This window comes from Ipomoea nil, unplaced genomic scaffold (genome assembly GCF_001879475.1).
Source record: "Ipomoea nil cultivar Tokyo-kokei standard unplaced genomic scaffold, Asagao_1.1 scaffold3069, whole genome shotgun sequence".
NCBI classification, from domain to species: Eukaryota; Viridiplantae; Streptophyta; class Magnoliopsida; order Solanales; family Convolvulaceae; genus Ipomoea; species Ipomoea nil.
In genome coordinates, this window is record NW_017619497.1 from 10,045,759 (window position 1) to 10,318,520 (window position 272,762).

At 36.4% G+C, this 272,762-nt stretch overlaps 43 protein-coding genes, 3 long non-coding RNA genes and 3 other non-coding genes across 66 annotated transcripts; 26 read left to right on the forward strand and 23 right to left on the reverse strand.

Moving 5' to 3' along the window:
* Positions 1-8,409: 8,409 nt before the first annotated feature.
* Positions 8,410-18,229, forward strand: LOC109165224. Its single transcript, XR_002051505.1, has 3 exons — positions 8,410-8,419; positions 8,764-8,767; positions 18,097-18,229. It is a non-coding gene; the product is annotated as an uncharacterized LOC109165224 (long non-coding RNA).
* LOC109165219 (allene oxide synthase 3-like) lies at positions 9,631-12,267 on the forward strand. The gene is made up of 2 exons (XM_019313892.1): positions 9,631-10,185; positions 11,094-12,267. Exons 1-2 carry the CDS (start codon positions 9,682-9,684, stop codon positions 12,066-12,068), a joined length of 1,479 nt encoding a protein of 492 aa, XP_019169437.1. The 5' UTR covers positions 9,631-9,681; the 3' UTR covers positions 12,069-12,267.
* Positions 13,881-16,248, forward strand: LOC109165221 (proteasome assembly chaperone 2). Of its 2 annotated transcripts, XM_019313895.1 has the most exons (8): positions 13,881-13,992; positions 14,075-14,240; positions 14,354-14,412; positions 14,657-14,775; positions 15,012-15,246; positions 15,481-15,604; positions 15,804-15,894; positions 16,038-16,248. In XM_019313895.1, the coding sequence occupies exons 1-7, from the start codon at positions 13,933-13,935 to the stop codon at positions 15,881-15,883; spliced, it is 843 nt and encodes a 280-aa protein (XP_019169440.1). In that variant the 5' UTR covers positions 13,881-13,932; the 3' UTR covers positions 15,884-15,894; positions 16,038-16,248. The 2 variants fall into 2 exon arrangements, with proteins under 2 accessions (XP_019169440.1, XP_019169439.1); XM_019313894.1 differs by lacking the exon at positions 16,038-16,248 and having other exon boundaries at positions 15,804-15,977.
* A 1,891-nt stretch (positions 18,230-20,120) lies between the features above and the next one.
* On the forward strand, positions 20,121-35,003 carry LOC109165218 (allene oxide synthase 3-like). 2 transcript variants are annotated; one of them, XM_019313891.1, is made up of 2 exons: positions 20,121-21,680; positions 34,920-34,975. In XM_019313891.1, the coding sequence occupies exons 1-2, from the start codon at positions 20,231-20,233 to the stop codon at positions 34,958-34,960; spliced, it is 1,491 nt and encodes a 496-aa protein (XP_019169436.1). In that variant the 5' UTR covers positions 20,121-20,230; the 3' UTR covers positions 34,961-34,975. The 2 variants fall into 2 exon arrangements, with proteins under 2 accessions (XP_019169436.1, XP_019169435.1); XM_019313890.1 differs by lacking the exon at positions 20,121-21,680 and having other exon boundaries at positions 33,430-35,003.
* A 5,411-nt stretch (positions 35,004-40,414) lies between these two features.
* Positions 40,415-42,224, forward strand: LOC109165536 (cold-regulated 413 plasma membrane protein 1-like). Its single transcript, XM_019314342.1, has 4 exons — positions 40,415-40,787; positions 40,859-40,966; positions 41,584-41,654; positions 41,765-42,224. The coding sequence occupies exons 1-4, from the start codon at positions 40,603-40,605 to the stop codon at positions 42,016-42,018; spliced, it is 618 nt and encodes a 205-aa protein (XP_019169887.1). The 5' UTR covers positions 40,415-40,602; the 3' UTR covers positions 42,019-42,224.
* Positions 42,216-46,967, reverse strand: LOC109165534 (long chain acyl-CoA synthetase 2). The gene is made up of 19 exons (XM_019314340.1): positions 46,752-46,967; positions 46,232-46,295; positions 46,007-46,096; positions 45,845-45,901; positions 45,710-45,758; positions 45,504-45,580; positions 45,385-45,424; positions 45,204-45,298; positions 44,924-45,088; positions 44,550-44,660; positions 44,151-44,238; positions 43,993-44,059; positions 43,839-43,914; positions 43,648-43,765; positions 43,279-43,524; positions 43,060-43,199; positions 42,776-42,958; positions 42,573-42,692; positions 42,216-42,465 (listed from the first exon to the last, which is right to left on the reverse strand). The coding sequence occupies exons 1-19, from the start codon at positions 46,895-46,897 to the stop codon at positions 42,418-42,420; spliced, it is 1,980 nt and encodes a 659-aa protein (XP_019169885.1). The 5' UTR covers positions 46,898-46,967; the 3' UTR covers positions 42,216-42,417.
* A 2,072-nt stretch (positions 46,968-49,039) lies between these two features.
* LOC109165535 (RING-H2 finger protein ATL65) lies at positions 49,040-51,406 on the reverse strand. The gene is made up of 2 exons (XM_019314341.1): positions 49,466-51,406; positions 49,040-49,323 (listed from the first exon to the last, which is right to left on the reverse strand). Exon 1 carries the CDS (start codon positions 50,949-50,951, stop codon positions 49,713-49,715), a length of 1,239 nt encoding a protein of 412 aa, XP_019169886.1. The 5' UTR covers positions 50,952-51,406; the 3' UTR covers positions 49,040-49,323; positions 49,466-49,712.
* Positions 51,407-53,978: 2,572 nt separating this feature from the next.
* Positions 53,979-55,803, reverse strand: LOC109165783 (pentatricopeptide repeat-containing protein At2g15980). Its single transcript, XM_019314712.1, has one exon. The coding sequence runs from the start codon at positions 55,673-55,675 to the stop codon at positions 54,224-54,226; it is 1,452 nt and encodes a 483-aa protein (XP_019170257.1). The 5' UTR covers positions 55,676-55,803; the 3' UTR covers positions 53,979-54,223.
* Positions 55,804-56,899: 1,096 nt separating this feature from the next.
* Positions 56,900-72,853, forward strand: LOC109164574. The gene is made up of 2 exons (XM_019313077.1): positions 56,900-57,735; positions 72,773-72,853. Exon 1 carries the CDS (start codon positions 57,137-57,139, stop codon positions 57,683-57,685), a length of 549 nt encoding a protein of 182 aa, XP_019168622.1. The 5' UTR covers positions 56,900-57,136; the 3' UTR covers positions 57,686-57,735; positions 72,773-72,853.
* LOC109164859 lies at positions 57,837-61,958 on the reverse strand. Its single transcript, XM_019313404.1, has 4 exons — positions 61,933-61,958; positions 60,904-61,829; positions 59,587-60,804; positions 57,837-59,497 (listed from the first exon to the last, which is right to left on the reverse strand). Exons 1-4 carry the CDS (start codon positions 61,956-61,958, stop codon positions 57,837-57,839), a joined length of 3,831 nt encoding a protein of 1,276 aa, XP_019168949.1.
* On the reverse strand, positions 67,220-69,068 carry LOC109164573. Its single transcript, XM_019313076.1, has 6 exons — positions 69,059-69,068; positions 68,896-68,980; positions 68,352-68,484; positions 67,974-68,261; positions 67,652-67,885; positions 67,220-67,577 (listed from the first exon to the last, which is right to left on the reverse strand). The coding sequence occupies exons 3-6, from the start codon at positions 68,460-68,462 to the stop codon at positions 67,401-67,403; spliced, it is 810 nt and encodes a 269-aa protein (XP_019168621.1). The 5' UTR covers positions 68,463-68,484; positions 68,896-68,980; positions 69,059-69,068; the 3' UTR covers positions 67,220-67,400.
* LOC109164571 lies at positions 69,221-71,815 on the reverse strand. Its single transcript, XM_019313075.1, has 9 exons — positions 71,622-71,815; positions 71,272-71,542; positions 71,098-71,194; positions 70,901-71,025; positions 70,737-70,821; positions 70,191-70,323; positions 69,812-70,099; positions 69,490-69,723; positions 69,221-69,414 (listed from the first exon to the last, which is right to left on the reverse strand). The coding sequence occupies exons 1-9, from the start codon at positions 71,769-71,771 to the stop codon at positions 69,238-69,240; spliced, it is 1,560 nt and encodes a 519-aa protein (XP_019168620.1). The 5' UTR covers positions 71,772-71,815; the 3' UTR covers positions 69,221-69,237.
* Positions 72,854-75,125: 2,272 nt separating the features above from the next.
* Positions 75,126-75,587, forward strand: LOC109164860. Its single transcript, XM_019313405.1, has one exon. It carries the CDS (start codon positions 75,126-75,128, stop codon positions 75,585-75,587), a length of 462 nt encoding a protein of 153 aa, XP_019168950.1.
* A 1,186-nt stretch (positions 75,588-76,773) lies between these two features.
* LOC109165248 (non-symbiotic hemoglobin 1) lies at positions 76,774-77,851 on the reverse strand. 2 transcript variants are annotated; one of them, XM_019313934.1, is made up of 4 exons: positions 77,480-77,851; positions 77,168-77,284; positions 76,896-77,039; positions 76,774-76,850 (listed from the first exon to the last, which is right to left on the reverse strand). In XM_019313934.1, exons 1-3 carry the CDS (start codon positions 77,693-77,695, stop codon positions 76,908-76,910), a joined length of 465 nt encoding a protein of 154 aa, XP_019169479.1. In that variant the 5' UTR covers positions 77,696-77,851; the 3' UTR covers positions 76,774-76,850; positions 76,896-76,907. The 2 variants fall into 2 exon arrangements, with proteins under 2 accessions (XP_019169479.1, XP_019169478.1); XM_019313933.1 differs by lacking the exon at positions 76,774-76,850 and having other exon boundaries at positions 76,877-77,039.
* Positions 77,852-79,469: 1,618 nt separating this feature from the next.
* Positions 79,470-81,936, reverse strand: LOC109165243. 2 transcript variants are annotated; one of them, XM_019313923.1, is made up of 8 exons: positions 81,754-81,936; positions 81,367-81,478; positions 80,639-81,270; positions 80,466-80,565; positions 80,312-80,371; positions 80,135-80,221; positions 79,916-80,044; positions 79,470-79,834 (listed from the first exon to the last, which is right to left on the reverse strand). In XM_019313923.1, exons 2-8 carry the CDS (start codon positions 81,445-81,447, stop codon positions 79,517-79,519), a joined length of 1,407 nt encoding a protein of 468 aa, XP_019169468.1. In that variant the 5' UTR covers positions 81,448-81,478; positions 81,754-81,936; the 3' UTR covers positions 79,470-79,516. The 2 variants fall into 2 exon arrangements, with proteins under 2 accessions (XP_019169468.1, XP_019169467.1); XM_019313922.1 differs by having other exon boundaries at positions 81,367-81,530.
* A 1,333-nt stretch (positions 81,937-83,269) lies between these two features.
* On the reverse strand, positions 83,270-85,035 carry LOC109165244 (fasciclin-like arabinogalactan protein 21). The gene has a single exon (XM_019313925.1). It carries the CDS (start codon positions 84,739-84,741, stop codon positions 83,530-83,532), a length of 1,212 nt encoding a protein of 403 aa, XP_019169470.1. The 5' UTR covers positions 84,742-85,035; the 3' UTR covers positions 83,270-83,529.
* A 2,064-nt stretch (positions 85,036-87,099) lies between these two features.
* Positions 87,100-90,767, forward strand: LOC109165241 (protein TIC 62, chloroplastic). Its single transcript, XM_019313920.1, has 14 exons — positions 87,100-87,430; positions 87,887-87,998; positions 88,081-88,153; positions 88,282-88,330; positions 88,464-88,637; positions 88,818-88,899; positions 88,997-89,069; positions 89,142-89,252; positions 89,342-89,491; positions 89,571-89,698; positions 89,795-89,947; positions 90,029-90,157; positions 90,240-90,368; positions 90,452-90,767. Exons 1-14 carry the CDS (start codon positions 87,259-87,261, stop codon positions 90,504-90,506), a joined length of 1,590 nt encoding a protein of 529 aa, XP_019169465.1. The 5' UTR covers positions 87,100-87,258; the 3' UTR covers positions 90,507-90,767.
* Positions 90,768-91,624: 857 nt separating this feature from the next.
* Positions 91,625-93,345, forward strand: LOC109165246 (methyltransferase-like protein 13). The gene is made up of 7 exons (XM_019313929.1): positions 91,625-91,760; positions 91,877-91,973; positions 92,119-92,257; positions 92,423-92,505; positions 92,596-92,730; positions 92,812-92,916; positions 93,066-93,345. Exons 1-7 carry the CDS (start codon positions 91,675-91,677, stop codon positions 93,186-93,188), a joined length of 768 nt encoding a protein of 255 aa, XP_019169474.1. The 5' UTR covers positions 91,625-91,674; the 3' UTR covers positions 93,189-93,345.
* Positions 93,346-93,411: 66 nt separating this feature from the next.
* Positions 93,412-93,485, reverse strand: TRNAN-GUU. The gene has a single exon. It is a non-coding gene; the product is annotated as a tRNA-Asn (tRNA).
* A 298-nt stretch (positions 93,486-93,783) lies between these two features.
* Positions 93,784-96,589, reverse strand: LOC109165242 (protein DETOXIFICATION 33-like). The gene is made up of 7 exons (XM_019313921.1): positions 96,075-96,589; positions 95,338-95,879; positions 95,171-95,257; positions 94,920-94,976; positions 94,564-94,802; positions 94,272-94,477; positions 93,784-94,106 (listed from the first exon to the last, which is right to left on the reverse strand). The coding sequence occupies exons 1-7, from the start codon at positions 96,339-96,341 to the stop codon at positions 94,002-94,004; spliced, it is 1,503 nt and encodes a 500-aa protein (XP_019169466.1). The 5' UTR covers positions 96,342-96,589; the 3' UTR covers positions 93,784-94,001.
* Positions 96,590-98,071: 1,482 nt separating this feature from the next.
* LOC109165247 lies at positions 98,072-100,243 on the reverse strand. 3 transcript variants are annotated; one of them, XM_019313931.1, is made up of 2 exons: positions 99,895-100,243; positions 98,072-98,984 (listed from the first exon to the last, which is right to left on the reverse strand). In XM_019313931.1, exon 2 carries the CDS (start codon positions 98,963-98,965, stop codon positions 98,303-98,305), a length of 663 nt encoding a protein of 220 aa, XP_019169476.1. In that variant the 5' UTR covers positions 98,966-98,984; positions 99,895-100,243; the 3' UTR covers positions 98,072-98,302. The 3 variants fall into 3 exon arrangements, with proteins under 3 accessions (XP_019169476.1, XP_019169475.1, XP_019169477.1); XM_019313930.1 differs by having other exon boundaries at positions 99,962-100,231; XM_019313932.1 differs by lacking the exon at positions 99,895-100,243 and adding an exon at positions 99,765-99,888.
* A 218-nt stretch (positions 100,244-100,461) lies between these two features.
* Positions 100,462-108,060, reverse strand: LOC109165239 (phospholipase A-2-activating protein). Its single transcript, XM_019313919.1, has 23 exons — positions 107,912-108,060; positions 107,716-107,781; positions 106,786-107,117; positions 106,483-106,586; positions 106,172-106,240; positions 105,963-106,023; positions 105,273-105,412; positions 104,954-105,143; positions 104,369-104,430; positions 104,169-104,257; positions 104,002-104,074; positions 103,756-103,815; positions 103,438-103,584; positions 103,275-103,313; positions 103,134-103,171; positions 102,954-103,040; positions 102,683-102,848; positions 102,292-102,366; positions 102,050-102,186; positions 101,551-101,627; positions 101,346-101,415; positions 101,150-101,215; positions 100,462-100,962 (listed from the first exon to the last, which is right to left on the reverse strand). The coding sequence occupies exons 2-23, from the start codon at positions 107,776-107,778 to the stop codon at positions 100,828-100,830; spliced, it is 2,280 nt and encodes a 759-aa protein (XP_019169464.1). The 5' UTR covers positions 107,779-107,781; positions 107,912-108,060; the 3' UTR covers positions 100,462-100,827.
* A 1,555-nt stretch (positions 108,061-109,615) lies between these two features.
* Positions 109,616-114,625, forward strand: LOC109165245 (dehydrodolichyl diphosphate synthase complex subunit nus1). 4 transcript variants are annotated; one of them, XM_019313927.1, is made up of 9 exons: positions 109,616-110,129; positions 110,234-110,369; positions 110,790-110,841; positions 111,950-112,220; positions 112,315-112,376; positions 112,908-113,091; positions 113,207-113,303; positions 113,486-113,568; positions 114,295-114,625. In XM_019313927.1, the coding sequence occupies exons 3-9, from the start codon at positions 110,794-110,796 to the stop codon at positions 114,300-114,302; spliced, it is 753 nt and encodes a 250-aa protein (XP_019169472.1). In that variant the 5' UTR covers positions 109,616-110,129; positions 110,234-110,369; positions 110,790-110,793; the 3' UTR covers positions 114,303-114,625. The 4 variants fall into 4 exon arrangements, 3 of the variants coding, with proteins under 3 accessions (XP_019169472.1, XP_019169473.1, XP_019169471.1); XM_019313928.1 differs by lacking the exon at positions 110,234-110,369; XM_019313926.1 differs by lacking the exons at positions 109,616-110,129; positions 110,234-110,369 and adding an exon at positions 110,434-110,689.
* Positions 114,626-114,924: 299 nt separating this feature from the next.
* Positions 114,925-115,833, forward strand: LOC109165249. The gene is made up of 2 exons (XM_019313935.1): positions 114,925-115,106; positions 115,279-115,833. The coding sequence occupies exons 1-2, from the start codon at positions 115,062-115,064 to the stop codon at positions 115,537-115,539; spliced, it is 306 nt and encodes a 101-aa protein (XP_019169480.1). The 5' UTR covers positions 114,925-115,061; the 3' UTR covers positions 115,540-115,833.
* A 3,546-nt stretch (positions 115,834-119,379) lies between these two features.
* On the forward strand, positions 119,380-125,279 carry LOC109165469 (coatomer subunit gamma-2). Its single transcript, XM_019314248.1, has 18 exons — positions 119,380-119,631; positions 120,104-120,201; positions 120,306-120,356; positions 120,650-120,763; positions 120,864-121,064; positions 121,153-121,254; positions 121,356-121,463; positions 121,583-121,813; positions 121,918-122,168; positions 122,327-122,498; positions 122,605-122,760; positions 122,840-122,890; positions 123,127-123,267; positions 123,349-123,546; positions 123,629-123,760; positions 123,841-124,014; positions 124,263-124,502; positions 124,784-125,279. Exons 1-18 carry the CDS (start codon positions 119,586-119,588, stop codon positions 124,976-124,978), a joined length of 2,661 nt encoding a protein of 886 aa, XP_019169793.1. The 5' UTR covers positions 119,380-119,585; the 3' UTR covers positions 124,979-125,279.
* Positions 125,280-125,466: 187 nt separating this feature from the next.
* On the reverse strand, positions 125,467-126,360 carry LOC109164861 (transcription termination factor MTEF1, chloroplastic). The gene has a single exon (XM_019313406.1). The coding sequence runs from the start codon at positions 126,358-126,360 to the stop codon at positions 125,467-125,469; it is 894 nt and encodes a 297-aa protein (XP_019168951.1).
* Positions 126,361-126,738: 378 nt separating this feature from the next.
* Positions 126,739-129,446, reverse strand: LOC109165470 (glucan endo-1,3-beta-glucosidase 7-like). Its single transcript, XM_019314249.1, has 7 exons — positions 129,360-129,446; positions 128,916-129,287; positions 128,379-128,671; positions 127,647-128,211; positions 127,485-127,549; positions 127,234-127,327; positions 126,739-127,083 (listed from the first exon to the last, which is right to left on the reverse strand). Exons 1-6 carry the CDS (start codon positions 129,430-129,432, stop codon positions 127,265-127,267), a joined length of 1,431 nt encoding a protein of 476 aa, XP_019169794.1. The 5' UTR covers positions 129,433-129,446; the 3' UTR covers positions 126,739-127,083; positions 127,234-127,264.
* Positions 129,447-130,044: 598 nt separating this feature from the next.
* Positions 130,045-133,629, reverse strand: LOC109165471 (glucan endo-1,3-beta-D-glucosidase-like). The gene is made up of 7 exons (XM_019314250.1): positions 133,269-133,629; positions 132,798-133,172; positions 131,924-132,213; positions 131,513-131,845; positions 131,152-131,287; positions 130,945-131,009; positions 130,045-130,312 (listed from the first exon to the last, which is right to left on the reverse strand). Exons 1-7 carry the CDS (start codon positions 133,342-133,344, stop codon positions 130,277-130,279), a joined length of 1,311 nt encoding a protein of 436 aa, XP_019169795.1. The 5' UTR covers positions 133,345-133,629; the 3' UTR covers positions 130,045-130,276.
* Positions 133,630-138,125: 4,496 nt separating this feature from the next.
* On the reverse strand, positions 138,126-141,720 carry LOC109164643 (probable receptor-like serine/threonine-protein kinase At4g34500). 2 transcript variants are annotated; one of them, XM_019313165.1, is made up of 8 exons: positions 140,904-141,720; positions 139,939-139,970; positions 139,833-139,865; positions 139,634-139,787; positions 139,387-139,557; positions 139,151-139,280; positions 138,810-139,019; positions 138,126-138,564 (listed from the first exon to the last, which is right to left on the reverse strand). In XM_019313165.1, exons 1-8 carry the CDS (start codon positions 141,485-141,487, stop codon positions 138,445-138,447), a joined length of 1,434 nt encoding a protein of 477 aa, XP_019168710.1. In that variant the 5' UTR covers positions 141,488-141,720; the 3' UTR covers positions 138,126-138,444. The 2 variants fall into 2 exon arrangements, with proteins under 2 accessions (XP_019168710.1, XP_019168709.1); XM_019313164.1 differs by lacking the exon at positions 139,833-139,865 and having other exon boundaries at positions 139,634-139,756; positions 139,866-139,970.
* A 2,154-nt stretch (positions 141,721-143,874) lies between these two features.
* Positions 143,875-144,921, forward strand: LOC109164862. Its single transcript, XM_019313408.1, has one exon. It carries the CDS (start codon positions 143,875-143,877, stop codon positions 144,919-144,921), a length of 1,047 nt encoding a protein of 348 aa, XP_019168953.1.
* A 5,396-nt stretch (positions 144,922-150,317) lies between these two features.
* LOC109165756 (BTB/POZ domain-containing protein At3g05675-like) lies at positions 150,318-152,747 on the forward strand. The gene is made up of 2 exons (XM_019314673.1): positions 150,318-151,642; positions 152,228-152,747. The coding sequence occupies exons 1-2, from the start codon at positions 150,416-150,418 to the stop codon at positions 152,531-152,533; spliced, it is 1,533 nt and encodes a 510-aa protein (XP_019170218.1). The 5' UTR covers positions 150,318-150,415; the 3' UTR covers positions 152,534-152,747.
* A 677-nt stretch (positions 152,748-153,424) lies between these two features.
* Positions 153,425-153,496, forward strand: TRNAQ-CUG. The gene has a single exon. It is a non-coding gene; the product is annotated as a tRNA-Gln (tRNA).
* Positions 153,497-153,631: 135 nt separating this feature from the next.
* On the forward strand, positions 153,632-153,703 carry TRNAQ-CUG. Its single transcript has one exon. It is a non-coding gene; the product is annotated as a tRNA-Gln (tRNA).
* A 10,249-nt stretch (positions 153,704-163,952) lies between these two features.
* On the forward strand, positions 163,953-165,055 carry LOC109165804 (glycine-rich RNA-binding protein-like). The gene is made up of 2 exons (XM_019314744.1): positions 163,953-164,179; positions 164,491-165,055. Exons 1-2 carry the CDS (start codon positions 164,072-164,074, stop codon positions 164,848-164,850), a joined length of 468 nt encoding a protein of 155 aa, XP_019170289.1. The 5' UTR covers positions 163,953-164,071; the 3' UTR covers positions 164,851-165,055.
* A 5,446-nt stretch (positions 165,056-170,501) lies between these two features.
* On the forward strand, positions 170,502-170,740 carry LOC109164930. Its single transcript, XR_002051447.1, has 2 exons — positions 170,502-170,567; positions 170,637-170,740. It is a non-coding gene; the product is annotated as an uncharacterized LOC109164930 (long non-coding RNA).
* Positions 170,741-179,790: 9,050 nt separating this feature from the next.
* LOC109165860 (putative pectinesterase 11) lies at positions 179,791-181,522 on the forward strand. The gene is made up of 5 exons (XM_019314818.1): positions 179,791-180,065; positions 180,152-180,311; positions 180,451-180,639; positions 180,890-181,125; positions 181,209-181,522. Exons 1-5 carry the CDS (start codon positions 179,803-179,805, stop codon positions 181,402-181,404), a joined length of 1,044 nt encoding a protein of 347 aa, XP_019170363.1. The 5' UTR covers positions 179,791-179,802; the 3' UTR covers positions 181,405-181,522.
* A 198-nt stretch (positions 181,523-181,720) lies between these two features.
* Positions 181,721-184,114, reverse strand: LOC109165861 (protein RER1B-like). Of its 2 annotated transcripts, XM_019314820.1 has the most exons (4): positions 183,939-184,114; positions 182,798-183,167; positions 182,203-182,383; positions 181,721-182,060 (listed from the first exon to the last, which is right to left on the reverse strand). In XM_019314820.1, the coding sequence occupies exons 2-4, from the start codon at positions 183,148-183,150 to the stop codon at positions 182,004-182,006; spliced, it is 591 nt and encodes a 196-aa protein (XP_019170365.1). In that variant the 5' UTR covers positions 183,151-183,167; positions 183,939-184,114; the 3' UTR covers positions 181,721-182,003. The 2 variants fall into 2 exon arrangements, with proteins under 2 accessions (XP_019170365.1, XP_019170364.1); XM_019314819.1 differs by lacking the exon at positions 183,939-184,114 and having other exon boundaries at positions 182,798-183,195.
* A 4,746-nt stretch (positions 184,115-188,860) lies between these two features.
* Positions 188,861-192,639, forward strand: LOC109165645. 3 transcript variants are annotated; one of them, XR_002051578.1, is made up of 5 exons: positions 188,861-189,119; positions 189,438-190,840; positions 191,067-191,092; positions 191,237-192,118; positions 192,273-192,639. XR_002051578.1 is itself a non-coding variant. In XM_019314494.1 (5 exons), exons 2-5 carry the CDS (start codon positions 189,520-189,522, stop codon positions 191,993-191,995), a joined length of 1,851 nt encoding a protein of 616 aa, XP_019170039.1. In that variant the 5' UTR covers positions 188,861-189,119; positions 189,438-189,519; the 3' UTR covers positions 191,996-192,631. The 3 variants fall into 3 exon arrangements, 2 of the variants coding, with proteins under 2 accessions (XP_019170039.1, XP_019170038.1); XM_019314494.1 differs by having other exon boundaries at positions 189,438-190,419; positions 190,675-190,840; positions 191,237-192,631; XM_019314493.1 differs by having other exon boundaries at positions 191,237-192,631.
* A 5,657-nt stretch (positions 192,640-198,296) lies between these two features.
* LOC109165211 (glucose-1-phosphate adenylyltransferase large subunit 1-like) lies at positions 198,297-202,197 on the reverse strand. The gene is made up of 16 exons (XM_019313883.1): positions 201,960-202,197; positions 201,696-201,701; positions 201,393-201,648; positions 201,190-201,312; positions 200,661-200,831; positions 200,479-200,571; positions 200,309-200,392; positions 200,163-200,218; positions 199,949-200,042; positions 199,649-199,834; positions 199,495-199,575; positions 199,261-199,347; positions 199,065-199,169; positions 198,846-198,952; positions 198,702-198,762; positions 198,297-198,626 (listed from the first exon to the last, which is right to left on the reverse strand). The coding sequence occupies exons 3-16, from the start codon at positions 201,588-201,590 to the stop codon at positions 198,525-198,527; spliced, it is 1,548 nt and encodes a 515-aa protein (XP_019169428.1). The 5' UTR covers positions 201,591-201,648; positions 201,696-201,701; positions 201,960-202,197; the 3' UTR covers positions 198,297-198,524.
* An 876-nt stretch (positions 202,198-203,073) lies between these two features.
* LOC109165215 (40S ribosomal protein S25) lies at positions 203,074-204,840 on the reverse strand. The gene is made up of 4 exons (XM_019313886.1): positions 204,703-204,840; positions 204,532-204,606; positions 204,259-204,393; positions 203,074-203,369 (listed from the first exon to the last, which is right to left on the reverse strand). The coding sequence occupies exons 1-4, from the start codon at positions 204,703-204,705 to the stop codon at positions 203,256-203,258; spliced, it is 327 nt and encodes a 108-aa protein (XP_019169431.1). The 5' UTR covers positions 204,706-204,840; the 3' UTR covers positions 203,074-203,255.
* Positions 203,376-203,942, forward strand: LOC109165216. The gene is made up of 2 exons (XR_002051504.1): positions 203,376-203,484; positions 203,600-203,942. It is a non-coding gene; the product is annotated as an uncharacterized LOC109165216 (long non-coding RNA).
* A 7,956-nt stretch (positions 204,841-212,796) lies between the features above and the next one.
* On the forward strand, positions 212,797-213,471 carry LOC109164863. Its single transcript, XM_019313409.1, has one exon. The coding sequence runs from the start codon at positions 212,797-212,799 to the stop codon at positions 213,469-213,471; it is 675 nt and encodes a 224-aa protein (XP_019168954.1).
* A 688-nt stretch (positions 213,472-214,159) lies between these two features.
* Positions 214,160-216,237, forward strand: LOC109165212 (AAA-ATPase At3g50940-like). 2 transcript variants are annotated; one of them, XR_002051503.1, is made up of 3 exons: positions 214,160-215,528; positions 215,608-216,111; positions 216,148-216,237. XR_002051503.1 is itself a non-coding variant. In XM_019313884.1 (2 exons), exons 1-2 carry the CDS (start codon positions 214,443-214,445, stop codon positions 216,046-216,048), a joined length of 1,527 nt encoding a protein of 508 aa, XP_019169429.1. In that variant the 5' UTR covers positions 214,160-214,442; the 3' UTR covers positions 216,049-216,237. The 2 variants fall into 2 exon arrangements, 1 of the variants encoding a protein (XP_019169429.1); XM_019313884.1 differs by having other exon boundaries at positions 215,608-216,237.
* On the reverse strand, positions 214,644-221,122 carry LOC109165210 (bifunctional dihydrofolate reductase-thymidylate synthase-like). 2 transcript variants are annotated; one of them, XM_019313882.1, is made up of 12 exons: positions 220,862-221,122; positions 219,645-220,159; positions 219,122-219,521; positions 218,948-218,992; positions 218,783-218,848; positions 218,586-218,647; positions 218,399-218,473; positions 218,150-218,315; positions 217,947-218,070; positions 217,632-217,738; positions 217,282-217,466; positions 214,644-214,752 (listed from the first exon to the last, which is right to left on the reverse strand). In XM_019313882.1, the coding sequence occupies exons 2-11, from the start codon at positions 220,070-220,072 to the stop codon at positions 217,356-217,358; spliced, it is 1,584 nt and encodes a 527-aa protein (XP_019169427.1). In that variant the 5' UTR covers positions 220,073-220,159; positions 220,862-221,122; the 3' UTR covers positions 214,644-214,752; positions 217,282-217,355. The 2 variants fall into 2 exon arrangements, with proteins under 2 accessions (XP_019169427.1, XP_019169426.1); XM_019313881.1 differs by lacking the exon at positions 214,644-214,752 and adding an exon at positions 216,822-217,106.
* Positions 221,123-222,570: 1,448 nt separating this feature from the next.
* Positions 222,571-226,097, reverse strand: LOC109165214 (diaminopimelate decarboxylase 1, chloroplastic-like). The gene is made up of 9 exons (XM_019313885.1): positions 225,546-226,097; positions 225,041-225,215; positions 224,807-224,956; positions 224,529-224,690; positions 224,100-224,285; positions 223,683-223,805; positions 223,523-223,612; positions 222,751-222,855; positions 222,571-222,712 (listed from the first exon to the last, which is right to left on the reverse strand). Exons 1-8 carry the CDS (start codon positions 226,019-226,021, stop codon positions 222,775-222,777), a joined length of 1,443 nt encoding a protein of 480 aa, XP_019169430.1. The 5' UTR covers positions 226,022-226,097; the 3' UTR covers positions 222,571-222,712; positions 222,751-222,774.
* A 2,066-nt stretch (positions 226,098-228,163) lies between these two features.
* On the forward strand, positions 228,164-231,930 carry LOC109165209 (phosphatidylinositol/phosphatidylcholine transfer protein SFH12-like). Its single transcript, XM_019313880.1, has 12 exons — positions 228,164-228,179; positions 228,260-228,334; positions 228,545-228,897; positions 229,142-229,408; positions 229,558-229,635; positions 229,731-229,832; positions 229,914-229,963; positions 230,075-230,174; positions 230,300-230,476; positions 230,591-230,693; positions 230,790-231,184; positions 231,570-231,930. Exons 2-12 carry the CDS (start codon positions 228,301-228,303, stop codon positions 231,654-231,656), a joined length of 1,746 nt encoding a protein of 581 aa, XP_019169425.1. The 5' UTR covers positions 228,164-228,179; positions 228,260-228,300; the 3' UTR covers positions 231,657-231,930.
* Positions 231,931-232,651: 721 nt separating this feature from the next.
* On the reverse strand, positions 232,652-236,691 carry LOC109165708 (phosphatidylinositol/phosphatidylcholine transfer protein SFH8-like). Its single transcript, XM_019314593.1, has 14 exons — positions 236,329-236,691; positions 235,871-236,174; positions 235,452-235,551; positions 235,111-235,377; positions 234,927-235,004; positions 234,743-234,844; positions 234,584-234,633; positions 234,375-234,474; positions 234,193-234,282; positions 233,986-234,099; positions 233,754-233,886; positions 233,244-233,644; positions 233,057-233,131; positions 232,652-232,927 (listed from the first exon to the last, which is right to left on the reverse strand). The coding sequence occupies exons 1-14, from the start codon at positions 236,360-236,362 to the stop codon at positions 232,907-232,909; spliced, it is 1,869 nt and encodes a 622-aa protein (XP_019170138.1). The 5' UTR covers positions 236,363-236,691; the 3' UTR covers positions 232,652-232,906.
* A 536-nt stretch (positions 236,692-237,227) lies between these two features.
* Positions 237,228-242,957, forward strand: LOC109164864. The gene is made up of 2 exons (XM_019313410.1): positions 237,228-238,407; positions 239,053-242,957. Exons 1-2 carry the CDS (start codon positions 237,228-237,230, stop codon positions 242,955-242,957), a joined length of 5,085 nt encoding a protein of 1,694 aa, XP_019168955.1.
* Positions 242,958-263,350: 20,393 nt separating this feature from the next.
* Positions 263,351-267,238, forward strand: LOC109165101 (chaperone protein dnaJ 10-like). 3 transcript variants are annotated; one of them, XM_019313720.1, is made up of 10 exons: positions 263,351-263,465; positions 264,028-264,173; positions 264,329-264,388; positions 264,713-264,795; positions 265,197-265,362; positions 265,450-265,579; positions 265,875-266,033; positions 266,122-266,294; positions 266,509-266,589; positions 266,935-267,238. In XM_019313720.1, the coding sequence occupies exons 2-10, from the start codon at positions 264,087-264,089 to the stop codon at positions 267,022-267,024; spliced, it is 1,029 nt and encodes a 342-aa protein (XP_019169265.1). In that variant the 5' UTR covers positions 263,351-263,465; positions 264,028-264,086; the 3' UTR covers positions 267,025-267,238. The 3 variants fall into 3 exon arrangements, with proteins under 3 accessions (XP_019169265.1, XP_019169266.1, XP_019169264.1); XM_019313721.1 differs by having other exon boundaries at positions 263,354-263,465; positions 264,025-264,173; positions 266,509-266,593; XM_019313719.1 differs by having other exon boundaries at positions 263,355-263,465; positions 264,025-264,173.
* Positions 267,239-272,762: the final 5,524 nt, after the last annotated feature.

A 272,762-nucleotide genomic window follows, 5' to 3' on the forward strand; every position in this document is an offset into this window, starting at 1 on the left:
ACATTAACCCAATCAGCTAACAGTTAGTATTTACCAAACACTCTCAAACTCGACTGATGAAAAACAAGAATTATGTTTCACCACTCAATCACGTCTTTATGGACTCCAGGACTATATGTATAGTGTTATTGCATCTATCTATAGTACCAATAACATCAGCTTGATATGATTGTATTGATCTTCAAGACATAATGCAAGGACTGAAGAAGAGATGACAGAACCAAATACATACAACAACCACTGCAGACATGAAACAGTACGTGCGTGGCTCCTTTTGTATACCTGAAAAGACACGAAAGTTTGCCAACTTGCCATTTGCCATGCATGCATGCATATAAAATACCCTTATATTAAGATATATATTATATAAATATAATAAAGTTGGTGCCATCATTCATAGATTCTTAAACATATATGTAGAAACCACAATTTCAGTACACTACAAATAGATATTTCTATTCCAATAATGTGGTCGGACCCCCTGGGGCTTTGTCGTGTTGCAAAACGGATTCCATGCACAAATATAATAGTAGTAATTAAGACACTCTAGAACACTGTTTTACTACAATCATTCAATTTCTGGTCTCAATTTTTTCGTATTTATAATTCAAGTTTCTAAATTTGTCAAATTATATCATGAACCGTAACTTCAAGACTTAATATAAAACTATACACTTATGTGCATTGAACCGTCACCCTATTGTTGGTCTCAAATTTAGATGCTATATTGATGTTGCTCATACATATCAACCTTGAAATGATTTGTCACTACCATCAAAGTACTTGAACAGTTGAACCAATCCCAAAATCAGTCTGACACTATTAGAAATTTGTCCCAAAAGTTGTTTAGTCTATGTCAAACTATGTACACACACATTTTGGGGTACAAGGTTTTCATGGTTACTTTGCTCCAACTGAATGTGTGACAAGTACTATATCATCGTTACCCAAATTACACCACACACTTTGGTATCTGTTCAAAAACTCGAATCTGATTTTCAACTAGATACCAGAATTCATTTTATTATTGATAGGGAGTATTCTCTGAATATATATATAATACCTCCATCTACTTTCTTTCTGTACACCTGCTCGGTATCTAGCCACAAAGAGGAATCATACTCGACCTTCCCCAACCACAGGCATGATATTGCCCACCTAAAAGTGACAACCGAACTAATTAAAGATTGCACAGGGAACGGTCGAGCCTGGCCAGTTCAGGTCGGGACGATCATTCAGGGCTACTTGAAGATTTGGACCTAGATTCCTGGCCTTCACCCAACCCCATCCCAATGGGAAATCAGGAATCTAGGCACACGTGGCGCTGTTCCAGAGCCCTCCAGATGCATGTGTGACACGTGGCAAGCTTATCGGATGCTCGGCATGTGCTACTTTTCTTCCACTACAAATACCGCATTAAATGCATTTAGGAGGACTTTTGGCCTCTCTTTCACTTAGTGCACTACAGCTCGGGACTCCACCTTGCAGGTGTTACTATCCGAGCTCAGGATTTAAACCAACAAGCAGACCAGTTTTGGATTTCCTTACAATCTGACCCTAATACTCATACATATATGTGAATACCTCCGTATTTACTACATCATATCAATCACTATACAAGAGGTTCAATTTAGTCCAACCGCATTATCATTCCTAGTTACACCATTCTTGTCATTATCTCTTTGTTTTCATGTTTAGTCAGCACCTGAAGTAAAAGGATTGAAGGTAAACAAACAATCAATATCATCATTTATCAACTACGTGGTATAATGCACAACTCAATTGTGTTATGGTCAAGTTGGTGAGTGGTGGTGGGGCTATACAAATGGCTGCAGTCCTTCTCGCACAACTGTACTGCACTGCACTACAATGGCGGCCATAGCATATTGTAGTGGATGGGGCCTTATTCCCCTTTCCACAATGCAAGGAAGAATGGGAATTCAATGTAACCTAGGATGAATGACCCGACAGTGATTACACTGTTTGATTTCGACTGTTAACTTTACTATAATATGACTGTCGTGCATTTTTAAGAATCACTTATTCTTATGGTGTACATATGAAGTCCTAGATTGTTTAATACAAAATCTTATAATGGTGTTGGGCACTAATGTAAAGTGTTTGGGATCGGAGTTTGGTGACGAGTTAAAGTACTATCATGCGGCTAATCTTCTATAGGAATTCTTTAAAACAGAACCACTCGAGTCTTAACATGTTTAGAATTCTCAAAATATTCTAGTCCTTTAATCGGATTGAACAGTTGATCTAGTTGGATAAGCTAAGCCCCTGACCATGTGATAAGGTTTAGTTGGAATGATTGCGGCGGGCCACTGCTTTATAAACAGTGAAACAGATACTTGTGATTTGTGTGGCCACAGGAACAACCACAATAATGATTTTTGCTCAATTTTTGAAGAATTAGGAATTAATTTTTATCTAATAGATCGGAACGGTAGTTTTTTAATTACTAGATTTTTCTCTTTAGGGCATCCTCAATAATAATGATTTTTTTTGTGGTTTTTTCTCTCAAATGTTGAATCCCCAACCTTAGGGCCCCACACTCCGACCTGATAGAGCATGTGAGAGGATGTAAATCACGGTGACTCAATGATTTAGTAGAAAAAAAAAAAGGAAAGAAAAAAAAAAGATATGTGACAAAAAAAAATTAAACAAAAAATAAAAAAAGCTTATACTTAAGCGCCCAGTAGGCGCGTGCATACTAGGTGCCAATATTTGCAACACACGCGCGAAGCTCAGCCTCCATTTTTCCTTTTCTATTTTCACCTGGCCCCACAAAAATATCATATTTCCCTAAAACAAACTCACAAAAAAAACCCCACCCCACATTAGTTAAAAACTAGCACACAAGTTTTTTCCTAGTCTAAAAACTAAGAAAAAATCTCTAATGTAAATGCCGTCAAATATGATTTTTAGGTGGGGCCCACTTTGAGAGGAAAGGGAAAAACTTGCGCAGATTGACGCGCGTGTGCAGTAATTTGCGCGCCCAGAAAGCGCATGCAATGCACTACACGTGCCTGGGCGCGTAATGCCTTTAGTTTTTTTTTTCTTTTTTCTTTGTCAGAATTTATTGTTTTCTTCCCCCCTTCCTTTTTCCTCTTCTCACTTGCTTTTCTCTCGTACATGACCTGCAAAAATTCACAAAAATCTACAACTATTGCGGTTGCTCTAAGCATTCGCCTACATCAGTGATACTCTAAAGAACAATCTAGAATTTTCATTTTTGGTAATATATATAATTACTCTTATTTATTTATTGTAAATATAAATTAACGAACCTTGAAAAAAAAGTACACTTTTTACCCTTTTTTGTTACACTTGTGTGAGATCGTCGTCCATGAGATGGGTCAGATCAGGTTAATATGCAAATGTAATACTAATTAGGAATAAGAGAAAATGTAATACTTTTACATTTTGATATAAACGTATTAGTTTTTTCATCAAAAGTATTATATTTCCCCTTATAAACGCTATAATATCCTTAATGTGCGGTCTAACTCTGCATTTTCTAATATCCATGAGGATGGTTCCTGGAGACAAAGAAATATAATGCATATCCCTTAGTGTTTTACTTGTAAAATTAGCTTTAATACTATCGTGACAATTGCAAGTGTTGAAAAAGTTTGTTTTTTGTTTTTGTTTTTTTTTTTTTTTTTTAAGTAATGAAGATAGTGAATAATAGATTGCCCAATCGAATGAGAGATGTGTTTGAAAACATTATATTGTTGATAAACAACAAATTATACAACTAACGTTTTCAAAGTATGAAAATGCGTCGTGGACAATTGTAAAATGAAGACATTTATTTATGAATATAATTTATATTTATATTTATATATTATCAAGAGTAATATTAAATTTAGTATATTGACCCCACCGAATTTAAATTCGGGCTCCGCCACTGTCTTTGCACACTATTGAGTATTTGATACCTAATGTGTACAACTCCTACGTAAATATAGTACTATATAAGACTTTCTCATATAGTTTATACTTTCCCTAATAACACAAACACCTTGGACGTAGATTGGTTCAACATAAGCTTATAAATTGTTGAGTATGCAAGACAGAGGGATATGCACAGCTCAGTTGTGAGAGAGATGGGTCTCTATAGTACTTGATCATTTTTGTTCCTTCTTCCTTTATGATTGGTCTCATATTCCTTGTTTAATTGATTCTGACTTTTGAATCCTAGTAATTATGGGATTTAGGCCCTGTTTGGTAAAATATTTAGCATATTAGTCAAGTTTAGACTTGTTTCATCATTATTATTTATTTGACTTGATTAAACAACCAATATGAATATTTCATTAATTAGTTTTTTTGTAACAGTTTATTGCTCCAAAACATTAAAATTCAAAAAACTGTTCAAAACAGCTTTTTCGGATAAACTTTTCAAGGAAGTCATTTTGTATGTAATCAGCTATCAGCAATTTTCCAAACATCTTTCTAGAATAAACTAATGTTATCAACAGTCAAACTCACTAACTCAATTAGTTAACAACTAGCTAACAATTATTTACCAAAGTTTTTGCTAATAATTAGGACAATAGTATTTTCTAGGTCAACAGGATGTATTCGAAGAAGCATATGGATTACCATTTACCAGTTTGGGATGTAGGGAGTGTGTGTGTGTGTGTGTGTATACATATAGATCATATCAAAAGAAGTGGTTAACCTAGAACAAATTAAACTCAATCTCTAATGCATGAGATAGTACGAGGTTGCTTGAGGAAAACCAAAAATATTATCGAATGAAGACCAGAGCGTATGTTAAAGTGACAACATATCCTGTAACCCCAGCCACTCTGAACCAAGCCTCTCAACTAAGCCAGTTAATTGGCAATTGTTATACAGTGAATCCATGGTCCAATTGTTAAATGAAATTGTAATAGAGTTAAAATAATATATTTTAGTGTTGTTAAATAAAACTAAAAAACAGAGCTCATGCAATAACGTATAATGTTAAATGAAACTGCAGTAGAATTAAAATGATACTTTAGTGTTGCTATAATGAAACTAGTGATGTGTGAAAAATAAAACTAAAAATAAAGTAATATTGTCAAATAAAGGTGAAATGTAATTAAAATGATACGACGTCATTTTGCTTTATTGTCCATAGGCTACATGGACCATGGTCCATAATAAAATTTGCCGCTAGTTGAAAACCCTTTAAAACCTAATATATATAACTATATATATCTCATGGGCCGGTATGGTTCGATTCATGGGCCAGATTATTCAAATTTGAGTTGGTCCAAACATAAGGTCAAAAGAACACTATTGCCAAGAAATAAGCTCAATCGTTTCAATTGGGCTTAATTGGACTCTGTAAGATATTTAGGCATGTCATTTGTGAACTATTGGTTAACTTAGCCCAATAGAATATTTATCCAAACTTAAAAATCAGTCCACACCCTCAAAAGTCAAAATCCCTTACCTTTACGAAAGAAGTGTCAAATGGACAGGTTAGCCCGAAGTCCAGTCCAAACCCGATTTAATACGGTCCATTTACTATAATGGACGGACTACGGCTAACCTGTTTTATTAAAAAAGATATATCAACTAGTCATTTTTCCTATAAAAATACCTAAAATGGAGTAGAAAAATACCGTTGCAGTCTAACAAGAGACCATGTGTGGATCATGGTCTAAAATGATGTCGTTGAATTTTATGAGTTATAATAATGTATTTTATGTGTTAGATTAATGTATATTATGTGTTAAAATAATGTACATTATATGTTAGAATAATAAAATTTTCGGGGTAAAATAATGTATTCTATGAGTTAGAATAAATGTATATTATGTTTTAGACTAATGTACATTATGGGTTATAAAAACGTATGTTGTAATGGGTACGTGAAAAAAATACGCAAAACGACGTCGTTTCTGAATTGTGATCTATGCAGTTGTGTGGACGACGATCCACCCAATAACTATTGATAGAGTAACGAGTTGTATTCATATACTAGTTTTTTACGCGCTTTGCGCGAATGGGATAATGCCCAATGATTATTTTTAAATAAGTATTTCAAAGTATATCAATACAATATTATATCGGAGATGTTCATGCATATGTAAATAAATATTGAATTTGTTTATTTAAATCGGTAATTCAAAATATATAAATGCAAGATAATATTTATTGAATTTTCTAATAGATATTTGGTAGTGGTAGTTTTCCACTACATGTTTCATGCATTGTGAGATGTGTGTGTAGGTTATCATGTGAAAGTATTGAACAAAATATTAATATTTATTATATTTGTATAAAATACTTAATTGGTAAATAAATATATATAATGTATTTTGTATTATAACTTTGATATTTAATTACAAGATAATGTAAAAAGAAGACAATGGACAATGCAGTGAATATAATAAATTGATAAATTTGAAGGTAATGAATCTTTGAATTGTAGAAAATAAAGATAATATAACTAATGAAATTATATCTATTTTTAAATTTTTTATAATGAATAATTTTTTTTAAATAAATGCATTATAGACATCTAATTCTAAATTAAATATGTATTACTTTTTGTTGTAGCTACTACTTTATTTAGTTTAATAAGAGTAATAAAGTGGCGTATATACTTTTCATCAACAATAATGCAATCATTGATTTTTTTTTTAAAAAAAATACATACAAAAAATATTAATGCAAAAGTATAATTGAAATATTAATTTTTTTTTTGTGATCTAAATAATCAAAAGAATATTAAGCTTTTTAATGATCAAATGATTTTTAAATTTCTTGATTTATAATCTTTGATGCTTAACTTTGAATGTTATGTATTTAGTCATACTAATTATTTGAACAAAGTTTATGTTAAATTTTATATTATATATATTTTATATTTTAAATATATTTTAACATATTCGTAGTATATATGTTTAACAATTATGCCAACTCTAATTGGGATGTGGTTCGAAACTAAGACTTTTCTTATAGAAATTAATGTATAAGTTAAAATAATAAATACTTAACGGAATATTCCGTTACTAAAGTTTATACTAACGGAATTTGGGTTATTTAAGGGAAGAAAATAATATAATAGAGGGTAAATAAGGAAAATCAATAAAAAATACTAAAATAAAAATAATATGAACCATTCATTTTAAGAAACAATAGTATGATATGAACCATTCATTTTAAGAAACAATAGGACCGACATTTTTTTTGTTCCAGTTAAGAACCTAACATTATTGACTCTTATTAAAATTGTAGATATTTGTTTTATCGTTAAAGAAAAAAAAAATCCTAACTCGAAAAGAAGTTAATGAAAACATTATTGCATAAAATAAAATAACGGATTAGGTACGATAAAATTAGAATTCCAATATTGCACTCAGATCTTTTTAAGAATATAAAATCAATGGGAAAAGGGGATTTTCAAAGGGAAAGGACAAATGTAACGTTTTAAAAATCAAACCTAGCTAATCTCTATATGTTTGGAGCCCACCAATTGTTCAATATAATTAGTATCCATACAGATAATATCATTTTATATATATAAAAAAAATTATATATACAATATTCTCATGCAAACTATCAAAATTAAAAATTAAAATTTAATAACATCAAATCATCTGATGCCATCTACTGAAACCAACATATGCACAACATGTATTTGGTTGAAGTATTTTATATTTGTATACTAAAAACTTTATTTTTTTTTTACGTGATAAGAAAAATTTTCAATCACTATTTAAATGTGTACACAATATAAATCTTACTTTTGTATAATAGTCTGCAAACTTCAAAAGAAATGTAAACGAAACTGAAAGAATTCATGTGCATACTATACGCTTATAAGAGTTATGCTCCATCCACTCAACTATAATTTTTTACTCTAAAAAACATTTTTAATTATATAATTAGACTCTTAAAATGCATTTCGTTTTATGACTTTTTAATTAAAAGGGATCGTGTATGAAATACGAAAACGATCTTTAGAGGGTTTCCGTGAAAGGATGATATTATCTAGATGAAAGACAGTGATTTATCCATATTTCTTACCCTTTTTTTTAACAGTTCAACAAATATATCATTGTACAGTCAAGGTTTTGAATAATATTGACTTGGCAAAAACTTGTGTGTGACGCTGTGAGTCGAGCTGGGTCGGTTCATGGTGAAAATATAATACTTATATGCATAAATGTAATAATAATTAAGAATAAAGTTTTTATTATTTATATAGAAAAATGTAAAAGTACGTATTACATTTTAAATCTTATAAGTAATGAACATTTTATTTCTGATTAATATAACATTTGAACATATAATTTGTAAGTTCCGACCCTGTCTCACGTATCACCCTATGGAATTTCGGTTTTCATATAATTCATTTTTTTTTGACCAGTTTTTCATATAATTCTTTTAATTTGTTTGACTTGTATACGAGAAAAGCAAATACGGAAACATAATGGTTCAAAGACGTACAACTTGCTTATTTTGAATTTTCTTTTTCCAGAATGGGTAAAAATAGTATTTAAAAACGCAGCAGCATTGTGTTAAATTAGCAGCATAAACACTTTTGTAAATAAAATTTGACATTATACAATATAAAAATATATATAATATTTATTTATTTGATTTTAGTATAACTAAGGTTGTTTGGTTCATTATTCTAATTAAATATAGTCTATAATATTGACACGTATATATACAATAAAAAACTTCATGCACTTCTAATTTACCACTTTATAAGTAATACACCTCTTCTGTGTGACAGGTTAGTTGAGTTTAAATAGTAGAAATAAAACTTCATGTACTTCTACCACTTCATGGGTAATACACATCTCATGTATGACGAGTTTAACAAAGAGGTAGTTAACAATAAATTAACTCGTAACTTTTTTATACGAAAATCATATATCAGTCACTCATTTACCTATTTGACATGTATTTAATTATACTTGGTTCAATCGATTGATGGATCCTTTGATTATTAATCTAAAAAATCTTATAATATTCTTTAAATAAAATAAATTAAAGCACTAATTTGCAGCGTGGAGTGGGTGTAATGTTTCTTTCAATTTAATGGCACCATTATGACAAAGTGGGCTAGCCTCCTAATAGTGACCCCATGCTCACATTTAGCTCGTGGAAAAATGTTATTGATGATGGTAGATGTTGGAACAATAAAATGGCTTTTCAAAAAAAGCGGATAATTATATATATTCATTGACTTATATATTGATAGGGATATAGTTAATCGTAATTGTAAGTAAAGCTGTCAAAACAGTTGAGATTCTTGACACAAGTCGACTAAGCATGGACTGTCGGGCTAAACAGATCAGCCTGCCAGCCCGTTTTATTATTAATGTGGATGTTATTTGGAATTCAACCTTTTGGAGAATAAAAAAAATATACATTATTTTATTGGTGGATAATATATACGGAGCATAGTTTGGCTGCCAACTCTAAATCTCCAATAACATTGCCAGGAAATCATAAATGTGGATTGTACAAATTAAAAGTCCTAAAATAGTTTCTCCGCGTGCCGCGCGAGGGCTATTAACACATTGCATGATATTTATTTATCAACATTTTTTTAACGTCACTTTGAATTATTTATTTATTCTATAAATACACCAGACAATCCTCTTTCTGATCAAAATTAAACCAACGTTGTAAAGTCAAGAAAACATAAAAATGTCTTCAGCTCCATTGATGTCTTCTTCCTCTCTCGATCCGGATCTCGCCGACAACATTCCGGTGGTCGATATCCCCGGCAGCTATGGCCTCCCCTTCCTGGGTCCCATCTTAGACCGCTACGATTACTTCTATAACCAAGGCGAGGTTGAGTTCTTCCAGAGCCGGAAAGATAAGTACCAGTCGACGGTGTTCCGGAGCAACATGCCGCCGGGACCGTTCATGGCGAAGAACTCCAAAGTCATCGTACTCCTCGACAACACCAGCTTCCCCATTCTCTTCGACGTGTCCAAGGTGGAGAAGAAAGATCTGTTTGAAGGGACGTACATGGCTTCCACCAAGTTCACCGGCGGCTACCGCATGTGCGCTTTTCTTGACCCGTCGGAGCCCAAACACGCCACCTTGAAAGGGTTTTTTCTGGCCACTCTGGCGAAGCTCAAGGATAAGGTTATTCCCCAGTTCACCACCGTCTACTCCGATCTGTTCACCACCTTGGAAGAGCAGGTGAGATTAGATACAGATATACTGACATAAACTGCGTGACCTCGTAATAGTTAATATTATCATCGGTGTTTTCTTTGGAATGGTAGATCTACATAAAAACATTAGTTGTTTTGTTTACCACATTTTTTAGAATAGTCAAAATTCGACAAATGCTGACTAGGAGATTGTTAAGTTAAGTCTAAAAGATCAAATTTAGTATCATGTCATCTCAAATATTTAGGGTATAAATCAGTATGGTTGACATATATAAGTGACCGTGCACTCCCATCTCTTAAAAAAAGTCGGGAGTTCGAACCTCTCTTGTATGGAAAAACCAATCTGATGACCATCACTTTGCCTTAATTGGGCCGCCCGGTGCCAATGGAGATTAGTCTGAATATAGTACGAGTCTAAAAGTGCCTACTACAATTTGGCAATAGTTATGCTGTGGAACCTTGTTCACCATATGCATGGTGAATACGTGATAGATCCATAATTTCTAAGCTGTAGATTCATAACATCTATAAAGTAGATTCATGATTTCTGTACTATAGATTCATAATATCTGTACTGCGAAGACGAAATAATGCGATTGCAATGAGAGAAACGTCGTTAACCACAAATGAAAAACAAAATTATAAATCTACTGCATAGAAATTATGGATCTACCCTTGTGTTCAATATGCGCATGGTGAACACATTTCCACGGCATAATTTGCGACAATTTGGGGTATAACATAGTCAAGTCAGGTAAAATGCCAAATCCAACATATTATCTCTGAAAACTGTTATAGATTTTGATATAAACACTTGATCCTAACAATGAATTGAGAGGACTCCTGGGATAAGTTACTCTTTAACTAAACCACTTATTAACTTAGTTATCACCACAAACAATTAAATAATTTTTATATGTAAAATTGTTGCAGGTGAAGCTGAATGGTAAGTCCAGTTTTAACGATCTGAATGATAATAAGGCGATGGAGTTTATATTCCGGCTGTACTGTAACAACAAGAATCCGGCGGACACCAAGCTGGGCGCCACCGCTAGCAAGACGTTCGATTTCTGGCTGGTTCCTCAGCTCGCGCCGCTCATTACTCTAGGACTCACAATGCTGCCCAATTTCATCGAGGATTTGGCCCTCCACACGTTCCCCATCCCCTTCTGTATCGTCAAATCGGCTTACAACAAAATCTACGACTCCTTCTACGACAACCTGGGATCCATCCTCGACGACGCCGAGAGCGCCGGGCTCCAGAGAGACGAGGCCTGCCACAACATCATTTTCCTCAACGGCTTCAACTCCTACGGCGGCTTCAAGGTCTTCTTCCCCGCTCTGTTCAAGTGGATCGGCGCGGCGGGGCCCAGCCTGCACAGCCAGCTGGCGAGCGAGATCCGCGGCGCCGTCGCCGCGGAAGGCGACCTCACCGCGGCGGCGATTGAGAAAATGCCGCTGACGAAGTCCGTCGTCTGGGAGGCTCTGCGAATCGAGCCGCCGGTGGCGTTCCAGTACGCCAAGGCGAAGGAGGATCTCCTCGTCCGCAGCAGCGACAATAAATTCTATTTGATTAAGAAAGGCGAGATGATCTTCGGATACCAGCCGTTCGCCACGAAAGACGAGCTGGTTTTCGCCGACGCCGGGAAGTTCGTGCCGGACCGGTTCGTGGGGACGGAAGGCCAGAAGCTGGTGAAGAACGTGTACTGGTCGAACGGCCGGGAGACCGACAGCCCGACGGCGAACGACAAGCAGTGTCCGGGGAAAGATCTGGTGGTGTTGCTGTCGCGGCTGGTGGTGGCGCAGTTCTTCCTCCGCTACGATACGTTCACCTGCGAGGCGGAGAAGTTCTTGCTTGGGTCAAAGACGACTTTCACGTCGTTGACCAAAGCCACGTCGGCAAAGTGAAACTTGGGTTTTGGTGAGCTGTTTTTGGTGGACCATTCAATGTTTTTTGTGTTTGGTATATAAACAACCTTAAAAATCTTCATATTTTTATTTCGTTGTTCCTATAAGTCTATGATAAGGTTGTGCAATAATTGAGCTTGTTGGCATGGCCACCACTTTTGTAACACATCTTGAATAAATACTCACATTTTCATATGTTTTGGATTTTTAGATCTAGATGGTATTTATTGTTCAACAGCTTGTGACAACTCTTAAGTAGACAATTAATAAGAATAAAGATCAAATAAGTCACTCAACGCCGAATTAAAAAACTATGCAATTAGGTCACTGAAGCTCAATTGCAATGACCTAATTGCAGTTTGGTGTACAATTGAATGACTTATTTGACCTTTATTTCTCGCGTTACAAATATCTTAAAACGAGATCTCATGCAAGTATTTTTTAAAAGTCAAACTAACCGTAGATTAGTTAATCAAATAAATAATACAATTAGGGGGTGAATGTCCTATAAATAAGAATCAATCTGAGAGCCAACAGCTCTAACTAATACATGAATAACTTGATTCGTTGATCTGCAGATGTAATGAAACATAAAATTTTCAGATAATCATTAATAATAGAACCAATATAAAAATGATTTCGATATCCCGATGTATGAACCGTATTCAAGCAATCAATCTACACGTGGACTTCATGCATATAGTATATTAAATATTCAACTACTACCAAGAGTAGATAGTGGATAATAATGACAAGGGGCATACCTATTATGTGTGTACACATAGTTTATTTAATACAAAACATATAGGGAAAGTAACATATGACCCAACTAACAAAATTTTAAAGGAATATGACCTGCCCCGAAAAGGGGTAGTTGAGATGATGGGGCAGGACTTTTGTACTTGAAGATCACAAATTCAATTTTAATTAATATTTTTTTGGGAATAAGGGTCAAATAGGCCATTGAATTGCACACCAAACTATAATTAAGCTATTGAACTTAAAAAATATGCAATTAGGTCATTGAACTACACAAATTCATGCAATTAAGTTTAAAATGACATGCTTACCTGCTATGTAAGTTGTAAATTTTTAAAATAATTTTAAACAAAATTAAAAAAGAAAAAAAAAAAAAAAACAGAACGGCGGGAGGCAAAATCGTCTTCGGTCGTCCTTCGTCTCCATGGCAAGAGACGAAGGTCTTCCCCTTCGTCTTTTGCCATGGAGCCAAAGGGCGAAATCGTCTCTGGCCGTTTTTTTTTTTTAAATATTTTTAATGAATTTTTTGTTTAAAATTATTTTTAAAATTCACAACCTTCACGTCATCAAAGTATAAGGTAAACATGTCATTTTAGACCTAATTGCATGAATTTGTGTAGTTCAGGCACCTAATTACATTTTTTTGAGTTCGATGACCTAATTGCAACTTGATGTGCAGTTCAGTGGCCTATTTAACCCTTATTCGTATTTTTTTCATTCGAACCCGTTGCACAGAGTCTTCTTAGTAGGATTGTTTCAGGATAAAAGCAGTTTTGTATTGTACAATATAAAAGCAGTTTTGTATTGTACAATATAAAATGTAAACAAATTTTTGTACAAATTGGTTGAGCTAATTCTTCGTGCAGTTTATTAATGTTTAATTTGGATTAAGGTCCATGATATAATTTGCGCAAAATTTGTATGCAAATAAAAATTTAAAACCCATCCATCATATTGGGTCAATATGCAATTATCTTTATCGGCCCAATTTAAAGCCCGAACTGTAATCGTCTCAAATCGGGCTTTCTTGCTGCCCAAGAAGTAAGAACGTCTGCTCCTAAGGACAAGTATTCAGCAGCATCGCGCACAGAAAAGGTTCAGAAAGATGGAGTTTTATGTTGAAGAAGGAAAGCAATTCAGTGATAAATGGCAGAATTTGGTTCTGGTGAGTTTTTAGGGTGGAATTCCTCTCAAATTTTGCCTCACTTTCTTTCTTTCTCTGATGAATTCATCCGTGTTTCATGTAGCCGGCGCTTTCGATTGGGAACGTTGGGCAGCTTGCGGTGGATTTGCTAATATCGTCGTTGAGAGCTGATCGAATCGGGTTCCTAGACGACCCGAATGTTCTTCCTTGCGTCGGCAATGACGCTTATTCAGCTTCTCCTCCTGGCCAGCTTGCTCTTCCTCTTGAAGGTATCTTTCTACCCTAATGCCATTTGTTTATGCCGATGATTGTAATGCGTAGTGAGTGGCTGACTGGTTTTGTGTATAAAGATGAAAAGATTCAATTTTTATGTCTTTGGCAGTTTATGGAACCTCTTCTAGTCAGTTGAGCATCGTGCAACAGAGGTCTCCGGTTGTTAAGGTACAATCTTAATTTGTTGGCAATTAGGTTTATCTGGACAATTGTTATTTGCAATTCAACAAGATGTGGGAATGGGATGCATTTTGTACACAGCATAATTTGATTGCTCATAAGCTTGATTTCCTTTAGGAATGGAACAACCTTTCTAATGGTTTAGGAAATGCTCAAGTGTTGTTCAGTTGTCTGGATATCTTTTATCTATACATGGCTTATCGCTTATCAGTGCTGATCGATTTTCAAACAGGGTATGGTGGTTCAATTTGCGAGGAATTTGGCAAACTTTGCTGCTGCCAGTGGAATAAAGCATGTTGTTTTGCTATCTAGCTTGGATTTTGGGCGGTGGCAAAGCATTGATATGTCAAGGTATTGATGACAATTTGCGTGTGTTTTCTATGCTATTCTTCATATGAACAATGAATTGATTCAATTGAATATGGATGGAAGTTTATTTATATTTATGTTAAGTTTCCGGTGAATGCTTTTTGAGGTTTCCTTGTTACTACTTCTTGCTAGTGCCTAGGTTATCAATTGACTAGTTTGAGTTGGAATATTTGAAAAAGGAAAAACACTAAATTGCTGACCAATTTTTGGTGTCTCAGTGGTTTGCAGACATATTATCTCTCTAGTTCCAGCATGGATGGAAAGGACGATGAGTGTGATAGACTTGGTTTCAAGAGACTGCAGGAATATAATCCATCTCAGCGGACGTGGAAGTACCTATGCGATTTAGCTGAAGCTAATAACCTCGAGGAACAAGATTTTCCTTTTGAAGAGCTGGGAGATGAAGATTACCTTGCAAGTTTACCCTTTGCTGCACTTTTCTCTTGTTTTAAGGTAAGTTAAAAAAAATTGTTAGTACTTTTTGTGTGTGTATCCCGTCCATAGTTGTTGAAATGGAAATGCTTTCTATTCATTGCGTAAGCTTTAGATAGAACAGTAGTCTGCAGACTTTTTAAAAACAAAATGAAAATTTTGTTAAATTTCCCAGCACTTTGCTTCCTCACCTTATATCACTCTTTTCTTGACAAACTAAGTTTCTCACATATGGTGGTTGGTTTATTGGACTAGGCCAAAGGTTTGAAGGTTACTTGCCTATTCTGCTATTGTTCAGAGGGAGACAACATACCCGAAGCTTTTCATTTGGCTGACGCAGCATCACAAATTCTAGGGCTCACAACTAATAGTTTCCGAGGTGAGTTTCCATCTTTCATCTTCTTTAAAACAGGGCAAAGGATAAACTCTGTTGCATAGATTTACCGTCCACATGATTTTTTTTAAAGAAATTCGTCCGTTATTTTGCAATGCGTGCATTGAATTAGACCAAGTACTCGGTGTGTTTCTTTGTCGATGTTCTTTTCCAGCTTTTTAAACAGTCTATTGGTTTTCTTTAGGCAATGAAGCTGGCAAATGGATCGTCCCATTTTCTTGGAAGAGTGTGTACGGACCTCCCCCCGATATGTCCCTTTTTTAGGCTCGTATCCTGTAAGTTGTATTGTTCAACCTTGACAGATTTGAGCTTACGTTTGTTGTCAGCTTTTGTTATCCAATACAGCCTTCTTTTTATACTCTTCTGCAATTCTGTGTGAGCATTTGCATTCGGACCATGACATGCCAAATGGCGACAGGTTTTTGTTTAGACACAACATTGAGCTCTTCGTTTTCTCTGGCGCTTTTTGGAGAAAGGTGAATTGCAACAAAGACCAATAGCACGACAGGTTCTCACTATTAGCCCTTTTCGAAATAGCTCTCATTTATACTAATTTTTGTGTGTTATGGTCATATGGTGTTCTATTGTGTGAACAGTCTGGGCAGTAGAACTAGTTGAGAGCACTGCCACCCACCATTGATTCTTGTCCATTTGGTTTCCAGTTTATGATTAGATTCACTGTTGCAAAAACCGGCCTTGGCGATTTCTCTCCTAGGCGGTCGGCCGACTCGGCCTTGCTAATTTTTTTCATTATATATATATATATATATATATGTGTGTGTGTGTGTGTGTGTGTGTGTGTGTGTGTGTGTGTGTGTGTGTGTGTGTGTAATATGACATACTCCCACACATATGTACTGTTTATTTTTTAGTTAGCTGCCTAGGCGTCGTCTAGGCGCTAGGCGCGACTCTACCGCCCGCCTAGTGCCTATTGCAACCATGATTAGATTTGGTTTGAATGGTTGCATATTGACCAATCAAACTTGCCAAAATTTGGCTTATCAGCTATTTATCAAACACTACCTTTTATCTGTTTCCCATATAAGTTAGACTTCATCCTCAAATTTCTAAAATTTTGAAGCGGGAAGAGCTTCTTGGTGATGAAGATTGATTTAAGTAACTAATTGATATAAAAAGATGTGATATAGAGTATTAATTACAAGTATCATCATTTTAAGATTATATAATCTCATACGAGATGTTTCATTTATTGAATCATTTTGGGTGGACCACTCCTTTCATTAAAGCTTGATGTTGTGTTTGAGGAAACAATGTCTTCTAAACTTATATAAATTAGGCAAAATTTCTTATTTGAATTAGGTAAGGTTTGACAAATGATAAGAAAATCGCAACATATTTTGTTTCATCAGATCACAGCACTGAGGGTATACATTAGCCATTAGGTAAATTCTCTCTCATTCTCTTGTGTAATAGCTCAGAAATCACACAAAAAATAAATTGTATTAGAAAGATCTTATGTGACAGAGTATACTAATAAGGTGTTAACAATAGTCAAATTTGTGATCTTTTAATACGAGAATTATGTTTCATTATATTCGACCATTTTGAGTGAATCACTCCTTTCATTAAAGCTCAATGTCGTGTTAAGGAAATTGTGACTTCTAAAGTTATATGAATTAGTCAAGATTTTTAAAGTTATCCAAATTAAGCAAGGATAGACAAATGGGGCGACATATTTTGTTTCATCGGATTACATCGTTACTCTTTGGTCAATTGTCCTTAACAAATTGACAACTTTAATAAAAATCAATAATATGCTCCACTCTCTGGTCAATTGTCTTTAACAAATTGATGACTTCTAAAGTTATACGAATTGGACAAGATTTTTAAAGTTATCAAAATTAAACAAGAATAGAACATGGGGCGACATATTTTGTTTCACCGGATTACGTCACTATTAGCCCTTTACGAAATAGCTCTCTTTTATACTAATTTTCTGTGTTATGGTGTTCTATTGTGTGAACAGTCTGGGCAGTATACACCCATGGAAAGGTGCTTTGAATGTGACTCTTTTTCCCTTGATATGAATCAATATTTCTAAAATTTTGAAACAAGAAGAGCTTCTTAGTGATGAAGATTGATTAAGTAACTAATGAATATGAAAAGATGTAATATAGAGTATTAGTTACAAGTATCATCATTTTAAGATTATATAATATCTTATCAGAATTATATTTCATCCACTCAATCACTTTAAGTAGACCACTCATTTCATTAAAGTTTGATGTCGTGTCTAAGGAAACAATATCTTCTAAAGTTATATAGATTAGGCAAGTTTTGACAAATGATAAGAAAATGGCAATATATTTTGTTTCACGGGACTATATCACTAGGTCAATTGCCCTGTACAAATAGATGACTTTAATAAACAATCAATAATATACTCCACTCTTTCGTCAATTGATGACTTTTTCTTTAAAGCAACAAATTGATGTGCTGAATTATTTTGCTTGTAGAAATTTGGTCGATGTAAGTTAATTTAAACAAATTTAATCCCTTAATTGTTTATAATGTTGCACTTTAAGCCTCTAGTGTTATATAATTGTCAAATTTCATTAACATATGATTTTATTTTTATCATTTAGAATTAATATTCATTATTAAAAATGGCGCTCACATGGAGAGAATGAAATTTTTAATCATGGATATTGATTTTAAGTGACAAAATTGAACTCATGAAAAATAATTTGCTAATGAAGTTTGACAATTATATATTATTAAGGACTAAAAGTGCAACATTATGAATATTTAAGAGGCTACATTTGTTTAAATTAATTTACATTGATTAAATTTTCAAAAATGAAACAATTGAAGGGTCAAAAATGATATTTTCTCTAATATGCTCATATTTATAAGATGATAATTACATTCGAGCATTGAGAGATTATTGGGCATAGGTTGTCGAGCAAATTATTATATGGACCCAGAGTTGTGTGGACCATGATTTAAAATGACATCATTGAATTTTATAATTTAGAATAATGTACATTATGCGTTAGAATAATAAAATTTCTTCGATAAGATGATGTACTTTATGAGTTAGAATAATGAACATTATGTTTAAGAATAATAAAATTTGAGGGTGGAACATTATAAAAATGTATGTTACAATGGGTCGCGTGACAAAATTTTACACAAAACAATGTCATATTTGTGAACATCAGTCCATGCAATAACTATTGAGGTTGTCCAATATAACTTTGCATTTATTTGTTTCCTTCTATTCGTACACTGCATGCACTATTGAGGTTGTTATTTGTCTCCTTCTATTCGTACACTGCATGCAGTTACCAATTGGACCACACGCCACACATGATCTATCACGGGACATAATATTATAGTTTCATTATAAAAATCTGTCCTAATAATTTTAGTATTACACGGGGCATAATAATTCCAATATAATGCTGCCCGCCCATTTTGCTTCGTTTCGTGTAGTTATTATTCCACCCTCAAACTACTGTAAAACATAGTCACAATGGTTACTTCCATCGAAACTGATCGATTATATTTGAAGAGCATAAAAACTATCTAGATTGAAACGAATATTCTGTTTATTCTGCTAAGAACTATTTACAGAAATAAAAGAAAACCTTTACATAATACGATAAGAAAAGAAATTTCCTCATTACATTATTACAAAGTAGAGATAGATGACACCACTACATACATACTATGATCCACTTATCTTATTACAAGTGCAACAATATAATATATACTAAGCAAAAATATTAAGTGCGCATAGTATTATCATTAGGTGCACCAATGTGAAAGGTAAATTACTTGTACTTTTAAGTTATTTAACTTATTTAACTTACACACTTGCACCCGTTGTTACTCTAAAATCCTATAATTCAAAAGGCTGATTTAAAAAAAAAATCATTTTGCATGTAATCAATTATTAACTAACCAAACATTTTTTTACAATCAGCTAATGCTATCAACTAGTCAAACTCACTAACTCAATCAGCTAATAACTATCAACTAACAACTATTTACTAAATACTCCCATTGTCAATGACTTATTCGTAGATTATTGTTAGTGTCTAATTACTTAGTGTCTTTTATACATTTTGCCTAAAGGGTTGTATACTTGTATTAGCTAGCCAATAATGACCAGTTTTAGGGCGTAAAACCAGCAACATACAATAACTCCATTTAAAACGATATTACATGCACGAAAAATATTTAGTGGACTCTCATTTTTTATGTAAACACTTTTCTGTTCTCTTATATGAGAAAAAAAAAAAAAATCGTCTGTATTTAACACATCAACGAGTAAAAATAAAATAGTAAAATTTGAAAGTATGCATAGTGAAACTCTATTACACATGTAAACACTCGATCTCCATCTAAGTAAATTTCCTTCCTTGTTTCCTCCTATTCGTACACTGATTGTCAATCATCATTGAAAACGTTTTTTTAATTTTAAAAAATATTATTATGTCTTATTGTTTAACCTTTAAGCAACGTTACCTACAGTACAAGTGTACAACTCCTTTAAGCATACTCCAAACTATATTTATAATACACATTCAGCACTTCTATTCTCCCACCAGCCATAGCCATATTAAGTATTGAACAAAAACAATGTCTTCTTCTTCTTCTGCTATTCCCTTCCAATCTTCTCCTGATTCTAACCTTCCAATTCGAGAAATCCCAGGAAGCTATAGCTATGGCGGATCTTCCTTCTTTGGCGCCATAAGAGACAGATATGATTACTTCTACAACGAAGGACAAGACAACTTCTTCCTCAACAAAATGCACAAGTACAACTCCACTGTCTTCCGAACAAACATGCCGCCGGGACCGTTCATCTCCAAGGATTCCAGGGTCGTCGTCCTCCTCGACGCCGTCAGCTTTCCCGTTCTTTTCGACACCTCCAAGGTCGAGAAAAAGAACGTTCTTGACGGCACTTTCATGCCCTCCACCGCCTTCTTCGGCGGCCACCGCCCCTGCGCGTTTCTCGACACTTCCGAGCCCGGCCATGAAACGCTGAAAGCGTTTTTCTTGTCGCTCTTGGCCAGGCTTCATACTAGGTTTATCCCATTGTTTCGGAGCTCTCTATGTAGCCTCTTCGACAACCTGGAAAACCAAGTTTCCCAGAATGGGAAAGCGGGTTTCAATCCGGCCAGCGACGAGGTGTCGTTTGAGTTCGTTTTCCGGTTGTTTTGCAACAAGAGTCCGTCGGAGACGGAGCTCGGAGACGGCGGAGCAAAACTGATGGATTCATGGATAGCCTTTCAGCTTTCTCCCTTGATATCTCTGGGGTTGAAGTTCCTCCCCAACTTTCTAGAAGATTTGCTTCTCCACACATTTTCTTGGCCGTTCTTCGCCGTGAAACCGGGCTATGAAAAGCTCCGCCGGGTTTTCGGCGAGTCGGCGACGTCTGTTCTGGACGAAGCTGAGAAGAACGGGGTGAAGAGAGACGAAGCCGTCCATAACTTGGTTTTCCTCGCCGGGTTCAACGCCTACGGCGGCATGAAAGCCTTGTTTCCCTCCCTGATAAAGTGGGTCGGCGCCGCCGGCGAGAATTTACACCGCCGTCTTGCCAACGAAATCAGAACCATTGTCAATGAAGACGGCGGCGGCGTAACCTTAACAGCACTGGAGAAAATGAAGCTAACTAAGTCGGTGGTTTACGAGGTTCTCCGGATTGAACCTCCGGTTCCGTACCAGTACGGCAAGGCCAGAGACGACATCATAGTCCGGAGCCATGAATCATCGTTCTTGATCAAAAAGGGAGAAATGATCTTTGGGTATCAGCCTTTCGCTACAAAGGATCCGAAAGTGTTCACAGATCCCGAGAAATTCATCCCGGATAGGTTTTTACACGACGGGGAGAAGCTAATCCATTACATCTACTGGTCCAATGACCGGGAAACCAAGAATCCGGCGGCCGGCGACAAACAGTGCCCGGCGAAAGAACTGGTGGTGCTCATGGCTAGGCTAATGCTGGTGGAGCTTTTTCTCCGGTATGATTCCTACGAAATACAATGGGAAAAACTTCCACTGGGTTCATCAGTGACAATCACAGCATTTACAAAACATATATAATGTTCACTAGAATATTGGATAATTCTAAGGTATTAGGTGCCTATTATACACTAAATGCAATTCAAAAAATTTGGAATAAAAGTCAAATATATCACTAAACTGCACACCAAACTGCAATTACGTTATGGAACTCAAAAAAAAATACAGTTGAGGATCAAGCCCCTCTACCCACCCATGTACTTCTGCACCTAATTATACCATGTTTTAACCATGAAACTTACATGCATGCACTTTGAGTTATACCCAATGCAAGGGCATAGGACTTTCCTCTAAAATATGTTATATTATCTCTAGTAAAGTCAATATGTTGGAGGGATAGTACTCTAGTGGTCCAAACCCTCTTTTACATACTTTTATGTTCACTTTATTCTGTATTCCGCTCATCCTGTTTGGGGGAGCTAAGTGGTTGTACTGTTATGTTTCTTAGATGGCTTTCTTGTCATTCATTCTATTTGGTTATATATATTTTTTATCTATGCATGTAATTGGTTCATTCCAAATACTACACAATATAGATGGCTTTCTTGTCATTCATTCTATTTGGTTATATATATATTTTTATCTATGCATGTAATTGGTTCATTCCAAATACTACACAATATATAGGGTGTGTTTGGTTCGCACATGGTAATCGGAATCGGAATGAGTATCAAATACTTGGTAATGGTAATGAGTTTTGGTGAAAGTATTTAACATGTTTGGTAGTAGGGTGGAATGGGAATGATTACTAATAGTAGTGCTTGAGAATAAATAAGGTAATGAAACTCATATTTTGTTTGGGTGTGAGTTTTTCAATTTATGGGGTATTCGAAAATCATATTTGTGTTCTAAAAACCTATCAACCAAACAATAACAATCACTTTCATACCTATTCCTATGAGCAAAACCCATCAACCAAACACACCCATAGTCTTACCTATGCCTGTAATTGATGATTCATATATTCCAAATATACTACACACATGAATAATACATTTGCTCTTCTTCTTCTTTCCTTTCATCGTGAATGCTTCAATAGTTCATTAGTTTACCCATTGTTATCATTCAAAAACAATAAAATGCAAATGTGTACCTAATATTTTTGTATGTTATGCATGAATAATCTATGGTGGTCTATAATACTGCGATGTTACCCACATATATATGACTTGTGCATATATATGTTGCCCTTTAATATGATATCAACGATAAAAGTAGTTAAAACTTAAAAAGGAAAGCATAAATGGTAGTCGGAAGACTATGTTACATAAGTTTAATTAGGTTTACACTCAAATGTCATTGAAATATCAATAAGTGATATTACCCATGGGTGTTCGACTAGGGACGGGTTCAATCAAGAAGCTCCAGTAAGAATCGAACTTAATGTTATCCAAATCTGTTTGGTTAGAGACATGTTCAACCAAGAAAGTCGAGTAAGAACGAATTGAACACATGACTTTAAAGTATGAGAATTATATTTCACTCGATTGATCAATCCTTTTGAAATTTGTTTAATTTTCTAGCAAACATCAACACTAATCGGGTATCCATGTTGCTTATAAAAGGAGATTAAAGATTTATAGAAGAGTGAGTACAGTTAAATGATCTAATTTTGTTCCATTAAACAAAATACACATTTGAATAATAACTACAAATTATCTTTTAAAAAATTAATAATTTAATTTCATTAGCAACCCCAAAATATAGATACTAATTTACAAATACTTTGAAATATATCTTACAATTTACACTCTCTATCAAAATTTGATAGAAACGACAATAAAATCTCAAATACTGTGACGCAATCCTTTAAAAATCAAGAATCTCAATCCGACAAGGCACCCTGCCTACGTCGTCTCACCAACCATCGTTAACTTATTATATTGCCTCCACGTGGCCTTCATTTTCATGGACCAACTTCATTTTCAATTTTATTTGTGCCTATCTAATCCTTGATCATACGATAAGCAATATACATTTTTATATGAGATTTAAAAATGGATAACTTTTATAATACCCTAACTCCCTAAGTACAAGTTTTCATATTCTTTTAATTTAATAATAAAAGATAATATATGTCTAATCACTTAAACATCTTCTGAAAATAATTAATGTTAGTGTCTTTTTACGTACTATCTCTTTGTAAAATTCTCAAGTTCCATACCTTACACACGTATGAACTGCAAATACAATGCACACACGTTATGCACTGCATCCTAAGTTGACTTTTTTCCGTGTACCATGTTCTGGGCCGTTAGATGATGCAACACCAAGGGTGTGCACAGGTTCTCAGGTTTACACAATAAGGTAGGTTCCCACCCGAACATAAACATATAGGTCCAAAATTAGGTGAGAACCATGCTCCACGTGAGAACTGTGACAAATCCAAAACATTGATCTAGTAGATCTAACGGTTGGAAATAAACAAAATTTGTAATATTTATAAAAATGACTCCGCTCCTATGAAACCAACTGAACATAAGTAGTTAAAGTTTGGAACCCTGCAACTATGATTCAAAGCCGTTTGCTTGTTTTGTTGCCAACCCCTTCGCCTTTCTTATTGATAAGTGTTTATTTGTCTATATTTTCCTCCCTTTCACTAAGCCATTTTGCTTATAGATCATTCCAAATTTTATGAGATTATGATTAAATTGTGTTATTTTGCTAAGAGTTTTGTTGTGAAACAAAGATGAGTATTTTCAGGCATTTTGGTGGACATTGGAGTCAAATGGAGCATTTTGGATGCATTAGGAGTCCATGGGAGCCAATGAGAAGTTAAGAGGATGGACAAAAAATACTTCCAAGGGAGCCTAAGAGTGGTGTATTCAATGGTCTTAGTCATTTGGCAAACCAAAACAAAAGAGGAGCAAAAGATCAAGACATTGTAATTTTCGCTCATTTCGGACACTGTTCGGGTTTTTGACTATATCTCGCCCTAGGAATGTCCAAATGGAGTGATTCTTGCACTATTGGAAAGCCAACTTAAAGGGCTACAACTTTTTTGAAGACCATAAGTGCCAATAAAATGGTTTTAGAGGAGGAAAATAGCCTAGAACTCAAGACAAGTGCACAGAATTCTGTTTTCAGGAGCCTCGTACGCCCTGTCGTACGCCCGTACGCATGCCAGTACTCATCTCTTCTCCCTGATCCAGTTTTCACTGGAAATGCACCAAAAATCGTACACCCTGGCATACGCCCATCCAAGAGGCCGTCCCAACCTGCTCTACCTCTTTTTAACCCCGTTTTCTCTCATTTCTACATGGTTTTGGACCTTGTTCCAACCCTAGACATTTCCTTTCACTTCCTTTCATATTTTAGTGTTAGATTAGGCTTAGATTTAGGTTCTTTAACACATTTCAAGCTTGTAATCAAGGATTCAACACTTGGATTCTAAGATTTACCATCCATTTCTTAGTGAAGTTTTCTTCTCCATTTTATCTCATTATCTTGCAATGTTTATGCTTTACATTTATGTTTTTGTGTTCTTTATGCTATTGAATCATGAGTAGTTAGTTTATGGACTTGAGTTAGGGTTGTATTATCTATCTTGATGCTTGATTTGTTATTATTGTATAAAAGGGGATTTTTGCCTACCTAGGGTTCTTGAGTTTATGAAGGATTTGTGTTTGTATATTGTTAATGCTTGGTGTACACATTCATTAGCATGTTTTGGAGGATTCTTGGCTCAATGAGAGTTGGGTCAAGATTCTAAGCCACTCCTTGCATAAACCCGATTTTTCTTATGAAAATGGGGGAAATTGGGGGTTTTTAGATGCTTTGTGTTCTTGAAGAACTTGGAGTTGATTCACCACGAGAGTGGGGCAATTTCTTGTTCTAATTCTTGTTAATTTTCTCACGTGAGTGACGTATAGACTACGATTCTTACGTGCATCCCCTCTATTCCTTGGTTGTGTGATTTTCCCCAATCCTTAGGTTGTGCTATGCATCTAGAAGATAATGCTCCCTAGCTTGAGTCTTATTTCTTTATTTCGTGTTTACATCTTGTTAATATGTGTTTGTGTTACTTTGTTTAGTTTCTGAAGCTTCAATCTTGTTATGATTTACTTAGCTTCTTGTTGATTTCCTTATGCTAGTGCCTAGTTTGTTGCTATTGCATATTGCGTGCCATAACCCCCAATCCCCTGAGGACGACATAACACACCCGAGCTAACATCTTATTTTTGCTACATCACTTATGAATCAAAGTAGGTCACGACTGTTGTATTTTAGTCGGTCGAGGGAAGCTACTGCTTCTACGACAGCTTCGCTCCTCTCGCGCTTGCTTGCTGAAGGCTTAGAGTCCTTTTCGCTAGGTCTAAAAGCTTTCCAAAAGATCTTATCCAACAGTCCTATCATGGTTTGAATTTATCCCATAACAATATATAACTACGTTTATGATTTCCTGTTATGGTACATTGCAGGGCTGAATTTTGGACTGTGCAAGTTGGACTACCGCACAGGGCCTCAAATTTTAGAGAGACCTTAATTTTAGAGGCCAAATATTTCATTTTTACCTAGCTAGTTTAGAAAAAAAAAAAAAAAAAAACTAAAAAAATTCAATTAAATCTAAAAGGGTCCATGAAGAAATAGTAGGAACATTGTTTATTGTTTTTCAACTTGGAGGTCTAAGGTTCAAAACTTGCATGTTGCTCTAGCTTTGGACATCTCCTTATTTAATTTTTTCCATTCAATTACATCTAAACATGCATGTTGCTCCAAACAGGGTCACAAAAATCTAAAAACTGATCCTGGTACATTGTTTTACAATGCATGTTACTATCCTACAAAGAAGCAATAACAAACTCAAGAAGCAACAACTAACTATTTTAAGGAAAACGTGTCAAATAGGCCACTGAACTTTTACACATTGTACAATTGAGCCATCAAACAAAAAAGGTACAATTGGATCATTAAAAAGTCAAAAATTGTGCAAATAACATTTTTTTTACAGGTTACAAGTTTCAATTAAATATGATGTCATAATATCAATAGGAAGACCACATTACAAGAATCCTTAGGGGTCGTTTACTAACTGGAAATTTCTGGAAATTTTCAGAAACTGAAAAATAGAAAACAAAAAACATGTTTACTAACACAGTTTTCTGTTTTGAAAACTGAAAATATTTCTGGAAATTTCTGAAAAACTGAAACACACTTAAAAACTGTTTTTGAAATGGAAAATAGAATCATCTATCATCTATTTAGTTATATGTCACTATAACCACATTACTATGATTACATTCATTATCATCTTATTTTACTTATCACTATCTTCTATCTTTTCTACTTACTTTACTTATTTAAACATAATTTATTTGCTTACACTTTAAAGTTAGACATTATTTACATTATCAAAATTAAGAATTAAACTCTATATAATGTTTTAGATTTTGATTGAACTCAATAGATTATTAGTTTGAATATTTTTAATTATGTTACATTATAATACAAGTTCGATCTAGATATCCAATATTGAAATCTCACATATATTAGAATTCAAAGTAAAAGTTATATATTCATATACATGTCATTCAAATGAATACATCCAAAAAAAAATTTAAATATTAGCTCAAAAAATATTAATATTATCTCAACTAAATTATAGGTGAAAACTGAAAAATAGAAAACAGAAAACAGAGAACAGAGAACAGAGAACAGAGAACAGAGAACATTTTTTTTGTTAGTAAACAAGTTTTTTAAACAGAAAACAAAGAATGAAAAACAGAGAACGAAAATTGAAAATTAGAAAACAAAAAAAAAAACAGAAAACAGTTCTCTGTTAGTAGACGGATCCTTATTTTTTACTTCTCCGAATCACACAAAAACATGACAGACAGATAGAAAGACTTGCAGAACTATTGCAGGTAGAACTTACGGGTTAAGAAAATGCTCGAAAAAACCACCATCTCAAGATGTTAACAGACCGCTCCGGCAACCCTCTTTGCGGCCTCCATGGCACGTACCGATCTTCAACCTGTGTTTTTTTCATTGTTTTAATTAGCATCATCATTGGTTTAATGTAAAGCTAGCGAAGTGATTAATGAGTTTTTTCATAGTAGTGGTGGTAATGATTCATGCTTTTGATTAAACAAATGTTGGGATATGTTAAACATAATTGGAAAGACTCATTGTCCCCCACTGAAGATGATGAAAGTGATGAGATTTATGCAGGAGATTATCATAGTTTAATATTAATCCACTACGGATGAATGTTTGATGATTCCACCTTCTTCTGATTTTTTTTTCTTTCAATTTTTAAAAATAATAATTAAATTTTTTTATATATTGGAGAAAGGCGAACGGAAACAAAGACCAATAGCACGACGTATTCTCACTATTAGACCTTTACTAAATAGCTCTCATTTATACTAACTTTTTTGTGTTATGGTGTTCTATTATGGGAACAGTACAGTCTGGGCAGTAGAACTAGTTGAGAGCACTGCCACCCACCATTGATTCTTGTCCTTTTGGTTTCTTAGATGCTTTATAACCCAGATACACCCATGGAAAGGTGCTTTGAATGTGACTCTTTATCCCTTGATATGAATGAATAATAATCCCGCAATTCTAGTTTATGATTAGATTTCATATTGCAAAAACCAGACTAGGGGTAGCGATTTCCCTCCTAAGCAGTCGGCCGCTTAGACACCTAATTCAGCCGACTTGGCCTGACTAATTTTTTTCAATATATATATATATATATATATATATATATATATATATATATATGTGTGTGTGTGTGTGTGTGTGAGATATGACATACTCTCACATACATGTACTGTTTACTTTTTTTTTTTTTTTTTTTTTTTTTTTCTTTTAGTTAGCTGCCTAGACTTTTGGGAGAACAAGATGGTGACACGTGGCAGCATCTCTCAGTCCAAGACCGTTTTTTCTATTAGCTTTCTTTTCTTTTTTTTTTTTTTTGTTTTCTTTCCTTTCTCTTGTTTCTTGTATAAAACCCCTTCGGTTAAGTGTTGTGAGACTTCCCTCTTCTTTCAACTTCTTTCATCTCTGTTTCCTTGCTTCTCCGCACACAAAGTGAGAAACAGATTCTAGCCAACCTCTAATGGCGACTGCGTGGCCCTCGATTGGAAATCGCTCGGATCCAGTCAACAATTCAGCAGGAGCTCCTCCGCAGACAACGAATCCAGCGAATGAAACCACGGCGCCGTCTATCTCTACGGCAGCAACCGGAGCAACTACGACTGAGGTAACTTTTGATCCACAGACTCAGTCTAATCCATACTACTTGCATATGAGTGAGAATCCATCCTTGGAGCTGGTCTCCTTTCCCTTAGATGGATCGAATTACCACACCTGGGCTAGGGCTATGACAATGGCCCTATCTTGTAAGAACAAGATCCCTTTTATCAATGGAGTTATTAAGAAACCTTCCATGGTTGATGTAGAGGAGTATATGGCTTGGGAAAGGTGTAATAACATCGTTTCCTCCTGGATTGTTCGATCCGTATCTCCAACCATTGGGCGTAGTGTTCTATGGATAGACACAGCCTATGGAATATGGAATGATTTAAAAAGAAGATTCAGTAAGCAGGACCTATTTAGGATTGCTGAAATAAAGTGTGAGATATATCAAACCAAACAACAAGATGATTCGTTGAATGAGTACTTCACCAGGCAGAAGCTCTTGTGGGATGAACTGAGTCCTTAGGCCATTGATGTACTGCACTTGTGCTGTTAAATGTGAGTGTGGGAATAGGATTGACAAACTGAATGAACAATCAGAGATGGATAAACTGTCCATCTTCTTGATTGGTCTCCATGAGAGATATACAGGGGCTAGAAACCAAATTATGCTGATGAGGCCCTTACCAGATGTCAATGAAGCCTATTCAATGATCGCACAGCAAGAAAGGCAGTTTGGTTTAGCCAATACTGGATTTGGAAGTCAAGCAGGTGAAAGTAATGCCACAGGAAGTGTGTTCATGGCAAGAACAGACAATAATTCCCAATCAAGTTTCAAGAAGTATCAAACCAACAAGAAACCTGTGTGTACGTATTGTGGGTACACAGGTCACACACATGATAAGTGCTACAAGAAACATGATTATCCACCAGGGTGGAAACCAAAATCAAGAAACCAAGGATCTGCAAATCAGACACAGGGTCCTCCAATGTTGCAGCAATCCAGTGTTGATGGGGCTTCTTTTACTCAAGATGGTAGACCATCTAGGGCCTACTGCAACCATGATTAGATTTGGTTTGAATGGTCGCATATTGACCAATCAAACTAGCCATTTATATATCAAACACTACATTTTATCTGTTTTCTATATCAGTTGGACTTCATCTTCAAATTTCTAAAATTCTGAAGCGAGAAGATCAGAGCTTCTTGGTGATGAAGATTGATTAAGTAACTAATGAATATAAAAAGATGTGATATAGATTATTTATTACAAGTATCATCATTTTAAGATTATATAATCTCATATACAAAAATTATGTTTCATTTATTGAATTACTTTGGGTGGACCACTCCTTTCATTAAAGCTTGATGTCATGTCTAAGGAAACAATGTCTTCTAAATTTACACGGAGTATAAATTAGGCAAGATTTTTAAAGTTATTCGAATTAGGCAAGGTTTGACAAATGATAAGAAAATGGCAACATATTTTGTTTCATCAGATCACATCATTGAGGGGTAACGAGGGAAACATGTTGTCACTACTTGAGGTAGCTCATAAATCACACAAAAAAAGATAAGTTACACTAGAAAGACCCTATGTGATGGATTAGACTAATAAGGTGTTGGCAATAGTCTAACTTGTGATCTTCTGATTTAATACTTGACCATTTTCAGTGAACCACTCCTTTCATTAAAGTTCAATGTCTAACTTGTACCTTCTAAAGTTATACGAATTAGACAAGATTTTTAAAGTTATCAGATTAGACAAGTATGGACAAACAGAGTGACATATTTTGTTTCATCGGATTACATCCTACTCTTTGGTAAATTGTCCTTGACAAATCGATGACTTTAATAACAATCAATAATATGCTCCACTCTTTAGTCAATTATTGTCCTTACAAATTGATGACTTTAATAACAATCAATAATATTCTTCCAAAAGGCTGAACTCCAATCCTAAGAGCCCCCACACCCCGGCCCGAAAGAGCATTTGGGAGGATGTAAATCATGGTGATTCAACTGAACATGAACCACAGAGGCTAGACCGGTGCTCACTGCGCACAAGGAGCCCCCCTCACTTTGAGAGGTTGCTCCCACACTGCCGCTGGTGAGACTCGATCCCTGCTTATATATATTGTAAGGTTCCTGTGTGGTTGAATGCTTCCTGTGCGGTTGTGCTGTTGATTAATGTGCGTGCGGTTTGTACTCAATGTGCGTGAGTATTGTGCTTTTTTTTTTTTTTTTGAAAATGAGTATTGTGCTTAATGTGCCTGAGATTTATACTTAATGTGCGTGGTGTGTAATGTTAAGCACAAACTTCACGCACATTAAGCACAATAGTCAGACACATTAAGTACAAAACTCACGCATATTAACATTACACACTCATGCACATTAAGTACAAATCTCAGGCACATTAAGCACAAATCTCAGGCGCATTAAGCACGCGACTCACGCACATTAAGTATATAACTCACGCACATTAATCTACTGCACGGAAAGCTACAAATGCACCTGATCCCTTCCCTATATATATTGATTATATGGTACATTGTTTGTGCACGTTACTATCCTACAAAGAAGCAATAACAAACTCAAGAAGCAACAACTAACTGTTTTAAATATACTCCATAATCCATATATACGTATATGGCGTCTTTATGCAGATTGAGATTGACATAGAGTGAATATATATATTCATAATTTCATATAAACAACTTTATAATAAAACGGCATAATTATAACTCTTTCAAATTAGAAGTCACAAGTTTGAACCATAATGTGGACATACAATAACATAATTGATTTTCATCCAACCCTCAGTGTGTTACATTACATTTCCCTATATAAATAATAAATATTTTATTTCAAATTAAATTAGTATTATATTTTCCAGTATAATATTATATTTCATTTTGGTCCTACCTGTCTCACTGATAAAGATCCCTAGGACAAGTTTACAAAAGTTTTTGCCTATTTCTTTTTATTTTGTGTCATTCATTCTCTTATTAATTTGCGTTTATTTTTTCTTGTTTAATTATTATTGTCTATGACTTATCGGTAGATTGTTAGTGCCTAATTACTTACTGTCTTTTATACATTTTGCCTAAAGGCTTGTACTGGCTAGCCAATAACCAGTTTCCGGTCGTAATATCACTCTTATCTAAAATGATATTATACCTATACACTCTCCATCTAGGTAAATTTCCTTGTTTCCTCCTATTCGTGTTGGGTAATATGGTTGAAAATTCCCAAAAATAATAATCCTACGAAAAGATTAAAATTATATGGGAAAACAGAAAGAATTGGGAAGGAAAAGGTTGAGTGTTTGGGTAGGGATTTAGCACGAGTTCGAACAGAAGGTTCTTTTCCTTAAAGCCTTATTTGCTACCTCCCACAAGTGCTAGGAGCGTTGTAGCCTAGGTTTCCCAGGATAAAACGTGCTACGATTCCTTGTTTAAGCACCTAAACAAGGAACCCGGCAAACAAAGCAAAGTAGAGAACAGTAGTTGGTAAAGAAGAGAGTAGAAGCAGAGTTTTGGGAAGCTGAAAGCTACTGGAATTCCTTTCGTTTTTTTTTTGTCCTGTGTAAAATGCTACTGCTTCTACCTCTCTTTATATAGGGATGTTGGAGTGATAGCATTCAACATGGCCATTAAATTGGTGTTAAAACCAATTGTGTAACACCTGTAACGGTCACCACTAAGTAGGATTAAACTCAGAATTTAAAAATCCGGACGACATTCGTGCCCGCAGGTGCCGGCGCACGCGAGCTCGGGCTTGATTTCAAGCCTTTTTGATGTCCGCAGGTGCCGGCGCACGCGAGAGAGCCTCTATGCTATACAATTCTACAAGCTTGAAAAGAGCTCATGTATATAAGGGGGGCAAATCTTGTTTCCAAACCAATGTGGGACAAAGTCCTACATTTTCCCTTCATTTCCCAACTTAAATGGGTCTACTTTGAGAATCAATATCTTATTCACCCATTATCCGTTTTGAGCGTACAATATATCAATCTCTTCGTCTTACTACGAAGAATCCGAATCCACTTTGACCCGACCCAAATCAGAAGTAGACCCCATTGATAATTGTACCACAAAATAGCCACTTAATATGCCATTTTAAGCTAATTTTTCCAACAATTCGTACACTGCAACTTCCAACTTGACCACATGCATGAATGATGGACTATCATCATTGAAAACGTTTTTTTTTTTAATTTAAAAAATATTACTTCAACCTTTAAGCAACTTTACCTACAGTACAACTCCTTTAAGCAGGCAAATCGGTCCACACACAGCTGTGCCTTTAAATTGTATGAGTTAGAATAATGTACATTATGTGTTAGAATAATAAAATTTTTAAAATAAAATAATATATTTTATGAGTTAGAATAATGTACATTATTATGCTTTCGAATAATCTACATTATGAGTTATAAAATGTATGTTAACGTGTGTTGTGTAATTTTTTATTTATTTTTTTTTACACAAAACAACATCGTTTTTGCCCATGATCCATTGGGTCATTGCTTCAAGCATACTCCAAACTATATTTGTATTATACAATATATATATACATTCAGCATTTCTATATATTCTCCCACGAGCCATAGCCATATTAAGTATTGAACAAAAACAATGTCGTCTTCTTCTTCTTCTGCTATTCCCTTCCAATCTTCTCCTGATTCTAACCTTCCACTTCGAGAAATCCCAGGAAGCTATAGCTATGGCGGATCTTCCTTCTTTGGCGCCATAAGAGACAGATGTGATTACTTCTACAACGAAGGACAAGACAACTTCTTCCTCAACAAAATGCACAAGTACAACTCCACTGTCTTCCGAACAAACATGCCGCCGGGACCGTTCATCTCCAAGGATTCCAGGGTCGTCGTCCTCCTCGACGCCGTCAGCTTTCCCGTTCTTTTCGACACCTCCAAGGTCGAGAAAAAGAACGTTCTTGACGGCACTTTCATGCCCTCCACCGCCTTCTTCGGCGGCCACCGCCCCTGCGCGTTTCTCGACACTTCCGAGCCCGGCCATGAAACGCTGAAAGCGTTTTTCTTGTCGCTCTTGGCCAGGCTTCATACTAGGTTTATCCCATTGTTTCGGAGCTCTCTATGTAGCCTCTTCGACAACCTGGAAAACCAAGTTTCCCAGAATGGGAAAGCGGGTTTCAATCCGGCCAGCGACGAGGTGTCGTTTGAGTTCGTTTTCCGGTTGTTTTGCAACAAGAGTCCGTCGGAGACGGAGCTCGGAGACGGCGGAGCAAAACTGATGGATTCATGGATAGCCTTTCAGCTTTCTCCCTTGATATCTCTGGGGTTGAAGTTCCTCCCCAACTTTCTAGAAGATTTGCTTCTCCACACATTTTCTTGGCCGTTCTTCGCCGTGAAACCGGGCTATGAAAAGCTCCGCCGGGTTTTCGGCGAGTCGGCGACGTCTGTTCTGGACGAAGCTGAGAAGAACGGGGTGAAGAGAGACGAAGCCGTCCATAACTTGGTTTTCCTCGCCGGGTTCAACGCCTACGGCGGCATGAAAGCCTTGTTTCCCTCCCTGATAAAGTGGGTCGGCGCCGCCGGCGAGAATTTACACCGCCGTCTTGCCAACGAAATCAGAACCATTGTCAATGAAGACGGCGGCGGCGTAACCTTAACAGCACTGGAGAAAATGAAGCTAACTAAGTCGGTGGTTTACGAGGTTCTCCGGATTGAACCTCCGGTTCCGTACCAGTACGGCAAGGCCAGAGACGACATCATAGTCCGGAGCCATGAATCATCGTTCTTGATCAAAAAGGGAGAAATGATCTTTGGGTATCAGCCTTTCGCTACAAAGGATCCGAAAGTGTTCACAGATCCCGAGAAATTCATCCCGGATAGGTTTTTACACGACGGGGAGAAGCTAATCCATTACATCTACTGGTCCAACGACCGGGAAACCAAGAATCCGGCGGCCGGCGACAAACAGTGCCCGGCGAAAGAACTGGTGGTGCTCATGGCTAGGCTAATGCTGGTGGAGCTTTTTCTCCGGTACGATTCCTACGAAATACAATGGGAAAAACTTCCGCTGGGTTCATCAGTTACAATCAAAGCATTTACAAAACATAATGTTCACAAGAATATCGGAGAATTCTAATTTATCAATTCACTCCGGTTACACTTAGGGCTCGTTTGGTTCGCTGGAAAATATTTGAAGGGAAATGAAATTGAAATTCCATGAAAAATAAATTCCAAGAAAATAGATTTCATATTTTTTTTAAGGGAAATGAAATTGAAATTCCATGAAAAATAAATTCCAAGAAAATAGATTTCATATTTTTTTTTTTGAAAGTTACTGGGAATATTTTTTTACATTGTAGTATCTGTTCATATACTTTCTCAACCTACTGAAACACAAAGAACCAACAACGCCTCCACTGAGGCTTGAACTCATAATCTTCCAATTGGAAGTCCAACCCGGATACCATTAGACCACGTAGTCCTGGTAAATTACTGGGAATATGAATTCCATTGTTTGATTGAGTTTGGAATGGTAAGGAATAATGAGTATAATGACAAATATAACCCTACACAACAATAATAATATAATAATAATAATAAGAGTAATTAATAAAGAATGTTGAGGGTAAAATTGTCATGTTAGTTTTCCATGGAAAACAAAATACCTAGCATGAGCTATGAATTTGTTTTCCTCATCCTTAAGGAAAACTTTTTCCTATGGAAAATATTTTCCATCCAACCAAACAACATAAAACATCATTTTCCTTCACTTTTAGGAAAACATTTTCCATGGAAAATGTTTTCCATCCAACCAAACACCCCCTTAATGCAACTCAAAAGATTTTGAGAATTAAAGGCTAGAAGTCTATATTGCCGTACTGTTATGCTTTAAAACGACATATTAAGGAATATCTTTAATCATGCATACTTTAGCTAGAGCGGCTTCCCAAGTTGGTCCTCATTCTTGGTTTTCTTATTATTTTGATTGTATTCAGCATTTACTATACGTTTGAATGATTAATGAATCTTGTTTTCCTTAATTTTCACCAAAAAAAAAAAAAAAAAAAAGTCTAAAACTCGTGATCATTTATATGGGAGTCACATGCTTCTAGACTATGAGGTCTTGATACTTTATTTAACTATTAGCATTGATGTTAATCTACACTTTATGATTTTCCCTATAACAGAAAATATATAATAACAATTTTAATTTTCTTGTCACTCTTTTATCAAATAAATATTACTACGTATCAATTATTTTGTTGGCAACATTTTTTTTTTTTACATAATTGGCTGATATTCATTTTACTAATTAACTTAATATTTCAAAATTTAAAGAGTGAGGATGAAACTTAAACTCACAAATTAAAGAACCAATATTAACATTACTTCTTTTAAAAAAAAAAATCAAAACTAATCTTTTGAATTAGAAAATTAAATTTACAACCTAAAAATGTAAACAAATAATAAAAATACATAATAATTAACTAATTAATTAATTGATTTATTTCTATTTATTTGGTGAATTTATACTTCAATATATGTTTAGGGCTTATTTTTTATATATATATATATATATATATATATATATATATATATATATATATAGCAAAATTAGAATAAAAATTAAGGTGAAGAGAATTTTTATTTTTAATATAATAATATATACATAAACATTTATTAAAGGCAAAAGGGTCAAATAGACCTATGTACTAACCATGATTGTTCATTCACCACCATGAATTAAAATATGGTCCATCTAGGTTATTATATGAAAATACGTTAAAAAAATTATAAAAAAAGTTACAAAAATAACAAGTTAAATGAAGAAATAACATGTCAGCATTTTGTTTTATTTTATTTTTCTATGTCAACAAATTAGATGGGTTTTTTTTTTTTGAATGCAACAAATTTAGATGGGTTACTTGTTAGAAAATGACTAAAAATGCTAGATAAACAATAATTGGGAATATAATAATCTAGGTGGACCATATTTTAATTCATAGTTCTAGATGACCCACCGTGTTAGTATATGGATCTATTTCACCTTTTTACCTTTATTAAAGTTTTTGGAGTGGAGTGGGGTGGGTGGGGGACCAAGGCCCCCTACCCACTCACACACCTAATTATACCACTCGAACGCCCCTGACTATACCATGTTTTATGCATGAAACTTACATGCACGCACTTTGAGTTATACCCAATGCAAAGGCATAGGACTTTCCTCTAAAATAATGTGTTATTATCTCTATTAAAGTGAATATGTTGGTGGAACAGTATTCAATCCTTTAAAAATCAAGAATCTCAATCCGACGAGGCATGACAATTGACAAGGCAGCCTGCCCACGTCAGTACGTCGTCTCGCCCACCATTGTTAACTTGCCTCCACGTGGCCTTCATTTTCATGGACTCATTTCATTTTCAATTTTGTGCATATCTAATCCTTGACCATACAATAAATGTTGGTGATAATGAACCACAATCGATTTAATATCCGTAAAATAATATTTATATATATACACACGAAATATATATAAAATATTATTGGATATATATCCGAAATATATATATACACACAAATATATATAAAATGGACCCAACAGTTATATATACATGTATACCTACGAAAAAGATATACCAATATATATCAACCAAAAAGAAAATATAATCCTCAGATTATAATTCCAAAACAACAAGAAAGAACGGATTTTTGCTTAGAGCATAATCCAAAACAAGAAAGAAGAAGAAGGAAGAGAGAAATGTACGAGTTAGGCGAGTGCCTTTCTTTCCTTAAAACCTTATTTGCCACCTCCCAAAAGTGCTAGGAGCGTTGTGGCCTAGGTCTCCCAGGATAAAACGTACAACGGTTCGACGTTTGAGCACCCAAACGAACGAACCCGGCGAACTAGAGCACGGGCAAAACACAGCTTCAAGAATGGAATAGGAGCAAAATTTTGAGAGGAAAAGAGAATTTCTTTGTGTGTTGTGTACTCTCGTGTTCTTCCCTCACTAGTTGTCTCTCACTATGCATGTGAAAAGCCTCTACTCCCACTACACTCTTATATAGGAGGTTGGTACTTAATAGCATTATTATGACACATTAACCAACATAAATTCAATTTAAAAATTGAATTATAACATTTGAAACGGTCGTACTTATTATCGAAATAATATCAACGGTCACGAACTTAATATTCGATTAATTCGTACCGACCATAACGTCCCATTTCAAATATCTGAGTGACCGAGAAGTCCGTACAAACCCGAAAGGTTAACGAATTGGGACCGAAAACCACACCCGAATGGTCCGCAAAGTACCGAAACGGTGTTGCACGAATCAATGCACATAGCATTGACTCGTGCAGCACGAAAGATAGCTCACACGAAAGGAGCTTAATTCACTAATTAAACTTGCTTAATTACATGTAGCATCTTTCGTCCATGCATAACATTCGTCCATGCAAACTTTCGTCCCAATTCCTATTTCACTATTTTAAGCTTTCCAAAGCTTAATCACAAGCTTGACAACTCATGTTGTCACACTAATTAAGCTTAATTTTAAGCTTTAAGCTTTCTAAGCTTAATTTGACTTCTCTCAAATAGGTTCACTTTGAGAATCAATTTCTCATTCACCTATTACCCATTTTGAGCGTACATTATATCAAATTCTTCGTCTCACTACGAAGAACCCGAATCCACCTTGACCCGACCCAAATCGGAAGTGGATCCCACATATATTTGTACCACAAAATAATCACTCAAAATATCATTTTAATGCTATTTTTTTCCAACAATAAACAATATACAGTTTTTATATGAGATTTAAGAATGGATAACTTTTATACACTACTAGAAATTATGGAATTTTCGACCACCTGAAAGTGATCTTAAATCAAGTCGAAAGTCTTGTTCCGACCACTTTTGATATCCGGAAAAATCTTTGTTGCTATTTCCGACCACTTTTTGGTATCAATTTGATTCAAGATCATTTTCAGGTGGTCGGAAATTTCATAATTTCCAGTAGTGATAATTGTAGGAACCGTTGGTAGGAAAATAAATAATAATCAAATAAAATTGACTATTATTTTTTGAAAAGAAGGGAAGAAAATATGAAGAAATTTGGCTAGTGTGTTGGGTTTTTGCAAGAGTTAAGTGAGCACTCTTTCCTTAAAACCTTATTTGCCACCTCCCAAAGATGCTAGGAGCGTTGTGGCCTAGGCTTTCCATGCCAGGATAAAACTTGCTAGTGATTCAATGTTTGAGCACTCAAACAAGGAATCCGGCGAGCAAGACAAAGCTATGAACACAGGAGGCTAAAGAAGGAGTAGAAGCAGAGAGGTTTTGAGGCTAAAAAGAAGAACTTTCGTGTTCTATTTCTGTGTAAAACTCTACTGCCTCTACCTTCTCTTATACAAGGCTGAAGGATTAAATAGCTTGAGCAGAGAGGTTTTGAGGCTAAAAAGAAGAACTTTCGTGTTCTATTTCTGTGTGTAAAACTCTACTGCCTCTACCCTCTCTTATATTAGGCTGAAGGATTAAATAGCTTGAGCAGAGAGGTTTTGAGGCTAAAAAGAAGAACTTTCATGTTCTATTTCTGTGTGTAAAACTCTACTGCCTCTACCCTCTCTTATATAGGATTGAAGGATTAAATAGCTTTAATAGGACAATTTAAGGCACCCCACTACACCTGGTAACAGTAGAATTGAACACCCAACGGTCTTTCAGTTTCGACAGCTGAAAGTTTCGGCCTGCCGAAACATGGTGCCCACATGGCCAATGTTTCGGCCATGATGGCCACGTATTAATGAAACGAAATCATCAACTTATTAAAAAGTATTTGTACGAAATTTTAAAGTTTCATGCCTTATTAATGAAACGAAATCATCATTTATTAGCGGGCAGGTTTCATACCTAGATTTATGTAGATTATTGTGATGTCTTATTTCTTTATATTATAAAATATATAAAAATGTCATTTTTGAACTTGATTTGCTTTATTACAGTACATAACTTTCTATGACTACGGAAACTCATACTACTTAAATGTGGCATTAGATAAACTCCGATTCAGTGTAATAGCTCACAAAGCATACATAAGCATATCATACCAAAATGACTTTGACCATATTTGATAACATAGTTAGCTTATTAGTCAATTTTAATTTGTTTGACCACTATTAGCTGTTTAACTTGGTTATAGTCAATATGAGTGTTTGATTAATTAGCTTTTTGTAACAACTTATTGCTCTAAAACGTTAAAATTCAAAAAATTGCTTAAAGCAACTTTTTCGATCAACATTTTGAGAATGTCATTTTACATGTAATCAGCTATCCGCTAACACCTAATTTATCAAACATCTCTATACAATCAACTATTGTTATTAACTAGTCAAACTCACTAACCCAATCAGCTAACAGCATTTACCAAACACTACCTTTATGTGATTGAAACTCGATCCAGAAAGTATTAATAAAAATTAAATGGTTGACCTTTAAATACAAAAATTATAGTTACCTAAATTTCACCATGCTCCAAATTACTTGGCTTCAACACTGTTCCAGAACGTGGTTTCGATCTGATACTATTTTTAAAGCATATTTCCCCTTCAGGCCGGCAGAAGGATTGATACTCGATCCATTTAGGAAGCTTGTTGTGTTTATATTCTACTACTGCCACGTTCCTGGACTTACGTGAAGGTTCAAAACTTCAAAGGGTCGTTTTCTTGTTTCATTATTAGTTTGACTTTATCTTGTGGTTGCTAAATTATTGAAGCAAAGATGGGGAAGAAGAGCTTCTTGGCCATGGAGATTGATTCATCATCAGTGGCGAGTGATCTGATAGGTTCAGATTTGAAGGAGCTTGGAATGGCAGCCAAGAAGCTGGCAAATCATGCCATCATGCTTGGTGGTGGGCTTGGCTTTGGGACATCATTCCTTTCCTGGGTTGCTTCCTTTGCTGCAATGTAAGTGATTTCTTGAATTTCTGTTTGTGTTTTTTTTTTCTTGAATTTATGATGTTGTTTTGGTGTTGTAGTTACCTGTTGATTCTGGATCGAACCAACTGGAGGACCAACATGCTCACAACTCTATTGATTCCTTACATCTTCTTCTCTCTTCCTTCATTGATTTTCAGCTTCTTGAGGTACTCATAACAGTTTCTTCAAATGTTCTCTTCTTTGCCCACAAAAGACAAAATGGTGTTTGATAAATAGTTGTTAGCTGATTGAGTTAGTGTGTTTGATTAGTTGATAACATTAGCTTATTGGAGAAAAGTGTTTAGTAAATTAGTTGTTAACTGATTACATACAAAATGACTTTCTCAAAAAGCTGATCGAAAAAGTTATTTTGAACAGCTTTTTGAATTTTAGCATTTTGGAGCAATAAGTTGTTACAAAAAAGCTAATTAGTCAAACACTCATATCAATTGTTTAATCAAGCTAAACAGCTAATAATGGTCAAATAAGCCAAAATTGATTGATAAGCTAACTATGTTATCAAACAAGGTCAAAATATCTCGCCCCAAGGGCACCACCTCCCAGTCGGACAGGATTGTGGAGGATAAACCACAGTAACTTAGTGACTCATTAGGTGGGAAAAAATAAGTGTTTGGTGCCCACAAGAAGTTGAAACCATTACAGGCTCAATCCTACCCACAATCAGCCACCCAGAAACCAACTCAGCTATCCGTCTGGGCATATGTTTTTTCTTCTGTTTTTTGGTTGGCCGCTGTAACATTTATGTATGTTCTTGATTGCGCAGGGGAGATGTGGGCAAATGGATCTGTTTGATTGCTGTTATCATTCGCCTTTTCTTCCCCAGACATTTTCCAGGTCTGATAATAGAAGCCTACTATACATGCTTCAGTTACTAAACTATGAAACGATGATACGTTTTGTTTTAACTAAAAGTTTAAACTGATAGTAAGACAACACACGTGCAGATTGGTTAGAAGCCCCTGCAGCTCTGATCCTTCTGATCGTGGTCGCTCCCGGGGTGTTTGCAGGCACACTGAGGGGAATGTGGGTTGGTGTGGCAATTTGCCTGATTATTGGGTGCTATTTGCTGCAAGAACACATCAGAGCCTCTGGTGGGTTCAGAAACTCCTTCACCAAAGCCCATGGCATCTCAAACACTGTTGGAATTGTCCTCCTTTTAGTATATCCTGTCTGGGCTTTGGTTCTTGACATTCTGTGAGTCAAAAAAAACACCAAATCAGAACCATTTGCGATTGCCATTCGTGTCGTTTGCAGTGTGCCTTTCAGAAATTTGCTCATTTCCACCATTAATGGCTAAACCTGCAAAGTTCTTGCAGGTCATGTATTAGTGTCTGGTTGTTGTGTGTGCATAAAGATACTGGAAATTTATATAGTAAAAAGTATTATATTGTCTGGTTTTGGAAATCTGAATCTTATTTCAAGCTTCAATCTTTATCTTATTCCCAGAAAGGTTTCAGAATATAAATAATAACAGCGCAGAAGTTTATATAGACATAGGAAGATAATCATCATCTTCTTCACTGGATGTATGAAACAATACTAATATCTGCTTGTTATCAACACTACATTAACAAGCAGGCTCATGTCTTGACGGGTTTTAGGCCGAGACGTTCTTTGCTTCTTTATACAGTTGATCGATGCAATCCTGCAAGTTTTGCAGAAACGCGTTAAGATGGATAGAGATAAAAAAAAAAAAAAAAAAATCGAGAATATATATATAGAATATAGATCAACAGAAAAAGCATGAAATACCTTGTAATAGTTGAGGAGCTGTGGCCTTTTGAGCTTGAATGTGGGGGTAACTAGATCCCTCTCGATGTCGAAAGGCGTTGGCTCCAAGTGGACTGCTCGTAACATTTCAAAACCTCGTAGCTAACAGATGGTGTTTGTTTGGGTCAGACTAGGTACTAGGTTGAAACATTGAATCGAGAAAAGGGAATCAGATATGTATATACCTGGTGTTTTTTACCGGTGTTGTTTAACTCATCAAGAATGTACTTCCTCGCCTTTTGATTCTTGCACAGGGATACGAAGTCTCCGGTTTCCCGATTGTTTTGAGCCCAATCTTCGAGCGCCTTTCTCTCGGGAATCACCACGGCCACCAGGAACGATTCGAAGCTGTTTCCATACACCCAAACCTGTGCACCAGATGAGAGAGCTCAAGGAAATTTGCAGTTTTTTTCGAATAAATTTGCAGTTTTTTCGGGTTTGATGTTGCAAAACGAAATGGTTAACTTACTGCTGCGACGAGGGGGCATCTAGAATAAGTGCTTTCCAGGCTTTCAACAGCGACGTATTCCCCTTGAGACAACTTGAATATGTTCTTTTTCCTGTCGATGATTTTCATTGCTCCATCGGGCTGCCATTCCCCGATATCACCTGCAAAACTTTTCACTCTCAGAGATCGATTCCCAAAGGTTCAGTCAAGAACAGAAGGGAGTAAAAGTATGAACTTCACCTGTATGAAACCATCCATCCACTACTACGTCTCTCGTGAGATCTTCCCGCTTATGATACCCTGAAAACAATGTCTTTCCCCGAAGACAAATTTCACCACGGGGTACACTACCAAGTGCATCGTATCCCATCTCGGGCACCGACTCAAGTCTCGCCTCAATTGTAGTCATCGGGACACCAACAGTCCCCGTCATCGGGAACACATTGGCAATGGACGTGAAGCATCCCCCACAGCTTTCAGTAAGGCCTGAAAGCGAAAGAACATTAGTGGAAGATTTACCAACAACCTTATGTTTTCAGAGCAATTACGAGATTTCACAAAAAACATTCTGAATCTGTGTTTTTGTTCTCTCTGACCGAGGAAACACACCATATCCTTGCGACAAAACACAGCAACACGTCACCCTCAGAAACTCCTCCACGTGCCTAGGCAAGGGAGCGGCTCCAGATAGCATAAGCCGAACTCGACCACCAAATGCTAGTTTAATCTGAAACGAACGGTCAACTTATTAACGACACTTGAATTATCGTATGAAGCCGAAAGAACGAAAAAACACCGACCTTGTCAAACACCAGCCTGTCGAAGAAAGGGGCCGCTTCATCGTGCCTTAGCCCTTTTTCCATATTCTTCAACTTGCTGTCAAGACATTCCGCATTAGTTGCTTTCTACTCCATAGAAATTAAAAGAAATGGAAAGGTCGATAATAATACATACTAGTTATAGGCATAGTCGAAAAGTAGCTTCTTCACCGTGCCACCAGCCAATATTTTATCCATTGTGCCTTCACGCAACGAAAAGAAGCGGGCGAATTCTTATCATTCAAGTATCAAAATTCACAATACTTCATTATATAACGATTCATTAATCTTTACCTGTGTATATGCGGTCATAAACTCTTGGTACTCCACAGAATATAGTCGGCTTTAATTCCACAAGATCCTCAAGTAAGTATCTTATATCCTGCGAGTAAGAAAGCGGGATTACTTTCAAATTCGAACAACTTGTGTTGGATCTCAACGCTGCACTATGCTTAGAACGCTTAACCACAGAGTTCTTTGGCAATCTTGTTGCCAACTTGCCATATCTTACTTAAAACCAATTGGTGATAAGTAGGTGGACATTAACCATTTAACCACATCCCTCCATAGTAAGTCACAGCGCCACGTCTCGAATCGAACAGAGACTGAATTCGGCCAATGCCCAACAACTTGGCATTGTAGGGCCTAGAAGTTCATAGGACATTAACAAAATGAAGGAGGTGTGTATCTTACGCCTTGCCAGAATCCTATCGAGGCACCGCTGAGTATGCAATACGTCTCAATTATCTGATCGAATATATGAGCCAATGGAAGGAACGAAAAATATACATCTTCTGTTGTTCCCTGAAGCAAACAAAGACTCGGCATTACTCGCTAAAATCCAAGGTGGTAAAACTAAATATTCGGTAGCTATATAAGCTGATGACCATGAGAAACGGTAGTATGGGAGAAATGAAGAAAACTATTAAGAGTCACACATTGATAAAATAAGAGAGAATATATAGATTTATAAGGCCATGGTTAGACTAGCTAATTGGTTGGATTCAATCTTTTTAGTGTGGTTTGGCCCATGTGCATTATAGCCCAATCGCTAAGATAAATCTTACTGCTTTGTCTGTTTCCACGAGTAGTTGATCCACAGATAAAACTTCGGACATGAATGCCCCGTTACTTAGAATGACACCTTTAGGTTCTCCAGTCGTTCCACTGGTATACATAATCGTGCAGATATCAGTCTTACTTTTAGGTGGAAGTTCATCATCCAAATTTCCCTGGGCAAGTGATTAAACGGTAGAATTTCAGTGATAGCAAACGTAGTTTATCGGGAAAGTGTTTAAGGTATCCACGGTATGCAGTTAATCTTTATAACCGAGAAGTTTGTTTTACCATTTGACTGAATTCTTCCCAAGAAAAGCAAGCTACACCGAGTTCTTCAGCTTCCTTTCTCTTCTCGGTGGAAATATTTCCAAAGCTTACAATAGCTTAACAAAGGAATAATATAACATTGTTACTCCAATATGCGTTTGCAAAAATCTGCTCGTTTAACAAACGTTAATGATTAACCTACTTTTCAGATGTGAAATACATCTCGGCAAGCACGTTAATATCTGCAAAGAAATAGAAAATCCAAAAGAGAAACTGAAATCTGTTTTATTTCATCGAATATGCACACTTAAAAGAACATACAGCCGGTATCTTGTTCTCTTGAACAAACGCTATTGACAGCTCAGCATGGTTTATGATGAACTCCACTGCATTTGCGCCTGCAATTCAAGCAAAAATCAAGAAACAATCCTTATCCCACTTGACCTTCTAAAATTACCCACGGTGGGTATTCCAAAAACATTATCCTATGAACTATCCTATGATTAACGTGAATAAGGAAAGCATACCAAGTGTATCATATAATGGTACATAGGAAATGGCTTGGCTGTTGCAAGCCTGTGGAAGAATCAAACAAATAGAAGAACGTTAAAAGAGTTAACAAATATTTAACGTGAAGGTTAGAACCAAAGTGGCCAATATACCTCCATTGCCATTATCCATTCCGGAGAGTTAGTACCATATATGCCACACTTATCACCCTAGATAGATACAAATCATTCATACAATTAGTTTAAAATAAGCTCACGGAGTCACGGATGTATAACTGAGTGTATATATAGATTTTCCTAGTAGAGCTGCCTTACAGGGTTGACACCGCATTTTCGGATAGCAGAGCCAATTTTTTTGGCAGTATTGTAAGACTCTTCATATGTCATCCAGACATAGGAACCTGCCTGTAACACGAGCTTGAAATGAGCATTCTACGTAGAACATAATCAAACAAGCTTGTGACTTTGAAATACTTTGATGACAGAAAGCAAATGTTTTTGATTACAACATATGCAAGACAAACTGTGTATTAAGAATACCTTCTTGTCAGTAATCTGACGGCGACCAAGCATCGGGTTTTTTGGGTATTTCTTGACAGAGTTACTGTGACCATAACACCATTATAAATAGTTAATGAAGCAAAAGTAGAACTACAACGCTGGATGAGCACACATGTGAATACACAATTGCAGTTATTTAGTAAATAACAGTATAATTGCAGTAAAATTTTCAACTTTATATCTCTTTCTATATCTTCAAGGATAGAAACTTTCCTCCTAAGGGCTTAAGTCATAGCTCGAAACCGACAATCGTTTTTTAGTAAACAACAGTTTAATTGCAGTAAAATTTTCAACTTTATATCTCTTTCTATCTTCAAAGATAGAAACTTTCCTCCTAAGGGGTTAGATCATAACTCAAAAGTCAAAACCCCAGCAACTGACAGAACATACATTCCTCGAAAAACAATATATTCCTTAGCAAAGAACCCAATTCTCTGATATTCTAATCAAATTTAACATGAAAACCAAACCTAGTTCTTTGGGCAACCTCAAAAATTACCTGAAGAAGTCCCAGGGAGACTCCAATCCAGCAGGCATTTCCATGAGAGCATCTTTAGCATAAATGCACCTATACACAGGTCCTGCAGACGGCTTCCCATCCCCAGCAGGCTTACCTTCTTCAACTTTCACCACATAATCTGCCATTTCAGCCTCAAAATCAGAAAACCAGAAAACTGGGTTCTACCAAAAGTCCACAGAACAAAAAAAGAAATGATTTTTGCAGCATTTGAGTACTCACAGAAAAAGAGGGCAGGGTTAGTTGGGGAAATAGAGCTGCAATAAATTCCAGGATTACTTCTTCGGTGAAAGACATCTCATCTAACCTTTATCGGCGGCCTTTATTGAGCTGCAGTAACTGCCGGTCGTCTTGCACATGAAACACTCACAAATTCACAAAATCATTAAAAAATTAAAAAAATAAGAATGGGTTGTTGAAATTTCGATCAGATTACGATTAACACAGCCCTGATTTCACGTACTCGCGCAATCAAGAGCCCTGTCCCTAATACGCTATCGGACAGGGATCACCATAATTGCTTTGTACTACATTAATGAGATTGCTCAGGTTGGGTGGACCATAGGTGGATGTTGGTGGGTGGATGCTCTTAAAATCTTCAACTAAATCTGCTAAACCACCGACTAATTTAGGCCATCAAAAGACAGTACTATGCGTAACTAATGATGTTTTGAAAACCGTAGTTTAAGATGTCAAACTCTGCATTCACAAGGAGATCTTTGGACTACTGCAGCTTCAAGACTTCAGTCGTTCAGTTTTGTTTCCTGAAAGTCACCACTGTCTCATAGTATATTTCTGAGCATTCAAATTTCCCATATCTACCCAATGACTTTGTGGTCCACTGGTATCGAGTTGCTCCCCAAAGTGGAAGGTGAAAGGTTTTGAACCTCAATTGAGGTAAATAGTGTGTATATGTAGCGTATCCCTTCCTTATAATAATAAATTTCCCATATCTAAATTGCATTAACAATTTGCTTATTAAATTGCGGTATTCTTCCAAATGCGGAACCCCAACCCTAAAGACTATTAAATTGCGGCATTATTTTGATATATGGTAGACCTTATTATAATATAGTTCCATACTTAGACTTGTCAAAACGGACTTAGCTCGCCGGGCTAACCTATAAACGAAGTGAGCTTTAAATTTTATGGCCTTGTATTTTGGTAGGGGTCTGCCAAACCGCTTATTATTTATATATTATTAATATTATTAATATTAGTGTGTGTATATATACATCATTTTATATATATATATATATATATATATATATATGTTAATTTATTTATTTATATTGACAAAATGTATTAGTAAATAGTACATTGTATATATTATATTATTACCTTTTAAATTCACATTTTAAATTTGGCGGAGGCCCACGGGCCTATGACGGGGCGGGGTGACATATTTTAGGCCCGTATTTGACAGGCTTTTTAGCCCCCTGGGTATATAGCGGGCTTTGACAAGTCCCGCTCTATCGACCCGTTTCGATAACTCTATCCATACGGGATAGGGGCTTCGGTTATTATACACAATTCGTTTAAATAAATGATGAATCTAATGGTAAAATTTTCATTACTTGTTATAGTATTTTGGACCAATGTCATAACTAGACGGATGGTGATTGAACACCTTAATTTATGCTAACATATGTCAAAAAAATCTGTAACAAATCAAAAATAAATATATATATATTATGAGCATGAATCAAATTTGTAACATCTAAAGACGTTACACACCCTTTTGAATTCTAAGAAATGTAGTAATAGTAGATACATAATAATAATAATAAAGTTCTGATTGCCCAAAACATTTGCACATGTTTGACGATGCAATTTTAAACCTAAACTCGAAACGGGAAAACATCCTAAAAGCAATTGTACCACAATTATTGCCTTTACCTCAATAAACAACAACCATAAGACACACAATAATCAAAGATTAGCTAATAATGGGAACTCCTGTGATAGCCCATCCAACACAGTTTTTGGTCGCTTTTTAACATAAAACCACTAGCTGCCAAACTCTACGAAACCAACTCCAACATACAACAATCAAAACTTATATCATATCATTACACTAAATTAACCATTATTAATTGTTATAATACAAATTTTTATGGATAAATTACATTTTTAACCAATTTAATTAGCGCGAGTGGTCATGCACTCTCATTTCAATATTTTGTCTCATAATTGGACCGACTAAGTGCGAATATGGGATACCCTAATCAGGCAAAACTAAAATGTAAAACTTTAATAATACAAATCTACACTATAATCATAACTAAAAAAAAAAAAAAAAAGTGTACTTATGGTAGCTGTTAAATCATCACTAACAATTGTCTGGGTTGCTATTGGGTGATCCACACCATATTCCCACGAACCAAAACCAAACAAAGTACACATTCAAATCGGTCACACCATAATCTTGGTGCCCCAAAAAGCTAAAAAGAATGCCCACATAAATCCAACAAAAAAATGACCAATGCAGCTTTGATCACCTTAATCATCACTTCCCCCACTATATATCCCTTTATGCAATTCGATACATCATCTACATAAGAATCAAACGTTCATATCAGAAAGTATAATTTAATGGTAAAAAACGATCATCTTTTTTTAATCTTTGAGCATGTAAAAATAAAAAATAAAGTTGGAATTTATGAAAAAATATAATTGTTGGATGTGAACTAGACCTGAGGCTAATGGCATCAGTAGTCAATTCCCCATTAAATGCCATAACTGCATTTCCTTTTCTTACACCATTTTCTCCGGCCTGCCATTTAATGAGCGCCAGAATGACCCATAGGTGTAGCCAGGCAACTCATTAATTTTCGCCATTAATATCACCCGAATATGTCCCCACCCGACCCGCTCAAGCTCCGTGGATCACCCAGTACTGTGCGCTTCCCGATGATCATTTAATTTTCATGTCCCACGTGCTCACCGCCGGTTGAATCTGTCCGGTGATAGTAGGGCTTCGGGGTCGCCGCTTCTTAGCCGGCTGGATGAGAAGAAGCCGTTTGGCGCGCCTGATGATCGCATGAACATCGGGCTAGCGAATGACTTGGTGCGTCTGGACGAGGAGCCGCCGCCGCCGCCAGCTGAGCCGCCGAATCTCGCGCTGGACTCTGATAGCGGGAAAAAGCCGCCGCCGCTTCTGCGGCGGAAGAAAGGGGACTTCATTCCTCCTCTGTAGTAGCGGAAGGAGAAGACTCTAGGCTTCGACAGCGAGCTGAACGGGGACGGACGTTTGCTCCAGAAGCTCCCGCCGCCTCCTCTGCGGTAGCGCCACGGAGACGCGGTGGTTGCTTCCAAAACTAGCCTCTCCGATCCTATGCTCCTCTCGAATCCGAACGAATACGATCGTTTTAGCAGAAAATCCGGACCGTTGAATCTGTCCTCTGATTGGTTATTCCGTCTCGGTGACGGTTCCTGCGTGATCTCCCCGATTGTTGCCACATCCGATTCTGGCGGAATTTCCGCCAACGGCTCCAGTATCGTGCTCTCCATTATCATATCATCCAAGCTTGGCCGTATTCTCGCCGCCATCAATGGAGTGAACGGCGACTCCGGCCGGAATATTCCCGCGCGGCACAACGGACAGTTCGCGTGCGACCGGAGCCATATATCAATACATTCCACGTGGAACGCGTGCGAGCACACCGGAAGCGTGCGGACGTAGTCGTCGTCTTCGAATTCCAGCAAACAAACCGCGCAGTCGTGAACGCTGCTCTTCCGGCTATAGATAGACAGCGGAATAGTTTTGATCACCGACTCGTCAAGCCCGTAAGGAGACAGCACATGGAAACCGTCAGTAGGATCAAACGAGTACGGAGGAGACTCGATGTCGCCGGCCGAAGACGAAGGCACATAACGCCTTCTCCTGCGCCGCCACCGCCGGTAGCGCCGGTGGAGGTGGATGAGGTGGCGCGAAATGAGCCTCGAGTAGGTGATGAGGACGAAAGCCGCGGCGATTATCACCACCATAGCAATCAACGGTGGACTGAACTCCACTCGCAACTTCGACGGCGGCGACGACGACGAATTCGAATTCGACATCATCGATGATGTCTCCGGCGACGAAAAGGACCGATTAACAGCAGTCGCGGAGGGCGACGGTGCTCGCCGAGAAACGTTCCGGTGGTGCGGCGCCGGCGCCGGAGCAATATGCTTGATCATTGTTGGTGAGGGTATTGGGAGTGACGGTGGAAAGAGCTAAAGGTTTAATGAGAAAAGAAACGCAAAAGAGTTGACTGGCGACTATGGAAGGAGGGAGGAATTTTGTGGTGCATCGCGTCGTTGGTTACGATTTGTCTACGGACTTTGTGGAAAGACACGTCAACGTTACTGAATTTAATGCAAAGGAGTATTTATCCTGTGCCTTCGAGACTAGATAATCTATGATGGGCAAGTCAACATCATCGTATAGTTTGACTACTGTTGTCCATGTGGCGTAACACTAGTGGCTCTTATAGTCAAAGCTTCGGTGCGGCGTATGAACATCTGATTGGAAGAGACTTTGACTCAGATGCATCCGTAACTATCCCATTGAATGGAATAGTGGATTAGTAGGAAAATTATGTAAATAACTCTTTTTTATGAAATGGATTACTAAACTTTAATTAATTTTTAAGTTTGATCTAAAATGAATCTGCACCTATTAAATATGAATAGTCTCATCCCTCGTTCCCGTCTCCGTCCCCGCCGGGAAGAAAAAAATCCCCTCATCTTCACGGGGATTATTCAGGGACGGGGAATTCTCACCCATTAATAAGTTATAAAAAAAAAACTAAAAATAAAAATTAAAAAATATTTAAATAAATAATGCATATATATTCTAAAGTAACATTCAATATTTTAGAGTTACATGTTATTTAAATATGCATTTCATAAGCATGGCATACAATGACAAGAATGCTTCTAAATTATATATATATATATATATATATATATATATATATATATATATATATATATATATCGGGGACAGGGAGAGTACTCCCCATCCGGGAAATTTAAAATTGCCCCCATCCCCTATTTCTGTCCTCGTCCCCGTCCCCGTCCCCATAGGGGTGTGAAATCGGGTTTCCCATCAAGTGCAGGTACAATTGACATTCCTAACCTTAATCCTTACTACTCAATCAACAATTGTGATTAGTATTTAATACTAAATTTTGTTTGTTTATTTATTTATTATATATATTTTTTCTAATAAGGTTGTCAGGGGTCCCAGTTCCACACAATATTTTAATAAAAATATTTTTCAATCATACGGAGTATATAATATGATGATTAAGAAAAGAAAGTTGAATAATCAGAGGTTAAAATGTAGTAATCAGTCAATTAGAGTAGTTTGCATTTAGCTTCAAAAAAAAAAAGAGTAGTTTGCATTTTATAATTGGGCCTTTTGAATAGAGCTTATAGGGCATCGATTATTTAGCCCAAATCCAATTGGGCCGAGTATAAGTACTAACCCTTCGTCGCGCACCAGAAGTTGGTTAATTTCTGAGCTATCGGAATCTATTTCGCGACGACGGCGAGAAACCTCTAAGGAAGAAGGGAGAAGAAGCAGAAGCAATGTTTCCGGGACTGTTCATGCGAAAGCCGGACAAAGCTGCGGCTTTAAAGCAGCTCAAGACGCACGCGGCCATGTTCGGAGCTTGGGTCGTCGTGATTCGGGTCGCCCCTTACATTCTCCACTATATCTCAGATCAGAAGGAGGAGCTCAAGCTTGACCTCTAGAGCCTAGACGCCTTTCCTCTTCACCTCACAGTCTCCTTTTTCTCCGGTAATTTTTTTTTTTTTTGTTTGTTTGTTTGTTATCTTCTCCAAAGGTTTAACGCCATTACAGAAAAGCATTTGCGTTTGTGTGTGTATTTTGGAAGGTTATTCAATTATTCATGTGGTTTATGTGTATGCCAATATTCAATTAGAGTTCAATATATTTATATTAATATTAGGTAGCTTAAATCATCGGTTGTGCATTTGTGTTGAATCGGTTTCCCTGATTAGTCTATTATTGTAAGAATTTGTGTGCTAGACGTTCCTAGGCTGATGGCGATTTGATATTATGTACTTGAGCATATTCTTCCTGCTGAAAGATAGCATAGGTCAAAATGTATATGCCAAGAAATATGTTAGTTCTATATGCTTAGTGGAAAGAGACTTGAAGTGGGAACTGTTTGATCAAAAGAACTCTCTAATGGCAACTAATTGATCAAAACAACTCTCCAATGTTTATAAGGGGCTGGATGTTCCTAGGTTGATGCGTTCTGGTATCATGCTGAGCGGGTGAAATTGATTTACTTCCAGAACTGTCAGTAACCACAACATATTCTATCAGATGATGAGTGGGTTCATATTATAGTTTAATTGACTTTCTAAAGAGGCTGACAGCAATGAGGTGTAGTGAGGTTTTTGTCTATGGGGGTAATATGACAGGATACAAAACCAATAAACTCTGGTTGCACTTCTAAACAAATGCATCCAACTATGGCGTAGCATTTAATATCAAAATCCTCTTCTGATTTGATTGAAAATACGGTGGAACCTCCAATGAAATGGAGTAGTGATTGTGCATGGGAAGGAATTGGGTGTTAGCATGGCCAAAAAACATTTGCACCCTTTCTATTCCACAGTGAGGGTGCGTATGAGACGTAAGCATTTGCAGTCTCATTAAGATAAAACTATCATATGATGAGCATGTCTGTGTTTACATTTGCAACGTGATATTGCAGTACTTAAGAGGCTTCCTCCTTAGTAATGTGTGTCCACACTCCACTAGTATAATGTTTCCCTATTATTAGTTTCATGTTTCTTTATTGTCATATTGCTGGTATAATAATTTTGTCAAAATCTAATCCACTGAACTTAGCTGCTTACATAAAATGATATGTTTTTTTTTTTTTTTTTTTGGTCATAACTTAAACTATCACTGAGTTCACTTTTTGCTGTCTTATTCTTGTGCAGTTAGCCTGGACTAGGCAATGGAGCTGAAGAATGTCTGCAAAAGAAAACACTTGTTGAATACCATTTTTTGGAGTTTTTCTTTTTTTCCAACTCTGATTCTCTATCTTCTCATCTCCATGATCCTATGGCTTCTAAAGTTTGTCAAATTTACATTTAACTAGTTTTGGATAATGGTTGCCTAGTTGGCCTCAGATGAATCTTCGTTTCATTCACAATTGAGTAATTGAAGTTTACTTGTGAGTTTCTCAAGTATTTGTGATTGTGCTATTAATCTCATTGTTGAAAAATCTTACATTATAACCATAGCCAAACAAAAATTCTACTTTCCTCTAAGAGGACACACTAACTTTGAGCTAGGCTTTCTCTGAATAAGAGTCAAATTCTATGGATATGACTCGAACTGAATTAAATAAAAACATCTTTAAATTTTTTCGCATACATGTGAGATTGATACGGTCTCGATCTGAATTGTGAAAAGAGCTTTAAGAATCATGCGTCATTTGAGTTGTAAGCATTTCCTTCCTTAACCTCTCAGCCATTTCCTCATTCCCTTGTTTCATGAATCCATTGATGAAAGCACTATATATCTCAAGGTTAGCTTGATATCCCTTCCCCACCATCTCTACCTGAAGTTTAAGAGCTTCTTCCATCTCCCCTTCTTCACACAAACTGCTTATCAGAGTTTCATATGTCTTCTCCCTTGGAACAACATCATGCATCTTCACCGCGCTTCTTACAAACTCCACTGCCTCAAAGACTCTACCTTTACTACAAAACACCCTAACCAGAGCATCCATTGTTGCAGCCCCGAGCTTAAAACCTTTTCGACACAAATCCTTGTACAACAGCAATGCAGAATCAAGATTCTCAACCTTACAGTACCCGATAATCAGATGTTCAAGAGTGGCACAGGTGCTCTCCACCCCACTCATCACCATCTCCCTGAAAACCTCTTCTGCCCTCTCGACCTCGCCAACTCCACACAACGCCCCAATGGCAGTATTGTAAGACACAATGTCACGCTTCACGCCCTTTTCACCCATCTCCTCGCTTATCCTCATCGCGTCATCCACCCTCCCTGCCTCAGACAATGCTGCCATCAATATGCTATAACTATATGCATTTGGCTCACAGTTCATTGCTGCAATTTCGCTCCAAACCTCCTCGACCTTTTCCACCAGCCCCTCTCTGTAAAACCCAACCATTAGAACATTGAATGTATCTGCATTTGGAACAAGAGGTTTAGCCCCTTTCACATTCCCATCCCCACACCTGAAAATCTCCCTGTACATATCATAACCTGCAAAACACCCCTGAGTTTTGGAGACCAGCTCCACCAGAGAATTACAAGTGGCAACCTTTGGAGAGAGATTCTTGGACTTTAAGATTCTGAGAATCTCAATGGACTGATCAACTCTTTTTGATTCCAAGTATGCACTGATCAGCAAATCGAACACAAATGGAGCTGAATCACAAGCTCTGTAAGTTTTCACCAGGGTTTCGAACACCGGAGGCGGGTTTGATGAATGCGTGTCGGGGAATTTGCGAATTGCAGATTTGATCAGCGTTAATGCCTCCGACTTGAGGCGCGAGCGGGAGAGGACATGAATGATGGTGGCGTAAGAGGCGAGGGAATGAGAACAGAGAGAGTGGCGGATGGTGAAGAGGAAGAAGGTATGGGCGAGGTGGGGTTTGTTGCGGATTTGAAGAACGATTTGGGAGACTTGGGACGGTGTGAAGCCGGTGGCGGGAGTGGGAACAGAGCGGAGGTGACTCCACCGGGACTTCGAGCGGCGGTGCTTGAGAATTGACACGGCGGCGGAGACTATGCTCTGATCGGAGTGCGGCGAAGAAGAGAAGGCGAAATATGAGTGGCGATTCAGGTTTGGGATTGAGAGGATAACTCGCTTCGCAAGAATTGAAAACAGCGACATCAACAATCATCCAATGTCGCTCCACTCTGCAATTTCTGTTTCAGTAATTTCATCGAACATCTGGTGTCCGTGTACTGACTACTGAACTACAGTTCAACAGTATCCAGCCCCACCACCAATATGCCGCTGATTTTCCTAAAATGGTTCGCAAATAATATTTGAAGAATAATTAAATTAAAATCCTATAAAAATAAAAATAAATTCTCCCCTAGGATTCAATATCCTCGCAGTCACATACGCCAATTTTAACTCTTACTCTATAGAGAAGATGCAACATTATAGATATATTAGCCGTCTTCTTATCAACTGCTTCGAGATATTAGGTTAAACTAGATTTGAGCTAATATAAGTTAAAATAGATTTTAAAAAATTAAACAAAACAATATCTATAGAACTAAAATAAGTACTGACAGTAAATATACTACCGAAATATTTATAGAAAGTAATAATAAAAGGAGTTGTATTATAATTGTATTGTTGATCAAGTGTTTTTAGTACAAGAATCAGAGTGTCTTCCTAAATATAAAGAGTCTCCTATTTATGCTAATACTTCAACGTTTTTCTGTCTCAATAACGGTCCTCTAGTAATGAGGAGCCAAGCTGAGTCAAGTCGATCTAACGGTCCCTTAGTAATGAGGAGCCAAGTCGAGTCAAGTCCACATTTATATATTCACCATATTAATGAAGGGTCGATTGTTCATTATCCATTATCTTGAGTTTGACCGTTGGCATTATGACTCCGATTATGACTGTTGGATTGTGGTTCCGGGTCAGGTGCTTGTTGGCCTTGGTGGTCCCAGGTCGGGTGTTTGCCTCATTAATCTGCCAAGTACATATTTGATTATCAATAATGTTCTGTTTTGGTCAAGGTTGTGAGAATAAACAGAATCTTCAAACTTCAAAAGTCTGGTTATAGAATCGATTCGATGTTCTTCATCCAGCAAAGAGTTTATGAATATGTACTATAAGAGTCTGGTTATTATTTTTTAACGTGACAATAAATTATTAATGATAAAAGATAAAACTTATTTTTAATTAATTCAATTAACCAGCACATCATTATTAAGACGCGTTCCAATGTTGCACACACATAGTGTAGTGTGGGCGCGTTATGTTACACCCAGACATTGCATATTGTACGTTACCATAGAACTTTTCGTACAAACCCATCATTATTAACGTTAGCAAACATTGGTCAACGGTAATATTAAATTTCAATTTGAAAACCAATATAATTAATGTTCCGTTATTCACAAGCGATGCCAGCATGCACATAGTTTGGTCCTAATGAAAACGAATGCAAAGGAGGACGGCAACTACGACGACGTTCTTAGAGATTAGTACAAATCCCATCATGTCGTGGAAGGATAATATCCATTTCACTTTGGTCAAGAATGATTAAATTCATTAATCTCCACGAAATTACGACATAAGAATCTTTTGGTCGTCGCCTCGATCGGGATGGGAAATTGGAGCTGTTTCCGACCAAGGGCCGTTACGGTAACGGCCAAGCTCATCCACTGGGACGGCGAGCTCGAGGAGTTTTGTTTTCCGGTGAGAGTCTCGAATCTGCGGCTGCCGGAGAACGAGAATCCCGGTGAGGTTTTCATCTGCGACGCGGACGAGATGGGGTTGGGGGAGTTTGTGTCGGCGGTTGAGGACTTGGTGCCGGGTAAGCTCTACTTCGAGCTGCCGGTGAGTTGGGTGTCGCGGAGGCTCCGGGCGGAGGCCATGGCTGCCTTGGCCGTGAAGGCGAGCACGGCTCTGGCGGCGAGCGGCGGCGGCGGCGGGGAGAGCTTATTCCGGTGGTGTTGCTTCATCAGGGGTGCAGGTAGGAAGGTTGAGCCGTTGGTGATGCTTGACGACGATGATGAGATGAGGCGATTTGGTGGTGGATCGACGGCAGTATCCGCCGTCGTAGAAGGTGGCGGCCGGCGAGTTGTGGGTAATGCTGTTGCATGTAAGAAAGGCAAATTTACCCCTCAAATGAGCATGATCATTGAAGAATAAATTAAAATTCTCCATAGCACTGATATAATTAGTTGCATTATTTGCATGTTACTAGTAGTTGCACCCGTGCGATGCACGGCCATATATATAAATAATAGAATATATAGTATTATATAAAAAACAAATAGGGTAGAGACAAATTTCCAATTTATTAGACATTATTGAAAACTTCTTTATATACGACATTTGTAGTCGTATTTTTAGATTTTACATTTTCATCACAGATAAGTATTTTTAAACCCTTTGGACTACTAACTCTTGACACTGCTACATACATTTGACCATGATTGAAAACCGGCCTCTTCAAAAACAAACCGACGTTTGAGAGTGTTTGACCCTGACTTTTATTTATTGTCATGGCATATGACAACATTAGTGGGAATTGCTTTCTTTGGAATTTAAAAGGCAATCTGGGATCAGACGGTGTTAAGGACATCCTTGGAATTAAGACCTTTGAACCAGCACTTGCTCCGCACAGTATTTGAGCTTCTAAAACATGATCAGCCAACTTTGAAATTATCATTCTTGTACCATTGCACAACCCCAATGAGTGATCAATATTTCTCAAAAGCATAACTGGTGAGCCGACTTTTAGAGTCAATGAGTGATTTGGAACTCCAGAACAGCGTAATCCATTTAAAAATTCCGGTGTGTGCAGATCAGCAAGCATGTCAACATTAGAATCCGATTTGCAAATTGAATCACAACTGAGATACGTCCTTCCTTCAGCATTATTATATTCATTCATGTATTCATTGACTGTATCAACAATATCCAAAGTTGGGGCCAAAATTGCACGATCTTTTAGATATTTCAGATCTCGGTTACCACTGCGAAACATAGGAAATGTGCTATCAACAATTGTAGCAATAGGATCCTCAACACACGTCAGTAAAAATTCCTGAGGAATCTTGATCTCACATTCTCCATCCCTTGAATCACCAATTTTTCCATCACCTATATTGGCAATCCATTTAGCAAATTCTTCAATCTCTTGAGCTTCAGTATTTGATTGCAATGTCCTGAGTCTAAGATTCTTTGTTAGCCTAAATACTCTACAACTTCTCCAAAGATAGGATGAATTTATGCTGGCTCCCACAATATCTTGTCTCGATCCCTTTGGAATTACTGGTAGTATTTGTCTAAAATCTCCACCTAACACCACTGTTTTTCCACCAAAAGTCATATCCCAGCTGTTTGGATTTTTGACACGCATTATATCTCTCATAGTTCGGTCCAAAGCTTCAAAGCAAAATTTATGCATCATTGGTGCCTCATCCCAAATGATCAACCTACTTTGCATGATCAACTGTGCCAGCGGACTACTTTGGCTTATATTGCAAGTTGAATCTTCATTAACAGCTATTGGTATTGCAAACCTTGAATGTGCAGTTCTTCCCCCAGGTAATAGAAGTGAAGCTATGCCACTTGATGCAACGTTTAAAACTATCTCACCCTTTGATCTAATAGCATAAGACAATGCTCTCCACAAGAATGTTTTTCCCGTTCCACCGTATCCATAAACAAAAAAAAGTCCTCCAACATTATTCTGAGCATCTTGCAATACGTTGTCATATATCGCCCTTTGTTCTTCAGTCAGTTGTTCCACCATGCTATCATTCTCTTCCTTCATGACATTAACATCATATGCTAATTCCTCCTGTATCAACCGATTGGTGGTTCTAGCATGATTCTCTAAATCCGGTACCGGCATCGATTGAAAGTCTTTCAAACTCTTTCCCATAGTCGAAAGCATTAGTTCTATCTCAGCAAGTGCAAAATTCTTCTTCTCGTCTTCCGATAAGATAAAATCTGTGATAATATTTATAATAATAGATTATAATTGTGTTTAACAAAAATAATGTTGTAAAACATGAAAATAAAAAGAAAATTCAAATTACCTGGAATCCTCATGTCTTCTCTAATCTTGAATTGTGCATCATCAGACAAATAAGTCCACGCAGCTTCCCAGACAACTTCAGGTTTCGCCATTGAGTTTGACATCAAGAGAGTGACAAACAATCTTCTCAAATTCACACCTGTGGCCCATTGACTTGCTTCTTCGATAGCCTGAATATATTCTTTGTCGTCATCTACTAAGCCTCTCGCAGAACACGCATCCCTAAAAGAATCGTATTGCACACCATTTACTTGTTTTATATCTAAGTAACTTGTGGGTCCTTTGACTTTATTCAAAAGACATCTCAAATAAAAGATCTCCCCTGTACCAGGAGGCACATAGAATACTCTACCTATTGCAAATCCTCTTTTCCTTGGCTGCCATTTTCTAATATCTTTCTTCCAGACAAATTTCGTTGGCATTTCAGCATATGTCAATTTCCTCGCTTCCGGGTAGATTTTATTGGCCTCAAACCATTCTAGGAACATGCTTTGTAAGATTGTTGGCCGGCTAAGTATGTTATCAACTGGATCATCATCGGCAAATACTACACTTTGTTGATTCGGCAGGTGAAAGCTTAATCGTTCAACTGATGGTGTCCTTAACTGTATATCAAATCCAAACAACCGCCAACATGCTTCACAAGGAGATATGTACCTACAATCATAGTACATACTGATTTCATTAATAACTTTCGGCCCATCATCATCAGTGTTTGTTCTGTAGAATTCTGCTGTGACCCTGTCGTGACCCTTGTTCACGTACTTAAATAGATACTTTATTGACCGGGACTGGTTACACCATTCCACATTAATATGAGCCCGGTACTTTAACAACAAATGCCTATTGTGTGGAACCACGTACCTATTATCCAAGTTAATCCCATTGCGCATCACCGAGCGACCATTGTCTCTTCTCCGATAGATAGGATAACCATCCTCGTCAAAAGTTGAGAAATTAACAAACTTTTTGGGAAAGTGTTTAGTACATTTACCATTCGCCATACATGGAGAATTCAACCGTGCTCTACCGCAAGGACCATGCATCATAAACTCCTCTACTACTTTGAAGTATTCGGTATCATCTTCTTTATCAGGTAACTCAGCTGAAATGATGTTGTCCAAATTTATCCCGCTTTGGTTCCCATTGGTCTTTTCCAGAAATAACAGTATATGAGCATGCGGTAGACCTCTCTTTTGAAACTCGATTGTATAGATCACTGTTAAGCGTGCAAAATTTTTAAAATTGTAAAAGATAGCAAAATATATTAATTAAACTCACAACAATTGCTGTTAATAATTAAGTTTTATCTAAGTACCTCCAATTACTGGTCCAAAAAGCTTGTTCTTCCTGCAGTCTGCAATGAGAGCGTCCAATTTCATTTTGAATACTCTACATACTATGTCAGGACGATCTTCTGGTTTTAATTTTCGATCGTTCAAGAATCGTTGCACCTCAGGCCACTTGGGGTTGCAGGTGAACGTGATAAACAAATCTGGATATCCAACCCATCTACATATCGCCATTGCGTCCTGGTAATTTTGTATCATGTATCTAGCACCACCTGTAAAACTTGAAGGCAATATTATTCTCTTTCCTTGAGTAGTTGGGTCGACTTCACCGCGTGTTAAAGCATCATTCAAGCAGTTATATGATTCGCATCTCAAACTTTTTTGGTGTGTCCTTATGTAAATTAACCTTCCAGACTCCACCATTGTATAGGCGTCCACCACAAATTGTTGTAATAACCTTTTTGCATGCAATAAAGTTGATACCTCTGCGATTCGCGATTGGATACGGTATGAAAAATATTCTCGAGGACTTATCCGTTGGCGTCCACCGGCTATGTTTCCTTTTAATGTTGAGAAGGGGATGTCTTCCCTGTAACCGTCCTCACCGTATGGAAACAATAGAGGGTATTGCATGGGCAAGTAAGCTGGATTTAATTCAGTAATTCTTTGCAAGAGGCCGCTCTTTGTTTCCACCAAAATGTCACGTTCTCCAATATTTGTATCAATATCACCAACAATTAAGGCAGCAACTTCTGACACTTGCGGCAAGTTGTATGTTCTGGCATCCTTTGATCGCTTACCAAGCAATTTAATCTTAACCTCAGCCAGTGGATTCTTTTGTATTTCTGCTCTTGCCATGCGAAATGATTTTACCAAGACATTGTTCTGGTCCAAGTCTTGTTGAATATCATTAACAATTTCGCTATGGATATCCTGTTGCTCACCATCTTTCCTATAAATATACGAAAAAAACTTATCAAATTGCATAAACAAATCTTGATAACTGTTTAATAAAACAAATTTCATATACATATAATGACTAAACACGTTCTTACCTTACAGAATTGATACGATTGCACATTTCATTATTAGTATCATATATATATAACTGTGCGAATTGTGGTTTTCTCCCGTCTACCGGCAATAGACTACCAATGTAGTGAAAATTTTGTCCACTTATCCTGAAAGTTGGTGGACCTCCTGAGTTGTTGAAGGTTCTATCTATTTTCCCACCCATTGACGTGAAGCAAAACATACTATTGTACGACCTTATGTTTTGCAAGAATTGCTTGCTTTTTTCTCCTTCTCCAAAAAAAAGTTCATATATCGCTTTTGGTGGCATGATTGGTGGTGGCAATTGAACCTTACCATTGTTGCAACACAAGGAATATCTTGGGCTGCCGCGATTATCGGTCTTGTGTGTCCTCTCTTCGTACCAAAAAAGCGCTCCGCAGTATTGACATGTGTTACTTGCATCACCAAGGTCGTTGTATTCCACTAATTTGACAATTAAATACTAATTAGTCTCCTACCAAAAAAGTAAGTTAAGGATTTTATATTTTACATACCAGTAATGTAATTAGTAGTTTCTAAAACGTGCATCATATTTCTTTCTTCGGCACCCACTTGGTTCAAATTCGAATCCACGAGTATAGAGGTCACGCGTAATGTCCCCAGGTCTGTGATTGTTGTTTGATTGCATTGGGTGGTAACTAAAAGTCATAAAAAAAAAAAATAATCATTCTCGAATCCACATTTCGTCTCCAAATTGTAATTAAACTAACATTGAAAAGAAAAATCACTTACCATTTGTACTATCAAGTATCGGTTGTTGCGTAAATCCCTCATCAACTAATTTATATTGATGCATTAATTAAATGTAATAAAAGGTGATAATAATGATTAGTAGACATTAAACTTACCACCATTGACCATTGTACTTGATATGCGCTTATTATTGGAAACTTCTTCAAAATCTTGAAACAAATCACGATTGACAACATTATACTGGATAACGTCTTTACCCCTATCCATGCATCTACTTCTTTTGCATTGTTCGGTACCTAATAATTTCATATTATTCAAATTACTTAAAAAAAAAAAAACAGAACTTAACTAAGAACGTAAACAATGCTATTTACTTTAAAAAATATTTACCATTCGATATATCCTGTAAAGGTTGTCGTTGGCTCTCAGACATACTACCGGTACCTTCATCGGACATAAATAACTTTTTTATTTCTACATGCGATTAACTATGAAATCGAAATAACAAATATTTTGTAATTTGAAAATTTCAAATAACTAACCGGTAAATATAGCGCTTGTTCCATTGGATAAATATGTAGTTCGTTCTCCTAACACAAACTTTCTGGATTTGTTCTGGGTTAACATATATTCCTTGCTACGTGTACTAATATTTATATTCAACGTTTCTTTATTGACTGCAACAAAAATATACGACTGTTAAATTTTATAAACGTTTAATTTAGTAAACGACATTTTAATAAAGTTTTATTTCAAAATCATAAACAGTTTACCTGTTGTAAGCGAACTTCTCGGTGTTTCATTTGAATGAGAGTATGGTTGTGGTGTGTATTCCGTCAATGAATTAGAACCATTTTCTTGACACCCGGGATTGTGTTTGCTTAGAATTCGATAATTGTGTCCATTTTCTGCCAACACAAGAAACAAAATAAAATAATAGAAAGCAATTATACATTGGTTCCAGTCCTAATTACATGCAATGTGGTCCACAAAATGTCGTGGACCATAATAAAATCTAATTTTTAAATTCCAAAATAATCAACTTTATAATATCTAAATAATGAACATAATTGAACATGACACCTTACATTATACCAACGATTTTTAAAAGAATATAAATACGAACAATTTTGAATAGACACGTGTAAATAAATTTTATCTAATATACCTTCATTATCCAAATTTTGTAGGTTTAGCAACAAAATAATCTATCATTAAAATATTATTAAAATGTAAATAATTTAACAGGGGGCACATTTTTATAATAAACTTTATAATGATAGTTGATAGATTGTAGACTTATTATATATGAGACCTAATTTAATAACTATGATGAGTTTTTTCAGGCCCAATATTAAACTGTTTATTTTCCATTGATCGTCACAATATTTTACAAAAATATTATTAAACATTGTATTATTGAATACCACACTGAATTAGAAAATTTTGAATTTAAATAATTCAAATCTAATTACAATATAAACATAATTATGCAAATTACATATATATAAAATATTAATGTAACAATGTATGTATAAATATTCATTGTTGAAGTTTATTAAATGTTCTTTGGTTAGTATTTTTTATTCACATTTTTATATGAAAAAAAGGAGTAGTTAATTAGGAATATATGTACCACTAATTATTATAAACAGTAAGGCATCATAAATCATAATATAATCTTATTCCAAAAAAAAAAAAAACTTAATATAATATGAGCGTAAATTACAAACTATTAAAATTAATATTACAAATTATTAAAATTTGTAATATTGCAATATTTTTAAATTTGGCATTTGGAATATTTGAATTTCATATTGAAATTCTATTTCACAATTAAAGTACAATATAAGATACTAATCAAAACTAATAGCTTAGTTTCCAGAATCATCTTCACTCTTCACTCACTGTACCTCTGCATCTCGCCTCTCTTAACCTCACAAACTAAGAATTCTCTAGACACTCCTCACTATACTTAAACCAAGTTTAGTGATTTACACTACGAATTTTCCTTTGGAGATCTACCTCTACTGCTTTATTTTAAAAAAAAAATGAGGGTTCTTTCCTAGCTAATCTCTGAGAAGCAATCCAGAAATTCCAACTGTCTGAGTTGTTTTGTCAGGTATATTAGATTGAAGAAGATGAATATGCCCTACCAGATCTGGAAAATCCAAGACGCAGGTTTGTTTGATATATGGGTCTGATCTGAAGGTCCTAAAATTGATAATTTTTTTCTCAAATTAAAAAATTAAAAGATTTAAGGGGATAATGGCATGCATTCGAATCTGGATAGTCCACTGTAAACTCCTTCATCTCATCTTGAATCTATAGATTTTTTTAATAGATTTAGTTTAGTTCACTTCAGATAAGTAACCGAACACTCAATTCGTGTTTTGGGTGATGTATTCTTTATCGCAATTTGTATTTTATTTTTCAGATTCATTTTTATTTTTCCGATTTTAGCAGTTGATTTTCTTAACTAATCGGTTAGCTTTTTAATTTCAGGGATGAAGTTTTTCAAACTGTACCCAGAATACAACGCAAATACACTTCGCCTGGACACTTAAAGGTATACTAAACCCACAATTTTTGAATCAATTGTCTAATTAGGCAAACGAAATTGTGTATTGTTCATCGTAAAAGTAGTTAGCGTACAACATATGTTTGATATCTATTTGCATAATAACTATTAGTGTTTTTCCCTTTAAGCTAATAGGGTTTACACTGATTTCTTACATGTTCAGTTTCGTTTTTCTGTTGTTATGAGCGTATGTATATCACAAAAACTTGTAGCTAAGCATGCATCAGTGCAGGTAAAGAACTAAAAATGTGTTTATTGAAGTACAAAACTGAGGTGAACTTAAAAGTACAGTATGGAATATGTTTTCAATACCTTGATTGTCGATTAACTGCTTCCTTTTGCTGCCTATGACTGTAGAAGTAAGTATTTTCCTCATCTGTGATATGTGGTTTTAGGGCTAACTCATTTAGAGTGTGTTGGGATTGTATTTTGAGTATGTCTTATGCCAAATTTGAAGTATTTATAACCAGGTCATGATTATGACTCTTCATTTTTTTGTGGAAAACAGCAATGAAATCTACTTTTTGTCTAATTGAATACACATGTTCCCTGTTAATTTATTTTCTTACTTATTTTTAAAGATGTGACTAACACACATTTTCAGAATTTGACAAATGAAGAATTTATTTTTCTGATGTCATTAGTGTACACAGAGAATTTATTTTCTGATGCCATTAATGGCAAATGATGATATGATAAATCTGTTGCCAGATAATCATTTTTTGGGACAGTCTGAATAGCTGTAAGTTCATTTTGATGTGGATTGAAATGGTGTGACTTAAAAAAATTAAAACAGTCACAGTTTAAAAGAGTTATTTTTAGTGAATCCAAACTGTTTGAAATCTGAACTGGTATGTTTATTTGAGTGTTTTTAGTAAGATTAGTAACTGCTGGAAAATGATGATATGACCATTTTACTGAATGGAAAATGATGATATGACCATTCTTATGCCAGTTTCTCAATAAATTGTTACATTCTTAATACTTTCAGTTGATTAAGATGGAGATTCAAATGCTGTATCTTAATTTGAATCACAATTTTACAGTCTAAATGAGTTATTTTTAGTGAATCGGAAGTTGTCTTACATTTGAAGTTGTATTTTTTTTTTGTCTGTTATAAGTTTTAGTAAATGATGGCAAATGATTTTACTGAATTGCAAGATCATATATAAATGAAGTTTTCTTTCTGATGCCATTAGTGTCCACAATATTTTGCTAAATGGCAAATGATGATCTGACCATTCTGTTGGCAGTTTGTGATTTATTTATGACATTATTAATACTTTTAAGTTCACACCTTACAACTGAGTCTAATAATTGTAATGAGAAATTCGAATGTGTTGCTTCAAGCTTCAAAAAGTGATTTTGCTTGTAATTTTAAAACAGTTTGATTCTGCGTATTTTTTTTTAGTCCTATAGTGTGTTTATTAGTTATGAAGACTTCAAAGAATTTTATTTTTTCAGTTTAAATATTTTTTCTACTTGTAATATAGTTCTAATTGACTAATGATTTGCTTGACTGTGGAGATTAAAGATATTTTGCGAAAGTACAACTTTTTTTTTTGCTGATTTATTAAGTACTATATGGGTAATAGTTAAATGTGTTATTAAAAGATGTGAAATGAATGATATTTTGTGGGTTTGGTGTTTTCAAATGCATGTTTCCTTGGCCAATTTTTTTTTCTGCAATATCTCAGAATGTGTTATTCATATACACTATAAATATTTTACAGTATTGAGACACACTTAGCATAATATAGTCTAATCTAGAATGCAAATCATAGAAGATGGAATTCCTTGAACATTTTTTGTAATCCTGGTATTGATCTTGCTTGTATCAGTGAATTTGGAATTCCTTGAAGATTCTTTCTTGCTTGTATTTGTGAGTCAATATGTTTGCTTCAGGCTGATTCCATTTTTAATCTGCAAAAAGTTAGAGAGCAATAAAATAGTACAAATATAGTAAATACTATAACAGTGAATACTTAGCAATAAAATATAATAGTGAATACTTAGACAAATTCAAAATAGATAAAGAGTAACAGTCAATTCAAATAGTTTAGCACTATTATAGTGCTATTACTGATAGATGGTTCCCCAAAAAAACATCCAAAAATTAAAACAACCACACAATGGTGGACAATTGTCTGCTGAAATATATCAAATATTAGGAACTTAGGAACCATTTCCCTGAGCAGTCACAGCCTTGGCCTTCTTAAGCTTGTTGGAAGAAGAAAACTGGTCCAACAGGGATCTCTTCACACCAGAAGCTTCTTCAGTTTCACTCTCAACCATTTGGGGCTGCTGGACACTGTTAGGGCTGTTAACTTCATTTTCCCCATTTGAAGCTTCCTATAAATATAAAAAAATGATTAAAATTTAAAATCTCACATAAAGACTAAAAATAGTGAAGTAAATAAAATTACCTGATCAGGTTCATCTTCTTCCTCTTCATCCTCATCAATCATTATCGAGATTAAATCTTTTTCTTGGTTGTCCTTAATTTTGGAACAGTAGGTAGATATTAATATCTCATCCCTTAAAATCCTAGTCACAGCATATGCTGGATTGGCTCCTTTCATTTGGCTCATTTTCAGTGATATCTTAAATATCATTGGCATTCCAATTAATGAATCCAATTCCGTTGGAATGTCAGAAACCTACAACAAAGATAAAATAAGTATTACACAAATTAACAGTATAATAAATTTTTTATGGCTCTATAACATAGCTATAGAGGTTACTGACCTGGTTATACTTCTTGTACAGAAGGTTGGCAGGTATACCAACTAAGTCTGAACATTCCTTATCCCATAAAAGGAAGGGAGCATCTGATAAACCTATATCCATCACCCTAACAATCAGCTTATACCTAGCAATGCCTTCTTTGAATTTTTTATCACATGTGGAACAAACCAAATCCTCTCCTGCTTTCCGGAGCTTTCTGTTGCATGATGGTGACATGCAAGAGATGTACATCCACCCAAAAGAACTTTCAATTCCTACAATCTCTGCTGGAACATAAAACTCTCCATCCTGCAGTTCCAGATTAAGCCAATTTGTAAATAAATAAAAGAATCTGGCTAATGTATTCAACCGGAAAAAATCAGTGTTTAGGAATCTCACCTCTTTAATTTTCAATAGACCACCTACTGAAGTCACAGAAACAGCACCACTGGTGAATTCTGAAATACCTATGGACTGGGAAAGAACTGTGGCAGTACTCAAACTTTTCATAGGACTATGAACATCACTAATCCTACAGTAAAAAAGATTATGTAAGGATTGAGCTCAATTCATGAAATTCAAATTAAAGTGGTTTTTAAAACATATTCTGGATAAAACACACAAATTCTGGATAAAACATATTGTATTATATTTCTTTCCATACTGACATAGTTTTTAAATCATTGTGATTAAAAACTAAATTAAGTAAACAATCCTAATTTACAAAACAGAGAGGTAAATGACACATTCAGATTTATATATTTGTAACCTTGATAAATAAAATATAGTACTAAAATTGAACTAAGACAATCACAATTATTAAACCACATTACATGATTAATAGTAAAGGATATCAATCCTATAGCATACTTTTATATTAAAACAGTTTGAATACTATAGATAATCAATACAACCTATAAAAGCAGAAATTATATAAACATACTTTGACCTGAAATCATCAACTTCCTGATAAGAGGCATTCAAATACAGTTTCGTAGCATCATATGAGCTTGTGATCCTGACTTCACCTAATAGGAGAACAAAAAGGTTATTTAAAATGGGAAAAATATAAATAGAGTTTAAAACACAATAGGAGAATAACTTACCATTGATAACTTTAGCCTACATAGCTGAATAACCACAATTAGTGGTTCTTTAAGATCTGCATTATAGTATGGAATCATGGCAGCTACATGATTGTCCCAAACAGTACATTTTAATGTATTTCCCCTATATTCAAATGTGTTAAGAAATTAGAAATAGAAATATATCAAATATTAGGAACTTAGGAACCATTTCCCTGAGCAGTCACAGCCTTGGCCTTCTTAAGCTTGTTGGAAGAAGAAAACTGGTCCAACAGGGATCTCTTCACACCAGAAGCTTCTTCAGTTTCACTCTCAACCATTTGGGGCTGCTGGACACTGTTAGGGCTGTTAACTTCATTTTCCCCATTTGAAGCTTCCTATAAATATAAAAAAATGATTAAAATTTAAAATCTCACATAAAGACTAAAAAATAGTGAAGTAAATAAAATTACCTGATCAGGTTCATCTTCTTCCTCTTCATCCTCATCAATCATTATCGAGATTAAATCTTTTTCTTGGTTGTCCTTAATTTTGGAACAGTAGGTAGATATTAATATCTCATCCCTTAAAATCCTAGTCACAGCATATGCTGGATTGGCTCCTTTCATTTGGCTCATTTTCAGTGATATCTTAAATATCATTGGCATTCCAATTAATGAATCCAATTCCGTTGGAATGTCAGAAACCTACAACAAAGATAAAATAAGTATTACACAAATTAACAGTATAATAAATTTTTTATGGCTCTATAACATAGCTATAGAGGTTACTGACCTGGTTATACTTCTTGTACAGAAGGTTGGCAGGTATACCAACTAAGTCTGAACATTCCTTATCCCATAAAAGGAAGGGAGCATCTGATAAACCTATATCCATCACCCTAACAATCAGCTTATACCTAGCAATGCCTTCTTTGAATTTTTTATCACATGTGGAACAAACCAAATCCTCTCCTGCTTTCCGGAGCTTTCTGTTGCATGATGGTGACATGCAAGAGATGTACATCCACCCAAAAGAACTTTCAATTCCTACAATCTCTGCTGGAACATAAAACTCTCCATCCTGCAGTTCCAGATTAAGCCAATTTGTAAATAAATAAAAGAATCTGGCTAATGTATTCAACCGGAAAAAAATCAGTGTTTAGGAATCTCACCTCTTTAATTTTCAATAGACCACCTACTGAAGTCACAGAAACAGCACCACTGGTGAATTCTGAAATACCTATGGACTGGGAAAGAACTGTGGCAGTACTCAAACTTTTCATAGGACTATGAACATCACTAATCCTACAGTAAAAAAGATTATGTAAGGATTGAGCTCAATTCATGAAATTCAAATTAAAGTGGTTTTTAAAACATATTCTGGATAAAACACACAAATTCTGGATAAAACATATTGTATTATATTTCTTTCCATACTGACATAGTTTTTAAATCATTGTGATTAAAAACTAAATTAAGTAAACAATCCTAATTTACAAAAACAGAGAGGTAAATGACACATTCAGATTTATATATTTGTAACCTTGATAAATAAAATATAGTACTAAAATTGAACTAAGACAATCACAATTATTAAAACCACATTACATGATTAATAGTAAAGGATATCAATCCTATAGCATACTTTTATATTAAAACAGTTTGAATACTATAGATAATCAATACAACCTATAAAAGCAGAAATTATATAAACATACTTTGACCTGAAATCATCAACTTCCTGATAAGAGGCATTCAAATACAGTTTCGTAGCATCATATGAGCTTGTGATCCTGACTTCACCTAATAGGAGAACAAAAAGGTTATTTAAAATGGGAAAAAATATAAATAGAGTTTAAAACACAATAGGAGAATAACTTACCATTGATAACTTTAGCCCTACATAGCTGAATAACCACAATTAGTGGTTCTTTAAGATCTGCATTATAGTATGGAATCATGGCAGCTACATGATTGTCCCAAACAGTACATTTTAATGTATTTCCCCTATATTCAAATGTGTTAAGAAATTAGAAATACATTTGAATGAAAAAAATATTGTATGTAAAGCCAACTTACTCATTGTCAGCAATTTTAAAATCAATTAGCTTTGCTGGTTTTCCACCTATGATCTTGTCCACAGGAGCATGAATTTCTATAAGTCGGCCTATTACATCTGTAAAAATAGAAATGACATTGAGATGTTACAGTATAATATAATGAAAAATATTATACAATGAACACATGTCTTACCAAACATCAGCTTCTCATTCACTAAAGTAGGATCTTTGAGACATTGATAGGGTTTTAGCTGAAACATGTTTGTAGGAAAACCTTTGCATTTTATTGCCTTCACCTGAGTCTTGTTGTTCAGTCTTATCATATACTTGTGATCACAGGTTTTATACATATAGTACTGGGTGAAGACCAGGAAATTTTTTAGAGAATAAATCTTCCCTTCCTTGAACAAATTGTTGTACTTCTCTACCTCCTTGTTTTGCATATTCACATGGATGAAAGTTCCCTACATATAATGTGAATAGAAATTACATAAATTTATGCTAAACATAACAGTGAACATAAATCATATGAAATTAGTTTACCTCTTCGTCGCATACCAAGCATTCTCGACTCTTGATTTGTTTAGAGCATCTACTTTCTAGTATTTCATACACTCTTACACACCTAACACGGATTGCCCTCTCAGTATGGATAGGGGCAATATCTTTAACTTTGATGTACATACTTGGCATGGTTAAATTCTTTAGAGATTTTCGACTGGAAGGTTTAATACTGTGCTTAGAACTGCAGGGCTGGAGATTTTGGGAGTGCAGATGAGATATCTCATAGATTTATATAGACTGTAATAGTCCATTTAGAAATTTGAATAATATCTTGGAAAAAGAAGGCTGCTGGAGACGTTTCACTTCCCAATTAAACAATCAAGAACTGTTCTATCGAAAAACTGAATATATTATACACAGCTGTAAAATATGCATGTTTCTACATTGATGTCTGTAGGTATATTTATGTAAATTATTTATCAAGGTTGCAGTAGGCGCTAGGCGCTAGTCGGGCGGCCGGGCAGCGCCTAGCGCCTAGGCGGCGCCTAGGCGGATTCTAGGCGGGGCTAGGCGGGCACCAAAAAAATTAAAAAAAATAGTGACAGACTTGTAGTTCGACAATTATAATGAGGTTGTTTTCAACGTTCACTCAAATAACACATCTAAATAAATGAAATAATGATAATTTATAAGTCATAATGTCATAATAATATTAAAATCAATAATTAATGAAAGACGACATCGGTCAAAATCGGTCAAAATCAGACAAAATCGGTCAAAATCAGACAAAATCGGTCAAAATCGGACGAAATCGGTCGACTCGGCCGAGTTTGACCGCCTAGGCCGCCTAGCGGCCGCCTAGGCGGCCGACCGAGTTTTGGCCGCCTATAGGCCAAAACTCCAAGGTAAGTGGCCGCCTAGCGCCTAGGCGGGCGCCTAGGCGGCTAGGCGGCCGAGTTTTACATCACTGTTATTTATTCATGGCACAGATTCTAATTAGAACTCTTCAATGAGTAAAAGTCTATTCAATTTTTCATGAGAGCATAGTAGCCGGATAAGATCATCGGAAACCCAAAGGTCATTTACAAACAATCAATTCGTCACTTTTAATCACTATCGCAAAACGACGCAGTATGCTTTGAGCGGGAAAATGAATAGGGTAGAAACTTACTGCTTTATTATAATGATAGATTAGTCCACCGCAGCATATTTCTTGGGCTAATTTTATGTTTATTTGGAGTATTTTGTTGTAAAATTTGTTTATTGTATGATTTTTTTTTTTTTTGAAAAGGAAAAGCAATCACCATTAGATCGATAATCAAATGTTTAATATAAATAGGAATAACAGAAAATCAAATAGAAGGACCTGTCTGAGAATTAGTAGCTCTAATTAAAGTATGAACGAGCTTGTTTGCTTATTGTATAAATTAAACTAGATATGATCGTGGTTATAATTAATTTATGGGCATATATGTGTGTGTATGTTTGTTCAGTCCAATGGATCCATGCAATGGGAGATTAAATTTATCATATTATTTACTTGTGGAGCCCTATAAAAGTCTAATTTGGCAAGTAATTAATTAAGAGATAAACTCATACAAGTATATAACAAAATAGCCTTGCATTCGACGTCTATTGTTGTACTAATTAAAAGAACACTCAACACATTCATTATTCAAGAAAGTGGAGTATGTAGTAAGCCTATATGGACAGTTGCACTCAATTGATTTTTGGGTGATAAATTGTGAACACAATACATAATCAAGTTCTGACAATTACAATGTGGGCCTACATCAAACACTGGTCTTTCCATCTAATGAGCTATATTGTCTGATCCAGAATTAACTTAAAGTCAAATCATTTGTCCCGTGATATGAACACAAACTCTCAATTGACTGATTAGCTTAGGTGGGGCATGTTTATCTATTATATCAAAAGATCACGTATAAGTTCAATTCTTACTAATATCTTTTAAGTCTAGTCCATCCCAACCAAAATTTCAGCACCCAATTATATATATATATATATATATATATATATATATATATATATATATATATATATATATATATACACACACACACACTACTACTCTATTATATTGTTTCTTATCTCATGAATGAATTGAATGGACTCATGAACTCATCAATAATGTAATTAGTCTCTCAACCCATCATTATCGATCACGTTACGTGCATGGCTAGCGCAGGGTCAAGTCTGCATGGCTAAAACTGCGGACAAGGGAACGGCATCTACATCAACGAAAGACGACAAAATTAAAAGCTTTCGATTTCGATCCGAAACCGAGGAAGGTGCGGGCGGTCGGAGAATCCATGGAAGCTAGCAAGGGACGAGGTTGGGTAATCCAAGAACAGGAAGATGCAGAAACGTGCAAATGCATGTATGGGAAAAGGAAGAAGCGACGTGAGTGTAGTGGCGCTACTGGACATACAAGGAAGCTACCAAACACCAAATGGGATCCATCTCTATATATATCATATCATCATCATATATGTATTCTCCATATAAAAACAACCTCAATTATTATTGTCTATCTTTTTGCATTCCGACCACTTTTCAGGTTAGCTTCCTGGAAAATGTTTGTGTGCTCACGTGAACTATTTAATTTTATTATATGTGACATTGTGACTATTATCTTTTTGATCCATAATCTATATGATCATCCCACATGGAAAAATACATAGCCATATATTTTTGTTCCTTCAAAAATGAAAACCGTCACAATCTTATAAAATTATTAAAAGTATGATTAACTGTCTATGAAAATATGTTAGACCTTATATTTTTGTTGGTAAAAAGTATAAAAACTGTCACAATCTTAGAAAACTACAGGTATGATATATAGTTTTTAATAATCCAGTGGCCAGAAAACTAAAATGACTAATGGCTAAAAGATGAACTATCCCAAAGATGATTTTTTTTTTTTTTTCACTTAGTTTTTAGAAAATTTACAAGACTGCTCAATACTAGTTGGATGCACTACAAGAAAAATGCACGATTAAAAATTATTATTTTGAGGTAAAATTTATGTTGGTGTAAGTCTCGAGCAAAGACAATCGTTTTTAAGGGAGGTTTTAGGTTTATATCTCTAATATAGTTTACTAACTATATTATATAAAAACGAGATTTATATACTACACATTATCCAAAAGTGATCAGGAGTTTCTCTCGTTACTATTTTTTTTTTAATTTTTTATTATGATTCACATTTATTATATATATAATAAAGTTTTTTTCCCAGTACCATGCATCCAAATAAAAGAGTATCCAAAGAAAAAGGATTTTGCGTAGTCCATACACCACCAATATGCATGTACAAAAGTTATAATATTTTATTATTTTATTTCTTTCAATCATTAAATTATTTATAAAAAAATAAAATTATAGATATAAAAAAAAAAAAAAAGTGCATAATCTAACCAATATATAAGCCCATATAAGGCCTTCATAAACTCATCATCACTTGCATTCAATTCACTCAAACAATACACAATTCTCTATCCCCCCTCCGAGAATCGGAAAATGGGCATTTGCGCATCCGCTCACGCGACGGAGAGCCGGCGAGGCGGGAGATTAATAATGAGCACGCCGGCGGCGGCCATGGTGGTGAATATGAACGACGGTGCGCTGCAGGAGTTCCGGCGGCCGGTGAAGGCCGCCGACGTTCTCTCCGACAACCCGGACTGCTTCCTTTCCAACTCCGAAGCGATGAACGTCGACTCTGCAATGCCGCAGGTTGCCGAAGACGAAGACTTGCAGCTCGGACAGCTTTACTTTCTCCTCCCGGTTTCTATGTCGCACGCGCCGCTTTCACTTCAGGATATGTGTGCGCTGGCCATCAAAGCTAGCGCCGCCCTCAATGATTACTACTCTCCGGCGGCCGGAGCGATTCTCCGGCGACGTTCTTTCGATGAGAGAGTTTCCGGTGGCTGTGGTAACATTAACCGAGTGGACTTTTACTGTAACAAAAGAGTTGAGCTTTAATATTGATAAATTATAAATGAATTAATTTTAATTTTAATTTTCAACTATTTTTTTTTTCATTAAGAAGAAGATGTAGTGAAAAGATAATAATAAATAAATAAATCAGATTTCTATAAAATAAAACTATTTTTGGTTATAATTATTTTTAAATATATTATTATCCAGGTCGATTATAATAATAATAATAATATAATAAATAAATAAAAATAAACATTTTGCAATTCAGTCAGCAAAAACATAGAATTAACATTTTAAAAGTGTTAATTGCTCGTTTTTTTTTTCATGTTTAATTTAGTAGTTTATTGGGAGTTATTTGAGTTTGATGACTTTTGTTATTCCCCAAATAATTTAGTAATTACTCCGTATTTGTATTTTATCCTTATTTGTAATTATTTTGTTTGTTTCTTATGACATTGTATTAAAAAAAAAAATAAAACAATTATTAGTAATAAAAAAAATTATATTGTTTAGTGAATGGATGAATCTAGAGTAGTCAAAGATTGCATGCATTATAATATATTTAATTTTCCTTTTTTTTTAATGTATTGAGACATTTGGAAGCAAGCTTGGGGACAACTAGAACAGCTCATATTGCTGGAAAAAACATGTGCTATGTTTCCAAGAAGCAACTATAAAAGGTAATGGAACTCCTTTACTTTGTAATGTGATGGTGTGATGGCACAAAATGGTTGAAGACAAAGTTAAGTAAGTTTTAAATATTTTGACCGCTAGTGATCTACTAATAAAGGTGTCTATAATTCAGAGAGATAATTAGTCACTGTGTCTGATGGTGAAAACTCTGAACTATACCCAACAAAATCAGTGTTATTAACCACTTTCGCTCAATTAGTGATTGATAATAATGATAGACATTTTTTTTGAATCTGCAAGATGGTGGGAAATTAAACTTGATTTTTTGGTTGCAAATTCAAAGTTTTTTTAATTACTTTTTTATTGTAAAAAAGTTATTACAATCTCGATAAAAAATTAAAATAATATAAATTTTTAACACTTCTATAAATATTCAATGTATGACATATATAATTTTGACGTGCATGTGGTAAAACCCACATTGTGACTCTACAAAAAAAAAAAAAAAAAAAAAAAAAAAAAAGGTAAATTAACTTAAAGAACAACTCGGTTGAGTTGCCATACAACATGTGTAATTATATTATAAAAGGAAACAATATTGATACTATTCATAATAGAATAAAATAAAATAAAAAGACACCAAGTACATAGTTTATTTAGTGATATTTTTTTTTTGAAGGATTATTTAGTGATATTTAATTTAATTAATGATTTAATAATGGGATTAAGTTAAGGCTTCATCTCAGTCTTGATTGCAGCAACCAACTGGTCATAGGCCACTCCCCATGCATCCTTCATTTCAACTGACCACATTTCTGGTACTGCTTCTTTCATGGTCTCCAATAATGCATACTTCGTCACCTGCCATTTGGTATATATGTATTATAATTATAACAATTTCTCAATTAGTGCCATAGTACATAATACAATTATATCAAATATTATTCATATCGATACCAATTAATACTATAAAAGATATGCAACAATACCTCAAAATGCTCATCCACAACCCCATATTTGAAGTGCGTTGCACCCAACCTTTTTAAACTCGACTCTCGCACCACAACTTTTCCGGCTTTCCTCAGCTGCACCGCAGCTTCACATGTCTAAAAAATGGTAAAACGTGACAAAAAAAAAAACATGTAAGAATGTGATATTCGAACAATTAGTACCACTTCTATTATTTAAAACTGATATATTCCTCGCGATCTCGTTAAATTAGAAATTAAATTCAAAAACTTAATGTCTTTACGGACTTAACTCATTAGTTCAGTAGACAGTATTTAGTGTAACTGGCTTACCATAACAAAGACCGACTTGGCGTGGGTCTTGAGCTTTGCGTTTTGGCGCAACGGAGTACCGGAATCGTCGTCCCTGAGAAAAGGGAAGAGTTTCTTCGCCGACGGTGCGATTTCGAATATCCTGAGAAAGAATTTGAGGCCCCATTCTCCGGCGTCCTTCTTCATTGATTCCCAGGACTTCACCACCAGAGCTTCCTGTTCTTCTGTGAAACTCATTTCTATATATATTTCAGGCTTTAATTTTAGGACGCAGCAGACAAGATTGATATGATATTTGCAGTTTTTGATGAAACGAGGTGTAACAGGATCTGCATGTTTTATAGTGGAGGAAAAGGTTGTATGGTTAACCTTTCATGAACTTGGAGAGCCATCAAAATAACTTGCTAAATGCTAAAATATCTTGGGATCATAGTAAAGATCGAATTTGCTTGCACTATCTATATATTAGTCAAATTAATCTGTTAACATTGATTACTTAACACAATTTGTTATTCACTATTTATTAACTCTTTATATTTAAGTAGACTGAGAAAGTAAGTATGAACAGATAGTAGTACTTTAAAAAAAAAATAGAAGGAGAAAGGACTTGGGCACAATGGCACATATAATTAATTACAATACAAATACCATACATTGACTTGTAAGCAAACCAGTGGCTGAACATAGTTTTTGGATCTGTTGGCTGCGGTAATTGATGACGTTATGAAGCACGATGTGGACCATCTTTGACCAACCAAATTGCACCCATTCATTCCCCAATTTAAATTGTCATGCAAATTAGATAACCAGTCAATTTAATCAGATAGTTAACTTGATAATTATAAACTTTTAATTTTTTTTTAAAAAAATTTGACTCTCATATGATTATGTGAGTTGTGTATTAATTTTTTTTTTCAATTATAAATAATCTAAATTGGTTCAACTCCTTATAATCTTTTGTCTGCTAAGATCACAAAACGGACTTTACCGATAATACATTAATGCATCTTCAAGTATGATTAGAGATTATCATCAAGGATCGATTCAAGATTAGACTAATTTTGAACAGGTTCAGAGTTAACCAAATTTGAATTTGAAATTTTTTATACCCAAATAAAGATTGTTTTGAAACTCCTTATATAGTATTATCAAACACGGGCTTAAAATTAGTAGCAATTAATCAATTAATTGACCGAAATGTGTAGAGGGGCAAGAGAAATTTCAAAAATGTGTGGTGACTTTTTTTTTGACAAAAATATGCAAAACTCCTTTGGGACTTGCGTTTTTGGTTGTGTCCCGGCCTATTTTTTTTTTCGTTATTTTCGTAAAACGCAAGAGCGAAATGCGTTTTGCGTATTGTATACGTAAAACGCATCTACCAAATGCGTTTTCATGTGACGTATGGAATATGTAAAAACCCATTTCGCTCTTGCGTTTTACGTATAATCCAAAAAAATACGTAAAACGCAACTCCGAAATGCGGACTATTTACCGGCGCTACTCCCGGAATTGTGTGAAAAACGCAAGACTGAATTGCGTTTTTCGAATTATTCAAAAAACACTTAGAAAACGCAATTACAGTTTGCGTTTTACCTAATGAAACCAAAAACGCATGTGCTAATTGTGTTTTTGTGCTTCTTCGCGATCGCCGGAAACTGCCGGTACAAAAACTCCAAAAAACGCAACTAACTTTTGCGTTTTCGGTATAATACGTAAAACGCAAGAGTAAGTTGCGTTTTTGCCTATACCGTATACCCTAGAAAACGCAATTACATAATGCGTTTTACGTATACAAATATGTAAACGCAAGTCCCTCTTGCGTTTTACGAAAATAACGAAAAAAAAATATGACGGGACACAACCAAAAACACAACTCCCAAAGGAGTTTTGCATATTATTGTCAAAAAAAAAAAAGTCGACACACTTTTGGAATTTGCCTTGTTTGACCACACATTTCGATCAATTATCCATCAATTATACTAGAGCACAAGAATTCTTGGTGGGCCCAATATTGGAGAAACAGCTTGGGATTTAAGACCGTGTTTGTGAAAATAAGGACTACACAGACAGGACTCCCTCCGCTAATTCATTTGAAATCAGGTAACGGAAACTGAAGCTGTGAGGAACCCACTCAATCTTCTTCCACAACTTTCCGGCGTCCGTCTGCCGGAATTTCTTCCTGAATTTCTCCGGCAGAGACTGATCTATCATTTCCGGCAACCCAGACGAGCACAGACCAACTTCCTTAACGAAACATTCGATGTTCCTAGGCATAATCAGCTTCTGTTCCTTGTGCACTCTAATGTTCATCTGCAGGTACTCTTCTTTCGCCACTTCAAGATCCTGGAACACTCTCTTTGGAGTGTATAATCGAACCTGTAGATCATAACACTGTCAAAATCTATGGTCAAATTCCGACTAACGATCAAATATGGTCCGACGGGTGACTAATAATACCACGGGATCAGAATGGCATCCCGAGCAAAGGGCAAAGCGAAGACGAGGCTCTTCGTGTTGTATCGCGTACGCCCTCCGTGGATCTCTGGGCTTGAACTTCTGCTTGGGGAAGAACAACAACTGCAGCCACTGCAAACACAATGAAGCATCATTCAGCACCATCAAGACAACATTGTTGTACTGTACCTTTGTGACAACATTAATAAGTGTGACATATACTTGTCCAGGCCGTGCCAATTGACACCTTAGAATACAGCTCTGTATCATTTCTACACTCACAGCTTTTCCTCCGATGTTGTAAGCAGCCTAGACAATTCTCAAGCCTGTTAGTTATAAAGAATGCGTCTCGTCTCAATTAATAGTAAGACTGTACATTTATATTGTATAGGTGTTAACCTTAAGGAGCAGGGAGGCCCTTTTGAGATTACTTCGTGGGATCCCAAAAACCAAGAAGGCCTACAAAGTATGTATATGGGAATCACAGTCTTACAATTACTTTAACCTTTTAGTTAAAACTGAACGTATCTATCAATAGTTACAGAAATATTACGTGCATAACTAATGCATTGTGGACGTTGATCCAGAACGCTAGCTTCTCCTCGTGTTTCATTTTCCTTGGATCAATTTGCTCCATCCGTGAGACTAAAGATCTGCAGCAACATTCAAGAATTCTTAAGGTGACCGTCTGACACAAGTTTTTGTGCACAATGTAATTAAGCTCACCTGAAACGTTGCAGCACGTGGTGTACACGGTTCAAGCTTTGTCCACGGCGACAGAGCCCTCGCAGCTCAACTGCAGTGACAGAAGGCTCTTCCAAGTGAAAAGAATTATGAGACCATGAATGGAAGGATGAATGTTCTCCGGTCTGCAACCCGAGCTCTGATGAAGGGCTAGCAAGCTTGCAGTAAATGGCTGAAATGCATTTGATCATCTCTTCTGAGAGCCAGTTTGGTGATTCATGAACTCGACGGCGAGAAACAAATGAGCAGAGTTCATCAACATTGTTTGCAGTGGATTCTTGAGCACAGTGTTGAAGTGAGTCAGGCAAAGAATGGCAAGAATCTAGAGCTTCAGCAATGGGAGGAGAGATTCTGAAGGAAGAAGCAGTGTGAGATAAAGATGATTGGCATCTGAGAATACTAGGATCATCTAGCTCTGCAGCTGAATGTTTCTTTTGCATTTCTCTGCTGTCTTTCTTGTTGAACATTATCCAATCATGTCTGCCTGAATCTCCATGTCCAATGCTTGCCAACCATTCTGAAAACCTTTGGCGATACATGGCAAGTAGATAATTCTCCAAATACTCAACTTCCAGCTCCAAAACAGCTATTTCTCTGATCAAATCTTCAGCAGGCTGAACACAGGCACAAAATTAAAACAAACATCAACATTAACATCTTCCAACAATCTGGGAGCCTACTATACAAGGATTTCAAGAATCTTGTTTTACCTTGTTCAAAGAATACACAACTTGGCAGCTGTCAGGTAGTTGTGTTCCATTAGCCCCAACAGAACTTCTCAGTTTCTCCATTTCCTGCTAAGGGTGGAAGAGGACTGAACATCTGTCTCTAAAAAAACATCCTAAATGGTCATAGAAACTTTGTGCAGATGGTTCTTGAGAAATAACACAGCAGAAAACAGTGAGAATAAGGAAGACAACTGAAGGCTGAACCAAAGAGAGCACCAAACACTGGTGAATTCAAACCAAAAACGTTCGTACACAGCAGCAAAGCATGGCGCATTGGCGCAACATGCTGATTATTATATGCGCATCCAGTGCAGTCAAGAATGGTTGTTAAATTGGATTTAAAAGTGTGGGATATTTTTGACTAGTCACCTGTCTTTGGAAAGCGATACCACCTTTGCCCTGCCTTTTCCTTTTGCAAACGGTGCTTTTTTTTTTTTTCCCCTGCATTAAAAGAAGCAAATTAGTTGGGGCCTTTTCATTGATGAAAGTTGCACAGTAGAGAGTTTGTAAGCATTGACTCCCAGCTCAGACTTGCAACTTCTTCCCAGGCACTAGACAGTGATAGACACCACTGCCGTGCGGTAAAAGCTTTTCTAGTGAAAATTAAGTATAGAAAAATGCTGTAAAATATGAAAATGAAGAATGTGTCCTTTTTCCTTTACTGAATAATGCAGATAACCACTAAAAGGATATGCAGATAAGCACTAAAGGATAAAAGATTAGCTAGATTATACTGGTGGACACAACCAAAAGGGGAGCAAATTGCGAGTCACAGCTCACCCCCAATAAGTTTGCCCAGAAGGCTACAGAAGAACTTTATACACTCAAACCTTTTTTCTGGGATTGTGTGCAGTTGTGCGCATCAACAAGATTGAAAGAGAATTGAAAGACAGCACTCGTCGTCTCGTCCTGATTGTGAACATGTATTCCATGTAAAGGTCCAACACTTTTCTGGGTAAAAGCAAGGAAGCAATTAAGTAACACGTGTTGCCGAATGACTCAGATCAGCCCCCCGTCAATTGAGTTTCTGCAGATTTGGATCAGATGAACAGGAAGATCATTACCATTCTTGGCAAAGAATAAGAGGATGAGAAAAGTCACCTTTTTTTAAATGGCTAAGATAATCATGATTAACTACAATCCATCCTTTGATTTAGGAAAATGACCCCAACTCTTACCTGAATGTTGGGTGAAGTCTGTCTTGTGATCTTAGTTGTCAAATGATTAAAAGGAAAGAAATGAATTTAGGTTCTCACCGGCACAAACTGAGACTAATAGAGAACTCTTTCATGAAGTCAAATTTAAAATCTTGTAATTATCAAAACGATCGGGATCAACTCAATTGAAGTTGTCTTAACCAGCCTAACAAGTAATTTAATAGGGTTAAAAGGACAATCCATCCTAATTAAGAGTTTATGCATTTAGATATGGATGGAAATTAAATTCTCATTATATACAAATTGGTGTATTAAGTGTGTTTAATGAAAATTATTAAATTGACATGGATTCTTACTATAGTGAATTAAAGAAGGAAAATGCTAATTTTTTTTTTTTACATATTAGATGTAGGAGAATCAAGCTTAAATTATCCAGGCCCGAATTGCCCTCTGTTTTCACTTTTCATATTCTTTTTCACAGTATGTAGCCTCATGAGTTCAAATAAAGCATGAGTATTACTCTTCAAATAATGCTATTGCATTTTCAGGCTTGGCAGAACACAGGGGATTGACACTGTAATCTTGTTAAAGTTATTGATCCAGTAAGAATAGAGATAGAAGCTGGCTACAAGGCCGGAAAGCAAGCAGAGCAGCAAATACAAACACACTTCCAGAGCTAAAAGAATTCATTATATCATTGATTGTTCAAAGTTTGGATATGCATCAAATTTGCAACTGAATTCTATTTCCATCAAAGTTCTAAATAAAGCCAGAATTTCTTTGATCCACGGTAATGTTGGCCGAAACAGTGAAACGTGAATTTCACGGAACTAATCTAATACTGAGAAAAGAACTCTGAAGTTTTGTGAATATTTGAAAGCGTATTATTCAAATCAATCCTGGAAGCTTTCCGTTCATAACTGTGGACGTGAAGGTACAATCACAGAAAGTTAGAGTGACTCACAGGTATTCTAAACGTATGTAAAGTTCAGAGACCATAATGGCGTTCAGAATCCGCCGGAAACAAAGGAGCATTCACAGCATGATCGATGTTGCACGTCCCATCAGTCGAATTAAAATCACATTGTGATTTATCAGTATGCAGAATGCTGTCCTGAGCCGTCTGATCAATCATATGGGGGAATGGCGCAGACACTTGATGGACGACGATCCTGCTGTTGTGCAGCAGATTAAGAGACGTGATCTTGACATAGTTTATCCTCAACGGAGACAGTGCCCCTCCGCCGCCTGTAGTGGTCACCACTAGCTTGTGCTCACCATCCATGGTAGGCAACACGGTCTTAGCCGGCAAACTCACCAGCTCCGGTGCAAGGATCCTCTTGTTCGGAACAACATGAAAATGAAAATTAGAGAGATACAACAAACCGTTACCGGCGAGGAGGTTGGCATCATCAATAGCGAACACAGTCATGGTCTTGAGCTTGGAAATCTCGGCGTACTTCACTTTCATCGCCAATGCGACGATTCTGTAACCGATGCTCTCCAGCCGGAGGATGGCGTCATTTTGCATAAGGCGCATGATAGATATCATCATTGTTCCTGTTGTAGAACCAAGCGGTTGAGGCGGGAACGACATAGTAGTCATCTCCTCCATGTTGCACGACTTCGTCGAGAGGTGAGTGAGAAAGCCTTCGACGCCGTGAATCACCATGACGGAGTTGTGGAAGATGTCCGGCTGAACGATCTCGGCACCGTTGACGAACACCTTCCCCGGATCCTGATCCCGCGCCACTCCGACGGTGGTCGTGACAGTGAGGCAGCGATTTTTGGCTAGCGTTGGGATTTTAGTGGCGGAGGCTAACTTGCGCAGGAAGTGGAGCGGATACAGTCCTGGAACAGAGTGCTCCTGTAGGAGCAGTGAGAGAGAGCACGTAGGACAAGTAGCAAGCGATGAATCCGCAGGAGCAAATATAGTGATCGGACTTGTAGCGGAGATATTCGCACTGACGGCGGCCGTAGACAGCTCGTGGAAGCCTAGAGTGAAGAGAACGGTGGCGACCAGAGGAGGCGTGTAAGCCTCATCAGTGCGATTAGGAGACTGCACTACCGGCGGCGGAAACGACGGAGGCAAGCCAGAGACGGAGGCCGTGGTGGCCGTGGTTAAGGTAGTTGCAGAGGTGAAACGGAAGACGAGAAGGAGGAGGAGGATGATCTCCTCCACTTGCAGAGCGGTGGCCATGGCGGTTTCTTAGAATATTCAGCTGTAGAGAGAGGAAACGAGAGAGTGCGTGAAGTGAACGTGAGAATAGAAAGACTGATATAGTTGCGAGCAGTTACTCTGACAAATATGGAACCATCTCTGTAACCAATTCAGCGCGGGAAAGAAACGAATTCCAGATGGCGATTCTGTTATGAGACTCAACACGATTCGACAATTTTGCCCCTCATCATTTACGATATATCACTTTTGCCCTTTCCCTCAACTCACAAACAAGCTTGGCGTCCACGCAAATAAACATGTACTCAGTATATAAAATGCTTCTTATACAGTTATTCATAAATAATAATAATAATAATAATAATAATAATAATAATAATAATAATAATAATAAATCGCGTTATTATGATTTTATACATTTATTAATTATTGGAGAATATATTAAACATTTATATTACGTATTAATAAGATATTATGATCATAAATTTTTACATTACATTCATTTATAAGGTAATACTCCAGAAGTCACAAAGTGCTCATTAAGCCAATAGGTCCAATAAAGTGTCAAGTATATCTAGTGTTAAATAATACCCAAAATCGTCGACTATAGTGGTTTTTTTCAATTTCGTCCTAAACGACTTTGGTGACCTAATATCGTTCCAGACTTTTGTGTTTTGCTCAATTTAGTCCTCCATTTGTTATTCCGTCAAATTGGTGTTAAATAAAGGGACAATTCAGTAATGTCAATATTGATCTCTCTTTACTTTCAACTTGTGAAGTGCGAAATTCCTCTTTCTTGTACGAATTACACCCAGAATTACTCCGGGATCTGCAAATCAAATTTTATATTCGCAGTTTTAGGAGTAATTCTGGGAGTAATTCGTAAAAAAAAATGGATTTCGCAGTTCACATGTCTATGAGTAAAGAAATGTCAATATTAAAATTACTGAATTGTCTATTTATTTAACACAAAATGGACAGAATAACAAATGAAGGATTAAATTGAGCAAAAACACAAAAGTCTGGGACTAAATTGAGCGAAACACAAAAGTCTGGGACGATATTAGGTCACCAAAGTCGTTTAGGACGAAATTGAGAAAAACCACTATAGTCGAGGACGATTTTGGGTATTAACTCTATAATGAATTATGTCAAGCCCCATCTAAGAGCCCTAAGAGTGGTTGCGTTCGTCCCTAAGAGCCTTTCAGACGTCGTGCGAATCATGGGGCGTGGGGTTGAGGCAATGAATTCACAAGGTCCGATGGAGTGGATGATTATGAACTACTGTTGCAATGTTGCATGGTTGGCGTTGTTTAATAGGGAAGAGGAAGAAAGCTCGTAGAATGACAATTTTGTTCTCAATTTTAACGTTCAACAAACAGAAAATTTAACCAAGGACTAAATTGGATAAATTTTACATAGCTGAGGACTAAATCGTGTAAGAATGATAGTCGAGTACCAAATTAGTAAACGACATAGTCGAGGGACCATTTTGATTATTAACTCAACTGTTCGGATGGTGCAAAATTTGTGATGAGAAATTAACTTTTTGATAATTCTCATGTTTCAAGTTAAACATGTCTGACGATGTCAAATAATGATCTAATTTTGTTCCATTATTTTTTCTATATTTTTTATTGTATCTAAAAAAAATATTACAAAATACAAGCATTTTTTTCCAACAATAATTTCAATCTAGTCAATCTAACTCCACCACTAAAATCGACATTTGACATTTCAAATAGCGTCGTTGTCGGGGAGTGGGTTAGGTAGTTGAGTTAGGGAGAATGAACTTGGTCAAACGGCAAACTCGCACCGACCCACTAGCTCCTGCGCACAAAGATGGAACCCCTATTGTTGAAAACTTGAAATGAAGTTTAAAGTGAGACTTATCATCCACTAGACCAATGCCTTGGGGAGCGTGTTGACATACTTTTTTGTTGCCCATTCCAATCGAAGAGAGCAACTCTGATAAGTTTTTAGGGATCCATGAAAAAATAACTATGAGAAAATAAAAAAATCTATTGTTAATTAATGAAAAATTGCTATATTAGCATGTATTTCGTGGTACAAAACTTACATATGGAATAACTCCAACTAAGTCGATGCGACAATTGAATTGATAACGACAATGTTCCAAATTCAATTCTCAATGAAAACGCAATTACCTGCTCGTTTACCTCCATGTGATAAAAAAAAAATAAATTACACTCCAATATTATTTGTGTTCTATTTTATTTTTTTAATATCACTTTAAATTGATTTTATTAGTTCAATTGGCGCGACACTGTCATAGTTTCATTCATTGCCATAAGCCACACAGAAATATTGATTATTTTTTATAACAAAAAAAATATCATTGGCTATTTTGACTCTGCCGGTGGTGCTACGTGTACACAGCAGATATGCTGTCTGTGGATACCATCTTTCTTCCTCCACTCTTGTCTGCCAGCCCAACAGCTAAAATCAGAAAATCAAAATCCTATTCATTTTCCCCACTGATCATTCCTTCACTTCTCGCCTCGATCAATAACGTGAATGGAACTCTACAGCCTGCAGTCAATCGCGGTAACTAAAATCCCTCGGAGAGGGTTCGCCGAGAAGCCATTCTTGTGTGGCCAAACCGTGAAGCCACTGCCCTGCAACAGCGTTAAGAGATGCTCAGATTCCAGAAAGCTTAAATTTCTTGATTTCAGAGCTCAGGCTTCAGGTATTATTTCACAATGCAAATGCCGTAAAGGAATTTCATTCATGTAAATGATACAACTCAGCTCCTATGTATTTCGGGATGTTTTTATGCAATGCTAAGGTAATAGGCAAGATCATGACTGGTTTGTGAATAATGATCATGATGTTAACTACGGGGGTGTTTGGTAAATAGCTGTTAGTTGATTGGGTTAGTGTGTTAGACTAGTTGATAACATTAACTGTTAAAAAAATGTTGGTAAATTAGCTATTGATAGCTGAATACATGCAAAATGATTTTGCCTTTTGAATTTTAGTATTTTGGAGTTGTTACAAAAAGCTAATTAATCAAACACTCGTATTGATTGTTTAACCAAGCCAAACAGCTAATAATGGTCAAATAAGCCAAACACTCAAACAGGGCCTATATCTTCTTAATTGTGTTGCCTCGGAAATCTTACATTGTTGTTATGCATGAAAGGAACCACAAAGTTCAGCTCAGTGGCACCTGAATCCAAAGATGTCAACTTGAAAGATGGGAATGTTGTTTTTGTTGCTGGGGCGACTGGTAGGGTTGGCTCAAGAACGGTGAGGTTGAACATTACTCGATGCTAGCTTCAGTCTAAGTTTTTTTGTCATAATTATAAGCTTCTGACAAGTTTTAGTTTCCTTCAGGGAGCTTCTGAAGTTAGGCTTCCAAGTTAGAGCTGGTGTTAGGAGTGCCCAAAGAGCTGAGCCTCTTGTGAAAGTAAAGATTTCCTACCACCGGTGACATTTAGAGCTCGTTTACTAACTGGAAAATTTCTCCACTGGTGAACAATTTTGTAGGGCTCGTTTACTAACGGGAAACTGTTTTCTGTTTTATGTTTTTTACAGAGTGTGAAGCAAATGAAGCTTGATAATGCGGCTGATGGAGGGGCTTCACGTAAGAGAACTTAAATAGTTCATGTTTTCAACACAAAGCTGTTACAATTGCTGGCTATAAATAATTATAGGGATTAGGAGAATATATGCGTCTATAGAAATCACATGTATGTTACATTTGATCTTTAGCCCAGCTATAGAGAGGCTTGAAATTGTGGAGTGTGACTTGGAGAAAAGCAACATTGTGCCTGCTTTGGGCAATGCATCAACTGTTATATGCTGCATCGGTGCCAGTGAGAAGGAGGTATTTGACATTACTGGACCGTATCGAATTGACTATCAGGCCACAAAGAACCTTATTGATGCAGGTAAAAGAGTACTGGCCGGGCTTTAGAAGCAAGATTTGTTTTTTGATGTATTACAGAGATCTTTCATTTGTTGTGGATTTCTCAAATCAAATTTATGAGTGACCAAGATGAATTACTCGATTGGAGTAGCTAAAACCAGACTATATATAGTTTTGAAAGTGGCTTCTTCTTTACTTGCAGCAACCACTGCAAAAGTCGGGCACTTCATTTTGCTCACGTCTTTGGGAACAAACAAGTTTGGGTTTCCTGCAGCTATTCTGAAGTATTTCTTGGAGTTTTTTTTTTTTACCGTGATGTGTAATTATCGTTTGCTTCCTGATTATATTGTCTTTAAACGCTCTTTGTTTTCGGTGTGGAAGTTTGTTTTGGGGAGTCCTGTGTTGGAAAAGGAGAGCAGAAGAAGCACTTCTTGCCAGTGGCCTTCCTCATACTGTGAGTTCTTTGGGTTTTGCTTGTAAACTGGAAACATATTGACTATTGATAACGCTTTTCCTGTTATTTCAGATCGTGAGACCTGGAGGAATGGAGCGACCGACTGATACATACAAGGAAACTCACAATATCACTCTTTCTCGGGAAGACACTTTGTTTGGTGGGCAAGTGTCAAACCTTCAGGTTTTCTCCAAATTCCTATTTGCAGTCTAGATGGAATAGGCTATTGTTTAATGGTTGATAACTGGAATAGCTCTAACTGATGAAACCAGGTCGCGGAGCTCATGGCGTTTATGGTGAAAAATCCAACCGTGTCGTACTACAAAGTGGTGGAAGTAATTGCAGAGACGACAGCGCCATTAACCCCGTTGGGCGACCTTCTCACAAGGATACCATCCAAACAAAAGGTTTCCCCAGCCAAGGTATATGAGATTGGCATAAAGCTATGAAAGTGATCATTTCACTCTGACTTATAGCACTATTTTCTCGAGCTGTTTCTAGGATCCAGGTAGCGCAACTCAGCCCGCTGTTTCAGCTGTCACGATCCCTAAAATCACAAGCACCCCCACGGAGAAAGAATCTACCCCGGCAACTGCAATAGAAGCAAAACCTCTCTCTCCATATACAGCGTGAGCACCACTAATATTGTGTTTCACAAACCAGATGGCAACTATGACACCTGCATATTAACCCCCTTTTTTTTTTTTTCGTGTTTATTATTGCAGTTATGCTGATCTTAAACCGCCCACGTCCCCAACTCCGAGTCCTCCAAGTGGTGGTAAAATTGTTGATAAGGTCTCATTGCCTGCTGAAGCTATTGATCCCAATTTGGCCAAAGTAGAAGTGCAGAAAACAAGCCCGTTGTCTCCCTACACTGCGTTAAGTCATTTCCTCGTGCTAACTTAATTTTCTTTAATCGTAACGTCTTTACCAGCTTCTTATCGAATGTATACTTGCAGCTATGAAGATTTGAAGCCTCCTACCTCCCCGACTCCAACTCAGAGTCGTTCCAAAGCTGAAGTGCAACTTAATGTGCCAACGAATGGTCCTCCCACTATTGCTCCTTCTCGCCATTCCCCCTACCTCGTGTAAGTTAACGGATGGCCTAATTCTTATCTTCCTCTGAACTTCGCTTCTTTCTGCTTATCTCACTAATCCACTCATTATCAGATACGATGACCTCAAGCCTCCTACTTCACCTTCACCGAGCACACCAACAGTGTCTCCAGTTGCAGAAAAACCCGAGGGGACATTACATGTCAATACATCGAAAGAAAGACCCCTCTCACCTTATACTGCGTACGTTCTCTCTATGAATCCACTTTACCGAATCGTCTTCTTTTTCCAGTTCCATGAAATCTCGTTGCATTTCTGATGAGCAGGTACGAGGACTTGAAGCCTCCAACTTCTCCTTCGCCATCATCTCCGAAGCTATGAAGCTGAAGACATTTCAATGGTTTTCACCATAAGACTTGAGAGTTTTCAGAGGCTGAGGCCATGAACTTCCTGTAATTGTTTCATATAATTACCATAGCAGAGCAAGTAAATGTAGTCAATGCATCGGCTCATGCACAACTGGAGTGTATATTTCTGCATTTTTATGTATTCCCATTTTTTGGATGTAATATAATTCAGTTGTTGTAATGTACTAATGTGGATCCTCATGTCATTCTTGATTAAACCCACAGATTTGCAGCAGTGTTGCTATGTGATAACAGTAAAAAAATTAAAAATTATTAGTCTATTAACTCCAGACTAAAGTAAAACTTGCATTTATTACACCTTTAAAAAAAATAAAAAATTGAGTGAGGATGGAAACATACCACAAAGAGATAAATTAGTTAAATTACTTATAGCTAATCAGTTTAAACCAAAAAATCAATAAACTACTTTCTTGAAGTTGAACTTGTAACTTTCGCTAAAACAACTTAAGTTAATTAGTCACATTGACCTTCCTCAGACGGGGATGCCATAAATGTCTCTGTGCAAAATATCCGGCAAGCTTGTTGGGGGCTTCTAAAAAATCTCCAAATCCCTAGCACTTTTTCAAGCATTCTTGCAAAAATCAGCCTAGGCGCTAGGTGCCTCTAGACTGTGGCGATTTTCTTTCTAGGCGGCCGTCTAAGCGCCTAACTCGACAGTTAAGTTGGCGATGAACTCGGTCAAATTCGACCGAGTTAACTCGTTCAATTCAGCCGAGTTAACTTGGCCAACTCGACCTTACTAATTTTTTCACACTGTACTTTTTTTTTTTAGTTAGCCGTCTAGGCATTAGATGCTACTCTATTGCTCGATTAGCGCCTAACCGTCTAATGCAACCATGTTTTTGAGTTAGCCTAACTATAGCTTTTTTTTTTGCTTTCTCCTTGACCTTAAATTTTGAAGTGTGGGTTGAAATTGAAATTTACTCTTTATTAGGTAAAACAAAGAGAAATGAACAAATACTACAATGTAATAGAGTTAGTAACATTCAAAAAAAAAAAAAAAAAAAAAAAGGTAAAACAAAGAGAAAAATAAAATAAATTGAATGATTTAGTGGGTCCAAAGGTTTAGGGTTTTACTCAAATACAGACAGACAGTACCCAAAATCCCCAAGATACGGAAAATGGACCGAGCTGAGGACCCGCCGGAGCTGCAGAAATCCGATGTTGTTCCTCCGACTGCGTCAGCCTACCTCGACCCAAAATACTGGTGAGATTAATAAATTCTATAGCTTCATGGAATTCAATCATCTTCTTCTATCTGCAAACCATGCATCCAATTATCCCAAACCATGAAAAGAATTTATGTTTTCCGGTCGTTTTCAGGGACGAAAGGTTCGCTCAAGAAGACCACTACGAATGGTTCAAAGATTACTCCCATTTCCGCCATCTCATTCTTCAGCACATCCAACCCGATTCTTCTGTAACCCCTTTTCCTTGCCAGTCTTTTTATGAATTATATAATGTTTCAAGCTTGGAACTTTCTGTTGTATGTTCTGTGAATTTGCTATAAATTTTGATTTTTAGCTTAGGGTTTAAGAGACTTCTCCTGAAATTATGCTGATCAGGTGTTGGAGCTGGGATGTGGGAATTCCCAGTTGTGTGAAGAACTGTATAGAGATGGTATTAATGAGCTCACCTGCATTGACTTATCCCCCATTGCTGTGGAGAGGATGAAGAACAGATTGCTATCAAAGGGCTATAAAGGTAAAATTTTTGGTTGTTCTTGCACTATTTGTGATTGTTACTTGCTTAGTTAATGAATGGATGAATTATATGTTCTCTAATGCAGAAGAAGTATTGTAAAAGGGTGTTGAGAGCAGTAAAATTTCTAATGTTTTTCTCGTTTTTTACCCATTTTTATGCCACCAGAAATTAAGGTGCTGGAAGCAGACATGCTAGATCTGCCCTTTGAGGATCAATGTTTTGATGTAGTTATAGAGAAAGGAACTATGGTAGAGTGAATACTACTTTCGACCTTTATCTTGCTCGTTGTGGAATTCTTTTTTCGTAAATCAAGAGTATGTGTGGTGTTGGATTTGAAGGATGTGTTGTTCGTGGACAGCGGTGATCCCTGGAATCCCCACCCTGCGACAGTGGATAAAGTGATGGCGATGCTTAAAGAAGTTCATAGAGTTTTGAAACCCAATGGAATCTTCATCTCCATCACCTTTGGCCAGGTAGCGGAGTAGAATGGTTCAAGATTATGATTCTCGGTTAGTCTCTTGAATAAAGTTAACTTGTGAGTTTTCTTTTGGCAGCCTCATTTCAGGCGGCGCTTCTTCAATGACCCGGAGTTTACTTGGTCTATCGAGTGGAGTACTTTTGGAGAAACATTTCACTATTTCTTCTATATCTTGAAAAAGGTTAATCTTTTATTTTCGTTTTGAGTTATAAATTGCGATGATCTTTTTAAGGATAAACCTGCATTGTATCATATTTTGCCTGACTTGAAGAAATCTAGGATATGAGGGCTGTCAGATACTGGTTCTTAAAACGAGTCCACCATTTGCAGGGACAGCGATCCTCAGAGAGCTATGAACCCGTCAAGGCCAGCGAAAAGCCATCCATGTCTCTTTTCCACGAGGAATTAGAGGGCGAAGACTTCATATTTAGAACCAATATTGATGAAATGTAGACTCGGTGGTTGAACTTTTGTAACCTTTTGGTCTCGTTGTTTTGGCTTGGAATTGAAATTCAATGTAACATTGCTCCTTTTGGTCTCATTGTTTTGGCTGGGAATTGAAATTCAATGTAACATTGATTCTTTAGGTGGTAAGATCTAGCATCCAAAATGATTGTTAAAAAAATGTGTTGGTCTTTGAGTCTTTCCAGCCTGGAGGCCAAAAAGGTAAAAGATGCGCTAGAAGGAGGGCTTGAACCTCCGACCTTGTGGTTAACAGCCACACGCTCTAACCAACTGAGCTATTCCAGCTTTGTGATAAAGTTGGTTTTTAATATTTTTTATTCATGCAACTTGTGTCTACCAGAATTATATTTTATCCACTCCACCACTCTTTTTGGAGCCACATCAGCATTTTTAATGAATATTTTTAGTGGTAATGAGTATTTATGCTCATACTAATATTTTTTTATTTACAAAAAAGTTTAAAACCGCTACCGAAAAGTACATTCTGAGTAAAACTCACATTGTAATCCTACTCAATAAAAATAAAAAATAAAAACACAAAAAAGATAAACCAACCGGAGACATTACATATAAGATGGGGAGATTTCAGATTGGAAACAATTGGATTTCATAGGCTCTTAACACCAATCTGGGACCTTTTGTACTTTTATCCCAGTCTTGGCAAAGCCAATCTTTTGCAAAAACATTACAACATTTTTAAGAATATGGCAGAGTTGCTGAGTACTAAATTTATGTTTGTCACTAAACTTCTATTTAAAAAAAAAAATAAAAAATGTTTGTGTTCCTGTTTTTCCCTATACTTCATCTGGTTTCATTCCCATTCCTCTGTGCTTCAGACTGCTCCAAGCATTCTTGATTCTCTACTGGACCACCCCAATATCTCACTCTTTCCTCAGCTTGAAGAGCCTGTGTGAGGTTCAAATTCACTTGTTCAGAACTTGGGAAAACAACATTGTTTTCATGTTTCAGAAACATAGGCATCTCACATAGGCAGTAACAGATACTACATTGTAACAGAGTCAGTAGTACTCAAAAAAAGAAACATAGGCATCTCAGAAAAAACTCGGTTACCTCTTTATGCCAATTTGTCCTAGCAATGATGAGGTAGAGGATGAGTGTCTGCAGCACGCTCCCGCCCAGCATTGCGGACCAGATGCCCTTAACACCGAGATCGAACTTGAAACCGAGCAGTGCACCAAACGGGAGCCCGACAACATAGTAACTTACGAGGTTAACCAATGCTACTAGGAACTGCCACCCCGCGCCAACAGCCACCCCTGCAATTGTTGTTGTTCTTTTTTCGCTGTCATGACTGTTTTATTTCTTGTGAAGTTTCTTAAGAGTTTGAGGGGATCGATCGTACCATGGAAGACCGGTTGGACAGAGTTCAAGAAGATCGTTGCTGCTAGGAGATAGCCTAACTTGGAGGTCTCCTTCATCACCTCTTCATTCTTTGTGAACATTCTGGGAAACTGGTTCACTGTGCTGGCTACAATGGCTGTGAAAATGGTTCCTAGAATTGCAGATGTTATTACATTCACCTTTACTGAGAATTTTGCAGCTTCTGGATTGCCTCCTCCTAGTTCATTTGAAACCCTTACACTGCAATACCAAGATAATCTCAAGACAATCAGACTGTATAAACTAAGATTGGGCTAGGATCACTCAACTCGGCTATAATGTACATGGGTCAAACCACACAGACGAAAGAACATTTACCTGACTGATGCATTGAAGCCAAGAGCAACCATGAGTGCCCAGAGCTGCAAGTTCACGCTGTCGAATCCATACAACGATGCAATTGGTAAATGGTGTGAATGAAGAAGTGGAATTAAAACTAAGCAAAGAACATATAATCAAGATGTTGGGTGGTGGCTTGGAGAGCCGAGTCCAACATCCTGTCACCACCGAAACGTGGCACTGACTGCTATGTAAGTATAAGAAAATAAAGTTGTGCATTCCCTACTAACCAGATGGACACAGAGTCCACCGCAACTGCAGCATTGTTGAGGCCTCCAACCATGAGAATCACAGCTGTAAAATACCATAGCTCTAAGCTGCCACCACAACAATGGTCAGTTCAAAAACGGGGCGAATTAGGATTGCAGGTTAGATTTCTCGAGTTAGAATAACTCACCATAGCATTGCAGCTGAGGCGAGCGACAGCTTCACAAAGTTAAACAATGACTTAAAAGCCAGCCATGAAAAGCCAGTCCATGAATCAGGGAAAGACCCTGAAACTATGTAAACAATCTGAGCAATGATCAAAATCCACCAAGACACATTCCCAGCAATTGCAGCTCCAAGCAGGCCCCGATCGAGCCTCATCACGAGCACCCAACTTAGCAGCCCGTGAACCGCCAGTGCAGCCACAGATATGATGGCCATTACCCAGACTTTGGCCTGGGCTTGGAGGAACTTCTGGATAGGGAAGTTTAATGCATATGCAAACAACTGAGGAATCACCCAAATCGCGTATTTCCCCGCAACATGAGATATGTGTTTGTCCTGTCTCAGCAGCTTCAGAATCGGTGAAGTGAAAACATAGGCCGGTGTTAGCAACAAGGCTGTGACTCCAGTTATGATCCATGATCTCTGCAAGTAAATCCCCAGCATGTTGAACTCCGAAGCTCCCACTGCCTGCCCACACAGAGTCTCAAGAGCACTGCCCATCCCCAACTGTCACAGGCCAAGCAAGAAACAATAATAATGGCAGAAAAGTAAAGAAGACAAGATTTCTGTTTCACGGGAGTAATACTATTCTTTTATTAATTGTGATGGTAAGACAGCAACATATTTACCATGATACCATAGACAAAGGAGTAATACTATTCTTTTATTAATTGTGATGGTAAGACAGAGAAACATATTTACCATGATACCATAGACAAACCCTTCAACAACATTCTGAACCTCCGAGACAGCAGCAAGTTCAACATGCCCAACTTGTCCAACAAAGGCAGCTGTGATAAACCCAAACGAGAATTGAGAAACTGCAGTTAAGATTGCTGGTCCTGCTATCTGCCACACCAACTTTGATTCATCCTTCCATTTAGTGGCAACCTTTTTCCATTTCTGAACATCATTAACCTGTCTGCCATTGCCAATCTCATCATCACAAGCTCGCTGCTCTACTTCCATTGAAGACAATCTAATAATAGTCAATGGAATACCTAACAGGAATAGAGAAAAGAAAGGAGAAATCCTTTTTCAGTTAGAGAACAGTTCATCTTGAGCTTTCCCACTTCAATAATAGAATCCTATACGTAGTAGTGATTTGGAGAAACAGAAAAAGGCCAGCAAGGTTTGAGCAGACAAGAGCAGAATTCTTTCCTAAAAGGCTATTATTAGAAAAGCAGTATTTGGTTCCTTTCAACATATATTATATCTAAAACGTATGGTTTGTTAACATTCTTTATATTCCGTATTACTTGGGTAAGCTCTTTACCCAAATATAATACTATCATATTATATTACTTGTTGATAACTTGTCACTGTAAGTCACATGGAAAAATTGCTTAATTTTTCAATGTTGAATGGTCTAATTGCACTTATTTTAGTTGAGTGGTCAAATTGCATTTTCACGTTATGTTCGATCGTGGCGAATTCTTCAGACAAAATTGTGAAGATGTAATTTTTTCTCAGAAGTGAGATCTCAAGTAAATGGTTACATAATCTTCCGTCCAAAGAAATGATTCATCAAAATAAAAAGAATAAGTCATCGTTGATATCGAGTATCGACACATCTGAGATCACCAAATGTTTGGAAATTCCTCTATTCAATCCCTTTCCGATTAATTTGACCCTTATTCCTATTGAGTGGAAGGGATATGCTCCATTTGTTCACCCTTTTTGGAGAAAAAAAAAACATTTTTTTAAACATATTTATAGTTGGTAGTTGCCTGAGTTGACTTATAAGAATTGGAAATTGTCGTTTGTGCAATATGAACATAAGCAGACACATTTGACATTCTCTACATTGCTGTTGTGACCTTTAGTTTATCTCCCTATGTTGACCAGTTTCCAATCTTGCATACCTACCCGGATACTGTTAGTAGTTCCTTTGTTTAATGTTTGCACCCCCATTTATTTGTCATGAAAGAAGAAAGAGTAACACTATACGTACCAAAAAGATAGTAACCGTAATTTACACGTTTTTTTAATTTGTGTCCAATCAAATACAAAGTACACATATCAAAAGGTAGTAACCGTAACGTTTCGGAGTTTGTGTCCAATTTTGCTTTGATGAAGAATACTAAGAAATCAGTAAACATGATCAGATACAGAACATGTGTTCTGATTTTGTGGTTGTAGAAAATAGTACCAAAGGTTTGGTGGAGCATTGAAATTTTCACCAACTAGATGTTGCACACACCAAACTAACCCAGACATGTTGACTGCAAATAATCCCTTTGACTCACAAGTGCACACCAAACCCTAGAAATACATACATATATTGACATTGGAGAAACACTAAATAAAGTTCATCCATAGTGCCAAGTATCTTGTGCTCAGATGACACCTTTGTAGCTCTTCTTGAGGGAAGGTCACATAATCGAACTCTAGTGGTGGAGTATTGACTCTTTAGGCTGCAACAGATAGAAAAAGTATAGAACAAATATTACCTTGTAATAGAAGTTCATCCATAGAGTTCCCGAGTTATAAATTTAGTCTGTCCAAGAATTTTCGCCCATTAACAATGCACACATATAGGGGCTTCATTCCACTTGCATCTCCATCATTGGCTGCATTTTTGTGTACCCATTTTGTGTATAAACTATCAAATGATAATGCCAAAACAACAGATTCAAACAACTATAGTGATAAATTTGCACTCACATATAGGATTTCATAGAGACGGAGAGACCCGATACAGCAGTAGAACACAAACAACTTAGACTGATATATCATCCTTCGATTACATAGCTATACAACAACTTCAAGAAACGTGGAAGATCTGCCAACTAGTTATTGAGAAAAGGAATGGGGCAGAGAGGCTACTATGATAGACCTTACAAGTTTATGAGGTCTGATATACTACTAGCATATACAATTGCATAATTATCGATTCTACAGGCTAAACTTAAGGTGGTATGTGGCGCCTATAAAATTAAAGAAACAATTAAAAGGAAGCCAGCAATTAAGAAGAATATTTTCAAGTAAAACTTTGTCCCATCTACTGGGGCTGCATGATAAAATCCATGAGCATAACCTCCGTGAAATGAACTTGAAAACAGGTAGGGAACTCCAGTTGTTGCCCCATAGACGGTAGCATCATGAAATCCATTCACATGAAGGTTAAAAAGGGCAGGAATAGCTCCAAAAAGAGCAGATAATGTTAAGTTCCCAAACCTCGCACTTGGCACCTGCATGAAATTCCCAATAGGGTCCAACTCTTCCTGTCGGAAATAGTTTGTGTCCACAGGTGGAGCAGTTTGAGGTCTCTGTCCCACAGGACGGTTTGGTATACTGATTCCAGGAATCAATCGCGTCCTCGGGTCAGAACATGCTTTGCCTCTTCCATATATGGGAACTAGTCTTTCCTCTTTTATGACTGCCTTGCAAACGGGGCATTCATGGGAATGTGAATGAACTTGCAGCCATTGGTAAAGACAAGGCCAACAGTAAAGGTGGCCACAAAGCGTCACTATTGGATCATGAGCTACGTCAAAGCAGATATTGCATTCAAAATCACCACACTCGCAATTTACATCAGTAGAAGAAGACGCGTCTAATGATTCACCACTCCCACAATCCATGTCCATAAAGCCTCTAATCAAGCACCTATTATCCACATAATACCAAAGTGAAAATACTAACAAAAAACACCATAGGCTAGAAACACAACATCATCAATCATAAGATATAAAAATTGTAAACAAGAACAATTAATGACATCATAGTTTGCTGGCTCAAACACAAACAATTGAAGAAAAGTAGTAAAACATGAACAAAAATATTAAGGCTCATTACTACCAACATTCAAATTTAGACAACCGATAGTGATATACTAAATTACAAACCAAGTTGCTACACATATGCAGCCTAAGATTTCAGCTAAAAGAAAACAGAAAACTCTTATCCAATGATATGTTCTAACGTCAAACCTTACCTGGTCCAGAAGCATGTTTAACCACTGCATTACTTATTGAACTAATTAGCTTTCTATTTTCCTTTTGTTTACTTGTTTGAAGGCAGGCATTGAAGCTTTCAGGTGATATCGATGCTGGCCAGTACTGATCGACTGATTGCTTGTCATTGAGCAGGTAATCTCAGTATTCATATATTTTCATAAATCACAACTGAACTGGTGCATCCATTATTCTTTGGTTTTTTATTTGTTAACATCTTATATTTGTTTCTACACACACAACAGTGTAGCAGCTCCAGACTTGCACAACAAAAGGTAGCTATCCATTATTAGCTAGAGTTAAGTTTATTTCCAACAACCGATCTAACAAATCTCGAAAAATTCCGCGGAAACCACACCAAATTTACACTCAAAGGAAGAAGACAGATTCTGTATAATAAATAGTTACAAAGAGAAGCAATTGCTAGTATTACCATCAGCAAACTAAGAGAAAGTAGACGGATCCAGATTTCAACAGATATCCAGAAAGGAAAGATAATAAACAATACAGATCTAAGTATATAACCACTGATCAGATAATAATAAGATCGAATCGAATCATACAAGATACGCGGGTGTGCGCAGAGAGGTATAGAGAGGGATAGACGGGGATCTAAATGGCGCCACTTACTACTTGTTGATCCGAATTCCAAAAGCGGAAAGTGTTTGGAGGGAATGGAGGAGTCGCAGACGGATAGAGAGACAGCTGAGACAAAATGGAAATGGAAATGGAATTGGATTGGGGATCTATTTCTATATCGGTAGATCTCCACTACTCTACTCAATTGATAATTTTACGTACAACTTAACGCAGGGTTGTTGCATGCGACATCGTTTCAACCGAGGTAGGCTGGACTCTGGAGGCAGGCAACATGGAGGAAGAGAATCATCAGTCATCAATCATGGATGAATGGATGACTATTCATATAATTCATTACCGTGATTGCCCTCCCTCTGCTTTTTCTTTTCTTTATTATTATGTACGTCCCTTTTAATAAAAAAAAAAAAGGAAAAAAATATTACTTATTTAATTCCCTTTCACCTAACGCCGTAAGAAAAATATATACTTCCACTTGAGTACAAGTAATATTTTTCTTATTAAGACGGGAACGATTTAAGATAGTATCGAGATTCCAAGTAAAATAGCTCCTTTTTAGTTTATATATATAATATAATTTGAAGGAAAAGGATCTGTATTAGCAACAGTAATTGAACCAAATCCAAGTAGAATTTCAGGAAATAGAAAAGCAACCCACAAAGCACTTCAGAGACGTTTTGACATATCAATGATACGTTGGTGTCCCAATGAATCTCAAAATAGTAAGGTTTCCTTTTCATGCCAAAAGCTTCTTTGGGTAGTTGTTGCCTTCTTTGTATCTAGCCAGCAGTCACCGAGATAGCATTTAATCACTTGGCGTTATCCCCGCATTGGTCAAAGAATTGAATTGATTTTGCAGTTTCCAGTGACAGGTGGCAGTGAAACAGTCAGTTTTCAATTCAAGTCTGCTTTATTATCAATTCAATGTCAGCTCCAACTTCAGCCAGCTTTGGATCCTTAGCCGCCTTGGCTGCTTTTGCAATATTTTCTACGTCTAAGTCTAATGCGATTCTTTTAACAACCCCATCAAGCATCTGTAATAGTAGGTATCACAAGAATATGATGGTTTTAGAGCAAATAAGCAATGGCAGCACTTTTTTGGCGCGCATATTAAGCTAGCTTAGTGCTATATTACAAGAATCATCAATCAACAGAACAACAGGATCAACTTTTATTTAGACCATTCACATTTTAAAGAACAAGTGTTTCTAAACATCATACCAGTGATCCTAGGGCAACCAGAACTCGGAATTTTGAATCAGCTTCAACACTTCCCTCTTCTGCAATCTTTTGGAAAGGAAATTCTAAATTTAAATTTAAATATAAAATAAATAGAGGGAGGGAGAGAAGAGGTACTAATGGATGCAACAACTAGGCTTAGGTCATTACAAAGTGAAATTAGTAGAACAATAGATACCTCAAGAGCTGCTGAAAGAACTTGAGATTGACCTTCCTCATCCTTCTTTTCAATCAAAAGAACAGCATAGCTAAAGATCCAAAAAAAATTTTAAAAAACAACAATAGGTGAGCAGCATGAGGAGAAGTTCAGCAAGACAGCAAACAACATAAATCAGTACATCCAATGAAGATACGAATTCAAAAATAGATGTTGCAATACTTACTTCAGTACCAGTGTCGAATAAGAAAGTTGTACATTTTTATTTGAGGATAGATAACAGCTTGAGAAAGCATCTAGAATCTACAAAAAGAATTGACCAGGCACAGTAGATGTTAATTCAGAACATTCAAAAAATATATGTTAATTCAATACATGAAAACTATAAAATGTAACGGCACAAACAGTACTAGGCTACTAGCTAATAAACATCTTAAGAAGAAGTTGCCAAGTTGACCACTGAAATCCTAACAGAAGAAATGACATGGAGCATGTTCTTAGCATCACTTGCTACCCATCTTTTCTTTGAAAATGAATCAATAAAGAAGCAGCATATGCAGGAAGAATAAATTAAAAGTGGAAGCAACAAGCAAACAGAAGAAAACCTCAACCCAGTAACCAACAGGTTCACACTTGCATACCATGGCATGAATTTGAAAATCAAATTGATCAACATTTTAAATTTTTGAATTACCGGAGTATTTATTTCAGGGAAGGATACTAACCTCTCCACGGTGTTTTATTAACCAATCATAAAACAACGAATTCTTGAAGAGATTAGTCACAGCACGGATGCTTGTTAGAAGATTTGCAGGGAGGGGAGGATTAACAGTGACCTTCTTGATCAACTCAATGAGTGTATCTGGTGAAAACAAATAAAGGACTAAAGCAATTGCCAACCTCAAATGAGAGTTCTACAATAAGCATAAGCAACAGTATAAAAATTACTAGAAAGAAAATCAGATACCATCGTGGTTGACATGTTTGAGTAGGGTATTTGCCCCATCGGGGTGTAAAATTATCATCCTCAAGATATCAATAACTGCCAAAAGAAAGAAGCAAATAATAGAACCTGTCATCAAACCTTAACGAGAGGTTTTTGAAAAATAATAATAATAATAATAATAATAATAATAATAATAATAATAATAAAAATACTCTGAAAAATTAACTAATACCATAATTATTTATTAAAAAAAAAAAAAAAAAAAAAAAAAACCCTCCTCACATGTGATGTGAAAGAGTTGGAGGAACTTCCAACATCAATAATACAAGAATTGCATAGAACATGACTGCACCCATGAAATCTCTTAGTACTTGTTCTAATGGAAACATTAACTTTAGAATGAGATGATTACCAGGAAATAGCATTGATAGTGGCCATGTCTTAAGCAACCTCAGAACCAATGCAAGATCAACATCTGAAAATCTACTGGTGTGATAGTGCGATGTATCTTTCAGAATTTTAACAATAGCAGTCAATCTTGATAGATCAGCATCATTTATTGACAAACTATTTCTCTCCTTCAGTAAAGAACCATTTATCAAGAGCAAGTCAAGATAATTATAAACTGTAAAAATTGAAATACATGGGAAAATAAAGCGGTTTTCAAATTTAGGTTTATTTACCGAGTCAGATTGTAAACTACTGTTGAATTCCAAAATCTTCTTGAGAATCCCATCAAATTGTGCTGCATCAAATACAAGCATCCCTTTCTGGAAGAATCAATATGTATATCTTAGACAAAAACATTATAGAGAATAGCCCTAATCATAGGAGTAAAAGTCTCAGCGAGAAAATATTATTACCTTAGGGACGTGCTTGAGAGTAGGTCTGGCTGCAGCAGCTGTTGTTAAGCCACAATGAAGATAATTCTAAATCAACCTTAATTATCACAGAGATACAGAAAACCAATTCAAAATTGAAGGTTCAGTGGCTATGAAACGAACCAGGAGCTTTTGAAGGCTCTCCAGGAACATAAGCACTGGCTGAAATGATAAAGAAATGTAAGAATTATTCTGAGGAAAAGATAGGGATGGGAAAGGAGAAATTAGGGCCAACTGGATTCAATTAATTGATGTCAAATAGCTGACACATCAAAATTATACTTACCACCAGTGAAGGGGTCACGGAATGATGAATCCGGAGTAAAATTTTTCTGTCCAGTATTTTGTAGTATGAATTCGACAATCTGCTCACGATAGGAAAGAGGGAGATTCTCCTTCAGTAGCCAATTATCAGCAGTAGTATATGGATTATCTGTAAATAAACCAAAAAATATCGTTTCATAATAATATTTTCAATAAAATAAATTTTAAAAACGGATGAAAAAAAATCCAAAAATTGGAACTGGAATCACTCTTTTAGTAAAAGCAGGCTTGAATTTCAGTAGAAACTACACGCATTAAGCTATGAGGCCTGGGAAGATACCTTTGCGATTATACGGCAATTTACGAACAGGCTCACCATCACCAATATCAACATCAAACACTGAATGAAAAAAATATGGATTTGTTATTGAAAATCAAAACAAAAACTATGCTGAAGAATCAACATAGAAAAACAGAAGATGTTCAAGCTTTCCAATCAAGATCCCCCCAAAAGAAAATCACAATTCCTTTTGCATTGTTACCAGAAAGGCAGGGGGGAAAAAAAGTTTCAAGTAAAAATACTAACCATAATCATATTGAACTCCATCAAGCACAGGCTGGGCCATGCCATCATCAGGCCCATCAACAACTTCACCAATCTAGAAGGAGGCAACAGGGAAAGCAGACATAAATTAAAGAAACAATTAGTAGACCAACAATTTGAGTATTCATCTATGAGAGAATGGATCTTACTTTATCCCATTTCTGTTCCCTCAGATTCCATGCATATGCTACGCCGTTGTCTCCTTCCCGAACAATTTTTGTCTGCCCATCATTAGTGCCTGTTCAGTAACTTAAAAAATGAATTAGAGTAAAAGAAACATATGTAAGAATTCAAATTAATCAATATTTGAACATAAAAACTTCCTAAAGCAACAGAACTGAAATATAACCTGGGGTTTGCAGAGCTTCCAGCCCTGGCAGATCTTCCAATTTTAAACCTCCAACTCTCTTCCTAAGACAAAAAGAGATGCATCTTTCTTAGAGTCTGCATCTAGTAATCATTTTTCATATCCCAGAACCAATATCAGTTAAGTGACTTCTAAACCCGAGACTAGAGAACTTGAATTCTAAAAGCCTGTATATATGCAAAGAAGCTGCAGAATCCATATTTCCAAAAAATGAATCGGGTATCTATGCAAACCAATATAAATTGTCTACAAAGCAATGTTTCATATACTCCTCTCAAAGAAACATTTAATGAGCATTATTTTAAGAAACTTGACACTCGGTACACTGCAGAGATAATAATTTCATAAAGGAAAATTGAACAAATTGTTAGAATCCAAAAAAAACATAAGAGATGAAGTATTGCCATGGAATATATTAGGGACGCTAGAAAGTTCAGCAAAATTCACTCAAACAGATTAGTGACTAGTGAGGCAAAGGATCTGATTGTCTTAGCCAATTTAATGAATAACCAATAAAAAAGCTCCTGCATCACAGGAAAAACAATTAACAAAATTTAGGTATCTCACCTACTGCACTTGTACTGATAAAGTAGATTCTCATATGACTCAAGTTCATGAGGGTCAGCAATCCTATCCTGCTGTGTTGTCCATATACGCACTACTCCATCAGAGCATGCAGTCACAATATCACCATTTTCCAAGAATTTGACATCCCAAACACATCCAGGATGTTGTATGCTCTGGACACAAACTCCATCTGCAACAGATGAAGAAAGAAAGAAAATGTTACAGGGAAATATTATACTCCATTATAGAACAATGTTACTCTCTATGCTTTGTAAATTACATGTGATATCTATAATAACTAAAATATTTTTAAAATTACCTTTCCATATCTTAGTGAAACCGTCCTCACTTCCACTGACAATAAGCCCAGAGACATGAGCATCAACAGAGTATACAATAGAAGTGTGACCAACCATCTCCATCAATACTTCACCGCTAAGTGCCCACAGCCTAATTGAGCTGTCATTACATAATGATAGTAATTAGTAAATATGAAAAAATGCTGATAAGTGAAGATACAAAATAACAAGATCCTCGGTGCTAATACACATAAATGCATTTGCAGATCAGAAAATACAATCAAAGACACATTAACTAATATACACAACCTTAGATTATATTAACCGTATTGTAAAGGACTCATCTTAATAAGGACCAAACCAAATGCACAAAGAGGTTCTTGGAGAAGATTGGAAATGCTTCTATCATATTAAATTTGGGTTTACCGATGTTCAGTGAATTGCACCAATAATAAATCATCTCTTCAAGGCAAGAGTTAATAAAAATACAATAAAATACAATAAAATAAAATAAAAGCACAGAAATAGAGTTCAAGATTCCAAGACCCCTTTATGGCTTCAGAGAATAATTAACTGCCTCCTCCACAAAAATAAAAAAATAAAAAAATAAAAAAATAAAAAAATAAATAAAAAAATTACAAGTGTTTACACCAAGGATAACTGAGCATGCTTCATTAAATAGCACAAACCAAAGAGAAAGCAAAGCATACCCATCATGTGATGCAGAGAGGACTCCTAAATCAGGCATCACAGCCAAGCCTCGAACTGTATCTGCAAAATACCATCCACGCATAACCAGAGATCAACAAACTAAATTAGAACATCCAATCAAGGGTTGACTCAGTAATGTTGTTTGATACAAAAATAGATGCCATTCCCATCCAACATTAAAGCCATAGACAAGAGTACAGAGCCAAACCTGTATGGCCAACAAAAGTGTGTGCACATGTGGCTCCCTTCCAAAGCTTTAAGGTCATGTCACTTGAACCTAATCACCATAATGATTAAGATTATTTTATTATTAAGGTTATCATATTTATTTCTAACATGGTAATGCCACCCGGGGGGGGGGGGGGGGGGGGGGGGGGGCATTCTTTTAGAAATGTAATGTTATGAGGGGCAAATGTTTATTAGTGTAGAGGCATAGCAACATGATTTAACTGATTCAGATCATAAACATAAGCAATAAGAATTCAAATGCAAAAACTTGAGACAATTTTCCATCCCTACCAGTTACAAGCTCTCCTGAAGGCAACTTAACAATTGCTTGAATAGGTGCTTTATGAGCTTCCAGAACTTCAATCTGTTTACCTTTCCTCCATCGTCTTAATGTACTGCAATGCAAGCTTTAATTAAAATAATAATACTCCGTAATTACAGTAATAATATAAGTTGGACACTTAAGAGAGCTAAAATGGAATGGATCCCATATGCAAACCCCAAAAAAAATAGAGGTTACATTTAGCTCCAGAATGTGGGAAAATGGCCAAACAAACTATAGAAAAAGATTAAAACACAACTTAGTCAACTTACCAATCAACAGAAGTTGACACAACATCTGAGCCATCCAATGCAATGCCAGTAACTTGCAACTTATGACCCTTTAGTTCCTGAATTTTATCCCCAGTTGCCAAATTCCAAACAAAAATGTGAGTGTCCATGCCTCCCGAAACAACTGCGCCCTCTGGAAACTCCTCACAAGGAGAGACCCAAGCTAACGGCCCCACAAAGCTAGTATGGCCCAATAATATCTTTGACAGAGTGTAGTCACGATTGTTTGATCCATCAGGTGACCAGAGCCTAACAGTTCGATCTCTTGATGAAGTCGCAATACCAACACTATCACATATGCATACACCACGAACCTAGTGTTGCATGTAAAGAATGAAATTCAAAATAAAATTGCTTTAGCATGTGTTAAATGGAAAACATATGAAGAATGTGCTAGATGATCCCTAGCCATGTTAAGCATTCATAAGTGTTGATTGGGTGTATCCTTGTATCTCAAATACAACAAAGTGAATACTCATCATTTTTTCTCAATTATATTTCTCTACATCAAGAATTGCATTTAAGTCAATATATAGTAGCACAAGAGCAGTTAGGTTCTGCATAGAATTTCCCATCATTCCCTACAGAGGATAATGCATAATAATTGTCTATGTCATGGACATTGTGTCAATTGCACCTATTATTAGTAATTCAACACATGGAATTCAAACCAAGTCAACTTGCATTAGAACTCACAAATCACTATAGTCCTATTGCAATCCAGGGAGTTTAGCCTAAATTAAACAATATATATGAAGTTTACTGAAGCTGAAATGAAATCTGGTGTGATTTATTCTTCATATTGACGTGAACTTAAAAAGAAGCAAAACAAAACAACAAAAATACAAATAAACAACTGAGCTGAGTCTCTGAAAGTGTACTGAGAGAGAGCGAATGAGCAAAATGACGTACATCGTCTTCGTGCCCTCGAAGCTGGCATCTCAACCGATACTCGGCGAAGTCGATATCCATCATAATCTGATAAAACGGAGATTTACAAGTAAAAAATTAGGGTTGGAGATTGTATAAAGTATGTGTGATCTTGCAAATGAAAGCACAAATAACAATAACAGAGAGGGGAATAGGTTTAGCCGGGATTTTGACGAACCTTGCAAGAGGTACAGTTCTTTGTGATCGGAAATGGGAGAATAAGCTCCGAGATTGACGGAATCTCTTCCTCTCCAAGTCTCTCCCGTATGGTCTCTCAACTCGGACTGTTTCCGACTAAACAAAGTCCTGCATCACACTCAATCTTAATTTTCAATTATTTTCTTCTTTATTCGATAAAAAATAAATACAATTCAATTACAATATTTTGTTATATATTTCATATTTATTTATTTATTTATATTTATATTATTGTAAATTCATTATATTTATTTGTTGGTGCAAATTTTTTGAGTTCCGTAACTTATACAAAATATTTTGTGTTTAAGAGAATACTAAAGTGCACGTAAAGAAAAACATATGTAATTAACATCTTGAATTATATAATGAATACCATATATATGAATACTTGTGTATCATCAATAAAGTAAATGAAATATAAGAAATTACAGAATCGATTATAGAACTCCAATGACAACTAAATATAAGAGTAGTGTGAAGTCCTAAACTCTTATTAATGGGTTGAATACCAATGGTCTTGTATTCAACCTCGGATCAAGTGGTCAGCCCATGCCCAAGAGGTATTAGTTGTTTGTGGAGTATCTGACTTTGATGTGTTGGGGTTCTTAGTTGATGATATTAAAAGAAATTCAACTATTTTTAATAGTGCTTGAATTTCCTTTTTGTTAAACAGTATACAAACCGTGTCACTCAAGTGTTAGCTCGAGATGCATGTTCTATGTTAGATAGTATGGAGTGGATTAATAATCCACCGCCTTTTATTCATAATGTTTTGGTGTTGAATTGTTATGAATAAAGTTCGTTTTGGTGTTTGCTTTAAGAAAAATGACGTGTTTTTTAAAAATAAGTTTATTAAGAGTTTTACTATGTACACTCAAAGCTTACTTGTTGATTTGGCGGGCAATGATATGTTATTTTACTTATATACGGAGTATATATATAAGCCACTATAAATATGTCAATATTAAAAATTTAAACGTGCAAATAAAGGGCAATTTATATCGTGCACCAAGGCGCGCATTGCATTGTGCGCCCTGATGCAAAACAACGTTGTTTCAGATTATTATTATTTTTTGATATTTTCACTGCCTTGTGTTGGTGGTTAATTTTCTTTAAAAAATATCTCATGTTAAAAAATGTACATAATTTTATACTAAAATATACATACTTTTTTAAAAATTTCCTGATTCGAATGTACATATTTGTATAAAAAACATGTACATAATTGTATAAAAATACACATAATTGTATGAACAAATACACATAATCACGTCAACTCCCTACCGCGCCTCTCAAACGGACATCGTTTTGAAAGGTGCAGTGGGCATAGTGCTATGCACGCCGTGGTGCAGAGTATATACCATTTGAAAGATTAATATAAGTTTTTTTTTGGGAGAAAATCTAGGGAATTTGGATAATATTACTTTTATTTCAGTGATCGAGTCCAACCCGGCTCAAATTGGCAGTTGTTGCAACCGTCAAAACGGGCTGGGTACACGCCCCGGCACAAAAGCTGGATTGAAATGTTAGAGGACTGCCTTCCGTATGGATCACGGGCTTTGACAGGACTGACTTAACGGGCCATAGGCTTAGGCGGGACAGACCTGATGGGCCGCGGGCTTTGACGGGACATATTATTATTTAAAAAAAATCCTAACCAGGTAAATTCACAAACGCACAGTAACACTCTGTCACTCTCTTCTCTCACCTTAGCCTTGACTAAACAAGCACTCGCCAGGAGTCCGCCGCTGACCGCCGCCTGTCTCAGCCGGGAGGGAGAGAAGGCTAGTCCGCCGCAACTCTGCATCGCCTAGTCGCCAGTCGCAGCATACCTGTATGTACATGCTTTCTCCTGACATAGATATACAGCTTTCCTCTTCTTTCTCCCCCGTTCTTCTTCTCTCGATATTCAAGCGTCACCGATGGCCGTACTTCCGTTGGAAAGATCGACGGCGTTGCCGTCGCTAAACTCACTGCCGGTGGGGTACAGGTTCCGTCCAACGGACGAGGAGCTCATCAACCACTATCTGAAGCTGAATATCAACGGCTGAAACGGTGAAGTCAGTGTGACAGGTTCCGTCCAACGGACGAGGAGCTCATCGACCACTATCTGAAGCTGAATATCAACGACTCAAACGGTGAAGTCAGTGTGATTCGCGAAATTGACAGCTGTAAACTCGAGCCATTAGACCTGCTTGGTGAGTTTTAATTAATTAATTACTCCGTAATTTATTATTAACTTGTACAGTTTACGGCGAATTTATCGTAAAAATTAAACCTTCATCTGAATTAGCTAATGCAGTGTATTAACGGGCTGGCAGTTGGGCGGGCCATGACGGGTTGGATTGGGTTGGGTATTTCTACGGTTTTCATTCACTTAGCGAGAGAGAGTATTGAGTCATGCATTGTAAGCCTCCTTAAAACCAGCAAATACTCAGGTGATTTGTTTTCCACCTGGCTTTCGTTCTTCGCTCTCCCAGCTCCTGAAGCCTCTTCCCTGAAAATTGAAAAAATTTAATTTTCATCAACTATTTTTTTTTATGTATATATATTTAATAAATGTGATTCATGCACCCTGTTTATGAATCTTCTTGGTTTTGCTTGTTGTGGGGAATTTAGAACTACTGCTATATTGAATGAACTTTTTATGTAGTTGCTAGTCTCCTGATTTAGCAATTATTAAGATCCTTCGCACAGCAGAAATGCCAAAGCTTGATTCCAATCTTGTAGTCTTACTGGCTCGGAATCATGAGTTAATGTTAGACACAGAACCTTGTATTAGTTGGATTGTATTTTGTGGTTTAATAGCAAATAAGTGCAAGGCTCTTCTGTTCCTGACATTTTAAAACATTTTGCAGGGTAATGGATTTGGGAGAAAAGCTGCTAAAGTTCTTAAAGCAGACTTCTTGGGTAATAATATTTTCTCTTGTTTTAATTCACTAGATTCTTGAGGCCTGGTTAATGTGAGAATTGTTCAAGTTGTAATCTTTGTGAACTTATGATGTCCAAGGATTGTAAATTTGCAGATATGGGTTAAGTTAATAACAAGATAATTTCTTTTAAGAATATGAATGAATGATGCCTGATGATCAGAAATAAATATCTTACACTAGTAAAGATTTGTGCCTCCGTAATAAACTTATCTGTTGCAGGTATGGACCAAGTTTGGTAACAGGTGAAGTGATGACCCAACTACACTAGATGTCTAGATGTGATTTGAGAGTTTCATTCAACCTAAAGTCAACTAAGCACTAATCACAGTTTAGTTGTGGTTGGCTACACCATTCCCATTCCTGCATTTTAACCTAGATTTGTATAGCATGGTGGTTTGCTTGAGACCCAAAACTCCCTTAGACCCTTTTTGGGATTAAACTTTTGCTTGTTCTATTATTCCAAATAACACTCCCTTTTATAGGGTTGATTACAAAGGTTCCTAAACTAAGAATAGTTATCTGGTAATTTCTAAATAACTAATCTACCTCAACTAATTTGAAGACTAAGAATAATAAGTTAAATAACTATTTAGCAATTTCTAAATAACTATTTATTAGTTTCTAAATAACTACTCCGTATTTAGTAATTTATTAATATCTAAACTATGTAATATAATAAAATAAGACTTCCTCAGCATGTATCATTCCAGGCACACCATCCATATGTGAACCCCTCCATGTGAATAAATGCATTGCCACCATCTCCGTTTGACTTCACCATCCTAATTAGCAAATGGTAACATGCCGCATCATGAGTGGCATATGAAGCAATGTTTTTTGGTTTCATGTACTTTTGTTCAATCTTAATCAAACAAAAGAACTGGAAAAGTTATCTTCTGCATGCTGTTGAGCTCTTCATCATGAAATATCACATAACCCCACAATTTGAATCAAGAAATCTTGCCCTTGACTATCTTGCTAAGCTATGACTTATGGAATGAGGCCTTAGCTTTAGGAGGATAAATGCTGAGCAGTTTGTTCTTCTAATTGCATGGAGAATGACTTCCTTTCATGTGTTTCTGCAGTGTGGCAAACTTGGACTTCACTTCTTGTGGCTTATTATACATTTTTTTGTTGGTATATGGTACTTTGTGTTGGACATAGCCCAAACCATTGAGAGTTTTCTTATCTCTAATGGCTTGTGGAAGAGTTACAAATCTCTAAATATCAGCAAAATTCAGCACTTGGCAGTTGTTATAGACTGCGAAGAAGCTCGAGAGACTTCAAAAGTTCTTGAACTTCTGCAGTTTCTTGCAACTATTGGTGTAAAGAACGTCTCCCTCTATGATAGTGAAGGTATGTTGATTTGACAAGACAACTACATCCATATTCATGTGCTCCTAGATGAACTTCAGACTATATCTCTATGGCCCCTCTTTTGTTGTTGCAGGAGTGCTAAAGCAGTCCAAAGAAGCCATCAAGGAGGAGTTGAGCCGTATAAAGTTCTATGAGGTTGAGTTCCCCAATTAGCATGATTAGACTACCAGTGTATCATAGTTTTTAGTTCTACGTAGTATATATTATCTTTTTTAATTTGCCAAATCTGAGTATAAGTTGAGCTAGTTAAAGTCTTGTCCTATTACATATATTGTCCTTGTTGTCAATGTCCCTTGGGCATTCATCGTGCAGCCTTTACTTAAATGTGGACATCAAGAACTCACCGTGAACAGAAATGTTACATACCTATAATATGAGGCAATGAACCCATACTTGATAATGAACAAGCAAAAACAGGAAAAAGATTCAACACAACTGAAAGTGAAGTGAAAATTTTCAACATCTAATTTACCCCCTGATGAGATGAGAATTCTGCTAGAGGATGACACCAGAGGTCATGTGTTTGTGAGGAGCTAGCCTTAATTATGATATCTTTTGTACCAGGAAAAGAAAAAAGACAGATCATTCAACATAAAATGTGTGCTCTTTTCCTGCTAAGGTTGCATTGGAGTGGCAGCTCAAATAATATTGTATTGCTTTGTGCAGGGAACTTCTTTGCCCACTCCACTTTTACACAAGTATAATAATCTGGAGTTTGTCTCATTAGCTGATGGAAAACATGCAGTGGGCAAAGCAGCTAATTTCCTCTTTGTCAAGCATTATACTGGCACAAATTTGCAGAAGCACACTATTACAGAGTCAGACATGACTGAAGCACTGAGAGTTATTGGTCTGTTGTGTGTGACATTCCCTCACATACTATATAATTTTCAGATAATTTCCTTCTTTCTAGATTAATTTTGCCTTACGATACCTTAATATTCTTACTTTCTTGGATGTTACAGGTTGTTGTGGACCAGAACCTGATCTCTTACTAGTTTATGCTTCTGCAAGATGCCACCTGGGTTTCCCAGCATGGAGACTACGGTACACAGAGATTGTGTGAGTAAATTTATGTGCTTTGTCCATATTCACTTAGCAAAGCTTACCAGTAAAAAAATTATACCTTTCATAGGAATGGTGTTGTTTTGTAAAGAAAATCAAAAAGACGGAAAAGTTTCTTTAAGGCTGTCCACTTCACTACAGATTCCTGGAACTGAATCTTGAAATTTCTCTTGTTACAGACATATGGGGCCATTGAAGTCCATGAAATTTGGATCCCTCATGAAGGCCATTTATAAGTTCACAATGGTTCACCAGAATTATGGTATGTTATGCTTATGTTACCTCCACTTACTGCTTATAAACACCTCCCGGAGTAAACTGACAATAAAGTGACTAACTTTTGTGTTCTCGAGTGATCCCATTTCCTTCATAGCGTGAAGGTGAAATGTTAATTGGAAACCATAGCATTCTTAACATTTGAGAAGCAAGCCTATGGTCCATTATTCAGTCAGGGTCATAGTTTGGACATTTTATTGCTATAACAGGAGATATTTTAGTTTTTTTTTTTTTTTTTTTTTAATAATTTATTGGAAGGGTAAATTTTACCGCGTATAAGAAACCAAAGAGGAAAAGAAACAAAAAAGTAGTAGTAATAACAATGCCCCGCAATCTCTGCACTCAATAGAGTGTGATCTCCATATTTGTTCAAGACTTGCAGTTATGTGAACTGAGCAACAGCCAAAGTTACATGCTCTAACACCATATTGTTACAGATTTGACTGGGATCATGTGCTTATTTGCTTGTTTATACTAATTATTACGGAGTACTATTCCTTTCTATTTATTTTCCCAATTTGCTTACAGTGTCTACTGACAATCTGACATATTCCGATTTTGATCAAATTTTTACAAAGACACCTATTATAAAAAATACTTGATAAAATGCATCGACACCCAAGGCACCCAATATCTGAATAGTTGATGAAGTGTTATCTCGGCTATTCAACTACGATGGACTGAATTATTTTCTTCATTGGTTTTGTTTCAGGCATATGAACCATTACAAACGGACCCAAACACACTGGTGTTTTGAATGTGTGCAAGATGATAGATGATGATGATGATCATTTATCAAGATGTGGATTTGTATTATTATTATTTATATTCAACTTGATCATTTTGACTAATAGCATCATCTCCACTTTCCTATAGAAAAAGGGAAGGTCAACTTGTTGATTATGATTAATGACTAGCATCTTTGCATTTGCATCCAGTCCCCCATGGAAGGCCAAAATATTTGGTACAGAAAAACTTGTCATCAATATAATAAGTACTTATTTGTAAGTCAACTGGAATCTAATGATACTGTACTTTGTCTATTGTGGATTTCCTTTTTTTTTTTTTTTTTTTTTTTTTTTTTTTTTTTTTATAAATATACAGCCCAACAAATGTATTTAAAAAATGCAGATTATGGGTCATAATTAACAATTTTAATTTGGTGGATTTGCTGTGCCTGTCATCAAACTCAAACAGTTTAGAACAAGCACAAGAGATTAGGTTCCATGCATTCTAATTACCCAATATATAGGTTATGTTTGACTTTAATTTATGCGATGGAATATGAATGAGTTGATAGCCACAAAACAAGGATTATTATTAAACTAATGTTGAGCCACAAAACATGTATTATACTATATATTATTGTATAATAACTATAACAAGTGTTGTTGTCCTCTCCTCATCTACCATTCTATAAATAGCAACCCCACTAGATCACTAATCTCCTTGTATAGTTGATGAACTTTGCATACAACTATGAAGACCCTCTCACCTTTCATCCTCTTCGCCTTCCTCGTTTCGGTAATTCTCTAATTTTCTGTTCTTTATTCTCTGTTTTAATTTCCAAGCGTTAAGATACGTGTAAATAAATGAATTCTTCTTTCTTTTTTTCTCTAGTTTTTCATTCCCCCGCTTATTAGTAGACCATGTTTTTGGTTTAGTTATTTATTCTTTCATTTGATTGGTGTTTCAGACTGGGTTTTTTGCGGCTGAAGCAAGAAGAGATCCAGGAGAGTATTGGGACGCGATGATGAACGGTGATCCCATGCCGAAAGCAATCACGGACCTTCTGCTCATAAATCAAGACCCATCATCGTCATCGTCGTCTCCGAATGATAGATTTATCAGAGATTTCGATACCAAACCTAATCTTATTATATATCACAGCCATGTTGATGTTTATCCCAAGAAACACGAGGTTGTTGCCAAGGATGTTCAGCAGAAGAAAACGTAGATAATAGACATATCATTTTTTAGCTCTCATGCATGTATGCTATTGTCAACTACAATTATTATTATTTTGACGAGGAAATCAACTAGTCGATAGTATATACAGAGTAAATTATATTCTTGTACAATAACTTGTAAACCACAAGAGAAGTAAGAAAGTTTAGAATTATATCCATATTATTATATTAGTTTAGAATTTTTATTCCTGGTTTAAAATAATTGTGGTCTGTAAGTCACTGTAAGACTGTAACTAAGTAATTATTTATGTGATAATTAAGCTATTTTATGACCAAGCAAAGCTTATCTTTCCTTTTCAATATCTCATTTTAAATTACTCAAGCAATGATGGTTATAACTATATGGAATAAAAGTGTCCTTTTTCCAATCCTTAATATATATTTTTTCACTTCAATCCTGTTAACTTAATGAGGTTATCCTACGTGTAATATGACACAAGTACACCTTTTAATTTGATTTTTTTTTTTGTGTGTAGTCAAGGGTTTCCACCGTCGGACACAGTAATTAATCCCCTTGCTGAATTGTAGGCACCTCTATTGGGTGTGACAGCCGGATAGCTGGCTTGGAGATTTAAAGATGGGGATTCAACGAACCTATCAAGTTTTTTGGATGGCAAGAGAAACGATGTTTCTATGTAATAGCCGACAAAGACAAACCATATGCAATGTGTTTGACTGATCGAGAAAGTGTTGTCAATAATTAATTAAACTTGTGATTCATAAAATCTTTAATTAACTACCCACTAGGCCACTCTTTTCGAGTAACCGATCAAGTTGTGACCTTATGTGAATAAATATGGATATAACTAAAATCAAATAAATATAAAATGTGAGGGTCTACTTTTCAGTGATGGAACATGGAGTTAATCATTTCCTGGGATGAAGTTGATAAGATATAGTAATGGTTTCTCAAGTTGACTTTGTGCCAATGACAAACTGGATGGTTATGGCATCACTATGAATGTGAGAGTTGATAAGAATAATGTACATTATTGAGATCCAATATTCATATATTTAACATTGTATGAGTAGTTAGTGCAATGGGAGCTAGCGAATCTAACAAAACTAATTAGATAATGACAAATTCAGTAATATGTATAAAATAATGAGTCATGACATCCAAAAATGCAAACAATATTCGATTTTCATTTACATCGAAATTATGTATCATTATTTTTAATGGACAACAATATTTGTAACTAAAGTTTGAATTAGACTTTGCCTAACATATATCATATATGATAAAAGATAAAAGAAGCTCATTGTAGTTATGGTGGTCATGGGATATTGGACAGCCACCCAAAATGGTGGTCAACTGGTCATGGGAATTGGACATATAGGCATACAGCCACCCAAAATGGTACCATATACAGTGTTTAACACTGCCCTCACATCCAGTTGACCTCTGCTGCCAACATCAATGGTGCCTGTCAAATAAATTTGGTCAAAATAAACATCATACTTTTGTCAAGAATGGAATTTAAACCCATGCCCTTTCGGACTAGTACCTGAAACTGGCGCCTTAGACCAACTCGGCCATCTTGACAACTTTGTTTATAAATACACATGAAACAATAAGACTACTTTTTCACTGTATGCAATGTTATATAATTGAATAGATTAATACTTGATATAAAACAAAAATTTATAAATTTAAAACAACACTTCATCTGAAAAAATAATATAAAAATGTAAACAATATACCAAAATTTTTGTATTCATGTACATGATAAAGTGACGATTTGAGGTGGTATAGGCGATAAAAGTGTTGGTTAACTCAACTTGGTTTGCAACAAATAGGTTAAGAGACATATGATTGCAACACTAGTGATCCATGTTGTATCATAGTTGTTCAATGCAGTTTCATTTAAAAAAAAAAAAAAAAAAGGTCATGTCTAATTGTTTAATTTGGACTTTTTTTTTTTTTGTGTGTGACTTTCGATATACATTCTACATATATATTAGAATAAAACGCAAAAGATAAAGACAATAATAGAAAGACAATAACATAGGGAAATAGATTAAAAAAAAAAAACTTTTAGATTTCGACCACTATAATGATAGTTATGATACCGATAGATCTCTATTTATAAATGTAAGAAACATAATTCAAGACAGTAATACTTATGAAATATAAAAATAGAAGTCTAATCTATAAAATTTATATAGCTAAGGTAATTGAGTTGAAGTCCATATAAATTTTGACTTATTATATTCTATGACTAAAATAAAAAATGTAATGATTTTTTTTAATCGAAATATAACACATAAAAATTCAATTCAAATTTTAATTTAAAAGTGACATTTTTTATATTTAAATATAAAATTATTCATCAAAATTTTGCTTGTTAATTCTTTGTAAAAATTTGTTTTTAATTACAATTAAGACAAATGAATTAAAAAAAAAAAAAATTTACTGAGTATAAAAATGATGAATTATATATAAAATAAAATAAAAAATTAGCCACCCCAAAATTTGGAGGTCCTGTGCCGTCGTCCTGACCGCACATGGCTAGGCCCTGTAGTTGTTTAAATGCATTGTCACATTTTTTGATAGACCAATTGCATATTTGCATTAATCAATCAAAGAGTTATGCATTCTCACCAACAAATAAAAAATAAAAATAAAAATCAAAGAGTTATGCATTAATCAACTTTTAAAGTGTTATCAACCTATCATGACACATGTTATCTGAATTTAGCACATTAGGCGCTCCATGGTGCACTTTGGGACATCTTCATCTTCTTATCATCACTTATCTTATATCTTGCACTCATTTATTATTGAGTATAGTTGAAATTGTCACATTATTATATCTCAACACTCTTCTTGGTCATTTTGTATTAAACTTTATAAAACTTGGTCATACTAGATTAGTAATAAATTCATACCATTTATATTATCTCATATTTACCACTCCTTGTAGTGTAAACACAAATGTTTATTTATCAATTCAAATTATGCTATCAATATCTACACTCATATAAACTATAAATATGCAATCTCCTTATACATATGATAATATTGATTAAAAATTGTAAGAACTTTGTAATATTAAGATTATTTTACTTACTCAAACACATTATAAATTATGATTAGTTGTAAACGGTGATCAATAACAAATAAGTTATGATATATTAATAATGACATTGTTGTAAGTCAAAATTGAAATATTATTGGAAAGCAAAACAATAAAAAACTTGTATGTATAAAATATTGTGATTAAAAAACATAAATTTGTAATATTTGGATAAAATATTTAAATGTTCAATCTCAACTTTAAGCTGTGTTTGAAAACTTTATGGATTTTCAGTGTTTGGATGCAATTGAAAAATTCAGTCAACGAAAAATATTTTTCGTTAACGGGAAAAATGTACTAATTTTGGAGAAGTCATTTTCCACTACACACCAAGACATGGTTTCCGGCAAAAACCAAACTTATGATTTTCGGCTTCAGGCTGTTATGGTTTTCGCTAGAAACCAATTTTTTTTAATTTTGTTTTTGATAAATAATATTATTTTTAATATTACTATCAATATTTTTATATTCTAAAAAAGTATTTAAAATGTTTAATTATGTAATTCTACTAATTTTACAGAAAATAAACCAAATACACTAAAACAGTTTATCAATACAACAAAACACTAAAAAGGAAAACGTTTTCTAAAAAATGAGAAATCATTTTTCTGATTTCTAAACGGACCTTAGCATAAAATAGTTAAAAAATATATACACTTTTGTATTATTTTACAGGTTTAGGGGGGCCAAAATCCAATTTTCATGTTAGACGGGGTACTACGTAACAAGTAACAACTTGAAGTTGAGCTCACACCAGACCCGATTTCTTCCTGTCATTTCATCGCCCCGCAGCGGCTTAATCCCCAGCTCCGGGATCGCAAAATCGTACTTTTTACGTTCAGAGATAAGAGATCTGGGATCCACTCCACTCTTTTGAGTGCTTTCGTTAGAGAGAGATCTCGAATTCGCTTCCATTTAATCTTCAACATATCTGCAGTTCGTCGCGCCTCAAAATGGCTCAAACACTCGTGAAGAAGGATGACGATCGCGATGACGAAAGTATAGTCTCCCTAAATCACTTTATCACTTTGATTTTTTTAATGTATCAATCCGTAATTTGCACTGCCTTCTTCTGTTTATTTGGAGCTTTTGTTTCTAATTGATCTGATTGTGTTCTGCAATTTGCGTTTCAATCTCATCAGATCTGCATTATGCTCTGTTTATGAGCTGAAATGAATTGCGATGATACTTATGCTGAGTATATTTAAGCTGATTTCTCAGCAATGTGAATTTGGTAGTTAGAACGTAAGCTCTTATACGTTTGCTTATGATTTGTGTTTAGTACGAGGAACTATGATATCAGAATTAGTAAAACTGGCCTGGTTTAATGTTTGATTTGTCGGTAGAATCTTATGGAAGAATGATTTGGTGTAGATCTATGTGCTATGTACTGTAGATTAGAATTGAGAGCTGGATTGTTAGATAGGGATGGTCTCCTGAGTAATGATGTGTGTGTATTATCATAATGCAGTGGATTACTCTCCGTTTATGGGGATTGAGAAGGGTGCAGTTCTACAGGAAGCCAGAGTTTTCAATGATCCTCAGTTGGATGCAAGGAGATGTTCACAGGTGTGATTAGCATGTTGCTGTCGAATTGCTATTTCCTGCTTTATTTCAGCTTATGTTCCAGAAACTTATTTCATTTTGCTCTTGTTTATTTTATTTTCTTTTAGGTTATTACAAAGCTTCTGTATCTTCTGAACCAGGGTGAGACATTTACAAAGGTCAGTTCCCGTTTAAATATTCATTAATAGATGAGGAAAAACAAAACAGACATGCTTGAATTTTCATTTTCAATGATACCTTTATTTTCCCGCCCGCTTTCTGTTGCTACATAGTTTTTGAGTAAATAAGTCCATTTGACACTTTTACTAATCAAATAAGTTTTAAATTTTATGACAGTCTAGCAAAATATTGGTGTAAATTGCTCTTACCCTAATCTATTGGTTTTTTTTGGACAACATTGCCCCTGACTGATGAGGAATATTTTTCATTTTCTTTTGAAATTAATCTATAGGTTGAAGCTACAGAAGTGTTTTTTGCTGTGACGAAGCTTTTCCAATCAAAAGATATTGGTCTTCGGAGAATGGTTTATTTGATAATTAAGGAGCTTTCTCCATCTGCTGATGAGGTTAGATTAAAAATTTGAAATTGATTTCCTTCTTGTTTCTGAAAGATTTTATGATCTCTGCAAGAATGGAAGTGACATGTTACTTCTTCTGGCATAAAAGGTTATCATAGTCACAAGCTCATTGATGAAGGACATGAATAGTAGAACTGACATGTATCGGGCAAATGCCATTCGTGTACTTTGTCGAATCACTGATGGAACCCTTCTAACTCAAATCGAGAGATACTTGAAGCAAGCTATTGTTGACAAAAATCCTGTTGTTGCCAGTGCTGCCCTTGTTAGTGGAATCCATTTGCTTCAGGTAGAATTAGCAGTGGAAGGAACTATTCCCCTCTTTCCATTTGGTGTTACACACTTTAAAATTATGTTCTTATTGATTCGTTTGGCAGACAAACCCAGAAATTGTAAAGAGATGGAGCAATGAGGTACAAGAAGCTGTTCAATCAAGGGCTGCCCTTGTACAGTTCCATGCACTTGCACTACTGCACCAGGTTGGCTAACTATTCTTTTAGCAGGATGACCTGCTTTTTAAATGGGTTTTCATAATTTCATATGATATGACATGCATTAAAAACCATATTTTCAATCACAGATAAGGCAAAATGACCGCTTAGCTGTTAACAAACTAGTTACCAGCTTGACAAGGGGGACTGTTCGTTCACCGCTGGCTCAATGCCTTCTGATTCGCTATACTAGCCAGGTGCCAACTTCTCTATGAATCTTGCTTTTGGAGGATGTTATTGTTGTAATCTGCATTCATCGCTCCAGATTCACTGTTTTTGGATATGTGATGAATGTTGCATCACATCTATGGTTCAGGTCATTAGAGAATCTGGAGTGAATCAAGTGGGTGATCGACCATTTTATGACTACTTAGAGGGTTGTCTCCGTCACAAAGCTGAGATGGTTATTTTAGAAGCTGCTAGAGCAATTACGGAGTTGAGTGGCGTGACGAGTCGGGAATTAACTCCAGCAATTACCGTGCTACAGCTCTTTTTAAGTTCTTCAAAACCAGTTCTTCGATTTGCTGCCGTTCGCACTTTGAATAAGGTCTTACTAGAACATGTTTTGTTGGTTTCTTGTAATGTTGGAATTTTGGTGCCGTAGGTTTTCACTCTTAGCCTTTAAAAGAAAACATATTTACCTACCTGCAGGTGGCAATGACACATCCAATGGCTGTGACAAACTGTAATATTGACATGGAGAGCTTGATCTCTGATCAAAACAGAAGTATAGCAACTCTTGCAATCACAACTCTCCTTAAAACTGGAAATGAGTCAAGCATTGATCGTTTAATGAAGCAAATCACAAATTTTATGTCTGACATTGCTGATGAGTTTAAGATTGTTGTGGTGGAAGCCATCAGGTCCTTGTGTTTGAAGTTCCCCCTCAAGTACAGATCTCTGTAAGTAATTCTTGACTTCTCTAGAACTTGTAGATTTATGTACATGTATATCAAATTGAGTAAAACATTTTGCTTATGTTCAATGAGTTCATAGTTCTACATTTTTTCCACTTAAATACTTGTGTGTGTATAATAAACTTCTTATCTTTCACCAATAGGATGAATTTCTTAAGCAATATTTTGAGGGAAGAAGGTGGATTTGAGTATAAGAAAGCTATTGTTGATTCAATTGTGATCCTCATAAGCGAGATTCCTGATGCTAAAGAAAGTGGGCTGCTTCATTTATGTGAATTTATTGAGGATTGTGAATTTACATATCTTTCCACTCAGGTTGGTTTTTCTCATCTCCAGTGTATATTTTTGTGTTGCTGTTGATGCATCTTACCTTGTCTTTCAAATGGATTTGTGATGCTTATAGTCTTCTGTATAATTTCAGATATTGCACTTTCTTGGAAATGAAGGACCAAAGACTTCAGATCCAAGTAAATACATACGATACATATATAATCGAGTCATACTTGAAAATGCAACAGTTCGAGCGAGTGCTGTCAGTACTCTAGCAAAATTTGGAGCCATTGTTGACTCATTGAAGGTATGGTCAGTCTAGTTTTTAACAATGTTGTGAATATAAGTATCACCATGGCTAAAACTATCAACTAATTTTGCTGCAGCCTCGCATCTTTGTGCTGTTGAAACGATGCTTATTTGACAATGACGATGAGGTCAGTCTCTGTCTGCTATTATATTTGTTTTTCTCATTGTCAAACCCAATCCACGTGTATGCTTTTTTTTATTGCATGCAATTTTACAGATGAATAGTTTTCTCTTGCCACAGGTATTGTTTTGGTTTTAACTCTTCAATAGGTAGAGAAAGTGAGAAACATCCAAAGCTGTAAAACACCTTAGTTTATCATATAATTTATCATCCTCTTCTTTTGTCGTGGTGATCTGCTTGCAGGTTCGCGATAGGGCAACACTTTACTTGAATACCATAGGAGGTGATGGGGCAGTTGTTGAAACTGAGGAAGAGGTGAAGGAATTCTTATTTGGACCACTTGGCATCCCGATAGTAAACTTAGAAACAAGTTTGAAGAACTATGTAAGTATTTCTCTCTGCTTGTGCTTTACATTCTATACCTGCCAATGCACCATTTGATTTATTTGCTTTAAACTGCTGCAGGCCCCCTCAGAAGAGCCTTTTGATATCAATTCTGTTCCAAGGGAGGTTAAATCTCAACCCACTGCAGAGAAGAAAGCACAGGGCAAAAAGCCCACTGGTTTGGCTGCTCCTCCTGCTGGTCCCACTTCAACTATTGATGCATATGAAAAATTGCTTTCATCTATACCACAGTTTTCTAGCTATGGGAAGCTTTTCAAGGTTCTGCTGATTCCATTTCCTTGTATTGGCATTGCTATTACATTATTATAATTGCTGAGTACTCATTTATTTTTGTTGTCAGTCATCACCACCTGTGGAGCTTACAGAAGCTGAGACAGAATATGCAGTCAATGTGGTGAAGCACATATTTGATAGCCATGTTGTGTTTCAGTACAATTGCAAAAATACAATTCCTGAGCAATTGTTAGAGAATGTAATGACATTGTGAATCGCTTCATTCATATTTCACCTCAACTTGTGTATTTCTCTAAATTCTTGATTGGTGGTTGCCAGGTCACTGTCATTGTGGATGCTTCTGAGGCTGAGGAATTTTCTGAAGTGGCTTCTAAACCTCTTAAGTCCCTTCCATATGACACCCCAGGGCAGACATTTGTGGCATTTGAGAAACCAGAAGGAGTCCCTGCGGTTGGGAAATTCTCTAATACATTGAGGTTCATTGTTAAAGAGGTAAAGCCTGTTCTATTTTTCAAATTTTGTTTCTTATGTGGTTCATAATTGGAATTAGTGAAGGCACTTTGGATCTAAAGTATTGTGTGCAACATGCATGCCAAAATTCCAGAATATCCCTTCTGTCTGTAGATTTGAAAGGATACCTGGCAATCTGGCATTAAGCTATGTGGTTTTGACACTTTGCCCTTTAAAAAATTAATTATTTCCCATTTCCAATAATACTTATTTCTGGCTGTTTTAACTAGGTTGATCCGTCGACTGGTGAAGCTGAGGAAGATGGCGTGGAAGATGAATACCAGCTAGAGGACCTTGACGTGGTTGCTGCAGACTATATACTTAAAGTTGGCGTCTCCAATTTTAGGAATGCCTGGGAAAGCTTGGGCCCAGATAGCGAGCGTGTAGATGAATATGGTCTTGGCCCTAGGGAAAGCTTGGCTGAGGCTGTGAATGCAGTCATTAATCTCCTTGGCATGCAACCCTGTGAGGTTAGTCTCCCTTTCATTGTTTATGTTTTTCAAAACAAGCTTTCTTTCTAAATTTTAGCAGTGTTTCTATGTATTTTCATGGCATGTGAAGGCTATTATGAGTATCAAGGCAACCTATCTTCAAATAATTGAAAAAATTGAACAACTTTAGTATAAAGAATTCCATCCTTTCCAATTACAAATGATTTTAACGATGTGCAATATTTGCTGGTTAAGTTCACCGCAACTTCTTGCATTTGCTTCTTCATCTAACTTCACTACTGTGCACATTTTCTTGTCAGGGCACGGAAGCTGTCCCAAGTAATTCAAGATCACATGCTTGTTTACTATCTGGTGTGTACATAGGCAATATAAAGGTGCTTGTTAGGTTAGCATTTGGAATTGATGGGCAGAAAGAGGTTGCCATGAAGTTGGCCGTTAGATCTGAGGATGCATCTGTCAGCGATGCTATTCACGAAATTGTTGCAAGTGGTTAGTTTTGTTAGAGGGAAAGGTGGACAGTTAAAAGTTAAAATGGGCTTTTTTCGAGCCAGCAGGTGCTGTTCAGACTTTGGCTTGCCGTTGAGATTCACTTTTTAGTACTTTTGTTGAATGCTGTAGATGTCTTGAGTACATTATATATATATATCTGAAAGTTGTTTCTAAGGAAGTTTGCCTAATTGGGCATTTTCATTGTACTCATTCTAAATTTTGTAATCAATTTACTCTCCCCCTCCCCCGGCGGGATTATAGACACAATGAAACATGCTAGTTAAAATGTGTTTTCGTATTTCTTTAGATCACCCTTTGGTAGCTGTTTTCATGTTTCGTATTAATAATTCACTTTATTTTTTTATTTTTATTTTGGTTTAAATAGTATCGTATTATCATCAAGTTCTAGTGTTCTACACCGAAGTGAAATGAACTCGTAAAAAATGTTATGATGGAAGAAAGCCACAACAAAATTGAGAAATTATACCAAGAGCTACTGAACTTTCATCCATTTTGTATAAAATCTTTCATCACTCCAAAGTAGCATTCTCTTTAACGAAATTTTGACATTTTTTTGCTTCAAATACAAATGCCTGGGGATTATGCGCTTTCTCAGACTGAAAGCGAAGTATTGAGGGAAGTCTAGCAGTTCTCCAACATCCCTCTTCATATCCCTAACCAAATAACTAAATTTCGGCCTCAAATTACTGTCAATACCATACCCAAATATGGCTGGAAATCTGCAACAAATCTTAGCTGATTCATCGCGCGACAACCCAGCATCCTGCAGGAACCAGAGGATTTCCTGCAATTTCTTCAGTCGAGTATTCAAAAGGTGAGCATTCAGAGTAGTCGGCAAGTTCAACTTTTCCAGCCCTAGTTGTCTCAGGTACGCAAGCGTCGGTTTCAGACAGAATTCCACATTGGATTCCAGAAGGTAAGGGCACCGCATCACCAAATGACGCGACTCATCGCCCGATGCAGCCAAGTCGTCGTTTAGAAAGTCAAACACCGGTTGGATATCAGGAGGGCTAAAGTCAAGAGAGAAGATTCTAGTGCAAACCTGAGCGATTCTAGCGATATCAGGCTCCGACAACCCTCTGGATTTCAAGGAATTTACGGTGCATAAGACTTGCTGTAGGCTTTCCGGAGACGGATTTCTGTGCGATTTCACTTCTGGCTTGACGATGCCGAGGGACGTGAGGTATCGGAGGTTTTCGCGGTGAGAAGTATGGAATTTAAGGAGCGATGATTGGTTTGGAGATGAAAGAGAAGAAGAACTCTTCGCGAGGGACACTGAACAGAGTGCTGCTGAGACAGAACACTGAAGAAGCATTTTTCGTTTCAGCAGAGAAAAAGATGTAAACCAAACACTGCACGGTGCCATTTGAACTTGGCAGTAAACTTAAAAGAAGATAAGATATTTTGAGTGAATGGTCAGAATTTGCTACATTTGTTCCAAGGTAAGCAAAATTGAAAATTATTTGTATTACCTGAAAATAATTACTCCGTACATGATTGTCTCATATATATATATATTTTAAAATGATATATATATATATTTTTTGAAGTAGATAATTCAGATTTCTCAACTTGGCTGATTATATATGGAATTTTATGAATCCTCTTCAGGCTTAGGAGGAGGTAAGTTTTTTTTTTTTTTTTTTAATTATTTTTATTGATATTTTTGTGATATATAGGATATTTGATTAGTTAAATAGATTAATATATCAATATCAATCAATATCAATATAAAATAAAACAATAAGGAGTAATAGTAAATTTATTATAATAATGACCCATGTGAAGTGTGACAAAGAAGTTTATACACAGTAACTCTGGTCACTATAGCAATGGGGATATATAAACAATAAGGCAGGACTATGAAAGCCGATAGTCCAATCACTTTCATCGGAAAAAGACTGAATATCTCAAGTGCAAACCGAGCTCGCCGCTTTATTAGTATGCATAGATATCAATCAATTCTTGTTTTTGGTATCCTCCAAGACTAACTCTGATTCAATCCAATCAAGAGTGTAGAAGCACGACAATGAAGAGGAGTTGACCACTTGACAACCCACTTTGTAATTATTACTAAGTGTCCATGCACCTACAAAAAACAAAACACATTGAAAAAGTCAATAGTTAGCTTTCATATCTAATCAAAATATTGTGATTATCCAGTTAACTGTATAACCAACTCGGCTGAGTTGTTCTGATATATATAATTAGACACATATTTAGCAACATAGATTAAAACCTATATTCAATGACCCTTGCTTCCATACCCACTATAGCAATTTGTCTTCCTCCTCATGTGCCTTATTCACCAGGATGAATGCAGCCATTACCACCTACAACACAAATACATGCAAAACAATGTCACAAAGAACAGTTCAAAGGGGTGAATTTTGATGTAGACACTTGTATTGAGACCCACATAGAAAAAAATAGTTTATCAGAATCCGTCACATAAAAATAGCCTAATATATAGCGTAGGATTAAACTCACAAGTGCAAGTGGGAGCGAGTGCGGTGGCCTACAAGATTTTGCAGTCCCACTTCCAACGCTTCCTCCTGCAAGCAGTTTAAGACTACCCTTCATACCCAGACCTCCGGCATATATAATCATATCAAGATTGGCCTGTAAATCTGTAATCAGAAATATACCAACCTGATTGACCGGTTGGAGCGGCCGGGTTCCCGCCCGCAGCACCGGGCCCCGTTGATGTCACCGGATTACCGGCAGGAGTTGTTGCATAAGAAGCCCCGGGTGCCCCCGGAGCTGCTGCAGGCCCGCGTGCCACCGGATGAGTCCGGCGTGTCCCCGGAGCAGCTTTGGGAGAAGTTCTGTGTGCCGCCGGAGCACCTGCAGGAGTCTTGCCAGGCGCCCTGCGTGGCCCCGGAGCACTTCCACGACCACTCTTTGAAAGGCCAGCATCATAGTTGGCGGTTCGATCAGGCTTGAAGAGCCCAAACGACTTTTCTGACCCTGCCCCGGGCTTCATATTCTCATCATACAGAGCAAAGATGTATGTTTCAACAGGTTTCCCAGGCATCAACGGCGTCCCCTTCATCGACCGGAGATAGCTTATCAAGTTACCGTTATACGCTTTCGCATTCTCCACGCTGGCACCCGCTTCCTTTTCTCCCCCATCATGAGCCCAACCAGTCTCCGCAACCACAATCTCTACATCCTTGAATCCCAAAGCCTTCAACGCAGAATAAACAGCATCCACCTATACACACACACACACACACACACACACACACACATATATATATATATATATATATATATATATATATATATATATATATATATATATATAATCATTACCATTTCCCAGTTTGGTAAATCCTGTCTTGTGATCTTAGCCAGCAAAGGAGGGTTAATTTAACTCACCTGAGCATCAAACATGTTCATATATGTTATATGAGTGTTGTTATCATATCGGCCGGAATTGGGTTGGAAGGTGCAGAACTCCAGATTTCCAGGCCTGTTGGGATCACCCTGATATGCAAAGAAAGGGTATGGGTTGATCATGAAGGGAGAGCCGTTTTTCTGGTGGAATTTCAATAAGGCTTTCATGGTATCCGCGACCTCAGATTTGAATGCACCCGCCGACGGTGGCTCAGACTGACCCATCACTTCCATTGCGTGCACTGTTGACACCTTTATCTTCCCTCCAACGGACGCTGAAATTTCACGGCCGGCCAGGTCAGAATCCATGCATTCATCCATGGCAGATAATGAGAAAGATTGCACTATTTGAAATTATGAAATTTCCAATCACTATCTTAAATCAAGTTATACCAAAAAGTGGTCGGAAATAGCAACAAAGGTTTTTCCGGATACCAAAAGTGGTCGGAACAATCCTTTCCACTTTCAAGTGGTCGGAAATTTCATAATTTCTAGTAGTGTTGAAAGATGAAAAGAGACCTGAATTGAGGGCGTCTTGGACGTTTTGCATTGCGGGCAAGAGTTGCGAAACCACATCGGGATCGAAGCTCATAACTTCATTACCGACGGTGACGACGACGATCTTGCTGGCCGGATAATAAGCGAGAACGTTGGACTGAACCCACTGGGTGGCGAATTTGCGGTCGGAGGCAAGCTTGGGGATGTCGCCGTTGCCGATGCCGAGTACAATGCCGATGCCGGTATTTGCCAACGCCTTTATGATCGCCGGGTCGGCGGCGTACAGCCTCACCTTCCCAATGCTGGTCGACTGCAGCAGCTTCGCCGTCTGCGCCGGCGTCGGCAAGTTGTCGGCGAAAGTGCCATAGTTAACCCCGATATAAGATTGCGATCCTGAAACACCAAAACGGTCAAAAACAGAAACGAATTGAAACAATTCAAACTCCGAATCTGAGACTAGCTTACTCGCAGAACCCAAAGACTGCAGCACAAGACAGAGAAGGAACAAGATCGAACGCTTCTTGAAAAGGGAAACCATAGTTTCCGGCAATATAATGCCAGTAATCAGAAGCCGCCGGCAGTCTTGAAGCGAGCGGAAAGTGTCGGGAATTGAAGAAAGAACGAACGAAAATTAAAGAAAGCGTGGCCGGGAAATTAAATGAAGAAACTCAAATTGCATTATTATTATTATTATTATTATTTTTTTTTTTTTGGGTGGTTTATGGAGAATGGATCCTCTTCCTCTTATATATGGGAATGATGGAGTTCAGTGGATGAAGAAGGTAACATACACACCATTCCACATATCCCACCGCCGGAGGGAAAGGATGCATAACACCTCCTGCATGTCTTTCGTCTTCGGTTGATTCGGTCAATAATCCAAATTATTAATCTATAATTTGATTAATTTCAGTGAGATTTGAAGTTTTTGAGTGAATAATATGAATTTAATTAGAAATATCAATAAGTTATTGTTTCCATATCCGTGGGACTAAATCTAATGCACATTAATATTATATGCTCAATAGCATATACACTTAGCTAACACAATTAGATTTAATCTAATTGATCTTACTAAATATGAGTTCTTTAATATATGCAAGATAACAAGAGCCGACTATTTGACCTCATCGTTCAACCAAAGCACCTAAAAAATTGAATCTTCTTTAAAATATAAGAATAAAAGTTTAAGAAAACAAAGCACATTTCTATTTCTAATACAGGAATGAAAATACAAAAAGAGAATGATATAATTACATATACATTCTATTGTTACATTTTAAAAAGAAAAAAAGAAAAAAGACTGAACTATATAAAACCTTAATACGTTTTCGGAATTGAACTACACGATTCTTGGTAGAGAAAATAAACATACAACACTACTATGCCTTCACCAGGATAAATGCAGCCATTGTAACCTACAACACAAACACATAACATTATGAAATGGAAAACAATATTTTGCATATGGAATTTGATATTTTCACCTAAGACTAATCCGGATTCAATTCCGGTCACACCTGCAGAGTTAGACTGTTACTTGAGAGGACCTGACCAAGAACTCATATACATACAGTTATCAAATATGCCTAACGACTCTCTCTCTCTCTGATAAAAAGTCAAAACAGTAAAATAGATCTCTTCCTAGGTGAAATTCGCCTTGTGACCCTAACCGGTAAACACAAGGAGGTAAACCAACCTAGTTTGTCCATAACTAACTTACTAAACCAAGAAGTGCAATAAACAGCTCCCACGGGAAGTTAAACTTGGAACCCCTTATGGTTACCAAACCAACTGTCCGACCAAAATAGATATCTTCTGAAAGCACACACATTGATTTTGCTTGATCAGCAATTACATCATTGTCAAACACAGTATAAAGATGCAGAACCTTAAAGAAACCAACAAATCGGTGATTGTGCATCTAATGGACACAGCACTACCAATTCTTTTGTCTGGCCCTCAAGACAATTATTACCAACAATGTCAAAAAGCACATAACACAGTTCAAGAAAAGTGCATATATAGCTTAGGAATTAAGTAAACTTACAAGAACAAGTTGAAGTGAGCATGGTGGCCTACAAGAAATCGCAGTTCCGCTTCCTCCAAGGCTTCCTGCAAGCAGTTCGACAAGGAGATACGTTTTGTAAGAGGCGAGTGATAGATAGATATAACAGAATTGGTTCAAAACACGCACTGCCAGGTTGAATAGCGTGGCATAATAATCAAGAAATGGTTGGTTTTGGTGTATACAAACCTGATTGATAAATTGGAGTGGCAGGTGTGACGGGATTCACTCCTGTAGTCGTGGGCGTTGTAGGCGGTGTCACTGAATTAACGACAGGAGTTGTCGGAGCAGGAGTTGCCTGTGCCACTGGAGCAGCTGCAGGAGTCTACCGAGTAGATTCAGGAAGAACAAAAAACGAGAAATGGTTATTCAACATCATAAACTAAATGGGTTCAAGCCTCAGTGGGGGCAGTATTGACTATTTGCGCTTCAGTAGGTTGAGAAAGTAGTTATGAACAGATACTGCATTGTAACAGAATCAGTAGTACTAAAAAAACTTCATAAAATTTCTGCAGAATCTATGCTCTATCAATGCTAAATTAGTTATTACCTGAGCAGACTGAGCACTCTTTGAAAGGCCAACATCATAGGTCGCGGAAAGATCAGGCTTGAAAATCCCGAACCACTTTTCCGAGCCTGCACCGGGCTTCAAATCCTCATCATACAGGGCAAAGATGTATGTATCAACAGATTTCCCAGGCATTAGCGGGGTTCCAGCCATCGACTTGAGATGGTTTATCAAGTTCCCATTATAAGCTTTCGCGTTTTCCACACTCGGGCCTGCTTCATTAGCATCGCCTTTATAAGGCCAACCAGTCTCAGCAACCACAATTTCTACATCCTTGAATCCCATCGCCTTCAAGGCAGAATAAATAGCGTCCACCTGTATATGTAATCGTCGAGTAATCAATCATAGCGAGATCAGAAAACCAATTAGATGAATGGTAGCCAATTAACTCACCTGAGCATCGAACATGTTCATATATTTTATGCCACTCCCTGCATCAACCCGTCCAGCATTGGGTTGGAAGAGACAGAAAGCCAACGTTTCAGGCCTCGGGTCACTCTGATATGCAAAGAAAGGGTACGGGTTGATCATAAAGGGCGAGCCGTTTTCCTTGTGGAATTGCAATAAGGCCTTCATTGTATCGCCAGTAGCCGGGTTAAATGCACCCGACGAGGGTGGATCAGACTGACTCATCACTGCCATTGAGTGCACCGTTGAAACCTTGATTTTCCCACCAAGGGATGCTGAAAATTTCAAGTTCTAGGTACAATTATCCAACTTTTGCTACAATCATGTGAAAGAACCACACTTTTTAACCAAATTCACTAGATTGTTTGTGAAAACATTTCATTTGTCTATGGCAGCAGAGGAAACATCCAAATTGTTGTGTTTTTTCATTTTTGAGTGACGACCTACCGTCATTAATCGAGAGTGTGCCCTAGGTAAATTTCGACCACAATAAGGTAAATCAGACCACAATAAGGTAAATCAACCATCATTAATCGAGAGTGTGCACTGGGTAAATTTCGACCACAATAAGGTAAATCAGCCTAGCTTGTCTATAGCTGACTGGCTAGCCAGAAATCCAAGCTTAGGCCGCTCCTACTAAGAGTCAAACTTGTAACCTTATGGTTACGAATTCAATAGTCTGACCAACTTAGCTCGGGTGGTTCATAAGAGATTCAATGATTTTAATTAGAGGATAGTTTACTATAAAAACAGCTCAAAATAACATTCTTGCACATGCATGACACATATAATAATGATAATAACAAATGATGATGATGACCATAATATAATGATAAAAGATTGAAAGAAAAATAGAGACCTGCATTGAGGGCGTTTTGGACATTCTGCATAGCCGGCAAGAGCTGCGAAATGAGGCCCTGATCCCCTAAGCTCATAACTTCATTGCCGACGGTGACGACAATAATCTTACTCGCCGGATGATACGCCAGAACATTAGAACTAACCCACTGGCCGGCGAAGTTCGGGTCGGACGCAAGCTTCGGGATGTCACCGTTGACGGCGCCAATCACAATCCCGATGTCGGTGCCCGCCATTGCCTTTATTATCGCCGGGTCGGCGCCGTACAGCCGCACCTTCTGAATGCTGGTCGACTGCAGCAGCTTCACCGTCTGCGCCGGCGGCGGCAAGTTGTCGGCGAGTATACCGTAGTTAATACCGAGAAACGATTGCGACCCTGATCCAGAAACACGGAGAAAACGGGTCAACCGAAACGAAATCACACTAAAAACTCCCGTTTAGACGATAAAGGCGACAGCTTTCCGGCACTTACTTGCAGGAGAGAAAGATTGCAGCAGAAGAAGACAGAGAAGGAACAAGATTGAAGGATTCTTGAAAGGGGAAACCATAGTTCCTTAGCTTGATTCTGGCACCAAGGAAGCAATAACAGAAGACGAGTGAGTGCTCAGAATCGGTGAAATCTATGGCGGACGGTGGCCGGTCGGTTGCAGAAAGTGTTAATTAGGAAGAAAGAAAGAATTGATAACCGTGGGAAATGAAGAGAAGTTGAAGTAAACTCTTCTTTTCCTCTTCTTCTGGGCTACCGAGAGATGAGAGTGGATCTTCATCTTCTTCCTCTTAAATATGAGAAGGAGGGAATGAAGGTAACACAAATTTTCACCATTGTTGCAAGTAACCCCTTTGGAGGGAAAGGATATACCTATTACCTTGCAATCATGATAACTTATCCGGTTTCGGTTAATCAAAACTTCTTAAATTTGTTTCAAATTCAAAATCATTGATAGAATCAAAATATTTTAATTAAGAATTATTAACCTGAATTTTATTACCAAGAGAAATATGAATTTAACATTATTGTGGATATTAGTGTACAAACATTTGAAGTCTATGGACTACTTAATACACATTTTACGATTTACCTCCTCTATTCATTTACACCGGAGTTGTGGCTGGTCCTTACATTTGGGATTCAAACATATACTATATGTTAACCTGGATTTGTTGGTATTATTATTATATCTTAAACTATGTATTTCATAATAATAATTACTAATGATAATTAAAAAAGACTTTCAAACTCAAAAGGCTCATCACACTTGCTTCAAATATGAGTTGTTTAATGGTCAATCCAATTTAATTATGAACAACTTTTCAAGACATTTTTATGTAATTTTTTTATTTGCAAATTATTGCGATATTATATATACACGCTTAATTGAAAGGGTGTTGACAATAATTAAATCAAAACTTGTTACAATGTGCCTCACAGGGTATTTATACAAGATTTATGGTCTTTGGAAAGGAAAGAAAGAAGAAATTAACAAATTTGAACTTAAAGCTTCCAAACTTCTATACCTCTTTCTTAATGTTGAAAAAGAAAATCTCGCGCCAAATATTGAAGAGATCATCGTCAGATCCCCTTTAACCACCTAGTACAGTACCCAGTCGGGACTCCAACTGGCTGGCTGCACTGCTCGTCCAATCGGGTCGATTGAGTGGACCATACGCCTTGACCGGGGGGAGCCAGGCTACTGAAGTCCGCCCGTCTTCCCATAACGTAGTCAAACTGTGAACCCTGACTATCAAGTTACTCTCCTGATTAGGTACCCTTCTAGGAGTATCCATCAGTTACAATAGAAATTATATTTTTAATTTTTTTTTAATTTCGTCAATTTTAAAAATTGAAATGAGCGAGAAATTTCACGCAAAATAAAGTGCAAAGGGGGAGGAAAGGGCACTTTATTATTAAGAATAGAAATGAGCAAATTAAAACCTTTCACATATACCTAAGTGCGGAGTAACACAGCCACAACACGACTAATAAAAAAAGGAAAATGAGGGGTCCGTAATTAAGCGTGGCAGTCATTACACGTAGCGGAAATGGAATGCCAAAAAAGACATATTGAACTGCCACTTTGAGGTAGCTTAGCCCTCTCATTTTGATTTCGCTATCAAAACTCCACCAACTCCTTTACTAAAAGTCGTGCGCCTCCCTTTTAATTGATGACTTTTTTTTTTTTTTTTTTTTTTTTTTTTTTGGTTTGAACCTTAATGCCCCCAACTTCACTATACTTCATTACAGCCCCTTCCTATATTATTTTTCTCTTTTAACACTCGTTATATCGTGCGCACATAGCACTGTGCGTCCTGCGCCTCTTAAAACAACATTATTTTGTTAAATTGTGTGGGGAGTTGATGCGACAGAGTGTATCTGTATTCTATTATATAATTATGTACATTATTTTTCTCTTTTAATAAAGAAAAAAAATATTTGGCCCAAGTGAAGGTCATGGGCTGGCTCTAAGAAGACCGATCCATGAGCAAGTAGATGGCAATTTATATCCTGGATCAGGGTTCATATAGTATTATAGACTCTGGGTCAACACAATGAAATACGAAATTTATACTTGTAAAGTACATAACTACATAAGACACATATACATGCACATGGTTCACAGTGCACTGTGAACCATGTTCTTGGTAATTTGGTATAAGAATTGCAAGTAGATGTTCTATGTTATAGTCCTAACGAATTATAGGTACATGTAGACATAAGACATGTAGTGATGAAACAATTCAGGACTGTATCAGAGTTAGTAAGGCTTGAGATTGGGATTTTCCTAGTCTATATCAGTGATGTCTTATAGAGAGTTGATCCCAGCCCTATCAAATAGAGGTCCCGGGCAAATTATTGCAACGTAGACCGTGAATAAAATGTATATTATTTGTATATTAAAAGTATATTATCAAATATTATACCTTCAATTCAAAAGTTGAATATATAATATATTAAAAATATATCTTTAAAAAATATATATTATGTAAGGTAGATCATGATCTATAATATAATAATTGAGATGCAGCATAAAATCAGCCCACTCAACTCATGGTGAACACGGTTCCAACGGTGTTAGTACACCGTTATCTTTTTTCTTTTTCTTTTTCTTTTTTCTTAATTAATTGCGTGACTTTTCTTCTTCATTTTCACATTTCGCGGTTTCACTTTAATTTGAGGTGAGCAATGATTTCGGACATTCATAAAATATGAATTCATGCCTGCACATTCACTTTGGAACCATGCCTACACATTCCCGTCCGAAATCACGGACATTCATAAATTATGAATCCATGCCTGCACATTCACTTTGGAACCATGCCTACACATTCACTTTGGAACCATGAGATTATGAATTTTCTGTTATAAGATTATGAATTTTCAGTTATGAGATTATGAATTTTCAGTTATGAGATTATGAATTTTCTGTTATGAAATTATGAATTTTCTGTTATGAAATTATGAATTTTCTGTTATGAAATTATGAATTTTCTGTTATGAGATTATGAATCTACATTACATTCATAATCTCATAACAGAAAATTCATAATTTAATAAATATTTTACTTTTATGCGATTATGAATTTTCTGTTATGAGATTATGAATTTTCATTACATTCATAATCTCATACCAGAAAATTCATAATTTGATCAAACGCGCGCCGTTAACTCCACATCCGCGATTTTTTTTTTTTTTTTTGCCTAAAAACGACGTCGTTTGGACTTGTGTTCACCATTCACGGTGAACACGTTTGCATCACATACAACATTTGCTCGGAGGAGGAGAGAGGTTTACCGGCCTGAGCCAACGCCTCCGCGATCACCTCGGCACGGCCCAGATACTCAGCGGTCGACGAACCGCCTTGCCTCAGCGACTGGAATTGTCCAAGAAGGCTTAGACAACGTGCCTGCGTGGAAGAGCCTAGCGCCGTGTTGATGGACGTCCATAGAGCCGCGGCAGTCTCTCGTCCGATCGCAAGGTGCAGCACCTCGTCGGACATGGAGGAGATCAACATCGAGAGGATAGATTGATCTTGGAGAATCCAGGCCTTGTACGCTGGATTGGGAGAGACGCCGGACGCCGGCGTTGCACCTGAGCCGGAGTCGCCAGCCGCGGTCGCGGCAATCGTGGCCGGTGGACACTGCGTGGAACCATCCACGTACCCCAGCAGGTCTTGTCCTCTCAAGAAGGGGATTAATTGAGTCCTCCAAAAGAGGAAGTTCCTGCTGTTGAGCTTGATGGATACGTGATGATGGGCGCCAGTCAGTTGATTGGAAGTCGCCGGTGAAGGTGAGCCACCAGCGGAAACCGTACGCTCGGATGATTGCGACATGATTTCGGGAAGAGGTTGTTTGGGATGCGAATTGGGAGGGTAAGGTGGAGAGAGAAACGAAGAGATCGTTACCTATCTGATACCAAATTGGAATATAGATTTCATTAATTAATCTTAACAGAATGAATTTACAGATTATATAAAATATAAGCTACGAGAGTTCTCCTAACAGACAGAGAAGCTCAAGTCAACCTATTCTAAGCCACACAATATAATCATATAATATAAATAAATAACACTGACTAACATCCAGGGCATAATTTGCCAATCGTTATATCCTACACCACGGCGCACATAGCACTGTGCGCCGCGCGTCTCCCAAAACGACGTCGTTTTGGGGTCGTTTTGGGAGGCGCGGTAGAAAGTTGCTGGGATTATGTGTATTTGTTCACACAGTTATGTGTATTTGTTCATACAGTTATGTGTATTGGTTCATACAGTTATGTACATTTTTTATACAATTATGTACATTCTTTTTATACAATTATGTACATCCGAATCAGAAAATTTGTGTGTATTATGTTAATAGTTGATGTGTATTATGTTAAAAGTTTATGTTTATTATGTATTATGTTAGATTATGTGTATTATCTTTTAAAAAGAGTGTGTATATTTTGTTATATAATTATGTACATTCATGTATACAATTATGTGTATTCTAGTATAATATTATGTACATTCTTGAACAGCGGGTTTTTTTTTTTTTAAAGAAAAAACTACTGCCATTCACTGGGGCAGGAACTTTCAAAAAAAAATAAAATAAAATAAAACGACGTCATTTTGCATCTGGGCGCATAGTGCAACGCGCGCCGTAGTGTAGGATATAAATTGCCATAATTTGCGACTCAAGATTGGGCCAACTCCAAACTTGTGAAAGGGAGGTCTCTAACTGCATGTCTTCAACTCTAAATTAGCTTCTTTTTTTTTTTTTTTTTTTTTTTTTTTCCTCATATAATGAAAAGAAGCACAAAACACTGTAAAAAACATGACAAGACTACAATACAATCAGCTATTAGGAATGGATGAAGCCCTTCATCCACTCAAGGAGTATCAAACTTTTCATCAATTTCGAGTTGTTTACAAGAGTAGAAAATGTGGTAAAAACAAATTTTTGTATCACTGCATAGAAACCATACAAATATAACCTTATATATACAAGGCTGGCCTAGCCTTATCAATGATAGGCTGTATATAACACAGGCCAAAGATCCCTGAGTCTTTATGTCCACACTGGCATATATGTTCAATCAGGTTGATGCACTGTTCCAAGGAATATATACATTACATTACACAACACATTCACCCTTTCTTCTCACTATTTATCGTCTCCAGCTAGGTTTCTGCTCATCATCACCCACTTCATCCTTGGTAGCTAATCCATCTCTATCGTTACTAGTTCGTGTATAGAGAGGAGCAGTTTCTTGAGTTGTTCTGGGTTCCTGCGTAATGCAGATTAGAAGCTCAGAACAAAGTTTAATATGTAGTATATATTCATCTTCCAATGTTCTTCCTCTGATGAACTTGTTCCACAACATATGGTTTAAAGTCCCATCCCAGTTCAAATGGTTACATATTATGTGGAAGAGTTACTATGATTAGATTGCAGTTTTTTTTGTTTTCACCTAAGAGGCCAAGAAAGATGATTTCATTATCTAAAATAAGTAGGATTGAAAGGATTGCTTACAGCCCGGAAAGGGAATTCATCAGCCTCGAGCATATTGACAATTTGTCCCATCTTTGGTCGCTTGTTCGCATCCAAATCTATGCATCGAAGGCAAACCAGCAATGCCCGCTTTAGGATTCTTGGAGGTGGATGAACCTTAACTAGGGGATCAACCAATTCTTCTCCTCGGCGATTGGCTACCATTCCTTTAAACCACTCAACCAGGTTCATCTGCAATTTGGGGCATCAGAGTCAGAATAACCATATATAAAGCATGTTTCCATGGTGATTCATATTTATGAAGTTTCCTTCTTTTTCTTTGGCTTAATTGTGTTCTGTGACTGCATTTTTCTTATACTGACCTCTCCAGGTGGTCTTGAATAATCAACTGGACTTCTTCCAGTAATAATTTCCATGAGTAGAATACCAAAGCTATACACATCACAACCCTCATTGAGCATACCAGTGCTGGCATAGTCTGGAGAAACATATCTGCATTCATTAGGCATGTTGCAGATCGATAATTAGAACGAAGTATATATAATGATTCGTGTTAGCAGGATTATAATAGTCACATAGGAATTAGAAAGGAACAAACCCAAAAGTTCCCATAACACGGGTGGTCACGTAGCTTTTCTCTGATCCTAGCAGCTTGGCAAGTCCAAAGTCAGATACTTTGGCATTCCATTTTCTATCCAAAAGAATATTACCTGACTTCACATCGCGATGTACAACTTTGGGTTCCAAACCTTCATGCAAATAGGCAAGTCTGTCATGGAGAAGAAACTCTGAGTGAGAACAACGATTTGCAGGTTTGATGCAAAGTAAATGAGGAGAACCATTACCCTCTTGCAGTACCAATTGCGATTTTCATTCGAATATCCCAAGTTAGGGGACTAACAGGCCCTACATCCCCATGTAACCACTGCTCCAAATTGCCATTATTGATGTACTCGTACACAAGTAACCTGATCGAGTAATGAGCATGGTTATGTTCTACCATGGAAATGAGGATCTTCATCACCATTGACAATACCAGTTGTTAAAGAGTCAAGTTAACCAACAGAAACCGCATACCTTTGAGTCCCTTCAGCACAATAACCAAGCAAACCCACCAGGTTTTTATGTCTTACTCTGCCAATGGCCTCAACTTCTACCTTGAAGTCCTTTTCTACCTGACCCCTACAGACAAGCAGATAATGAATGTAACTAATTATTCCCAATCAGGGCCAGTCTTTTCTTCAATTGTTAAATCAATTTACACAGCATGCAAGCTTATCAGTTATAGGGGTCAAATAATTTATTATCAGCCTATTGGTCTTTTTGAGCTGATTAGCTATGACAACGTAGACTGGTTTACCTCCTTGTGGTCATTCACAAGCCGAGTTCTAAAGTTGCACACCCTCGGGACAACAATTTATCATCATCTTTGTTGTATGGAATATTTATTCTAAGGCATGTGACATGTATAACAAAAAGTAACAAAGACGAGAGAGCCATAATGCAGAGAGGAATGAAAAGTAGAAAAATAATTAATTGAGGATGGAAAGAACAAAAACAAATAAAGAAGAAAGTAGTCTATAGCTTTGCTTTTACTAAAGCATATCAATATGAGCTTAGTCAAAAGATCCAGATCTAAGGAGCTTGGATACTCTTTCCGTCAAAAGACTTGCCGGAAATAAATGCAAAAGAATTAATGACCGTTTTGATCCCTTGACTATACTGTAATTACTAAATTGATTATGGATTATCAATTTTGACTAATTAAATCCTTACCTATTGATTTTATAATCGATTTGGTTCTCCGTCAAACTTATTGAGGACCAATTTGGTACTTACATAAGATAAAATCAGTTACGAAATCAATAGTTAAAGATTAAATTAGTCAAAATTGATAGTCCACGAACAATTTTGATAATTATTGCATAGTCGAGGATCAAGACGGCCATTAATTCAATGCAAAAAATAAACAGTTACTCGCAACTCTTGCCGATTAACATGTGAAAAAAAAAAAAAAAAAAACACGCAATGTATCTAAGAATGAATATTGATTTGCGTTGCGGCAAGTATTAACAGATTTTGATTATATTGAACAAGTTGAAGTTTGATACCCACTTGTTTAGAAGTTTCTTCACCGCAACGACTGAACCATCGGGCAAAACTCCTCTGAAAACGATGCCGTATCCGCCTTCTCCGATCACATTTACGCTTGAAAATCCTCTGGTGGCCGTTTCCAGCTCTTTCAAACTGTACCACCGGCCCCATCCAATATTCGAGGCGTCCGTCGACGACGATGACTGACTTGTACTGGAATTATTGCTTCCGGAACTTCCCTTATGATCATCGGACTCGATATCAGTGACTTTCGCCGCATCCTCTCGCAAAATCGCCTTAGTCTCCTTCTCCTTATCTTCGAGCTCCTTTACTCTACAGATCACAGAGCGATCGCGAGTTTTGGTGCCGGAAATCTCTTTGGCAACTAACGGAACTAGCCCTGAGCCGCGCTTCACGCCTAGGCGACGTGGCTCGGACCTCCGATTCAGGCGGAGGAACAGAAATATCAGGACGAAGACAAAGACCAAAATGACGACGACGGCGGCGATCACGACGTACAGTTGGAGCCCTAGAATTTGAGTTTTTGAGGTGAAAAAGCTGGTAGACAACTTACCAGAGCTGTTATTATTGCCGGAATCCGCCATTCTTCCCGGAGGCCCGCCGGCACGTGGAAACGCGAGGGAATGTGAGCCGTGGAAGCTAGTAGGTGAATTATGGGCTCCGCATTGGATAGGATTGAGCAATGGAGGTTTTGGTTCTACCGGACTGAGAAAAGAGCGGATGTGCTTTCAGGGAGATACAGTGTGATGCAAGTGTAGTGAGGAAGGCATCGACGAGAAAGCTGTATTAAGAGTTCCGCAATGTCAATATAACCCCTTTAAATCAATAATTTAAAAAGTCCATATTTTTCCGACTATATCAACTCATGAATCCACTCCATGCACATAAAAGAATAGATTGATCCATTCTAAATTTTGAAACTCAATACTAAATTGTACATTTCTTTACATTTAATGAGTTCAATCCAAATCCCATGACAAGAATTGAATCTCCACCATGGGCTATAAGCAAATTTTAAATAATACTTCTCAACAAATTCATATGACTATTGTGACATTGTCACATACATATGTTATGTCATTTTATTATATAAATTATAAATGCCAATCAAGACGTGTAATTTAGATCAAGTACAAGTCAAATAGGGTTATCGAATTGAGTCGGACTAGCCTAATAAGTCCTAAAAATTGTAGGACTAAGACCAAAAGTTCAACCCAATAAAAATCGAGCTAATTAGACTTGTCCTATATTGGATTGAGTCGGGCTAACTCAACAAGTTATCGGGCCAAACCATTAAATTATGTCGATATAGTATATAATTTATAATTTAGTTATACTTCATAAATATATACGGTGTATTTTTTATATTTTTTTTGAAAATAAAATCTTGAGATTAAGTTTGTGGAACATTTGTAAGTAAAATAAAAAAGGAATAAGGGTCAAATAGGCCACTCAATTGCAATTAGGCCATCGAACTAAAAAAGAATGAAATTGGGTCCATAAACTATGCAAACTCATGCAATTCAATCCAAAATCAACCTGTTTACCTGGAAAGACGGTTACCGAATTTAAAAATATTTATTTTTTTAAATAATTTAAAAAAAAAAAAACAAAAAGCTATAATTAAAATTTTTTTAAAAACAAAAAAACATATGTCGTCTTCGCCTGAGACGAAGAAGTCTTCTTCATCTCTGGCGGAGACGAACGGAGACGGAGGGATCTTCGTCTCAGGCCATCTCCCTGGCCGAAGAAACGGCCCAAGACGAAGCCGCCACTTCGTCTCTGCCGGAGACGAAGTGGCAGGCAACTCTTGGGCCTTCTCCTCGGCCATGGAGACAGCCTGAGACGAAGGTGGCTTCGTCTCAGGCCGTCTCCATGGCCGGGGAGACGGCCCAAGACGAAGCCAGCCCTTCATCTCCGCCGGAGACGAAGAAGAAGACTTCGTCTCCGGCGGAGACAAAGGGTTTTCTGCTCTTTTTTTTTTTTAAATTATTAAAAAAGTATTTTTAAATTCGGTAATCGCTTTTACAGGTAAACAGGTCAATTTGGATTGAATTGCATGATTTTGTATTGTTCAGGGACCCAATTGTATTATTTTTTAGTTCAATGACCCAATTGTAATATGGTGCGCAGTTGAGTGGTCTATTTGACCCTTAATAAAAAAAATCTGGACCTAACATGATTGACAAAAATACGTAGCTGCCTACATCGGATTCGTGAAGTATAAGGTGATATACTGTTCTGGAGTAGGAGACAAGCATTATTGGCGACATGATATGGAATTTGTAACTAACATTTTTACTTACTTTGAGGTGGTTGGTTTGGTAGATCCTAATAAAACACCGACGCACCAGCCTGACAGCGCCATTGTTGCCTTCTCTGCTAAATCTAGCCTCTCACTTCTAATTTTAGTCATATATTCAAAAGTGTGTAAGAGATTTATTGTTTTTGGAAAATATATACTTAATAAATTATGTCACACTCTTACAAAATTAAAAAAATATTAAGAAGACTTAAATTATGATCTTGTAATACAATAATCATGTTTTGCCCATTTAACAACTTTTTGAAACATAATATAAATTTATATTATGATATATTGTTATTTGATCTTCCATCTTCATGAAATTTTGTGGATAACTAAGTAATGGCTGTTACCACTTGTCTAGTTCCCACGTTGAAGTCTAATGTTGACCCCCCAACTAATTTGACCTGTTTAGATTGTTGATTGTGACTTAAACATTGTGTTAATCTAACATTAATTAAACTTATAACATCATTTTATCAATAATAGTTAAAGTAAAAAACGTTTTCTCTCTAGGGTAAACTAGGGTTTTGGCTCTCTCTAGGGAAACCTAGTTTCTTTGCGCTTTCTGATCGGATCTCTACGGTGTGTAACGCCGGTTCTTCACCGACAAGGAGCGTCAGCTTCTTTTCTGACGAGAAGCGAGGCAGGCAGCACGGGGCAGGCATGGCGGAAGACAGCAGTGACGTTGAGAGGCTGACTGCACGGTGGGAAGGGTTTGACTTGGAGGACGAACGGGACGAGTTCGTGCCGGAGGGGGAAGGAGTCGGGGAACTCCAGGATGATGATGAGGAGACATGGGCTGTTGTTGGGAGGTTCCTAACTACGAAGCTGGTGAAACTGGATTTCATGAAGCAGGTTATGGCATCCGTATGGCAACCGGTAAGGGGGGTGCAGGTTACGGAGATCCAACAGGGACTTTTCTTGTTTGTCTTTTATCATAGGACGGACATAGATTATGTCTTGGATGGGGGTCCATGGGGTTTTGAGAATAATACTTTGGTATGCCGGGAGGTGGTGGCCGGAACAGTGCCGGGGGATGTGGAGCTGAATTCAATTGATATGTGGGTTCAGTTGCATGGATTGCCGATGGGATATACGTCGGATACAGTACTTGAGCAGGCTGGGAACTTTATAGGCAAGTTTGTGAAGCATGATGAGAGATTCGCAGGGGCACCATGGCTTACGTTCTACCGAATCCGTGTGTCTATTGCGGTAGGGAAGCCGTTGAGGCGTGGCATGAAGTTGGTGAAGCGGGATAAGTCGGTAAGCTGGATAACTTTTCGGTATGAACGTCTGCACAAACACTGTTCGTTTTGTGGGATGTTGGGTCATGTTCACATGTTCTGTCTGAAAGCACGTGAGAGGCCGACACCGGTTGAGATGCACCCGTTTTTAGGGTTACGGGCGGGAGGAAATAGGGGAGCGCCGAGGGCGGTGGGGGAGAATTGGCTAGTGCCGGTTGGGGGAAAGCCGAAACCTAGGGTGAGGGAGGAGGCGGGGGAGGGGGTGGAAGGTGGCGGTGCATGGGGGCGGGAAGAGGGGGAGATAAGGGAGGGAAGTATGGGGGTTGGGGAGAGGGTGGAGGGAGTGGTGGCAACTGTCAAGCGCCGCCGGGGGGTTGAGGGGGAAGGAGAGGATGTGGCTATGACCGATGTGTCAAAAAACTTGCGAAAGGCGGGAGCTAGAGTCCAGTCCCGCCCATCATCATGAGTACGATAAGTTGGAACTGTCGTGGCTTGGGCAATCCACGTACAATTCGAGAGATTGTGGACCTTGTGTCCGGTAAGAAGCCTGACTTTGTATTTCTAATGGAAACGATGGTGAAGCGAGATCATGCGGAGAGACTCCGTGTGAGAATAGGGTTTGAAGGTTTGTTCTATGTGGATAGTGTGAGGAATGGTGGGGGACTGGCTTTGTTGTGGAGGAGGAATAATACAGCTACACTACTGGGCTATTCGAAAAACCATGTGGATATTGAGGTCCGAATGTCATCAGGAGAGACATGGCGTATGACGTGTTTCTATGGCTTCCCTAAGAGTAGTCAAAGGCGAGAATCATGGGAGTTGCTTAAATCTTTGGTGGGGAAGTCTCCGCTTCCGTGGGTTGTAATAGGAGATTTTAATGATCTCTTATTCCAGCATGAGAAAAGGGGAACCAATCCACATCCAGATAGCTTTCTCCGGGGTTTCAGTGAAGCTGTGGATGAGTGTGGATTGCGCCAGTTACCTATGAGGGGATACCAGTTCACATGGGAGAAGTATAGTGGAACGGATCAATGGTTGGAGGAGAGACTAGATAAGGTACTGGCAACGATGGAGTGGTGTGATGTGCATGGAGGGGCGGGTGTGGAGAACATAATTACTAGTAACTCGGATCATTCAGCTCTGTTTCTTGATATGAATGCACGAAAAAGGGGAGGAGGAAGGGTTCCGAGGAGGTTTAGGTTTGAGATGGCATGGCTGCTTGATGAGGGGTGTAGAGAAGTGGTGGAAACTGCCTGGCAAGGGGGGAGGACAGAGGGGTTGTTGAATTGTCAACAACGATGTGGGGATAGACTGATGCGCTGGGGCGGTGACCATTTTCATAAGTTTGGAGACCATATCCGGCGACTCCGCAGGGAGCAGGGGCGGATCCGTGGTAGGAGGGATTCGGCATCTTTGGCTCAGTTCCAGCTGTTAAATAACCAGATCTCCCAGTTAGAAGCCCAGGAAGATGTCTTTTGGAGGCAGAGAGCGAAGCAGCATTGGCTTCGTGGCGCAGATGCGAATACGAAATATTATCACAGGTATGCTTCTGCTAGAAAGAAAAAGAATACTGTTTCTAAGCTGTTGAATGAGAATGGGGTATGGGTGGAGGGACAGGATATGAATAATGAATCAACTATTTCAATACAATTTTTGCTACTAGTAATCCTGTGTGTGAGGACCCTTTGTTTGATGAGTTTGGGCCCCGTGTGACAATTGATCAGAATAACGCATTGTTGTGTCCCTATGATGTGGCCGAGGTCAAAACTGCTTTATTTGCCATGTATCCTGACAAGGCACCGGGACCAGACGGGATGAATCCCGGATTTTATCAGCGTTTTTGGGATATAGTTGGAGAGGATGTGTCTACTTTTGCTGTTAATTGTTTGAATTCAGGTGAAGTCCCGGGTGATTTGAATGCGACTAATATTGTTTTGATCCCGAAGAAGAATGATCCTACAACTGTGGCGGATTTGAGGCCTATTGCCCTGAGTAATGTATTATACAGGATTATGGCAAAAATGATTGCTAACTGGTTGAAACCTATGCTGGGGGATCTGATTTCGGACTCTCAGAGTGCTTTCATTCCAGGAAGGCTTATAACGGATAATATACTTGTGGCGGCAGAGGTGGGCCACTTTTTGAATCGTAAACAGTGTGGAGTGGCTGGGTGGGGAGCACTTAAACTAGATATGGCGAAAGCCTATGATAGGATGGAGTGGCCATTCTTGAAAAGGATGCTGGAAGTGATGGGTTTTGATGAAAGGTGGATTAAGCTGATAATGACATGTGTTACCACTGTATCATACAGTGTGATGATCAATGGCGAGAGTGGAGGTCAGGTGCAACCAACAAGGGGTCTCAGGCAGGGAGATCCACTTTCACCTTTCTTATTTATTATTTGTGCTGAAGGTTTATCCATACTTTTGCAGAAAGAACAGGCAGTAGGATCTATTCACGGTTGTAGAGTGGCTAGGGGAGCCCCCCCAATATCACACCTATTTTTTGCTGATGATAGTTTGTTGTTCTTTAAAGCAAATGTCCAGGAAGCTATGGTGGTTAAGCAGTGTTTGGAAAGGTATGGGGAGTTATCTGGTCAGTTGGTAAACTATCATAAATCTAATATATGCTATAGTAAGAATACTGTGGAACAGATGAGAGAGGAGGTGGCCGAATGTCTGGGCGTGGAACAGGCAAGAAACTTTGGAAAATATCTGGGATTACCCTCTTTTATAGGGAGAAATAAAAGGGTTGTTTTCTCTTATATAGAAGATAAAATCAGACAGAGAGTTTTCTCGTGGAACAAGAAATTGTTATCACAGGCTGGCAAAGAGGTGCTTTTGAAAAGTGTGGCTCAGTCTATGCCTACATTTTCAATGAGTGTTTTTTTGCTCCCTGAATCAGTTTGCGAGTCGATACAAAGGGCCATGAATAGGTATTGGTGGGGGAAAGGGCCAGACAGAGGAATCCACTGGAAAGCATGGAATAAATTGTGTATCCCTAAGAAGTTTGGTGGATTGGGGTTTAAAGACCTGAGGAATTTTAATCTGGCAATGTTGGGTAAACAGGCATGGCGTTTCTTAACGAATCCAGGATCTCTGGCAGCACGAATATATAAAGCAAGATATTTTCCAAAAACTTCTTTTGTTGATGCAACGGTGGGAAATAATCCCAGCTTTTGTTGGCGAAGTATTATGGCTGCTCATGATTTTGTTATTGCCCACGTCCGCAGGAGAATTGGAAATGGCCAGGAGACTTTGATATGGGGTCATCCGTGGTTGCAGGATAATCCTAGTCCATTGGTTCAAACAGTAATGCCTGATAGATCAGCAAACAAAAACATGGGACCCCCATATTTTAACAGATTTATTTGAACCAGAGGATGTGGTCGTATATTGAGAATACCTGTGAGCCCAGACACATGGTATTGGCATAATGATGCGAATGGTTGCTACACTGTAAAGGATGCTTATAGGCGTCTAATGGGAGAATTTAATCACACCTTGGGAGAATTTGATAAATGGATTACATTGTGGAAGTTGAAAGTCCCCCCAAGTGGAAAACTTTTTTATGGAGAGCGGTGTGTGATATACTCCCAACCACAACAAATTTGATTATAAAGAGGGTAGATGTGAACCCAACATGCATGTTGTGTGGTCTTACAAATGAGAATGTTATGCACTCATTAGTTTTATGTGAATATTCTAGAGCTGTATGGAATATTTCGGGATTGCCTATTATGAATATTTTTTCAACATCTTTCCCGAACTGGCTTATGACTGTTATGGATATGCTCACAGGCGAACAGGTCAGACGCGTTGTGGGGGTCCTCTAATTTTTATGGAGGGCCAGAAACGAGGCGGTCTGGGACCATGCGGTACGGAGACCGGAGGTGGTGTGGCGCCGTGCAGCTGCGGGGGAGGCGAGCTACACGGCACTTCATTCTCGCCCAGCGGCGGCACCGGCCGGCGGGGTGCGGACAGTGGCAGCCGGGCGGACGGCGTGCTACGTCGACGCCGGATACGATCCGGGAACGGGAAATGCAACCTATGGGGCGGTCTTGCTCGATCCGAATGGTTTGTTCAAAGCAGCGGCAAGCGGAAAACTCCCGGGGTGTTTAACTCCTCTTATGGCAGAAACACTAGCATGCAAGGAAGCCTTGTCCTGGCTTAAAGACCGAAACGAGAACGAGGTGGATATTCTTACGGATTGTCTTGTCTTAAAGAATGCGGTTCATGCAGTAACGACATCGAACTTATCTTATGTTGGAATTCTGGTTGAGCAGTGCAGGATAGCTATTAGTAGTTTCGTTAATTGTTCGCTTAGTTTTATTCCAAGAACTTTAAATTTACATGCGCATACTCTAGCTAGATTAGCCCATGACCAGGATCATTCTATGTACTGGGATTTAATCCCTCCTGACTCTATCATTCAATTTTTGAATTAATATATTGGTACGCCATATTTCAAAAAAAAAACATCATTTTATCAGTATGATAATAACATGAAAAATCTTGTAAGAATAATGAAATGTATACTATATTTTTTTTACTATTTGACATGACTTTACTAAATTAACTTGTAATACAATAAAGCGAATTTATAAAAAAAAAAAAAAAAAAAAAATTGATTTACGAACAAATTGGTAATTGACGGGGAATTGATGCAAAGACATTCAATAGATTAGACTATCAAATAATATACATTCAAAAAAGTACATTATTTTGAGTACTAAAAATATATTATTTTGTATAATGTATATTTAGACATTTAGTACACAAATAATGTACAAAATGTACATTTTGGTATGGTCGACACAGTGCGGCAAATTTTACTGTGGACCATGGTCTAAAAGACTAAAACATTGCCGTTTTTTTTTTTCCACCCGTTTCGTGTAATTAGTTCAATTTGTATAACATATTCAATTTCATTTCAACGCACATTTTGTACTTTAGATTCATAATTTCTAAAACCGTAAGATCCATAATTTCTATACTGCACTATTTGTAAAAACATGGTTCAACAATTGGAATCTAAAGTATAAATTTTAGCTCACCGAGATTTTAGAAATTATGAATCTACAATATAGAAATTATGGATATAAATTGATGCACACCATGTACATGGTGGACACGTGCTCACAGCATAATTTGCCGTAGACCATGGTCCACACAATAATTTGCTAAAAGACATAGGCAAATTATGCTGTGCATCCGTATGCACCATGCATGGTGCATACGGATGCAAAAACGACGTCGTTTTAATAAAACGCGCGTCTCCCCTTAAAAAAAAAAAAATCAGGTTCGATTCCCAACAACAACATATGAACTAAAATTCCATAATCGATGAACTATAATTCCATAATCTAATCTATGAACTAAAAATTCCAGAATGACTGAACTAAAATTCCATAATCTATAAACTAAAATTTCAGAATCAATGAACTATAATTCCATAATCGCTGAACTATAATTCCATAATCAATGAACTATAATTCCATAATCTATGAACTAAAATTTCAGAATGAATGAACAATATAATGTTGTTGCTGGGAATCGAACCTGAATTTTTTTAAAGGAAAGACGCACATTTTTTAATAAAACGACGTCGTTTTGGCATCTGTATGCACCATGCATGGTGCATACGGATGCACAGCATAACTATCCCATATGCCCTCACGCTAGGCAAAACATGATTGGGCCAGTGTGTCAAGGTCCAGGAAAGGTGTCCCAACAAAGCCCATTACAAATTTGGGCCCATGACATGTCATTTAAAAAATCAGATTTATCCACTTCGTTATTAATATAAAATAGGAAAATCTAAGATCTCAACCGTACACGTTTTGATTAAAAAATGATCATTTTTATGAATTCATGGCTGAAGATAAGATTGGATAACCTGTTTCGGTGAAGTAGTATTGCAATTTCAATCATTCCTTGAATTCTCGATCGATACCGCAAATGAAGATTGGTGGTGGTGGTGGCGCAACCGGTGTTGCGGCGAAGAAGAGACAACGTACCGGAAGCAGCAACCGTCTGTCCTCCACCGTCGCAGCCATTGATTCCTCCCGTCCCGACGAAATCCTGGACGAATGTTCTCACAAACCATCTGCTCTTCGGCGCACCGCCTCTCACTCTCATCTTCCGATCTCCTCGCGCGGCGCGTTTAATGATTCGGCATCCGCTGATACCGTCCTCCGGCTCTACGTTGATTGTCCCTTCGATGACGATGACGCCGAGTCGATCTCAGCCGTCGATTCTCTGGACCAGTCCGATGTCCAGATCTATCTCCATTCCGATGTGCTTCGCCGCTGCGAGTACTTCGAGGCTCTTTTGTCTGAGCGGTGGTTGAATGAGTCAAAGGACACTGCGGGGGATTCTGGAAGCGCATCTAAGATGCACCGGTTTAGTCTCGGCGTTCCGGATACGCCTAGATCAATCGACGACCACATCACTGTTCTTCAACTTCTCTATACAGACGACTATTCGGCGACGATAGATAGCGTTTCAACAGCGCTGTCATTGCTTGAGGTAGCTCTGAAGTTGATATTTGAGGAGTGTATTAAGGCCTGTGTACGGTTCCTTGAGGCGGTGCCTTGGACTGAAGAAGAAGAGAAGAGAGTTTTCAGTTTAATTCCACTTCTACGAGACGAAGAAACCAAGGACCTCCTTGCTAGGGTTGCACCTATAAAGCATGATTCCTCTGAAGACATGCTTCGTGGGCTAATTCGCGCCGCACTTCATAACCACACAAACATGGCTTTCGTGAAGGCTTTTGTTGCCAAGCTGTTGAGGGACTTCTCTTCAAAGGAGTTGGCTAGGAGGGTGCTCGATCGTGTATTCGAAATGAGCCTGAAGGTTGTGAAGGAGTCGCTGGAGGAGTATTCGAGTCCAGACTTCAGATGTGATCACAACGACCCCGAGGCGATTCAGAGGTTGAATTTGCACACTGCTATGACGAATGGGAGGCATCTGCTGTGGTTGGTTGAGAGGATGATTGAATTGAGGGTGGCTGATACAGCTGTGAAGGAGTGGAGCAATCAGGTTTCATTTACTGCTGATTTACAGAGAGCATTCCGAGATGATGCCTGGAGGAATTATGTTCCTGGGCTTCCTGCCGTTGTGCTTCGATGCACTTGCAAGCTTGCCAATGCTGTCTCAATGGGGACTATCCTGGCTGATAGACAGGTTTCCTTCACAACTTCTTTTTTATTAGCTTTTTCTTCTTCTTTTATAATGATGAGATTGTTAGTTAACAAAAATACCAAGACAATAAGAATGCTACTGAATCCTTTTATAGTAAATCTGCAACAAATAGGGAGCTTCATATCCATACTTAGCAGTTTTTTCTTTCTCAAGTTGAATCCATTACTTCTAGTCGATCTTCCCTGGCTCTCATTGGCTTCAATTCTGCACTTTAGCCTTTATTAATGACTTCATATCCTTATTATGAGCTGTATTCTTCCTTTAAAAAAGAATTTTTTTTGGCTGTGGGAGTTGTGAATGTTTCCTTCAGGTAATTCACTAGTTTCCATTCTCAGCATTACTTAAAATGCTTGTTTACATGAACTTCAATCTGAACTAGAACCTCAAATATGAAGCACTTTGGGAAAGAAACACTATTGGTCTTGGCTCGCCTTTTTTTTTTTTTTTCCCCAACGAGTGATATCTCTTGTTGTGCAATGGTGATGATTGTACTTCATTACAGTAGCAGAGAGTATTTATCTGTGAAAGGAATGTGTGTTTATAATTTATGTTCTTTGTAAATAACAGGTTAGAATGAAGCTCGTGAAAAATTGGCTTCCTGTGCTTATTGCATGCAAAGACAATGTTTCGCCTATGATGCCTAATCACAAACAACTATATCTGGAGCTGGAAGAAACATTCTTGAGGATTATATCAACACTTCCGCTCTCTGATGCTCAGGAGTTGTTGCAACAGTGTCTTAGCTTCTCAACTCGGAATGTTGAAGACTGTCCTCACTTGATCAGTGCATTCACCACCTGGTTCCGCAGAGCAAACAGATCCCATGAGCAGAAAGACTTTGTCTGTAAAAAATTTGGAGACTGGGCAGACTAGCTAACATGGACATAATATCACGTAGTTAACTCTTTTCCCTACCAAATCTGTACATAGGCTTTTTAGTTTTCCTTTGGTGTTATACAGGAAGCATGGTACACAGTGTTCTGTTAGTGTTACCTGGTGCTATGAAAGTTTCCTTGAACACCACTTGTGACTCTACTTTGTTTTCAGAGTGGACAATGTTATATAATGATGTGATGTAGATAAACTGGCTCAATCTTCCTTCCCTGTTCCCCAATCTGTTCTTGCTGCTGCCATTATTTAAGCTCATTGTGAAAGCAGTAAAGACTAAATTTTATAGTTCTTTCAAACACACTCTTAGTTATTTTTGTTATTATTGTCTAGTTTACTAGAGGGAGTCCTAACTCAATGCTAAACTTATCCTAACTTAGCCCAAGTTATATGTTATTTGTACTCAAATTTGTATTGATATATACAAGTCAAATTCGTGTTTATTATCAAAAGCCATTGATTCAACTTGATATTCGGCTGTATAAAGCCACTATAGTTTTTACATATGCGACTGATTTAATACCTAATTACATGATGTTGCCGTCTATGTTATCGTCAGTAGCCAAATTGCACATGACATATTACCAATAAAAAAAAAAAAAGATGAAGACAATGACTTATATAAATTTAAACTAAAAGTAGTATTTATTTTAATGACAATTATAATGGATCTCTCATATAATATTATCTTACATTCATATGCTTTAAATAAACAATTACATATGCATGAACATTTTCTATATAATCTTGCATTGATATACTTTGAATTACTTATTTAAAAATAAATATTATACATTATCTCATTTGCATTGCGGAATAAAAACTATGGGTGTGAGATCTCATGAAATAATTTTCTCTGCATTGTAAACACAGCGTGGTTCCATGGTCTAGTGGTCAGGACATTGGACTCTGAATCCAGTAACCCGAGTTCAAATCTCGGTGGAACCTTCCTTTTTACTTTTCAGTTTTTAACAGCTTCTGCGGGAACTAGGACTTCATCCATTTTCCATGTGAGATGGTATTGCCAGTTTGATAGCCGTTAAGAAGCATTTAATTATTCAATGCCGAAGATGTAACAGAAATGGTTCCATGGTCTAGTGGTCAGGACATTGGACTCTGAATCCAGTAACCCGAGTTCAAATCTCGGTGGAACCTTCCTTTTTACGTTTCTGTTTTTAACAGCTTCTGCGGGAATTAGGACTTCATCCATTTTCCATGTGAGATGGTATTTGCCAGTTTGATAGCCGTTAAGAAGCATTTAATTATTCAACTACTTGCCGAAGATGTAACAGAAATGCGTTATTATGGACTTACTAGTATTTGCGCCCGTGCGATGCACGGAATAGATTTGTTGTAATATATTAAGAATATTTCGATCGATATATAATTATTTAAATTAGAACATCAAATATTATATAGTTCAATTGAATATACGGGTTGGATCATTTAAGTGTTTTTATATTATCATTGTATGAATTTAAGCAAATAATTGCTCAAATTAATAGCTAATGTGTAGATGTATGCATGTAGTGTTATAACTTTGGAGATTTTTTTTTATCATTGTTTAGTATTTTTTTTTATAAATTATACAAATGTGTTCGTTCTCTAGCAACTCAGTTATATGAATGAATTGTTATCTTAATTCATTTGTATGGAGGATATTTTTTTTGTCTATACATATAACAATTTTGTCATTTAAAAATATAATATCAACGATTTTATTTACACATTGTTGAAACCTCTTTGTAGACGACATTGGTAGTAGCAATACAATCTTGTCCATCATCGTCTAGAGCTAACACCTTCAATTGATCAGGATGGGTGACTCGGTGAAAATATATAATGGTATAATATTAATCAATTAGCGATCCTTTTATATTTTAAATAAATTAGTAATATCATATTCATTTTCAGTCAATTATTCTTTTGTATTTTTAGACAATTAGAATATTACATGGAGTGATATTTTTACCTAATTTGTGTTCCATTTTTAATTGAGGATGTATAATATTATTATTGAAATATTTCTGTTTCATTTGTAATTTACCTTTACTATTGTTTAAAATATGCACTTACTATTTATAATGTAGAATATTATTATTGAAATATTGGCGTTCAATTTTAGTTTCCCTTCCATTTTAATTAAAATGCAATGATCTAACCATTTATTTTTTTCATATTAGTCAATTATGAATAATTTTTTATTTGCAGTCAATTATTAATATTCATTTCCTTTTAAATTTTCAATCCATTAGTAATATCATATTTATTTTCATCCAATTACTTCTCTTTTATTTTTAGTCAATTAATCAATTAGCGAACTAAAATATCAAATGCAATGATATTTTTACCAAATTTTCGTTTCATTTTTAATTGATGATTTAGAATATTATTATTGAAATATTTTCATTTCATTTTTAATTTTCGCTACATTTTTAATTTACCTTTACTATTGTTTAAAATATGTCTTTAGTATTGATGATGTAGAATATTATTATTGAAGTATTTCCTTTTCATTTTTAATTTACCTTTACTTGATAGTGTAGAATATTATTATTGAAATATTTTCATTCTATTGTTTAAAATTGTGTAAAATTTATGACATACTCGTGATTTGATGTATTATACTGTGTAATATTATTGTGAAAAATTAAAATGCAATGATCTGACCATTTTTTTTCTGTTTTAGTCAATTATGAATATTTTCTTATTTTCAAACAATTGTTAATATTTATTTCCTTTTTCAATTAACCTAATGTTTGTTGCCAAGCACCTTGTGCTCAGATGGCATGTAGTGACCTCTCTTATGTGGGAAGTCATGCCAAACAATTGTTAATATTTATTAAATAATACTTATTTATTTACCTAATTTACATTCCATTTTTAATTGATAATATAGAATATTTTTGTTCTTTTTTTTTCATCCTTTTTTTTAAAAAATTTACCTTTACTATTTACTATTGTTTGGGCGATAAATCAAGTAAATAGAATTTTGTTTTTAATTATATTATAGATTTTTTTTTCTATTGTTTGGGTGTGAAAGTAAGGAAGAAGGATTTTCTTTTTAATAATGGTATAGATTGAGATTTTTTTTATATTTTCCTATTTAACTAAGTATTATTAGCATTAATCAGTGACTTTCGTTTCTTTTTTTATTTTTAGTGAATTAAGGATCCTTTTATATTTTTCTATTTTAATGCTAACTTTTAATTTTACTGATTATTATTAGTATTAATTATTCAGTGAATTCCATTTCATTTTCTATTTTTCGTAAATTATGAATATTTTTTTTTTCATTTTTTTTTGTAGGATTGTTTTTACTGTTATTTTTATTATGACCCCTTTTTTTTTAAAAAAAAAATCTTTCATTTTCATTGAATTAAGAATCCTTTTTTATTTTCAATTTTACTGATTATTATTAGTATTAATCAGTAAATTTCGTTTATTTTTCCATTTTTAGTGAAGTAATGATCTTTTTTTTTTCTTCATATTTTACTGCTAATTTTCTGACTGATTATTATTACTATTAATTAATCAGTGAATTCCATTTCCTTTTTTATTTCTCGTGAATTAAGAAACTTTTTTTATTATTCTAATTTTTGGTAGAATTTTTTTTTTTTTTTACTGTTATCCTATTATGACCTTTTTTTTTCGCACCATTACGTTTCTTTTTTTCATTTTTATTGAATTAAGACTCATTTTTTATTTTCCTATTTTACCAATTATTATTAGTCATAATCAGTAAATTCCGTTTATATTTTCATTTTTAGTGAATTAAGGATCTTTTTTTACTGATTATTGTTAGTTTTAATTAATTAGTGAATCCCGTTTTTTTTTCTACTTTTTGTGAATTAAGGATCTTTTTTTCTATTTTACTACTAACTTTTTTACTAATTATTATTAGTATTATTAATTGGTAATTTTTTTTTTATTGTTTGGGCGGGTAAGTAAGAAATGGGGGTTTTGTTTTTAAGAATAATATAGAATTTTAGTGAGTTAAGGATCCTTTTTATAGAATTCTCTTTCAATATTTAAATACATTAGCATTGTAATTACACGAAAGAAGGAAAGAAAAATTATTAGAATAATAGTATTTTCACCCGTTTGATGCACAGAATGGATTTGTTGTAATATATTAAGAATATTTGGATCAATATATAATTATTTGAATTATAACATCAAATATTATATAGTGCAATTGAACATATGGTTTGGATTATTTATGTGTTTTGATGTTATCATTGCTTAAATTTGAGCAAATGATTGCTCAAATTAATAGCTAATGTGTAGATGTACGCATGCGGTGCTGTAATTTTGGAGATTTTATTTATCATTGTTTAGTATTTTTTTTTATATAAATTAGTCAAATGTGCTCATTCTCAAGCAACTCAATTATAGGAATGAATTACTATCTTAATTCATTTGTATGGAAGATATATATTTTTTTGTCTAGATATATAGCAAATTTGTCATTTAAAAAAAATGTCAACGATTGTATGTACACATTATTGAAACATCTTTCGACATTGGTAGTAGCAACACAATCTTGTCCATCATCGTCTATAGCTAACACATTCAGTCCATCATGATGGGTGACTCGAGTGAAAATATATAATGGTAGAATATTAGTCAATTAGGGATTTTTTTATATTTTAAGTCAGTTTGTAATATCATATTCATTTTCAGCCAATTATTCTTTTTTATTTTTAATCAATTAGTCAATTAGAATATCATATGCAATGATATTTTTACCTAATTTTCGGTTCGAGTTTTAATTGATTATGTATAATATTATTATTGAAATATTTCCGTTGCATTTTTAATTTTTTATTATTGTTTAAAATATGCCTTTATTATCTATGATGTAGAATATTATTGTTGAAATATTTCCGTTAAATTTTAGTTTCCATCAATTTTTAATTAAAATGCAATGACCTAAACATTTATTTTTTTCATATTAGTTAATTATATATCATTTTTTATTTACAGTCAACTATTAATATTTCATTTTATTTTATATTTTCAGTTAATTAGTAATATCATATTCATTTTCAGCAAATTATTCTTTTTTATTTTCAGTCAATTGGTCAATTAGCCAATTAGAATATCAGATGTAGTGATATTTTACCCAATTTTCGTTCCATTTTTAATTGATGATGTAGAATATTATTATTAAAATATTTCCGTTTCATTTTTAATTTTCATTGCATTTTTAATTTAACTTTATTATTGATTAGAATATGCCTTTATTATTGATGATGTAGAATATTGTTATTTAAATATTTCCTTTTCATTTTTAATTTACGTTTACTTGATGATGTAAAATATTATTATTGAAATATTTCTGTTCCATTTTTAAAATTGTGAAAGATTTATGACATAATTATGATTTGATGTACTATATTGTGTAATATTATTGTAAAAAATTAAAATGCAATAATTTGACCATTTTCCTTTTCCATTTTAGTCAATTATGGATCATTTTTTATTTTTAGTCAATTATAAATATTTATTTCCTTTTTTCAATTAACCTAATTTATGTTCCTTTTTTCATTTTTAATTTTTAGTCAATTATTAATATTCAGTTATTTTTTCAGTTTACCTAATTTCCATTCCATTTTTAACAGATGATGTAGAATATTATTGTGAAATATTTATGTCCTTTTTTCCATTCTTTTTTTAAAATTTACCTTTACTATTTACTATTGTTTGGGTGGGAAATCAAGTAAATAGGATTTTGTTTTTAATTATAGTATAGATTGACTCATTTACGAATTGGTTCAATAAATTATAAATATTACCAATTGTTTGGTCACAAAATAAGCTTTATCTAATTATATCTATATTAAATTATATATATATATATACACACACACACACACACACACACATATATATATATATATATATATATATATATATATATATATATATATATAGTTTAATAAATTAGAAATTATAAAAATAAAAAATGATTAAATTGTGTAAAGTATATCAGGGAATATTACGGATTATTTGCTTAGAGGAATTACTTACTGAAAAAAATGTAGTGAATTATTTTATTAAAAGCAGCAAAAAATTGTGTATATAAATTAATAAATTAGTTGTATAAATTAAAAATGAAAAAACAGGAAATACATACTTAGAATTAGATTTCTAACTTATTTAATTTTCAGAATTTCGGAATAAATTTGTAATTGTATATAGTAAGGTAAGAATAATTCTTATGCAATATACGATTTGACAACTCAATTAATATTAAGATTCCGTGCAATGAACATGTATATTATCTTGTGTACTCATTTGAATGGTAATTTATTTTTATACAATAATTATGCATAATAAATTAATATTATGCTAATTAATAACTAATAAAATTTATTATTAATTTGACCATTAAAATTAGTCTTGATGGAAAAAAACATATATGAATTGGTTCAATAAATCGTAAATATTACCAATTGTTTGGTTAGAAAATAATCATTATCAAATTAAAATTGATTAATTTGACAAATTATACTTAAGATAAATATTACAGATTATTTACTTATATAAAACTTTTATTGAATTATTATTTTATAATAAGGAGTGAAAAATTATATATATATATATATATATATATATATATATATATATATATATATATATATATATATATATATATATATATATACACACCACATTGGTTATTGGTTATATACCATATTATGGATTTACGTCCATATGAGAATATGAAAAGAATAAATGTACAACCTAATTAATACTATGCATTACATAATAAATATCATACCTAATATTACTATACATAATACCATACGTAATTATTATTTTTAATACCATGCATACAATTACCATACATACTTGAACTGGTTATCAATATAGATTTCTTAAATTGGTTATAAATCATATTATGATATTACGTCCATATGAAATAATATTAACATACATAAAATTACCATACATACTTGTTAATATTTAGATTTATTAAATTGGTTACAATTCATATTATGGTAAAATAATTATTATGCAATATACAATTTGGAAACTCAATGAATATTAAGATTCCGTGCAATGAACATATATTCCATCATGTATACTCATTTGACCAAAAATATGAAGGTTGGTTCAATAAATCGTAAATATTTCTAATTGTTTGGTTAGAGAATAATCTTTATCAAATAAAAATTAAAATAATTAAATCTCTATCATATTCATATGCTGTTGCTTTAGGCTTTTGTCAAGGAGCACTACTCATGATCCTCAACACATTGCCATGGCTCCAAATCCTTGTGTTACTCCTATTGGTGCTGGAAGGATCGTCACATCAGGAAAAAAAATATTAATAGTCCAAACTCATTCAATGATGTCCCCTCTCATGCAAATGACCTGCAGATCTAGTTGCTCAGAGTCCACTAATAATCAAATGGTCAGTTTTTTTTCTATCACTATGAATAGTGCATTATTTAATCCTGCCCAGAGTCCAATAATAAACAACTTTTAATGGATTGAGATAAGGTATTAGAAAAATACTTTTAAATGGGTTGAGCAAACTCGTCCAGATTGATGATGAAGAAGGTGATATATATGATCAATATAATCATAGTTTATATAATATATGTAGATAGATTTTAAATTTCACCAATGGTATATATGATTTTCTATTCTTTATTAAAAAAAAAAAAAGAGTTGAAAAAGGATACAGAGATTTACCAAAATTTGTAGGCGTAGTGCAACAGCTCTTCTGGATACGCAGAGAATATGGGTCTTGTTCCTCCTCTTCTTGAAGGTCCCTGTTCTCTACACCATTGCTATGCAGTTGCAGAGAATATTCCCTTAGGTTCTTTGTAACATGGTACTGTTTGTATTGAAGAGAATGTGATGTATATATAGGTGTTTCGATATGATTAAGGGTAACATTTATGGTTTTTATTATATTACCAATTACCAATTACCATTTAAATTTAGAGTTACCATTTTACATTTGCTTACCAAAAAATTATATATAGATACTTAATTTATATTTGAAGAATATATTTACCTAATTTTCTTTATATACAGTAATAAGTATGTCTACACATAAATGAATAATATATAATATATAATTTCAATATTTTGATAATTAATTAAATTAAAAAATTAGGATATTATATAAATGCCGCTAAGTTTTGGGGGAAAATTTATATGATTTTTATATTATTATTATTATTATTATTATTATTATTATTATTATTATTATTATTATTATTATTATTATAATTATTTTTATTTTATTATGCTTACATTATTTCATAAGATTTTTATTATACTTGAACAATAATATTTTCAATTATATTATAGAATATAATATCATACATAATATTACCAATTATGTAATATAACAATTAATAGATTTTATTTAATTTCCATTTGACATTTACTTACCAAATAAACTTTACTACAAAAGTTTTGGGGGGGAAATTTGTTAGAAGGATTTTACTTTTATATATATATAGATTGTTATGGTTCTACATCCCAAGCACGCAATCAATGGGGATCTTCTGCTGTATTTCTTATAAAGTTAGTATATTTTAACGTTCGGAAAATCAAGACTATGTGGTTTAATGGTACCCGGGACCTCAGGTTGGACTTCCATTTAGAAGGTTGTGAATTCGAGCTTCAGTAGAGACGTTATTGGTTCGTAGCGATAGTGCAATCAAACCACTGGACCTAAAAAAACGTTCAATTACCCCACTTAATAGCGCAAATCCCTCAAATTTTACCTATTAGCCGGTTTTCATCCATCCTTTCCGGTTGCCAGACTGGACTCTTAGGTGGCATTTTTCTCCTTTTTTCTTTATTTTTTCTTTCTTCCTAATCTTCTTCTTTCTTCCATCTGGTCGTTGGTGACCGTACTCCGGCTTGTTCTGCCCATGCTACGAGGACGGAACAGGTGTGGGGGAGGTGGAGAATAGACCGGAGGCGGTGGTGGAGAGTATACCGGAGGAGGCGGTGGAGAATGGACAGGAGGTGGTGGTGGTGGAGATGGTGAGGGGGGCGGTGGAGAATATACGGGAGGTGGGGGTGGGGATGAAACAAAGACAGGTGGAGGAGGGGCTGAAGCAGTTGGTGGAGTAGGAGAAGCGACTGGAGGCGGCGGCGAAGCAATTGGCGGTGGAGGAGTAGCGGCCGGCGGCAGACCCCATTTTCCTTTTTCTTTCTCTTCATCTTCATCCTCTCACTAAACTCTCTCTCTCTCTCTCTCTATTTCTCTATCTCTCTCTGTCTCCCTGTTTCTCTCTCTTAAATTGACTCTTCCGACTCCTCTCAGATCAGGTTCGTATCTCCCCCATGTTATTGATCTAGCTTTCTGTGTACTGAAAATTCAGTGAGTTGTTCAAAATTTTGCACTTAAGGTTTCTTCTACAGATGCATACTTACTCTTAGGATGAAGAAAAACGGCTCACATGCCTTCCATGAGGTGCCTGGTGGACCCAGAATGTACATTGGTAGTCAAACAAGCAACTATTTGGTTATTTCTACAATTAATTCTCAAGAAGTATTTTTTCCGTTGGGTATGTATTTCTTGCAGTTTATTTTGAGTTTAGTTGGTATAAAGTGAACTCTTTGTCGTTTCTGTGGTAAGGAGGCATCAAAACGCCGTCACCATCACCGCCACGATCGCCGCAGCAAGAAGTCCGAAAATGAGATTTCCGAGGCTGGTGCTAAAATTGAGAACGAAAAGAAATCACTTGGCAGCGGTGCAATGGGTGTGGTAGTGGGCAGATTGAATTTAGGGATTGATTACGATATGGAGGAAGGGGAGATTGTTGCCCGAGGAGAAGGATAGCAGATGGAAGAAAGAAGAAGATTAGGAAGAAAGGAAAAGTAAAGGAAAAGATTAAAAAAAATGCCACGTAAGAGTCCAGTCAGCAAGGCAACCGGAAAGGATGGATGAAAACCGGCTAATATGTAAAATTGGAGGGATTTACACTATTGAGTGGGGTAATTGAGCATTTTTTAGGTCCAGTGGTCTGATTGCACTATCGTGTTACGTTCAGTGACCAATTTGACCCTTATTCCAAAAAAAAAAAAATGTTACGTTCGGAAAGTATTGAACTTAGGTCGATCACTTGGTGCTTCTGACCACCTGAGTTGAGATCTAATACTAAATTATATGTATCAAACTCATTAGAGTCCATATTAACATGTCGTTTCTTTGTTTCGTTCGGAAACAAAAATATTGAACTTAGGTCGATCACTTGGTGCTTCTGACCACCTGAGTCGAGATCTAATACTAAATTATATGTATCCAACTCATCAGAGTCTATATTAACATGTTGTTTCTTTGTTTGGTAAACAGAAAGAGAATTACTGAAAATTTCAGTTAAAGTTTTTGATATATATATATATTGGAATTGGAAGGGTATGAGTAATATAAAGACCAAAATGCTCATGTAATTGCAATTTCTAAGAGAGGATGTATGATTATTAGGGAGAACAATTTAGTCCCTACACTCTAAAATTTTTCTTCTCATGTATTATGGAATTGCAATTTTGGGGATGTGTGATTTGCAATTCATCAAATTTGAGAAATTGTAATTACATAGAATTGCAATTTTCCTAACCAAAATTTAAAATTTGTCACTTATTGAAATTATATAGGAAACGGATTGCAATTTCACTTTGCCAAACATACCATAAGAGTTTAAGTACAAAAGTAAAAGTTGAAAATAAAATTAAAAGCACGTGTAATATTACAGGGAGTTTGATTGGAATGAAGGAATTTAGGGAGGATGAATTGTAATTCGATAGGAAAAGAATATGGTGTGAATAAAGTATGAATTCAAGTTACATTGTTTGGTAAGGAGGAATATAAATTTTGAGAATGAGAAGAAAAGAAGTGGTATAAAGATTAAAATTAAAATGTCATTTATAATAATAATACTAAAAATAAGAATAATCAATTCTCATATGAGAAGAGTATGAATTTACAATTCAACAAAATGAGAGAATTGTAATTTTTTTCAATCAAACCTTGTAATTCGAATGGCCAAAGAATTATGTTGTAATAACGGTCAATATGGGTCCAGCCCAATTAGAAACAATTAATCGGGCCCAGGATTTGGTAAAAGGAGGACAGAGTAAAGAATAATATCTCTTGTCCGGATATACTTTTGCCGTTGGCAATCAATCACGCGTGGGGTCCACTCTAAAAATATCTCACAACCCATGTTTAACCTTGGTTAGTTAGACGCAGTATTGCACTTGTTTCTGTTTGGTTATATACGCTTTTTCACCAACTAGTAAAACAAAGAAATCAGTGATAACCAAACGCGACCTAACTCTATCCAACCAGGGTTATAATCACACTCCACTCTGAGTAGGATGGGCCAAGAGGCGCCGCGCGCGTTGGGCACCGGGAAAACCGTAACCCGCCCTAAACCCTAGCTTCATCCGCCTATTTATTCACAGCTTCTTTCTCTCATTTTCTCATCGTCTTCTCTTCTAGTCTTTAGCTTCTGCTTGTATTTTCTCCTTTCAGTCATGGCAGAAGTTGAGTTCAGATGCTTCGTTGGTGGTTTGGCCTGGGCCACCACTGAAAGTTCTCTACATGATGCGTTCTCTTCCTTCGGCGAGGTCATCGAATCGAAGGTCTGTCTGTCTCAGAGCAGTGATCGAATCTCGGTTTCACCCGATTCGTCTTTGTTGACATGATCTCTCTGTTACTACTACTATGTTACTTTGATCTACTGTTCTCTCTCTCTGTGTTACTATTTGTTACTATTACTTTCCCCTGAAACGGTACGTTCATCTTCCTCTTTCTGTTGAGAGGTTAAGATCGATCGCTTTTGTGTTTCGCCCCTATACGTATATATGTATTTGAGTTTGTTGCTATTATTATTGTGTTTTTAGCTTGTAGATTTGGTTGATTCTGACTGTTGTTGAATTTTGTTGTGGATCAGATCATCAACGATCGTGAGACCGGTAGATCCAGAGGTTTTGGCTTCGTTACATTCAAGGATGAGCAAGCAATGAAGGATGCTATTGAGGGGATGAACGGCCAGTCTCTTGACGGGCGTAACATAACTGTTAACGAGGCTCAGTCTCGCGGAAGCGGCGGCGGCGGCGGCGGTGGCGGTTTCCGTGGTGGACGTCGTGAGGGTGGAGGCGGTGGCGGCTATGGTGGCCGCAGGGAAGGTGGTTATGGTGGTGGCGGCGGTGGCGGCTATGGTGGCCGCAGGGAAGGTGGTTATGGAGGCGGTGGCTACGGCGGAGGTGACCGCTACTCTAGGGGAGGCGATGATGGAAGCTGGAGGAACTAATCTAGCTTTATTGTTGCGTGGTTAATGTTTTGTCCCTGGATCTGTTAGATATTAGATCTTGTTAGGGTCCTTCTGCTATGGTGTTTGGTGTTACTTTAAGTCTGCGTGTTCTGGTTATCCGTTTCGGTTATCTGTGGTTCGATTTGTTTGTAAATCTGTATTTACAAAGTTCTCGAGGAATGATGTAAACGTTGATTTGCATTTTCATCCGTCTCTTATTTTTTTTTAAATTTTATCTTTACGGTATGTTCATGCTAATCTTAATCCACTTTCTACCGAACCAATTGATGGGGAGATACTGTATAATACTGGATCCAAAAATTGATAAATCTGAAGTATTAGATACGTATTGGGCTGTATGCGATTGTGAATTATTTTAGCCCGTTTGCCCAAAAATAATTGATTAAAAACCTTTGAAGTCCATTTGGCAGGAAGTATTGGCCGAAATGAATTGGATTGAATTGAATGTTATATTATGAAAGCTAGTTGGCCACACCATTCACATAATGTCATGAGTTGAGTCACGGATCTGTTTAAAATCTATTTCATGCTGATTCCTCAAGTGCCCAACAAATAAAGTTAAATTTTGTATATATCCAAATTTAAACTAATCAACCTCTAAAGCCTTAATTAACAATAGATTTGTGTTATTGTCCCAATGACAAAATTGACAAAATTGTGTCAGCTCATGAAGTAGTACGATGTTAGTACAACCAATAATGCAAATGCATTAAGTTCACCTAATCAACCTAACCATCTACACACGTTCTTATCCAAACATCACTAAGAGGCCGCCACATACATAACGTAGCTGCAGCTGAAACACTCATAGCTTTTGGATTCCCACAACACAATCACTACTACTACTATACCACTCGTTCAATTCTTATCCCTTGTACTCTCCTTTCCCACCCAAAACAATCACTTTAAATGATATTTGTTTGATTTTAGTACGTTGGTTTAGTTATGGCGTTTGTCCTTTCCTTTTTTTATTTTTTATTTATAGGTTGGCATGCTCACTTTACCCAAATAGATGTGGGATAAAGAACTCCACGGACTTGTTTGAGTTGTTCTGTTGCTTGATCGGACAGATGGCGATTGAGAGGACCTATAGCGAGTCTCGGCGGCGATTGAGAGGATTTACAAACAAGTCACAAATGTATTATCATAAAGGAAATTATTTTATTGGTGTGATAATGACGTTTCATATATTCTTTTAAAGCAAATGTGACGTTTCATATTAATCAAAAATAAGATTGTAACTTGTGTTGTATAACACAATGGGGTCAGGTTTGGATTGAATACAATACATTTTTACTTTTAAAAAATATATATATTCTCATATTCATTGGTTCGGGGCAATATATTTCTACATTGTTTTTTTCTTTTGTCATGTTGTATAGCACAATAGGCTGGAGGTGAGCTCATGACAAATTGACAATGCATTTTAACTTCTTTTTCTTTTAGAATCGAGTACTCAACCAAAAATTAGAAATTTTTCAATAAACATTACCAATATTATCAACCAAGGATAGATACAAATGGAAATCAAGATTCTCATTCCAGCTTCAACTTGACTCCTTGTTCAAAGAATTTGATCATTTCCTGGAAGAGGATCTTTTATTGACTTATTTGTTCCAATGTAGGGCCTGGCAGATGCCAATGGCGGCATCTTTATTCCTTAGAAATTTCTTGATTCCTTACATACTGATACCAGTAATTAGCCATCCCAGATTGTATGCAAAACTTGATGAATTTAGAAAAAGGAAAACAATATAATTGTAATGTATGTGCATGCATGGACCATTTAGTGCAAGGTCCAAGGTAATGTAGGTTTTCAAGTTGCAGAAAGGACCAATCTAAGCTAGATCCCTAATTCCCAATTGGCCGGTAGACATAGGAAGAAGGATCCAGAGATAGAGATAGCTTCTTTTTGGTATACCCGGGATTTCTACTGTCAGACACAGTAACTAATCCCATAGTTGGACTGTAGACATTTCTTTTGGATGAGACAATTGGATTAGAGATTTAAGGATGTTCCATACCCAAAGTCAATGATCGAACCCTTGATCTTTGGTTAAGGATGAATGAGTGATGAGTCCATTCCACTCAACCACATCCCACAGGTTAGAGAGATAAATAGATGTTGCTTTCCATGAGAGGTAGAGGTGATGATTGGTTGAATCCCAAATATCTGCACAAATTAAATGCATATCTTTTCAACCCCCCACAGGTTTCAATTCTTTCTTTTCTTTGTTTGATCCTACAAAGTTGTTCCCCTGTAACTTTCCACTAATCATAAGCAAATTAAAGTCCATCCCCCACCCCCCCACCGGTGCAATTGTAAACTTTACTTTGTTTTCACCATTTACAAATAATCTGTATGTCAGCTAGAAGTTTAGAACGTCAAGTTCAGCATCTTGTTGACGTATAATTTTACAATACAGTACTATAAATAGTAAACATTTGATCTTAATAATCAGAATTAGGTCATCTTTAAACCCATCCATTCAGAAACTCGGTTAAGACTTAAGACTAAGGTTGAATTGGGTCATATATAATTATATACTCAAGCTTAGATGTCAATTAATAAGAAGCAAGAATGCAAGATTGGGAAGAAGGGTGTAGCATCTGCAGATTTGCCATGAAAGAGGAACCACCAAAGAGGGGCCCCTCAAGGGAGCCTTTTGGGTCATCTTTTGGCAAAGTTGGTCCTACGAATTCCAGAATCATATGACTCTACTTGTTAATTGTCGGCGGGCATTACATTATAGGACCAGATAGTATAGCTAGCTAGTTAGGGGGGCTACTCTAATCCAACTTGCTGATACTATATAGCTCCCAATCGTATGGTGTTCCACTGCCAACGTTTGCTCCTGCTGCTCCTTTAGTTTCCATGTATATCTCGGATCTTTCTACTGTTCCCAATCAATCTAATCTAATCATCAAATTGCTTCAAACACCCATATCTTGTAATATCATCTTTGCTCAAGATTCTTACCCAATTATCAACTTGATTGATAGATTGAATTGAAGGCCATCAAGCTTGCCCTTTCCCCTTCAAATCTGTAGCCTACACCAGGCAATGGATATGGTAAAAATGGCAACTTACGTTGGTCGAGTTATTAGCTTCGTAACCACATAGTTCCAAGTTCAATTCTCAATGAAAACGACCTATTGGTATTTCTTGGTTTAAACTGACCAGTCATGAGTAACATACACTGGTTTACCTCTTTCTGGTCGTTTACTGGCTAAGCTGGCGGGATTTACTCGATGCATATTTTCAGATAGTGGCTGACAGTTTTTCTCGTGATCCTAAGATCAGTGTAATCAGAAGTGCAGATTTGTAACAAATCATATAATTCCATCCAAGACTTGCATGTGTGCAGTTTTGGCTGACAGATGCTAAAAACATTGTAATTTATAAAGTTTATGAAAATGGGTGTTGAAATTAAGGATAAAGACAAGGTGATTATGGGTACTTTCACATTAATGATGGTGTTTCCAATGATTATATTTTAACATAGTTGACTGTTTATATGATGTAACAAAAATGTTGTAAACTAGGGTCTAGCTTGTCTAGCTGATACACCTGCCTAGCAAATTATTGTCTCTTTCTCATCTAAGTATTAAATGTTGACAAGGCAACTCACTTTAGCCTGTTTTAGTCCTCCGGGTCTAACTATAAACCACGAAGTGTTCGAAAACGTCTTTTCATAATAATACTCAATGAAATTATATAAATAACAAAGGAAAAAAGATCGTGAGAATCATGAATTAAGGGTCTCGAGCCAGCCCCGTGCCCTCAATAAAACCACCAAGGAACCACCACAGAAAACTTGGATTGAAGGAGATATTCTGAAGATTTGATAAGAACCCTAGTCTTGTAATAATGCAGAGAATATATGAGAGTTATGGCTGGTAAAGGAGTGCAGTACAATGAGTACAGAATCAATCTTCAGAATGAATAAGTAAAGATTTACTCTGTCCACTTCCCCCTACCCTGCTTCAACAAAGACCAAACTTTTCTTGAAAGGAATAACTATAGTAATTAATTCAGGTCCGAAAATAATGCATTACAAATGAAAGAACGAGGATGGGAAAATCACTTTTTACAACTAGACAAAGAAACGGACCCCCGAGCTAAAAGATGAGCACTATCGTTTGTTGATCGCTTAACAAAAAAAAGATACCCACGTTGTTAAAATGCAATAACAAACACACACAATAAGATTTCAAGATAAGGGTCCTAAGTCCTAACCTCCACAGCCCCAAACTGGCAAGATTCCTGGGACACGTGTCAAACATCCATTAGTCTCGTCCAACATGACATAATCATTGTACGGACGACTTTATCTCCCCATGGTATATTGTTTCCAAGACATGAATTGAATACCTCAGAAAACACACAGAAATACATCCTTGTACCACACCTGCTGGTGTATACAACTCATCAAATTTGTAGTCTTATTAGCCAGTGAATGAATCAGGGACCCATAATGTTCATTGCAGCCAAGCAAATTAAAGGGCTTTCACACAATTCTTTTTAGTAATTTGCAGTAACTAATGCATTATATTTCTCTAATACTTTCTTTTTTCTTTTTCTTTTTGGACGATGACCAGGAAATCCACAGCCACCACCCGAGTATACACTTAGAGAGCTAGAACATAATTAATTTATTCACAGTAAAAACTCGCCTTTTCTGAGAAAGAATCAGAAAGAGCTAAATCAACTTAAATTGTCCATAACGGACTGGCTTCTTCCAATGCTTTCTTACTTATCTAACTGGATGCACATAACTGCAAGTATGACAATTCAAGAACACAGATATATATTTGGGAAAGATCTGATCTTTCTGAGGGATATCAGAGTCATTGTGAAGAAGGGATTAAAGGGTTCCTGGGGAATACTGATGTGATCATAATAATTGAAGAACACAGAGATATTTTTGGGAAAAATTTGATCTTTTTGATGGATGTTACCAAATTTACAGCTTAAATTGAGAATGATGATTGTGGGAAGAATACTAGTGATTGTGGAGGAATTGGTAAAATGTTTTGCACAGTATGCCCAGTTGCCCTACATCTCTTGTGGTTCCTAAGGAGACAAATCACTAAAATTCTAAACTCTTTGCAAGTTTTATATAGTCCACTTGGTGAGACCCCACCCCCCCTTCATTCCTGGAGCTGTATATAAAGAAGCAGTCTTGCCCTCACTTTGGCACACCATCATATCTCAATATATATTATTAGCAACGTAACAGTTTTTCTCTCAGCCATTCAATTCAAAATCCCTGTTTTTTAATTAGAAAAAGAAATAGCAATGGCCTCAAGTTCAATGTCGTCTCAAGGCTCCGGGTCTTGGACCGCCAAGCAGAACAAGGCGTTTGAAGAGGCATTGGCGGTGTACGACAAGAACACCCCCGACCGCTGGTCCAACGTTGCCAAGGCGGTCGGCGGCGGCAAGACCGCCGACGAGGTGAAGAGGCATTATGAAATCCTGGTTCATGACGTCAACTACATTGAGAGCGGCCGTGTGCCCTTCCCCAACTACCGGACCACCACCCGCCGCTCCTCCAATTGATCATCTTTCATCAACACTACTTCATAAAAAGGTAGCAGCCCTGGCCTACTTATATATTCCACTATATTATTCTAGGAAACCCCGTAATCCCGAGTCCCAACCATTACTGAACACAACCATGTATGCTTTTAGGGTCGATACTCTGATCTCCTCCTTATTACCTAGTTCAGAACCTACAAACACAACCATGTATGTTTTTAAGATTGTACTGAAAACTATCCTCCGTGAGTGATCTTAGAATTTTCCTTTGAAAACCTCATATGTAAGTTTTGTCGGGTAAAATAAAGAAAGAAAATCATTTCACAAGTTCCCTTACAAAATATATAAATATTATATATTAAAACACAAACTTTTGAACATATGCCGGTATGACACGACATGTCATTCAAACTCATTATCTCATTCTATAAATTAAGACAATCTAGTTTCGAACATAAATATAAACAAGTAAACATGTATTTTCCCGATCAATTAATTAACTTAGCTCTACTTCACATGCAGCATATATGCCTCTTAAGTCTTTGAATATATATGTGTGTGTGTGTGTTCTTACATGCACCCTACCACCTAAGCTAGCTAGAACGAGGTTTAAGTGAAGGCATCATCCATGCACACTACCTAGATCTCAATCCTAGTACGTTTTAACGTTATATTATTACTACTACCGCTGCAAGAAGATCGTACGTTGTGATTATGTAATGGTAAAAAAATTATAAAATGTGGCATATTGCAGATTAAATATTGCATGCATGTCATATTGTCACGTTATTAGTTGCATGTAAATTGGTGATGGACTGTTCCCAAGCTGACTGGCTTTGTATTTTCATGCATGCAGGCCACGAATTTGAAGCAATCTCAGCTCGTACGTCCTTCAATTTATTATTGTTATAGATATATAATTAATATTAATATTATGATTATTATTGTCAAGTGTCAAGATAAAGTAGTACGTACTCCATGGGTTGAATCCAAGAATCAATAGTAATGATTCTTTGAAATATTGGAGAAATTAATGTGTGCATCGAGTTAAGGTTTCTGTGTTTGTTTCATCTGTTGTATGCTGTCATCTATCTGGTGTACGAAGTGTACGACGTCGTTATTCATTCCATTTCCTATTTACACTTCCTATGTAATGTTCCTCTTATTGATGTAATAACATTTTATGTATCAGTAAAACATGGTACCGTTTTGTGTTTTTTTTTTTTTTTTTTTTTTTTTTTTTTTTTGTGTTATATATACATTTATGTTATGTACGACATTATACAAGCTGACTAGATGCTAGCTAGCTTGGTCATTTGGCCTCACAAGAGTCTATATATAGTAATATTTATGGTACTTTTTCAGTTTGCATTTTTGTATTAAAAACACAGGTAAACAATGTTATATTAGAGCATCCTCATCAATTCTAAAGGAAAAAGAAAAAAAAAAAAAAAAAAAGAGGGTTGACGCCGAAGAAAAAAAAAAAAAAAAAAAGTAGATGCGCCAGCAAGTGCGTGCATTGCACGAGCCCAACTGGGCGCTTGCGTCTCTAGCACTCGGAGAAAAGCATAGAGCTTTGTTTTCATTTCTCAATCAGTGGACCTTACAAAAGTTTTGCACTTAGCTTGAAGAAGAAAAAAACATTTAAAAAAAAAAAAAAAAACTCCATCTCTCATTTGTTCAAAAATTACACACGTGGTTTTTACTATTCCAAATATCAAAAGAAAAAAAAAAACATTAATGTAGATGCTCTTATTATTATTTACAAGCATTTTTTAACGATGATGAGTTTAGAGTATAACTGTATAAGCGAGTATTAATATTTGATCTACTTTGTAGTTTGTATAACTAGATAAAAATTAATCAACATAGATAATACATTACACAAGAACTAACTCTAAAGCATGTTATGCCACTTCACACATCTTATTACCATTATATATAATTAGTAAAGTGTATTGTGCCGATCGACAGTAGTGTCACTTGTATTGAGTACAACTGTACAAGTCAAAAGCTTTGAAAATTTAAAGGTTTTAAATTTGTACCAGATATTGTGAAGACATTCAATACAAACTCAAGGTTTTATCACTCACTTTGGTGTAATATCGGGTACAAGAGGTATTGGTGTTGATCGACACATTAAAAATTTCCTATATAATTATATATCGCATAAAAATTATAGAGAAATTATAAAGTGTTGATTAGTACCATATCAATTTACACTAGACACCATAGAATTTCCCATATAATATATTTCCCTTCAAGTTCAACTCTTTGTAGGACCTAGATACCTATTGACGCGCTTCCTTGGTTTGAGGTGATCAGATCAGCTATGGTAACTTAAGATGGCTCATCTCCTCGTGACTCTTTACTGACTAAAGATAGAAGGAGGACTTCACTCAAAACGTATATTTAAATAGTGATCATAAATTTTCTTGTAAATCAAAGAATTGATATATGCCGAATTATGTATAAGTGGTGATCAATAATAATGGATAATGAAGGAATAAAGATCGAAAATTGACAAATAACAAAAGACTTTAGAAACGCAATCCTCTAATCATTGGACCGGCCATTAAATGGTCCCTAAAGGGACATCTTATGAAAAGGTTGTTTCCACATCGTGTAGGAAAACTCGTCTTCATCTATATCATGAATTTACAAGTACTACTATGTACTTAGGGTTTCTTCACCAAGCAAATCTTTTCAAGTTTAAACAAAATTAACATGATTATATTTTTGTTGTAATACTAATTAATGCTCACAATTTTGTTTTGTTTTTTAAAAAAAAAAAACTTAAAAAATGGTGAAGGGCATACGCAAGTAGCAAGATTCTTGCCATCTTTTAATTAAAAAAAAAAAGAATTAATTATTGAAATTGTCCATTAACTATAGCAAAATGATCAATTTAAGTCATTTTGTTGAAATCAATGGTAATTTTCTCTAATTAAGTCCCTCAACTTTAAAAATCTTAACTGATTTAATTAAGATTACTCTAGACCAAATTGATAATTTTGTTGAAGCCAATGGTTCTTTCAACTTGCCAAGATTACTCATTTTATTCACTTAAGAATTGTAGAGCCACATTTCTCAATAAGAAATATTTGAAGGGCTAAATCACAATTTTTTTATTCCATATTCAAAATTATTATTGTATAAGTATCTTTTAATCATATATTTTGTTTGTACGTGTAGCTTTGTCCATCTTATATATAGTGCATTGAACTTAGGTCAATCATCTCCTATGATTAGTTGTCTTACTTTTTTTTTGTTGTTGTTGTTGTTGTTTTTTTTTTTTTTTTGAAATAAGTTGTCTTAATTATATATGCACCATCAGTCATCTATTTTTGCTCCAAAATAGGAATGGGTGATAATAAGGCTTTAGATAAAAAGTGTGGATTACAAGTAATTGAAAAAATATGTAATGGTAAATTAGTAATAATTATTATAAAATTTTAAATACTCAAAATGCACAAAGTAAAATTATAAAGTATCATACATTAAAAAAAAAAAAAAAAAAAAAAAAAAGTACAATGGTCTCTTAAAAGTCAAAAGTGGTGGCCGAGTGGTAGATCGAACATGATTGTTGTATCAAAAAATCACAAGTTTTAGTTGAGCCATCATATAAGTTTTATATAAGATTGCGATTTACTTAGTACAATAATCTTGAGTGCAGTTTTTAAGTGTCATTAGATGTTATTTTCATGGGAGTCCCTTTTCATTGTTGTCTCTAATCATCTCTCCCTTTTCGATCTTTGATTTCATTGGAGCACAATTTTCTCTTCTTTTTTTTTTTTTTTTCCTTTTTCTTTGGGTTATTCATCTTATATTCCTCTTCTTTTTTCTTCCTCCAACTTGCTATCCATCCAAACATGAAACACCAATGAAATGGACGTATTAAGAAATAATATAATGATTGAGGAAGATTGAGGCCACACATTTCCCCAGTTGTTCAGAGCTTCAATTCGATAGTGATATCTTGAATTAACGTTGTAAAACAATGACTTCTCGCATATTCATTTGTTCAATTCTTGGAGTTGGCCAGGCCACACGCCAACTTTCACTCAATTCATTGTCGGATGCCTTTAATCCCATTCCCAATTCATCACTCATTGTTGCTTGTATATCCATTTTGATGTCACCTCATGTCAATTCCTTTACTCTAGAGTTAGTTGGGTGAGTTCAAAATTAGTTAATGGACAAGATAACTTACTAAAATATCTGTTGATGAGTCAAAATATCTATTGATGAGTCACGGTCGTTTAATCATTAATATCATTATAATTTAAACTCTTTTTTCTAAGATACGGAGTATATATACTATACGAATGAAATATCATAGTAAATAAAATTTGGTGTATATATATAGTAAGGTCCTTTTTCTTATATTCCATGATTAAATGTGGTACAATTGGGACTATATGATACTAGGATGTAGCAAGGTCCATGAGTAATGAATTATGTTCGACTTCCTGGTCCCTTATTTTGTATACAACTTTAAAGGACAAAGATCAAAGAATATATACACACACATGTAGATTGGTCCGATCAACCTAGGCCGGCTGGTTAATCAAAGGATTATATATTCGTAAATATGGATGGTTTATTTTTGGGCGATCAACTATTCGTCTACGTCAGTGGAGCATCATCAAAGGGAATCCACATAGAATTTTGCATAGATATTGATGGAATATTGAGTGGTGGGATATATTAATATTCTTTTAACAAAAGGTTGATTCTCGAATTCAAATGAGGATCAAATGTCAATGAGCACAAATGATCTGCCTAGCTTACTATTAGGCTAAGATGCTAATTTAATAAGAATGGGACTATATGATTCAAACCCAAGAACCCTAATATGACAATGCTATATGAGCATTTAGTCACCGTGCTATAAGGACCTTGACCACGAAAAAATGTCACCTTTTGGGAGCAAGAATAGGACAATTAATGCTACTTGATCATATTACTGACCCTGCAAAAGTCATACCAAGAGACTTTTTATTGAATAAGAGTTCTGGACTCTAAAATGTTACTCCCTAAATTTGTCCATTAACATTAACATTTTGTGTGTAAGGATAGAGGTTAGTAAAAAAATAAGAGTACATATAATATTTTCCATCGAATAATAACACTGCATGCCTTGCATGGCTACTTGTTATTCCTCACATTTATACTTCACAACTAGCTAATGGAATGGCCAAACACATTATTCTCAGTTTTGATATTTTGCTGGCAACATTATTAATACACTCCGCAAATTGTTAGGGAATCCGTCTAAGTGACAAAGAAAGCATATTAGTTACCATGCAAATACAAAGAACTAAATTTGGATGGTGATATAAATATTGAGAGTCAAGACCATAACATATACTGATTCAAGCCCAACAAGAATGGCATATCATTCCTACAACTCTAGATGAATTCATATTCGTTTTAAACTCCCAGATATCCTAATAAACAATTAATCCTTAATACATCAACCAATTATATGAGTGAATCTTAACAATTGCTTTCCATTCTTCGATCCAAAATCCACATTGCAATGGGCAAAAATTCCATGAAGGTTCCAGTTTGAGCTTTTATATATAGTAATACAAGAGATTCTAATTTGGCCCTCCAACAATTGGATCAAACATAGTCAAACTGTACAAATGTACACCAATTTCAAACAATCATTTCACCGTAAATTATAATTGTACTATGTGCAATCAACACTAATATCGATCAGCTCTGGTTTATTTAATATATGCAGCAAATAAATCAGGAAAAATAAGTGAAGTATTTAAACAGAGCAGTAAATCCGAAAATGAATGTTTTTTATCGCAGTTTTGCTGAGATTCGGAAATCACTTCCAATGCGATTCAGCGATCAAACCTCTATAAAATCGGAAAAAAATTGCAATCCGGAACAAAACAAAGAGACACAAAGCAGTTAACAATGGCGAGATGAGAGGAGGAGCTCAGTGAATTAGAATGGATTGGAGATATTATCCTCAGCAATCAATCAGATTAACGAGATTATTATATGCTCATCATCGCATACCTCCTCTCATCCATCGCCGTCGCTTCAACTAAAAATCTGTGAAACCCTAATTCTTTACAGTGTGTGGCAGCTAAACACTATAGAACGCAGAAGCATTTGTGGAGGATAGGGTTAGGGCTTTACGTTATTTATAGATAGAACTCGCAGAAGGTGTCTTGAATCTTGATACAAAATGGGCTTCGAAAGAGTAAAATGGATCGCCTTCGAACTGGGCTATTCCACTACGCCGGCTTATATATGGGCCAATAGACCGAATTAGCATGTGACTATAGCAGCCCATTCAGTGAATAGTGGGCAAATTATACCGTGCACCAGGGTGTACATTGCATTATACGTCCTATATTAAGAGTTTGTGTATTATATTAAGAGTTCATGTGTATTATGTAAGAGTTTATGTGTATTATGTATTATGTTAAATGATGACAAAAAAATGTATTATATTAGATTATGTGTATTATGTTAGGAGTTTATGTATACTCCACTATACAATTATGTACATACGAAACATGAGATTTTTAAGGTGCACAATGTATTATGTGCCGTGATGCACGATATAACAATTGGTGAATATTGCCAAATTTTACTGTGGACCATGGTCCACCGTATAACAAGCACCAATGGCAATTGTTAAACCATTGAATATGGCCCATCTTGCATTGTGAAATATAGTCTAAAAATTATGTGTCTACATTTCACATATTATGCGTCTATAATTAATAAATTATGTATTTCTAAATAAATTGAAGTCACAATTTATTAACTATATGGACATAATAGGTTAACTATAGAGTATAGACACATAATTTGAATGTTATTTTGGAACAGAATTTATGGAAGATGGACCATGGCCCGTGGTATAGTTTATAATTTATAATTTATACTAGTTTTTTACGCGCATTGCGCGATTGGGATAATGCCCAATGTTTTTTTTTAAATAAGTACTTTAAAGTATATTAAGACAGGATTATATTGAAATTGTTCATGTATAGATAATTGAAGGTTGAATTTGCGTATTTAAATAGGTAATTCTTCTCCCAAAGGTTGAGTCCCCAACCCCAAGGGCCCCCCACACTCCGACCCGACAGAGCATTGTGGGAAGTTGTAAATCACGGTGACTCAATGGTTCAGCAGACAGGGCCAAATGCTGATACGCACAAGGAATCTGCCCACTTTGGACATAATTCTCGCACTGCCGCCGTCCCACTAAACATTGAGCTAAGCCCGTGCGGGTTAAATAGGTAATTCTAAGTTTACAAATGCAAGATAATATAGTGGATGTATTAATGATGAGTATTTTTTACATACTTTTGGGTTTAGGGTCACAAAATCTCTCAAAATCTCTCAAGTAGTTAATATGGTTGACTTTATTAATTATATTTTTTTAATTTTTTCATGGTATTAATAAAATACTTGGTAAATAAATATATAGCATTATTTTGTATTATAACTTTGATATTTAATTAGAAAAATAGTGCACAAAAAAGATAATAGATAATGTAGTGAATATAATCAATTGATGAATTTGAATGTAAAAATTTTACATTTGAGAAAAATAAAGACAATATAACTAATGAAAATATTTCTTTTAATTAATTTATTGATAATTAATAAAAAAAAAATCACTGAATAAAGACATTGTAAGGATAATGTAGCGAATATAATCAATTAATAAATTTGAATATAAAGAATTTTTATATTGAAGAAAAATAAAGACAATATAACTAATAAAATTATTTCTCTTATTTAATTGATTGATAATGAATAATTTTTTTTAATAAAGGCATTGTGGACACATAATTCAAAATTAAAGAAATGCATATGTATTATTTTTTGTTGTAACTACTAAATTATTATTTATATAATTTAATAAGAGTAAAATAGAGTACTAATTATGCCAACTTTGATTGGGATGAGGTTCGAACCTAAGACCTTTTTTTTTTTTATTGAAATCAATGAGTAAGTTAACGGTGAACTAACGGCAATTCTTAAAATTTTAACGGAATTAGTAACGGTGTGTGGGTATTTTAGGAAATTTTAGTGTAAAATTTAAATCTGATCAATCTTTTAATTAATCTGAGCCATTCATTTGATTAAAATCTGTGACCGCCATTTTTTCTACCCATTATAGGCCTAACTCTCTTGGGCTCTTATTAGTATAGTAGATATTAGTATAGTAGATAGATAGTAGATATACGCCAACGGGTGTGTGGCTCTGATTGCAAGGTATGTGAAACAACTCTACGAGAGCATGAGATAGGCAATTGGTAAGACAGGTAGTTGTAGAAAGAGTCAACTACATAAGTGTTTGCATGGACATTAAACAATGTTTGTCGTATGCATATTGGTTGGAATATGCTCTTATCAGTCTTATGAAGTTATGAGTTCAACTTAAGTACCTAACACATATAATTATCCATTATTATGCAAAGACATTTTTCTAAAAATTAAATAAGGCATATACATGCATAAATAGGTAATATATAGGTTTAGAAACAACGAATGGTGCTCCGGCTTTAATGGAGAATGGTTAAACCACCTTCTTGACAAACCCAACTTAAGGTGGCTTGGAATACTCAGCCACGTACCCATGAATGAACTTTGACATACGTAGTATTACATCATTGATGAATCCAACTATAGCTCCACACAATCACCACTCAAAGATGTGCACGAGAAGTGCGAAAAACTCAGGGGATTAACAAAAATCAAACTCATAAAAAATTTAAGTACCGAATTCATGTTTCACTCACTCAATCACTCATTTCAGGTCGGACCATTAGTACAGATTGAGCTATCTGCGTTGAAGTAAAGGACAATTTGCGTTTGCATATACCGCAGACGCAGATTGGTTGGACAAAATTTTACAATTTTGAATATATGCTAATTTAATGTATTATTTCATGTATATATAATTTTTATCTAATAATAATATGCATGACTTGTAAAATATATTACATATAATATATTATATTCCAAGCCTGCCCCTGAATTGATAGATGTGGATAATTGTGTAAAATAAATTGCATGAGACTATGAGAGTGACTTTTACTTGTATAGTTATATGAAACTATGCAATGCCGGTTTGGTGAAGCTAACTGCAACTTAGACTTTTGGTGAAAAGAGGGTGAGCTGAAACCAAAACTCCGTTGACCTTAGCTTAGCCACACAACAAGGGTGGAATCGTCATTTAAATACCGGAAGCCATGTCATCCCAGTCCCATACTTCCATGCCCTTTACGTAGTACACTGTAGTTGGTGAACTCACAACACTACAACGTACGAATTGTTTAATGAAACCTTTATTCTCAGCATTTCGGTTGGGAGAGAATAGATCAGCAGCGCACATGGATGTTTCTTCCTTGGGAATCCATGTCCGTCGTCTTGTATCACTCTTATTAACTTGCACCGTCACCATCATCCTGGCTGCGGCGGCGGCGTCAACCGCCGCTTCCGACGGCGTTAAACTTAAGCAAACTTCCACCGCCGTTCTCATTATCGTGGACCAGTCCGGCCATGGAGACTACATTAAGATACAGGACGCCATTGATTCCGTTCCGTCCAAAAACTCTGAGCTCGTTTACATTTCCGTTAAGCCGGGGACCTACAGGTCTGATTATATTCCTCGTTAAAATTAAAACTTGGATTCCTAGTAAAAGATTCTGTGTGTTTTGACGGCGGAATTGGTTTTTGCAGAGAGAAAGTTGTAGTGCCTGTTGATAAGCCGTTCATTACGCTTAGTGGAGACGACGCTTCCAACACCGTTATAACGTGGAGTGACGGCGGAGACATTATTCATTCTCCAACACTCACAGTTTTTGCTTCGGATTTTGTTGGAAGATATTTAACAATTATGGTAATGCAAACATGGGCGGTTTCTGCTTTAACTCATCATATATAACTGTACATACATTTACTACTTTTTGTATTTCTTTTTTTGCAAACTGGTTTAAGACTAATATATCCAGTTTAATTTTGATCAACTCTTTCCGTAGAATACATTTGGGAGGAGTGGGAAAGGAGTGGCGTTGAGGGTTTCAGGAGATAGAAGTGCGTGGTATGGTTGCAGGATTAAATCTTATCAAGACACTCTTTTGGATGAAGCTGGTAAACATTATTATAGCAACTGTTATATTGAAGGCGGCGTTGATTTCATATTTGGTAACGCCGCTTCTCTCTTTGAGGTAAGCTATATAGCAGCTAGCCATCCAGGCCAGGGCTATATATGTATATATAAACAAAACCCTATCTATCATCAATCATGCACTTTTAATTGGAAAAAAACTTCACTTATCGGATGACGTAGAGATTCGAACCCATGATCAGTGTTCTTAAAAGCTATAAACCAAACAATACCAATCACTTTAATACCCACCTTACAAGTTTTTTTTTATGTATAACAAAGGTAATTAATTTTCTAGTCTGCTGGTGCAGGGATGCGAAATACACTCGATTGCAGTAGGGGGTGGAGCAATCACTGCTCAACGCAGAGAATCGGCTGAAGAAAACACTGGTTTTACTTTCCTGGGATGCAAGATCACAGGCACAGGAACCACTGTGCTTGGTAGACCGTGGGGACCTTATTCCAGGGTGGTTTGGGTCTCGTCCTACATGTCCAGTGCTATACAGCCTGAGGGTTGGAATGACTGGGACGACCCCAAACGCCAGAGGTGCCTATATGTATATACACCATACTTTTTTTATTTTGAATGGTTATTCTTTCATACTAAAATTACTCTATAATATTCACTAGGACGGTATACTATGGGGAATACAAATGTTACGGTCCAGGTGCTGATCGATCAAAAAGAGTAGAATGGTCGCGCAGCCTATCTAAGGCGGAGGCTAAACCGTTCATGACAAAGAAAATGATCGAAGGGCAAGAATGGCTTAGGCAAGCACCCACCAACTTCAAGAGGATGAGCTCTTGTAAAGACATGCCATGTTAAAGAGTGTTTGCGCAGCGTATATGTGCATATATATTGTACAAAATTGTAAAATATGAATGTATTTGCGTGCGCAACTGAATATTAATGGTATTAATATACAAGTGTTAGTAGTTAGAGCTATTAGCGAATTGATATTGAAGAATTAGAGTTGCACATACACCACAATTTTATGGACTTTTATCCCACATGATGAAAATAAGGACCAAAGTGCAGAACCAATGACCTTGTGGTCAAGTATATATTAACAGATACTACACTGTAACAAAGTCAGTAGTACTGAAGAAAAAAAAAAAAAACACCAATTCAAAGTGCAGTAGGCAACCCAGAGCACCAAAATCACATGGAATCTGAGACTACAAGGTATAAATGTATCAAACGTTGATCATACATATGCTGTCTAAAAATATAATCTTTGCCAACAATGCTGCAGTGGCAGAATCTAATAATGCATCAGTAATCGGACCATATTTTTGTAATACCATATTAAAATATATAGTAAGTACAAATCTAAGTGAAAAAAAAAATAATGCAGAGATTCCAGCCTTTTCTGTTTCCCTTCAACCTCTTTCCAACTACTCTAACCACAAACATGCACAAATTCAGTCGGCTCTCGGACTATTGCCACTACTTGCTGCTTCTCGCTTTCCCCTGTACTTCTGTTAGGTCAACAAAAGAAACCATTGTGACTTTTTCGAGTATTATAGAATCCAAAGTGAACATAGGCTGCCACAACTAACATTTAACATGCTATTTGTTCTACCATTTTCAGCGCAAAATGATACAATCTCTTGAGCTTACCTGCTTTCCGATGTTAAATGGGATGTATTTATACTTGAGCATGTGCGAAATTTGGCGCTTCATTGTGAGGACGAAGAGAACAATCCAGTAGATCAATAATATTGGCCAAAACACGGGAACATCAAACAAGGAGAAGAAAGTCATGAGAAATGCCACACAGAAAGCCTTTGTGATGGCATACCTGAACCACAAAAGTAAAAACTTTATAAAACCATAGAAGAATATTGGTAAATGGATTATGTCAATTAATCATGTTCCGCTGAGTCAGTAATCGAGTATCAACCTCACTGGCAGCTAGTTCAAAAGTGGCATGTAAAGCACCAAACCAGCTACTTTTAATTAATTTAAGAAAGCAAGGGAAAAGTTGTAGTAATATTCTGCATTTCTAATCAATGTCAAGAAAAGCTGTTCAGGTACATGAACTTGCTTCAGCAAAGATTTTTACAAGTCATTATCCACCTGCGTTCAATAGTGAAAGTGGCCCCAAGGCCCAAACTAGTGAAGTGGTGTTTATGGTCAGCGCCTCACAACCAAAACAAGTAGATCCAGCAAACCGGAATCAGAACCTTAACAGTTAAAAGTTAGGGAGAATTACCAGAACTTGAATTCTGGGAGCCGGCGAATAAAAGGTTTATATTCATCTGAACCTTTTGTAGGCAGCAGAGGACCATCTGAAGGGTCTAGTTCTGGGTCAACAAGAGGTGACAGAAAACCAATCAGCAAATTCAGTATGTAGATTCCCAAACCGTAGGTCACAATGTAGAACCCTTGGACATAAAAGACCCGCAAAGCATAAAGAGATGCAAAGCCAAAAGTTCCAATCCATCTATACAGAGCATGGGGTGTAGTTTTATCTAAATAAAACTGGAAAAGCTTTGAAAATTCATGCCTCCGCTGGTTCAGTGCTGCAGCCGTTAATGCAGCATCACCTCCAACACCCCCCTCCATAAAAATGTGCCACAATCCTACATATTCCATATAACAAAGTAATTAGCATAGAAGTTTCGTCAAGCGCCCCAACTACAAAAAAAGATTTAATAAAAGGACGTGACATTGTGACAACCAGGCATATAATCGTTGAGTGTGCTCCCACTCAATGCTATGGTAACCATGCATTTTAAACTCATACTCTTACATAAAAATAGACACACTCAATTAGTTGGGGAGACAAAAAAAAAAAACCCCAAATTAACTGTGTTAAACACAAAGAGGACCCTGCCTAACGGATAAGCTGCAAAAAGACACTCCATGTCTAATCCACAGTCAAAACAAACTACCCATATGCTAATAAACATAAACATGTGGTCCAATCATCTTTATTACAGCCTCCAAAATGCAGAGCATAATAGACAATCAGCTCATAATCTGTGATTTACAATCACTGTATGAATCACATAATTGATAAACCTCACCTGCCCAAATCTCCAAAACAGACAACTCCTAATGACAGAAAATGCTCCTAACCCAACTATCTTACACCCCATTCGTTCTCAGAATCATTATGTTGGAAAAAAAACCCTAGTTTAGAAAAGCAATGAGAACCAAAATACACAAAAATCAACACGATCCAAAATAAGATCTATAGTCACAAATCCAATCTCCATTCTATGTACTAGCACATTAGGGATTAACAACGAATATAAAATAAACGATCTGTAAACATAGGCAACAAAAAAAAAAATAATAATAAAGTTAAACAATAAATGGTTGGTACGATGACGAAGAAGAACACGCACCTTGGTTCTGAGAAGCGGAGAAAGAGAGGGTGTGATTGAAATGTATGGAGAATAGAGAGAAAGGAGAAGACGAGCGGATCTGTTCGGTAAGAGTCTCCAAAGCTAATGTTCAACTGTGTCTTCTTCTTTGGGAGAGCTGAGAAATTATTTTAAGGTAAAAAAAAGCTCAGGAAGTTAATTAAAAAACAATACTGCAACATTATGGATTTATGGGGTAAATATTATAAAATGTCACGTTTGAATCTTCCCAACATCATTTCAATTTAATTTGTCACGTATAATTTTTTAATGAGTAAATATCCAAAATGGTCCCTCGACTATAGCTAAATACACAAATTGGTTCTCGACTTTCAATTTCAACCAATTAAGTCTTTAACTTTGCAATTTTGACACGATTTGGTCCTCCATCTATTTGACCGTTTGTTGACTATGACTTTTGAGGATATATATGTAATTTCATGGTCCACCGTCGGTTTTTTAAGGTTCCGGTTGCATTTTCAGACCGCACTGTTACATTTGAATCCACCGCCGAAAGCAATCTACCAAATCCGGTCGCCTTTCTTCATCCTCCCTTCGGATTCAATGTAGTTGAGTTCGTACCAAAGCGAAGAAGTCGGCGTGTTTCCGAACCAGTGCAACATCATCCTGGAGGCTTCCACGTGCTCCGACGAGAACTGAAGGTTTTTCTGGAGATCGTCGATCACGGTGAACAAACGGTCAAATAGATGGAGGACCAAATCATGTCAACATTGTAAAGTTAAGGACTTAATTGGTTAAAATTAAAAGTCGATGACTAATTTGTGAATTTAGCTATAGTCGAGTGACCATTTTGGGTATTTTACTCTTTTTTAATGTAATTTATTTTTTAGAGTAAATACCCAAAATGTTCCCTCAACTATAGCTAAATTCACAAATTGGTCCTCGACTTTCAATTTTAACCAATTAAGTCCTTAACTTTGCAATTTTAACACAATTTGGTCCTTCGAACACTTCTGCATTAATGCCCGCGTCCGCGCCGTCATCGAAGATCTCCAGAAGAACTTGCAGCTCTCACCGGAGCACATAGAGGCCTCCAGGATGATGCTGCACCGGTTTGGAAACACATTGTCTTCTTCACTCTGGTACGAACTCAACTACATTGAATTCAAAGGGAGGATGAAGAAAGGCGACAGGATTTGACAGATTGCTTTCTTCAATGGATCCAAATGTAACAGTGCGGTCTGAAAATACAACCGAAACCTTAAAAAATTGACGATGAACCATGAAATTACATATATATCCTCAAAAATCACAGTCAACAAACGGTCAAATAGACAGAGGACCAAATCGTGTTAAAATTGCAAAGTTAAGGACTTAATTGGTTAAAATTGAAAGTCAAGGACCAATTTTTTAATTTAGCTATAGTCGAGGGACCATTTTGGGTATTTACTCTATTTTTTATGTGATTCACTGATTTGTTAACACATACATTTAAATAGTGATTTCAAATTGTTTAAATACTAATTAAAAAAATCATATTAAATAATGATTTCAACCGATTGTTCCTTATTTCCTAGACATTTTAGTCTTAGAATGACGTGGCTAAGTTTACTCATGATTTCTTATGGGGCACTCTATCATTCTCATTGGTATAGGAGCTCTAATATCTTCAAATTGTGTTCTTGACCGGTATAATTTTCTATTTATTGATTCAAGTGCTTTAGAATAAGTCAGTTAGTACATCTCATTTAGTAATGGTGTAATGATGTAATCTGTTGGATGTTTTTTCATATCAAATATTGCACATAAAAATAAAAATAAAAATATAGTGGGTCAACCCACTTTGTATATTTTTTTTAAAAAATATGTTATCATATTTAATGTCATTTAAACAAGTTTGTTGATGATAAAAAAATGATCCTATCACAATAATAATAGAACCAACATAGATGTTATAATAAAAAATAACTAAAAGTGAAATGACATCTATAAATTTAGATTATTTTTAGTAACGTCCCTCATATTTTTCACCTCCAATCTATCCTTCATGACATGACAACATTTAATTTGTAATTAAATATTATTTTTAATTAATAGTCAGTTATCAATTATTTTTTTTTGGGACAACCAATGATTACATTAAAAAGTAAAATAGTAAAGAAAAAATTTAGGAAGGAAATAAAACTTTTTTTTTTCACCCAATTTATCAGTGTATATACATGAATAGTCCGAGCATTAATTTTTTTACCCCCAAGGGAAAAAATATTTTACTCCTCTATATGGAAGATATTTTGTTTGGGTCGAGAAAACGACAAAGCTAAAGATTACAATATTTTGGCTGCTATTTGCCTATTCCTTTCGATGAGCGCGAATATAGAGGTATATTTTTCGAACGGGTTGTACATTCTTTATAGAACACAATAACATGGTCACCAGATTTGGTAAAAAAGATATTAAGTAAAACAATAAAAGAAATTATACTACTCCGTAACATTTAAAAATATCCTATTATAAAATAATAATAATACATGTTTGCTGGTTTACATGTTGGATAATTCTTAGAGCATATTTGATTGGATGAAAAAAGTTTTTTTTAAGTAAAATTTTCTTCCGTTTAGTTCATGAAAAAATTTTCTCACTTGAAAATGTTTTCCTTAATTTTGAGAAAAACAAATTTCAAAAAGAGGAGTGACATTTTGTTTTTCATGGAAGTTGGGAAGAAAGTATCACATGGTTAGATAATATTGCCCTTATTACTTTTATTATCATTATCATTTTGTAGGGTCATTTTAGTCTGTATGCTCATTATTTCTTATCATTCCAACCCCAACCAAACAACATAAATTATTCACAGTATTTTTTTTTCCACCAATCAAAGAATATAATAAACCTTCCTGATAATTGTTTTTCCTGTAGAATTTCAATTCCATTTCCCCTCAAATGTTTAATGCGAACCAAACGGGACCTTAGTATTTATGCTAAATAATTATTTATTTATTTGAATAAATACCAAAGACTTTGAGGTGGAGTGAGATTCTCACATTTCAACCACTATAAATAGTGGCTTCATTTCATTACAAAGATCACACTTGAAGACATTAAAGGCACATTGAAGCCCTGCAAAGTTCTCTCTTGACACTATCTTGACATTGACATTTTATGCTGAAGATCGACGAAGAATAAGCCCTTAGCTTCTTCGAGGATCACATCACTTGAATTCCAGAGGCACTTCAGTGAAGAATTAGGGGACTATACATATATTTTGTACTCGTATTTAGACTATAATTGTTATAACCCAATTTTGTTACATATATACAATTTTCCTTTCCTTTTTTCTTCTTCTTCTTTGTGTGTGTGTGTTTCCGCTTACATATAAGATTGTGAAATTTTCAAAATAATAATGTGTTACTATTTTATTGGAGTTTAAGATATATCTTAACAAAATATACGCTTATTATATTGTTGGTAATTTGGTTATGTTAATATGAATTAATACAAAATAATTTAGAAAAATAAATAAGGAAATATTAAAAAAGTATTATGCAAGGTGAATATCTATCGAGCTTATCACTTCTAAAAGTTGATACAATGTGTCTTGGATATAAACTATAAAGTACATTAAGTGTTCATCTTTTCTCATTCTTACACTTCTTACGTTATTTATACAAAATAAGTAATTGACACAACTATTCGACCATGTCCAACAATAGACTTTGAACCGCCTAGGGCCAACAATGCCCTTTAACAAGTGCGGTGGTTCGAGATGAGTTGAGTTCGTGAGGAACCTATGATCATGCCAAATATAAAGTACTTACGTGTCAATTTTTTTTCTCTTTTTTACTTTTCTTATGTTATTTATGCAAAGTAATGAATACAACTATTTAATTTGATCATGAATATTGCCCAATAATTGACTTTGAGCCTTATATAGCCAACAATGCCCTTAAACAAGTGCATTTAGCCTCTTTTTTTTGGTTGTTGTTGAAAAGACTTGAGTTGGTGATGTTTTCAAAGACAAGTTAAGCTAATAGTGGCATGATCTTACAAAAGTAATTGAGTCAATCACATCTGATGTAGTAAATGCGGAGATTTCTACAAAATGTAAGGTACGAAAGTCGGATCATATGATGATCCTGTTTTAGTCAGCTTGTTAGTTCCCGAACTAAAGGTCAGTATATGGAGAATGCCTAAAAGTCTTCCACCCTCGCATTTAATGCAGTATTTATAAGAGGCGTAAGGGGACATTTGTCGGTCCCTCGGCATGCGTGGCACGTGAATCGCATGCACATGGCAAGGTCGGGGCCCTAGCTGATCTGTCCAGTATCCATATATAGATTCCTGATTCCACCGGATCTGCTGTTATGGAATTGAATTTGGCTAAGACTACTAGGCTTAAAGGCTCTAAGTACCACATGTCGGGTGCTCGGTCCCAACCTAATATGGTCGGAACAGAACAATTGATACTGATCTTCGCTTGATCAGCGAAATTACACCCGGTCTGAGATTTAAGTTGAGTAGGTGCGCTGTAAAATCGATGATGGTCAGATCCGACTCTACTTAATAAATGGACCCAATACAGATCATATATACGCTACAAATATGGTCAGATTAATCCCTATCAAGATCTTTTAAAATGAATCAAATTGATGAAGGAGTTGAATCTACGAGTTATTCTAAGATAAGTTTGATTGATCTAAACATAAGCAAGTCATGTCAAATTAGTATAGACAAGTGACAACATAAGTATTGATTAATTATTGTCTAATTATTCCACGTTGTTCAACACTGTCAGGTTAAGGTGCGAAACACAGGCTATTTGCCTGGGACTTCGGACGCCACCAACAGAGTAAAAAAAATTAATTAACTAATTATTTTAAAGCAAATGGAAAAAGAGAGTTCACGTGGGACCGGATATAAGTATCCTCCGCCACATGTTTATCTTCCAACACGTAAGAAAAAAAACTGCAACCCATTTTCATTTCTGGGTCGTCTCTAACCTTTTTCCCTCCCCCATCTCTCTCTCTCTTCCACTCCTTACTCCTCACCGCCGCAGAATCCATCAGAAAATTCCGATCTGCATGTACGGCGCGGCGGAGATGAACCCTAGGCCTTAGATGTGGGCTTCTACCGGCTCGCTCAGCCTCGCCTCTTGCTTCTTTTTCGTCTTTCTCGTTCCCATCAACTTTTCATTGAGGATCAGAGGTACTGTCTAACGTTCACTTCCAGTCAACACCACCTGCTCCCTTTCTCTCTCTCAGTGTGCATAATATGTGTATCGGTACTGTTTTCCTGCAATTTTCGGTTGGTTATTCACTAGAATTCGATCGTATTATAGGTTGTGAATTTTAGATTTTAGTAATCATTTAATTTTGGAGTATTAAGTGTAAGCTTTGTTAGATAAGGCCATAAGTGAGTTCAAATGGGGATTTATTTTTGATTTTTTTTAATAATCTGTTATAATAAAAACCTGGAATCAATCCAGCCACTGCATATTTCATAATTGCTGACACTTTTTTCCAGGTCAAAGGAATGAAGTTTTCATGAACATCTGAAGGGAAAAGAGTAGTTGTAAGTGGGAAACAACCTCAAATTCCATTACATCATGTCGGAGAGCATAGCACAATCATACCAAGAGTGTGATGAGAGAACAGGGCAGTCTATGTATTCATTTCAATCTGTTTGGATAGCACGATGGACTGGAACTGGTCAAAATGAAAAAGCACAACAAGCCCTTAGTTCTCCCAATCCCCTTGAGAGCAAGAAAATTAATGATGGAACTAGACTGAATGAAGATGCGGTTGGAGTGGGGAATGTGTCTAATAGTACTGAGAGTTTGAGAACAAGTTCAGGGAACATAAGAATTGAAAGCTCAGCTCATCACTCCCCTGCTATGTCCACCCACTCTAGAAATGCTTTATCTTCAAAAGATGGTCAAGAAACTCGTGGGTTTCTTACATTAAAGCCTCATCATGATGCAAAGGTTGCTTCTGGTATGGCTATGGGTGCCATGAATGAGAGCTGTCTGGGCTCAGGCTCGATGCTACCTGTGGTTCCTGCTGCAACTGCTATTTCATCCGGGAAGTATTATTCTGAGCCTGAAGCTGCACTCCAGAATCCTGCCAAAACTCATTTGTTTTTCAGAAATAACGACACTGCTGCACCAGTGCCTTCTCTGGATAATTGCAGGGAATCAGCTTCTCATATTTTGCCGTATAGATTTGATTATGGAAAATTTAAAGAGGATACCAGCCAGCCAGTGATGCCATTGCTAATGGGTAGATCTTCTAAAAGTCAAGTACCAAGTAGTGGGCTTAGAATGCTTGAAGGTGAACGTAACTATAACAGCCACTCGGAACCAGGAAATTCCATGAATGTGTCCTCCTCATGCAACAGTCATCCACCAGAATTCCGTGGAGACTGGTTCCACAAGTTGCAGAGTGGTTCTCGTTCAGTGGTGTTCCGAAACAACTGCACTCCTTTTGAGACAATTGAACCAAAGAAGGTACTTGATGATATTTGCATGCCACAAGAGCTGCCGCGCTCTTTGCATGATGTGAAGACAATGAGAATATGCACTACTGTGGATTCTGTTGTGGGATTAACAGGAGATTATCCTAGATTTTCTAAGACAGCACACAGTTTGTTAATCATGAAAAAAGCTGATGTGAACATTTCCAAACAGAATCAAACTGTTGGTACTTCAAGAACATCTAATGAATTCAATAATTTCAACAACTTGTCTCCTTTTTTGGGTCAGAATCAGCAAGGTGTGAAGCTTCAACTTCTAGATAGCTCCACAGCTAGTGAGCATGAAGAAGATACTGGAAATACTGAGCCTTCTGAAGTTGAAGCAAAGAACGAATCATCAGCTGAAACTGATACTATGGATATGGATGTCTTTCCAGGAAAGGCCCATCTTTTAGGTACATATATCTCTGTGTTTGATCTTCTGTTCTTTACTAAAGCATACCATCTTATGTGTTGAATTTCTTTTCCATTGTGACTTTATCGGGTGCATTTAAAATTGCTGATGCACTATAGTCTATAAATATCTAGAGCAGTTTGAACTCTAGGTATCTATAATGCTGAACTAAAGTCTTCTATTTTAGTAATCTGTTTAATGAATTTCTCTCATTTTGACTATTGCAGATTCTAATTCTTCCCCATTAAAGAAGGTATGTTACCTTGCCCTGCCTTTTTACTGATTTAGTAACTGCTCTGTGTTCCATAATATACCCTCCTCGCTAAACAACTGTTTTTTTTGGATCAAAGAGTTCTTAACAAGAGCTAGCAAAGTCTATTGTGTCCTTTTCTTGCAGGCACCTGAAAGAGACCAATATTTACCCCAACTTACAATTGGTTCCCCCATGGCACTTGTTGAATCTGAAGGCACAAAGAACAGGCTACCTGATATGAACTTACAGTTTCCTGCTGTACCAGCTGAAGTAACTCCGACAGAACAATTGGAGCAGAGTTCAAAAACTCAAAGTTTGGATATGGAATCACTCCTGGCTCAAGCTGATCAGCCAAGTACTTCAAAACCTGATCTGTCTCCACTCAATCTTCTTCTAGGACCAGAGCCAAGTAGCAGATGGGTGAAGCGTTTGAAACTGAGTAATCATGATGCTGGGCTTGCTCTTGGTACAATGAGTTCAAACTCGAAAGAAGATTCATCTTATGAGAAGTACAGGTTCCGTGGCAAAACTACCCAAGGTGGCATAACTAGCTCTGGACCAATGACTAGTAAAAATCAAGGTAAGGACTTGATAGCTCAGGATAATTGTGCAGGCATAACTGGGAATCCTGAGTCCTATTCTGCAGACAGAGAGCTATTAACGTCACACTCCTGGATTCAGAGGTTGCTTCGAAATAGAGCTATCACCATGCCGAAGAAGCCTGAAGTTGTGGTTTGTGAGCCACAGAGCTCAAAATTGGTGGTACCTCCTGAGCAACTCGAGAAAAAACAGTTTCCCAGCATAGCTGCCATGGCATTAATGGGAAAGGCCATGAAGGGCTTCCAGCCATGTGAGTTCCAGAGGAAGGGTCCTTTTGTTGTTTGGAATACTAATGGCTCCTGAAAACACTTCCTATATGGTAATTCACGCTGGTAGCGTTCTGCCACACGCTGACCATGAGCGATGGTCCATAGCTGAATAACGCTGACCTGGGCCCATTTAGCGCTTGTATAATCAAGCAATCAGGTGAGCAATGGAGTTTGTATGACCTAATAGTTGCTCTTAGCAAGTATTTATTTAAATCTTGGTTTTGGTTTCTTGTAATATGCTTGAATATGGTCATTGACTTTGTATTTGAGAAGCTTGATGAAAGTGCCAGCAAAACTTGTTTGTTGAACAGGGGCGCTACTTGTCTGGCTGCTCACTGTACGAGAGCAATCGATTTTTACAGTAATGAGTGAGTTAATGGATGTTATGCATGAGTGAGACGACGATGGATACTAGTGTCTCGAGATCCAAATGAACTCTGCACTTTCAAGTGAACAGCCTCAGTTCTTGCTGGACTTTCATACACACATTCTTCTCTCTTCAGCCTTGTTAGGGGGAAGATGGAGTTGCAGAGGCATCCAACCATGAAAACACTTATCAATTCAGTGGACTCATATTCTTATTTGCATCACACTCCTTTTTTTCTTTTTCCTTAATAATGCACTATGGATGTGACTTCAAATAGTAATCTTTCATTATAGGATTTACGTTAGTTTTCATCACATGTATTTATATGCCACTCTGCTTTTCCTTAAAACTGCAAATAGTTACAGGACATCGAGTAATACTACACATATTTCTAAAGTATACTATTCTTCGTTTTTTACGTATTCATTTAGGAAAAAATAAGTAACCCATAATTTTTATTAATCTCTTTCTTTTTTTACGAGAATTTTATTTCATGAGAGTGTTTACAATTTTCCATATTGCATGGTATCTTTTTAAAGCATTATCTTCTCTCTATCGATGTGTATGGTCAATTGGTCGGTACTATTGTCTGGAAATGATTAATATTGATGGAATTAATTAAACCGGGGTCCGACTTAATTAACCCGAATAAATGTAACAAGTATATAATCGAACGATAATAAGGGTACGAATATAGTCACGGGGACTGATATTGTATTAATTGTGTATAAAGTGCTATTACAGAGGTGTAATGCTATCACAAGTAGTAGTTTAGGACAAAAGGTAGAACATGATCTTAACAAGACAATTACTAGGCTATTTATGTAAAGGAAATTCCAACCAACCATTGCTAAATCCGTGGAGGGCCACGGGACTAAATCCAAGCCCATGTGGTGGGTCGTGAGACTAAGTCAAGGCCCACCATTCTGGGCCCGGTGGTAAGCTCCAGGCTTGAGACTCTTCTTGGGCTGCTCGGGTTATACATTTCCAGACCCGGGTCTCTATTATTATTGGGCCATTTCCAATATATCCATCATCAGTCCCCCCACTCTCTAAGTTGCGAGAAGTCGACAACGAGAGAGAGTAAATGTGTGGCCCAATTGAAACCGCTCGAGGCTCCAGGCTTGGATGAATGCTTCAGGGTCAACTTGAAAAATATTTCGCTTATTCCAACACCTTCTAGGCTTTTGGCTTTGTGATCCGAGTCTTCGTCGCTCGATAGCGGGTTGTCCGGACGACGCAGGGTCGCTTATTTGATTTTTGCTCGCATAATTTTGTTTTGTGTTTTTTTTTTTACGTAGTATGTAGTTATTTGGCCAAGGGTACTCTTGGTCAAAAAACTCTTCCGTTGGGGTTAGTACGCGAGGTCGGACCTCGTGCCCCCTTAGGGTGATAGCTCTTCGACCCAAGTCATTTGACACCGGACCGTTAGGCTCTTCCGTCGGGGTTGGTACGCGAGGTCGGACCTCGTGCCCCCTTAGGGTGATAGCTCTTCGACCCAAGTCATTTGACACCAGGTCGTTAGGCTCTTCCGTCGGGGTTGGTAAGCGAGGTCGGACCTCGTGCCCCCTTAGGGTGATAGCCCTTCGACCCGAGTCATTTGACACCGGGCCGTTAGACTCTTCCGTCGGGGTTGGTACGCGAGGTGATGGTGCTGGAATGTGACCGCTGTTACTACCCCAATCGCAACTGCTCGGTTCTGATCGTGAATGAGTGCGGCGGGACTGTGAAGCGGTCCAAGTGCCCCTGCTGCAACCTGCGGCTTTGCTTCCATTGCAAGCTTCCTTGGCACGCCGACTTTCGCTGCGAGGAAGACTGGGAATTGATTTTGGAAGCTATCCATCAATTCATGGTTTTCCACTTGTGTACACTATTATTATTATTATTATTATTATTATTATTATTATTATTATTATTATTATTATTATTATTATTATTATTATTATTATTATTATTATTATTATTATTATTATTATTATTATTATTATTATTTCATAATATGTCTATTTTTACTTGTGCGTTGCACGGAAAAGATTTGTTATAATGTTAAAATTATAACAACGAATATTATATAATGCAATTGATAAAATGGGTTGTATCGATTATGTTTTTTTTTTTAATGTTATCCTTGCTTGAATTCGAGCAAATAATTGCTCAATTATCCGTGCGATGTGCGTGCAGTGTGCGTGCGATGTGCGTGCGATATGCGAATAATTTCTTTTGTTATATATTTAGATAATAAAATTACGGTATTAGTTTTATAGATTTTAATTTTGGTAGGGCCTTATTTATTTATCCGAACAGGGCCACAAAAATCTAAAAACCGTTCAAAAATCAATTCCCAGTCTTCCTCGCAGCGAAAGCCGGCGTGCCAAGGAAGCTTGCAATGGAAGCAAAGCCGCAGGTTGCAGCTGGGGTACATGGACCGCTTCACAGTCCCACCGCACTCATTCACAATCAGAACCGAGCAGTTGCGATTGGGGCAGTAACAACGGTCACATTCCGCCGCCTCGCATAGCACGTCACACCACTTCACACACAGCTTGGGGGGCAGTAGGGTCCGCCACGCAACCAGGTCGAGAAACTTGGCGCAATCCAGAGCCAGGCATTTGATTTTGGCGGCGTTGTATTCAAGCTTCACGGCAATGTACTTGACGATACAGTCGGAGCAGAATGGGTGAGAGAAGATGTCCCTGTTCTTGAATTTTCTGAGCGTGAGCATGGGATTGATGCAGAGTTCGCAGGGTGAATGGCTCGTTTTGAGCTCGGTCTTTCGGGTCAAGCCTTGCTGGTGGGGTTTCTTGCGGTTGCTCAGACCCGCGAGAAAGAGTAAGAGTTCGAGTGTTTCCCATGATCATGATCAAGATTTTCGAGGTTTCTCAATCAGTCTCATAATAATAGGACTTTTTTTTTTCCCATTATTATAGGTTGCGTGTAGGGCTGAAATTTCATTAATTGGTACCTAGTAATAGTAACAGGAAACTGATTTCCATTATAATAGTTTCACTATAGGAGAAGTTTCTTTAATTGATATCTTTTTTTTGGAAAGTTAATTGATATCTAGTAATAGGAAATGCTAAAGCGTCATCCCGCACTATGAACTATTCTTGATTATTTATGCCCGGCTCTGGATTGCGCCGAGTTTCTCGACCCGGTTGCGTGTCGGACCCTACTGCCCCCCAAGCTGTTTGTGAAGTGGTGTGACGTGCTATGCGTGGCGGTGGTGCTGGAATGTGACCGTTGTTACTGCCCCAATCGCAACTGCTCGGTTCTGATCGTGAATGAGTGCGGCGGGACTGTGAAGCGGTCCAAGTGCCCCTGCTGCAACCTGCGGCTTTGCTTCCATTGCAAGCTTCCTTGGCACGCCGGCTTTCGCTGCGAGGAAGACTGGGAATTGATTTTGGAAGCTATCCATCAATTCCGGGTTTTCCACTTGTGCACACTATTATTATTATTATTATTATTTTATAATATGTCTATTTTTACCTGTGCGTTGCACGGAAAATATTTGTTATAATGTTAAAATTATAACAACGAATATTATATAATACAATTGATGAAATGGGTTGTATCGATTATGTTTTTTTTTTTTTTAATGTTATCCTTGCTTGAATTCGAGCAAATAATTGCTCAATTATCCGTGCGATGTGCGTGCAGTGTGTGTGCGATGTGCGTGCGATATGCGAATAATTTTTTTTTTTGTTATATATTTAGATAATAAAATTACGGTATTAGTTTTATAGATTTTAATTTTGGTAGGGCCTTATTTATTTATTCGAACAGGGCCACAAAAATCTAAAAATCGTTCAAAAATCAATTCCCAGTCTTTCTCGCAGCGAAAGTCGGCGTGCCAAGGAAGCTTGCAATGGAAGCAAAGCCGCAGGTTGCAGCTGGGGCACTTGGACCGCTTCACAGTCCCGCCGCACTCATTCACGATCAGAACCGAGCAGTTGGGATTGGGGCAGTAACAACGGTCACATTCCGCCGCCTCGCATAGCACGTCACACCACTTCACAAACAACTTGGGGGGCAGTAGGGTCCGGCACACAACCTGGTCTAGAAACTTGGCGCAATCCAGAGCCGGGCATTTGATTTTGGCGGCGTTGTATTCAAGCTTCACGGCAATGTACTTGACGATACAGTCGGAGCAGAATGGGTGAGAGAAGATGTCCCTCTTCTTGAATTTTCTGAGCGTGAGCATGAGCTTGATGCAAAGTTCGCAGGTGAATGGCTCGTTTTGAGCTCGGTCTTCCAGGTCAAGCCTTGCTGGTGGGGTTTCTTGCGGTTGCTCAGACCCGCGAGAAAGAGTAAGAGTTCGAGTGTTTCCCATGATCATGATCAAGATTTTCGAGGTTTCTCAATCAGTCTCATAATAATAGGACTTTTTTTTTCCCATTATTATAGGTTGCGTGTAGGGCTGAAATTTCATTAATTGGTACCTAGTAATAGTAACAGGAAACTGATTTCCATTATAATAGTTTCACTGTAGGAGAAGTTTCTTTAATTGATATCTTTTTTTTGGAAAGTTAATTGATATCTAGTAATAGGAAAGGTTAAAGTGTCATCCTGCACTATGAACTATTCTTGATTATTTATGTCGCACCATGATCTTTAATAAGTGATATTTAGAGCCATAAACTATATAAAAAAAATCGTCTAGAACTTTTTACAGATTTCCTACAGATTACCGGTAATAATATTGATGACATATCATTTTTTATTAGTTTTTTGTTTTTTAAATATTTTTCTTCTTTCGCCTTCGTATTATTATTTTTTTTTCGTATTTTTCCTTTTTCTTAGACATATAGGCTTGCTCTGCGTTTTTCGCTTCTCGTTTCCTAAACATATAGGCCTGCTCTGCAGAGTCTGGTATCGGAAAAACAAGAAGCGAACAACACAGAGCAGGCCAATACATTTAGGAAAAAAGAAAAATACGAAAAAAATTATAATACCAAGGCGAAAGAAGAAAAATATAAAAAAAAAACTAATAAAAAAAGTTCATGTCAGCAATATTATTACCGGTAACCTGTAAAAAGTTATGACGAAAAAAAAATTATGGTTTATGGCTCTAAATATCACTTATTAAAGATCATGGTGCGGCATGAATAATCAGGAATGGTTCATGGTGCGGGATGACACTTTAGCCAATAGAAAATTTATTTTGAGTGTTCGTAGAAAATTTGTTAAACCACAATGGTTCATGGTGCTGACCGGGAGGGGTCGGCCATGGAGAGGTCGTCCATAAGAGGGGCCGACCTGGAATCGGTCAAGGAGACACGATCAACGCGGATCCAACCGTCCCCACCTTAGGGGGTGGCGGTTAGGGGTGGGGTTGTATAATAAAACCCCCACCTGGTTAATAGGAAATTGATTTCTATTATAATAGTTTGAGTGTAGGCAGAAATTTCTTTAATTGATATCTAGTAATAGAAAATTTATTTACATTGTTAATTTCATGGTTTCAGTGGTACAATCTGTTATCATTATTAATCGTATTAATAATTAGACCGCTGAAACCATCGAATTAACAATGTAAATAAATTTCTTATTACTAGATATCAATTAAAGAAATTTCTGCCTACACTCAAGCATAGACTTTTGCTTGTCTCTTGGACTCGGTGATGGTAAAGTGTATTGTCTTGACTTTTGCTTGTCTCTTGCACTCGGTGATGGTAAAGTGTATTGTCTTGACTTTTGCTTGTCTCTTGGACTCGGTGATGGTAAAGTGTATTGTCTTGACTTGATTATAGAAAAATGTTTGATAAATTAACGATTAGCTGAAAAGCTAATTTACTTACAAAATAAAGAGCGTTTGCTATTACAAAAAGTTAATTAATCAAATATTTATATTGACGGTTTAATCAAGTCAAACAGTTAATAATAATTAAATAAGTCTAAATTAACTGATAAACTAGTTGAGAACTATAGATGAAAATGCAACGGAAGTCGAGAGACCAAAAGTAATTATTTGTCAAGCTGGGCATTTTTTAGCTTTGTCAACTAAAGCTGGATTATTTATTCTTCATATAAATTTGGATAATTTTACAACCAAAAAGAAAGAGAAAACCATAAATATATCTGACTTGTACTTGTACACTGGAAAGAATGCACAAAACTTGGTTTTCTGGAGATGAAAAACCTCAGCTATCCTAGATGGAAACATAATTCTCTGCAGATTAATGTTTCTCCAACCATATTATATGACTGTTCCATCTTTGATCACTCCTTTCTCCATTATAACCGGAATCCCGGATCTAATGTAGAACCCTTCCTCGGGCCGATCTGCTTCTTCAACTCCCTGAAAGACCATGGCATGCGTTTACATTTTATTCGACTAACAATGGAGGAAACGAGTGCAGGAATATAAACTCACATCTTTGTTCGCGATAATCACATCTTTCCCTATCCTTACATTCTTGTCAATAATGCAGTTGCTGAACGAAATTATAGTATTAGTAAAACAAATATTATCAATTCAAGTGGGCACGAAAACTATGATTAATGTTGTTTGAATTACCTAATTTTTGTGTTCTGTCCAATCCCAATTGGCACTTTTCCATCAGCCAGAAGAGATGCAATTTCAGATTCTGTTTCGTAATAATCTGCCCCCATCATTAACGTATCCTGAAAGTGCAATAAAATAGTAAACCGAGATTCCATAAAACCATCTTTGCAGTCCATTAGAATATAGAACATCATCAGTTAAGAGAGACCGAGGCGGGTATAATGTGCAAACCTTAAGCTCAACACCGAAATCTAACCGTGACCTCTCACCAACAATCGAGTGTTCCACAATACACTCTCGCAAGAAACACCCGTGAGAGATTATGGTGTCTTTGATCTGCAACAAAAACATAACAGTGCTCGCTTAAGGTTCATGCCCTCGAGTGAGTGTAGATCCTAGAAGACATTCCACTCGATCACTGGCTTACCTTGCAGTTATCGATTTTGGTTGGTGGTAGGAATCGAGGAGATGTATAGAAAGGCGTCTTTGGATCATAGAACTCGAACTTTGGAAACTGCAACAGACAACCATTTACTTGAGCATATAATATATAAACATAAATGTGCAATCCAACTATCAGCTTAGCTCTTAGTTGAGATGGAGTACATGCTTTAATTTGGTATCAGAGCAAAAGCATATTAAACGAGAACATGGACAAAACCTCTTCAGCAAGGGCCAAGTTAGCATCGTAGAAAGTTTTTATCGTTCCAATGTCTTCCCAGTAGTCTTTGAAGAAGTAAGCCTGCGCAAATATACTACCAATTCATAAAACGAAGGAAACGAGTAAATATGGATAGAGAAAAGACGTTTCCTACTTGAACATTGTGTTCTGTGATAACTGCGGGAATGATTTCAGAGCCAAAGTCATTGGCAGTGGGATATATCCAACTTAGGAGCTTCAACAAAAGATCTCTCCTAAATACATATAACCCCATCGAAGCAATATAAGGATTTGTCTTGGCATCTTCGGGAGACAATCCCAGTCGAGTAGTATCTACTTGCTGCAATACAATCGAACGAATATAAAATCAATTAACGTAACGTCCTATCAGTATATGTATCCCTTTAAAGAGTAACCCGAAGAATAAAGGATTCAAGGTGTCATGTGTGCCTACCATTGCTTCTAGATCAGCACCTTTCGGTTTTTCGTGAAACTGGACAACTTTGCCCCTGTGGTCAATTTTCACCAGCCCATAGTCTGTCGCTCGGCTGACAAGTAAAAACCCAATTTGATAGACAATATTGAAAGTAATGTTTTGAACTTTACAATTCTCGCAAACGATAAACTAGAAATTTATCATATCAGCTCTAAGCCTGTAAGTTTCATACCTATCCCCAACAGGTGCGCAAGAAAGAGTAATATCAGAATTGCGGTCCAGGTGGCTCTGTTCGAGAAATGAAAAAAGCGATGCCAGTTTAGCCCTTTACAGTATCGAATAGGAAACTGATTATTTCATAATTCGAAATCAAGAAACCTGAACCAAGTCCATGTAATCCATTCGGTAAAGCTGATCGCCAGACAGAATAAGTATATTCTCGATGTCCTTATTCTTCGCATCCTGCAAGAATTAGTCGCAATTCTATGGATGAAATATATCCTTATAACAGAAAAGAAAACAAAAAAATCATATGAAATATGCAGTACCTCAAATACCCATGTAAATTTCCTAACAGCATCTGCAGGTCCTTGAAACCATTTCATTCCCGTTTCTCCCGATGTCTGAGTTGCTGCTAAAACCTATTCACAGACACGTTTGTCAGTCCAACAGAACTACAGTTTCTATACTAGGTTGCAGAGAGGAATCATAGGTACTGGTTCCAACGAACCTCGACGAATCCATCTCCGAAGCTCACACCATTGCCAAAGTAGGTGCGGGCAATGTGGCGGTTGAGAGAGGCAGAATTGAATTGAGTCAACACGAAAATCTTGTTAATTCCGCTGTTGATGCAGTTGCTCATCGGGATGTCTATCATCCTATAGCATCCTCCAACCGGAACCTGAAGATCACACCCCTAACAAAATCAGTTCTTTGAAACAACAATACACAAAGCAAACCATGCTTCCTTTTCACTTGATCCATTTAATGCTGAAGAGAACTTGTTGAGCATATAACCATTAATGTGCAATCCAACTATCAGCTTAGACTTTTAGTTGAGATGGAGCACATGCTTCAATTTGGTATCAGAGCCAATCGTAATTACAGAAATGCATGTTTTCAAGTACACAATCAATTATCCGCAAATACACAATCAGACATTACATATAGTTCGAAATTCTAACAAGAGTAATTCTCATTTGATCCCAATATATAAATATAAAGAAGGAGCAAGATCAGCACAGTAAGAAAATCCTTACAGCAGGAGTTGCAGCTCTGTTGGTAAGTGGAAATAGTTGTGTCCCTGCACCCCCTCCCAGTATGATGGCAGCCACATTTTTAGGGTTTGCCCTCACTCTCTCCAGTCTTGGAGCTTCTACAGTCTAAATCACAAATTTCATTCAACAAAACAGCAAATCACAAGATATAAACAGGCTAGAACACCAGAAATGATCAAACTTACCAGAGTCTCTTTCCCAGTTTCTCTAGTGAGAACAGAGAAAGCAACCCCAGGCTTAATCTTCCTTCCATTTCTTTCAAGTTTCAAACTTTTCCCAAACGGGTTCACCAAAACACTGTTGTTTATCATCCTCTTCCCCCATAACTCATTCTCCCTTGGCAAGTGAGTGGTGGATTTCAAAGTTGCACAATAGGCATCCATCACAGTTCACTCTCTATAACATCCAACCAAGAAATTACACCTCCCAGTTTATGCTAATGGTTGATGAACAAATGAAAACCAGAACGTTAAAATGAAGCAATTTTTTTTTTTCTAAACCGAGTAAAGTAGAGTCAACAGAACACTAATCTAAGCAACCAAGAAAAGTATAAACTACACAGAGTATAGTATACGAAGTTATATACAGTAAAAAAAATATATTAAATCATGAAATCATGTTCCAGTAGCCCCAAGATGAAGTTTTGAAAACCGATGAATCTTGTACGAGAATAGAGGGACAAGACTTGATTTTTATAAAAGCTCAGATCATAGGAATTAGCAATGAGCAATAAAGTAAAATTTCTTAGTTACCCGAACTGAGAATCAAGGAAAAAAAGTTGTTTTTTTTTTCCTGGGACTGAGCAAAGTGCGTGAATGGAAGGTGACAATGGCGGTGGTGGGTGAGTTTCTCACGGGAAATGTTACTGCTTTTGTGCATGTACTTTCCCTTACTGGCAAAAGTACTCCATAATCATAATGACCAGCGATCTGATAGAGTGATAGTGATCCTCTCTCTCTCTCTCTACACTGATACTTTCTTTATACTCCGATCCCAATACAGCTAAAATGGCTCTTCTATAATGCCACGTTACCAGGCTTCTTCAGAAATTTGGACAGCCAAGGCCGTTGAAGACCAACACGTGTCTCGTCATGCAATACAAAAAAACAAAAATATATAGTGTATAACGTATAGTAGTTATACAGTACAGTAGAGTTCATGATTTGTGCAATTCCGCAGATACTGCGAGTGTACCAAATTAGGTTGTCGGTAGCTCAGATCAAGTTCAAATGACTAGTTTTATTTTTGTCATGTTTAATAACATAATGTATCAGTCAATTTTAATTTATTTAATCAAATATTTTATCATTATTAACTGTTTGAATTGATTAAATAATTAATATAAATATTTAGTTAATTAACTTTTTGTAATAGTTTAATGCTTCAAAACGTACCAAATATCTTTTAACAATCAACTAATGCTATCAACTATCAAACCCACTAACCTAATTAATTAACAACTATTTACCAAATATCCAATTTATTTTACTTTACCATATAAATCGCAAATTCCCCAATTGGTCCAATTTTAATCAGATGTCCTTAGCTAAAGTGCTTAATGTGGCATGTACTGATACAGATATGTACATGCCCACTGGATAAAACTGCCAACTAGACTATTGGCAATTTGGCATATAGGTGAAACTTATGCTGATACAGTAGAAGTGGAGATTGTGTCATGCTTATAGATGTTAATTAAAATGATTTATTTATAAAAAATTTGACACTTCTCATCTTTAAATTATACTCTTGCAACTTGTCGTATGACAAAAATGATCATTTTCTCAAATTTGAATGATTATTCTTGTTGTGAGAAGGCAAAGCAGTAGCTAGAAGGGGGGAAATTAGAATGCCAATAAATCGATATTAAAGAGCAAGAAATGACTTGAAGAAAACCATTTGCTCGAAGTAGCAACAAAATCTTGATAACTCCACATTTGTGAAAATGAGAAGACAAATGGCTAACTGAAAACACAATAGATATAGATGGAGTCTAATAAGAGAGAGAACCCATGAATGAGCCCTCCATTCAACTAAAAGTCCAAAACTTAGGTATTGGTTGCTCTAGTGTATATCTGCTGGCTGGCATGAGCTGACACCATCCTGATCAAGCCTCTGGCCATCAATTCTCTGATTGCCCTTCTAGCAAGTGAACCACTTATCTGCAATGTTTGTTGTCAGAAGGAAAAGGGATCATAACATCAGTAAATGTCTAGGTGGCACAGAAATGGAAAACAGAACATAGGAGAAATGGAAAATGTAACATAAGACAACTAGGTAAAGAGAAATGGAAAACGTAACATCAGACAACTAGGTAACACAAAAACGAGAAATCGCAACACAAGACAACTAGGTAACACAAAAACGAGAAATCGTAACACAAGACAACTAGGTAACACAAAAACGAGAAATCGTAACACAAGACAACTAGGTAACACACAAAAACGAGAAATGGAAAATGGAACATAGGAGAACTAGGTAACCAAAATGAGACACAAGAAACAGAACATACGAAAAGATACGAAAGATCCATAAGTTTACTTGAGAAGAAATGCTCAGATTTGAGAGTTTTTGTGCATCATATGTAAGAAACTGATTGCATTACATTTCACATTGCTTATAAGCCATCTAACTAGACAGTTAACAATGCCATTTGGAACAGAATTGCCTCACCATATATTCAATTAAATCCGAGAAACTGTTAGTTTATTAGTGAGCACGCAATGCATCAACTTGAAAACATAACAAATTAGACAAACATTGAAAAGACCATTGCTTTGAACTTCTAATTGTAGTTAATAGTGCAATTTTGGAGCTCTGGTTGGTGTTAATGCAAGAAATCGTTTTCACAGAGCTTCCAACTCAACAACTATTGGAGTCAATTATTACCAATTTCACAATTCAACTCTTTCGCAATACTAATCAGAACTAAGCAAACTCAGAAAAGCTTAAACTATAGCAAGGGGCATTAGCACATCGGATCTAACACCAATCACCTAAAATGGTGATACTAAAAACAATGAGCGAATCATTAAAGCATATGGTATATACCCTGAGACGGTCGGATAAGACGGAGGGGGTGATAAGTTTGTACTTAGGGGCTTCAGTGAGCAGCTTGTCGTATGTGGCCTTGTCGAAAAGCACCATGTTGTTAACCTTTTCCTTTTGCTTTCCCTTGCTCCATTTCTGCATATTCACAAAAATAATACACACTAAGAAAACAATATAGTCATCCCTCCAGATTCATGTATTTCCTAAAATTACCAACTATAATAAATGCAGAGTATACAATACAGATTGAGATAAGAGGAAGAGGAAGATGACCTTCTTCTTCTGCTTGCCACCGCCGGACTTGGCGGGCTTCGAAGACGGAGGTGGAGCCTTTTCCTTCTTCGGCGCCTACAATCACAAGCGCTCACCATTATATAACTGCAAATATCGATCCGCAAGAATACAGGTAGATCAATCGAGCTGAAGAGAAGCGCATAAACGTACCATGGAGGTTTGAAGCGATGAGGAAGACGACGAACGACGGAGGTGGAGGCAGAGAGGACTTCGGAAATAAGTATGATGTGCTTCGAGCTTCGAAGGCCAATCGAAGAAACTAGGGTTTTATCACCTCTGGGCATTTAAGCTGAACCTCACAGGGCCTAAAATGGTCGAGTTTTGGGCTATCGGAAAATATTTGGGCCTGTAAACCCCAAAAATCTCATCATTTATTAAGGCATAATCCAAGAAATAGCAGAAGCCTGCGAAACTCACGAAAGCCCAAGTGACAAGCTCCATTATTGGGCTTGTTAACTATACTTTTTTTTTTTTTTTTTTTTTAAATCTTGATACTAGAGAAGAATGTCACAAAAATATTATTGTCATAACTATCTAGATCAAGTCTATCGCCTCGCACATGATTTTTTTAAGAGTTAATTCCAGTAATGGTCCTCCGACTAAATTGATTTTCTAAAATTAGTCATTGACTTTTAATTTTGACACTTTAGGTCCCTTGACTTTCAATTTCTTTCCAATTGAGGTCATTTCGTCAGAATACAGTTAATTGAATTTTAAATGAAGGGGTAAACTCATCATTTCACCTGCCTATGTATTATTCTTAGTATTTCTCCATTGTATACGCGATATATATGAAGATAATCTTAGTCAAAACCCTAAAATGTTCCTTGTCGTTCTCCATTTGCTGACTACTCGTGTGTGCGTTCCTCTATTATTGAGATGTTTACAAGGTATAACAGCAAAATACGAAGGGAGAAATACGAAGAGTAATACATAGGCATGTGAAAGGACGAGTTTACCCCTTCATTTAAAGTCTAATGAACCGTATTCTAACGAAAGGACCTCAATTGGAAATAAATTGAAAATCAAGGGACCTAAAGTGTCCAAATTAAAAGTCAGGGACTAATTTTGGAAAATCACTATAGTCGGAGGACTATTGCTGGAATTAACTCTTTTTTTAATGTCTGTGTAATTTTTGGGCTATTACACAATAATTTGTGTTAACTCAGTGCACACCTTCAAATAATAATTAATGATTTTTCTCATCATTGAAAAAAAAAATGGGATGCCATATTATATATATTTTTTTTTGTATTACTGACTCTATTACAATGTTGTATCTGTTCATAACTACTGACTTTCGATTTAGAAGAGTCACTTCGTGACCCTAGACCACAAGGTCATTAGCATGGCATATATTCTAATAATAAGATTAATAAATATTCTTGGAAAAGCTAATTGGTAATAAAATAGAAGAGCATGTATGGGACAAAGAGTGGCATCCAACTCAAAATGATCTTATTCCACCGTGTTATACCGTGTGCATATGATCAAAACCAAAGCATATTACTCATGCCATGCATCAAGATTTGTCTAACTTTTTTCTTTGGCATTTTGGTCTGTTAGTTCAACGAAGCATGCATATGGAATTTGTACCCCTCGTGTCATAGAATCATCCATCCCTGAAAAGAATTATAATTTAAAAATGTTGGCCAGGTTGAGTGACCCGTACTATAGTATGATTCTTGTGCCAAAAAATCACGAGTTTAATTTGATTTTTGTCAACACCCGTTGGTCGAGTTTGTCGATCATCGTTTTCCTAGTGTAGTTTACCTTTTATGTGCGGTTAAAGAGATAAAATTAATTTTTTTTTTTAGATTTTATGCAATGTTATACAATCAAATTTACAAAATTAATGATGTGTTATTAGTTTAACATAGACAAAAAAAAAATTGTAAGTTTCATTGTTCAATGTTATTCATTATTTTATGAATTGGTTAATTCCATTATGAGTTAATAAAGAGTCAAGGAGTTGCATAGATGGTGATCGAGTTGGTCGAGCATAATTTTCATACCTTACAAGTTAATACTAACATCTTTATGTAGCTCTCGGTCAAATTTGTTGTTCGTATGCTATTACACACAAGCGGGATAGCAGGATGTAACATAATGTTTTTATTATATGACATTGTATATTTTATTTTCCTCTTTGTTACATTAATAATTCAAAAAGAAAGAAAGAAAAGGACTAAAGTATACAAGGTTAATTTAATAAACCAACTAGGGTGGAATTTGTTGATGAGTATCCTTATCTTCTCAGAAACCTTTTTAGGTTTACAAAAAGCGGAATTAGGATCTCAAAAGCACCATTAACTTTGCACTAAGACCCTATAAGTACATATTTAAAAGAATAATCATTTCTACAAATTAGTTAAGACATTTTTTTTTTTTTTTGAAAGTAGTTAAGACATTTAGGTTACTTTTACTTCATTTATCTGATTTTCCGTTCTTTATTTTCTATTTTTAAGTCGAAGTAATATACAAAAGTAAATGCATATTCCAAAACGTTATCAATGACCTCTATAATTCTATACGATATATATAGGTGCATGAGTGTATCGAAGTTTATATTTTCATTAAAAATATTTTGTATGTATATTGATTGGCATCAAACTTCAATTCAGTCTATACATTTTGATATAGCCATTATTTAGGGACACCTTTCTTTTGCTTTTTGCAGATATATATTATATTATATTATTGGAGTTGTTTAACACTTTAACTTTAATAACCTCCATATGCGGTATATGTGCATATCATATATCTTAAAAATAATGTGTGCATATTGATTGACATCAAACTAAGGTCATAAAGATTAGGACCTACACATTTGGAAGCCACCTATATTTTATAATGAATTTTTTAGATTCTTCATTTTTTCTCTAATCTAAATATTAAAAAAAAAAAACTTTTTTTTTTTTTTTGCTCATAGTGTTGTTATTTAGTTATAGTTGGATAACATAAACATGCAAGCAAATGAGCCCGGAAATATGAGTTATAAGATTATCTCTAACCTAGCATCAAAATATCAAAAGAAACGACGCATATCAAACTGCTCCAAAGAACATGGTATTGTGGCAAAAATTTGACGTTTCATGAATACTGTAGTGCCATATATGGCACTGCACTATTCACGAAATGCCATTTTTGGTGCAGGAATTTGTTTCTCATTTTGTCCCTGTTTTGTCATGGTTTTTTTTTTTTTAAATAATTTTTTTGTATCCTTTTTTTTTTTAAATATATTTACATTTTTTTATTAAATATTTAGACATAAATTGTATATTATAAAAAATTAATTATATCATTTGAAATATCTCATCATCAAAATGATTAAAACAAAACTAATATTGAATATAATTTAATTAAATATTAAACCACATAAAACATAATTAAAGTTGTAATTTATTAAATTACATTAAATTAAAAATATATGTTATATTAAAATAATAAAAGTATACATATAAACTTTTAATTTATGAGAATATAAATTATTTTAGTGTAAAAATAAAATTTGGTTTAAATGGGTTAGAGATGAAAAAAAAAACTGATTTAAAAATATGTTACGGATATTTCTTTTGGTGTAAAATTTGGTACAGAATCTAGTATTTTGAGTTAGAGACCTAACCATTCAATGAATTTGGTTATTGCAGTGGACCTAAAACCTAACCACTTTTAACCAATAATACCTAATTATATTTAGTTCATTTTCAAATCTTTGAAATTGACTATTTATATTAGGTGATGAGAAAAACTTGTAATCACTACTCTAATGTGTGCACTAACAAGACTTAATGTGATATGCTCAATTGAGAGAGTATTGACAAAAATAAAATTCATTATTTCAAAAGGCTGAACCCCAACCCTAAGGGCCCCCCACACCCCGGCCCGACAGAGTATTTGGGAGGAACAAAAATAAAATTCATGATCTTATGGTATGAAAATTAACTATATTTTTCCGCAAAGAATATGGTTATTATGGACCACTCTTTAGTATGAATCAATGGTATACTTTATTCTATATGACATATATAAAGATAAAAGATTCATATACAAAATCCATTACTAACTCATCAATCTTTCAACCCACTTTACCTGGCCCATATTTTTTTATTTTTTCCTGGTAAAGTTGGTCTTACAAATATTGTTTACTTTTTTAAAATAAGAGCATAATAATTATTTTTTCTTACACATAATGCACAATAACATCTACTTTTATGTTAAAAAAATCAAATATTATAAATAACTATAAATATTATGCAAACAATAAACACATAATTAAGCACCTCACGCGCAAATCAATTGACTTCATAACAGTGATAACACCCCTTGATAGCTCCAATGGACTGGGTTTTGTTGGATTAATTCTTCAAATAAAACTTGAGCCGATCTCATTTGACTGATCTCACTTTGACCAAGTTTAGTCACTTTATTTTGTTAATTGTTATCGAGATTCTATACCATAATTTAGGTATGAAGTTTTGTACAATAAGTAAAGTGACAAAGGAGTAGTAAAAGTTTTTGTTTTTATTTAAAATATTTTAAACAAATAAAAATAAAAATGAAATTATTGTGGTAGTGCATGTAAGAAGGAAGGAGTAAAAGCATTTAAAAGTCACATGAAAAATACTCACCGGCGTGGCGTTGAATGGGTCCAACTCAATAGACAATAATTTAGTGCTAAGTGGAAGACTGAAAGACCAAGTGGCAAGTGTAGGGCTTAAGTATAATACTTTAGGAACTTGCATTAAAAAATCGTAAAAGTTAGAGGGGCCATTTTGCAAATAAAAACAAATAATTTTTTTTACGAATAGGAAAACTCGTAACCATATATAAATCACTACTAAAAAAAGTGTGATATACTATCAAATAATGTATATATATTATTAGCTCATAAATTACACTTGCAATTACACAACTGTGTGGACTATACTATCAAATAATGTATATTTAGTACACATAAATAATGTATTTTTAGTGTATTAAAAATATACATTGTATTCAGAAAAAATACATTATTTAAGTACTGGGTACATAAATAATGTACTTTTAGTATATTAAAAATGTACTTTTTATAATGGTTCATACAATAATTTGCCCTACACTAAAGATGTCTGTTACCAAATACTATGATAAGGTAGACTGAAAAGAAATTAGAAAAAAAAAATAAATTTATAATTTTATAACACGAGAATCATGTTTCATTTATCTCGTCTCCCTTTCTAGACAAAAACAAACAAAATTGATTTTAATAGCCACGTTAAATCATTCCTCCATTATTGATTGGTGTGTGCATGTGTCCCGGCCCCAACAAAGAAAAATCAAACCTATTATTATAACGTGAAAAGGAAGAAGACCTTTACTTCACATTTTCTTAATAACTAAGGAAAGGCTTTCGAGCCCAATGGAGTGCTTGCTTTCCAAAGTAGTTTTTTATTACACTTAATTTGATATGCAGAATTTTATGCTCTTTATTATGGTTATAAATATAGTTATAATGTGCGTATTACACAATTAAATTAATATTCAATACAAAAATTAAAATAAGTAAATACTTTATATAATTTTTAAATATTAAATGATTAATATAAATTAACAATGCTTTTTTCTTTTTCGATCGAATGGAGGGGAAGGGGTGGGGGGAGGGGGGTGGGACAATGATTATTTTAATATATCAAAATGAATATAATTTCAACTAGTAGTAGTAGCAATTATAATTGAGAATAAAAATGATGTCTTAACAATTTTAATATTAAAATATGTTAAGGTTTTTTAATGAGATATCGATGAGTCAAGTAAAATTTAACTTTTAAAAAAAAAAAAAAAAAGTAACATCATTATAATAAGTTTACCTATGTGAACTATGCATCTTGTAAACTTTCAACTCAAAGAATCAAGACCCCACCATCAAGGTTTGATCCTGTAACCTTCCCTCAATGAGAGCCCTATTAGTTCCATCTGAGCACCCAATGCTTGGCTTGTTAGTTTGCACATAAATGAAAGATGATAACTTTGAAAATGTTTTATTATTGTACAATGAATAAGTGAAAATGTAAAGTTATCAATACACATTATTATACCAACATAATATTTATTCCTTTTATACTCTTAGCAACATTGGCTCTTATTATATTTATATTTAATTTATATACATTTAGTAGATAGTAGATATTTAGATTATTCGAAAGGATTAACTCATAGTGATTGAATCTTTTCTTGCCCACTAAGTCAATCAATATACCTGGACTGTGATTCACCTTATATGGTGAAATACTGATATACCATATATTTATAACATATTAAATGTATATTTTTTTATACGCTAAACATTAATCTTTTAAATATATGTACATTATTTGAGTACTAAATTGAAGGTTCATTATTTATCAAATAATGAACCTTTAATATACAAATAATATACATTAAGTATATTAAAATTAAACATTTATTCGTGGTCCACAATATAAACTGCCTCTTAATGTTAAGACAATTTTGGCCTACCCTAACTAGTTTTAAACCGAAAGATCAAAGGAGGTAACCTTAATCATATTAATCAGATAATTAACTTAATAATCACAAAATTTTAAAGTTCAACCCCCTATATAAGTTGCCCATAATTGAAGCATGTACTCCATCTCAACTAAAAGCTTAAGCTGATAGTTAGATTGCACATTAATGGCTAAAGGTCTGGCTCTGATACCAAATTGAAGCATGTACTCCATCTCAATTAAAAGCTTAAGCTAATAGTTGGATTGCACATTAATGGCTATATGCTCACGCCCATAATAAAGTGTGCATTACTAGCTAGGTTTGAGTTCTCGACATCATCATAGAAATTAACACTTTTACAGAGATATACGTTTTTTTTTAATACTATTGACTCTATTACAATGTAATAATTTCTGTTTATACCTACTTTCTCAATCTACTAAGCACAAAAGGTCAATGTCCATACACTGAAATTCAAACCTGAAACCGTACCACTCATTTAAGGGGTCACAGCTATGCCGCTCAACCATAATAAAATAAACTAATCCATAATAAAATTAAAGGCTTGGTTACTTCTTGATCTGTCTCACTCTCATCATCATTACAGGATTGCATGTGGATCGGATGATTCCTTATCTGAATAATTGAGGTGGAGATGCTATCCTAATTCCATATTCTCAACTTAATTATATTAATTAGCTACTTGTAGTATCAAAACATCATGTCTAAGCCTGTACCTAAAATGCCCCACTGTTACACTTTTAGAAAGTGTACTGTTGATCCCCTATTTTACACCAAATCAATACAATGATTCAATGAACATGATGTGTAACCAAGCCAAGTTAATTAGATGCTTGATTGCCTATTTATCTTTTTAATTTGAGCTGATCAGCTATACAATCTAAGTTGATTTACTTTCGAATAACATTCGTAGTCTTGTTACAATCAACATGCACATTTTATTATTATGTACCCTGCTTATTTACCATATACTTTCAATTAATTTTTTAACCATAGTGACTAATTCCCTCGTTGAATGTAGGCACCTCTTTGGGTGGAACAACCGACCTGAAATTTTAGAAAAATGACAAAATTATTAGTTATTTGATTTATGGAAAAACTGTTACCAAATGTGCACTCTAAATAAAGTAGACTTTGTGTTCTTAAAAAAAAAGATAAGAAGATAAATCACCTAAGATTATAAAAATAAAAAATAAAAAAAAAGGTAAGAAGATAAATCACCTAAGATTATAAAAATATAGCTGACTCAATCTATAAATCATTGTTAATTTGTTATAGCGGGCACTCACTAAAGTTACCATTAAGAGAGATATTACCTATGGCTAAAAATTAAAAAGTAATGAAGATTCTTTGGCCATATAGGGTATATTTTGAAAAATATAATACACCATGCATAATGGAAAGAAGAAAAATAAATAAATAATTATTTTGCACTATATATAGAAGTGCCTCCCTAGTGCTTCCATTCCATTCCGAAGCAGAAGCACAAGAAGCAAAGCAGAAGTTCTTTCTTCTCTCTTCTGTTTTTCTCCATTTCTTTCAATTCCCCTGTATGATCTTTACTCTTCATTATGAGTTCTGAAACTCATAATTCCTGTGCGTTCAGAGTGGCTATACATAGGATTCCGATCCAAAGCCGCTTGTTTTTCGAGTGAGAAATTAAACCACAAATAATACTCCATTCCGGCCAACTTCCATCGTCTCCGATCCGATAAAAAACCACCCGAAGTTTCTGTAATGGGTCCAGACAACTTTAGGAACATCAAAGCCGAGAAGGCGAAGGCGATTCAGAGGTTTAGGAGGATGCAAATGGTCACCGCCGCGCTCCGGTTTCTTGAATTCTGCATGTTTTTGGGCATAGTCTGTAGGGTTTCCGCTCACTTGAACGTCGCTGCTTTCAAACTCTCCGGCGAGTATTTCAGGGGGCTCTCCGGCGCCTTGATCAGTCCCCGCTTCGTGTTCGTCGTCGGAAACGCCATATTCATCGTCTTGTTCCTCCAGTCCGGTCATTCGCCGGAGAAACATGGGTCCGCCGGCAATGGGAAAGGCGATTTCCACGAGGAATACATGAAACAATCTGGGAATAAGAATCAGAGCTTTTACAGCAACTATAATGGGGAGATGAAGAAACAGGTGAAACAAACTACTGCATGTACATATTACGCCAAAGAAAGGAGAATAATGCAGAGGAGCCAGTCGGAGAAGTTGAAGAGGTTAAACTACTGCGGCGGCGAGGAAGCGCCTGGGAGGGAACTAAGGAGGTCTGCGACGTCCGTGAGTCGCCGGAAAAGTGAGGTGGCGACGGAAGAAATGAGCAGCGAAGCCTTTAGGCGTAAAGTGGAGGATTTCATTGCAAGGCAACAAAGGGCTTTGAGGGAAGAAGAAGAGTTGTCAGTTTTTGGTTCAACTTAAACATAGATCAGATCTCCCAGAAAATTATAAAAAAGAAAATACTATTCCCATAAGAGATTGGGAAATATATACATATTATGTGTGCTTGTGTTGGAGCACAAGTTTAGCTACCCAGGTTGGGTTGTTCTAGATCAACTTCAGTATGTATATTGTCATCCTTCAGACATTCGACACGTGGTGCAAGCTAAGTGGGTTATATATGGCGGGTATCCTACAATCTTCGGGCATCCGATCCGATAGTCGTCCTACGCAAGTAGGTTTTGGTAGGGGATTGTAGGGCATCAAGAATTCATAATCCTAGTTGTGACTTAATTAGGTTAAGATCGAGGTCACAATACAGGTCAAGCTGATATGATGTTAGTATTTGGCATCAACAATTTCCTGTAGACTTGCCCATGATGATAGAAACTGGAATGTGATGTGTACAGTAGAAATAGTTGGAAACCATAATCCTAATGTATTAGCACTATATTATATTTATATATAAATTCTGAATCCTGGTTTTGATATTTTATTAGAAATAATATGTGGTTGGAATTTGGAAGATTGGGAACTTGTTTTGTTTAGGTTTCTGGTAGATTTTATTCAATATCGTTAGATTATATTTAGATCTAGAAACTTAAATGTATTTAGGGTTAGAATGGAATTTGGAAGACCGGGAACTTGTTTTTAGGGCATGAGCTGATAAATACTATGTGATTTGTCTGTATTTTTCTGATTTCTTCCGCATTGACTATTGACTTCAGTTGGAAGTCAATGCAGACAATGACAAACAAGAAATTGGCAAATGGGGAAGAAAAATCAAAGAAGACCAGTTGGCCAGGTATGAATACTAGCCAAGAAATTTGCCTTGGTTTCCACAACCCCTAGTATATAGTATTAAGGCCTTGTATTCATTCAAGAAAACCACTCACAGATTCTCATCACCTTCAGAGTACATTTTCTTCTTCTTCTTCAAGTCTCAACATACAATGATTTCTAATGTTCTTTCTGATCACATCAACATAAACATGGCCTCTGCGAAAACCATTGTTTCAACAGCAGCTTCAGTAGCTGCATCAGCCATGGTGGTGAGGTCACTGGCCAGGGACCTCATACCATATGAACTGCAACAATATGTCTACTTAAACATCAATCTCTTCTTCAAGTCTTTCTCTTCTGATATGGTGTTGATCATCAACGAATATGACGGGCTGGGCAACAACCAAATATACAAGGCAGCAGAAATCTACTTGGGGAGTAAGGTTTCCAATTCCATTAGCAGATTCAGAGTCAGCATGCCTGAAAAAGAGACAAAAATCTCAACTTCAGTGGACAGAAATCAGGAAGAAGTTGACTTTTTCAATGGTGTGAAGCTCAAATGGAGGCAGGTTACAGTAAGGGTGGAGAACAAACGGTCGAGCTGGTATCCAGGGCAATCTTCAGGGGGGCAAGAATCCGAAATTCGTTATTTCAGGCTCATCTTTCACAAGAAACACAAGAACATGGTGTTAGATTCCTACTTCCCTTTCATACTAAATGAATCAAATAAAGTTAAAGAGGAGAGGAAGACTCTGAAAATCTACACTATGAACAGTGAACACATGAGGAGGGTATATTCGAGTTCTGGGGATTATACGTGGAACTCCATTAACCTGGATCACCCTTCAACGTTTGAAACACTGGCTATTGATCCAGAGCTGAAGAAGACAATCATGGAGGATCTTGACAGGTTTGTGAGGAGGAGAGATTACTACAGGAAAGTTGGCAAGGCATGGAAGCGTGGGTATCTGTTGTATGGTCCCCCCGGGACAGGGAAATCTAGCTTGATTGCAGCCATGGCTAATTACCTCAAGTTTGACATATATGATTTGGAGCTGACTGGTATTCATGCCAATTCTGAGCTGAGGAGAATTCTTCTGGCCACTGGGAACAGATCGATACTGGTTGTGGAAGACATTGATTGCAGCCTGGATATAGAGGATGGGAAGGCAGACAAACAGGCTTTGAAGATGCTAAGAGATCATGTCAGCCAAGCACAGACTATCAACATTGTTAGAAAGCCTAAACCCCAAGAAGTAAGTTTAATCTGCACTCAAGTAAGACGGGATTTTCCCTCACATTTATATTTTATATATTCTGTGCTCGATTGTATAGGTGACATTATCGGGGCTGCTTAATTTCATTGATGGGTTGTGGTCGAGCTGTGGGGATGAGAGGATTATAGTGTTCACAACAAATCACAAGGAGAGATTGGAGCCTGCACTTCTGAGGCCTGGTAGAATGGATGTGCACATCCACATGTCATATTGCACGCCTGCTGCTTTCATGACTTTGGCCGACAATTATCTGGGAATTCAGGACCATTCTCTCTTCCCAGAGATCCAACTTCTGTTGGAGAATGTGAATGTGACACCTGCAGAGGTGGGCGAACAGTTGCTGAGGAATGAGGGAGTCGAGGAAGCACTCAACTGTCTCCTTCACTTCCTCCAAGAGAAAACAAGGGAAGCTGATGAAAGCAAGGAGAAAGCGAAAGCAATGGAAGAACAAGATGCAGAACATGAGGAACCTGGTGAAACCTCCTCCTCCTCCCACTAAATTATTATTTACGATCATTATCATTATGAACACAAGCCCTAAGCTACATCACACACCTCTTACCTATACTCTATTGTATGCTCAATTTTGAGGGAACGTCTATGTTATTTGTTCACACTTCACAGTAGCCAACTTGGGAGACTTTTCATCTGATTTCATCTTTATTATACTTTTCAAAGATTTCAAAGACGATTAAGAGTTAAACCTACTATTATAAGTTTATAACCAATTTTGATTTTTGACATTCTCTTAAATCTCTATAATCAATTTTGATTTTTGACTTTGCGGACTAAATGAAGGCGTGAAGTCTACTCGTCTAACGGGACGTAAATTCCACTTAGTGATAAGAGTTAGAAAAATCGTCAAAATTTCCAAAATAAATAAATAATACATAACAATATCATTATTTCAAAAATATTCATAAATTATATAGCAGGTATTCTATCGCATTCTATTTGGGCAATAATTTTATAACGCACCAAGACTTTTTGAGTGGAAAACTTGGCAAGAAACCAATAGTAAAAGACAAAGGGAAAAGTGCTTTATAGACTTTCTAAATTCCAAAAGTCACGACCAAATACATTTCCAAGAAGTTAGATGGAAGACACGGGACCTTGATGGGAAAATGTTGAAAATTTCATATCTATCCTTTGGATGAACCCAGAGCTCATTAACACAAACAGAAGGTGGGTAAGTGTTGAAATTTTCATATTTATCCTTTAGATGAACCCATAACTCATTAACACAAACAGAAAATCAATCATGTAACTCTCTACAAAGCAAAAACAGCTTCCTCTATAATTAATAAGCCGCACAAGTAGTCAAATATACACATCACTGTAAACGAGATATACTTGTCCAGTAAAAGGAGAGATTGGGGGAAGCTAAAAAATAAGCCCCATTAGGAATAGTAGCAAACCAAAAGATACATTCTAAATCACTTTAGAACCACAAGTTTCATGTAGAACTAAAGGATTCATGGTCCCTACTTCAGTAATGTAAAGTATAATACTTAGATTTATTTCTGAATGACTTGCTAATGGTCCAAGTAGCACTACCTGGAAAAAATAAAAAAGGAAAGAAATTTTAACTTCAACAAACCACGCAATGCCAGTCAATTTTAACACGTAAAAAGATTTATCAGGATGCAAACAACAAAACAAGAGGTTACAGTTGAATGAGCTTGACTTTAAGTAAGAAGGAGAAAATGAGAAATAAAGAAGATCCACTTACCAGTCCAAAAGTATAATACCTTGTGGGGAGAATCTCATGCTTATTCTACCCACACAAAGAAAATCTGAAACTTTTTAAACTGCCATCTTCATTTCTATTTTCTGGTGAGGGTCATAGCCAATTAGGTTAAAGTCAGCAGCAACAAAGGATTCTATGTCCTGCTTCTCAGGATTGATCTTCAGTATCTACATGAATGTTGATCAACAGGAAAAAAATAAAATAAAGACAAAGAAAAAGAGATCAAGAATATTAAAAGGAAGCATATGTCCACCACTTCCCAGCGGAAAATTGAATAGAGAGAACCAAACTACAGAAAAGCAAAAGAAATTAAGAAACTCTGTATTTCTTACTGGAAAAGGCCTAGGTAATTTCTGAAGTTGGTCTTGCAGAGGTCTGACATGAGTTCTGTAAACATGAGCATCTCCTATGACATGAACAAATTCACCAGGGACAAGACCTATTACAGAGGGAACCATAAGGCACTCATAATGGACGGGATGCTCATAAGCATGCCTTCTGAAGCACTTGGAACAATAGACTTTGAAGGCTATCAGGCTATGACAAATAGGCGAAAAGCACAAAGGAACACATTTTGCCTCTGGACAAGTCAACCTTTAGTATTACTAATGCAAACACAGAACCAGATATAAGTTATGTAATAATACCAGAAACATGGGCAATCATGCATGTCAGAAGGGAGTAAGATGCAATGTTAAACGGCACTCCAAGACCCATGTCAGCAGAGCGTTGGTACATTTGGCAAGATAGTTCACCATTGGCTACATAAAACTGCAAATAGGAATGAGAACATGCATTTAAGAAACTGGATAAGTAAAATTGTCTGACAACTACTATTTATAATACTAACTTGTGCAAACATGTGGCAAGGAGGAAGTGCCATCAATTTGAGATCGGAAGGATTCCAAGCAGAAAGAATAATTCGTCTATCATTTGGATTGTTTTTAATCTTGTTTATAACATCCAAAAGTTGATCAAATCCTTGCCCAGTGTAGTCAGCATGCATGTTTGTGTACCTACATAATGCAAGCCCAACAAATCATGTCATAACTAAATCTTCTCACTAACTATAGGTCAAACAAGTAACATTGAAACTCACCTAGCCCCAAAGTGTCTCCACTGGAATCCATATATAGGTCCTAAATCACCCTCTTCCCTATCCTCTAAACCGATACTGAAATTAGAAACAAAAAAAAAAACAAAAAAAAAACAAAAAAAAAAAGTGAATTATGGTTTTTTAGATCCATATCATTGCAAGTATACAGAACAACACAGTCATGTACTACCTGTCAAGATAGTCTCTTGATGCATTTCCATCCCATATATGAATGCCCTTCTCTTGTAGGACCTGCAAATTGTACAAATAAAGTTATAATAATAACACAAAGACTAACACCACTTACAATATTTAAGCAAAAACGGCCAAGTCATCCAAATAAAAAAATAAGGAACAAAAAACAGAATAGAGATAACAGATAATTACCTTAGCATTTGTAGAACCACTAATGAACCACAAAAGTTCTTCAACAACACCTCGCCAAAATACTTTCTACAACCCAATACAGACCTTAGCATGCTAATTAAAGGAAAATGAAACAGCAGAGAAGGCAACCTATTTATTGCATCCAAATTGAACTTTTAGAGATACCTTTGTTGTAAGAAGTGGGAAGGATTTCCGCAGATTGAACCGCATCTTCAAGTTAAAAAGAAGATGGGGAGGGGGGAATCACAAAAAGTCAATAAATTACTAAAGTAGATATAAATATAACAAATCAACCAAACCATTTCACACGTAGATATGCATTCTTTACATGACCACTACCTGGCAACCAAATTTTGACAGAGTACCAGTCCCAGTCCTGTCATCCCTTGAAGCACCATTACTTATGATGTCCTCAACCAGCCTCAGATACATGTACTCCTCATGTTTATCAAATATCATCTTAGGCAAGAAAGAGAATGCTTTAACCTCAACCTTTTCAAGCTCTAAGCCATTATCAGGAGTGAGAGCATCGCTTTGAGTAAGGACATCTACTTCATAACTCCTCACACAAACATAAGTTGTAAAAGAAAAGCGGATCTTGTTTTCTTCCAAAGGGAATGATGTGTACCAGGGCTGAAATGCAGTAGTATCAATACCAGGCATGAAAGTATCACAGTCAATGTCTGCCTCAATTTCAGTGATATGAATGGCCTCACATTTATTAGCATTAAGGGCCTCCCTGAAATTTTATATATATACATAATACATACATAATTAATTGGGGAAAGGAAAAAAGGACAAAAGAGTTTACAAGGAAATGAAAAAAAACAATAAACAAAGGGAGGCAAGTAAATATGCCAACCTGAAAATCTCACCACCTCCTATGACAAAGACTTTCTCTATTGATAGAGAATAAGGGGAAGCTGCCAATAGTTGCAGAGCAGAGCCTAAACTTCCACACATCACAACATTCTCTGCAGTAGCAATGTCAAAACTACCAGACCGAGTAAGGACAACATTTAGACGGCCAGGAAGAGGGCGATGTTCAAGAGGGATACTTTCCCAAGTCTTTCTGCCCATTATAACAGCATTCTTTTTACTAGGGTCAGATGTAGTTATGGTAACCTCCTTGAAGAACTTCAGATCAGATGGAAGTTTCCAAGGTAATTTCCCATCCTTGCCAATACCCCAATTACGGGTGGCAGCTACTACAACTTGGTAGGCCCTCTGTGGGTCAGTCTGAGGATTGATTTTCCCATTAGCAAACCCTGTAGTGGAGTCACCAGCCATGACTGAGTAAGATGCCCAGAAGAGACCTGTAGATAAAGAGTTGCAGTTGAGCTCACGCAAGCAGCTTTGGCTGAAGTGCAACAAAACCTGAACATGGCCAAAATGATTACTCCAAACAAAATTATTGGACAGCAACTTCAATACTATAGTTAAGAAATTTAGTATGCTCAGTTGAACTCTGCTTTAACATCACAGAAGTCCATAAGGCAACAATACAAAATGAATTACAAGGAAAATTAAACTATATTACTATCAACTTGGCAAATCAATGCTAAAGGAACAGAGATCATTCATACTCATTAGCATCAACCTCAATTTATTACATTAAAAGCACATCAAACAAAAATGAAACTAATTTTGAAGTATAAATCACAACAGTTCCATCAACCACGTATTCATTTCTTAACCTCAGCTAACCTAATCCAAATGTATTTGAGGTCAACTAAGTTGATCCTTTCATACAGAGTAAATTTTTTATTACAAATGTTTGGTGCACCACTTCTCGAATCTCAATGAGAGAACTACATCATTGGACAAGCAATTCATACATAATTAAGCAAATTATCAATGATTTCCGTGCATCAGTGGTAGTACGAAATTCGCGGCACCTCCCTTACAGTTGACTAGAGTTCAATTCTAACAAAGCAAGCAAGTATGGATTAAGAAAAACATAATTGAAAAGGAAATGCAGGTACCAGTACTGAACAGCTACTATTACAGTTAAAAATGGAGGAAAATAAGCAAAGACGAAGCACGAAACCGAGCAAACGAAATGCAGCAAGGAATTACCGATCGGCGAGCGAGGCGTTGAATGTACGAAATTTTGAACGGTTTGGAGCGCGGAGCAGAGCGAATTGGCGATGAGACTAGGGTTTCGATGGAGTCGGGGAGAGAGAGAGAGACAGAGCGAGAATGAAGAGAAGTATAAGGGAGGAGGATGCTACCTTTTTATGGAGGAAAAACGAGTAGCGTAGAAAGGCGGTTTCGGTCCCTCTCGCGCACAGAGTTTTCTCTCAATACTGATGATGAATGCTCAAGTTCAACAGTGACGGAGACAGAGATAAATGAGGATGAAAAGATGGGCGGGGGGGGAGGACGGGCGGGGGTGGGTGGGAGAGGGACACAAAAATCCAAAGGAACAGTTTGACGCGGAGTACCGCCGAGGCGAGTGAGTGTACATTTTTTCCACGGAGTAGTACAAATTTTCAATGGCTTGACTAAATTGCCCTTGGCTTTTCTACTAATCTTTGACGGAGTGAGTATTTGACTTGCTTTCTCTTTACTTACTTTTACTAAAGCCACATTTTTCGATATTAGTAATGTACAATGGTGTTTGTCAATTAACTTAATGATATTATAATTTTTATAAAAAAAAAAAAAAACTTTTTTTTTCTGAAACTAATTGCATAACCTTACATTAAATATATTTTTTGTACAAAATAGCTTCCTTAATATTATATTTAGGGTGTGTTTGGTTTGCACATGAGAATTGTAATCGGAATGAGAATCATACTTGGTAATGATATGAGTTTTGATGAAGTATTTTACATGTTTGGTAGTATGGTTAAATTTGAATTATTACTAATATTGTTGTTTGGTTATGAATAAGTTATAATAGAAATAAAGGTTTAAAAAAAACAAAACAAAACAAAAAATCAAGACAATTGATCTTAATATAATGACATCCAAAGCACCCATATGAACAAAAAAAAAAAAATCAAAACAAAAATCTAAAAGCACTAATCCAAACTCAAAAATCATATTACCAATAAGATAGAAATGATACTTTTTTTTTTAATTAGAGAATGTGTTTTTTTAATTGAAGGGGTAATCAAATCTCATAATTGTGTTTTAAAAAATTGTCAACCAAACACTAATTATGATTTTGATTCTCATTCCTAATGTGTAACCCAATGAACCAAACACACCCTTAGTTTTTAATGATGTGTTCAGCCTCACCCCCTCGCTGCAAAGGCCGAGCCCTGTGCTCGCCCTCGGTCAAGCAAGCTGGACATGGTCAAGATTGTTGCAACTACTTCCCTTTGGAGGCGGTTTCAGAAATAACCTCGTGTATATTCAATTGTAATTGTCTTGTTAAGACATCTCAAATTCTTTTGTAATAGCATTATAATATTCCTAAAGACAACATTCTTGTCCTTTCTCACTGACATTCTTGTCTTTACATTCATATATTTTATCTTTATCATTACTATTTAATTATCGGATTAAGTAATTCGACTATCTGAATTAATTTAATCAATCATATCTAATGGAGGTCTTTTCTTGGTGCTCTATGTTGGACAAAGATAGCAGAGTTTGAAAATAAGAGTGGACATATTTTAAGCTTAAAATTGAATAAATTTTATGTAGGATCATGTCATTACGGTCGAAACGAGATGGGTACAAAACCCATTATCATGAGGTGACTTAACGTGAGGGCAATCCGTTATCATCAACACTGTCAGCAAACTTGGCATCAAACGACGTTGAAGCGACCCTTTGCTAAGATATCCGCCCCTTCCATTTAACGAAAAGGCCGACGGCGTGATATAAATACAAAATATAAAATTCAACATATTATTGAACAAGAATTGGGGTCTCAAAAACAAAGTACAATAGTTTGGTACAGAATAAAGAAAGCAACTACAGAAAGGAAACAAGAAAGCAACTACAGAAAGGAAACTGCTGAAACGACCGAGGAATTAGAGACCCTCAAAGAATCTCAGGTGGTCTTCGAATGTTTCTGCGTGCCTGATTTTCGACACATTTCCATCCTCTTCAACCTGGAAATATGCATGTACGATTAACAGTACGTTTGGGTCTCAATATTTCCCAAAGAAGATTAAGCTTTTTACAGTAATAGAAAAGATGCAAACGATTCTCATGTTTCTTGATGTAGACCTTAAATAACAAAGTCTACCAACTATAGATGCATGTGGTTCATGTTCAGTTGAGTTACCATGATTTACATCCTCCCAAATGCTCTGTCGGGTCAGAGTGTGAGGGCCCTTAGGGTTGGGGTTCAGCCTTTTGGAAGAATGTGGAAGGGCATGGAGAGCATGTTAATTCTAAGTGTACTCCAAAGGAGTAATAGAACTCAATGTTGAAAAAATCGCTAGGCGTCGATTAAGGCGCGATTTTTGCAACACTGATAGAACTAATATGTGTGAGCCCCCGAAAGTAAAAAATGGAGTAAAAAAAAAAGTAGAAAGTAAAAAATGGAGTAAAAAAGTAGAAATGTAATATAACGCTTAACAAAATTACTCTTTGGCTAAGTGATAGACCAATAATTAGTTCCATGTGTACCCAAAACCTTAAGGCAATGGAGTAGATCAAGATCCTATAAGCAAGCCCATTTATCAATGTGGGACATAATACATGTATCTATAACAACATGACTACATGTAACTTGAATTTAAGAATAGTAAATCGGAGGTTGGGATTACTAACCCAATACTCAGGGGGGCGCATCTTTAGATTGTAGGTTGATGCCATACTCATGCAATAGGCACCGGCGTCATGAACTACCAAGCCAGAACCCTAAATGTGAAGGTCATTGTCAGTATGATTCAGAAGCATTTGTTGAACTCCATTAAAAATAAAAACTTACCCTAGGAGGGGTGGGAAGTTCTCTATTCTTTCCCAAGAAATCTGCAGACTCACATACGGGACCCACAACATCAAAAGTAGAAACCTCGGATTCTGAGGGTGTAGGAGAAACTAGCTCTATGTGCTGCACCCAAAAAGACGCAGTGAGCAATGGCCAATCATCTACAGAAACTAATCGTTCAAACTTTTGAGAGAATCAAATACAATTGCGAAATACAACCTTCTAAAGTCCACCGTTAAAAGTAATCCAAGTAGAAAACCATGCAACCATCTATAATACTAGTACTAATGAATAAGAGGTAGATCATGTTGTATCTATTAAAACAAAAAATAAAAAAAGGAGACAAGTTTTGAATCATCACCATCAAAATTCAAAGATAGTTGGTATAGAAAGAAGCAGAACGGTGGCAAGTCTCACCTGGTAAGCATCATAGAGACTTGGACGTATAAGTTCTGACATGCTACCATCAATTACAATGAAATTTTTCGTGCCATTGGTTTTAACTCCAGTGACACGGTTGACCAAGCAGCACGTATTAGCAATAAGTGATCTTCCCGGTTCAATGATGAGATTGAGGTTTCGTGATACAACCAATTCCCGAACCTACAATAAAATAAGCAAACAAGTGTGACTATCCCATTTGCATGTATTGGTGAACAAACTAAAGTCATTCCCTAGAAGAGAACAGGTGTTGATACATGACATTAAGTATTAATACAGTAGCACCAGGCTCACAGCTCTAGATAGTGGCAATGCAACTTTAAAATATAGGCTGAGATAACCTATAGCCTTTTAACAAGGCCTAGCTGACAATCCATATACATTAAAGAAGGAGAGAATTCTCACTGTATCAATTAGATCTCTAGGTGAGGGAAGGATGGCTCCAGCATGATAATAATCAATCCCCAGCCCACCTCCAATATTCAAGAAATCAATTTCAAATCCCTGAGCTCGGATTTGATCGATGTAGGCAACCATCAAAACTGCAGCATCTCTGAAAATGTCTACCTGGAAAATAATTAATATTTGGTCAACAAAGTTTCTAAAGGAATATCGTGTAACTCAGATGGACATGGATATCCAATTTGCTATATACAAAATTTACAATAAAATCAACATGTTACTTTGGTTATTGTAGATCCAAGATGGCAGTGAGCTCCAACAAGCTTCAGTTCCTTTGGGTGTGCCTTTACGGCATCCAGAAACCATTGCAGCTTTTCATTTCTGATACCAAATTTGGAGTTCTTATTCCCAGTGGCAACATAGGGATGGACCTATTTCACATTATTATTAGAAAATAACCAGATCGTCATATTGAAGCAGTAAAGATGACGGCATTGTGCATCACAGTATCAAACCTGGGGGTCCACATCTGGGTTAATTCTCAGAAGCACATTAACCTTCTTCCCAGCAATTCTTGAAGCTTCAATAATGTTTTCTAAATCGAATTCACTGTCAATGTTTACAAAAACGCCTGCTTGGGCAGCTAGCACTAGATCCCCCAAGACTTTTCCATTTCCATTAAAGATACACCTGTGCTACAAAATGTCAATGTAACTCAACACAAACAGAGCAGAAAACAACACAATTCAAATGCAATTAGAACTATTAAATAGTCCAATCATTTGCTGCATTGCACATTATGAAGCCCTAGAGTTTACAAACCAAAATACTCCCAAATGTGTCAAAAGACTTGGTATAAGCATTAAAGGTGTATCCCCAGCTTTCTACCAGTCTTCCACACATTGAAAAGATGCAAATTTGAAGCTTTACCAACAACATTACACACTAAAACCAAGTAAATATATCGCACACAATGCAAAGACAACAAAAAATGAATATTTGTGAGCACTATCATATTACCTGGTAGGATCAAAACCAGCATGGAGGGCCAACTTGAGCTCATTACCGCTAACCAAGACAGCCCCACAACCCAACTTCCTCAAGTGTTCCAAAATCTTAAGATTATTATTGGCCTTAATCGCATAACCGATGATAGAATTCAAGCCCTCTAAAGCTTCCCTATAAGCCTCAACGTTTCTAGTGATTTGGGCCTTGCTATAAAGATAAAATGGTCTTTTTTCAACTGATTCCATAACATCCTGAACCTTGACTCCCTCGCAGTACAGGAACCCATCTTCTGATTTTGAAAAGCAGTGCTGAAACTTCTGGGTCTTTTGCTCTGAGGTGGAAATAACTGCCCTTGTGATCCGGCTTCTAGAAATGAGCTTGGGTGGGCAAATTGGTTTCAGGCAGAAATGTTTGGGAGTTGAATTTGAAGTGTGCTTTAGGGACTTAGGAAGCGACAGGGAGTGAGAGACCAGGTGCGCAGCCGCCATTGATGGAGCAGAGTGAAGGTTTGGGAGCTGAGCTTCAAGTCTGCGTTAATGAGGATTTAAGATTTTAGGGTTTAAAGTTCCCTGATGCGCACGTGCAACGAAACGCCGGCGTTGACGGCTCAGCTGGGTCGTGGATTCGTGAATCCCATAAAAACGGATAATTTCACTTCGACCCCGGAGGTTTTAGAAAAAGTATATTAAGGCCTTAAGTGTTTGTTCGGAAATAATTTTTTTAAAAAAATCTTATTATTTTTGTTTGAATGGGACCCAACAAGGCCGACACCAATGAAAGTCACACGTTACGGGTGAATCTCGCATTGTGACCTAAATTAATTTAAGTTGTTTATAATTAATTGATTCAAACTAAAAAGATTAATAAACAATTCTAATATGGAACATGATTGTAATAGGCGCTAGTCAGGCGGTAGAGTAGCGCCTAGCGCCTAAACAGCTTAGGCGGCTAACTAAAAAAAGAAAAATAGTGCATGTGTATAGGTGTATATATGTCATATTATACACACACACACACACACACACACACACACACACACACACACACACACACACACACACACATATATATATATATATATATATATATATATATATATATATATATATATAAATGAAAAATATTAGCAAGGTCGAGTCGGCCGGGTTAACTCGACAGAAATGGATGAGTTAACTCGGCCGAGTTAGGGTCTAGGCGGCCGGTCGCCTAGGAGGAAAGGAAAATCGCCAAGGGTCTAGGGGCGCCTAGCGCCTATGCGGAATTTTTACAACACTGATATGGAGTATAACTTTGATCATTGTGGTTATCAAGTCAATTATCTGATTGACTTTGGCTAAAATTACTATGATTATCATTACTTTGATTTAGGAGAAAACTCTCAATCGCTTCCTGAATGTTTGCTTTAAGTGGAGCTCGCCTTGTGATCTTACCTGGTGAATTAAAGAACCACAAGAAGGGCCATAATTAATTGACTCAAACCAATTAGACCAATAGACTGATCAAATGGGGAGTCAAGCTTAAAAAGCTGTGATTACTAAGTCAACCCTATAACCAACTTAGCTCGTTGTTGGCCTCATATTGTCATTCATTTGATTTACAGGGAAGTCTGCTGTCATTATTATTCAAAGGTACACATTAGGTAAAGTATGCATTATGTTCTTTTTTGAAAGCCAACCAATGAATGATTGTATTAATGAATCAAAGCTGCAATGCAGTCTGGAGGGATAGAATCCCAGTACATAGCGTGATCCTGAATAAAAGCTAACGAAGCTAACGTGTGCGCATGCGCATTAATCTGCCTAGAAACATGATTAAACAAGACATAATTAAAAGACGAAGCTAGAGTCCTACATTGGTCAACTACTACTCCAACATAAGACATTATGATAGTTGTATGCATTATGTTCTTATTAGTTGATAAAAGATCAAAAAAAAAAAAATCAATCTAAATTATTCATAACTTATCAGCTTGGAGAAATAAAAAAAGGAAACAATATACATTGCCATTCCAATTTGGTGGAAAGCATGATGTGGATCGGAAGTAGTAACCATGCACTTAGTGGAGCACCACCACTTAAAAGATTAATAACCCTCCGTGGCGTCCGTGCCTGCATGGTTACCATCCAATTCCATCATCTATCACCAATTTAAAACTTCACAAAAGTTGGTAAAAACAGTTAATTTCATTGCTTATACAGAGTCTACCCATATAAAAACAGTTGGTAAATATATATATATATATATATATATATATATATATATATATATATATATATAGTAAATAAAAAACAAAATAGTAGTGGTATCAATTCACCTCATTGAAATTAACATAACTCTGTCCATGATTATATTTTAATGAGATATAAGGATATGAAAGTGTTTGCATGAATAGCACGGCCGGGTTCGGAGTGGGCTGCACATTCTATATAACACAGAATATGATACAAAATAATATTATTTTAGTTTTATTAGGTAAAATAGAGATGTATAAATAAGAAGAAATAAAAGGTCAAAGAAAAGGGGCCTGACAAACAAGTGAACGGTATGGAATAAAAATAGGACAAGAAATAGTGGGTATCCATTGAGTTCTGGGGATTTAAGGATCCCTCCTCCTCCTTTTCTCGGAGCCCTGCCATTTTGTCACTGGTAAAGTCCCTCGTTTCTCTATCCTTATTTCATTCTTTCTGTGTTTATTTGTCTCTGTGTCTGATTGATATGATGAATAGGTGTAGGCGTTCTCATATACCCAGCCTGCAGCGCTGGCAATATGTCAGGCGCAGTTGAACGACCGTTGAGGCCAAGTAATATATATATCTATTATTTTTAGTTAAAAGACACTGCTTGAAATTATAGAATTTTTGATCACCTGAAATGATTTTAAATTTGTTCTGACCATTTTTGGTATCCGAAAAAACCCACTTCAGGTGGTCGGAAATTTCATAATTTCCAGCAGTGAAAGGAATGGAATAATGTTGTTTTAATTTTGTGGTTTGGATGATCTGATCTATCAGGTGCGGAGAAAATGGACTTGGACGCCGATGACAGACAGACAAGGCTGGGGTCACTGAGGAAAGCGGCAATTAATGCCTCTAATAAGTTTAGGCATTCCTTCAAGAGCCGTCGGAGGAGCAGCAGAGTGATGTCGGTGGTGTTGGACGATGAACACGACGCCGAGGAAGTTAAGTCGGTCGACGCCTTCCGCCAGGCTCTCATCCTCGACGAGTTGCTACCGACAAAACACGACGACTACCATATGATGCTACGGTTCTTGAAGGCCAGGAAATTTGAAATTGATAAATCAAAGCAGATGTGGGCCGACATGCTCCAATGGAGGAAGGAGTTTGGTGCAGACACAATCATTGATGTCCGTAATTCAATATGTTCTGTCTTAATTAAAACACGACTGAAAATTATGGAATTTCTGACCACCTGACAGATCTTAAGTCGAAAGCCTTGTTAGATCACTTTCAGGTGGTCGGAAATTCTATAATTCCCAGCAGTAAAAGTTTCAGTTAGGTGGTCGGAAATTTCATAATTTCCAGCCGTGAAAGTTTCAGTTTGATTTGAAAGTGCATGCATGCATGTAATGTTTGTGTGTATATATATAGGATTTCGACTTCAAGGAGAGGGATGAAGTGCTCAAGTATTACCCTCAAGGGCATCACGGTGTGGACAAAGATGGAAGGCCTATCTACATTGAGAGGCTTGGGCTAGTTGATGCCACAAAGCTGATGCAAGTCACCACCATGGACCGTTACCTAAAGTACCATGTCCAGGAGTTCGAAAGGACCAACAATGATAAAATGTCATCATGCTCTATTGCTGCTAAGAAACACATTGATCAGAGCACAACCATCCTCGATGTCCAAGGAGTGGTATGTATATAAATATGTAGTCTCACTATCAATTAAGCTCGCTTTTAATTGATCGAGAACCACACCTAATGCATGTTGGGGCCCTTTCACTGTTCAAACATTTTGCTCAAGGCATCCTTTAACATGCATATATATATGGTTCAATTCAGGGTCTGAAAAACTTCACCAAGCAGGCAAGGGAACTCATCCAAGCCCTCCAAAAGATCGATGGTGACAACTACCCTGAGGTACTCAGTATTTTTTTTAGTATTTATGGGCCTAGCTACTATACCGGAACATACAATAATTTTGGTATATATATATGTTGTGTTTGGTTGTGTAGACGTTGTGCCGTATGTACATCATCAATGCTGGGTCAGGATTTAGGCTATTGTGGAACACTGTCAAGTCATTCCTTGACCCCAAGACCACTGCTAAGATTAACGTAAGCTTATTATCGCGAATGCGTACGTTTGTGTTTTAATTTGTGTCTGTTAGAAACTAGCTAATACCTCTTCCTTAAAAGGTTCTTGGCAACAAGTACCAGAGCAAATTGCTGGAAATCATTGATGCCAGGTGATCCAGTTACTACCATTTTCTTGATTTATATATATGTGCTAATTAAAATCAAGAAAATTATGTCTTAATTATAAACTCTGGACTGTTTTTTTGTGTTATATATATCAGCGAATTGCCAGACTTCTTGGGTGGCACCTGCACCTGTGCAGATAAGGGAGGTTGCATGCGCTCCGACAAGGGACCATGGAATGACCCTGAAATCATGAAGGTCCGACCCGATTACCCACATATATATATATATATATATATATATATATATATATATATATATAGTTGTGATCGAGCTCTGATTAATTTTGTGATGTGATCTAATTCGGTGTGGTGTTTAATCAGATGGTCCACCAAGGCGCGCACAAATGCTCGCACAGGATGGCTCGTGTCGAGGAGGAGAAGACGATCCCAGAGGATGGTGGCGTCAACGTCAGCGTCAGCATGAGCGCGAAGAGCGTGAAGAAGCCAGCATCCTTCAAGATTGAATCTACCAAGAAGCTCTTTCCTATTCAAGAGGAAGTAAGTTTTACATATCCCGCAATTTATTTCTTCTATCCAGATTTCAGAATTGAACTTTCGAAACTTCGAAATTAAGGTGCAATCCTTTTACCCATGCATTATATTAATGTGCAGACCCGCCAGCCTGATATGTATGTACCCATGGTTGACAAGACAGTTGATCTGCCGAACTGGCATGTCGTTAACAACGACAATTGCAAGTTTGTCGTTCCCAAAGGTATATATATATATGTGGATACACAAACATATTCATATATAAGGAAATTAAATGTACTAGAAAATCTCAGCCGTTGGTTGATTGGTTTAATTTCAGGGGCAGATCTATACCAAATCCAGGAAGCATACAAGGGTCAAGAACTAGCGAGCAACCAACTGCTGACGGGAGTGATGACATTCGTGATGGGCATAGTAACGATGGTCCGAATGACCAAAAACATGCCGAGGAAGTTGACGGAGTCCACCCTCTACTCCAACTCCATGCACCTTAACGACCATGCGATGAAAGGCCATGGGGCTTACAAGCCGCCGGAGCCCGCCGTCACCGCCGCTGAGTTCATGGCCATGATGAAGCGCATGGCCAGCCTGGAGGAGAAGTTCATCACTCTCAGCAACCAACCACCCACCATGCCGCCGGAGAAGGAGGAAATGCTCTCCAACGCCATGAGCCGCATCGATGCCTTGGAACAAGAACTTGCCGAAGCCAAGAAGGTATATATCCTTACTTCTCACCATTTAAAATTAAGATTTTAATTAAGAGTTACCGGGTCCCGCCAAATTTCTAGCAGGAACAGGGATAGAGACTATTTTCAATTTCCCGTCGGGAACATAGACAGGGACTGGAGTATACTCTCCACCCCGGCCTGTCCCGTCACCATCTCTATCTAGTCTGGCCCACAAAAGACTAAAATGAAGTAAATCAATTTTGGTTGTTCATAGTTAATATTTTTATGGGACTACTTTTGTCGGGAGTAGAACATACTATGTGGTTACTAAAATGACCTGGCCAATTTGGCTGAATTGCCCACCTTATATATTATGAGTGAGGGTAGTGCATGAAAGATGATTGATATATGATTTGTTGCTGGAATTGTAGGCACTTGAGGAGTCACAGAGCAACCAAAACGAGCTGATAGCCTACATCGAAAAGAAGAAGAAGAAGAAGAATATCTTTGGTTTTTGAACAGTTGAGGAAACATAGAGTTTATAACATATTAAGCACTTGAAAAATGTTATAAACACAGACGCAAATTAAAACGTATACTTATTTTATATGCATGTCCCATGCAGTATAGGATGTATGTACACGTACAATATGGTTCCCTTGCCGTTTTTGATAAAATGCGCCGATGTTTTCTTCAGCGCCGCCAGTTGTAATGTTGTATGATTTCATTTCTTCAAATTTCCAATGAGAAGCTTTTGTGTGTTAGAATATATATATCAAAGTTATTTGAGTTTTTATATATTTTCATTCCCTTGAGAGATCCCAAAAGAAATGTACAAATCATTTCTCAACTATAAATAATTTAATTCTCTGTCTTATTATATTTTTACTCAAAAAGTTTCATAATGTTATTATTACAACTCTCCACACAAAAGTGGTAAACTGCATGGGCCCATCATCGAGAAGACTAAAACTACAACTGATATTTAACTAACAAAAAGCACCTCATCCACTATTGTTAACGCAATATGTATGGCTTGCGCAAAAAAAATGGACCGACAAGTTTCTCAACTAAATACTTTAGATTTATGTTTTATATAGGCCCTGTTTGGTAAAATGGTTGTTAGCTGATAGCTGTTAGTTGTTAGCTGATTGTGTTAATTAGAGGGTATAAATAGTTAATAACATTAGCTGATTGTAGAAAAGTGTTTGGTAAATTAGCTGTTAGCTGATAGCTGTTTGGTATAATTTCTTTTCTCAAAAAGCTAATTGAAAAAGTTGCTTGGAGTAGCATTTTGAATTTTAGCCTTTTGAAGTTGCAAAAAACTAATTAACCAAACATTTATATTGATATTTTAACTAAATCAAACAATTAATAGTGGTCAAATAAGCCAAAATTGGCCTATAGGCCAATTTATTACCAAACAGGGCCATAGTCTTTTTATTCATGGTTTCATAATGTTATCATACCCTCCACACAAGAGATCTAAATTGCACTAGAAAAATCTGGGACCTTTTACAACATCACGACCCTTGACATTTTTCATAAGATACGGAGTAATATGTATGTATAGTATTTTGTTTAAAGTTGGAATGTTGTCTGCACATATAAGGTTAACATTGTTGCATGATCACCACACACCAAACTTGCATTACAGATATGAATGGAAGCAACAAACACAACAAAATTACAAACATATATGAGCATCACACCAAAGAGAATCTCATCAAGAACAGTTCTTGCATGATGGAAGAGTTGGAGGAAGACCTTACAGGCAGAATTTCTTTTTCTGCATAACAAAGAAGTACCAAAGGAAATAAGCGAAATATATTCTTAAAAAATTGAATAAAAATTCACTATACAAGAAAATAATGGAGCAGAAATGCTATATGCTCTGCTGTGCAAAAGATCAACTTACCCGAAACTTGGCATCTTCTTGTCTGTCGATGTATGCAAGAAGTTCCTCTTGCCTCATCAAAGCTTCGTGCAGAGCCTGCTCAACCAAAACCGAAAATTATTTAAAAGTTGACAAGAGGGACGAAGGAAATGACTTGATATCCACCACTTTTTCTGATCAGATTCCATGTGATATAATAAATCTTTACCTTCTTGGTTGCAATTAACTCGGCCTCAAGGCCATCCACTCGGCAAACTGCAGCATTTAGTAATTCCTCTTTTTCATAGGGCATCTTGGATGGCTTTTCTTGAAGCACATTCACTTTCTCTTCAAGTTCATGTAATTTCCCGAGTACAGTTGAGAGAAGCTCGGCTTCTGAAGGTGCTGGCGTTGGTGAAGGGGGCCTAAACTCTTCCTTTGGAATTGATTCAGAAGAAAATTCACAAAGTTTGCTTTGATTAGAGGATGCAATTGGAAGCTTCTTGGTTACACTGGAAGCCACCGAACGCAAAAGTATGAAGAAAGTGAAGAAGAAAGCCATTAGAGCTCCTAGAAAGCGGGCATGAAGTCCTTCAGTAGTCTTTTGAGAGTCGGGTGGTGGAAGGATCACTGAATTTAAACAGATGTATGGTATCAGAAACCATCAATAAGATATCATACCGAGCTTCTGCATATGAAGAGGATGAAGAAAAGAGAACAGTATGTTTTATATTCAAACCTGTAGGAACACAGGGCTTTTCAGATTCCGTTTGCTTTTTCCATCCAGAATCGACAGCCTTATCAACCATGGGAACATATTCATCATATCCTGAGAAGTTGATGGGATAGCTTGTTGCACCAATACCCTTAGCCTATTCATTAATAACATGAATAAGGAGCAAAACTTGATTCTGGTAAACCTAATTAAGGAGCATAAATCCTAATTAATAAAAGCAATGATAGAAGACTACCTCTTCACGAACAGGAGTCAGTTGAAGATGTGAATAGCTCCTTGCAGCCTTTGGTGAAGCAATATCTTCGGCTTCAGATCCAGATTCTCCAGCGGATGTGTCACTGACTTTTACCTGATAATGAAACACATAAAATAACTCGATATGGTATAGTCAGACTATACGAGGCACCTCAAATACAATATAGGAAAGAGAGTAGAGTCATACCATTGGGTAGCGAGGCTTGACATAGACTACCTTTCCTTCATTATTTAGAACTTTAACAACCTGCCTGCAACGACTTGCTTCACCAACCATCTGCATTTTTTTTTAAAATATAAGAATGGCGTTTTCTGGTTACCACAAGTATAAAGGGAGGAGGAAGAATGTTATGAAGACAACAACGAGACCTTCAATATCTCTGGGATTTTCCATGGCCCTTTATCAGAAAAAAGGCACCCTCCTTGACCTGCACACGAACATGTCCCGCCAAGAAACTCTGGCAATTCACTGCAAGATTCAGAAATCAGTAAATACGTTATTTGTTGAAAGTTGAGGACACTAAACTGGAAAAGAAGAAGAAGGGACAAACCCGTAAGAAGGAATTTATAAAGTTCACCTGGCATCTATTACTTCAAGCAACTTGTTCTGGTACTTGTTCCCCAGAACCTATAACAGGAGAAAAAAAAAAGGTTTATTTACGAGGTAAAGATGCCAACTAAAAGTAGCACTTCCCTATGATAATAATAGTGTTTGAAATAGTATAGCATTGACATACATGTATCTTGGAAGTGGTCTTGGGATCTAGAAAGCTCTTTACTGTATTCCACAGAATCTTAAATCCGGGACCAGCATTGATGATAAACATCTGATGGAGTGTCTGCCACCATCAAAGAAGAACATTACAATGATTCACAGAGTTATTGGAGAAAGAAAGTACTAGAAACAGAATAAGATCATACTTCAGGGAAATTATCAGAGTCGATCTTCTGGAGCTGCATGATGAGCTCTCGTGCACTTTTAGTGAAGTTTTTCAAACCCTGAGAAATTAACAAAATGATGAAAAAGAAAACAAATTTTGAAAAACATAATCTACTGAATCATTCCTTTTATGGTCATAAGAGGCTTAATAAAAACAGAACATACCACTCCTTGAACATCCAAAATCGTTGTGCTCGAGTCAATATGCCTCTTTGCAGCAATTGTACAAGCTGGGAACTTAGTAGAAAAGCATTTCTCAAACTCCTTAACATGGTATTTTATGAAACGTTCCATGGTTGTGACTTGCATTAGTTTGTTAGGATCAACTTTCCCTAACCTTTCAATATATACAGGCCTTCCCTCCTTATCAACACCATGGTAGCCATGGGGATAATATTTCAAAACTTCACTCACTTCGTTGAACTCAAACTCCTGATGAAGCATCAGCACAGCATAAAAAACAAACCCGAACAAAGTGTCCTACTCAGAGGGTTAAAATAAATTACCTTTAGCGTTGTTTCAACACCGAATTCCTTCCTCCATTGAAGCATATCAGCCCACATGTTCTTTGCTTTCTCAATGTCAAATTTCCTCGCTTTCAAAAACCTGCAAGCAGAAAACCAACGTCGTGAGAGAACAGATCTATAGCTCGAAACTATTAACTAGAAAAACAAGAAATTAAATAGTGCGTGCTCCCTTTCCATTCTGTTCTACATTTCCAGCTTGTGTATCATGTAGCATATCTGTCATTTATATGAATTCTGGGTCATGTCCATAGGCCAATATAATGGACGAATATGATCTGTATCATCTGAAGTCCAACCACAAAGGAAGCTAAGCAGAAGCACCGACCAATTATATATGGTGCCACAACACAAATGACTATAGTATTTACATAAATCACTTGAAGGGTAGATGTCATCACCTCAACATCATGTAATAATCATCATGCTGCTCCGGTAACAATTCGTCCAAGATTAGCTCTTGCCTAAATGCATCTACTGCCTGCAGCTCCTCTGCATCGCGAATATCCTCAATGGATACAGAGCTGATTCGCCCAATGCTTTTTCTTCGACTGTTTTTCTTCTTGAGAGAGTGTTTAAATTTTGTTGAAGCACTCAGTGCTTTCTTTTTCAGGGAACCAATTCTTGTCCTCCTCTCATCTTCTGAGTTCTCAAAATCAGATTTTCTTTCCCTTCTCTCATCATTCCCAGAGAAGCCCTCAAAACCTGCCACAGATAATAACCACAAGTTTCATAAACAGGAAGCAACTTGTTTTATGAATTCAAAATCCCTAATTTCAGCAAATTAACCATTTTCTTTACCAAAAATGCAGTTCAATTCGTAAATGAAATTAAACATATCAAAAGCAAGTCAACTCACAAGGCCTTGCGAAGCGATCAAGAGGTCCCGACATGGCGGCCGTCGACCACAAAACCGACGACAAGTAATCGGCGGCTCAAAATCCTCAAGTCAACGCAAAAGCATCAGAAGAAGCCAACTGTTTACTGGAGAAAGAAACCCCAAAATTCAAAAACTTTCTAGAAGATTCAGCAGTAGAGCAAAGAGCAGCCTTGATGGAAGTACCGACGTTGATTCTCCGGCTACAAGTAGCGCCAAAAATAATAATCGGGAAAATAGAAGGAGAAAACAAAAGGGTATCTTACAGTCTTACTGTAACGGCGTAGTAGGTATCGCCGAGAGGAGAGCCGGCGATGATGGAGGCGGAGGAAGAGGAAGAAGGAACAATAAGTCAATAATTGGAAGGTTTGATATGGAGCAGCCTGTAAATTGTGTGGGCCCCGTGCCGACGGCGCCACGTGGAAGGCGGGAAATGGGTGAGAAGGGGATGAGGAATCCGCCAGCAGTAGTTGTGGTAAAGATGCCAAAAAGGAAATTCAATGAACAGTGAATGATAAATGATTGCGTCATAATTTTACCCGACAGGCACAGGTCAAACAGTTGAAGTTTGTACCTACCGTCAACGAATCTTAAAATTTTCGGAAAATCCACAACTGATAATTAAAGATATTTAAATTTGGATTTTAGATATGTATGTATTACAAATATTTACTAAATATTCGTAAACAATAGAGAATAATCACAGTAAATGAATTGACTGATTTTAGGCTGGTAAATATCAATTTAGTTTGGGTGGAAATGAATTAAGTCAATAGATGTTTGTAAAGATTCTATCGAACGCTCTCAGGATTCTCTCTCAACGGCTCTAGGGTTTGGTAGTTATCGTTGGTAAGTTTCCCGCGGCGTTGCTGGCTTTGGCCATGGAGGCCGAGCCGGTGGCTCCGGCGTCCGTCGAGGAAGGGCAGTCGGAGCATGTTGGTAGAGGAGAGAGAGTTGTTAAGCGTTATAAGACATCGAAACGAACTTTTGCGGAGACGGCATCCGATCACCCCATGTTGGGAGAAGACAACGGTGACGTCGAAGAGGAAAATTGCTGGTTTGACACCGAGATCGTGGTGGAGTCAGACAAGGAGGATGATGATCCCTCCGCGGCCGGGGATATCCCAGTGGTTAAGTTTTCTAAAAAACAACGCGAGGAATGGATCAAACCTTGGAAGAACGCTTTGCTGGTCAAATTCTTGGGCAAGGCGGTGGCTCTACCTCTCTTTCAACAGAGGATGCTACGCATCTGGAAACCGGAAGGGAGATCGGAAATCATTGACTTGGGTTCGGGGTGGTTCATTGCTAGATTCCAACTCCAGAAGGATTGTCTGCATGTACTGGTCGATGGCCCCTGGAAGCTTTTCAATCACTACGTTGTGGCGCAGAGATGGCGTCCGAACTTCAGGCCAGAGACTGCAAAGGTGGAAAGGATGGCGGTCTGGACCCGCCTGCCTGGATTGCCGGTTGAGTTCTTCAGAGAAGAAGCCATCAAGGAGATTTTGAGAAACGTGGGGACCCCGTTGAAGCTGGATACCACCACGATCGGTGTCCAGAGAGGACAATTCGCGAGAGCGGTGGTTGAGATCGACCTCTCTAAGCCTCTGGTGGCGGTGGTTAACGTGGAAGATTACCCCCAAAAAATAGAATTTGAGGGGCTAAAAGTGATCTGTTTCGATTGTGGTGAGATTGGTCATCGCTCTACGGACTGCCCAAAAAACCAATGTAACAAAGACCCGGCCGCTCCGATGAATGACACGACTGATGGAGTTCAGGGGGCCATGAATGTGGAGCAACAAAATCAACCACCCCCAGTGGAGAAGCATGGTGAGTGGATGATTGTCAAAAGCAAACGCAAACCCAAAAATATGTCCACGAACAGGCAGACCACGAAACCAAGCAAAGGGGATAAAGGTCAATCCCGGACTACTGCCAGTTCTGGGAAAAAGTCGGCTAATGCCAGGAACAATAATCAATTTGAGTCCCTCCGAAGAACGGGGAACACAGCAGTAGCAAAGAATCCACGAGACAGGAATAAAGAAGTGTTGGCTCCAAATAAAGGTAATGAAACGAACCCTTCTTCCCCCCCCCCCCCCCCCCCTCCCCCCGCAAAATTTGTCGTTCCCCATGCAGGACGACGCCTTGGCCAACCAGGCAGGAGGTGGTAGCGGCGATACACCACCTCGGACCCAGTCTCGAGTACATACGGGTGGGGGATCCGCCAGGGGAGGCGGTAGTCGCGGTGGTTTTTCAGACAGGTTCCGGGGAAGAGGAGGCAGCATTGGACGAGGTAGAGGAGGTTTGCTTTCTATCCCTTTTTCTAATGCGCATGAGAACCACAGAGAGGGAAACCTTGAGAGTATCCCTTCGGTTTTTCTGTTCGGCAGTAACATGGCCTCTTCCAGTGGGGGGCCTAATCCTCCGGACCGGCATTCGTTTAATCTAAACAATGCGTTCACGCCTGGGGAAGGCGGTGGCCCAACTTCCCCCCCGGCTTGTAATAATCCATGAAGATCGTATCATGGAACTGTAGGGGTGTGGGGAATGGTAAAGTGAGGAGGCATGTTAAACAGCTCCTTCGTTCAACTAGACCCGACGCCTTATGCCTCCTAGAGATACGAACTAGTAAGGTTGAAGGCATGGTTAATCTTGCCAACAGCCTGGGCCTCTCTAATCATTTTCTTGTTGAGCCTATCGGTTTTGCAGGAGGGCTACTTCTTTTATGGAATCACGGGAGTGTGAATCTAGAAATCATGAGTCATTCATCCCAAGCTATCCATACAAAGGCAAAGCAGGAGTTAGGTGACTGTTTTATCACCTTCGCGTACGTCAGACCCAATCTCATAGCCAAATCTAGGTTCTGGGATGAGTGCAGGACCGTTGGCAACACGCTCCAGGCACCTTGGATTTTGTTAGGGGATCTTAATGACATCGCCTCAGACGGGGAGCAATGGGGTAGTGACTCAATTTGTTCCTCGGCGGTTCAAAGGTTTGTTGATGCTCTAGATAGTTGCGGGTTGTTCGAGTTGGAAGCTGCTGGGAGTCGGTTCACCTGGTGTAGGCATGTTGGCAACCGCGTAGTTCAAATGCGCAAACTGGATAGGGTTCTTTGGAATATGAGTGCTCAAGCTCGGTTTCCTGAGGGAAAGTCAATTGTCCTGCCTAGGCTCCATTCGGATCACCATCCGGTCCTTTTCCTTGATGTGGCGGGTAATCCACCGGACAGAGATACTCGTCCTTTTCGCTTCGAGGCAGCCTGGCTAGGAAGGGAAGATTACAAGAAGCTCTGGGAAGACACGGTCAAGTCTTTTGAGGGCGGTTTAGAGGTTTTTATCCCAGCCATCACAGAAAAAAGCAAATTGTGGAATAGGGAGGTGTTTGGGAACATCTTTCAAAGGAAAAAACAGCTAGAGGGGCGGATTCGCGGGGTCCAACAATCCCCCAACTTCGCAGTTTCAGGCAGCCTACAAGCCCTGGATAGGCGCCTTAACATGGAACTGAATACAGTGCTGGATCAGGAAGAAACCCTTTGGTTCCAGAAATCTAGAACTAGTTGGATCAAAGACGGCGACAGAAATACTCGTTTTTACCACAATTCGGCGGTCATCAAAAGGAATAGAAATCGTATCAGATTTCTTAAAATCAATGGTTCTTGGACGGCAGACCCCACAATTATATCCAGGCATATCACTGACTTTTTTTCGTCGTTGTTTTGCAGGTCCTCATTGATCGGAGGGTCGGAGATTGCACCAATAGAGAATAACCGAAAACTTTCTTCGGCCCAATCTCGACGCCTCGTTAATACGGTGCCTATGGAAGAAGTTAGAAAAGCCGTGTTCGGTATGAAAAGGTTCGGTAGCCCGGGGCCGGATGGCATTCCAGCGGCCTTCTATCAACACTATTGGGATTCGGTGGGACCAGCCCTAACGCAGATGGTTAATCAAGCGTTACACTCCGGGACTGTGCATAAATCCCTCTTGGTGGCCTTCATGTGCCTTATCCCCAAGAAAGAGGCTCCGGAGTCTGCAGCAGATTTCAGACCGATATCTTTACTGAACGTCGCCTTCAAAGTTATCTCCAAAGTGTTAGTCAACAGGATGCGACCCATCATGTGCAAGCTTATTGGTCCACATCAAAACAGCTTTCTGCCAGGCCGTTCCACCCTTGACAATATTATCTTAACGCAAGAGATCATTCACACTATGTATAAGAAGAAGGGGCGCAAGGGCCTTATGGCGGTAAAAGTGGATCTCCAGAAAGCCTATGACAGCGTAGATTGGGCGTTCTTGGAGGACACCCTCATGGGTTTTGGCTTCCCCAAGACCTTCATTGATCTTGTTCTTTACTATCTAAGGGAAAGCAGCATTTCCATCCTTTGGAATGGGGGTACCCTTCCCCCCTTCGTGCCGGGGAGAGGCCTTCGTCAAGGAGACCCGCTTGCTCCTTATCTCTTTAATCTCGTTATGGAACGTCTAGCTTACGACATTCAAAGAGAAGTGTCAAGAGGTAACTGGAAGCCCATATCCATCTCTCGGGGAGGCATCGGGATCTCTCACCTTTTCTTCGCCGATGATCTTATGTTATTTGGAGAGGCTATAGAACGCCAAGCAAAAGTCATGAGCGATTGCTTGGATAGGTTGAGCAGGGTGTCTGGCCTAAAGGTCAACCTAACCAAATCCCAGATTTTCTGTTCGCCTAACACGGGGTCGGGTTCCAAACAGAATATGGAAACAGCCATGGGTATCCCAGTCACCCCTCATCTCGGCTCCTACTTGGGCATCCCCCTCCTCCAAAAGAGGGTTTCGAGAGACATGTTTGGTTCTATTCTAAGCAAGATGAGACGGAAACTAGCCTCCTGGAAGGCTAACTCGCTGAGCATGGCGGGTAGAAGAGTCCTGGTTCAGTCCTCCCTCTCTACTATCCCGACCTATACCATGCAATCCTTATCCCTCCCGGTGAGTACCTGTAAAGACATCGATAGAATTTGCAGGAATTTCCTTTGGGGCCATGCAGAAGACACAAGAAAGATACATACGGTTAATTGGGCCACAATTTGCAAGTCCAAAGAAATGGGGGGCCTGGGGCTCAGATTAGCAAAAGACTTTAATCTAGCTTTCATGATGCAGTTGGCCTGGCAAATGACGAACTGTGCAGACAAAATATGGGTTCAAGCTCTCAGAGAAAAATACGTCAAAAGCCAAGATTTCCTGACGGTCCCCCCGCAAACCAACGCCTCATGGGGGTGGAAAGGGATTCTTAAGGGTCGGGACATCCTGAGAAAGGGCATCTGTTGGAAGGTGGGTACCGGAGAGTCGTTAAACGTTTGGAAGGATCCGTGGGTGGGGACAGTTCCTCTAGCAGACATACCTGGAGTATCTATTCCACCCTCGCTGCTCAACTTACAGGTTAACAACTTAATCAAGGAAGATAAGACGTGGGATCTTACTGAAGTGCAGGACTATCTCCCGGACAGCGTGACCAACTCCATTAGAGCCATACCGATTGCTTTAACGGAGAGTCCTCATGATGCTATATCTTGGCCTCACTCGGGAACAGGTTCTTTCACGTTAAAGTCTGGCTTTAATTTTATTGCAGGTCAAGAGACAATAGAAGAAGACCTCAGTTGGGTTTGGCACGTAAAGTGCACGGAGAAAGTAAAACTCTTCATTTGGAAAATCACTCAAAACGGGCTCCTCACGAACTCGGAGAGAAGCCGTCGTGGGTTGTCGACCGATGCAATCTGCCAGAGATGCGATGGTGTTGACGAATCCTTGGACCACATTTTCAGGAGATGCGATTTTGCGTTGGACTGCTGGGCAAACTCCCAAGCTCCAGCCTCTTTCAACGCTACTGCTTTCACACCCCTTTCCCTTTGGATCAAGGACAATTGCGACATGATGAGAAACGCTACGAATCAGGGAAGTTGGACCACGATTTTCCCCTACCTGCTCTGGTCTATTTGGAGAGCTAGGAACGATATAATTTTTAACAATCGTATGGTGCAGGTTACTGAGACGGTGTTGCGAGCGAAAAAGGAGGCTAGTGAGGCTGAACGCCTTCTAATTAAACATGGAGGGATCATGCTTGGAAGGCAGCTTTGGATCAGCTGGAAAGCACCTTCAGAAGGGTGGTGCAAACTTAACACTGATGGGGCTAGGAAGGCGGCAACAGGTCTGGCTTCGGCCGGGGGCGTGCTGCGAGACCACGAGGGAGCTTGGTTGACCGGTTTCACCTCCAAGATTGGTATCACATCAAGCTTCATTGCTGAATTGTGGGGCCTCCGGGAAGGCCTCAAAATGGCAAGGAGTTGGGGCGTGCATTGGCTCACGCTGGAAGTCGACTCGGAAGCTGTGCTTAATGCTGTCTTGGGTGACAATGAAAGCCGTCCGGAAGCCAACACCATAATTGGAGACTGCAAAGCCTTCATGAGGATGTTTGAACGGTGCCTCATCACCCACACACTCCGCGAAGGCAATCGGTGTGCGGATGCTCTGGCAAACTTGGGGCAAAATAGCAGTTGGGGAACAACGATCCTCGCCCTCCCGCCGGAGGAGATTCAATCCATCCTGAGTAGTGACGCTCACGGCGTTGCTATTAGAAGAATCTACTAATCCTTTCTGGGACACTTGTGTCCCTCTCTCTTACCAAAAAAAAAAAAATCAATTTAGTTTGAGAATTTGATCTATTATTTAAATTTTCAATAATAAAATAAATAATTTGTTATTACATTCAACAATTGTTATACACTTATGACTGAACCATGATAAAAAAATTGACATTGTTTCTTTAAGTAAAGAAACAATTGCCATTACATTTAACTATTCTTATATTTATGGTTTATGATGTGCTTAGAATAAAATGAAATTATTATATCTAAAATTAAAGGAAAAAGTATCAAATATGCCACTGAACTTTTACACATTGTACAATTGAACAATTGAACAAATAAAAAAGTATAATTGAACCATTAAAAACTCAAAAATTGTGCAAATAATATTTTTTACAAGTTACTTCTAAGTTTTCCTTAAATATAATGTCATAATTCCAAATTATATATACAAAATTATTTTAATTATTATTTTTAAAAATAAAAAACAATTTTTTTTTTTAATTTCAGTAGAAGGTAGAGACAGGCAAATTATGCTGTGCATCCGTGTGCACCATGCATGGTGCACAGAATGCAAAAACGGCGTCGTTTTACTTAAATAAAAAAAATCATTTTCGTTTGTCGTTAGTTACGTAAACATATGTTCATAATTTTATAATTTCACATTCTGGATTTATAGTTATGAAGTTATGGATGTGTAATTATACATGCAATTCTGAATGTATAATTATGAAGTTATGGGTGTGTAGTTATGCAATTCTGGATTTATAGTTATGAAGTTATGCATGTGTAGTTATGCAATTCTGAATGTATAGTTATGAAGTTATGGATGTGTAGTTATGCAATTCTGGATTTATAGTTATGAAGTTATGAATGTGTAGTTATGCAATTCTGGATTTATAGTTATGAAGTTATGGATGTGTAATTATGCAATTCTGGATGTATCGTTATGAAGTTATGGATGTGTAGTTATGCAATTCTGGATTTATAATTATGAAGTTATGTATGTGTAGAAAAGACTGAATTCTCAAAGGAAAAGCATATTCGGGGAGACCGTTTCTCTCTAATGTAGAAACAGTCTCCCATGTCCGTTTTTGCTCATACGAAAAATTTTAGTAGTGTTCTGCATTGACACGTATTCACACGTATTTCAATAAATATTTAGCAAATTTTGAAAGGATTAAAGAAATAGTAACAATTTTATTATCTAAATATATAATAAAAAGTTGTATTCGTGCATCGCACGTGCATTGCACGCACACTGCACGGATAATTACACAATTACTTGTTCGAATTCAAGTAAGGATAACATCAAAAAATATAATCGCTACAATCCATTTCATCAATTGCACTATATAATATTCATTGTTATAATTTATATTTATATATTGATCAAAATATTCTTAAAGATTATAACAAATCTATTCCGTGTAACGCACAGATAAAAATACTATTAATAACAATAATAAGGTGGTAAAATGTTAAAATTTTCCAAGCCCATATGCAGCAACACGAAACAGTATCACACCCGCAGCAATGCGCAAATTATGCCGTGGAATCGTGTTCACCGAGAATGGTGAACACAAGTCAAAACGACGTCGTTTTTAGGCAAAAAAAAAAAAAAAAAAAAAAAAAGCGCGGATGTGGAGTTAACGACGCGTTACTGATCAAATTATGAATTTTCTGTTATGAGATTATGAATTTTATGAAAATTCATAATCGCATAACAGAAAATTCATAATCGCATAACAGAAAATTCATAATCGCATAACAGAAAATTCATAATTGCACAACTGAAAATTCATAATCTCATAACAGAAAATTCATAATCTTATAACAGAAAATTCATAATCTCATGGTTCCAAAGTGAATGTGTAGGCATGATTCCAAAGTGAATGTGTAGGCATGGTTCCAAAGTGAATGTGCAGGCATGGATTCATAATTTATGAATGTCCGTGATTTCGGACGGGAATATGTAGGCATAGTTCCAAAGTGAATGTGCATGCATGAATTCATAATTTATGAATGTCCGAAACTCCGAAATTATGAATGTAATGAAAATTCATAATCTCATAACAGAAAATTCATAATCGCATAACAGAAAATTCATAATCTCATAACTGAAAATTCATAATCTCATAACTGAAAATTCATAATCTCATAACAGAAAATTCATAATCTCATGGTTCCAAAGTGAATGTGTAGGCATGGTTCCAAAGTGAATGTGTAGGCAGTCACGTAATTAATTTAAAAAAAAAAAAAAAAAAAAAAGATAACGGTGCACTAACACCGTTGGAACCGTGTTCACCATGAATTGTGAACACGGTTCCATGGCATAACGTCTGCGCAGCAATGCTGATAAACTTGTTTTCCGCATTTGTAACAAAAGCTTATACCGCACCTACATCCAAAACGAAACAAAGAATTTGATTTGCGGCCCTTCACTCAACATTGTTTCAATAAAACATTTTGTGGCTGTTGCTGGTAAATGGCCTGTGTAATATGATATAATAAATTATGACTTTATTTAAAGTCTAAGGTCCATTAAACCAATGCTTACGATTAGATATTATGATTATTGATTGAAAATAATTTATAATTGGCGTAATTCTTCATTTTACTTTTAACAATTATTGGTTTAAACACTTGCATAGCTATTATAAATTTATAATAAGTATTGTAAGTGCTAATAAATAATTTTACAATTAATAGAAGATTACAAGATAGGTTTTTTTACCTTGACTTTTGTGGTCAAAACGATGAGGATTTGATTATTGAATATCAATCGTAACTGAGTCTGTACAAGTAATAATATAGAGAGTAGATAAAGAGTCCTAACGAACTACTAATATAAGAGTCCTAATACTCCCCCTCAAACTCAAGACGGAGCAGCTGCAACATTGAGTTTGTCCCGTAGAAAAGAAAACCGAGTAGACGGAAGAGCCTTGGTGAAAACGTCTGCTAGTTGATCCTTCGTAGAAATAAAATGAACCTGAATCTCCTTCTTGGCAACCTTGTCGCGAACGAAGTGATAATCAATCTCCACATGCTTCGTTCGGGCATGAAAAACTGGGTTCGAACACAAGTAGGTGGCACCCAAGTTGTCACACCACAGAGTTGGAGCAGAAGCCGGCGGAAAACCAATCTCTTTAAGTAGTGAAACGAGCCACGTAACCTCAGCCGAGACATCAGCTAAGGCCTTGTATTCAGCCTCAGTAGACGAACGCGCCACCGTGCGCTGCTTCCTGCATGACCAGGAAACCAGATTGGTGCCCACGTAGACCGCAAAGCCACTGGTTGACTTTCTATCATCCAGATTGCCAGCCCAATCCGAGTTAGAAAAAGCATGAACAGCAGAAGACAGAGACCTGCGAATACTGAGTCCAAGACCAAGAGTGCCCTTAACATACCGTAATACCCGCTTCATCAGACTCCAATCAGCCGTGGTAGGAGACTGCATGTGCTGACAGAGCCTATTAACTGCAAAAGATAAATCAGGGCGAGTCACAGTCAGGTACTGCAGGGCACCTGCAATGCTGCGATAGTGAGTGGGATCAGCATAAGGAGTGGTGTCAGCATCATCAGACCGAACCACTGAAACCGGGGTCGAGACCGGCTTGCAATCCACCATGCCGGCACGCTTAAGAATGTCCTGAATATAACGCCTCTGAGAGAGGAGAACACCATCCGAGAGCGGCACAGTCTCAATGCCGAGAAAGAACGATGGAGCCCCCATATCCCGAATCTTGAACTCCGCAGCCAGCTTGGCCACAATTCCCGAGACCCGCTGCAAGTCCGAGCCCATGACCAGAATGTCATCAACATACACCAAGAAATACAACTGCACAGCACCATCAGAATAGATAAATAATGACACGTCAGTTTTAGAAGGAACAAAGCCCACCGAGCAAAGAAAATCGTGCAACCGAGTGAACCAAGCACGAGGGGCCTGCTTCAAACCATACAGAGACCGTTGCAGAAAGCACACATGATCCGGTTTCGTCTTGTCCTCGTAGCCAGGCGGTTGACGCATGTATCTGGTTTCGTCTTGTCCTCGTAGCCAGGCGGCTGACGCATGTATACTGTCTCAGCTAGCGAACCATTCAGAAATGCGTTGTGAACATCCAGCTGCCTGATGGACCAACCACGAGAGTAAGCCAAGGAAAGTAGAAGCCGAACCGTGGTAGGCTTGACAACCGGACTGAACGTCTCAAAAAAGTCTTTCCCGGCAACCTGATTAAAACCCTTAGCCACCAGCCGGGCCTTGTGACGTTCAACAGATCCATCCGCATTCCGCTTGACCCGAAACACCCACTTACACCCCACAACATTCATACCTGGAGTGTAAGGCACAAGACGCCATGTATGGTTCTGTAGCAAAGCATTAAATTCCACATCCATGGCCTCACGCCACTCTGGATGACGCACGGCCTGTGAGTAACACGTGGGCTCAAGATCGTCAGCAGTAGTGAACAAAGCAACATGATCCTTAGGGCCCATACTCCGTGTGCCCATCACATGAGACCGCGGCCCAACAACCTTGGCACCACGGCCCCGACGCGCCCGACCACGATGGGCAACCTGCCCACAGTCAGATACTGTCCGCTCACTAGAATCTGAATCCGGGACCACGGGAGTGGAAACCGGCCGCTCCTCCCTAGCAGGCAAAACCGGCGCAAGAACCGGTGTAGGATCAGCAACAATGGGGGCAACACCCCACGGGACAGCCCGGGGCGGAGCAATAACCTGCGTAGAAACACCACTAGCAAACGGAAAAACAGCCTCATCGAATCGCACATGGCGACAGATAAAGACTTTATTAGTGACAGTATCTAGAAACCGATAGCCACGAAAAGAGTCAGGATAACCCAAGAAAACACATGGATACGAACGATACTGCAGTTTATTACGATTATATGGACGCAGTAGAGGAAAACAAAGACAACCAAAAACCCGCAAGAAAGAGTAAGACGGAGGGGACCGATGCAGACGATAATGAGGAGACTCATTATCTAAAACCCGAGTAGGCATCTTATTAATTAAATAGACTGCCGTTTCAAACGCAAAGTCCCAATACCGAGAGGGAACAGAAGCCTGAGCCATTAAAGCCAACCCAGTTTCAACTATATGCCTATGGCGACGCTCTACCCGACCATTCTGCTCATGCGTATACGCACAGGACTGCCTGTGACGAATACCAAGAGACACAAACGTAGAGTGGAGTTTTTTGTACTCTCCCCCTAAATCAGATTGAATGGCAATTATTTTTTGAGAGAATGAACGCTCAACAAGAGAGCGAAAACGTTCAAAGATAGCATAGATATCGGTTTTGGCACGCATAGGATAGAACCAAACAAAACGCGTAAAATCATCCACAAATAAAACGAAGTAACGAAAATCATTAACAGATGTTATTGGCGCAGGGCCCCAAATATCAATATACACGAGTACTCGAAGTAGCAACACGAGGTAACGGAAAACGGGAAGATTTCCCTAACTGACAAGACGAACAAACATTGGACAACTCACTAGAATTAAATTGACTAACACCAGATAACTGTAAAATTTGACGCAGAACTCGTGTGTGTGGATGACCAAGCCGCTGGTGCCAAGTAGAAGACGAGACACGCGCAGCAACATTAGCAGAAGGACTACGACAGGAAACAGGCCAAGTATATAAACCTCCCGACGCGCCCCCCTTAAAAAGCACCTCCTCGGTCAAGAGATCCTTCACAAGAAAATACTCAGAATGAAACTCAAAAAAGACATGATTATCCCTAGCAAAACGCTGAACAGAAAGTAGAGACGATGACAAGCCAGGGACATGCAAGACATCATTTAAACGAAAAAGTTTACTAGAAGAGGCTATCGAAGCAGAACCAACACTAAGTATAGTCATACCTGTACCATCGCCAACCCGTAGAGTGTCAGAACCATCATAGCCAGCAGCGGAAGTCAACACCGAGGAGTCAGGTGTCGCATGGTTCGTGGCACCCGTGTCAGGAAACCACTGATGAGAATCAACCGAGCCACCCACATCTCCGGAATAAGCCATGTGAACCTGAGGACCGGGGGACTCAGAATACCTGCGATAGCAATTTAACGCAGAATGGCCCTGTTTATCACAAATCTGACACCGTACATCAGACCGACCCCGGCCCCGGCCTCGGCCACCACCGCGACCCGAGCCTCCACTGCCCGAGCCGCCACCGCCCGAGCCACTGCGATTCTGCCCGCCATACCCGCGACCGCCACCACGGCCACGGTTCACGGCCAACACTGCCGGCGAACCAACTCCACCACCGCCAGCCGCACAAATCCACTCCTGAGAGGTAAGGTAGTCCGAAAGCTCGGACAACGTCACCGGAGAGCCACGCGTCAAGGGTGCAACGAGGGGACGCAGCTCCGGCCGCAACCCGCGAAAAACATATATATTTTGATCATCAAGCGTGATCGGACGCCCGGCAAGCGCCAAGTCCTCGACAAGCATCCGTGCCCGACCGAGATAATCCGAGACAGAAGACTCCCCCTGAGTGAGCGCTTGCAACTCGCCAAGCAGCCGCAAGGCACGAGACCGTGTTGCCGATCCAAGTTCCTGCTCGATGGCTAACCACAAGGCTCGTGAAGTGGACCGACCAACGGCCATATGCATCATCTCATCGGACAGCGACGAAATCAAAAGAGACAAGATAGCCTTGTCTTGCCGACGCCACTGCTCCGAAGCCGAGCCCGACGCCGCGGCACTGCTGCTGTCCGCCGTGGACTCCACCGGCGCTGCACCGGTTGGACAAGCGTGCGTACCATCCACATAACCGAGAAGACCCTGCCCCTCCAAGAACGGAAGCATTTGAGTCCTCCAAAAAAGATAATTATGAACGGTAAGCTTAAGCGAGACAAAATGGTGCGCCGAAGATAAGCTCGGGACCGGGTGGGGATGAACAGGAGCAACCTCGGACACAGTCCGTTCAGAAGAATCGCGAACAGAACCGTCATTGTTGTCTCCCAAGGCTGCCATGGAATTAACCTGGAAACTGATACCAGATGAGGATTTGATTATTGAATATCAATCGTAACTGAGTCTGTACAAGTAATAATATAGAGAGTAGATAAAGAGTCCTAACGAACTACTAATATAAGAGTCCTAATAAAAACTAATCTATAAATCATAGTTATACCATATGATTTGTCAGGGGATACAAATTATAGATTTTTGCGATGAATTTTGCCTCAAATGCAATACGAGTAATTATTATTATTATTATAATTAATAATTAATATTATTATATGTACTGGTAAGCGTAGAAAGTTATGTACAGAAATGCTCTATAGTCGTAATATCATATTGAGTGAAAGTGCAACCAGCCGTGAACTGAAAACCATTCTTTCCCCCCTTCATTTGAATCTTGTAACTCTCTCAAAGATCATTAAACCTGGCTCAATCAACCACTGCAAGGCGTATTAGCGGTAACGGCACCATTTTCATATCTAGGGAGTAAGCCGAGCATATCCATGCTTCCTTCCAAACCCCCACGTGATGAAATAGAATAACTCCCACTGGGGAAGCTATGGTGAAATAGAATAGCGCAACTAAATCTATATCTATATATATATATATAAAAGTAAAATCCTCCTAACAAATTTTCCCCCTAAAATTTTTGTAGTAAAACTTATTTGGTAAGTAAATGTCAAATGGAAATTAAATAAATAAATAAATAATAATAATAATAATAATAAATAATAATAATAATGTTATTACCTTAAATAAATAAATTATTATACTTTCCCTTAAATAAATAAATTATTATACTTTCCTTTTGAATTAGTATTTTCTACCTATAAATACAAGGGCTTCTTCAATCAAAGAATCTCATACTCATCTCTCTGCTTTCTTTTTGTATGAATTTTCTACATTTTTCTAACTATATTCTCACGTACTTCAATATGTTTTGCAGTTTATATCGTCTGGTATGAGTTTGAAGATACTTAAGGAGGCTCTACTTCAACAAAATGAAATTGAGGAGGAAGAGCATTTGTAACATAACTCTATTGGTTTAGTTTTTATGGAAGATTGTAGAGATGCGATCGAGGATGATAAAGACGGTAATTTTGATAATTTTGTAATATTTTTTGAAATTTAGAGTTAGTATGTTGACTTCGAGATTTGTACATGTCATTCAAGTTTCTATGTTTTTTTTTAACAAACAGCGTTAAGGGTTTACGTGGTTCGCTGGGCAAAAGAGCAATCAAGCAAAAGCTAAATCGAATTGAGGTGTGAGGACGTTGTAGATGAATGCCTTTTCTCATCCTACTTAGTCATTTTCTAGAGAGAGTGAGAATGTGATAGTGAGTAAAGAGAAAAAGGAAATTGAGAGACTTTTGTTTTTTTTTTTTAACCAGAAGTTTATATGTTTTTTGTTATACAAATTTATAATTGTAAATTTATATTAATAAATAATTATTCAGACAAGTATAATTTATTTTATATTGAGGACACATTATTTTAAATAAATTTGATTTCAATATAATGAATAAAAAAAGTACCTAAACCATACAAAGAAACGGAATTGTGGAACGAATTACATATTTAGTGTACTAAGTAAGTGCTGATTTGTGCTCAAATATTGTGGTTCTTTCTTTTCTAATGATATGTTTTACTTTAAGATTGAAATCTCACTGCATTTTTGGACAAATATGATTTTTTTTAATGTGTATAACGCAGTAATAGATTTTGCCAATGTGGCAATTTTATCAAGAGTAATATTATACCTTAATTATAAAAATTCTACCTAATAATTTTAGTATCAAATGTCATACAATAATTACCATAAACAATGTTTAATAATTGACAAATTCTATTAGGCAATAAAAATTACTATTATAAAATCTTTGGTAATATGTACACATTATTTTCAAGAAGGAAATGAAAATTCCTTTGGTTTTCTAAAAAAAATAAATTGTAAACATTATTTTTAATTATTTTGGTTTAATAATATTATATCTTATTTAAAAAAATTAAAATAATAGTACTATTAACTATTGATTGACTAAAAATTATCTTAATTATTAAGACAATTCATAGGTATTTAGCTTTAAAAAAATTTCAAATATATAAATTATACATAGTAGCATAGAATCAATTAGTAGGAAAATTATATTAGGTAATCTAATTAATAATTTACTTTTTAAATTATATCCCCTTCATAATGAATATTTTATTAAAATATATACGCAAACAATGCTTATTAAAATAGAATTAAAAGTATATATATATATATATATATATATATATACACATACATACATACGTAATGTATGTTATTATTAGTACAAAATCAATTATACTTGCCTTAATAATTACTATGTAATTATTAATATTATTGCCTAATAATTATGTATTGTCACCTTTTTCGATGTAATTATTATGGTAATTTATATACATATATATTTTTATACTTAATGTATAATATTATTAGCATAAAATGAATTATACTTACCTTAATATATAATTAATTTTTAATATAATTTCTTAATTTTTATTAAAGGTAATTATTCTCATAATTTTTCTTTCCTTCTTTTTGTGTAATTATTATGGTAGTTTTATGGTTATGTACTTAAATATTGGAAGAGAACAAATATTATAATTAATATTAATATAATATAATTAATGAAATTATTATGGTAATTGCCACAATATTTGGTAATTATAATTAGTATAATTAATGAAATCTATATCTATATCTATATCTATATATAATTAAAATTAAAATCTTTATTGACAAACTGTCTCCCTCAAAATTTAAGGGCATTTCTGTAATATCATCCATTATATATATATATATATATATATATATATATATATATATATATATATATATATATATATATATATATATATATATATATATATATATATATATATATATATATATATATATATATATATATATATATATTTTATACAATTAATAATATTTCATATATATATGAGAAGACGATATTATTATACTAGAAAATTTGAAATTTATGCATAGTGCATATATAAATTACAAAGAATTTATAAAACGGTAATGTTAAATAATAACAACAACAATAATAAATCATAATAATAATTTTAAAGTCTAAATTATAAATTAGGTATTATGGTAATAATTAATATATATATTATATATTATATATTATTATTATTATTATTATTTATATATAAAAAAAATTATCCTATTTCATTTTCTCGCGCAAACTTTTGTAGTAAAGATTATTTGGTAAGTAAATGTCAAATGAAAATAAAATAAAATTTATTAATTGGTAATATTATGTATGGTATTATATTCTATAATATAATTGATAATATTATTGTTCAAGTATAATAAAAATCTTATGTAATAATGTAATAATAATAGAATTAAATTAAATTAATAATAATAATAATAATAATAATAATAATCCAAACAGAACTATATACAAAATAAAATTAAAATTTAAAAAAAAAATAAAATAAGAAGAAGACAAAGGTGACCCCTTTGTAAATGATGTGGGTTCATTTTGATCCCACATTGAAAATGTTTGAAAAGAGGAACTCTTGAACTCCTCTATATAAGAGGAGCAATGCTCCTCTTACAAACATATATAATTGTTTGCCCATCAATGTGGCTAAGTATTGAGAAGTCCAAAGACTTTTTTTTTTTTTTAGTACTATTGACCCGTCAAATTATGCTGTGGAATCGTGTCCTCCTTGCTAGGTGGACACGATTCTAAAATTGTTCATAATTATGAATATATAGTTCAAAAATTATGAATATATAGTTTTATAAGTATGAACATAGTGTTGTGAACATAATTATGAACATATAATTATGTAATTATGAATATAGAGATTCAATAACTGTGAATATGAAGTTCAAAAATTATGTGTATATATATATATATATATATATATATATATATATATATATATATATATATATATTATTTATAATTATGAATATATAATTCAGTAACTATGAACATAGAATTCTGTAATTATGAATATGTAATTCAATAATTATGAATATGATGTTCAAAGATTATGAATATTTAGCTTTATAATTATGAACATATAGTTAACTAATTATTAACATAAAAATGTGTCCACCTTGCAAGGTGGACACGGTTCCACAGCATAACTATTCAATTGACCCTGTTACATGTAGTATATGTTCATATAAAGTTTCTCAACCTATTGAAGCCCAACGTGTCAAAAAGACTCTTATTTAAGAAACATTATCTTAATGACTTCTTATTTTAGTTTTTTTCTTTATTTATTTATTTTAATTTATTAGGGGGTTTGAGAAAGATTAACCCAAAATGTATATGAGTTGTTTTAGTTTTTAGCAATTTCGAGCAAATTGCTAAATTATTAAATAATATTTTTGGTGTTTTGATTAAATATAAAATATTAAACAGACGAATTTCTTAAAATTTTGGCAAATTTACCAAATAATCAAATTACAAGTTTACAACAACAACAACAACAAAAATAATAATAATAATAATAATAATAATAATAATAATAATAATAATAATAATAATAATAATAATAATAATAATAATAATAATAATAATAATAATAATAATAATCATCCAAACAAAACTATATACAAAATAAAATTAAATTTAAAAAAAAAATGACAGAGGGGAGTCACGGGCTCCTTTTGTAAATGATGTGGGATCATTTTGATCCCGCATTGAAAATGTTTCAAAAGAGAGAGTTTCTCTATATAAGAGGAGCAATGATCCTCTTACAAACATAATTGTTTGTCCATCAATGTGGGCAAGTATTGAGAAGTCCAAAGGCTTTTTTTTTTAATTAATTAACACAAACAACAAGCTATAAATAGCAAACAAAACTATATACAAAATAAAATTTAATTTCTTTTTTTTTTTTTTTAAAAGAAGACAAAAGGGAGCCACGGGCTCCCCTTTGTAAATGATGTTGGATCATTTTCATTTCACATTGAAAATGTTTGGAAAATGAGCTATTGAGCTCCCCTTACAAACATAATTGTTTGCCCATCAATGCGGGCAAATATTGAGAAGTCCAAAATGTATATGAGTTGCTTTAGTTTTTAGCAATTTCGAGCAAATTGTTAAGTTATTAAATAATATTTTTGGTGTTTTGATTAAATATAAAATGTTAAACACACAAATTTCTTAAAATTTTGACGAATTTGCCAAATAATCAAATTACAATAATAACCACCACACCACCACCAACAACAACAACAATAATAATAATAATCCAAACAAAACTATATACAAAATAAAATTAAGTTTAAAAAAAAAAAAAAAAAACAAAGTGGAGTCACGGGCTCCCTTTATAAATGATGTGTGATCATTTTGATCCCACATTGAAAATGTTTGAAAAGAGAGAGCTCCTCCATATAAGAGGAGCATTGCCCCTCTTACAAACATAATTGCTTGCCCAACAATGTGGGCCAGTATTGAGAAGTGAAAATGTTCTTATTTAAGAAGCCTTTACTTTGTCTTTTTATTTATATATTATTTATTTATTTATTATTAGTGGGGGTTGTGAAAGATTAACCTGAAATGTATGTGTTGTATTAATTTTTAGCAGTTTGGAGCAAATTATTAAGTTATTATATAATTTTTTTAGTGTTTTGATTAAAGTTAAAATGACGAATTTGTTAAAATTTTAGCGTATTTATCACTAATAATAATAATAATAATAATAATAATAATAATAATAATAACAAAACGATAAACAAAATAAAATAAAAATTTTTTTTAAAAAAAAGAAGAAGACAAAAAGGAGCCACGTGCTCCCATTTGTAAATGATGTTGGATCATTTTGATCCCACATTGAAAATGTTTGGAAAGATGAGCTTTTGAGCTCCTCTATATAAGAGGAGCAACGCTCCTCAACGTGGGCAAGTATTGAAAATTCCAAAGGTTTAAATTGTTCATAATTATGAATATATAAAGTTCAAAATTTATGAATATATAGTTCTATAATTATGCACATAGTGAAAATGTTTGAAAAGAGGAGCTCTTGAGCTCCTCTATATAAAAGGTACAAACATAATTGTTTGCCCATCAATGTGACAAGTATTGAGAAGTCAAAATGTTATTATTTAAGAAACTTTAGTTTTGTCTTCTTATTTTAATTTTTTTTTATTTATTATGTATTGTTTATTTATTTATTTATTATTTATTATTTATTATTTATTATGTATTATTTATTTATTTATTATTTATTATTAGTGGGGGTTTGGAAAGATAAACCCAAAATGTATGTTTTTTTTTTTTGAAAATTTTCTGCGGTGCTTCATTAGAAAAATGCTGAAATAATGTCTGGTGGGTGAGTATCCCAGTACATAGTATCAGGTTGCTGATAAGCCGTAGTGGCTAAAGCATGAGCTAAATAATTGTCCGATCTAGAAATATAATTAAAAGAACATGAGTGAAAATAAACGGCAATTTGCCTGCAGCTATCAATGGCATAGCCAACGTAAGAGCGAAACGCAGTGGTTGATGATGTAAGGTAGCGTTGTAGTGTCAAACAATCCGTGTAGATCTCAATATTCTGTTCACCTCGATCCTTTAGCCATGATAAAACTTCCTTACACGCCAAAGCCTCAGCCATAAGTGGTGACGTACAGGCCGGTAGCGGCGCGGTTAGTGCCGAGATATAGGCTCCATCTCCATCTAATAAAACGGCCCCTACAGTTGCATTCCCTGTCTCGTGTAGATATCCCGCATCGACCCTGCATCTTCTCACTGGCGGCACAGAGGATCCGGCGGCGTCGGCAGCACCGCGGCCGGCGGTGGGACTCGCCTGGGCAGCGTGGCGGTTTTCTGTCGGCAGCGTAGCAGTGGCAGTGGCAGCCACGGCTGGGCGGGACTGAGTCCATGCGGTCTTGGCTGCCGCTGCGGCTCTGAGTAGGGACCCCGGGCGTGGTAAAAACGCCTCCCAAACTGCACCATTTCGAGCTTTCCAAATATTGTATAGAATTGATGCTGCATATAACATTCCATCAGAATCTAAAATATTTAGAAGTTCCCCAAACCAAACATGAAAAATATCCGTGACAATATTGGGGATTGTAAGGTTGGATTGATCCCAAATGTTTCTTGCAAAATCACACAAGACTAATGCATGCATTGTATTCTCATGTGATATCCCACACATAGCACAATATGGGTTCACCTCCACCCTCTTTAAAAGCAAGTTCGTAGTTGTAGGCAAAATATCACAAATAGCTCTCCAGAGGAACATTTTCCACTTTGGTGGAATTTTTAGTCTCCATAAAGCTAACCAATTAGTAAAGGGGCCTTGATTATTCTCATAATCTCCCACCAATCGTCTGTACCCGCTTTTCACAGAATATAATCCTCTCGGGTCCCCGTACCAATACCATGCATCATTATAATCCCGGGATACAGGTACTCTCATAATTCTCTCGACATCCGTAGGTTGAAATAAATCTGATAAAATTTCATTATCCCATGTACCAGTTTGTTGATCTATTAGCCCCACTACTCTGGCCTCTCGTAACTGTATAGGCATCTCTGTTTGTATCATAGGGTCCTGGTCATCCAGTAACCATGGATGGGTCCATATAGATGTAGTTTCCCCATTCCCAATTCTTCGTCTGACCCCACTACAAATTATGCTCTTTGATGCCATTATACTCCGCCAACAAAAACTGGGATTATTTCCTACCTGCGCATCAAAGAAAGTATCCCTGGGAAAATATCGGCTTTTGTAAACACGAGCTACTAAGGAATCAGGCTTAGTGAGCATTCGCCATGCCTGTTTTCCCAACATAGCTAGATTAAATGCACGTAGGTCCTTAAAACCCAATCCACCATACTTCTTAGGAACACATAGCTTGTCCCAAGCCTTCCAGTGAACTCGGTTGTCCGTCCCAGAACCCCACCAATATCTATTCATCGTTCTTTCTATAGCCGTGCATACTGATATAGGTAGCAAAAAGACACTCATTGAGAAGGTAGGCATAGATTCTGCCACACTTTTCAACAGTATTTCTTTCCCTGCCTGAGACAATAGCCTTTTATTCCACGACCCAATTCTTTGGCGTATTTTATCCTCAATATATGCAAAAGCTGCCTTTTTATTCCTACCCACAAACGAAGGTAGACCCAAATACTTGCCAAAGTTTGGTGCCTGCTCCACCCCCAAAACTTGGGCCACACTTTCCCTATCCACATTACTCGTATTCCTGCTATAACAAATACTCGACTTGTGGTAGTTAACCACCTGTCCCGATAGATCCTCATATACAGTCAGGCATTTCTTTATCTCATTAGCCTCTTCCACATTAGCCTTAAAGAATAAAAGGCTATCGTCCGCAAAAAACAAATGAGAAATCTGAGGGGCACCTCTTGCTACCCTACATCCATGAATTAATCCCGCTCTGTTAGCCTGTTGTAGTAACAACGAGAGTCCCTCTGCACAGATAATAAACAAATATGGGGATAGCGGGTCTCCCTGTCTCAAACCACGCGTGGGTATTATTGGGTCACTCCTTGAGCCATTTATCAGAATACTATAGGAGACTGTGGTCACACATTTCATAATCAAATCAACCCATCTATCATGGAAACCCAATGCCATCATCATATTACGGAGAAAAGGCCACTCCATTCGATCATACGCCTTAGCCATATCCAGCTTAAGTGCACCCCAGCCCCTCAATCCACACTGTTTTCGATTCAGAAAGTGCCCCACTTCTGCAGCTAATAGAATATTATCTGTTATCAATCTATCTGGGATAAAAGCACTCTGTGTCTCAGATATTATTCCTTCCATCAAAGGCTTCATTCTATTAGCCATCATTTTAGCTATTATTCTGTAAATGACATTGCTAAGTGCTATAGGGCGCAAATCAGTTACTAACTCTGGATTACTCTTTTTAGGGATCAACACAATATCTGTCTCATTCAAGCCAGACGGGAGGTCACCTGATTCAAGACAGTTTAGCACAAAACTCGCAACATCCCCTCCTACCACATCCCAGAAATGCTGATAAAAACCCGGATTCATTCCATCCGGTCCTGGTGCTTTATCCGGATACATTGCAAACAATGCATCCTTTACTTCCTCCAGATTAAATGGCCGTAATAGTGAGTCATTCTGCGCCTGTGATACCCTGGGTTCTATCCCCCCAAAAAAATCATCTCCAGTTCCCGGACCCCCAGAGCTGAAAATATTCTTAAAATAGTCCAGAATGATATCTCTCATGGGATCCCCCTCCAACCAATCCCCATTGTCATTCATTAATCTAAGTAAAGTATTCTTTTTCTTTCGGTGAGAGGCATACCTGTGAAAGAATTTGGTATTGGCGTCAGCTTCCTTGAGCCAGTGCTGCTTGGCTCTCTGCCTCCAGTATGCATCCTCCTGGGCCTCAGTGCGACTCAGAAGTTGCTCTATTCGCTGAAACTCGACAAGAGAGGCCGAGTCAGTGCATCCTCTCAAACGTTGTTGATCCCGTTTCAGCTGCACAATCTGTTTCCCATACTTATGGAACCGATCCCCACCCCATCGTGTTAACCGGTTTCCACAGTATTGAACACAACCCTGTAAACCCTGCCCTCTCCCTTCCTGCCACGCCTGCTCCACCACACCCCTACATCCCTCATCATATAACCATGCCATCTCAAACCTAAAACCCCTTCTTCTAACCCCATCCCTCCCTACCTCCTCCTGAACTGTGAAAAAAATGGCTGAATGATCTGACTTCCTGGTTCTCAAATTCATAACCTTTACATGGGGAATTATATTGCGCCACTCGTTCGTTACTAGGACCTTATCAAGTCTCTCCTCAATCCAGTTTGCAGTCCCTTTCCCCTTCTCCCAGGTATATGGGTATCCAATCATTGGCAACTGGGCCAATCCACAATCCTCAATCGTCTCCCCAAAACCTCGAAGAAGGCTATTCGGATGTGGATTTCCCCCTCTCTTCTCATACTGGTATAGCAAATCATTAAAATCCCCCACCACCACCCACGGGAGATTCGATTTTGCCGCCAACATTCTCAACAAATCCCATGATTCAGCACGCCTATTACGGTCCGAATAACCATAGTAACACGTCATTCTCCAGGCCGGATTACCTGTCATAGTTACCTCAATATCAACGTAGTTTCTTGAGTAACTAAGGAGTCTCGCCGTATTATTCTTCTTCCACAATAACGCTAATCCACCACTCAAACCATCATTGTCAACATAAAATAAGCCTTCGAAACCGATCGTAACACGAAGACGCTCAGCATGATCTCGCGCTACCTTAGTTTCTATTAGAAATACAAAGTCGGGTTGCTTTTTGGACACCATGTCCACCACCTCTCGAACTGTCCGTGGATTACCCAAGCCACGGCAGTTCCAACTCAGCGTACTCATTAGCGTCGCCAAACAGTGATGATCACCGGAAAAAACGTAGGAAACCGTCGGAAACCTAGCAAACCCTAGGGGAGGAGAAAACTCTAGCAAACCCTAGAGAGAAAAATCCACCCCCAAAATGTATGTATTGTTTTAGTTTTTAGCAGTTTGGAGCAAATTACTGAGTTATTAAATAATATTTTTGGTATTTTGATTAAAGATAATTTGTTAAAATGACGAATTTTTCAATAATCAAATAATAATAATAATAATAATAATAATAATAATAATAATAATAATAATAATAATAATAATAATAATCCAAACAGAACGATATACAAAATAAAATTAAAATTAAAAAAAAAAAGACGAGCCTTTGTAAATGATGTGGGATCATTTTGATCTCACATTGAAAATGTTTGAAAAAAGGAGCTCTTGATCTCATCTTTCAAACATAAATGCTTGCTCATCAATGTGGACAAGTATTGAGAAGTCCAAAGTCTTTTTTTTTTTTTTGATTTTTTTTTTGTTTCTTTGTTTTTGTTTTTGTTTTGAGATAAGTAAAGAAAAATGAAAAATGGAAAGGAAATATTTCAATAATAATATTTTACATAATCAAATAGTAAAGACATATTTTTAAAAAATAGTAATGGTAAATTAAAAATGGAACGAAAATATTTCATTAATAATATTCTAAATCTTCAAATTAAAATGGAACTGAAATTAGGTAAAAATATCACTGCATCTATATCTTAATTGACTAATTGACTGAAAATAAAAAAAATAATAATTGACTGAAAATGAATCTAATATTACTAATTGACTGAAAATATAAAAGGAAATGAATATTGATAATTGATTGCAAATAAAAAAAAAGATACATAATTGACTAAAAAAATGGTCAGATCATTGCATTTTAATTAAAAATGTAATGAAAATTAAAAATTAGAGAAAAATATTTTAATAATAATATTATACATTATCAATAGTAAATGCATATTTTAAACAATAGTAAAGGTAAATTAAAAATGGAATAGAAATATTTCAATAATAATATCTACATCATCAAATAAAAATGGAACGAAAATTAGGTAAAAATATCACTGCATTAGATATTCTAATTAACTAATTGATTGAAAATTTAAAAAAAAAATTGTCTGAAAATGAATCTAATATTACTAATTGTCTGAAAATATAAAAGGATAACTAATTGAGTGATATTTTACCATTATATATTTTCACCCAAGTAACCCGTCTTGATGGAGTGAAAGTGTTAGCTCTAGACGAAGATGAACAAGATTGTGTTGCCACTACCAATGTCGTCTACAAAGAGGTTTCAATAATGTGTAAATATAATCAGTGATATTATTTTTTTTTAAATGAAAAAAATTGTTATATATCTAGACAAATATATATATATATATATATATATATATATATATATATATATATATATATATATATATACATATATATATATATATATTCCATACAAATGAATAATGATAGCAATTCATTTCTATAACTGAGTTGTTAGAGAACGAGCACATTTGTCTAATTTATGAAAATACTAAAAAATGATAAATAAAATCTTCAAAGTTATAGCACCGCATGCGTACATCTAGATATTAGCTATTCATTTGAGCAATTATGTGCACAAATTTAAGCAATGATAACATTAAAATATATAAACGATCCAAATCATATCTTTAATTGTACTATATAATATTTGATGTTCTAATTTAAATAATTATATATCCCTTAATATATTCTCAATATATTACAACAAATCCATTCCGTGCATCGCACCGGTGCAAATACTAGTATATAATAAAAAGTTATATCCGTGCATCGCACGTGCCTTGCACGCACACTGCACGGATAATTACATAATTATTTGCTCGAATTCAAGCAAAGATAACATCAAAAAACATAATCGCTACAATTCATTTCATCAATTGCACTATATAATATTCGTTGTTATAATTTATATTTGTATATTGATCAAAATATTCTTAAAGATTATAACAAATCTATTCCGTGCAACGCACAGATAAAAATACTAATAATAAGGTGGTAAAATGTTAAAATTTTCCAGACCCATATGCAGCAACACGAAGTAGTATCACACCCGCACCAATGCTGATGAACTTGTTTTCCGCATTTGTAACAAAAGCTTATGCCGCACCTACATCCAAAACGAAACAAAGAATCAGAAAAGCATTTGATTTGCGACCGGCCCTTAAATGTTGTGACATAACAACATCTGACTTTTAGCTAACCAGTGCTTCAACATTTGATTTGCTAATGCTTCATAATACCCGTATAGTGTTATAGTTATAAGAGCCAAGGAATGTATTATTACCTTTGTTTCAACATTGTACGAGAGGAAAGCAGAAGAAATTAATGAGTGTAAGAAAGTGCAGCGGTAAATATAAGATTGAAAACTTTTAGTTTTTATTTCTAAACTAAATAAGTAAAAATGAAATATTAGATTTCTAAAATTTAGAGTCCTGTGCAGTAGCTCAATTTACACAGCTCAAAATCTAAGCCTGCTCCATAGTATATTTTTTTTTTTTTTTGAATGCCTGCTCCATAGTATATAGTAAATAGAAATGACATCGTTTAGATTATGGTCTACACAGAATGGACCATGGTCCACAAGTAAAATTTGCCTACATTCGACAAACTCAATATTGAATTTTTTGAAGTTTGAGCTTTTGTTTTTCCAAAAAAAAAAAGTTTGAATTTTTTTGGGCTGGGCCTGGAATTTTGTTGCAATGATGGGCCGATAGGGGCTCTGCAGAGATGGGCCTAAGAGAGCTGCCCACAGGATTCTTCACACGTGTGAGCCGTTGGACACAGTGGGTTTCATTTCCTCGCGGAGGCGCGTACACCTCGGCCCCACCCAAACCCAGACCCCACGTGTTCAGTATTCCGCGCCCTTTTCTGTTGATTCCCTCAATTTTTGTTTCTCGCTATTCCTTTACACTCACGCGGTTAAGCAAACAATATCAAATGAAAAAGAAATCGCAAAAGTTCATATAAATGGCAGCACTATAATCGCACCACCGGAAACATCGATTTCTTCAAATCGTTCGCGAAAACATTGAGGTAATCATTTCAACGTTTCCCTTATTCGGTTGTCGTTAATGCCATATTTATGATGCCTATTTCTTCCTACAGTTAGTGTTTTTGCATTTTTTCGGCATCAAATTCATATATTGAGATTTAAATGTGATCTTGCGCTGTCGGAGGATTATGTTTTTCTAGATAAATGCCTGATTTTTCTGGAAATTTTGTGATTTTTCATAGTTCGGGTTGTGGTTCCCTTTGTTATACACTTAGATTGTTTCTATGATCTCATATAATGTTCTTTATTAGTTCCCTTTGTTATACACTTAGATTGTTTCTATGATCTCATAGAATATTTAAATGTTCTTTGTTGGACTGTGCAGAAGTTTATTTACCACTTTGATTCTTCAAATCCTGTGATCTGGTGGTGGTCCACTCTTAATCACAGTTTTATGGAATAGTTTAATTGTGTCGTTTCTAGATCAGGGGGCTCTTTTTTATATTTATTTATTTTTCTGGATTTATTGTATTGTTGATGTTGATGCTATGTTAGTGAAATAGTAATTGCGGGTTTTGCTCACAATTTTCCTTCTAACAGTAGAGTGATTGTGAGATTGGAAAGTTGGATAGATAGTTTGTATAACTCCCACTGGGGAAGCTATGGTGAAGGAAACAGAGTACTATGACATCTTAGGGGTTAACGTGGATGCCAGTGCTGCTGAAATTAAGAAAGCATACTATGTCAAGGTAAGAACATGGGTTGGTTTATTCGTTTATGGCATTTATTGAACATGAGTTTTGTGTATGTGTTTTTCTCCACATTCTTAATTTCCATTAAGTTTTCTTCTTGATAAACATTTGTGAATTACTAGCATATAAAGAAAGTGTTATTCTTCTGCCAGGCAAGGGCAGTACACCCAGACAAAAATCCTGGGGATCCAAAAGCTGCTAACAATTTCCAGGTATTTTGGTCGTTTTGATTAATCTGTCAGCATATCTTCTTCTTCTTCTTCTTCTTCTTCTTCTTCTTCTTCTTCTGGTTAGTACTTTCAATCTGGTTTCCAAATCATTTGAATGCTTTGAGTTTGTAAAGGACTGGAGGTTATCTCTTCCATGCGACGAACATTGTTAGTTTCCTAGTCCAAATGTGTGTGTGTGAGAGAGAGCGAGAGAGGGAGAGAGCAAGTACTTGATAAATACTTGAGTATTTATTTGTTACAAGATAACTCCTTTAGAATATAATTTGCTTTGGTGCTTTTTTTCTCTAATTCTTTTTGTGATTTAAGGAGCTTGGAGAGGCTTATCAGGTCCTGAGTGATCCTGAGAAGCGTGAAGCATATGACAAAAATGGGAAAGATGGAGTGCAGGAGTAAGTGCAAATATTAAATTGCAAACAGTTGCATTACTTGCTTTTGAACATTTTCTAAAAATCCATAGTTTTTTTTTTTTTTTTAATGCCTTATAACACCATCTATTGGCACGCAATCCCTACATACAAAACTAGGCTACTAAGTGCTATTTTTGCAATACAAATTGAGAGGCAAATCAGTGGTTGCAATAAGCAGATCCAGTATCCCATAGATGGGGTGGGTCTTGAATGGAGTAACTTAAGATCTTGCATCACTTGCATGCATGGCTTCTGGGTGATAGAGGAATTGAATTAAAGAAAATTTACTTGTACAGCAATAGAACATATTTACATTCTTTTTCACTGAGCCCATTTTAAGTGAAAGGATTGATTTTCACTTACTCTGATTTCATTATTCTTAGGGAAGCAATGCTAGACCCTGCAGCTGTTTTTGGAATGCTATTTGGAAGTGATTTCTTTGAAGACTATGTGGGGCAACTTTTATTGGCTTCTTTGTCAGTTGTTGAAGCTGAACAGGACTCTACTGATCCTGAAACCCGAAATAAGAAAGTTGCAGAAAAGATGAAGGCATGCTTGTTAAGACTTTAATTCATGAAAGGCCAGTCAATCTCACTCTGGACAATTTATTTAGAACATTTTGACTCTTCTATACAGGCATTGCAGAAGGAAAGGGAAGACAAGCTTGTGAAGATTCTAATAGATCGTCTTCACCCATTTGTTGAAGGCCATATAGAAGAGTTTGTGGATTGGGCAACATCAGAAGCAAGTCGTCTATCTCTAGCTGGTAAGATATAGAGGCTTCTATGCTTTTAACCAGTACTGATTTTTGCAAGCTAAAAGCTAAACAACAATAATAAATAATCCTTGAGAAATTTTTTTGCCTGTTGTCTGAACTATATTAAAATATGACAGTGCAATAAGTTAAAGTGTATTAGCTTAAGTGAGAAAAGAGTTTTATGTAACATTCACTCTTCTTCTTCTTCTTCTTTCGTGGAAAAGAGTTCTGTGTAACCTTCACTTGTCATTTCCCTGAAGAACTAAGAAGAAATTGTGGATAACTTGCATTTTTCTGTTTTCAGCTTTTGGTGAGGCTATGCTACATACCATTGGTTACATTTACACTAGGCAAGCTGCCAGAGAACTTGGGAAGGATAAGCGCTACATGAAGGTGCCATTTTTAGCAGAGTGGGTTCGAGATAAAGGACACCGTGTTAAGTCACAAGTTATGGCTGCTTCAGGTGACAATAATAGAACTTGGATATAATGAAATTTCCTTAAACCTTCTTCAGTTCACCCTAATATGATTTTCTATCTTGTAATATATAGGCGCCGTGAATTTGCTTCAAATACAAGAGGATATAAAGAAGTCATGTGAAGGAGAGAATGCCCAAGAAGCTATGCTCAAAGCTCTGAAGGAAAAGAGAGATGTTATGCTTAACTCCTTATGGCAGATTAATGTTGTTGATATTGAGACAACATTATCTCGTGTTTGTCAAGCAGTAAGTATCAATCTTTAAGCATGGTTTCAATCTATATTTCAGATCCATTGCTTTCTCCTTATGTTAATTTGTGTAGACAACTCCTATTACTAGACCAACCTTTCAGTAACATCATCACTTTCAACATTCAAAACTGAGCTTATTTGATGCATTTAAGAAAAAACTGAGCTTATTTGATGCATTTAAGAAAAATGTGTGTGCTTTTTTTTGACAGGTCCTTAGAGACTCCACAGTTTCCAAGGATGTTATCAGGCAGCGGGCTAGAGGAATGAGAAAGCTGGGAGCAATCTTTCAAGTAGGTATTTTTCTTTCGTGTTGCTACTAAGAACTTAAACTGTACCTGTTCCTATGAATACTAAATATAGACATCTGATCAAACATGGGGCAACCCCATAACTTCGTAACCACAAGGCCTATTGGCGTTATTGGTTTGAGCCAGTCAGCTATAGACAATCTAGACTGGTTTTCCGGGACCCTTTGTCGGTTAGAATTACCTAGTGCACACCATCAGGTAGTGACTGCGGGTTTTCCTTGTCACCCAAAAAAATGCATATATGCAACCTCGTTTTGCTAATGATTTTTACTGCACTGCCCCTATATATAACATGGATTCTTTTTTGCACTGTACGTTCATCGTCAGGGTGCAAAGGGAATTTACAGCAGAGATAGTAGCTTGCGCCATGAAGCCTTGATCACCGTTGATAGGGGTGCATCCTCGAACCAAAGATAATTTTTTCTTGATGAGCCAGTTGATGTTTGGTTTCTGCTTTGCTACTGTAGAGATAAAAATGGTTGGTATCACCTTAAGTGCTTCATATATATGATAATTCTACGGCAAGGCAGACATCTTCAGTTGTATGCAGTTTTGTTTGCTTAATCATTTGTTTCACATTCTTAAATTTTGTATGAATGTATATTACAGTGTCCAATTAAATTTTGATAAAGTCTCGCTCAAACATATTTAAATTGAGTATGAATGTATATTAGAGTGTTCTACCATACTGAGTAATATCTCAATCAAGTCTCATTCAATACATATATACACATAATAAGTTCAATCAATTCAAGCTTTTTTACTCGAGTCAACACTAATAATTACATATTAGATAATAATTTACTAAAATAAGATTACCCATTATTATCTAAACACGATTGTCATTATATCTCTTTACATATTATCCGTTAAAAAAAAAATAATAACCGACCCACTGAAGGAACGATTTGGATGAATTGTTAGGTAGTATTTGTTTGTGTCAACGTGGTATAGGCTTCTGTTCCCACGAACGACGCAAGTGTACCGTTATCACTTCCAGTGATTGTTATTTAACAAAGATGTTTACCAAGTCTAATCAATTAGGAGATGGAGTTGACGTCTGATCAATGCAAGATATGCCCTAAAACCACTTTATGGAAAGTCTCGTCATATTATATGACCAATAATCCATTTAATTAATTATTTAATTATTTAATTAATATAAAGAACCAAGTGTTAGTGCTGCTTTTCATCCTCCAACAACATCCTCCCATTGTGGCATTTGGTGTGTAGTCTTTGTCGTTATGGATAATTGAAACCACTAAACTTCTTTAAAACTATTTTTCCCCTACGTACCTAATTTCCTATATAACACGATGTATGTTATATATAATTCAATGTTTGAACTATTAATTCAATGTAACGAACATAGATAAAGGAAATATTCCATAAGAATCCGGTTCAAGTGAGAACCACTATTCCAGTGTGAACCTGTGAATTCCTATGACTTTGAAATGTCAGATTGGACGGTCCAGATCTAAGGGGCAGTGCATCTGGTGTAATTCTGCAATGGTGTAATGATGTGGTTGAACTGTTGATTCAACATAATCAACATGGATAAAGAAATATTTTGTAATGTTCTTATTCATTATTATTTTTTTACCCTTTATATTTTTATTTTTTTATGGTAATTATTATATCTCGTTGTAGAATTCTGATCTCTAATGAGATAAGTTGCCATCATAGCTCTAATCATTGAACCAATCCTTATTGAGCCACGCTTGGATAGAGCTAGCAAACCTATATGCAAATATGGAAGGTGCTTGTAAATCCCAAATAAATGTCTTTTTGTGGGGAATATATATCATGATCCTATTATATCGTCAAACTTCAACAGCAAGTACTAGTAGTAGATAGAATATATATATATATATATATATATATATATATATATATATATATAGAGAGAGAGAGAGAGAGAGTGCTCGTTATGATGATGAATCAATTGTTTGAAAACATGCAAGGCCAATAGAAGCTCGGCTCAGATCATATCAAGAATGAGCTGATTAGTCAGCTAGTACCTATAGTCGTATACTCGTATATATAGGCTTATCAGAATAAATGATCAAGCTTGAGCATTATGGCTTCGAAAGAATAACCAAGTGGGTGAAGTATAATTTTTATATTAGAAAATTATAAATTAAAGAGGTTTATTTTTTATGTGTGATTGTTGTAAAAGTGAACTTATAAATTAAAACTATTATGAGGATTTGAAAATTTTATTGTGGTGAGAGATCTTATGGGTTTAATTATTGGTGTTTGTTTTCGTTCAAAAGTAAAATAATTTCATTTAAAAAAAAAAAAGTTAACTAGTGTATAATTTAGAGACATCATACACCGAAGGATTGAATATATATAATTAAAGCAGTACTTCTTTTGTAGTATTATTTTACCTTTAAAAAAGAAAATCTTAAAATATTGTCAACTATGGCAAAATTTCTTCAGCACAAAAGTACAATGGATCCACTTTCATATTTAAAATTTTATAAATTTTGAAAAAAAGAGGATTGTTTTCAACCTTACTTTTGATCTTAGTTACGTTATTTTCAAATAATTTACATATAAATAATTAGATATTTCTATACTGTTGAACAACACTTCAGTCAATAATACTTGAAAAAACCAATTTCTTCCAAAATTGAAACCAATTTAGCCAGCATTTTGTCTTTTAATTGGGCCGGCACGGTGCAAATGAGGATTAGTATGAGTATGGTACGGGTTTAAAGGTGCCTCCTACAGTTAGGATATGCTCAGGACACCTCATCGCCTAACCAAAAAATATATATCTATGTCTAGCATATCTTTTTGACACAATATATATTGATAATATCATGTTAAAATAGTATATAAAAATTGTATGAGACACTAACTTTGATTTACTAGAAATCATGCAACCGTTAATTAAAGATGTGCTATGAGTGAACTCACATTATATATGATCATAATTGTTAAAGGATTAGTAGACAACTCTTACAATAAGTTAAAATTGAAACCTTGTGGTTGCCAAGTTAGTTTTCCGACCAATTCGATTGGAGTTGCCTCAATAACGAGATACTAAGTAACGGTATGATAAAAATTTAATTAATGCATTATATATATCATTAATTTTAAATGATGTGTCAAAGCTAAATGTTTGTAACTATTTTTGAACTATGAAAATGTATGTGTTACGTTTTATAGTATGGTAAAAATATTGGTAATTATTACTGCAAAAAGCCAAAATAATGATGCATATTCTATGGGTCCATGCTTTATGCAGAGTACATAAACAACTAGTGTATCAATCCACTAACTTCTTAGACTTAGTGCCACAACAAAAAGAAAAGTGGTGCTTGTCACCTTTTCATTTCCATAATAATTAAAAAATAATAAAAAGCATGAAAATTGAATTATTTTAATTAAAAGACACCAATTCTTTTAATTAAATAAATTATCTGATCTCCAAGCATGCTACTGTACACTCCAAGCAAAATTTAAATAAACTGCCCCTCTCCCCCATTTGTGAGAAGCAAGAAATAAAGCTGCCACAGAGAGAGAAAATTAAAGAGAGAGAGAGAGAGAGAGAGAAGTGGAAAAAGCATAACTTTGTTGAGTGAAGTGAAAAATGGTGTATAAGAAGATTATTGGTCTGGTCTTCTTCTTCATTCTCTTATCACTTTTGCCAGCTTCATTTGCAGGTAGTATGAATATGTTGTTTCTTTTGTGGAAACACAAATCTTAGTACATATATACACACATTAACTACGTAGGATTAACATTAAATCTTGATTATTATTTCCAGGTCGCCAAGCAATGCTTGCCAACAACCACCTTGAGAAGCAAGACATGAGTGCAACTTATGAGGTTCAATTTGTGTGTTTGTGTACATACATATGTTTATATATATCAAACTCAATATATATACATCACGGGTAATCCCAGTCAAATTGATCATTTCTTGGCTCAGTAACCCTAAGGTTCCAAGTTCTGATCTACTCTCAATTAATCGACCTCCTTAATTTGAGACAGTCAACTATGAACAACTAAAACTGGTTTACCTAGTTTACTGGTCACAAAACATATAATTTACTGGGTGCCCACCTTTAAATAGTGACTGCAAACAAATATTTATATATATACATCATACTATATATAATCCAAAACTGGGTATATTTGATATGATGTGCAGGAAGAGGTGAACGTGATCCATGAAAGGGTTCTTAGGGCTAATACAAAGGACTATGGAAAGTACGATCCATCTCCAACATTTGTGAAGCCTCCATTCAAGCTCATCCCCAACTGATCTCACTTCATCATATCGTTTTCACACAGACAAAAATGCATGCATGGGATATACATACATACTATACATATATGACACATATATATAATATATAGTACAAGGATCAGTTTGAGCGTTCTGTGTACGTTAACCCTAGCTAGCTAGCTGCGTTTAGCTTGTGTCGCAGATATATATATAGTGTTTGAGCTATATATATATATATGTGTGTGTGTGTATGTACTATATATATGTAGTGTTCTTCATATGAAATATGTGTGTGTAAGCATAGGCTGTTTGCCGATTACTGCGTACGCTAATGTGTGTAGTTCCATGTGCATGTACTCCGGCCACGACATTCTTGTCGTCCGGCCACCGTTATAAGGTAGGTATATATGTATAATAATAATGTATGTTGTATAATAATGCTCCAAATAAACAAAACCGTGTAGTTTTATTTTACTTTGTTTGGTTACTTAGACCGGCCTGCAGATTGGATTCAAATTATGTATATTTTTATTTTTAATATATTTGTTAATTGGTGACGGATAAATTTTACGTGTCATATATTATAAATTTTATTAAATATAAAAAGCTAAAATACAAATAAGAAACTAGTGTTTTTATTCCCTACGAGTGAAATACTTTAATTTGTGACTAGGAGAAATTTGGAAATGGAAACGAATCAAGCGCCCATTAGTTTAGTAATTCTCCAATACATTTATAACTATTTGAAAATGTTTTAAAAGTCGATAAATATTACTTGTACAGTTGTACTCGTTACAATCTCACTTAACATCACCTACAAGATATACTCGAACATGACCAAAGATTAACTAAAATATAATAATCAAAAGATTATATGTCTGACTCCTCGTGAGAATTGTTTATTGGTCTTTTCAGTTTGATGAGCTAGTTTATTAGTTATGAGCAATTTATGTTAGTTTACCTCATTGTAGTCATTTGTTAGCTATAGTTATAAAGGATGCTTCACTTAAAATACAACTTTTAATAGTGGTTGTAAATTTTTACGTAAATAAAGTTATTTTCACTAGTTATAGATCAATCTTTACGCTTACCTATGTGGTGAGGACAATTGTTATACCATAGACCAGGATTCATTTTCCATTATGAATTTTGGTCTAAAAGTTGTCTGTAATATTAAAAAAAAAAAAAAACATAATATGTTAACTATATAACTATATACACATAATAAGTTAATTGCAAGTATGTACCTACCGTTAACATATTATGTGACTTCAATTTATTAACAAATACATAATGAATATAATTTTGAACTATAGTCCACAATGCAACGTCGACCCGATCCTGCCCAGTGAGGGTTGTTGGGCTTTTGGTTACACTCACGCAAATATTTGGCCCAAATCAACAGCTAGATTACTGAAGTATTGAGCCTTTCCAATTTTTGGGCTTTCGTTACAATATTTGGATCCACTACCCAAAACCCAAAACATGAAAGCCAACCCCCCAATCCCCCGACAAATTATTGTGTGGACCATGGTCCACATAATGTTGTATAGACCATAAAATAAAATATATTTTTAATATACTAAAAGTACATTATTTTTTGTACTAAATGTACATTATAAAAAATAATATACTTTTAGTATTCAAATAATGCTGAATACAAATTACATTTTTAATATACTAAAAGTACATTATTTTGGTACTAAATATACATTTTTTATATCATACAAAATATGGTCTACACAGCTTGTGTAGGCCATAGTCCACACAATAATGATTCTCATCCCCACATCAACCCTTCTCCTTCTTCCTTTTAAAATTTTAAATTTTTTAAAAAAATATTTTGTTGGTGTGGTGTGGACGCATTTATGTTTGGGAGTCAAGACAACCAGCGTAGACTTTTGCTTGT

Bases quoted from the DNA above. Each gene is read 5' to 3' on its own strand.
- LOC109165470 (XM_019314249.1), bottom strand. From the start codon at position 129,432: ATGGTTTCCCTTTTCAAGAAGCGTTCGATCTTGTTCCTTCTCTGTCTT. The intron at 128,212-128,378 runs GTGAGTTAAATT...GTGTGTGTATAG, and splicing joins TGAACATGTTTGATGCTCAG to GTGGATGCTGTTTATTCTGC. The intron at 127,550-127,646 runs GTTGGTATATTT...AACTGCTTGCAG, and splicing joins CGCTCCAACCGGTCAATCAG to GAGGAAGCGTTGGAAGTGGG.
- LOC109164863 (XM_019313409.1), top strand. From the start codon at position 212,797: ATGGGTCCAGACAACTTTAGGAACATCAAAGCCGAGAAGGCGAAGGCG.
- LOC109164643 (XM_019313164.1), bottom strand. From the start codon at position 141,487: ATGGCGGATTCCGGCAATAATAACAGCTCTGGTAAGTTGTCTACCAGC. The intron at 139,971-140,903 runs GTGGGTATCAAA...GCTTGTCTGTAG, and splicing joins GTGAAGAAACTTCTAAACAA to GGGTCAGGTAGAAAAGGACT. The intron at 139,281-139,386 runs GTTTGTTCCTTT...TAATGAATGCAG, and splicing joins CGTGTTATGGGAACTTTTGG to ATATGTTTCTCCAGACTATG.
- LOC109164864 (XM_019313410.1), top strand. From the start codon at position 237,228: ATGGAGGCCGAGCCGGTGGCTCCGGCGTCCGTCGAGGAAGGGCAGTCG. The intron at 238,408-239,052 runs GTAATGAAACGA...TCGGTTTTGCAG, and splicing joins AGTGTTGGCTCCAAATAAAG to GAGGGCTACTTCTTTTATGG.
- LOC109165243 (XM_019313923.1), bottom strand. From the start codon at position 81,447: ATGGAGAAACTGAGAAGTTCTGTTGGGGCTAATGGAACACAACTACCT. The intron at 81,271-81,366 runs GTAAAACAAGAT...GCCTGTGTTCAG, and splicing joins TTGTGTATTCTTTGAACAAG to CCTGCTGAAGATTTGATCAG. The intron at 79,835-79,915 runs GTATTATTAGTC...TATGATCTACAG, and splicing joins GATGCCATTCTGATCCCGTG to GTTCGATTATACACTCCAAA.
- LOC109164861 (XM_019313406.1), bottom strand. From the start codon at position 126,360: ATGGCACCGTGCAGTGTTTGGTTTACATCTTTTTCTCTGCTGAAACGA.
- LOC109165212 (XM_019313884.1), top strand. From the start codon at position 214,443: ATGATTTCTAATGTTCTTTCTGATCACATCAACATAAACATGGCCTCT. The intron at 215,529-215,607 runs GTAAGTTTAATC...TCGATTGTATAG, and splicing joins GAAAGCCTAAACCCCAAGAA to GTGACATTATCGGGGCTGCT.
- LOC109165221 (XM_019313895.1), top strand. From the start codon at position 13,933: ATGGAGTTTTATGTTGAAGAAGGAAAGCAATTCAGTGATAAATGGCAG. The intron at 14,241-14,353 runs GTATCTTTCTAC...TGTCTTTGGCAG, and splicing joins GCTTGCTCTTCCTCTTGAAG to TTTATGGAACCTCTTCTAGT. The intron at 14,413-14,656 runs GTACAATCTTAA...ATTTTCAAACAG, and splicing joins AGAGGTCTCCGGTTGTTAAG to GGTATGGTGGTTCAATTTGC.
- LOC109165804 (XM_019314744.1), top strand. From the start codon at position 164,072: ATGGCAGAAGTTGAGTTCAGATGCTTCGTTGGTGGTTTGGCCTGGGCC. The intron at 164,180-164,490 runs GTCTGTCTGTCT...GTTGTGGATCAG, and splicing joins GCGAGGTCATCGAATCGAAG to ATCATCAACGATCGTGAGAC.
- LOC109165469 (XM_019314248.1), top strand. From the start codon at position 119,586: ATGGCTCAAACACTCGTGAAGAAGGATGACGATCGCGATGACGAAA. The intron at 120,202-120,305 runs GTGTGATTAGCA...ATTTTCTTTTAG, and splicing joins ATGCAAGGAGATGTTCACAG to GTTATTACAAAGCTTCTGTA. The intron at 122,499-122,604 runs GTTGGTTTTTCT...GTATAATTTCAG, and splicing joins TTACATATCTTTCCACTCAG to ATATTGCACTTTCTTGGAAA.
- LOC109165244 (XM_019313925.1), bottom strand. From the start codon at position 84,741: ATGGCCACCGCTCTGCAAGTGGAGGAGATCATCCTCCTCCTCCTTCTC.
- LOC109165783 (XM_019314712.1), bottom strand. From the start codon at position 55,675: ATGTCGCTGTTTTCAATTCTTGCGAAGCGAGTTATCCTCTCAATCCCA.
- LOC109165239 (XM_019313919.1), bottom strand. From the start codon at position 107,778: ATGATGGATATCGACTTCGCCGAGTATCGGTTGAGATGCCAGCTTCGA. The intron at 106,587-106,785 runs GTAAGTTGACTA...CTTGCATTGCAG, and splicing joins GTGTCAACTTCTGTTGATTG to TACATTAAGACGATGGAGGA. The intron at 103,172-103,274 runs GTTCGTTTCATA...GCTTAACAACAG, and splicing joins AGAGCCTTCAAAAGCTCCTG to CTGCTGCAGCCAGACCTACT.
- LOC109165249 (XM_019313935.1), top strand. From the start codon at position 115,062: ATGAAGACCCTCTCACCTTTCATCCTCTTCGCCTTCCTCGTTTCG. The intron at 115,107-115,278 runs GTAATTCTCTAA...TTGGTGTTTCAG, and splicing joins TCTTCGCCTTCCTCGTTTCG to ACTGGGTTTTTTGCGGCTGA.
- LOC109165246 (XM_019313929.1), top strand. From the start codon at position 91,675: ATGGACCGAGCTGAGGACCCGCCGGAGCTGCAGAAATCCGATGTTGTT. The intron at 91,974-92,118 runs GTAACCCCTTTT...TATGCTGATCAG, and splicing joins ACATCCAACCCGATTCTTCT to GTGTTGGAGCTGGGATGTGG. The intron at 92,506-92,595 runs GTAGAGTGAATA...TTGGATTTGAAG, and splicing joins TTATAGAGAAAGGAACTATG to GATGTGTTGTTCGTGGACAG.
- LOC109165219 (XM_019313892.1), top strand. From the start codon at position 9,682: ATGTCTTCAGCTCCATTGATGTCTTCTTCCTCTCTCGATCCGGATCTC. The intron at 10,186-11,093 runs GTGAGATTAGAT...AAATTGTTGCAG, and splicing joins TCACCACCTTGGAAGAGCAG to GTGAAGCTGAATGGTAAGTC.
- LOC109165248 (XM_019313934.1), bottom strand. From the start codon at position 77,695: ATGAGTTTCACAGAAGAACAGGAAGCTCTGGTGGTGAAGTCCTGGGAA. The intron at 77,285-77,479 runs GTAAGCCAGTTA...ACCATTTTTTAG, and splicing joins CCAAGTCGGTCTTTGTTATG to ACATGTGAAGCTGCGGTGCA. The intron at 77,040-77,167 runs GTATTGTTGCAT...ACCAAATGGCAG, and splicing joins TTGTGGATGAGCATTTTGAG to GTGACGAAGTATGCATTATT.
- LOC109165211 (XM_019313883.1), bottom strand. From the start codon at position 201,590: ATGGATGCCTATTGTGCAACTTTGAAATCCACCACTCACTTGCCAAGG. The intron at 200,832-201,189 runs GTAAGGATTTTC...TGTGATCTTCAG, and splicing joins ACAGAGCTGCAACTCCTGCT to GTTCCGGTTGGAGGATGCTA. The intron at 199,170-199,260 runs GTAAGCCAGTGA...TTTTTGTTGCAG, and splicing joins CCAAAATCGATAACTGCAAG to ATCAAAGACACCATAATCTC.
- LOC109165756 (XM_019314673.1), top strand. From the start codon at position 150,416: ATGAAGATTGGTGGTGGTGGTGGCGCAACCGGTGTTGCGGCGAAGAAG. The intron at 151,643-152,227 runs GTTTCCTTCACA...TGTAAATAACAG, and splicing joins CTATCCTGGCTGATAGACAG to GTTAGAATGAAGCTCGTGAA.
- LOC109165534 (XM_019314340.1), bottom strand. From the start codon at position 46,897: ATGGCAGATTATGTGGTGAAAGTTGAAGAAGGTAAGCCTGCTGGGGAT. The intron at 45,089-45,203 runs GTAAAACAAACT...TCACTTGCCCAG, and splicing joins GGGAAGAATTCAGTCAAATG to GGAAATTTGGATGATGAACT. The intron at 44,060-44,150 runs GTAAAGATTAAT...CGTTGCGTGAAG, and splicing joins TTATGACCGCATATACACAG to GCACAATGGATAAAATATTG.
- LOC109165708 (XM_019314593.1), bottom strand. From the start codon at position 236,362: ATGTCGGGACCTCTTGATCGCTTCGCAAGGCCTT. The intron at 234,475-234,583 runs GTGAACTTTATA...TGAATCTTGCAG, and splicing joins CTTGAAGTAATAGATGCCAG to TGAATTGCCAGAGTTTCTTG. The intron at 232,928-233,056 runs GTAAGTTGATCT...TTTGTTATGCAG, and splicing joins AAGAAGATGCCAAGTTTCGG to AAAAAGAAATTCTGCCTGTA.
- LOC109165215 (XM_019313886.1), bottom strand. The intron at 204,394-204,531 runs GTCATCTTCCTC...GTGAATATGCAG, and splicing joins GTGGCAAGCAGAAGAAGAAG to AAATGGAGCAAGGGAAAGCA. The intron at 203,370-204,258 runs GTATATACCATA...CAAACATTGCAG, and splicing joins TCTTATCCGACCGTCTCAGG to ATAAGTGGTTCACTTGCTAG.
- LOC109164860 (XM_019313405.1), top strand. From the start codon at position 75,126: ATGGGCATTTGCGCATCCGCTCACGCGACGGAGAGCCGGCGAGGCGGG.
- LOC109165645 (XM_019314493.1), top strand. From the start codon at position 189,520: ATGTCGGAGAGCATAGCACAATCATACCAAGAGTGTGATGAGAGAACA. The intron at 190,841-191,066 runs GTACATATATCT...TGACTATTGCAG, and splicing joins AGGAAAGGCCCATCTTTTAG to ATTCTAATTCTTCCCCATTA. The intron at 191,093-191,236 runs GTATGTTACCTT...CTTTTCTTGCAG, and splicing joins ATTCTTCCCCATTAAAGAAG to GCACCTGAAAGAGACCAATA.
- LOC109164574 (XM_019313077.1), top strand. From the start codon at position 57,137: ATGGGAAATTGGAGCTGTTTCCGACCAAGGGCCGTTACGGTAACGGCC.
- LOC109164862 (XM_019313408.1), top strand. From the start codon at position 143,875: ATGGCGGAAGACAGCAGTGACGTTGAGAGGCTGACTGCACGGTGGGAA.
- LOC109165209 (XM_019313880.1), top strand. From the start codon at position 228,301: ATGTCAGGCGCAGTTGAACGACCGTTGAGGCCAA. The intron at 229,964-230,074 runs GTGATCCAGTTA...TATATATATCAG, and splicing joins CTGGAAATCATTGATGCCAG to CGAATTGCCAGACTTCTTGG. The intron at 231,185-231,569 runs GTATATATCCTT...CTGGAATTGTAG, and splicing joins AACTTGCCGAAGCCAAGAAG to GCACTTGAGGAGTCACAGAG.
- LOC109165218 (XM_019313890.1), top strand. From the start codon at position 33,467: ATGTCGTCTTCTTCTTCTTCTGCTATTCCCTTCCAATCTTCTCCTGAT.
- LOC109165214 (XM_019313885.1), bottom strand. From the start codon at position 226,021: ATGGCGGCTGCGCACCTGGTCTCTCACTCCCTGTCGCTTCCTAAGTCC. The intron at 225,216-225,545 runs GTAATATGATAG...TTTGTAGCACAG, and splicing joins GCTGGTTTTGATCCTACCAG to GTGTATCTTTAATGGAAATG. The intron at 223,806-224,099 runs GTGAGACTTGCC...TTTTGGGTGCAG, and splicing joins GTCTCTATGATGCTTACCAG to CACATAGAGCTAGTTTCTCC.
- LOC109165536 (XM_019314342.1), top strand. From the start codon at position 40,603: ATGGGGAAGAAGAGCTTCTTGGCCATGGAGATTGATTCATCATCAGTG. The intron at 40,788-40,858 runs GTAAGTGATTTC...TTGGTGTTGTAG, and splicing joins GTTGCTTCCTTTGCTGCAAT to TTACCTGTTGATTCTGGATC. The intron at 41,655-41,764 runs GTCTGATAATAG...ACACACGTGCAG, and splicing joins CTTCCCCAGACATTTTCCAG to ATTGGTTAGAAGCCCCTGCA.
- LOC109165245 (XM_019313926.1), top strand. From the start codon at position 110,634: ATGCCAAAGCTTGATTCCAATCTTGTAGTCTTACTGGCTCGGAATCAT. The intron at 110,690-110,789 runs GTTAGACACAGA...AACATTTTGCAG, and splicing joins GCTCGGAATCATGAGTTAAT to GGTAATGGATTTGGGAGAAA. The intron at 113,304-113,485 runs GTGAGTAAATTT...CTCTTGTTACAG, and splicing joins CTACGGTACACAGAGATTGT to ACATATGGGGCCATTGAAGT.
- LOC109165101 (XM_019313720.1), top strand. From the start codon at position 264,087: ATGGTGAAGGAAACAGAGTACTATGACATCTTAGGGGTTAACGTGGAT. The intron at 265,580-265,874 runs GTAAGATATAGA...TTCTGTTTTCAG, and splicing joins AAGTCGTCTATCTCTAGCTG to CTTTTGGTGAGGCTATGCTA. The intron at 266,295-266,508 runs GTAAGTATCAAT...TTTTTTTGACAG, and splicing joins TATCTCGTGTTTGTCAAGCA to GTCCTTAGAGACTCCACAGT.
- LOC109165247 (XM_019313931.1), bottom strand. From the start codon at position 98,965: ATGGACATGGATTGTGGGAGTGGTGAATCATTAGACGCGTCTTCTTCT.
- LOC109165471 (XM_019314250.1), bottom strand. From the start codon at position 133,344: ATGGTTTCCCCTTTCAAGAATCCTTCAATCTTGTTCCTTCTCTGTCTT. The intron at 131,288-131,512 runs GTAATAACTAAT...TCTACTCGGTAG, and splicing joins AGAGTGCTCAGTCTGCTCAG to ACTCCTGCAGCTGCTCCAGT. The intron at 131,010-131,151 runs GTTTGTATACAC...AACTGCTTGCAG, and splicing joins CACTCCAATTTATCAATCAG to GAAGCCTTGGAGGAAGCGGA.
- LOC109164859 (XM_019313404.1), bottom strand. From the start codon at position 61,958: ATGTGCAATCGTATCAATTCTGTAAG. The intron at 61,830-61,932 runs GTAAGAACGTGT...GTATATTTATAG, and splicing joins AATCGTATCAATTCTGTAAG to GAAAGATGGTGAGCAACAGG. The intron at 60,805-60,903 runs GTACTTAGATAA...CACGCTTAACAG, and splicing joins TTTTGGACCAGTAATTGGAG to TGATCTATACAATCGAGTTT.
- LOC109165242 (XM_019313921.1), bottom strand. From the start codon at position 96,341: ATGGAAGTAGAGCAGCGAGCTTGTGATGATGAGATTGGCAATGGCAGA. The intron at 95,258-95,337 runs GTGAGTTATTCT...TTGTGGTGGCAG, and splicing joins GCCTCAGCTGCAATGCTATG to CTTAGAGCTATGGTATTTTA. The intron at 94,478-94,563 runs GTACGATCGATC...CAACAATTGCAG, and splicing joins TGTCCAACCGGTCTTCCATG to GGGTGGCTGTTGGCGCGGGG.
- LOC109165210 (XM_019313882.1), bottom strand. From the start codon at position 220,072: ATGGCTGGTGACTCCACTACAGGGTTTGCTAATGGGAAAATCAATCCT. The intron at 219,522-219,644 runs GTTGGCATATTT...ATAAAATTTCAG, and splicing joins GGAGGTGGTGAGATTTTCAG to GGAGGCCCTTAATGCTAATA. The intron at 218,993-219,121 runs GTAGTGGTCATG...TTTAACTTGAAG, and splicing joins TGTCAAAATTTGGTTGCCAG to ATGCGGTTCAATCTGCGGAA.
- LOC109165535 (XM_019314341.1), bottom strand. From the start codon at position 50,951: ATGATCAAGCATATTGCTCCGGCGCCGGCGCCGCACCACCGGAACGTT.
- LOC109164573 (XM_019313076.1), bottom strand. From the start codon at position 68,462: ATGAAAAGTTTGAGTACTGCCACAGTTCTTTCCCAGTCCATAGGTATT. The intron at 68,262-68,351 runs GTGAGATTCCTA...CTGGAACTGCAG, and splicing joins GTCTATTGAAAATTAAAGAG to GATGGAGAGTTTTATGTTCC. The intron at 67,578-67,651 runs GTAATTTTATTT...TTATATTTATAG, and splicing joins AAGAAGATGAACCTGATCAG to GAAGCTTCAAATGGGGAAAA.
- LOC109165241 (XM_019313920.1), top strand. From the start codon at position 87,259: ATGGAACTCTACAGCCTGCAGTCAATCGCGGTAACTAAAATCCCTCGG. The intron at 87,431-87,886 runs GTATTATTTCAC...TATGCATGAAAG, and splicing joins TTTCAGAGCTCAGGCTTCAG to GAACCACAAAGTTCAGCTCA. The intron at 88,900-88,996 runs GTATTTCTTGGA...TCGGTGTGGAAG, and splicing joins TTTCCTGCAGCTATTCTGAA to TTTGTTTTGGGGAGTCCTGT.
- LOC109164571 (XM_019313075.1), bottom strand. From the start codon at position 71,771: ATGCCAAGTATGTACATCAAAGTTAAAGATATTGCCCCTATCCATACT. The intron at 70,822-70,900 runs GTAAGTTATTCT...TTCTCCTATTAG, and splicing joins TAGGGCTAAAGTTATCAATG to GTGAAGTCAGGATCACAAGC. The intron at 70,324-70,736 runs GTATGTTTATAT...TTTTTACTGTAG, and splicing joins GTTGATGATTTCAGGTCAAA to GATTAGTGATGTTCATAGTC.
- LOC109165860 (XM_019314818.1), top strand. From the start codon at position 179,803: ATGGATGTTTCTTCCTTGGGAATCCATGTCCGTCGTCTTGTATCACTC. The intron at 180,066-180,151 runs GTCTGATTATAT...TGGTTTTTGCAG, and splicing joins GTTAAGCCGGGGACCTACAG to AGAGAAAGTTGTAGTGCCTG. The intron at 181,126-181,208 runs GTGCCTATATGT...AATATTCACTAG, and splicing joins GACGACCCCAAACGCCAGAG to GACGGTATACTATGGGGAAT.
- LOC109165861 (XM_019314819.1), bottom strand. From the start codon at position 183,180: ATGGAATATGTAGGATTGTGGCACATTTTTATGGAGGGGGGTGTTGGA. The intron at 182,384-182,797 runs GTAATTCTCCCT...TTTGTGGTTCAG, and splicing joins CTCCCAGAATTCAAGTTCTG to GTATGCCATCACAAAGGCTT. The intron at 182,061-182,202 runs GTAAGCTCAAGA...TTGACCTAACAG, and splicing joins CATTTAACATCGGAAAGCAG to AAGTACAGGGGAAAGCGAGA.